The sequence below is a fragment of the Platalea leucorodia genome, assembly GCF_965183815.1.
Source record: "Platalea leucorodia genome assembly, chromosome: 9".
NCBI lineage: Eukaryota > Metazoa > Chordata > Aves > Pelecaniformes > Threskiornithidae > Platalea > Platalea leucorodia.
The window spans coordinates 10,168,319-10,456,676 of NC_138831.1; the positions used below are offsets into that span (position 1 = coordinate 10,168,319).

Consider the following 288,358-nt stretch of genomic DNA (forward strand, 5'->3'; position numbering starts at 1 on the left):
AGAAACAGCCCCACTGTCAGTGGAAATACATAAGTTTGATACCACTCCTTCACACCTCCCACAGCAGTAATACTCTTCAGATGTGCAAAATTTAACCACCCCTCTGCTTAACACACACTAATTAGTCAGCAGATTCCTACCAGGAAGATGGAGCATGATCAGTTTGCGATTAAAAGGATTATACTGATCACAAGTTTTAAGAGGCTACAGAGGGAGAGCCACACTCTGCCCCTGCAGTGATTTATTGTGGGCAGCAGCTCACTAGAGGGCAGCCGGCACACAGCTCGGCTCCACCACCCCAAACCTCCGCAAGGTTAAACGTTATAAACATAAACGGCACAACTGAATTTGCACAAGTGATGGTGTGGTGAGGGAGAAGTAAAAAACCTTAACAACCCTATACTATGCATGTGGTGTTGCTTAGACACAGGCTTGGACTCTTGGAAAAGAAACCCCACCAAACAGTTCATAAAAAACAGGCCATAGTTTTGTTTTCTAGCTTATGCCAGGCATATATAAATCAATGAAGCAACAGCACCAACAATCACATCCCCCTCTCCCCAGAAAAGCCCCCCTCTCGCACAGGAATACACACGACCTCTCCCGCTAAGCTCCTTCATGCTAGCCAGAAACAGTGAGATCGAACCCCATTGCTGGGAGATTTACTGTGCATTTTGAGTATTTATTCTCTTGGTAAATTCTTACCAGGGTGTAATTGCCTTTGTATGGCAACGATCTATTATCCTATTAGGAAATACCATGAGAATAGGGATTTAAGGTAGATCGTGTAAGTTCTCACCAGGCTTAATAACCTCCAGTGGGACTGATTTGCTTCCATCAATAGCTAATCAGATCAAATATTCCCAATGGACCCTTTTCAGATAGCATGTTATTTATGTTAGGGACCAGCAACCTGACCCAAAGCTTACTGGAGTCACTTGGAGTCTTTTCACACTGGATCAGTCCCTCCAAGGCCAACAGATGGTCCTGTGGGGGCTTGAATCCAGCACAGCTCCACAGATGACCCCAGCTCATTTCAGCAGTGGCTACCCTTCAACCAGTTCTGCTTGATGTTTTAAATGACCAAATTCAGTCTTATTATAGCTAAAGTCTTCACAAATTGATATCTAATAGAAGAAAATTGCTCTCAGACTAGAAAGGAACGTAATTTAGAATACACCACAAAAAATTGGTTTTTAAGAGGATGATTTTCCTCTTTATTTTCTAAGCTGCTCTCAGCTCTTCAAGGATGCCATTGTCCCAATTCCACATCTAGACCTAAGTCAGATCCCAAATGTCTCCTTGCACCTAAGTGAAACACACCATATCCAAGAAACCCCCTGTGAGAAATCAGTCCTTTCCACAGTCCACAGCCACTATGTAATTGATGTTTTCCTGCTTTGGTATTTCGAGAGCATGTTGGCAAGCTGGAATTTGTTTCATACACATTTTTTCCAGTCTGTCCCTTAATTCACCTGAAAACATAGCAAGACAGCAGGACAGAGGTCACCCTTTACCCTGTTACTGGAAAGAGCAATCACACTGTGGGAAGGAGTTTGCAGGGCAGCACATGGAAGTTACTGCTTGAGACACCTGCAGTAGCTTAGATACTTGGACAGAATGAAAAATTAGCCCTTTTCCAGGATTGCCTATTATTTTACCTCTCCTTGAACAGGGATTTTCACTCATATAGACACTTACATATAGATTAGAAATGAAAAAGCAAGCCAGTTTGAATTAGAGACCATCCTATCATTTTATAAGCAATACTTACATGCCAAAGCCTCGGATGGGCTTTTTTATTTTATTCTCTAACTCCAGTAATTTAGCAGCACATATTGACTTTGAAAGAATGGACAAAGCTAAGTAAGCAGGATGCAGTGGCAGGCAGGAATAACTGCTGAGAGAAAGGAATAAAAAAATAAAATCACTGAATCACTGAAAGATCAGAGAAAGAGTCCATGTCTTCCCCTGCTTGAATGGCAAACTTCCCATCAGTTTAAAGAGACCACTTAAACAAAATTTATTCCCTCAGAAGTCTAGGAAAACCTGGGTGCAAAAGGAAAACCAGTCCATGTTGTCCAGAGGCTCGAAAATTATTTCAGTTTATTCTAAAAAGAGAATTTTATATACACATACATGATTTTTTTTTTCTCCCCCCACTAAAAACTTTATATGGCAGTGACTCTAGTGCTTTCACACCCAGTACAGGACCACGGGCACTGCCAAGGCTGACACAGGGATGCAGCACCTGTGACCCTCTGGGGAACCAGAGTCCCTCCCCAGCAGCACCAGTGCCACATGGGAGCACCACCTTCACCTTGCTCTCAGGGCAATCACACCCACAAGAGGCTGCAATACAACAGCTGAGGGTCAAGGCAACATTTCAGGTGAATTTAAGTTTCTCATGTTCTGGACAGGCTTTCTGGAAACGTCCCAACTCCCCAAAAAAGAACTGCTGCACAGGGCTAGGCAAAATCTCCATAGCCCTGGGGTCAATGAGGACAACCCAACCTTCCCCCTTTTGTAACACAGCAAAACCTGCCCATCCTCTCCTTGGAACAGGACTGTATTCTACTATCTAAAAGCCAGAAGAAAAAAGAAACAGTGTATGGGGAAGGGATTAGTGTTAGAAATTAATTAACACATAATGCCCAAACAAATGAGTTTCATCCCAGTTTATTCTCTCCATCCCAGAGGGAGAATATCCTTATCAGAGCAGCAGAGAAAGCGAGGACAAGTCTAATAAGATGACAAGCTGGGCTTCTGAGAGTTGTTATTTTTAACTAATTCTCCGTTTTTGTTCCATGTTCTTTTAATTAAAAGGGTTGAGATTGTAGTAAGAGCCCAATCTTGTACCAGTATTAATCTGCAGTGCCCTGCAAGGCAACAAGGATGTTGGCTGAAGTTGCTGTGCACAATTTCTAAAGAGGCTGTTTTGATACACAGCACAATTTGAAGTCTTTGCCATGTTACCTCAGGAGAGGAAAAACCCATGTTCCTGCAGAGTCATGACTCTGCTGTATTTGTCATGTAGCATTGTATTCTTAAAATGATGTTTTCTAACCAGGCACAGAACAAATGTGCAGCAATGGTGAGGTTAACAAGACAACTCTTGCTTTCTTCTGTTACATGACACATCCAGAGTTAGGGTTGTTTTTTGGGTTTTTTAAGGAAAACAAAAGGGGGGAAAAAAGGGACTGAAGTTACATCTGCTCAGGATGAGCATCCTGCATCAGCTAGGGCAAAGAGGGGGATCTACAGCACAGTGACAAGAGCTCACATATGTGCAGACTCCCTTGACACCCTTGGAAGATGCCAGATCCCAGCTGCTCCCAGCTCATCCCAGGGTGGGAGACCTCAGCTGGTCTCACTCCCAGCTGCACAAAACAGAACCCACAGGGACATGCTGGGACCCCAGTAAGTGGACAAGTTTTCATTTCACAACAGACAGGAAAATTCAGCAGTCAGTGGCCTGGGGTTGTCATCCCCAGGACAGGTGACGGTGCCATTTCTGAGAAGGGACCGCATCACATAAAGACAAATGTCCTCCATGCGCCCAGCAGAAAGCACGGTGTTGGAGACCCCTCTTTGGAGCAGTGTCCCCATGACAAATCCCACATCGGGGGGCACGCAAGGGCAGCCTCTGTGCTCAGGCTGTTCAGAGCTCTTCTCCTCGTGTCTCATCATGTGGGAAGGGAACAAGGGGCCTGAAGTCCCACAGTCTCCATCAGCTGTCACCCACCAGCCAGGAAAAGACAACAAAAGCTCCCACTAACACCAGCCACATCAGCAGTGAACAATTATGTAAAGCAATCCCTGTCCTAAAAATTAAGGCAAGGGAAAGGCATGCCTCAGCCTTGCACACTGCAAACAGTGGCTTGGCAGGAGGAGCTCAGGGTCCTTTGGCCATGCATTTTCAAATGCTTATCTCCTCCCAGCACAGAAAGATTTAATGTGGAGAGCCAGAACAGCTGCCCTGGGAAACCTCCCACCCAGAGATGCAGCCTTGTATTTATGAGCTGTTATTCTCCATGCAAGCTGGGAAGTTATCTGGGTGAGTGCTGAGACAGACCTGGGCTCAGCAGAAGCAGAGCAGAAGGCTGCAGCAGCACTCCCAGCTCCCTGGGTCAGTGGCCACCAGCCCCTGACACAGAAAGAAAACTGGATTCGAGTGATTTCAGGTGATTTCAAGTGATTTTCTCACTTGCCACTATCTCCCCATTGCCCCCACTTTCACATATTTTTCTATCAAGAAGCCACCTTCTAAACAAAGCATTGCTCTGCTCTGTTACAGTTAAAAAAAGCTCACCACAAAACCAAGATTTGGACTTAGCAAGTACTTAGCAATGATGAGCTATGCCTAAAAGCCATGCTGCACATCAGAGAAAGCAGGGGCCTGCTGTGGGACTAGGGATTGTGCAGAGATGGCAGTAGGGTCCCTCCCTGACACACATCCACATGTACCCCCATGGATGGGCCAGTTTGCAGTAGCAGGGTACCAGGCACCTAAACCCACAGTTACTGGGGCAAGAGGAAGGAAAAGATTTTGACACAGGAGTGCAGAGGTTCAGCTGACAGCATCCTCCAAATGTAGTTTCCCATAGCATCAGGCATTTTAAGAACAGAGATGCTCTCCTCTCCAAAAAAAGACTGCAACAGTTTCACTTCATCTCTGCACCAACCAAATTAATCCCCGATGCAATCCCGTGGGGTTCCTGGTGCTTATAAATTTCTGATGAGCAGGGCTGGCAAGTCTTCAGCTCCCGACAGCCTGCAGGACCCTTTGCAGCATGCTGAGGGCTCACTCTGCCAGGGCCCTGGCACAAGTGGCAGAAGGACCTTGCTGGAGAAATGAGATGACACCACACAGCACCCTGCACCTTAGCTAAGGAGTCTCCAGCTGGAGGCTTCTGTCTTCAAGTTTGGATCTTGATAAATTATATTCTTGGGCAATAATTGCTAATCTAGTAAGAGGAGACCTTGATGACAACAGCAGTGAGTCATCTCCCTTGCATATGAGCCCCCAATTCCTTCCACTCCCCCTTCCAGGATTTGATTCAAACCAGTCCCTTCTGTTTTCAAAGCCTCTTATCTGTTTGCTTTAGCCTACAGCTCACAAGCTTGCTCTTTTCCCCTTTCCTTTGGTAAAGGCCACGTACCAGCTTGGGCTGTGGGTTTAAGCAGCTACAAGATATGAGTGGACATGGTTTCTGTAATTACTGGTCTGACCAATCTCCGCGCCCTGAATCACATTTCTGAGCCCCTCTTCACAAGAGTGTTGTCCTACACAGCTGCAATTTAATTCAGCTTGGAAAAGCATCTATTCCCCCCACCACCTATTGATATTTATTTTCTTTTAGCATGAACCATTACACATAGTATGATCTAGAAGATGACAAACAAAAACCAAAACCAGACACATTATAAAATGCAAAATGCCTATGAAGTGCAAAATATTAGTTCCAAGATGAAACAAAATTTCAGCCATGGGCTCTGCTCATTTTCTGGGACCTGTATGAAAAGTTTAGCACTTTTTGCAAAAAAATGGCAAGAGAACAGAATCTTGGAGAAATACATCCAACACAGCTTAAACTGAAGGGGAAGGTGGGAAGAGGAAGCAGCCCCCTCCAGCAGCACATAACCATATCACTTATGAATGCTGACAATCCTGTTAAACAGGCTCAAAGCTAGTCTCCTAGTGCAGTTGACTGAAACTATAGGAATTTGCCCTCAAAACCTTTCCTTCTAGTACCAATATCTACACTTGGAGATCATAAAAAGCATCTAATAGATAAAATTAAGACTTTTGAAAGCTCGCTTTAAGTTGCCCACAGGGAATCACATAATTATGGGATGAAAGATAAAGCTTTGTCTGGGATAAGAACACATAAAGTAGTGAGGATTGCATTATAAAGTTATCATTTGGGCTTCTTTCCATTTACCTTCTGTGATTCATATTCTCCAAGATCTCCTCAGCTACCCTGAAAGCTACAAGCCTACCAAAGGGAGAGCAGCTATTGCAATATCAATACTCTAGGAGTTTGGAATTTAAGATGTAATAAGAAAAAAAACAAAGGGCCACAAGCCTTCAAGAGCTGCAAGCATCATGGAGATCATCATTCCCCATCATTACCAGGGAGGGCTGAAGCTGCAGCAGGATCTAAAAACCCTGTGCACAGACAGTAAGGGCATATAAAAGCACATTCTCAGGGCACAGACCAACCACTGAATGACAGGGGTTAGGATAAAAACTTCCTCTAAGGACTGGCTAGCCCATAGTTGTTCTGTATCACGATGCAACTGTCAGCTGGCTCCTGTCCCTTAAAATTACTTCCATCTGCCTTCACCCAGACTGATAGCCAAGCTTCTGGCATAAACAAAACCCTTATGACCAAACATCCCCTTTCTCTCCACACCCCACCGTGCATTCCCTGCTGGGAAGAGCAGTTTGCATGCTGCTCTGCAGCTCTGCAGGCAAGCTTAAACAGTCCTGCCTCATTTTTTTGCAGCATGGAGGGTGGGGGCAGTTGCCTCCCAACATAATCTTTCTTCCTGTTACAGGGGAAGAAGTTAGAGGATGGCTCCGCCCTGGGTCCTACCAGCTTCATTAAGAGACAAAGGACATGCTCCACACCAAAACTTTCAGCAAAGCTAGCCAGCACCTAGGAAAGTCCCAGGCATTTTCCATCTAGGAACTGCTTCCATCCTATCCCATCTGTTGTCATCCCCTTGCAGAGGGGAGCTTTGCTCCCAGGACCTCCCAATACAAACCAAGGACTCTTGCTGTGCATTTTGAAGCGCTCAGCAGCCAGATTCAGAACAAGAACAGAACCTGGTTTGCTCCAGGATGGCAGTCCTGGAGTGCTGGACTTAACATGCATAGGGCTGAATTACACAGTGATATTCAGCTTCAATGCACTGAGGATGCTCCTCAAAAGACTGGATTAGAGTTGATATATTTTGCAAGTGAGTTGTCACCAAATAGGAAGAACCACATTCAACAGCTACTCCTTTTAATAAAGCGTGCAAAAAAGAAACACTTTCCTACTCCACTTACCATGGGCTGCCCTGCATAAATGGAATGGTGTAACAGAGGGACATAACCACCTGTATCACTTGCACCTACAATTCATATCCCAGTGCTCAGGAATGGTTTTAGATCACCCATCTGCCATTCCTTCTGCAGCAGATTCTGCAGTGTTTGACCTATGGCATGCCAAGGCAGATATAACCCTTTCTACAGAGGCAGGTGTACTTCACTTGAGCATATGAAAGTCAGTGTATTTTCAAGCCAATATACCAAGCCAAAATAGAAAACACTTCTTGTTTCAAAGCTGGATCATAAAAGCTCCTCCATCACTATGAGGACCTTCTCATGGACCCCACTCCCTTCTCACAGACCAACTGAAGCACAGCCCAGTGGCCTGACTCGACGCAAAAAGCAAGTTTCAGAGCTGGGAGCACAGCTACATCTCAGCCCAGTGCCCCATCCAGAGCTACACCACCTCCTCCAAACAGTCTCCTACAGCATACTAAAGTATCATAAAAATTCCTCCAGTAATCCTGCTTTTGCAGCTTTTTTTGTTACTATATGCTCCAATGGCTGTTGGAAAGACATTTCTGATGCAGGCTCTAGGTCCATTTAACAATTCAACTAATAATTGTATTTCATTTCCCAGACTATTAGCATGTAATGGAGCAGCAGCCGCCTGGGCTCCTGCTGTCTGGGAAGAGAGATAGTTTGTGCCAAGGAGACAGTGCATCACCTTGGGTCAGCTGGTCCCTCCAAATCCCAGAGCACATATTCCTGGGAGCAGGAATCCCCTCCACTCTGCTCTCAGCAGGAACTGGAGCTTCCAGCTGCTTTTCAAAAGATGAAGAAAAAAAGCACGAACATACTTCCCAGTACTTTCTCCCCTTCTGTTTTCCCCCTTTCTGTTATTTGGGAGAACTACAAAAGATGCTTAAATGAGATGTGCACACATAAAATAACTTAATTAATGGTCTCAGCCTAAATCAGTGAAATCAGCATGCCTTAAGCAATGATTTAGCAGTTTGACTCACTGCACTGCCAGACTTTCTCCTTCCAAGCAGTCCTTAATCCCCATACTAACATTTAGCTCCCTGCTGAGGAGCTGCTTCCAAAACTCAAGCTCTTTGGGGATTTTGTTCTCAAGACAGAAGCTGCTCGGAGTTTCCACTGACCTTACAAGCTGAAGCACCTGCAGCACACTGCAGAGGTGAGCAGGAACCTGCAAAAGGATGAACATCTGCTCAGACCAGAGAGATAAACAGCAGAGCATGGAAGAGATGAGCTCTCCAATCCCATTTAGATCAGTGAAGGGCCTCGTTTTTGAGGTACCAAAGTTTCTATTGATGCAGGTTTAAAACTGAAATTCATTCCCACTAAAACCTATTTTGATTTGCTTCATCCAGTTGTCACCTTCTCTTGCAAGATGTATTTTCTCGTACGAAGGAAGAGGGCAAAGAGGGGAAGGCTGGGAAAGTGGAAAACATTTCTGAGCTACACCGTTGTGTTTATCCAGCACACTCAGATTCCCATTTGCAGTAATACTGTACCCAAGCATTCATTGTGCACACTGGAGCGGACTGATGACTGCTCTGAAGACCTGAAAGTCAGTCACTGCCAGGGTGAGCATCATTTCTGCCTGGGACAGGCTCCATGTAGCAGAGGTGACAAGGACAACCAGAGAGGTTGGTGAGCTGTGCGCAGATAACAAGGAGTCTCTGCACACTCCAGCCCTGGGAAGGAGCCACTACAGACTTCGCAGAGGTCTTCGTCCTGCAGAGGCCGAGCCCAGCCTGGGCACTGGGCAGCAGGCAGGGAGATTCAACTCAGGGATTGGGGGAGGACTGGAGCTCAGCCAGGTCCTGCTCAGCCCATCAAGGCATGACCTCCTTCCTCTCTTTCACAAGACCTGGCTGATTCCTGGAGATGCAAACCCAGCTGCTTCCCACCAGATGGGGAAGAAGCAAACCAGGGCTCTCCCCACTCCTCTCTTCCCACATACGCACCCTCCACTTTCCACTTCATCTCCAGGAAGAGCAGCGTGGGCAGCACGCCCCTGTTCTCTGCCCGGCTGCGATACAATCCATCTTTGCTGGGACACAGCCAGTTAAAGCACCGGGTCAAGGAGGGGACACTGTGACAGCAAAACCCCAAGCAATGTAACACTGCATTTTGGTACTCTGACTAAAGGAAGCCATATAAGCAGTTATGTACAGAAAGCTGCTCCAGCACTCACCCAGTTTTTATCTAGTTAAGGAATATATTTTTTTCCTCTTCCCAAAAGGATTAAAGCAACAAAGAGGGAGCACAAAGGGAGAGGTGGGAGGACTGCAGCAGCATGAAGGAGATGAGAAACCAGGGGCTCCCACCTTTGATGTTTTGATGATCACATCATTGCAATTACTATGTTGAGGGCTCTGCTGTGTCACTGGTAAATAAATCATCCAAGGAAATTAACTGTGCAGGGAGCTTGCACCACAAGTCTCAGCAGGTAAAAAGTGATAACAGAGAAGTCAAAGCATTTCAAACAGAGGAAAAACTCCAAAATACTAGGAAAACAAAATAATATATTTCAAATCATTTCTCTAACAAATATAAAATCTGGGTAGGTGCCTGAACAGGGAGAATAATGGAGACTTTAGATGCATCTACTGTTCTTTGTGAGATGAAGCCATCAATTAATCATGTGTACTCTATTGGAGATACAAAAAGGATGAAGAACTCAAGAATTTGTCTTTTACAAGAATGAGTCTGGCACTTGGTTTTCTGGAGATAACCCCTCTGATACAGCATTAAAGACTACACAATACACTAGTTATCTTTCTTCATCACAAAAACCCCATATAAGTTGGCTCTTCTTCCTGTCCCCTCCAATCACATTAAATGAGGCAATCCATAATACATCATGATTACACAGAATTTCAAAACCCACTGTTTCACAGACTAATCCAAAGTAAAATGCCATCCCAAGTACCTAATGATGATCAGTTGATATAAGTTCTCTACTGTGGCTAATGTTTATTTTACAGGTGAGTAAACAGATCCGTACAAAGGTTAAGACTTTTGCCCAAGACCGCGTAGCATGTCAATGTTGAGGCTAGGAGCAGCCAGGGCTTGCACCTACCCTACTCAGCCACAGTACCTGACAGAAAACACCCCAAAGCCCATCAAGCAAACCAAGCATAGGAAACACCACTGGCACAGGCAGCACATGGGAATGGTTGGGATGGAGCAGGGGGCACGATGCTGCTGACCCCTGGCCATTCTTGGATCTCCTGTGTTATCTTCCCTCTCCCTGTGGCCTTCTGCTCTTGTTCAGTCTCTCCAGGCTCAGCCAAGTCTAATTTCCTCTTAGCTGCTTGCCCAAAGCACCACCTCATCCTTCTCCCCATGTGTTCCCAGCCCACATGGCTCCAGAAATGCTTTCTAAATGCCTGCTTTGCAATTCAAAACATCCTTAAACTCCTCCATCAGTTCAATATTTGCCTATAATCCCCTTTGGATCTAAAGTGTTTATACAGTATTACTTGCAAGATTTAACTCAAACATGATTAATTCGGTTCTATGATTTTTGCCTTCATTTTGATTTCAAGGCAGCAACAGAAAGCCTAGTTTTCAGTATCTTATGGACTTTGCCTTGAATCAAAGCACTTATGAATTTAACAAACAGGTTTACAGCCCTGAAGAAGACTCAGCCTTTTTTTTAAATACAAACTAGTTCCACTTTTATCCAGCCCCTCTTTTGTTTAAACCCACCTAGCATTGGTGGGAGCACAAATTCTATAATCACATTCATAATAGCTGTATCATGTTTATTTTAGATCAAAATCCAGCCCATTCCACTTGCAAGTATCTAAAGCCCAGAACTGGAGTAGGAGAGTAAATTAAAATGAGAACATCAACAAAAGCAATGGCACCCACCAACATCAGCAAGCACAGCACCTGCCACCACTCTGCAGCCCACATGCCCCAGGGTGCAGGGAATGCAAAGAGACATCTTTGGCAGAGCATTGCACCCCACAGTGCAGGATTAGCACAGCAGTGTCAGGGGCAGCTTTCAAAAAGGCTAATACCAATGCTGCAGCTTATTACCAGGAAGAGCCAGCACACCATGGCCAACACAGTGCTGCTTCTATTCATGATAAGAGAGCTGCCACAACGGGGTGATGCACACAACATAAATTACACCATTTAATACCTCTGTTGGGTGGAAGAGTAAGGGGACAATATATATACGGACTCATGCCTCTGCTCTGAGCAGAGGAGCAATTTTACCACTTGCATGTCAATACCCAGAGCGTCCTCCTCATTTCCAGCAATTTCAGAGCAGCTGAACCGTTTTTTCTAAAAAAATCAGGGCAGATTTGTCCCCTCCTAGCTCAGGCAATAGCTACCAGGCTCTGCTCACATTGGTGATTAAAATTCACACTTCAAAGCATAAAGTGCTATCACAGGATAGGGTCATGAAGAAATGTTATCCCATGGACAGGGTCAGTGGGTATCCTGACACCAGCTGCCATCTAACCCGGAACCACAGACATTCTTCTGGTCCCCAGTTCTCCACATTGCTTAAAGAATAACCAGCTAGATGCTTAGCTGATATAAATCATTAGGATAGCATTAAGTTATTGGAGCTTCTAATTTATACAATCTGATGCTCTAACCCATAATACCAAATACACAGGCTCCTCCAGATGTGCATAGGCAAAGAACCCACACAGTTTTCTGCTGCAGAGTTTAGGGACCATGCTTAGCCCAGGCTGCTGCAGATGTGGTATCTATATACTTTAGTTGCAGAAACACCTGCTTTAATCCAAGGAGCATTCTCTCCTCTGCATTTTATGAATTAAGCAAGCATCAGCAAATAATTTCAATCTTGACTGCTAAATAAAAGTTACAAATTTTAGCTCAAGCCAACTACGGCTAATGCAGGTGGTTTTCCTCAGTTTTTCTGGGGAAAGTGGTTTTGTCTTTCAAAACCCTGGATTTCTTCCCTTTATATCCCTGATACAATGAAGCAGGAAAGCAGGAACAACACTAGAAGGAAGCTGTTCCAATTTTGCCCAGTAACTTTGATGTTCCTGTGCTCTCAAGCAGTTAACTCACTTTCTGCAAGTTTTAATCAAAGACCACAAAAGCATTGTTATTTATTGACCGAGACTGTTCACAACATACATGAGAAAACAGTTCCTTCTCATTTGAATTTTGCTAATTGAACATTAATTATTCAAGCTATGCTTTTCAGTCTTCAGCAGTATCAACGAAAGCAAAAGTGTTCCAATTTTGAAAGCAGCCTTCAGTTGCTTGCAGGCTGAAGCACATATCACCGCATCTACTGCGGCCCCAACCTTCACCACCACTCTGCTACTGTTTCACATGAAAACTTACACTTAAATGAATTCTAAAAGACCTCAAGCTGCCTTCTCAGCAAGACCCAACAGCTAACACCACATCTTCCCCTCAAGAACTGTGTTTAAAATTGCCACACCTTTGAGGGCCTCTAATTTCTCAGACTGATGCAGCATCAGGCAGAGTAGCAAGCCTTCCCACCCACACGACCCCACATAATAGAGTGCTCCTAAAAAGTAGTTTATCCTCAGAACAGAGTCAAGAAAGCCTTCCCTGGCAGAAGCACTATTGCCTTCTAAGTCAACACCAGTTACATTTTCACGGCAATAAGAAAATGATTTCATCTTAATAAGATATCACAGATTGCTTTACAAACATCAATGAATCCTCACAGATCAGACTCCAACCAAATAATGATCCTTTCAAGAGTCTAAAAGGGTAAAATATACCTGACACAGGCAAAGTGAGGGCATTTAAGACTACTGTACACTCCTGTCCCACTAGAAGCAACGTTAAAAGTGATGCGTGGGAAGTTGCCCATGGATTTCTCCAGTCCTTAGCCTGAGATGTGGCACACAAACCAATTCCCTTACAGCTCGACAGGGTGACCGCACTGCACTAGATCTGCGTAACACCAACAGTATTACAGCACACCTTCAGTCTTGTGCAATTGCCAGCCGGGGCTTGAAGACCAGCACAACAGACACAAAGCAGCCCAGCTGCAAAACACATTAAAAGCTCCAAGACCCTGGGAATGGCCTTGATCAGTCTTCCCCAAAGGGACTACTTTTGCTGCAAAAAATGGATTCATTATTTATAGCAGAAAATAAGGTGGCTCACTGCAGCTGAGGAAGCCACTTCCAATTTAGATGTCTGATACAGTGCATTATGTAAATGACATCTACATGCACATAGGCTTCTGTTGCCACAGTAAGAAATTTTCCCTGTTTTTAATCAGGAACACAAGTTTTTCCATTAACATCAACAGAATCAGGGTCTGAACTCTTAAGTCCTCTGTAAGCTTGATGGGTGGCAGCCAAGTTTGCTTCTCCCCACCTGAAGTTCTCAAAGCTCTGCGGTCCACACTCCCATATCTGGCTGCTTTCCTGTCAGTGAACATGATTTGATTTTCAACCATTAGTTCTTCCCACAAACTGAGCCACTGGATGGCCAACGTCCTCAGGTTTGCACTCCCATACCATTTACAGTCAAGTAACAAGTGACTGTTTTGATGCAGTGCTTTGTTGAATAGTTTAGAAAACTGGGCACCTATGAAGCTTTCTAGGACTTGACATGAAAGTTCAAGCTGTTTATTTTTTTATAACTGAGTAGGCACCAAGCCATGGCACTTTGCCTAGGCTAGCTGTATTGCCTCGGCTAGCTGTATCACCTCTTGTCATTAAGAGTGAGACTTTTAACACATTCTGGAGAATTCAGATCTTTTACCAGCTTCTTCATAACTCAAGAGATACAGCTTTACTTTAGCACACCAACTCTCCCAAAGACTGCTTGTTCCCATAGAGTTTAGTTTATATGCCATTCCCTCCTTCTTGGGAATCTAAGACCAAACACACTGGTTATTTCAAGGCACTGGATGGTTTGAGTCGCTTAGAAAAATAAGATCCAGAAATAAATCTGCATGTAGTCATTCTGTAATGGACAGGACAAGTTTGGGGGATTATTCCTCCTCCCCTGCAAGTAAAATAGTATTTTCTAGGAAAAAGAACCTTAATATTTCAGGTTTTACTATTACAGGATTATCATTGAAAAGAAATAGATCAAATGATGTTAACAAATCCAGACATGTTCAAATGAGTCCAAGAAAAGGTGAAATCAGAAATGTAAAGTTCTGATCACCTTGAATACAAGCCTACTAGCAACAGAGCTTTTCAGGATTCACTGTGCCAGTTTCAAGGTGAACCATAATCTGAGATCCTTGCTCTGTATAGGTTAACTCCACCCTGCAGAGTCCTGGCTACGTATACCAGCCACATACATACACAGCAGTTGAGTTTGTAAGAATTTGTACCACTGCTGCTTTTTCTGCCAATTTCTTGACTCCTACTACGAAGGTGGGAAGTTGTGAGTCTGTTTAGGTGTTGCCAGCTCAGACTCTTGGCTGGGTGACCAGGAGCAACCAACTGTTCCCCGTGGCTGCCTGACCTGGTGTTGCTACACTTCTAACAACACAGCTCAAAGTCTTTGCAAAGGTCCTAAGTAAGGGTACAAGGCAAAAAAAGATGACCATGAAAGCAGAAATTAAAATGTAGCTTTAATTTATTGTTTTCACCTGTATGCCACAATTAGGCTAACACAACAAACATGCATTGCAATATTACGCTCCCCATGCCCACAGCCTTTGGGAAGGTGATGCTCTGAGCTCACACCTGTATTTTCTGTCCTGAGTGGCTCCATAGAAAAATCAAACCAGGTACTCTGCACAGGCACAGGGTAACTGCAGTCAGACTCTACGCCTACTGATAGAAATGTTTTAAACATTTACCCCAGTAAAAAATATGGCAGATTAATCCAAAATAGTTTTTATTCTATTCCTCTACCAGAGGAAGGGAAGCAAGAGAAGAGGTCACTCCCTGTATTGCTTTTCTGTATTACTGTCAGCAATTGCACAGTGAAAAAAAAGTCTTAAAAAAATCTGAATGTTTATTTTGTGAAGTTCTCATCCATCACATAGCATTAGAGATACTCAAGGGACTCTGCTTTGGCTTTAATGTGATTTAACATGGAGATTCCCTGCCCTGCTTTATTTTAGAGTTTCAGGTGGCATTAAGCTCTGAGGTTCAGTTGCTCCAAGGGGGCTTCTATTTAAAACCACCTTTACTGCAGGAAATTCTGTTACATGACATTTTCTAAAGATACTTTTTGGGGAAAAAAAATTTCAGATGACTCGCTGACTTCCGAGACATGCAGATACAATGAGCAAAAAGTACAAATCTTGCTGATTCTCCAGGTTTGACCCAGAAAAAGGCACCCTCTGAAGTTTAGGAATACAGAACATCAAATTATAGAGGGGAAGGAAAAATTTAAAGCAAATATTAAAAATCCACAGCTACTGGCAAAGGAGCAGGGGGAAAAGGACAGGCATGACAACGTGACAGAACAAAAAGATGGGAAATTCTTCATTTTAGCTTACATGGCTAACATTAACACACACACACACATAATTACACACAGTATTTTCCCCTGGGAAACCCAAATTTATGCCCAGTCTGTACCAGAGGACAGCACAGCTGTGAGAGAGAACGGGCCTGTAATTACGTCTCTGTTGTGCCATCAACAAATACAGCATTTATGAACATACATCCCCAGAGATGTGAATCCCACGCATACACAGTTGAAAGCTCATATATCTCCTGTTTGCAACCTTACCTTCTCATGTATTTCATTTTGGGTTTGATTATTAGATGCCCACAAGCACCTATTAAGTAGACGGAAGAAACCGTGGCAGAGCAAATCCCAGCTCTGCTGTTAGACAGGTCCAATAAACCAGGAACAAAGAGTCTGCGGCAGCACACGCTCACCGTGCCCCTGCCAAGGCACGCACAGATCCAGGAGCAAGGGCTATGCCCATGCCTGCAAAAAAAAAATGGTACCAGGACACTTGTTCCCCTTGATGGTACGCTAAACATCACATCCCTGCTTTAGTGGGTCTTGCAAAATAATTTACCATCACTCTTGCTACAGGGGCATGGTACAGACATGTTATCATTGCTGAAGATGCAGTATCTATTGCAATGTCTTTTAAACAAGAGATGTTTAAGGGACAGCCCAGGCAAACCAGCCAGGGCTCCTCCAGAGGACACTAGGGGATATGATGCCACCCTCCAAAGGGGAAAATAAAAGCCTTCCACTTTGCAAATCAGGGGAAGAGAGTACAACTGCCACAAGGAACGGGGGATGAGATACAGCAGCAAATGAATGTCACAGCCCATCCCAAGCAGGGTAGATGCCAGCTGCCCCCAGGAGCTTGCATGGGAGCAGGAGTGGCCAACACCTAGTGCCTGTCAAGCTGCTCATCCATCCAGGCCGGGAGCTCATCCCCCAAAACCAGAAAAAAGGGCCTGTCCTGAAATGTTATACCCCTAGTGCAGACAGCCATAGACATCCAGAAGACAGGGTGTATGAACAAGTGAAGTACATTTTCTACAACTGCAGCATGCTTCTGTTTCCTACCACAGTGACCTACGTACCTGCCAGGGCAAAGGACCCTGATTATCAACAAGTCAGAGCAGCAACAAGCTTTCTGTCACAACAAACATATCTAGCCCTTTGATAAAAACCCAGCTCCAAGATTTGCCTGCTGCTTATATTCCTTGCCCTATCTTAAATGAAGGAAAGGGGCTAATAGATGCTTTTTTGGACATGCCCTACAACCACAGAGCCCCTCTGCCCCCTCTCTCCAAACCCTTCCCCACATCGCTGTGCTCACAGACACTGCTCCTGGGCCAAGGAGACCTCTAGGGAGGGCAAACCTGCTCTTCATATCCATTGACATGGGGAGAACATGTGCCACAAGCATCCTCATGAAACAAAACCCTTTTCAGAAAATCAGCAACCTCATTGCTCTTCCCTGCCAGCAGCCCAAGAAATGCAAGGAGGGTACTGCTCTTTCCTGCCCTTGGCAGAGCCCTCCCTGGGAATATATTGTACCTACCTGCACTGGGTTCCCACTGCACAGCTATAAACTTTCACATTATGTAAATGCACAGCTAGGCATGAAAATATCAACTAATTTTGTGTATGTGTATGTTTTTGCTCTTCCCTTTAGAGTCAGTGGCAGCACAGTGGTAATTCAAACACTATGATTTGGTGTTCCTTTTTTGAAAGTGCCCACACTGATTTTAAGTAAGGCAGGCTTGGCCTGAAGCCAGCCCTACAGAGAGTGGGTTTTCCTTTGTCCCGGTGATGTAGGAAGCAAAACAGCTATGAAAAGACCCAGAGACCACATCATGATGGTGATGGGGAGGGTGCATGGGGTGAAGAGGGAAAGATTAATCTGAAAATACCTTGTGACAGTTTCTAAAACAGAGAGCCTGAACCAAGGAGAGACAAGATGACACAAGAGTGAACATTGTAAGCAACATGAAAAACAAATGGGAAGACTTCAAGTGAGCGGCTCACTGCAGGAAAGCAGAGGTGCCAAAGCAGCTGTATTCCCACATGTACTCACCATGCCCGGGAGCATCTGCCAGAGTGGCACACACACACCAGGATAATGTGGTCGTAACTCACAGAAACATAAGCAAACAGCAGTTTTCCTGCTCACTGCAATAGCTCCTTGTATAATTTAGGAAAGACAGACACTAGTCTATCATATTTCTCCTCCCTCAAAGCAGAAACATCACTTTTTCTAGGATTGTACATTGTTATATTGGAGCTGGCTTCGGTTTTCTTTAACAGAGAGACTCCACAAGAACGTACTCCTTAGCACCACACTGCACACAGTGCTACAGGTACATATAACATATTAAAAAGTCACCTCTGAACTATTAAAACCCAGAAGCAAAGCCAAATATATGTATATAGCTACCACTGCATAGCATTTCAAATTTGAAAATCCTCAGTCTTGGAAATTTGATTCCAAATTCCAATTGAATCCATCAGATTTGTATGAACTTTGGATTCAGCAACATTTTTATGGAAGTAGCAGCCGAGGTTCATTGGTTCAGAGCAACTCTGAAAGGCAGATAGTAAAACCTGAAACTGTTTGGAGCTGAGCAGCTCAGATGAGAGCACCTTGGCACGCATCCCCATGTAACAGCATTGACATGCCTGGAAAGCCTTGAGAACTCATACTCCATTCCAGGCATTTAACAATCAGCTTTCAGAAATACAGGGACATTGGACAAACAGTCTCCTTACACACAGGGCCGTGCAACCACCACAACCCCCTGCGCAAGTGGCTAGATTTATGGGAACTCGTGGAAAGCAGCCATGCAGTTATGCCTGCACACAGGCATGCTCTTGCACACACGGACATGCAGTCCCCATGGAGCAGCTGTGCTGTGCATCCTCACCTCACACACCCCAGCTGTACGTGTTCACCTGTTAAGAGAAATTGCCTTGAACCTGAGGTAGTGAAAGACATTGTCAGAAAGTCTGGGACTTAATTCTGGCTCAGAGCGTACATTTATACATCCCTTTTGGAAGCAGGGCACCAAGGCCACTCAGTCTTATTCAGACATAGGATCGACCTACAGAGCAGCATTGGACAAGTACCTGCCTGTTGATTCAACTTCGACATGGGAGTTCCTCCTCCTCCTCTGTCTCCTCTGCTATTTGCATTAATTTCATGCAGCATTGATTTGTACAAACCTCCTGCTTTACTGCACTCCGATCTGGGGAGCTGCACCCATCTCCCATGGCTGTCCTCCCCCTGTGGCTAGGTATCAGGCTGCCAACACCTCCAGGATCCCTAAGCAAGCCATGGCTTGCCTGCCAGTTATTACAGCAGCTGCCTCCAAGGCTACTGAACGAGGGGTCCTGTGCCATACCTCCTGGTAACACCTCTTCTCCAGGACTTGTCATCTTCCCATTTAATTCTAAACAAGCAGGAGAGCAGTGCAGAAAGGGCAAGCTCAAATACAGTACTCTGCCTAACGTAATGGCTATGTGAGGAATCCAGGTTTACGTGCAGAGACTGTCAAAACAAGGGGCAGAAGTAGTTTACACTGCAGAGCTGTGCATGCATTTTAAGAACGCGTGACCAGCTTTATGTTAGCAAGTTTTCTTCTTTAAATGAATCTTTATAGAATACATCTTGGGGGGGTTCCTCACTGTTAAACCAGACCCTCCCCACTCAAAACATGCTTAATCCCAAATAACTTGCACAGCAAAAACCAGGAGATGCCCAGGGCTATTTCAAGAAATGGAGCCTCAAACCATTTTGCAGACAAGCAGCTGTTTCCTGGACTGAAATCTCAAACAGGCACCTCTGTACTCATGCAGAAGAGCTCCTCTTACCTGCTCCTCCACATTCACCATCTTCATCCTACTTGTGTACACAGAGAGGAACCAAATTGGAAAGATAAGAATACCCTGGCAGGGGTATTGCCTAGTTTGGTTTTTCAGTATTTGTGAGCCAACCAAGACAACTAAGCAATGATAGAGTATTTAAATGGTGCTGATTAAAACCATTCAATCAAGACATCATGCCTTTAGAAATACTGGCTATGTTTAATTCATGCTACAGCTTCCCCCCCTGAATTCAGCAATTCAGACTGCATTCCTCCAAACACATAATAAAATTCTTGCACCTCCAAAGCAAAGACATGACAATATTCAGCATTTTCCAGAGCAAGGTCTAAGTAAACTGGAGTTTTAGCACAACTCAGAGCCTCTTGGATACTTCTGGACACGAGCCAGTTTCTAACTGGAGTAGAGAAAGAAAATTTCTTGGGAAAAACCATCCCAACACACACAGGACTTTTGAAATATCAGCTCCTGAAGGAGCTGGTACTGGATGCTGTTAAGCTACCCAATTCATTCAGATGATTTCTACAGGCTTCACTTGAGACTAAATTTTGTACAAAGTTTAATACCTTCACAGTGGCCAAGCTGAAAAGGCATTTAGCGTAAGAAGCACACAAATTTCATGGTGCACCAATATAGCAGCACAGAGCTCACTAAAACGTAAACATTACAAACTTGCTAAGCCTCCCAGGCAATTGTACTGAGTTAAAGATACTTATTGCCCCTCATTCAAATAACCCCCTGTGGTTTTATTATCTGGGAAGAGGAATACCTTCCTTTGGGACAGTGATTTCTTGGGAAGCAAAGTGCCTCTCACTAGTTCTGTCCCACAGGTAAAGCCACCCAGATCCATTCTCAGGGCACAGACAATACAGAGGCACACTCACTTTGGGGCCCCAACCCTCCCTGCCTTTACTCTTCCAAACTTGCCCTTAAATCACCCCACACCTCTTGTTTTATGCAAACTATCAGATTATATGCATGAAAACACACTATTTAGTCTCGTGGTGGCAACCTGCTTGCCCCTCCTGACCAGCAGCTAGCTCCACACCACTGAGGGGACACGCTTATCAATCTTCCTGAAACAAAGAGACACAACTAGAGCAGCCCTTGTTGAACCATGGCACAGCCCTTACTGAGGGGAAGACCCCATTTCTAATTACTCCAGCAGCTGACAGAACCGTCTGTCAAGGCTTCTTCAGGAACATGAATTTAGTCCCAAGATAAGTATTTAATTATCCACTGCTTTACAGTAACCTCCCATTTTCCATCACCCAACTCCACTTTTTAATAAGGAATCTGCAGCAATCCAAGACACAAGTCTAGTTTGATGACAGCTTGACTGAGCACTGTTGGAGGAAGAAAATGTGTTCCTGCCACAACAGCAATTAACAACAACAGTCTCTGCACCAAGCCCTCAGTACCATGCACAACAAGCTTAACACACTGCTACTCCCACTGCTCTGCATTTGATACAACTGTGCACACAAATAACCACCAAGTTACTTCCAATGTTTAAGAAGTTGGAAGCTACAACACTGAAGGCCTCCAACTTGTTCTGACTTGGGCCAGTTCCAGAAGTTTAACTGGTCAGATAAAATATTCAGAGTAACTGGCCTGGGACCTATGCAACCATGTACATCACACCTGCACCAGAGCCTCCGACCAGCTTTGAGGTGTCTCATGCAGACAGGAGGCAGAAAAGCAAAACAGCAGTGCAAAAAGCTTTTGGAAATGTTTTGACAACAACAGTTATGAGCCACCACTTTTGTGTTACCTCAGCTTTAACAAGTTTCTCCAAGTCAGCTCCCTCCCTTCAGCCCACAGCAAATATTATGGCTTTTTTTTTTTTTCCTTAAACCCAGTATTCACTACAGACTAGGAGGTAATTTATGGCAATTCATTAGGCTACTCTAATTCAGGCAACAACAATTCATGCTGTAACTTTCCGAAATGAATTCTTCACAAAAACACTACCCCACCCTTGCAAAAAGTTAATTAAGGATTCTTTTACCTGCTCTCAGAAGATCACAGGGCAGATGCTGTCAGACAGGTTTGCTTTCTATTATTACCAATTTCAGTAGCAATTCATCTCACCTAATCCCATTCTGAATATCAGGTACTCACACAGACATATATTAAAATTAAATAAAGAGGTTTATTGTAACCACCCAGGCAGCAGCATTGGTTGGGATGGAGCTTGCAGAGAGGACAAGACACACCTGAGTACATGGGGATGACTTGCTCTTCCTAAAATCTGGAGAATATTCTTCTGAAGCCCCCCGGGCCCCCAAATATTTGCCTGAGGTTTACTTTTTATGCACAGTTTCCTAGTGGAATGATAAGCATTCAGAGCACATTCCTCTGCTAAGTATCTTCTTCAAAATTTGGGTAAATACCAGCACATTCCTGCCCAGCTCACACAAACAATTTGGATTCTCATCACAGGAGCAGAGTTGGAAAGAATGGCTGACTATTGCCTTGCTGCCTGGTATTTACTAAAACCAAGCATGTGACTGAACTGATTTTGTTCTCAGCTAATCAATATTGTTAAACTCTCATGGTGGACACATTTATCCCAGTAAATTATTACTCTAAACTATATTATTTAGACAAAAAGGGTAGCTGTAGCCATGGAAGGAGGTTCTAGCAGGTAAAAGGGTCCTATATGTAGAAAACTACACATTATAGTAATGAAGCCATTACTAATGTTATATTACTGTCATTAGTACAGAGAATTTACTGGGTGGTGGTAAATTTGAATTTAATTTAATTTTTCTTCCTGTCTTGTCCCATCCTCCCCCTGGACATGGGTGTTGCAACAGCAGAGAAATTGCTTGCTTGAAATAATTGCATGCTGAAGTGGTGAATGCAAAACTTCCAAAACGTTTTGTGCTTGAGAAGGGCACAAAGCACCACTGATAAACACCTCTGAATCCTTCCTCCCACCAGAGCAAGGTGCCATACCTTACCCAACACCTTCATTAGGCACAATACCAGATCATCAGGATGTAGCACAGAAAAACTGTTTCAAGCAAGAAACAATCACAATAAACCAGGAGACAACTGAAACAGTTACACATGGACAGACACAGTTACACATACAAATAGATTTCTTACAGGCCAGTCACTAGGAGTGAGATGCCAATGTTGAGGAACTGCATAAAGTCAACGAAAGTCCACCCCCTTGCATCCCATCAGTATGTCTGCTCCAAGCTTAATCTGCTTTAAAGCTGCAGGTCTGCCTCAAACAGTTTTTCAAACCAATTTTCTGGGGCCTGGCAGGGATTATCTGAAGAATTCCCTAACACAGAGCAAGTCCAAAGCAGGCTTGTACCTGCTTTCTCAGCTCTCTGTGCTATCATCCCTTCTTACACTATATTGAATAGTTCTCCTGCCTTCAGGTTTGCACCCATCAAACATTCATCATGACATTTCTTTGTGCTGCCCTGTGCAAACCCCCTCGTGCTTTGATGTTTCTTTGCAGACCTGGCCTGTGCTGTGAAGAGCCACCCTTGACTCAGAATTGCAGCCCTCAAAATCATTTACTCTAGGAGTTACCACACCAGTTACAAGAACCAGCTCCCATAAGATACCACTAAAACAAGAAAGTATTTCAAGCAGATCTTTCCAACTGCTCAAAAAGAAAAACACACAGATTTTGCTTTGGTTTTAGCTTTCCGTGATTTTTCTCCCTATTCACAAGCATCTTTCACCTTCATTTATTCTTCCATATAGAATTAACCTCTGAATTTAAAGTCACAAGCCTCAGGATAGCCTCTAACATTCCACAAATGAAGGTACTGGTCATAAACATGCAGAATCTCAGGATAAAGAAACCAGTTAAGATGAGCTAACTCCACACAAGCCTCTCCTTTTTTGGGGGGCTAGACAACACTAAACCAACAGGATAACCAACATCAGGACTGACTCTGGGACCTCCAGAGCTCAGAGGGGGTATGGCATGAGTTACACGGGTCCAGGGCAAGGCCTGCACCAGAGACAGTGATATCTGAGGCTGAATACAATGTGCAGCCTTAAAATAAAAGTCCCTCCAGCCTGAGGTGACAGGCATGGCTGCTTAAAGCTACTCTTACACCTGCCTTAGCCCCAGAGGAAGAAAGCAGGCTACACACAGGTGTTATGATTCATCTACTACAGACTTCCTAGTCAGACACCACCTCCTCCTCCCAAACCTTTTATTCTTTTCCAGAAGCATGAGATATCAGCTGCTTTGGGCAGAGCAGCACCTAGAGCATTAACTGACATCTTTTTCTGTACAACAGGAGTTTCCACTCCCACCTGCCCCAGGAGGCAGAGCCACCCTGAACCCCCTCCCCAGACCTGGGAGAGTCCCCAGGGTTTGATGGCACCAGAGCACAGGATGGGGAAGTGCTGGGAGGAACAGCTGGAGATAGCATCAGGCAGAGATCCCCCTCCTCTCCATCCAGCCTTCATGCACACACACTCCTGCGGCGCATCCCTGACTCCTCCAGACGCCCAGCACTACCATCACGCTGCACCCGGAATGGTACTTTTACTCAGACAAGTTTGGTAGAGGATGACAACAGGCACAAACAATAAACTGCCAGCAAAATCCATTTTAACCACAGTATGATCTTGGCATCCTGGTAAAGCATCACTGACAGCCTTTTAGTACAAAATACAGTACACACATGGTACATTTTATAACTGCATGCCATACTGTCCTGTAGGAAGCTCACAGGAAACAAAAATCCCATTTTCCCCTTATTCTCTTCAGTTTGTTGTGTAAAACAATCTGCTTGACTACTTGTTTTAGTAGGGTGAACAGGCCACTGCAGGAACATCCCAGCAGCACAGCCAATGGTGCCACCAGCAGATACTGCATTAGGTCTACCAGTACGTTGTTCTAAATGGAAAGGACTGAGTTTATACTTGTGGCTCAATCTCCTCCTCCTGATTTCAAGGAAGCAAATAAGAGTCCTCCTGTGAGAAATGAACCAGGATCTTAATTTTTGCAAATAGCTTCATTTGCCATTTCCTTGTCACACCCGACAGTTCTGTACAGCACCACTTTGCAGCCTGAGGCTACAAAACCACACAGGTAGAGGGAAGCTCGTACTTAAAATCCAGGTGTGTGAGAGCCAGGCCCCACTGCACCGCAGCTGGAGAGGTGTGGAAGGCTGCACAACTAGGCCAAACTATAGTCTCCAACCTTCCTCCTCCCCCACTAACCTACTACCTCCCTGCTGTGCATTGAAGGCACTTAACAGCTCCACCACTGAGTAAAGTGTGCCCACCGTTGTTTAAGATTAGCTGTTACAACACAGGCCAACATACCTAAGCATTAGTCAGGGACTCTGAGTAGTCTGTAGCAAGATTTAAAAGGCTGGATCGCAACTATAAAAGTTACTGGCACATTAAAAAAAAACATTAAATGCAGTTTCTGGCACCTCAAAGCAGAGGTTTGAGCCTGCAACTACTGCTGCTCCATAATGCACATCTCTAAGACTCACCATGTAGGAGCTGTACCATTAAACTCAGTCCCACACTGCAGCCTCCCACCCTGCTACCTGCCCCAGGCATCCAGCATCCCTCCCTGCAGGCTTCACAGTTCAGGTCTCAGCTGAGACAACAGACCACATCTCCCAGGCCTGTTTCATGCTTTTGTGCATGTAAGGGAAAGGAATGACACATCATCTTTCTTCACTGAGACAAAGGAGCCACAAAAGCAGTAAACACGTCCACCCCCACCTTCAGCAGGACTGCACCCACAGCACAGCAGTGGTCTGGGAGTATGAATCTCAGATTAAGTTTCCACTTACCTGGACTCACTGGGTGAAACTTTCTAAGGATAAACTGCCAGGCAGTTCACCCCCTGCAGCGTTTCCACACTTGCTGCTCCCCACCATCTTCATTTAACACCGCTCGCCTTTGTTTCTCCTCTGGCTGCTCTTTGCAGCTCAGTCCCACCCATGGCTAACTGTTCTTAACTTGACTATTTTTTCCTTCACATTTTATTTTAGGAGGACAGGACTATAGAACACCACTAGCATGTAAAAACAAAACCAAACAAGTACAACTTTGCAGAGGAAGTGCCAGACACGCAGTCTGCCACACAGCACAACCCGCCACCCTGTACTTAAACAGCAGAGCTGGAGACAACAACTGTTAAAGCAAACTGGGAGTCTTATTCCTGGTGCCACTAAAATCCCACGCAGCTATGTTTTAGTCAAGAGCAAAGATGACACACACAAATGTATTTGAATAAACATACCGTATCTCAGCTGCTGCACAGCCCAGGCTCCATTCAAGTAATATGGGGGAGTTTGAAGGAGGGGAAGGGATTTCTCTCACAAGGAGAAGGGAGGTGCAGCTTGCCCCAACAAGCATATGATGCTGTGACAGGGTGTAACTTCTGAAAGACGAGATGTTAATGCATTGCTAACAACCCTTTCTGCCATTAAGCAAGAAAGCTAGTCATGCTGGGTTTAAAAAAAAAAAAAAAAAAAGAGATTCAGGCTGAGAACGAGGGGGTTAAAATTACTCTACTAAGGCCAGCTCCCCAATGCTCCAAGTGGAAGGAACAAAGTTAGCAGCCACATTAACTCAAGGTAGCAAGATACCTTCAGCATACTCCAAAGCAGGGTTAAAGGTGGAGCTTACTTTAGCCTGGCTGAATAGTTTTTCCTAAAGTTTTCTTCAAATACCTTTGTTATTAAACTTGCTTGTTTAATGATAAATTGAGATCTATCTGATACGCCAGACAACATGGCAGGACCTTTCCCTTTTTTCCTTCCAGGTTTCTTCCTCCAGTTTGATTTTTCACACACAGCTCTAGATTATACACACACATGCTGGAGACCCTTCCCCTCCCTCCTAAACCCACCACACACCCACATGGCTTTGACCCACATCCCCCCTTGACTACGAATGGGCAATCAAGAAATCCCTATTCCTAAAGATCATTAAAACAAGTAGTGTAGTGCCTCACAATAAATCTTCCTGCAAGTCCGTAGGACTGAAGCAGTGGTCACTAATATTTTTAAAGATGAGCAAGGTTTACAAGGGAAAATTAAGATCTTTTATCATACCAGTAACCCCCCATACCCACACATACACCCCCCTCTTCCCTCCCCACACCCGCTGTCTGGCTGACCTGAGAAAGCCCACGGTTTTCCTCTTCTTCCCCCAATGACAATCAATTCATCTTGGTGACAAACTTAGGAATCCTCAACACTAGCGTGTTTATCAGGTTCACGCTATTGCCCAGAAACACAGCTGTACAAGCCAAGTTTGCTGGTGTCCCCTGGATGTCCCAAGCTAACTAGGGCACATTTACTTACTAGATTTCAACTTCAATTTACCTTCTCTTTCATGGAAACCTGTCATTAGATGACTCCTCTCTCTTGTTTCCAGCAGATACTCACATCCAACCCTTATGGTGATCTACTTGTAAGCGCAACGAAGGCTAAAACATGGAAAGGGAGTTACACTGTTGCCAAGAAAGGCAGACTCCCATGGTCAGCATTAGGAAATACTGACAGATAAGCACATAATGGCTTGCTCCATGCCAGATAATGCATCAGCCTCCAGGCTGCCAAGCAGACACCTCCTGGAGCTTCCTATTTCTGCCTCCCATGTAAGTGAAATCAGGTGGGGCTGGAGAAGTGATTAGGAAAGGTTACTTCTCCAAACTTTCTCCTCTGCACAAAAGCACACACTATTAAATCAGATAGAGATGCAACTGATTTTCAAGATGATTGAGGCAACAGCAAAGTTAGAAAAAACTCAGTTACCTAGATAAAAAAAATACTCATTTTCAAAGACAGAAGGACAAACCAAGTCCAGTCATTCAGAATCTCTAATACATTAGCTACATAATATGTACACTTATCTCCATCCCACTAACAAGGATGCTTACAATAAATGCCAATTGTATTTTAGTTGCTAAAACATTAGATTTTATCAACTCTCTGCTAAGCTTTTCTGACACTGGAGGAGGAACATGTGATTTGAAACACTTATTCTACTTTATTGTAAAATTGACTAATATGGTACGGATTAGAAAGACTCCTACTGCAGCACATTCTTTTACATTTCCCACGCTTCACCTTTCTGCTCCATATGCAGCTATCATATGTGGTGCAGTCATTTTACTCAAAGAGGATTATTAAAATTTTGGTCATTTTATATTTGCTTTTAGTCAGGCCCTGCTCTCAGGCAGCATTCCTGCAAACAAAGACATTTTCTTCATATTATGCATAAGAGGAAACTTGGTATCAAATATGCTTAAATTACTGGATCTGCAATCCAGAGGGGTTTGTAGTTTGTTTTCTAAACTAGGAACAGAAATCTAAACTAAAAAAGAGTAAGGAGAAAATGTCAGAGGAAAGTAAGAAGAAAGTCCACAAGTCATTAGACGACTGCAGCTATGTCTGTGCACTGGGGACTGTTTGGAGATGCTTCCCAAGCTCCAGACACACATTTTCCATCATTATCGCCTTCAGGGACAAAGAGCATGACAGACCGTGTCAAGGGTTAATCTTACACCACCACCGCCCTTTTTTTTTTTTTAATCTTTTGAGATTTGAGACATTTTACCTTTTATAAGAACTGCTATCCTTCCTGGTTTGATTCAGTCCCAGCTCTCTTGCCCAATAGCTACCGAACATGTGTACATCTGCTTTCCATAACATCCAAGCAGGACTGTTAGGGCAGATGCAGTAACCATGTTCATGTAACCTATACATTTAACACTGCAATGCCTCTGGAGGTATTATGTCACATAAAATACATCAATATGCTATGATCTCAGCCTAAGGCTAGATTACAGATGGCAGCTGCTTTTTGTGCGGTGCCCAGCCCAGAACAATGGCTGCCTAGCTGCTCTCCTCCTCTTCCTCCTGGTTTTCTAGACCACGTCCCCCTTACCAACCTGGGTTTGCTTCCTGCTCTAAAGCAACCCTACACCTTTCTACTACATCCATCATCCTCCACCTCTCCCTTACATGAGCCTTAAACCAAAGTGAGCACACCAAGCATTGCCATATGAAACTACTCCACAAGGTCTGACTACAAAGCAACAGCCTCTGCTGTGTTCTCGGGGCCAGGGCAGGCTGACTCAAGTGAAAACACTCTCCAAAACATCCACTGATTATTTTTATTACTTTCAGACTTGTTTCTAAACTAGAGAAAGCGGTCTCTGCCCCAAGATGCTTCTAATGTCTCTCCAAGTCCTTCTAGGACTTGGGAAAGAAGGAAAAGGATGCACAACTTTTGCTGATGCTGTTTAACCTACTATTTTAAAAGAACTGCAATATTCCAGGCACCTGTTTCCTAATCTTATGCTTCACATCAAGAGAGGGAAAAAAGTCAGCTGGGTCACTTATGACTAAAGCTGGAACACCTGGGAACTGGTATTTCAGTAAAACTGCAACTCCACATCTCTAAAAGCTCATAAATACAGTATTCCAAGGAGATTCTTAATTAAAACTCCAGGCAAAATTCTGGCCTTAAGATTCCCATTAACTTTGAGAGGGTCAAGATCTCATCATTGATCTTGCAGCTTTTGTCACTTGATTTTCTATAAGATTTTCAAGATTGAAAGCCTTGAAAGTAACCTCTTTCTTGGAAAGTTTTTGGGGAGACAATAATTCTCTGCAATCTTTTCTTTTAACACCATACAGCAATAATAACCAAGAACATGCAGAAAAATGTATCTGCATTTTTTATTTGTTTCTGCTTTCAAGTAAGAGGGGTTTGTTTTCAATGCAACACAAAGTAAATGGATTTGTTTCTAAAACCATCTCTATCCTACACTGGGATCTGAAAAAAATAAAGGATTAATTGTATGAAAGAGATTTGTATATGGGGAGATTAACCAACCCATGGAACTCTCTTTCAAAGGAACTAAAGATAGCTCAGACATTAGCATGAGAAAAACTGTAGGGCTACTTTTCTTTTTTTACACATATTAGAAAGGGTTTTAGATACCCATCTCCCATTGCAAAGGCATGGCCACACAGCAGAGCGTGACCAGACTGTGACAATTGGAACTGATCACTGCTGATCAATAACTGCAATAGCTGATCACCTGCCTGCCCCAAGACCAACAAGCAGTGGCTGAAACAATTCTTTTGGCTCAGTAACTAGACCATGCAATCTCAAAACATACCTAAAGGGTTTGAGAAAAATTCAGCTTGAACTAGAGGAGCATAGTAGCAATCAATCCTGTCCTGGCAGAGGAATGAAAGGACCTGGGTGGATTGGGACTTCATACATTTGAGTTCCGGGGCATCTTGGCAAACACTCTTGGAGAACAGTTTTTATAAAAACTGTTAAACTGACAGATAACTAACAAGATAACCCCAGAAGAACTGCATTTCTTCTCCCCCTTCAGCATCCCCCTTCCTTTGCACTGAAGTTTTGACAACTGCTGAAAATCTGAAGCTCTTGTCAGCTCCATGTACAGCTGACCTACAAGGAGTTTAGTCTCTAAACAAAGAGGCCATTGCATAAAAGCGTGTCTTTTCTTGACTTCACCCTGTAAACAGACTACACAAAACAAAGGACTGAAATTACAGTTTGCGTGTATTCAATGCGCAGTGTATGTTTTCCAAAAATTACTACAATTCTGAAGGAACTACGGTTTGATGGTTTGTTGTGTTGCTTTAAATATCAAAAGAAAACAAAAATCCCTTCTTTCTATAGCCTATACCATTTAACCACAGAACTGTTAACCATTGCACTGATGCATTATGACTGGGGGCAAGAGGAAGGCTTAATGCTTTGAAATGGCTGCAACCAAACAATAGCAGCTTTGCCTGTGGCTTTTCACCATTACATGGTATGCAAACTGCTTAGCCTGTTAAAATATAGATATACATGCTCTAAGCCAGCCAAGGAATTGTTCCTACAACTAAACACTGTCATACAATACTGCTGGTGACGTACACAAGATAAGGACATAGCTCATTTATCAATGATGCCCAGCGACCTACTTACTGCACTTGGCTCTTGACTTAATCATATTCTCAGCAGATAGTTTTAAGTATTGACCAATCTTGCAGCATATGGCATGTGCTGGTTTATCTGAAGCCCGATTACAAATGCAGAGGTGCCAAGCCCAAGCCTCCTGTCAATCGGTCCTTCCTGCGATGACATGGTGATCTAGAAACCTTGATCTTTATCTCTCATGTGGTTGTGCATGCTCTACAGCTGTCCTCAGCTGCTCAGAAACCCTTAAATCAAAATACGGCTGCTTTATGAAAACTGTTGTCTGCAGGCAGCTCTTCACATGCACTCTGCAATCAATTTCCATGTTAAGCACAAAACCTGTTTCACTGTCGTACTCCAGTTAGTAAAAAAACAGAACATGAGTCAAAACCTAGTATTAGCCCCTTAGAGAATTTGCTAATTTATTTTTTAGATTTCAGTACATAATCCAAGAAGAAAAGGCTGAAGTGTGATTTAACCACAAGGGTCTTACAGCAAATGAGCTCAGGAAGACCTGTAACTTTTATTGCCATGTAGCCTGAACACACAACATCTTACCTTCCCCATGCCACTCTTGGAGGGGGTGACCGCAAGCATCTCCAAAGTCGGCTCTTCTCCCAGTGTGCCGCTTCTCTGGGCTGGCTGGGCCGCCCAGCTCAGACCCACAGGAAGGCAGAGCCTGGTGCTGCTGACCAACCCATGTCTGCTCCTGAGCTGAACCCGTCAGCTGAAACCAGCACGGATGGGAAGAAGCACTGAGCAATGCCAGCACTGTTGAGGAACCACGTGAGCTGGAAGGATCTCGGCTCCTCTCACCCTCCCCCAGCACTGGGGTGTCTTCAATCACTAACTCAAATATATTCCCAACAGAAATAGAAATCTACACAGAAAAGATAAAGACCAAAACTTGGTGGCCTGAGCATCATCTTATCCAAGTGTTAAGTCAGGCACTTCCAATTAGATGAGTAAAGTCAACATCTTAAGTAGTTAGCCATCCTCCCCCATCAGCTTCACTAGTCTAGATTTTAAACCTAGTCACAGGCTTATAGAAAGAGTAGTGCCACCCTGGTTGGGATGCTGCCTGACAACTTTAAGACCTAGAAATCATTTTACACAGTATTATAGCTCCTCCTCTACTGGTCTTCCTAGCTAGCCTGCACACCACCACATCTAAATAAAAGGTTTCTATTAACCCTGGGATTGTACAGGTCTGCAGAACAGCCAGGGCACTTGTCTGTGCCTTAGTGATCACCAATAGGCCATGGCACTGAGACCCAGAAGACATGGGGGTGCCAGATCCTACTAGTAAGCTACCTTACTCTGTCCAAAATCATGTGTCAGCCCACCCTAGGGAGTATGACCCAGGTTTCCTAGCCATGTTTTCCAAATAGCCATGACTCTCCCCACCCCTTTTGGTACTCCTTATGTTCATGTAACTGCTGTAGCACAGCATCCCAGGGAGGGGGGAAAGCAAACAAAAGACATTATAGCCAATTTGTATGGAAAACCAATTAAGTTCAGACATCTCATTAACCTTATAACCTGTTTATCCCCCAGCTTTAATTTATACTGCCACTTGCAAATGGATTTGACACATTGGCCCACCATTTCCCTGAGAAGGTGCAACAGGCATGAACAGAGTCCTTGGATCCCGGTATACTCCATTTATCCAGGTCCTTCCCTCCCCCCTCCCTGTCATTCAATGGATGCTAAGAACCATTGGAGGAAGAAAGCACGATACAAAAAATATGCAAGAGCTCTTTGAAAATTATGTAAGCCCTGCAGTGGGCCTCCTTTTTACCTTCTGCTGCTTTAATTACCAGAAACTAAGAGTAGACTTGCCTACACCAACAATGCCCATCCACGGCCACATCAGCCGAGTCCCATAGTGGTGACAGAGCCACGCTCACAGGAGTCTTTTCATGCCACACTTCACTTCCATGCATTCACAAGACTGAACCGAACAACATGCACTGAAAATAAGTTATAGGTGGTGTGTGGAGTTTTGTTTTTAACGTTCTAGCACAAAGCCTAGGAAAGAGCCACGATTTCTATAGCCGAGATACATTCACAACCTTTACTCTGGGGAACTTTATAGCAGTTTAATCTCACTAGCCAGAAAACACCCTGGCTTCAGTGAATACAAACCCAGCATCCTCACAGAACACCATAGAAAAATGGTCACCTGCATGTTAGACCTCAGGGTTCATTCACTCCTGTCATGTTTTCAAAATTATGGGATTCCAGGGCTTGTTAATGCACTGAAAGGTTTCTGTACAATCCCCATCTTTTGACTAAGATGACACACATTTCTAATGGACTGAAGTGCACATTCTTAGTAAGGGTTTTGACATGTTTAATATATCAGAATTAAACTAAGAAGATCTGACATAGCTGCACCCATGAAAGTCCAAGGAAATCAGCAAGATGAATCTCTATAAAATAGACCAAACCTTGAAATTCATGCAGTTGCAGGCAACATAAATCTTTCCAAGGCAAGCATTGCCAACTTCTGCAGAATAATCTCTTAAAAAAAAAAGACAAGAGGAAAAGGACCGTTTCAAAAAAAGTAATTTTTAAAAAGCAGAGAACACAAGTAAAAATAGGTACGTTTTTCTAAACATACATTCCTGCCTCTGTATGAACCAGGCATAACTAAGGCACTGCAGTCTTCCCCAGCCTGCAGACAGCTCTCCAGCCAGTGCCCCTGCAGCTGCTCAAAGATTCCCCAAGTTACAGCCAAGTAAAAATTGATTAAAGACTTGACTAGTTCACTGTGGCTATTGGGAATCCTGCAAAAGTTACAGGAATAAGCTCAGCTGCTCCTTGCTTCCCATTAGGCAAAACTCTAAATAAAGGCAGAGCTTAAAGAACACAATCCCCTACAGGAAAGCCAACAAGCCCCCAGACAGCAGCTATGCACTGCCCTCTGTTCCAGCAGAGACATGCAAACACTTTCAAATGGATCTAAGACTGAAAACCAATACGCTACAGAAGATGGAGACTGGACCCTTTTGGAGACACAGTTCCAACGAGCTCCTAACCTGGCCTCTCCCTAGATCTCATCCTCCGGCCACCACAGGGACTTCAAAACTTTTTTCCAGGAACAGTGCATTCAACATTAGCAGTCTCCAGCTGCATTCAACAAAGCTACGTTCATTAAGCCAAGGACCAGCTAGTCCCACGTATAAAAAAACAAGGGAGCAGTGAGGCCATAGGTAAAGCATTACATGATTTTACATCCTCTAAATGACTGGGTTAGAAAGTACTGTTTACAAGCGCATGGTGGTTAGTATGATTTAAACTGATATGAAGTGGTGCATAGGCAGCCAGAAATCTCATCCTTACTATGTGGCAGGTTCTAAGCAAAGTTTATTTCAATTTAGTTCAAACCCATGCAAGGGCAATTTAAGTCAAATTGAAACAGGGCTGTTACACTCAGGAGAAAGGAGAATTTTCTCAAAATAGGTAGGTCTGGAGTTAAAAACTCCACAGGGGAGAGGGAAAACGCGTGTCAGGGTATGATGTCCGCAGAGGACCTGCGGCTGAGGAGGGGTGGAGGAAGAGAGAGGCGAGAGGAAAGCCACCGAGAACAATACGGGGAAAGGGACTATTCCTGGCGAGAGGGAGGATGCGAGGCCAAGCCGGGAAGGCACACAAGTGTAACAAAGGCAGAGGAAGCGCCCTGGGCTTCCTCCGTGGGACCTCGGTCCGGCAGGGATGTGTTTCTGTCCAAACGTGCCTGTCCACAGCCCTGACAGTCCGTGCTGTGGCTAAACACAGCGCTGCGCGGCTCCTTTCTTTAAGGGGAAGGGCAAGGTGCCAATGCTGGTGGATCCCCTCCTGCTTGGCAGACGAAGTTAGGGTGGGAATACCTCTCGGACCCCTCAGTCCACGACCGGCGCTCATTGTCTGGAAGCGGGCAAGTATTTGTCATCGCCCGAGCGCGGAATCGCAGCGGCGACGCTCAATTCTTCATCGCGCTCCGCGGGGAATTTCACCCTCCCCAAGCGCTGCCGGCTCGCTTCCCTCGGCCGCCCCCTGCTCCGCCAGGCACCGAACTTGAACCGGGCGGGCTGCGGGGGACGGGGCGCGCCGGCAGAGCCACCCGTGGGTGGGGAGCGCCCCGGCGCCGCCGCCGCTCCCGCGTGGGTGTGGCCGCGCGTCTCCCCTCGCCTCCACGCAGCCCCCGCCCCGCAGCTTCGCCCCCCCACCCCGCCCCGCCGGAGCCCCGCGGCCGGGGATGGGCGCCGCACCGCATCCCCTCCCGCCTGTCAGCCGCTGCCCCCGCTCCCCTCAGGAGAACAATGCGCTGCCCGCCCCGGCCCTTACCTTGGCGGGGGCTCCGCCGAGCGGTGCGGGCAGCCCGGCTGGCGGCCGCCCGCTGAGCGCACGGGGCTGCCGGCGGAGCCCAGCCCGCCCCGCCCGGCCCCGCCGCCGGTGCCGCCTCTCCCCTCGCATCCACCCCCGCGGCGGCGGCTCCCGGCTCCTCACCGCAGGCCCGGCGGGGGCAGGGCTTAGCGCCGGCCCGGCTCCCCCCCGCCCGCCCGCATCGGGGCGTGAGGGGGAGCGCTGCCCCCCGAGGGCAGCTCCGCCCCCGGCTGCGGGGACCCTGCTCCCCCCGAGCGGGGAGGGAGGGCGGGTGTGTGTGTGTGAGGAGGGGGACCAAGGGATCCGCAGCCACTCCCAGCAGCACAAGACCCGATGGCAATGGATGCTCAGGTCGTGTTTACATGTGTGTGTGTGTGTGTGTGTGTGTGTGTGCGCACACGCAGACGCGATCTCACCCCTCGCAACGCGCCGCAGCCGCCTCCCTGGCACCGCAAGTTACAGCATCCCCGTCCTCAACTTCAGCGAAAGCCGGAGCAGCCGAGGGACGTGTCCAGCCCCGCTCTCCCCCAACAACTGCGGGCAGCGCCGGCAATTCCCCCGGGTCGGCTTCCCCACAGCCGCTGTGGGTCCTCCCCTGCCTTTCATTTACTCCCAACTGCAATTCGCAATACGGACAGAAGACCCGTGTCATCTCCTCTTAGGTGACACATGGGGATTTCTACAGGGCAATGGAAAGGGGGCCGGATTTGCCCGCATCCGGCGCTCTCTGTTCATAAGGGCTCTTTGTCATCCTCGCGATGTGAAACAGAACAATAAGACGAGTTCAAGAATATCCGTGCTGGTATGTTACAAATGCAGGCTTCTAATTACCATATGGAAATGGGCTGTCTAAAGTACAGTAATGAATAGCAGTCTGGCTATTGTTTGGGGGTTGTCAGATAAACTGGAGGTTCTGGCAATCGATATTAAAAGCCAGGCTTGCCATTTGAAATGAGCAGCACCATAGCAAGTCCTATATATTCCACAAAACAAATCACTGCAGCTAAACCAGCAATTGTGCTGTGAGGAAATTCACTCTGATACCTTGCTATGAAGAAATATGCTGTTATTTTTCCAGAAATGTCACAAATCCTTGTTAGTTCATTTAAGCAAAATTAAGAGGATCATAGGATCCTCCTGGGTAAATAGGATTTTTTTTTTCCCCTGTAGAATTATATCAAATAATGGTTATTAGCCCCAGTAATGCCAGGTCTTCCTGTTTATCACATCTGCAGACTACAGCACCAAACTACCTGGTGCTTCTCTTAAAGCAGAGGAATAAACACAGCTTGACTCGCTTACATATTTTGCGTACATCTCCATCTACACTTGTGCAGGATTCCTTGGCTATATTGCACCCATGCCATTTTAGCAATGATCTCTCTCAGCTTGAGGACTGAGAAGCGCTCTCGGATGTTTGCCATTGCTGGGAAGGTGGCAACATTTGCCTCTCCCACTTCAAGCTGCCACAAGTCAAGAGTGATGCGGTAACTTCAGGCCATCGGTTTTTGCACATCACCCTCCAAAACTTTCTTCCGTAGACTCTGCTTCTTACAGATCCTTTCTGCCTGCTTTACTCACAGGACCTCACAAGTTTCCTGCACAGTCACACAATAGAGAGTTTATCTGCTCCCTAAAAATACCAAGCAGGTGATTTTAGCTACTCTTACATGTACCACTATACTAGTGGTCTCATCCCTGCCCAATTTCCAGCTACCAGTCACCATCCCTCAGTGGGCTCTGTGCTGCAGAAGATGAACAACCACTATCAATATCCCAAAAAAAGATTGTTCCATATCACAAGAAACTCTAATACTACCACTATGTATTATTTCAACTGTTAAAATTCACCATCCCCTCCTTCCTGCCTATAGTACTTCATTAGGAGAAATTACACTGACAGATATTTTGATGTGATGTATGCATCCATTTGCCTTCCACAGATAATCCTCAATCAAAGTCTAGAGACAGAGGAGCGAGCTTCCTTTGAACACAAAAGGTCAGCCAATATTTATAGTAGCTGAAATAAATGTTCTTTATCTGTTTTATAGCTGTATTATAATAAAATCAAAAGCTTGCAGAATAGTGCAGATGCACCTGAACCAAGTGCATACAGAAAATGAGCGATAGCAGTGCCTGACAGCAGAGAAGACCTTCTGGTACGATTGATGAAGGGATGCAGGGCAAAATTCTTCAGCAGAGTAGCCTCTGCTGGCTTTGCACTTGACCCTGAGATACCAGCCTACACCAGGACACAGTTGTGGTAGGTGTCTGACAAAACCACAAGGTCTCTTGCCCTCAGGAGCAGAGAGACCAGACAAATGAAGCACAAAGCAAGGAACCTGAAGAAGTTTTTTGCATGGGGTCTCACAGCAAGCCATAAAGAATTTCTCCTGCTTTCAAGCAAGCTAGCTCACACTACATATCTCACATTAAGATGCCTCAGGTTTGGTGAGAAATCCCACTTCTAGTCCATGATGGGGAACAGAACATCAAGTAGGACTTAACAATAAAGTCCTTTGCCTTTCTTGGCCAACAGCTATTTACATAATCCAAAACTCCAGAGATTAAATGCATTGCAGCACAATTAGTCAACATATCTATTTCCTGAAAGTTTGGCAGTCTGAAACAAAAACCCTGCATTCCTAGCCCTGAAGTATTATTTTTTGGATATCAACTTAAGTAAATATCTAAAGCCTATGAACATAAGAGTCAGATTGGGCTAAAGATCTCTTGGGAACAGCGGCTGAATTTATGCTGCTTTCCTGATGTGAAAGGTGGAGCCCAGCACTGACCATAGCTCTTCACAAAAATCCCCTTATAGCAAAGGAGGAATATTAATGTTTAAAAAGGTACTTTGCCTCTCTGCTGAGATCTGCTACTGATGTTAATCTATACAAACTGCCAGAGTGGGTATCATTTATTATTTAGGATGATCAGTGCAATGCCAGGCTAAATGGAGTTCTAGTCCAACCCATTGCAGCATTCTTCTGGGAGACCCCAATAAAGACAAGCTGTTTATATAGTTTGGCACTGACATATACAGATCCTAAAATGAGCACCACTTGAGTGATAGCAAGGAACAGACTTGCTGTATTTCATATCCTCTGCACAGCCAGTCTGCACCCAGGTGTGCTAGCAGCAAGTATCCAGTTTTTTGGGGGCTTTGGGGAAGGAGTTGCTGTTTAGGCTGATGCCAAAAATCCTCTTTCAGGTTCTCTTGGACCTGGAAAGAGATTATTACTCCAGCAATAAACCACTTTCCATGACTGGACGTTCCTTCCTTGCAGCCCAACTGGCAAAACAGAATATACTCTCATACAAAGTCAGCCAGCTTAGCTCAAAATGTTCTTGTTGCAGATTTCATCTAAGTTGGCTGATTTTGTCCTAAAGCTGAGACGAGCACTCACATGCTGGAGCTGTGCACCTGCAGTGGAGCACAAGCCTCCAGAAGAAAATGATAGCAAACAGCTTGGAAGTGATCCACATTCATTTTGCAAGCAAGTAGTGGAGTTTCAAATATGTGCATAAACCTTTACAGTATGGGCATGCAATATGTTAGAAACGATCCAAGGTAGACTATAGTCAACTCCAAATTCCCACAGCCACCTCACATAAGCTCCAGAAATGCTACAAGCCACCTGTTGTGTTTCAAATCTAAACAAGAGTGTGCAGATTCTAAAAGCTGCTCAATCCTGAAAAACAATTTGGATGCTCCCATCTAAAATGATTTCCCAGTTATATGTTCTTTTTTTCCCTTTTTCCCAGAACAGGTCTGCTGAGCTGGATAGAAAAGTCTTTACCACACACATTCCTTTGGTGCTTCTGCAGACTGATTTCCCATGTTTCTATCATGAAGAGGACTGGAGCCTCCAGGACAGGCAAGAGCTGCTCGCCAGGCTCGTACAGAGCTCGGTGAGGCTGACAGCCTGGTCACTCTCCTGAGCAAAACCCTCCTCCATAAGAAAAGAAAGTTGAAGCCCCCCCCATCCTTCCTACTTTCCTTTGCTTCTCCAAAATATGCTGGGGTCTGTTCCTCATCAAGACCTTTTGCAAGCAGCATGTATTTGTGTGGTTTAAATGAAGAAGTGGAAGACAAGGGGTTGCTGGCTTTTCTCTGTCTCTTTTCAGATTCATATCACTGAATAGTCAACTTTTGTATATTTTTAGAAAAGGAAATGAGGTAAATAAAAAGCATAAAGATAAAGTAAAATGATGTAATTTACCTTAACTGCCAAAACACACAAACTGTTGTTATAAAAATACACCAGCAGAGCTGAGCCCTGAGAAACTCTTTACAAAGCCAACTTCTAGATGCCAGGATTCAAGTCCAAGGTCCAAATTCAGCAAATACATTCATACATGTTTAATGTCGGCTTACAGTGGGGCTCCTGGGGTATCACTGAGACACCAATGCACTCCTGATGTGAGCAGCATGTTTGCACCAGCCAATTTACAAACCTTGACCAGGCTGAAGTGTCTTCTTCCATCTCTGCAGCATTACACAACTCCTGTTCTGTTTTCAGGTGTAGGTCCTTGTGTATTGCCCAAAATAATTAACCACATTTTCCCAATTGTCTTGTTTCAAGCTGGTTCCCTTAGCACCAGTTATCAAACAGAGGGTGTGGGATGCATTCTGCATTGGTAACCACATGCAAGCGAAACCCTTCTATATGAGCAGTGCTTTTCTTACCCTGACCTGACAAAGGGTCTTTCCTGCCTCATTTGTGGCTGAAGTGAGATCTGTGACACGAAGATTCTCTAACAGATGTTGGATTATCACCAGAAATAAGGTTTTTGTTGGTCTTTCAGATAACACCATAATTCTTGGTACCCTGTCCAGTTTTAATAAAGCCCCTTGTTATCAACACCAGCCAAAAGGGCTTTTGCCATACTGTTTAAAAAGTTAAAGCTACAGCATTTCTGTAACAGCACCTTGGCTTGCCTATGGGGTTCAGAGGGACCTGAACTGCTTTACAAAGGAGGCTTTTGTAACTTTCCCTGGTTTGCAGATGGGAAAACTGGGAGATGAGAAATAGCACTGTCCGGTCTTATTACACTAGCAGAGAAGTAACTAAAATTTAAGTCTCCTAAGTGCCAGAAAGTGGGCTTTTGGGGCTGTGCCCGGCCTCATCAAACAAAGTGAAACAGATGACATTCTTGCTTTTTATTAAACGATGTGCCCACACACCACTTTCAAAAGTTGTCTTGCCTATACCTATGCTTTAAAGAGATCATTGATCAAGCTTGCAGGTTTTTAAATTAATTTTGAGTTAACCCTTGCCTTAAATTTAGATATATTTATGCCATTCTAAGGCACTAAGCTATATCAATACAATGTAACTTAACCATGGACAAAAAACTAGGGTTGCTAATTACGTCCAACAGTAAATAATCTCTTAAATATTGCTGCACAGTCTTTAGTTTTCATTTAAATGTGGTTCTGTTAGCAGATATTCTTCTAAAATACTAACAGCAATTAGAAGTTGTAATAACTGTAACCACCATTAGTACTGATAATTTGCTTTTTCCTACACTTGTGAGTGATGCTTATACCCAGTGTCCCACTGCCAGTTTTAGTCTCCCAATGTCAGGGAAAGACTTGGTGATAAACCCCCACTTTTCTGTCCTTCATGCAGACTGACTTTGATGCCCAGGTTTAAGGGACTAAAATTAGATGAGTGAACCTGAGCTTTACTCATGGCATCTCCCTGCACATCCCTCCTTTGAGCTTGCAATAATCTATTCCATCCACCTATATCAACCGTTTATATTGTAGATGAAAGTGTCTCCTACACAGACTTGACACAATAGCTGAGCTCAGAGACTGAAGAGTCTGCAGGAGCTAAACAATTTTGAGGTTTTGGTTTCTAGGCTCTTAATTTTTCTCGTTCCTAAATAAGAGGCAGTTCTGCAGCCCAACAGCAGGACCAGAAACACACACCCAGGTCCTACACATGCCTCACAGACCTTCCCCTTATCTATGCTCAATAATAACAAGAGAACAAGCTGAAGGCATGAGTGTTACTCCTTTTATCACTAAAACTGTTCTCAGAGAAGTGATGGTTATTCTCATGGCTGATAGCACAATCTACTGGGCTTTTCTTGCATTTCTCCTGCTTCATTATTCACTGATCCTATTACTGTTTCCACAGAATTAAAGACAGATTACAAAGTGGCTCATTACAGTCATTCTGTCCAACCACCTTGCACTCCACAGGCCATAGTACTTCACCCAGCAATTACTGTAGGTCTCCTAACCTCTGTTGAGCAAGAACGTGTCTTTCCAGGGGACACACACTCCTATCTCTGCAGCACCATTAATGCTGGAAGGGATTCTGCTTCTGAGCATTTCTCTGCATCCCTGTACATTTGTGTTTAATTAGAAATTGTAAAAAGTTTTTACATTCATATTCCTGATAGATTTGTGCATGCAGAATGATTTGAGTATTCATTAGTTTTTAAAGATACACTTACAAAACAATTTTCCAGTTTGTTCCTGGAGTCATATTAGTTCCTAAAGATTGTTTGTGTCCCTCATATTTCAAAATGTCATCCAAACCATGCCAAGGGGACCTATAGACCTTGTCATGTATTAATAAAAACACTACTGTCTCATCAGGAGATCCAAAGACACATTACAAAGATAAGTATTAGCAGCTTCCCTTATTTTTTACAGGTGGAGATAGCCAAGGATCAGAAAGGGGAACGGGCTGACCAGCGAGAACACTACACTTCTAAGTCCCAGTCCTCCTCACAAATCCATCCTCATTCACAGACACCTTCTGTGCATCTTTTGCTCAAAATGTGTCCAGAACTTTACCTACTTTCTTTTTCAGTCTTTGCTAAACTACGTATTTTGAACTCTAGCTGAGACCCAAACATCAGTCACATTCACTACGGACTGCTCCAGTATATGAGGCTCTGGAGGGGCCTCTTTCATTAGCCCTGAAGCACTGGTTTGCTGGAGGCTCAACACTCATGGATGGACAGGGCAAGCTGCAAGGACAGCCACCGTACACATACCCCGAGTTAGTGGTTGTAACCGCAGCACTTCTGGGATGCAGAAAAAAGGCCATTTGCAAAACTCTGTGTTTAAGCTTCCATCCTACCATAAAGTAAATGCTCTTAGAACTTTACCTAGTAGTTTCTCTTTCTACAGGATATTTTACAACATGCCCAAGCCTGTTCCACTTTGTTGTCCTGTGATTTTGTTTGCTTACTAGGGAAGGCCTGTCAAACTTTTTTCTCACGCATCAAGAAAAGAACAGCTTTACACTTATTTTAGTTCTCCTATATCAGGGCCAGAGCTTGAGGCTACTTTGCTTCCATCTCCAGGCACATTTGACAGCCATAAACCAGAAGCACAGCTACTCTGTGACTGTTAGGCATATCTGGATGGCTACATGGGGGTTTGATGTGAGAGCTTTTTGTTTTGCCTTTCCACCAGCCAGTCTAGGAAGACACATTAAGATGGAAAATAGCATAACACTAAAGGCATTTAACCAGCTAAAAATACTACAAGAGGATCAATGGACATAATTCTGACAAACAGAGTCCTGCTTGTTGGATCATAAGAGCTGAAACTGCTCTGAAGGGTACATTCCAGTTTTATTATGCTGGTGTCAAGGAGGAATAGTGGCATTTAGCCCATGAGTTTTGCTCTGTGTCTTCAGTAATGCAACCTAGATCAGACTCTGACCCTGAGCCATCTAAAATGAACTTGTTGACCTTCCTTTAGTGCTCTCAGCCTCCAGAGTGCTCTTCATGGGTACTCTGAAATGACTTCTGGTGAATGAGTCAACTATGCAGTTACATTCCTGGAGAGTCTTGGCCTCTCCATATATATCAAAGGTCCAAGCTTACAAGCATGTCCATCATGAAACTCATCTGTGATTTAAAGGAGAATGCCATATAACTCCATGAAGATGAAGTCATGCATTAAATGTTCTCAAAAAAAAAAAAAACCAGTAAGAATGACCATGGCAAAGCTCATCATCTAAGCCACCTTTTAGCAGCATGTTTACCCTATGATTCAAATCCTGTGTGTAATCCATACATCAATTAAAAAAAAAAAAACAAAACAAACATTAGTATTAAGCTCACCAAAGCCACGAGATAAGCTAAACTCCATGATGCCTCCAGACATTGCATCAGCCACACATGCTCAAAACCTCACTTCTATGGTGCAGTAGTAGCAAAAATGCTCCACAGGGTTTAAAGAGCAGGTCAGTAAAGTGTTTACTGTGGAAAAATTTGGTATAGTTGATCTTACCTTTGGCAAAGAGACCATCAGGGAGCAGAGAGGGACAGCAGATCCCTAAAGGACATGGAGCAGAGCATGGCACCATAGTAGAATAGGGCTCAGCCCTTTGGTATCTGAGCAAGGTAAGGCCAGAGCTAGTGACCAGCTACCAGGCAGGAGTCCAGATCACAAAGCAAATTCATAGAGGAGGCAGGTTGATAGTTAAGTAGGGAATTCAGTCTCTGTGGTGGGGTCCACAGCCAGGCATAGCTAAGCTGGGAACCAGCACTGCTGCAACATGGCTCAGGAGATAGACTAAATGACCCCAGCTGAGTTTATATGGGCTCCTGGGCCCATGGGAGTGGGTAGAGGTACCAGGTGAGGCTGGTCAGGGCTATTAAGGCTAATTAGTGCCCTCAGGGCCCCATCAGAGACCCTTTCAAAGCAATTCTGGACAATTTCATACAGTGATTTTAAAGCTTGTTCCACAGCCAGAACAGACTCTGCGCTTTCTGCAAATATTCATCTCCACTACATGATAGCGCAGGCATCTCCACTTCCAGAAGGTTTAAAGAAGAGGTCAGAAAAGTGTGTGGCAGGGAGGATTTAGATAATACAGAAGGCATCTGTGTATGAGAAAGGTTGGGGGAGAGTAGACTGCATCAGGAAAAAACCTTAAAGCCAGTGATGACTTTTAACATCTGACTTCAGGGCAGTGTAACTGCTTCACAGAGACGGGAAGCATTGCAGTGAGACTACTTGAACAAGAGTATGCCTCATTTTCTTCTCTTCTTGCAATTGAGAATAGAGTTTAAAATGAGAAGAAAGGTTTTGATTTTTTTTCTGGCCCATGCAGGTTAGCATGGAAGGCTGGATTCGATAGATTTTTATGTCTAGAAGAAGAGCAGCATTTACATCTGTTTATACTGTGTAGACAAACAAACAAAATCTCTGATTAGACCACAATATGGTGGGGCTTCCTGCAATTATCCACAAGTGCCTGCCTCATTAAAACTCAAGTTACCTGGGCTCCTACACTTGCTTTTGCAAATCCCTCCCTGCTCATTTAGAAAAGACTATCTGCTACCAGTAGAAAAACTCATCTGTGAAGGTACTCAAAGTACACAACATCTCACAGCAGCAAACCTTTAATTACCACATGGTAATCACCACAGTGATTAAATTGTCATCAGGTCCTTGCTAGTTTCCCTCTAACCTCTTCTATCTGTACCAAACTAGTAGGGAACATAGATCAAAAAAATAAAAGTGAGGTGGCAACCCATGGCCCTTCATTTCAGGGGTACAGCTGTATAAAAGGGCATTAAATCAGCTTTATTTCTTAGGTATACTTAACATGTTACAGCTTAGAAGATGACGATTTCATGGGAAAGGATTAGAACAGTTTGGGTTGTGTTTAATGAATCCCATCTTAGATCTATATTTTCTGCTTTCTTAAATCGTAAAGTGTTCCCAATTCCAGTGTTCTTCTCACGTAGCCATTTATTCAAATTGCTGACTATACCTTGCAACCTGTATGCCACTTTACTACTTTTTTTCCGTTAATAATCATACACTTTCCAGGTATGGAAATCGTTGTATCTTAATCTTAACTGCAAGTTGATCTGTATTCACTGAAGCATGCGGATAATCCACAAGAGCCTATGCTTAAAAATTGCTGCTAAAGTCAGTGCAGCCAATGCAGATGGCTATACAGCAAGGATAATCTCCGTGTGGGTTTCATCCATTGCTACAACAGCCCAGTTACAGAGCATCCACTCCTATAGGAATCAATAGGCCCCAGGAGGTGAAAAGAGGCATAAATAAATAAATAAATAAACAAACACAATAAATTGGATACCCAGCCTGCCAGCAGATTAAGTCAAGAAGGAGTATTAAGTTGTTTGGGTCCCCATTTAAAAATAAATAAGTCAAATCTCCCAGTCAATCTGCTTAATGTCTGATTGACATCAAGCAGATAAGTAGTGATTTAACCTTATGGGGTAGATTTCTTCCTATGATGCAGAGGTCATGTCATACTTGGAAGATGACAAGTGAATTTTTTAATTTCCTCTTCTACCATAGGCCAGCGATGTATTTGCTGGAAGGCAGGGGTGCTCCTTGTTTTTCTATTTCGGGTGCTCCTGGGGCATTCTGATAGGGGCCAGCAGTGTAAAAACAATGCTGTCAAATGGCACAATGGTGCTGTAAATAATTCCACGTGGGGAAAAGTTCACTTCATTTAAGGCCATATGAAAAGGTTTAATGTGGGACATATTCAGCTGATCATTGAGCGTTTTCCATTCCTGGGAGCCATTCTTCACAGGTCCTTGAATCGCACATCCTCGCCAGGTCCATGAGTGCCAGCAGAACCCAACATGCAAAACAATCAAGTGCCACAACAGCCACCGAGGTTTGCTGCATCATATTTTATTGCACTGATTTATCTCTCCATTTCTTACAGACTTATTGAGCTTAAATTGCCTTGCACAGTCGAGCTTCTCCAGCCACTTACCAGATTCTGCAAGAGGTGATTTTTCACTTTGCGTTCAGATGTCAGCGCACGTCCTCTGCAGCTGCGCCCGCCTGGCCTTAACCCCCAGGGTCCCGGGGGATGCCCACTCCTGATTCCTTTCAGGACCCGGCATCTCTTCTGCCATCCACTTGCCATGCCATGCAAGATAAACACAGATAGTACCCTTTCCTCATTAGTTTTGCCCTCTTTCTTCTCCCATCCCTCCTGAAATGAATAAGTACTGAGCCCGAAGTGGAAAGTTTGAAATGGTTATTATGGGCTTCGAGCATTTTGTTTCCTGGGGCACAATTTTCTAATTTTGTGACAGAAGGGGTTTTTTCATTGCTGTTGACAGCTCTATCCACAAAATCAAACCGCCTCAAATACATTGTTCAGTAACATTTTCCTTTGTTGACAGCTGATTGTTCACAATGACAATATAAAGAGATCAGCACAATCCAGTCCAATCCATTAACTTATTTAAAACATCTTTGATACTGATGCTGGGCTGGCCAGGCACCCTCAATACCTGCCAAGACAACTGCCAGGACGGTTATGCCATCCAGACTGTCTTCTCAGCTGGCATTGACACTGACCCAGTGGCAGCGGGCTGGATCCAGTGGCACAGCTCCACTAAAGGCATCCGAGTTACGCTACCTTATAGCAGAGGAGCATCTCCCTGTTTCTCCCACATGTCCTTAGAAAGCATTCCTGCAGGAATCCCAGGTATGGCCACAGTTGTGCTGCTGTCTTTCTTCTCCTCTACACAGCAGTTTCTCAAGGTCATTTAGGAGCCCTCCTGCCCTCACCGTCCCTCAAGCTTTGTTAATGTAACTTAAACACCCTGCCACTTCCAGCCTATTTTCCTGGCTCAACTGCCACTTTCCATCTTATCTCGAAGCCTTTTAATTCCAATGTCATTCCCTCACTCCTTCTGTAATTCATTTAGCGTAAAGCTGCAGTGAGGTGGCTCCCTGCTCTCCCTTCTCAGTTCACTCTGCAGATAGTAAAGATGTTTTTATGTCCTCACGTTTATTGCCAGGGAGCATCTCTGCTTCATTGCCAGGTTACCTCCTGCAGCCTCCCCCATCGCCCCGCTGCAGGCGTGCTTAGGCTGCTTGTGAACCAGTCCCTGAGAGGCCGTAGCTTATAACGCAGCACTTTGGGGTAAGTCAGTATCAATTGGCGTGTCTCAAAAGTGGTGACTTAGGAGCAGACTAGAAGCGCTTCTGCCCCCTGCACCGCACAGAGAAGTGGGATGCTGGGGTGTGCTGTCATTCTCATTCCAGGGAGCCCTGAAAATCCTACCTATGCCATGTCCCATGGAGCAGGGATTGCGCCTGCAATTCCCAGCCCTCCAAACATCACACGTTTGGATCACCCAGTTTCTATACCTCACGCAGTCTGTAAATGACAACTAAACACTCCAGCCTACACATGTGAGGATGCAGATGCATTAAATGACACAGCGCACGGAGCTGCAGGATGCGGGGAGCACTCGCGCTAGAAACACGACGGAGCTGCTTTGCTTTAGGAAGCAGGGAAGGGAAATCTGGGGAGAGGGCAAAGGAAAAGGTGTTGTAAAAGGAGACATTTTAGGCCTCACAGAAACAGAAGTCTTATTCATAAAAGAAAGAACCACTGAGGACCAGAACTGCCTAATTTGGAGAAGGGCCGGAGTGTACGTAACTACAGCATCACGCTGGTTTCCTACCGAAGAGCCCCAAGCAGTGCTACCCCCAATGGCATTTGCCAGGGCTTTTTCAGCAAGGACACTAGTTAGCCATCAAATCTTGGGTGCTTTAATGTAAAACACTTATTTTAAGTCCTTGAAAATCTTCTTTTGCCTATCTCATTTCAGTTTTTCGTCTCTGAAATGCAATGGCCCAACTCTGCCAAGCTGGAGAGTGCAAGAGGCAGCAGAGATGCAGGAGCTGCGGTGGCAGCTGTGTGCAATGCCAGTCCTCTCCAGCCACTGGCACCAGCTAGTCCATCCCACGCAAGCATCAGAGCATCTGCTGGTGGTCGAGGCAGTGAATGCTTAAACGGCCGCAACCCCCACCTCCTGGTGGCATTTCTGTATCAATGACAGCAGGAGAGGGGCCTGAGCAATGCAAAAAATCCTGTTGCCATGAATATTCATGTGAATTTTTAAGCATGCTTGGTGTGTGTTTGCATGTCCTTTGTGTTCCCTTCTGGTTGAATGCACTAGCAAATGAGTTTCTGAGGAACACAGGAGACAAAGTACCCTCTGATGGGAACTTTGGATTTGTTGTTATTAGTTATCGCTTGTGTCACCATTGCACCTAGGAGTCACATCCCTGAGCTGAATGAGCTAGGTGCTATGGGCACAAACTCTGTCCCGAGGAGCTTGTGTGCTAATGCAGGAGAGGAGAAGCCACTGGGAAACCCCGGGGAAAAGAGGAGACTGCACTGGCAGTGGTGGTCGGAGTGATCACCGTGTTCATAGCATACTGATGGCAGGCAAGGAGGGATTGGGCAGATGACCGTGCAGCTTGGGAGAAAGCAGAAAGATGCTGGTTGGAGAAGCAAAGTGAGCAGTGATGGCTGCTTTCAGAGCTGATGGAGCTTGTGTTGACTTTGGGATGCTGAATGAGCGGTGGTGGCTGGGGCTGGGTCATCAGAGCACTTGCCGTGGAGATCAGAGGTGTGTTCAGCCATCAGAGCACTGGTCTGTTCCTGCAATCTGTGCCTCCCGTCAGAAGGGCTTGAAATTTGAATTTCAAATGTCAAATATCTACAGTGACTCAGTCACCAGGAAATTACCAAGCAAGAAACATTTGTGAAAATCATTTTGTAATGTTTTAACAATCACTGTAACTTTTGGGTAAGAACTCACCCCGTTCTCAGGCAATTTGCAGGTGGAAAGGGATGAATAAACGATTCCCTGTGAATTTTTTTGCCCAGGCTATTTCACAGCTGTTTAGCTGAAATTCCAAACCACTTATTTTTGTTTAACATACTAACAAAAGAAATATGATTCAGACTTAATGAAGCTAGGATATGTGTCCTGTGATGAACCTCTTTTATTGAAAATTATATGATGTGTCTTCAATTACGGAGTCTTTGGTGAATGAAGAACTTTTGCTTCCTTGTACTGCAAACGTCAGGAGGAGAATTTACCCTGGAAGTTGCACTTCTGAGCTTAGCAAACCAGAGATTAATTTCTTTTTCTGCAACAACAAAAAAAATCCTTCTGCAAATATTCAGTTATTTACAATGTCTTGAAGGCAGCAAAGCAACAACAAAGAGCAGGACACCAACCGAGGCAAGTGTGGAAATTTCCATCATAGAGACAGGCTCCCTTGCATGGCTGAGGACATGATTTGTGGCCGGCTGAAAAAAATACGTTGAAAGGCATCACGAAAGCTCTCGACTTGCATGCTTGAGGAGCTGAAATTGCCCCTTTCTCCCCCCTTTTCTCCCCACCCTCCCTCACCACTGTACTTCATACGTGTTTAATTTCAAAGGTCCTCCGGGGTCTGGCCTCTGGCACCGTGACTAAAATGAAATGTTCTGGCTGGGAGCTGAGGAGGGGGAGACGGGAGGGACAGGGAACAAAGCCCGCGGGCTGTGCCGCCGGGGAAAGGCTCCCAGGCTGTCACCGCTCCGCCATGACCGACTGCAGACAGCTAATTAACAGTAGACTCAAATAATTAACATCTGTGAAGCCAGACAGCTTTGCCTGGGGACCTCCAAGAAGCAAACCCGCAGCCAAGCGGCGCAGTCCGTGGGTGCGTGACAAATGCTCATTTCAAACCATCGAACTGTCTTAGAGGGCAGAGTTGTTGCTACCAGGGCGCTTGTGATGGGCATCACCAGCAAATGCCGGCGTGTTTTTTTTAGCATGGGTTTGCAGACACCAGAGCTGTTATAGATGGCACAAACCAGAATTTCCCCCTTCATTTCTTTCTGTTGGGTCACCTTATGGGTTTAGGAGGCAGAAATTTCTTCCCTGCTGCAAATAGTGAGTGGGTTTCGCTCATGGCAAAGAGTAACTGGGGGGAAACCTGTGATTGCTCCCCAAAAGCCAGGCATGGGTTATCAGTGGCCACCTCAGCATATTGGTGACCTCTCCCTTCTGCACACCCAACTGCCTCAGCAGATGGGGCCTTCAGCACCTAGGACTTTTATGGCGTAATGCTTCAGCGAGACATTTAAATAAATTACAGCCCTGTAACACAGAGAATGTTTAGTTTCGATGTTAGATAACGGGAAGTTATGTCCTTAAAGCTTTATTCATCAAAATGGATACACATGCTGTCACTGGGAGGGTACCCAGCAGACATGAAAGGTCAGAGGTGTGGATTCAGCACTCCATTAAACTGTTCATCCTCAAAGCCGAGCGTGGGGAGCGTGTTTTTCCCCTCACTCTCCAGTAAGCAGAACAGGACTGTGATGAAGCCGAATTTGCTGCCCGCTTGCCCCTGGCACGACTAACAAGGATGTATCGTTGGAGCAATTTACCCAGAGCTGAACAAGCCAAGAGCCTCCTGGTAGCAAGTACCTGTCCTTGGCTGGCAAAGTGGCTGCTGGAAGGCAACAGGAGCCTCCTCAAAGACCAACAGTCTTCAAATCCACAGCTTTGCCTTGCAAACTTGCACTTGCTAAGAAACGGAGATGGCTTCTCAACATAGACATTTCAGCTATGGAAGGGAATGCTACCTTTAAAATTCCCTCGGGATCGACTAAAAATGCAGTCTTCCTCCAGAAGCGTTTTACCTTCATATATTCATTGATCTAATAGCCGGGGGCAGCCGCAGCTCGGGATGTGACTAGATATGCAAACTGCAAAACATAGAACCTGGGCTGCTGAGCCCCGCCAGAGCCAGCGGGGCTGATAAATAAGACCCCTAAATCATAACTCCACAGTAGCGCTATTGAAGTACAAATTGCTCTTTGCATGCTCCATGATCATATAATGCAGAAAAGTTCATTTTCATTAGTTTGCAAATAGCTTATAAGACTAGACAAATAGATACGCTTTTCTCTCACATACTGAATACTTGGAATATTTGCATATTTAGGTAATGACAATATTTTTTTATGCTGTAGCTTTGCTTGTGGTCATAAATCCATAATGCACTTCAAGGCTTTATTGTCCCCCAAAATGTGATGTGCTTCAGTTTTTCCAAGTTATGAGCATGCATCTGCAATTCATTAAGCAACCCGTCCAACACATTTTCCATTTCATAGTCACTATCTTTGTATGACCTTTTTGGTCTGATGACTCAAACATATTTAATAAATTATTAACGGAGATTACATTATTGAGAGAGGAGCTGTGTAATTAGTTCAGAGTGCTCAGAATTGGTGTTCTTGGGATCTGCCAAAATTGAGAAGGGAAAAGGGAAAGTTGTCAGGAAAACTCCATAGGAGGAAGGGAAAGAGCACAGAAAATTTAAACCCAGCATATTTTCAGATAAAAAATGAGTCTCGAATGGTTGCAGTTCATAACTCTTTCTGTGGATGTTAGCTGTCAGATGTTTTAAGAACACAAACCTTCATCTCTCTCTGGCCCTGTGTGGGAAATACAAGATTTGAGAGGGAACTGGGTCTTCCCCAGCCACTGAGGTGCAGCTGGGAGCGTGGCCAGCAAAAGGCAGGGTGGAATATTATTTTAAATTGTAATGGTTACCATATTCCTTCATTCTGACTGATTTGGTCATGGTTTTCTAGTGATGTCTAGAGGAGAGTTGTGGACTCCTGGCTTTCAGCTGGGTGCTGCGAAGATGCTCCATGTCCATGGGTGCAAAGGTTGGTGTAGGAACTAGCACGTGGGGCTGAAGGACACATACCCCAGTTCAGGATTAGCTGGTCCAGAAAGGACCTGCTGCTTCTGCACTGGTGTCTTCAGTTTCAGAGTTATCTCAGTAGCACTGATTTTCTATACTGCATTTTCATGTGCTTTGCCTTGTCCAGCTTTAAATGCCTAAGAGCAAAGGGTTTGCTTGGCCCAGGTAGCTTTAGTTTTGTCTAAATCTAACCAGTGAGCTGTAAGTCTTAAAGTAATAAACATTATTAGTGTTCTGATAAATGATAGCAGTGTAGCAGAAAAAGCCATCCATTCTAATTCATAGAAGGTCTCAGCTTCAATCATATCTTATTACTTTCAGAGTGTTTGATCTTCATCTCAAATCATTCAGTGGCAGTTTAATCAATACATCAAAATCGTGCACAATTCCATCTGTTTACTGAATAGCTTGCATCTAAGTGGTTTCTGGGTTGTATTCTGGAATCAGGCAAATAATGAAATCAAAGACTTAGTGATAGAAATACTCCTGAAAGAACCTCATTATTTTCTTTATAATTTATCTGCCTTTCCTGGCCTCAGTTTGTACATGGCACTGAACTTTAAATAATCTTTCAAATCCTTCCCAGACATTAATTCCGAGAGCACCACTGAGGTCCAGGTGAGAATTACAGCTGTTTCTCAGAGCAGGTAACCAGAGCAGAGACAGGGGTTAGCATTGCCCAGCTTGGTCACTGTTTTTTGGTTTCACTGGTTTGAGACTGTAGAATCTTACCTGAAATTCGGGTCTTAGCTCTTTGCTTGTTCAGTATCTTAAATCAATGGACTATTTTGGAAAAGATGACCTTAAAGACATGTCTAAATCCGAACTCTAAGGTGCAAATGTCCCTTTTCCTTTTGTATCAAAGCAATAGAACGCTTCCTCCTCTCCCAGCACTATTCAGGAATGTTTTCTCAAATCCTAATTTCTTCACATCAGAGATAAAACTCAAAAAATAAGTTTCTCTGTCTTCTTCACCTTTTTTCTTGCCTATCTATTTTAATCTCCTGCTTATTTTACTCGCATGGCAGATTAGGAGCCCTATTATATAAGGATTAAAAAAAAAAATCAATCATGGGAAATAGTTATTTGTGATGATGAGCTTTTTTTTAATTTATTCTCCCTTCAGATATAATAGTGTATTGTCCTGGTACGATCTCCTTGTGGCTGTGTTGAGAAGCCACCAAGAGCAGACTTCACTAAGGAACGAAGAAGACGCAGTTACAGGCTGCGCCGAATGGTTTTCAGATGGCAGGTGCCTCGGTGCAGTATCACCCAAAGCCCGTCATCCCACATCTTCCCTCCAGACAAAAATATGATGAGATACACATGCAATTGCAGTCATTGGGAGCATTTAACCTTATATGAATTGGATGCGTGGTAAAATAAGCCTGGTCCAATCTTCTTGGTGAATTTAAAAGCATTGCTCTGTGCTGGATGATCCGAGCTTCCACAAGCGCTCTGTTAGGCAGCCAGCAGAAAGGTCCCTTCGCTTCCCAGAGCAATCCTCGCTGCGATAATGGCTCATTTAGATTATATATGCCTGTAAGAGCCATATTCTGATAGAGTGATTTAATAGTGAAAAGAAGTCAAAGTAGCAGCTCGTCAAGAAAGTGATATGCCACTATGAGTTATGCGGTACCTCCATACCTGTCTCAGGAACACATCCTTCGACATGCTGTGAATCACTTACAGAACTGTGATCCATCCTGCCGTTTAAACCAGGGGCAAACAAGCAACGTCTATTAGTCTTTCACTAGAACTTCATGAAACTGTCACTGACTTAATGAAATTGTCATCTCTCCGTTGACTTCAAAGAGAGATGGGCTGGGGCCAGCCATCAAGTTACCATCAAATTACAATAATCCCATTCTTCTTCTTATCAGATTTCCTCTTGTGTTTTTAAAGGTGATGGAGAACACAAGCACCTGAATTCTTCTGAGATCAGGTCACTCGCTTGAAGTAATTTTCTTCTGCATTTTGCATGTTTTTCTTTTCATCCTCAAGGAAGAGGCCAACGGAGAGCACTGGCTTTTTTTTTTTTTCAATATGTTATATTTTTTTTTACGAATCAGATTATGCATTGTAAGAAAACTTAGCAATAAGCCTAGCATGTGATACACAGGTTGACCTCTAGCTGTGATGGCATGTGCTACATTATAATTTTTTTTTGCTCTGACATATTACATACAGCAAGACATTGCCCATCTCAGAAGGCACTGACATTGCTGTAATGTACTTAAATTATTTTACGAGAACGACAAGGCTGCTGTGGTGGGGGGTTGCTGTTGGTGTATGAGGTGCTCTGCTTTAGACAGCAGTAGGAAAAAAGGCATGTGTTAGCCTATTGCCTCGGGTTCCTTCACTGCAAACGATCCTCTTGGGCTGCATCAGATGGGGCAGCCGTGGCAGTGGTGGGGATGGGAGCCTGTGGCAGCTGTGTGTTTTGCAGGGACCAGCTTTGCCTTCTCAGAACATTCTGGTTCAGAAGCTGGAGCTAAGTTGGTAAAAGTGTTCTGTCAAAACTGGATGTTTTACTAAAAACAAAAGAACTTCTTCCTTTGGCAGAAAATTAAGGGCTTTTAAAATAAATCTCAGACCTTCCTCCCCAACATTTACATGAAAAGTCAAAGTATTTGATTCCAAAATACAGTGATATGCCTGATGTAGCCTGAGCACCCCATGGCTTCCCTCTCCTGTGAACCGGGCTTGCTCAGCAGGCTTCCTGCAGCTGGATTTTCACATCAGCTCCATCTTGTTTTAGTTAAAACTGTTTTCACTTTTTATTTCAAAATACCATTTCCCACTGACCTCCACTTTCTCCAGGGAAAGCCTGTGGACTCCTTCCCCATGCTTGCTCTTTCTTAACAGTGGGATACCATTAATGCAGATATCCAAACATTACATCCCTCATCCTTCAGCCTCGAAAGGGTGCTTTTAGCAGGATATTTTATTCTCTGGTTTATAAAGTCCATCCTGGGGTCAAATCGCGAGCTGCATGTACGTGGCAGAGCGTGTTGGATGTAAGATCAAACCCATCATATGATCCAATGGGAAGAAAATGCTATTTTGGGGTTACAAGATTATTTTTAACCTTGTCAGGTGAAACCAGCAAAATAGAAAGCATTATAACGAAGAGTTGTAAAGCTGAGATTCATAACCCAACAGATTATGTATGACCAATCCATTTTGGCTATGTATTATTCATCACTACTATATTATTCTGGCTTTCTGGCTTTTGGGCAAGTCCTACATGTAAAATGCTAGAGGAGTATTTTTTTTTTCCTGGGCTTTGCTGTGGGGAGAGAAAATGGTATCATTTTATGGGATCCTGCATAATAAGACAACACAGATGAAAAATGAGCAAGCTTGTCACGATGGAGTCAGTGAACTGTTTTTTAGATGAAAACCAATTGACTAGTTAATTTTAAAGTAAATTGCCCTTGTTTCTCACGGTAAGGCATTTTGACATTTGTGTTGACAGTTTCCCGATTAAATGTGAATATTTTGGTGGCATTTGAGGGTAAACCAAGCCAGGTGTTTCAAGGACCGTATAGATCTAATTTCTATTAAGGCAGACGGTCCGTTCCCCTCTGGGCATCAGAGCGGATGAAATCCATTATTTTTTTTGTAGAGTAAGCCTCCATTACAAGCAGCAGCTCACAATGTTGCCAGAGGCAGTATGTAATGTGCATCACAGGTACCAAGTACAAAGGTTATCTGCTTCGACTGTAATCTTTTTATTGCACAAAAGCAGATCCTTGAGCACTTTGCGGGGATTTTCAAGCCTCCCCCTTGGCTGGAGGGAGGGAGCTCCCTGAGGAGCACGGGGATATGGCTCCTCTCTGCTCTAGGCAGCACTGGGGGGAAACCCAAGCAGAGAATCCAGCCAGAAGGAGAAATGCAGTAAATGGGGAAGGGTAATAGTAAGTTTGAGAGTGGTAGGAGGTTTTTGCTTCAAAAGGTGAACTTTGATAATTCCACACACTGATAATCCTCAGAAAGGCGTGGACTGACGAGAACCGGCCATTCGCAAGCTGCAGAAATGCTCGGGTCTGCTTCATTTTCACATGGGTCTCCAGCACAGGTGGGTGCTCCAGTGATTGCATAGCAAAAGCATAGGTGTAAGCTCGGTTATCTCTAACGTAGTGGCCCCAAAACCTCATCTTGTGAAGCTGCCTAGCTTTGTGAGCCCAGTTTAGTGGAAATAACCTCACTTTTTTATTTCAAAACATAAAAACAACTGAAATATTAAGTCCATTCGCTCAGGATGTCAGGAAATATCTGTCCAACTTTTATTCCTACTTAAGCCAACAGGATTCCTTGCAAATGCAGCACAAATATGTACAAGCAATAATTTTGACTCACGTGGGGCCTCTGGTTTATCCACTTCCCTGGACTTCTGCATCCCATATGGGAGTGAGAAAGGGAACAAAATGCTATTCCTCTTTCAGGGAAGGGAAACTGAGGCACAAAGGTATCAAGTCCATGATCTCTGTCTCCAGCCAAGCTAAGGCTTGAGCTCTTCAGGGTGCAAAATTTGAACCCCGTGCACAGTCAGCCTCCCGCTCACTCTGCCTCTCAGAATAATTCAGAAAGTCAAAATAATTGGCCAACAGAGTGTTTGTTACCGTTGCTAGTGGCCAGTTGCTACAGGAGATTTCAGTACTCTCCTGCTCTGCCAGGGGGGATCTCTTTGTGTGCCTGAGGGATGCATAAAGGATTTGACTTTCCAGACACAGTTTTGTGCTTAAAATATCTCCTTACACAGATTAAAGTACTTATTTCTGATTTAGCAAAGACCCCTTGAAACGCTGGATGGAACACAACATGGTTTTCACTCAGCTTCATCTGCCAAGCTTAATTAGGGAAAAATTAGAGGTTCGCCTGATGGGAATTTGTGTTAACTTAAAGGTTCAGTTTCCCTCTTGCACTGATGACTGGTGGATGCTCAGAGCCCATCCTGGTCAGCTGTGCTATGAACATGAAACCCGTGAAATACTGGAGGAGGAAATAGCATCAAACACAGCTGTAGAATTAGACGTTTCTTATTTTGCTATATTGAGGGGCAGTGGCTCCATTCATTCGGGCTCAACTTTCTCACTCCTGGTGTAACCTGGGAGTAGCAGGGTTCACGTGAGAGCCATACCTGTGATCCAGAGCAGCTCAGCCTGCCTGGAGCCATATGGGCTGGCCTGGGGCTGGCCATGCTGCCCCGCATGCAGCTTGGGGAAAGTAAATATACATTAATATAGCATATATATATAAAAAATATATATATAAAAATATGTAGAAGGATGGGTGTTTTTTACTTAAAATCTCTTTGAAAAATACTTCTGTAATCACGAGACATTCCCAGCTGGCCTTTTTGCCGTTACATCAATGCAGTCACGCTTTGAATTATGCCAGGAGCTCTTCTACCACCCTCAAAAATTTACGTGAGGGAGGAATAAATGATTCATGACTTTTATTTTAAGTTTAGCTTCTTCTTGCTCTGTGAAATTTGTCAGCGCTTTCTAAGGACTTTATCAACCCTCCAGATTCCATTAGACTTTTTCATGCAAAATATAAACCCCCAAAACTTGCAATACATAAAATGACTGGGCACATTTTATACCCTAGGAAAGAAATGTAAAGTTTATAACATTTTAGGGTGAGTAATTAATTTAGTTGTCCACCCTGAATTTCTAGATCCTTCATGAATAAGGCTGGTCATCCTCTCCTGTGTTGCTGCTTTACTGATAGTGTCCTGTTCTGGCAAAAGGCAGAAAGAAGTGTTGCTGAAGAAAATGAGGAGGTACCTTCGATGCTAAAGTGAAGGCAGCTCTTACTGTGGTTAAAAGAAGTGTTGCTGCAATATAGAAGATACAGATCTTACCTTACCTTATGCTACTGTTAAGTGGCATAAACCAGCCACAGTTATCCACTGGGAAATTTTAAATGAGCTAATTATTACTTAGAGAATAGGAGAATGGAAAGACAGGAAAAGAAGGTGAGAATAAACTATAAAAACTATAAGAAATATAGAAAGTAAACTATAGAAACTGCAGAAAACAAGAATGGAGCACAGCAACACATGTTGCTGTTTATAGGTAATTTATAGCTTTAAATGGTATTCTCATTTCATAAAACTCCTGTCTGATTTATTTCACTGGGTCAAATCTTTTTTTTTTTTTTTTTTTCCAAGCAACTCCATTTTATCAAATTCTTTTGGCAGGAGTATACAGCGATGACATAGCAAACATTGCATTACTAACCCAAATAATGCAGGAAAAACATCTCTCTATTGTGCAAGCAGACAGCAATATAACACAGAATTTCCCCTCAGGAATAGATCGCACTCTTACGACAAAAGCATTGTGAAAGTCTTTGTTCTGATCCCTAAGGATTTTATGAATTGTCGCACAATCTATGTAGATTAGCCGCTTGTCCTGATAAGCAGACTTTGCATTTCTGCGAAAGCTAGCTGATGTTTGAATAGCATAATAACAAAAAAATTAAGAGGTGCTTTTGATCATTTTGTGAAATATAAATTTTGTTTCTTTTTTCTTTTGGAGCGGAAGCAAGAAAAGGTCTGAAATACCTTCACAATGCACAGGATGCCCAGCTGAATACTGTGAATGTCTCTGACTTTAGCTGGACCGAGAGGAGATGTAGTACTCTGGGAAGCCTCTAAATATCTATAGAGGTTTTGAAAGTGGGTTTTGTACTCCAAATTCACTCGGTCCTTTCTTGAATCTTTACATGGACCCCTAATGTCCCATTTACTTTTTGCTGAGATACATATCCACATCCCATATATTTGGAAGATTTTCCTCCACTAATACTTGGCACATATTGAATGATCACCATCTGATTAAGACGTTTTCTCTCTTTCTAGGTAGAGAATAGCAGGGATGTTGCTGACGGTGCCTGTAATTGTTTTAGAGCATTAAGTATGTGTATAACACTTATTCCATGCCAGGACCCTACACGTGACCACTGCCAGAATTACCTGAGCTATGGACCCACCATGGTGACACAAGATTCTGTGAGCGATGCTTCCCAAAGGTGTTTTTATAAAACTTGACAAACAGAATCCTGATAGACATAAAACTGAGCAAGCAGCATCATTACATTGTAATAATTCAAAGCCACGGCTTGCTATTTATTAGAGAAGTGATCTGTGGTCATACTATTCCAAATAAACCCTGATTTCCTTCAGTGGGATTCTTGTCACAGGGGGCTGTACCTTGCAAATGGTTCTATACATTAAATTCACTTAAGCGTGTTTTAATCCAACCAGTAGCCCACCACTTGGGGTGAAATAATAGGAGCTAAAGGGCGAACGAAACCATCAAGATTTGTACTTTGACTACATCTATGTTAGCTGCCCTCTGCCATCGGGTTGGGGATCTCGCCCTTTGTGCGAGCGGCGGGCTGGAGATTGCCGTTGCTGCTCCCTTCCCGGTGCTGCCTCTCCCGAACGTCATTAGCATTCCCCTCCCGCTCCAGCACCAGAGGGGAGCTGTAATTAAAATTCAATGTGACAGAGCATGTCAAATGCAAAGGGTCCCTTTTGCACAAAATCTTTGCTAAGCTCCTGTTCATTTTGTGGTTGTATCTGCTTTCTAAGAACAAATTAACAGGAGCAGGTCGGGCTTTCATGATATCTTATGGCAATTTCATTTAGATCTTTTTCTTGACCATTAAACATTGTAGGTTTATTGGTTGTCTCTTGCTCATAAAACCAAAGCGATAATCCATTAATTATTTCTCTTCAGAGCCTGGATGTACTCAGTGTAACAGAATATTGCCCCTGGCATAAGGGCAGCTCTCCCAAGGCCAGCCCTTCACAGCCACTGCTCCTTGGGAATGGGCAGGGAGGACAACCTGGAGGGACAGGCGAAGGAAAGCAGTTCAGAGCAGAGCTTCCCAGGGTGGAAAATCTCCCCCAGTTTCACCTAGATGACCTAAGAAACAAGAAATATAGGGTAATGCTTAGCAAGGAGGCCTTGAGAGGAAGTTCGTGTTACAAGCAGGGCTTGCCAAAGTGGTGTGGGGAATCAGATGGGTGGGAATCTCGGCTGAACAACAGAAAGTTGAGGACTGGCAGTGGCCTTGCACCACCAGCTCAGCTCCCCCCGACTGCTAAGAGTCAGGAGATCGCCCAGGGGAGACATCAGACAAATGAGACATGCATGCTCCCACAGCACACCCTTGTCATGCAGTGAGACAGGGAAAGGCAGGGCGGTGGGGAGCGGAGGAGGAGGATGGAGCAAGTACTGATGGGGCTTTTCCCTGAGCACAAATGCAGGCTCAAGCTTCTTGTTTCATTAGGGAATTCTTTATATTAATTTTGCAAGTCATTAACATGCGGTAGAGATCCTCGTTGCATCTCAGGTATCATACTCTGCTTTGAAGCTATCACTGGTGAGACTGCTGATTGCTCTGACCTCATTACGGAAGTTATGACAAAATCAGAGGTTACCACTGTGGGCATGCTGCCTTTAGCTAAAGGAAGCTTTAAAGACTCTTGAGTAAATGTCCGCAAAATAGTGGGGCAGCAATAAAACTTCTAAAACAATAACAGATCTCATACTGAGAGCAAAACCCCAGTGGGGTGAGAAGGATGTTGGGGTGTAGCAGATCCACCCCCATCATCAGAGGAGTTCTCCCTGGGGTTGCCATAGCAGAATAATACTGCTCAGGCAGGTGGGATAATCAAGGCCATGGCATCCCTGGAAAGACACATAGAATCTAATGGAGTGATTAGGTAGTTAATGAGAAGAAGCTGTGCCTTCTTGTTTGCTAGTGCTGGGGGCAGAGTATTTCAGCAGGCAGGGGCAGGGCAGAGCTCTTAGCAGGCTGCCTGGCAAAGTGCCTAGGAGAGGTGCCCTGCAGAGCAGCAGTTTCCTGTAGCGCAGATGGCACTGGATGTCTCAGCATCCCACGTTGTCTCAGGAGGAGCAGGTGAGTCAGGAACAAGAGAGAAGATCCAGCTGGGTTTCCCACCCCTACTTCTAAGGAGACACTGACCTGCAAGCCAACCTCTGAGGCAGCTGCGTTACCACATGAGGAGCATTGGCTTAACTGTAAAAAGGAGGTTATGGATGAAGCGGCTGCGCTGCCATGTCTTTAGCTTTTGAACCAAGTCACTGTGTGAGCTTAGGAAGCTTCCTAGCAAGCAGAAGGTTTGTTATCATATATTCATGATGAAAAATACAATACCATTTCCTTCTGAGGTATGTGAACTCTTTGGTAGCTGGCATTGCTGAGCACAGGGATAATCCCCTAGGGGGTTTCTTGACATCATTCTCACTTGGGTCTGGATCTCACTGAAATCTATGAGGATGAGTCTAGTGATTTAAATGGGCTTTAACTTATCCTTGGGCTGCTGCACTCTCTGAGCAGGAACTCTGCTTCTGTGTTATTTACATAGCGCTCTCCTGCCTGGGGCATGAGGGGAACCATCAGCACCCTCCGCAGCAGATGTCTGTTCTGCATCTTTCTTCACTGGGCTCTCCTCTAGCTCTTCCCTAGCATTCCTGTGGCACTTCCAAAGAGCGACCGCATACTTTGTATGCCACAACTGTTGTCACCCACTTCATTTCAGCTTCATGCCCCAAGATAACTGTTGCTGTCTGTTTGTACTGTGAATTACCCTACCCCTGTTAGGACTGGGATACTTATTTAATTCTAGCCAAAATTAATGGCAGGGAGCTTAGTTTTAGAAGTCTTGGCCATGTTTTAATTACAGCTCCTATATTAGTGCTTGAGCTCTGAGTGCACACAACATGCAGCTGCTGGAGGAAGCTCCTTCCGTCCACTGATGGAGCTCATCCTCTCTGAGAGCAAGTCTCCTTCCTCCATACAGTCATCAGCCTCGGGCAGCAATGCCCATTTCTTCTTTGCCATTTAGCTACTGATTTTTACTATGTTTGTGCATGTGAAGCACAGAAAAAGGCCTGAGAAGCAGGGAGTGTTGCAGATTGGGTGTGTGCATCTCTTGAGAAGATGTGGTTCTTCCCCCTCTGACTTCCTTCTCTTTTGCATTTCACCATGAAGGCTGTAGAGCATGGCAGAGCTTCCAGCTTGCCTTCTTTGATTCCAGGTGGCTCAGTTCAAAGCCTCCCCCTCCCAGTTACTGACAGTGATCCAAGGAGCATGTCAGAGTGTGTAAGGTATGTGCACTGCCCTCCTGAAGGCTTCTTTGTTAAACAAGAAATTATGTTAACTCTCTCCTTACTGCTTTTCAGAATATGATCAAGCATCGTTCTACAGGCAATAAAACTTGGTGTCAAGCAGCACCAAAGTAATTTATTTTATGCACCCAGGCTTGCAAATAAGTCCATACGCACCCTCATACTCAGAATGGAATAATACATACCAGCTGTATTTTAAAATCTAGCTGGCTTTAGACATTATTAAGATATAAGCCAAATTCAGGAAATTACCTTGCTAACAGCTCATTGAAGATTTCCATATATGGTGCTTATTACTGTTATTACAAATGAATTCATGGGAAATTTAATTAAGTTCTCAAAAAGAAACAAATGGTTTTCTATCTATTAAGTACACTGGCCAAGTTTACTTTTGGCATATTTCCTCGCCCCATAAAGGTTTTCAGTACATTATTTTTCTCTGAGTAATCTTGTTACTAAATTAAGCCTTAGGGTCAACATTAGCTTGCTGGATACCATATAAAATGTTGATAACTTCAGTGTGCCGCACTTGCAGCCAGGGACCCTTTAAATATTAAAGCTGCCATTCTCAAATAACACTTGCACAGAGATCACATTAATTTTCCCAGTGTGTGGCTCCTCTGTATTTCAGAATGGATATGTCCAAACATCTCCAGCCAGCACCTCTGCTGGGGAATTAAAGACCTTCCCTGCTGTGCTTGGCTGTCCCTGGCAGAGCTGATGCACCCATTGCCGGAGCTGGTTTTGTCTCCCCAGACCCCAAATCCAGCTACTTGGTTAAAGACTTGAACTCCGTCTCTGCAGCTATACCTTTCTCTGCTATCGCCTGCCTGCTTCCAGGATAAGGATTGTGCTAATATGGAATGAGCAATGACCTGTACCAGTGAAAGACGGGGCTAATCATTTACCCTTAACCCTCTAAGCCACAAGGAATTATGCAGGAGAGCATGGGTATATTTATATGAAGTACCAAATCCTCTCTGTTGCTTGCTTAGGGAAGGAGAGGGCATGGCTGTAAATCTAGAGGAGTCGCTTATCTGCAAAAGGAATGTCACAAGCATGAGCAGAAGTGCCACATCTTCTGCTTTGTGCTCCCTGGTGTTGTGCCGGGGTTTGTAATCTGATCAGGGAGAGCGAGAGGTGAATTTGATTTAGTAACATAGATCAAAATAATACTGGGCATGGAAAATATTCTTCCTAAATCCTCTTACAGGCCAGCAACTACCTGTTCATCAATCAATGCTGACTGAATCCCCTATGCTGAAAGGTGCTTTGCACAGGCAAAAGGCTCACTGTGCTTTAGCAAGGCCCTGCTTCGGTGTATGGATCGGATCACAGGTGGGTTTGCTGGGCTGGAAGGGAATTCAGCAACTCTTTACCCCAAATGAGAATTTTCATGCTCTGGGGATTTCCGTCATTGTTCTGCAAGTGTAGACTGGTCTATTTTAGAGTCCGTGCCAGGGAAAGAGGCTTATGATAAGACTAAATACTATTGACACTGCACCTGACAGCTTTAAAGCCATTCAGAAAGTGATGCGGAAATCATTTGCTTGGTAAGCAGTAACCTGCCACCGGCATATTCAGTCACTGCTCTGTGGTGCGCATTTGTTCCCTGGGAGCTTCAAACTGCATGTTAAATTCTCTGTCTGCTCCTCGGAGATCTAGATGACTTAGAACCTTATTCCTAAACTCTTGCCTCTCTGCTTGGGCCCTGCTACCCCAAACGAGTAGGATAGGATGGGCAGCAGATAGCAGGAACCCTGTGCCTTGTCTGGCTGGTACAGGTTTGGCCAGACCTGCAGGGCTTCCCGGCAGCCTGCCAGAAAAAGTCAAGGGCAAAATAATTCAGTGGACCCAAGGTGCTGCCCTGGCAGTGGGTGACTTTGCCTGAAGCCACCCGTAAGCCAGTCCTTTCCTCCCAGGACTGGAAGATGGAGTGGGGTGGCAGCAACACCTCTGCTAGACTCTGTGTTACATCACCAGCTGACGTCATACGTAACAGTCCGTGTGTGTGTGTGTATGTATGTATCTATCTATCTATCTCATTGCAGTCAGAGACTTGCCCAAATTAACTTGGAGCCAGATAGTTTGGTAGAGGGGACCAGCCTAGGGTGGGACTTGGTTGCTGCAGTACTGAAGCTGGCTAATTTAAAGGAGCATATATCAAATGGTTATTGCAGGTCCCTCTGAGAACAGGAGACAGCCGTCCTGGGTTTGGAGTTATGCTACAGAAAAGTGGGATTTGCTGATTGATCCTAAGGTAAGGCTTTTTATTAATTCAGTGATGGCCTGTAATTTGAAGTAGATGTTGTAATGCTTCATCTCTTTGGTCTTTTTAAACTAGCCGTACGTTTCTACCTCATTTATTATTTAGAACTGAAATGTTGCTTTATGTGGTGAGGAATTTATGCTCTCAGATATTGACTTGGTGAAACTCATAGGGTCATTTTGACTATTTCCACTCAAGCTTGGAAAAATAAGTCATCGTCAGCTGTATGGAGGCTGCAGCTGCCCCAGGACGTGGCCTGACCCGAGGGTGATGGAGCAGTCCAAGGTGCCAGGAGTCAACCCAGGCAGGCTCATACAGAAAATTAACTTCTCTTCTAGGATTTCTGAAAGACCTAAATCCCTGCTTTTGCTGGGGAAAAAGGTGGTGCCCTATTTAAATTAGAAATGAGCACATGGCAGCATCTCTGATTGGAAACTGGAAAATGTCAGGCCGAAAGTAATTATCTTTTTTTTTTTTAGCATGGGATCCTAAGTGTTTTTACAGCTATATAAGAAGATGTATATTTTCACCCCCAAAACTGATCCTACACATATTAGCAAACAAATGACCTGCACCTATTTTATTTTTTTGACGCATCCTAAAATCTTCCCGTGCCCAGCCAGCTCTCTAGCCGGAGGCTTTCAGGGATGTAGCTGGTGCCGGAGGGTCCTCGGAGGGGTGACAAATACCAAGTCGGGTGGGAGGCGTGGTGCTGCGGGCCCCTTCCTCGTCCCCACCCGGGGGCCGCCGGCGCTCCGCGGGCAGGCTGGGCGGCGAGCCGGCAGCACCCTCTGCTGCAGCCGGCGCCGCACGGCAGCGGCCGCCTCGCCCGCCCCGCTATTGCCGTCCCGGGCGGGTGATGGGGAGCGCTGGGCTCCCACAGCCTCCCCAGGTTGGTACGGAGGGGGACATGTGTCCACAGCGAACGACAGGGGAGCTGAGAAAGGGGTTTCACTCCCCATTTGGAAAGGAAGCTTTGGATGTGAATTATTTTCTTGCAACCGGATGCAGCAAAAAATTGGATTTAAGGGCTCCGTCTCAGCTCCTGCTAGGATTTGGGGTTAAATATGGACATCAAAACTTATACAGTGACTATGGACAGAGCTATAAATCACACAAATATTAAGACAAGTTGCTCGGTGGAACAGCTCGTGTGGTCCTTAGTGAACAGCAATGGACCAAGCTGGTGCTCTGAGTGAAATACAAACTTGAATATTAATCTGTCTTGCTAAAATAGGAAATGTCAAGTTTCCACAGAGCCTTCGTGGCATTTCAAGTGGAAAGTGGTAAAGGGAAATACATCTGCACTAATTACAGAAGTTGGTAGAAACCTCTGATTTGATCTGATAAGGGGAGGAACTTGAGATGTGACCTCTTCATCCGAAAGCTATAGGACAGACCAGTTTTCGGATGGTGGCTGTAATGGCACTTCAGTGAGGTCGTTAAATGAGAGGACTGACACTGCTGTGCTGAGCTGAGAGCTGTTTGGAAACCTCTCTGCTGCCCTTTTCCGCCCTGTAACTGGTAAACTGTTTTCCTGCAAAAGAATGGAAAATTGAGCAATGTGCTGAAGGCTTGATCCAAAGCATATTGGCTTCAAAGCCCATCCCAAAACTTCGGCTTCAGAGGAATTTGGAGTATGCTCATCTCAATCTTCACTATGAACAATAGAAAACAAATTCATTTTTCAGTAAACATATAGGAGGTGCCAGGCAGAGGCACCAATCGCCTGAAAATTTGGGTACTACGTCTTGGACTAATCTCAGTAACTGAAAATACTGTGCAAATGGTGTTCGTAATAGGACCGGGGCATTTTACCTCAGTGAGACCTGTAAACATGAATAACCTAAAAATTCCTAGTAGGCCTATATTGTCTCCTTAAAATCTTTTCTCTGGGAGGAGGGGAAGTGTTTAACACCCAGGTCCCTCAGCAGTCCGATGAGCAGGCAAAGTATTTTCGGTGAGCTCCCCTGGGCAGGGAGAGATGGGCTGTCTCTGAAGCTGGTGATGCTTGGAGGACCTTGGCCCTGCTCCATCTTGCACAATGCCCCATAGCAAAGTGCAGACGAGTGTAAGGAGACTCTCAAAGCAGCTGGCTTGTCGTAACTGTTTTTCAACAAGGCTCGCTCTGCACCCAGCAAGGGCAGCCCAGGGCTGTTTGGCCTATCCAGGAACATGTGCTTCCAGTAAGCTCCTCTGATGAGAGAAAGGCATGTTTAGAAAACCCAGAGCAATTTTATTTCCTCATTTCCACACACCAAAAAAACCCAAAAAACTTTGTTGGAAACTCTCAGCAAGACAACTACCTGGAGGGTAGAGGATATTGGGGAGGAGGGGCTTTGAGATGTCCCAGGTCATACAGACAAGGGCTTGCTGGACCAAGAAAGTCCCAAAGCACCCCAAATGTCAATGCCAGGAGAGTGTTTGGGTGTACACTGCAATATCATGCCACTAGCTGAGCTAGAGAGCGCAGTAAACCTTCTGCTGAGGCTTTGGAAAGAAGTCTCCAAAGCTGTTGAGATGAGAAGTTCTAGAATTATTGTTAGCTGCCTCATAAATAAGGGGCTGATGAAAAAGTAATTTTAAATGTAAAATTCTGTCTTAACACTGCACTTTGTGAAGCGCTGTTGATGGTGGGTAGAGATTTTACTTAATTTAAATCTCAGTCCCAACTGTTGCACCCTAGAGGCCTGGTGGCTGTGCTGGAAGTGGGACTCTGCCTTATTCTCCAAGTGGAAAGTACATAGGGCTCTTAGAGAAAAACCCAAGTTCATCCTCTGTATATTTACTTTGGGGACAGGCTAAGGAAGGAGCTAAGATCCTGACCTACAGTTACATCAGCTTATTCAGCTTCAGCAGCCAGAGCACGTGGCTATTAGTAATCTAGTGAAAAATGTAACAACACTTGCTTAAAAATAAACAGCCCACTCAAAAAAGGAAGTTACAATAAATAAACTGCATGAGAGGTAGTAATAAAAAGTTTATAGCTGGAATCATAATTGGCTGTAGAAATAAATGTCTCTAAAGCAGCAGGTATTGAATATTTTCCTCCCTACATCTTGCCATTGAAATTTCCCCAACTGGAAGAAAGCAAGTTCTCCCAAGCCTGCGTGCTGGGGAAGGAGACATCACTGTATTTAGAGTCACCCCGGTGCTTCTGCCCACACAACTTCCTTTCTTGAAGTCACGCTGTGGAGAGAAAATGTTTTCCTTCCACTTGCTCAGCAGAGCATGGTGAGCTCATGAGCAGAAGACTTCAACTTTCAAATGTTGAACTCGACCGAGGTCTGATTTCCCTCTTTATTTATGTTTTCTTCAGCAGCTTCCATGAACTGAGGCACACTCTGTTAAACTAATCTTCACCAGCTTTTGCTCCTCCTTGTCTGGAAAAGTTGCTGCAAGCAGCTCTGGTTGGCCTGTGAGTAATCCCCCAGAATTACTACAATCCCAGATAATCGGGCCTTGCCAGATGAGACTGGGGCAGATGAAAGAGAGGGTGGGAGAGGTTGCTGCTTACATTTTCTTTTTGGTCATTTTGCGCAACTTCAGCTCAAAAACTAATTGCTTAAAAAATGCTCTAAAATAGAGCGGTAAAAGCAGACAAACTCCCACCCAGCTTTATATCACCAAAACCCCAGTCAAAGGAGAGGACCCAAACAAAACCACCCATTGCCAGGGACGGGAATGGCCCAGACCCCAATACAACCATTGCAAGTGCCAATCTACAGAAGCTCTGACCTGACAGAGCTCAGTGCAAATCCCGAGAATGTTGCTCTTAACTGCAGCATCCCACCCCATCTTGCAGAGATATTATCCTCCCACACGTGTTGATATTGTTCTCCAGAAGGCGTGTGTTTTTTTATTGTGCTGGTAGAGTTAGATGAAACTAATGAGTCAATGGCCTCACATTTTTAAACAGATGGTTGAGATATCACTTTTGATTTCAGTCAGCTGCTGTGCTTTGGTGCCTCTGTGTTTTGGACTGAGTGCTTGGGAGTACACCTGTAGGGAAAAGAGGCTTAAAATGGCTGTGGATGCAGATTGGGGAGTAATGGCACCTCGTTGCAGGAAGCCTTCCACTGGCTTTAATGAGTTGCTTTTTTGGTAAGAGAGAGCTTTCTGTCTGAGGCCCTTCACGGCGGGTGGTGGAAGGGAGGTGTCTGGCAATGGTCTTTCAAGGCACTTCTTGAAAAAGAATAAAATTGTGTCCTGAGAATGACTGGGGCATCCTGTCTGGCCCCACATCCAGACAGAGAGCTGCTGACACAGTGATGTCAACTAGATTTCAAGAGTATCAGAGAGGCAGCGATCTGTCCTTTTGGAGACATACCACTGTTTGGTCCTATTGCACATCCTCACCCTCTCTCAAGCTGTAATGCTCTCACTCATGTTGACCAGTACCTCTCTGAGGAAATAGTCCCACTGGTTACAGCAGGACTACTCATGCAGACAGTAATATTCAACATGAGTAAACAGCTATACGTGTGTGATGGGGCATACAAAGTTGTTCAGAGTCCTGTGGTTTGCAAGTCCATGGGCAATGTTAGGGATACATGCGTACTAGTGCAAAATTCCAGATAAATGTCCTCAAGGTTGTGTTGAAATTTCTGCTCAGCTAAACACAAAGACATTTCAGTAATTCTAGTTGGAAAGATTTCTTTTCCTCTGTTCTAAACTAATTTCCTTCCCGTTGTTGTCTGGGTTGTGTTGGCTGAGCTTAGAAAGTAACTACATGTACAAAAAATAAGTTTTTAGAGATCTCATGGTATCCAAATTCATGCTAGGAAGTACCCATACTTGCAGCTCCGAGCATGGCAAGCACTGCCTTGGTAACATGGAGTTCGCTTCATGCCGGTTTGATGTCACGCATCTGATATAGGTTTCACAATGATGCTTTGATGACATAGGATAAAGGTCATCTCAGTCTTAGCTGCTCTGCAAGTTAGGTGTTGAGTTAAAATGGGCCCTGAAGGTTCCTTGTGTAGTCGGTGAGAGAGACTGGTGGCACCGCTGGTGGAAACCTCCACGACAGCACAGGGCATCTAACTTTGGGATGGCCAAAGGTAAGGCCCTGTTGATAGTGACAGTTGCACAAATACCTTTAAAGTAGCAGGGAAAATGAAATGAAGAGGCAAATCAGAGCAAGACTGTTTAGATAATCTAAAAAGACAATGTATATTAGATGGGAGAAATGAAAGCCAAAGTAGTACTGAGCAAAAGAGATTTACCTGCAGTGCCTGAAGACTGGAAAAATTATCAAGTATATTGGTATAATCTGTTTTGCCACTTTGGGGGTGATTCTAGTGAGTATATTTGTGGCTTCCTGGGTTGACTGTGTAGTCAAAGCCATCACAAGAGAGCTGCTGGACATCCTGGGCCCATTCAGCAGAAAGGCCCATGTACCCCCGTGGGCTCCAGGGCAGAGATGTTGGGCAGCCAAGTATGGCAACTCTCAACTGCATGCACACCCTCACAGCACAGAATTTGGGTGTCTCCAGCACCCAATTCAAAGGTATTTCAATAAATCCCACTCTGAGGTGTTCCAGAGAAGCTGGGAATGGGTGAAAGGAAAAGCCTTGTTAAAAGAGTGGAAAAATCCCATTGCCTATGCCTTCTCCAAAGGAGCCTGGAGGCGGGAGGGTGCTTTGAGTGGCATTCATAGAGGCTGCCAGGCCCACGTAATTCACGTAGGAAGTTTCTCACCCTTACAATCTGCAGGGACATTTCTTCCCCCTTAGTGACCTAATTTTAGTGAGTGAGCAACCATTTGGAAGGATGTTCCTGCCTGACTTTCTGACTGGAGAGAGCCAGCGGGAATGGGAGCCCAGGTTCAGAGCTTCCCCGGCTGCGGGGGCATGTGGTTCAGCAGCCCCATGACTCCTGCCTGGGCGCCCCGTTGCTGCTGGTGTGCACAGACAAGGTGGCACTTAATGGACAGAACATGACAACGTTGTTAAAAGAAATTGGGCCTTAGGATATAAAGCAGTCTATTGCAACCTTCAAATCCCACTGTGAGTAACTGGATGTGGCTTACTGGATTTTAATAGAGTTTTGCCAAAAGAAAGCAACTTTTTTTTTATACCAGGCACATGATTTTCGTTTGAAAGAATGTTTACAGAATAGAGCTCATTGCCTCATCAGTGTACACTTGATATTTTCATTTATGTGGTTTCTTATTCAACACGTGTTTGAACCATAAAACTTCCACCCCTTTATCTGAATTTATCTACTGGGAGCATTTTTAAGAGTGAAATGTCAGTCAGGTGCATGCCAGACATGCAACAAACACAGTTTTTTCTCTGCTCCCCGGCTCAGTTCTCTGGAATTCCCCTCTGCTGCTTTCTCATTTTGCGTGTTCCCTTTCCAGCAGAGGAGAACAGCTCCAGAGTTTTCTCTGACCAAGGAAACATACTCAGTGAGGTCCTAGGACCAGCTCCTTGCTTAGCATCTCTGATCCATTTACAGCACACCAGGAGGTCCTTTTGTGTCCCAGATGAGAGTCTTTGAAGACTCCTCATATTTCTTCGGCTGGTTTATTCTGATTTGGTACTGGAGGGCTCCCCTCAAGCCTTTGATGGGTCTAAAACCTGACAGCAGCCGGTAGTGCTGCTGGACCGAGTGTTTTTCAGGTGGGTTTTTCCTTTAGCTTTACTTAAGTAGCAAAGGAAAGGAAAATCAAATAGGTCAGGAGCACTGTTAGGGCTGCAAGCTGTGGGTGGGCAGAGAGCATGGCACCCCCCTGCAGATGTAAAACCTCCTGTGTGGTGAGTTCTCCACATGTGCCCTCCCATACCTTGCAGCAAGCGCTCCCTGCCCTCCTCTGGTCTGGATGTCTCATTTCTGATTTCTTGTGCTGCAGCTGCATGGAGACCTGAGGAAGCGGGCAATGCTGGAATGGGCACAGAATGTCACTATTTGCGGTGAAGTATTTCTTAATGCCGAGTGTAGGAGAGATCGTAAATAAATGCACTGGCACAGTTTTAGCGTACTTCTCTTCACCATAATAATGCAATTTTCTAGAAAATCTTATAGAAATCCAGAACTTGGATAAAAGAAGTAGCTGTTTGTTTTTCCCACACTTATTTCTTCACTTAAAATAATATATCTAAGTATCATCGATAGCACAATGCGTGTGCAAGAATGATGACAAAGAATAGGCATGGGGGTGGTGTGATGCTGAGCAGGAGCAGCTTGATGTTTGGCGGTTCAAGCAAGACACGTGGCTTGAGATGTTTAGAAATCCCACCAAAACACTGTATCTAAAATATATGATCTTGCATGTATGCCTCAGTTAGCTACCCGCGGAACTTTTTCCTGGCTGCTGTGTGCATTGACGTCACAGGCAAATGTAGCTGCTGGCACCGATGCCTGTGTCACATGGATTGTATGAAAACAGGGCAACATCTGGCAGCGAGCGCTTCAGGCCCCGATCAGAAAACTGAGTGTAAAGAGGAAATGTGGTAGTTCTGTTGTCTCCTGAGTCCTTTAAAAAATAAGACAGAGACTCAAGAACAAAACTATTTCCTAATGAGGCCTACATGATCTTTCCAGTATTAACACTCTGCAATGAGCTCAGACAGCATCTCCCCAGAGTGCTGATGTGGGGTTTCAAATGTGTCTGCAGTCAGCAAAGACATAACCCTACTGCTGAAACCCACGGCAAAGCCCGCTCCACTTGCAAAGGGAGCCGATGGCCATGGTAGCTTCATGCTCAGCCACACAACTGAAACCAACAGGGTACAGCAGACCTGTGAAGGTCAGCATATGGTTAAGTCTTTTTTCTTTGTATTTGGATATGCTGCTGAATTTTACTGATAATGCCCAAGCCAGACAAGAATCCTGTTCGCTCGCCGCCAGTGGAAGAGGATCTGCAGTGCTAACTGGGCCCGTGACTTCCCATTAATTACAAGATGTGGTGATTGCATATTTACAGTTGCTGATGATGCCGATGTCTTTCAGAAGAAGGTATAGAGGATTTTACATGACTTTCAGCTGGAACATGATGTCACCAACACTCCCCCTCCCAGGCTGATGGAGCAGTTCTGATTGCTTGCAATGCTTTATTAATAGACTTGCTAACATCAAGGAAAGCTTTATGAACAATTAGGATACAGGGAAGTGCCAGTGACTGCACCTTGTGCTGCTTCTGCTAATAATATGTAGAAATTATAAATAATGTATTTTTATTTTCTATCTGACAGAACTTCAGGTCACCAATAGGTGGCCCTTCCTTGGCCTTTCAAAGCAGCATTCAGCAGTCCTGACATCTCTGATGCATACACCAGAGCAGGGACAGTGACTCTGTGCTTCTTGCTTAGCAGTTTGGCAGGCGTCAAACCCAGTGCCTTGCAGAAGGAGGGGGTGGAAAAGGGGTGCACAGCCTTTTGCCGTTTTGCAGGCAATGGTGAAAACTGCAGGTGGGCACCGGAACAGCCCTGGTAGCAGAGACCTGAGGGGCTTTCATGCCTGGAGTGGAAATGACTGCCCTTGTCGCAGAGGTACTAACTGACCTCCTGTGCGTTGCTCTGCAGGGGCTTATGAGAGTCAGCCTCAACCACATATTTGATTGTATCTCAGCAAGACACAGGACATCACGGTGGCTTGAGGTAGCCCCTTTTGCACTTGCAGTGGATCAGAAATGTGGCACCTGGTTAATAACCCTGCTTCATGGGGAGGAAGATGATTCTCCATGAAAGGATAGAAAGGTATTAAGATTTCTTATGCCACGTCACCTGACATGAGTGGGGCAGGATTGAGCTCTTTGTAAGAAGCGAGACTTGGGTTCCTTGGTTTGGACAGCACCTTCTTCAGGCTTTCCACACATCTTGAGCTCTGATCCTACAGTACTTGTAGCCCCCAATACATCCCTGGTTCCAGTAAATCCAGCCACTGTCAGGGAAAATGAAGTGAGATAAGCTTTATCAGCTCCCGACAGATCAATCTACTTCAGAAATAGCTCTCGCCTGATAAGGATCAGGTATAACTCACGCAGGAACTCCTGCCAGTATGTATCTGAACATCACTGTGAGCTACAACATGTAGCCTCCTTTTTGCTTTTATTGACATTTAAAAGACTTATGGAGGTTCTGGCAATGATCAGGGATAATTAGCTAGATGCAGTTATGTGTGTGAGGCAAGTACTGGCTTCCTTGATACTCATTTATAACTTTGGATCAAAGAAGTGGTGGCTACTCTGCACTGCTTGGACATCCATAGGCAAACAGATGTCCGTAGCTTGACAGAAATGTCCTCCATTTCTGTCAAGGACAGCCCAGGAGAGCATGGGCAGGTCACGCAATCAGGTAACTTTGGCTGCTCTAGATTAACACCTACCAAGTAGACTCAGCTTGCTTCTGAGCAAGGCCTTTGGTTGTAAATAACTTTGGGTTAAGGCCAGCTGTGCAATGACTTTTCATGGAAATCACTAGAGGGTATTTTCTCCATTCTCCCACAACAGTACAGAGTGTACTTTTCATTCCATTTTGCCACAGTAATGGCATTAACTTCTGGGAAAGCAGACAACATGAGCTCCAGGTCTGACTTTCTTACTGACTAGCTCCTTGGAGAGAAGTCAGCTCACTTTAGCTGTATCCATGAAAGCGGCTGTGCTAAATAATTGAGGCCATCTGAAGCAGTTTGAATACCCTGTTCTCATGCACTACATCATCTAGCAGGGTGTGGAAGGTTAAGCCATGTGTGTCTGTTCATGTATTCAAGTCACTTAGCTGTCTACAATTTGGTCCAGGCTGTGCTATTCCTTATCGAGTCTCTTAATGCAGAAAGTAGTGTTGGTATTGGTGCTTCCCAAAGGACTGCCAAAATGAACCCTCCAAAACAAGCAATAGTGGTTCAAGCTATATCGTTGGGGTCGTTGCACTGTGCATGGCAGGTCCATGGGCTGTGGCTACGTGTTTTGTGTACGCTGATGTTCCCCCAAGGTTTCAAAGCTAATGCCGGTCATTAGCTTTGTGGTTGCGCAGTCAAAGGGGCATTTGCCAAAGGAGCACCTAGGGCGATCGAGCAGTTAAACGCTGCTCCCACATTTGGGTGCCCTGGTGTTAGCTGGGTGACCAGAGAAGATCCAAGCGAGAGATGATGTGAGCATTGTGCCCTGCCTCTTCACAGGCCAAAACTGACAGGAACAAGTGCTGGATGAGCACGGAACAAAAAGAAGTGTGGGCCAAGAGCTGACGGAGGGATGCAAATAGAGGGGCAAAAATACAAAGGCCTATTACTGGGCAAGTTGCGTCATTTTCTGCTTCTTGTACGCACATATTTGAAGTAAACATTCAAACTCATCCCTGGATTTACGCTGAGGGAAGGGGCATCCTTTCTTCATGGCTGATGAATCAGGCGCCTGCCTTCGCAAGTTGGCAATGGGTCTGACAGATCCACATTTAGCATGTCGGGCTGAGCTATCAGGCCTTTAACTTCCCTTTTTTTAACAAAGCCTCTTGCTTTCAAAGAAAAAAAATCCTCTGGCAAATTATCCTTTCCAGGTAGATGGAGGCGATGACACAGACTTACATTGCCTGTTCAGATCAAATGGCAGCCTGCTGAGAGGAAAGAGGAAAAAAGAAAAAGTATTAAATCCCTGTGGGGTTTCTGAAGCAGGCACACATTATGAGTAAAGCACTTAACGATCACTCAAGAAGAGTTCTGGGAATCCTTTTTTTTGTATGGGCAGTTTTGATCTCGACTATACATAGTTTTGGCCCTTGATGTTACCAATTATTTCTGTATAATATGGATTTAAAATACTTGCCACACTGTTTTGCTAGGTGAGGGCATCCTTTTTACACATCCAAAAGTGTGAAAGGTAACAAAAAAATTCAGCAAATTGGCCCTTATCCTTTAATTCCTCTGCTTTAAAAACCCCGCAAGTCTCAGTGGGCTTTATATACTAAAGACTTTTTTTTTTTTTATCTTTGGATTTCTGATTCTCTCACGGCTTAGCTTTTGTTTGAAGATGAACTCTTTAGGTGGTGATATAGAAATGAATTGCAGTAGAAATACTGGAGATGAGAAAACCCCAAAGGATTCTGACTTCAGGTGGGGAATATTTTAATATTTAATAAAATAATATTTAATATTTTATTCTGATTTCAGGTGGGTAAGTATTTTAAGACATTTGGGGAAAGTTTGTGTTTCCTGATGTGTGTGTAAAGACCTGATGTAAAGCAGAAATATGAAGGTTTTGGTATTTGAGCTCGTTGTGACTACTAACTACAAATGTTCATATTTGTAATGTTAAAAAAAAAAAAAAGCCTTGTTCTCTTCAAATAGCACTTGCAATGAAATCTCTCTCAAAAGACAGACAAAGCACAGGGAAGCATTCACAGGACTGTGTCAAAATAGAAAGCTTGAGAAAGTTTCCACTGAAAAATCTGTGCTTTTTTCCATTCAAAACTATTACTGGAGAGTGGAAAAGAAAACAAACACCTTGCCCCTAAATTGATGAGATGATTATGTGTATTTTGAAAAATGGGCTGTGATTTTGGTCTCACCTTTTATAATAGGATTTTCAGGAAACAAATTTAGACCTAAGTGTTGTTGATGTGAAGATGACACAGTTTCTCAGGAAAGCTGAGAATAAGGTGCCGGAGACCAGTGCTGCTGGGCCAAGTCCTCTTTTCTCGATAAAAGCAGTTTCTTACGTGCCTCTACAGGTTGTATTGGTTTAAATACAACAGGGAAAAATTGGCAGAGGTGTACAGTTAGCTTTTGATTTTAAAGCAGTCTAGTTAAGCCAGCGCCAGTACTTAGGGCAAATGTATTTAAACCAGTTAACTCTATAATCAGTTTAACTAGCACTGATACTGTACCGAATTACATTAAATCAGCATAAGTGAGAGTTTAACCTGGTTTATCTCTGTCTGCTTTGGCCTTTGCACCAGTTTAATTAATTGGATTTATAGTGCTGTGCTAGCCAAATGAGGTTGCCCTCACAAACTTTATTCCATGGACTTTTACTGAGTTTCAAATGGCTGTTCCCAGCCTGCCTACGGCTGTGCCAGTCGGCTGTGCCCACTGGGGTCCAGTTCTGGCTGTTTCTGCCACTGCCTCTCCCTCTCCCAGAGAGCCTGCAAAAGCCCAGCAGAGCTCAGCAGGATGAGTTTGCATGCCTTCCTGCAGTGGTCTTTGAGAAGCAAGACCCAAATTATTTCCCACTGGGAGAATAATGCTCCAGTCCTCGGGAGAAGCTGGTCACACGTAGCCTGCTGCCAACTCTTCTGACCTTGTTCTTGGCCTTGGATTTGTCTTTCTCAAGGCGGTAGTTCTTAGAGTTGTATTAGCTCAGCAGAACCTCAGCTTTCACTTCAAGAAAAGGCCAACTGCCTACCTCTCAGCTTGCAAATGCACCACCATATCCAAAGGTGTCTGGGTGTCACTGGCTGGGAGCCTGGTCTAGAGCCTGTCAGATCCTCCTCTCCAGGCCATGGACTGAAGGTGAGAGTCCTCAGGTGTCTTTTCTCCATCCTGCAAATCCCTTCCCTGAATACCTCCCCAGACCAGGGAAGACAGAACATTTGTCCCTGCAGAGGCAGTTGTGATGCCCTGGCACCCTCCATTTGGACCTAAGAACATCTGCCTTTAGCACCAAGCTCAGTCTTTAATGTGGAAACCATGAAGGCTATTCTTTTGATGAAGAACCAGAAGAAATGACTTAATCCCCAGTCTAGGCTATTTTTTTGTTCCTGAAGCCAAGTCAGAATGACAGTGCTCTTGCAGCTTCTGTTTGTGCCACTGCTGCTGTTGCTAACCAGTGTCATGAGTTAGCGTCTGGAAAGAGGAACATATGAAGATCAAAACAAGGATATTGAACAACAGAGATTGTCCAGTTCCCCCTTGAATTCTTCCGTTACCTATCCAAATATGGCAGAGATGAAGAAAGGGAGGACTAAGAATTAGTGCATGATTCATTAGAGTAACACAATTCATTCAGGAGCCCCAGCTGCAGAATTAATCAGCTTCAATTCTGCTGATAAAACCACCCTGGGACTGACAGGGTTTCAGACTTTGTTCCAAACTGATGACACAGACTTAGAAACTATATTTTAAAATATGAATTCTGCTTATTTCTCCTGGGGTATTCATGTAATGAGGGGGCCCGTTTTCAATCTGAGAACTCAAAACTTTTTCTAAGAGAAGCAGATGCCAAACTTAGAGTGAAATTATTGCAACTGGCAACAGCACCTTGTGTGCGGCAAGCTGTGGAGAGCAAGGCTGTCCTGCCGAGATGTGGGGTGGCTGGCCCGTTGTTCTCCCTCAGAAAATAATTTTTGGATTCCCTCTCAAAACATCTGGTTGCCGCTGGCTGTCTAGCAAAGCCCTGCATGCAAACTGACAACACTTGGAGGAATTATCTCGCTGTATGTGGCTACTGGTTTTCATGTATGATGTCAGAGATATGCCACGTGCTGCTCTTGTGACAATCAGGCTAAATGGTAATGCTTTGAAAAACTGTAACTGGTATACGCACAGCAGAGCAGCAGTTAAATTTCCATGGGTTTCATCCCTCTTGAACATCCCATCCTAAATGGGAACAGGATTTCCCTGCCGTTACATTTCTGAGCTGCTGTGTGTAGGGAGCTTATGCTGAGAGATGCTTGTTTGGTTCACTTTCCTGAGTGCAGGGAATGGAGAGAAGGAAACCCCTCGATTTGAAAGCAGAAAGGATGGAAACTGCACCTTATGGGAGACAAAACTCAAATGGCATTCAGGGTAGGCAGAAGCTGTGATTAAACCCTGAATAAATGCATGAGGGTGTCACTGGGAGGTGGAGGGAGCTGAGGTCTGAGATAGGGGGAACACGTCTTGGGTGAGCGAAGAGACGGGATGGCGGCTGGGGAGGGAAGGAGAATGGGTGGCAGACTGGGGGTCTGCAAAGAAACAGATGTGGCTGGAAAGAAGAAACTGGGACAAGAAATGAGGCAGAATGACAAAGAGTGTGGGCAGAGAGGGGCTTTCTGCTAGAGCTGACCTGGAAGAGTGAAATAATTTACATGAGGTCTTGGGGATGGGAGATTTTAACTGGCAATATATGCAGCTGGCAGGGCAAAGAAACAGGACAGGGATGTTCCTGTGAGACTGTACGTAATCTCTCCACGGGTACTGGAAGCTCTCACTTAAATGCCACCTTTCTTTCCGTATTCAATGCTGAAAGCTTTTAAACAAGTCTTCTGCCTTGCAGGGAGATAAAGAGCAATAATGACTTCTTGTCTTTTATTCTGCAGGGGTAAATTGCATTCTGTTCCCGAATTTCACAGTGTATGATACAGAGTATGAATGCAAAGGTCTGGGAACTTTCTTCAAAATTAAGTCACATGTCTGTTTATTTTTTTTGAATAGCAGCATTGACTGCTTCCATTCCCCTTCAAATGAATGCACAACTAGTTGGTGGGGGGCAATTCTTTCAAACTGGGAACTTTCAAATCTGCTGATTTGGGTGTCAATTTTTTGCCTGCTTATAGAGATATCGATCTATGTTGCTGCTTCCTGCTGTCAACTACAGATCCCCAGACTGTGGTTTGAGTAACATTACCGATTGGAGAACCATTTTAAATGGTACTTGTAGGCCAGAAGAAGAAAAAAACAAATTACGAGAATTATAAGTGAAGATACCACAAATGAAGGAATTGCAAAGAGTAATCACAGGCAGGGGGGAAATAGCAGCTCTGCCCGACGTGCTTGCTGCACATTAAATTGTGCACCCCACAGTATCTTGAAAATCACTGCTGAAATCACAGGAAATGTTGGTTCAGAATGAGGAAGAGCTGCGTCTCCTGAGAAACCCTTCTCCAGGGGAGCTGCATGGCCAAAGCCCTTCAGCCTCCTGAACCTCCGTGCTTCCTTCTCAGACTCGATGAGAATCCAGTCTGAAAAGGAGAATTCATCTAATAAGCTGAATGCATATTTTAACAGCTTGAGCAATATCAGACCCATCAGTTGAAAAATAACTGAACAATGCTGACCACAGAGAGGATGTCTGTGCAGCACTGCGCAGCTAAGCAGAGCTGGGGAGCCCAAAGTAGCTCATGGCTTTTGGAGGGGGTTATGTTAGTTTGGGTGAAGAACAAGACCGAAGTGCCACATAGGCATTGAGACTGCCTATACTGCTAGATGTTAATCTGTGACTCTAGGAAGGAGTTAACAAGGCATGAACATTTCATTCCATTTGAAAAAAAGAACAACTAAAAAAAAAAAAAGTCCGTAAACAGAATATTATCTTTCAGGGAACAAACTAACATGTAGTTGTCAATATAGATGCGGTTGTTTGCTTTATTCTGGCTATAATTTGTATTAAATGATTCTTGAAACTGAGGCCAGTTTCAGGTAATAGAAAACCAAGCTTTGCATTCCCGGTGATCCCTAAATCTGATTATGTGGCTGTATCCCAGTGAAACCTGACTTTACCTCCTAGAGTGTGTTTGGGACTTGCTCGCAGGTCATCGCCCTTAGTGGAGTGACAATGCTGCAGAAAACCTACCTGGTAAGAGGTTTAGTAGGGTTATGCCCATAATGCAAACACTAGATTAAAAGTTCACGCTCTGCCACTGATTTGATGTTTGACAAATGACCTTTCTGTGTTTTGTTTTTCACTTTGCTAAATGTGATAATCGTTCTTACTCTCCTCCCTAAAGCAGTTTCACATCCATGACTGGAAAACACTCAACAGAGCTGAGAACAGAAATACAGCTATCTAGAATAACTATACAGAAATCAAAACCCTGTGTCAACATAATAGTCACTTCATCTCTAATTTCACCTAATATGTATTTTGGGTTTAATTTAATTTTCTTTATGGCAGTCATACTGCAATATTGGCATAATAGAATTCACCTTTAAGCATCTTGTTTGTTTTGGGGCATGCTTACATATTAGTATCCTGCTTAGGCACAGTGGAAGTATTGTTCCTTCATCCTGAAAGATAAACTCTAAAAAAATATTATAAACACAAATGACATCTATTATGAATAGAAGAAAGCTCTGTATGACTCAGTAAAATAGTGTGAAGGTCCCAGTTAGCCCAGGTGCAATGAGAAATTGCCCCCATCCGAACACCACATACAAACTTTGCATTGCACAGAGGAAGGAGGAAAGACAGAAATAAAAGCTTCATGGTCTGATGAAAAGAAAACCAGCTTCCTCTCTCCTTGTGAGCTGTACATGCCAGCCCTACTGAAGCTGCGATATCTCAAGTGAAGCAGCATTGCCTAGGACGTATATTTGCATACTAGATCTTAGCTCTTTACAACTAGCGCTATAATTAAAACAGAACTGAAAGCCCATAAGCTATACATTTTGAACAGCAGAAAAGAGTATCTCATTTTTACACCTGGAAAAATAGAAGCAAAGTCATTACAAAGAGATGAGTCCTGCTGCATACTCCTTTGCAACAAATCATGTAGCATTTCTTCACTCATGAAAACAGTTCAACAGAACCCCCCCCCAACCCACAGAGACGCAGGCTGTAAATGTAGCTTAGCAGTGGGTTTTTTCTAAGTTGTTTTTAATTGTTTGTTTGTTGGTTGCTTTTTTTGTCCAAAGCACTGTTAGCAAGCCTACTCCTCTGTCGAGCTATCCCAGCCATCTGCCAATGTGGGCTCAAAAGAACATTCTTCGGGGCCTTATCCAATTTGTTGTATCTGATTCATTAAAGCAATTACTCTTGCTATTAAGTCATTGCTTGGAGTTTGGCAGCTGCATAATAATCTGGGACCTAAATTTCTAAGCCAAGCTAAAATTCTTGCTTGGTTTTATTTTATCAGATCTCGCATTGCCTGAAACGAGCGGGGGTCCTGGCTCTTCAGGTGCGAGCCGTCCCCTGTGCAGCACCAAGCCCCACAGCCCCAGCCAGGGGGAATCGCCCCGCAGCCAGGGCCGCTGCTCCCGGGCAGCTTCGGCAGCTGTGACCAAGGACAAGGACGTGTGGAAAAGCCTCTTTTCTGGCTTATCTGGTTTGCTGGAGTTAGTGGTGCTGCACTGATACAACAGGAGTGGTGTGATTTTAGCTGCAAGTGATACGATGGCACCAGAATTATGAGACATCAGCTACCAATAGCATCCTCCAATGTCCCGGGCCTTTGAGTTGTGCTGCGACCTCATTTAGTGAAGCCAAAGCTCTGGGGAAATGCCATGAATGACACTTCCTATGGCATTTCTGAACTGGAAGGTCCCTGTCACCCTAACACCACAGCAGGTCAGGAGGCAGGACAGAGCTGAGGAAGGTTTCTCGCCCTCTGGATTGTAAAGGGGAACATCCTGATGGTCAATGCTGATACACAGCCCCTTGTGAGCATGGGAACAGAGCCCCGCTCCCAAATCCAGCTCCCTGTGGAACCAAAACCCCAAACTGAAGAGAACAAGCAAGGCCAAAGAGGATCATTTAACAAGTCCAGAATGGGACCCTCCACCCCCAGGGTCTTTGAACCCGAAGAGGGACCAACCCCGTCACTCACAGGGGCTGGGCAGGCACGGGACATCTCTGATCCCTGACAGCACCCGAATCCCCCTGTGCCGAGACCTCCTCGCCCACCCTCCCATCCAGCCCTCCTGCTTCTGCTGTTCCCGGGACCCGGCGCCTGCTGCGGTATGATGGAGTATGGCAGAGACCTACCTCTGCGTGCAAAGATACCTGCTCTTTGTTTCCTAAGCCTGCAGGAGCCAGCCTGGAAGATAAGGCGGCATTAAAAAATTTCTGCTCCAAATAATTGAAACTCAGCTGGCTCTCAAATGTTTAATTTTATTGCGCCTTTCTTTGCAATGTTTATGAGCTTTTGCCTATTTATAAAGGCACATAAAGTTTGAAGGAAGCCTCTTAGAGCTATAAATTCTTGTGCTGAGAACTTACTCTGAAAAGTGCAAACAGTCCTGGCACATGAAAGCCCATCATTTTTGTACCCGGCAAAATAAATGACCATAAATGTCCCACCCCCGTCCCACCCCCTATCGCCCGTAGATCTTCTCTGTTGTGGGCGCTCCAGCCCATCACCTCCTCCTCTGCTGCACGCAAGCCCCGCCGCGGCCTCTGACTGAACTCCTGGCGAGGCCAGTGCCCGACTCTGAAGCCGCCCAGGAACGGTGCCGCGCTGCCGGACGCCCCCCGCCCGCCGGTACATCCGACAGGACCCTTTGCCAGGCGTTTTCAAGGGTGTGACGAAAAGCCCTTTGCGTTTCTACCTGCCCTTGCTGCCGCTGCCGGGGCGCTGGGGCCGGCCCTGGGCAGGGGCCGGCCGAGCCCCCGCCGCCGCGGCGAAACCCGCCGTTCTTTGCGGAGCGCCAGCAGCGGACGGAGCGATCGCAGCCTGCGCTCCTGTGGAGCTGAGGGGAGGCTTGACGTCACGCGCGGCACCTCTGCCGACTGCCTGTCGTCAGAGCCGTGTGACGTCAGCCCTCCAGGGCGGAGCGGGGGCCGAGGGAAGGGAGGGGGCGGCAGGTGGCGGGCACGGCTCGGCTGCTCTCAGCGCCCCCGCCCCCGGCTGACAGCGGCGGGCCCGGCCCGGCCCGGCCCGGCCCTTCCTTCCCGTCCCGGCCCGTCCCGTCCCCTCCCGGCCCGGCGCGGCCCGGCGGGAGTTGTAGTGCGCAGCGGGCGGAGGCGGCCGGGCCGGCCCCGGGGCGGACTACAAGTCCCAGGCGGGGCGGGCGGCGGCGCTGTCTGTGTGCGGGAGCGGGCGGCGCGGCTGGGCTCGGCGCGGCGGTAACCTCCCGTCTCTCCCTCTCGCAGCGGCGGCGGCGGCGACGATGCAGGCGGAGTCGGGGATCGTGCCGGACTTCGAGGTGGGCGAGGAGTTCCACGAGGAGCCCAAGACCTACTACGAGCTGAAGAGCCAGCCCCTCAAGAGCAGGTGGGACGGGCGGAGGACGCGGTGCCCCCGCGCTGCGGGGCCGGGGCGGCGCGGCGCGGCGGCGGGTCCCCGCGCTGAGTCAGGCCGGGGGCGAACGCTGAACCCCCGCGCTGAGGGGAGGCATCCCGCGCGGCGGGGCGGCCATTTAGCGCTTCCTGCCATAATAGCGGCGTTGTCGGGCGGGAGGGCGGGCCGGGCCGGGCCGGCGTTATGTAAAGGGCATTGTTGGCCGTGCGGGGCCTCGCTGTCACGCCGGGGAGCCCCCGCCGCCGCGGGCTCCGCTGAGGGGGGCCGGGCACCGGCGGCACCCGCCCCCGCGGGGCACCGCCGCCTCCGCGCCCCCCGCAGGTGCGGCGGCGCTCGGGAGGGGTCAGCGCGAAGCTGCAGAGTTGTTGCAGGGTCTTGTGGCGTATAAGGTGGTTTTGGTTTTTTTTTTTTTTTTTTTTTTGGACTTTGAGAGCAGGTTTGTTACTTGCAATTGCCTGGGGACTGGAAACTTTTGCCTACGTACGTCAAAGTATTTTTTTCCCCGAGATATATGCGTTATTCTTATCTGGAGCGGCTGCGTCGCATAGATACAGTCTTTAAAGGGAAATAAGGCGGTGTGTGTTCCTCTCCCTTGCTGGGTGTTAGGTACCTGCTTTTCGTCCTAGTGCTGGAAAAAGACCGCAAACGCTCTCCCGTGCCTTGAGCATCCACCTTGCCAGCAACGGCATGTTTCTCCCTCCTCTGTTTTTTCATTCAAAGTACTCGATAAGGGTGGTAATGAGCCCTCCATTTCATCACAACGCTCTCCTAAGCAGTGCTCAGCTGAATATAAGGTCGTTGCTGCGACTGTATCATGTTTGTAATCAAGTCTGTTGTAGGCCTGTGTTTATATTCATGGTTTTTAGTTTTGAACAATGCTCTTCGTACGTCTGTGCATGCAGTTGAAAAATGAATGGGAAGGTAAATATTAAAAAAAACGTGCTAGAATGAGCTTGGATTGTACTGCCTGTCAGACACACTTCAAAGCAAATAAATGAATTTTTGACCATGCTCTGAATGTTTCAGAAACATTGAAGGTCTTGTAGTAAAAGATGCTAAAAATTCTGACGGTGTCGCAAGGGCTGGCAAATCTGGAGCCACCTCCTGCGGCCTGTCTTCACGGCAGCCTTACCTCACGTTGAACCGTTGGTATTGCTGATGGTGCACGCAGTGGTGGTGATGTGCAGCCTTTCACAGCCTGACGTGCCAGCCAACCTAACCAAAGCTGCCAGAACTTCTCTGCCCTCCCAAGGCTGTGTGGGGAAGTTGCCATTATCCAGGTAATTATCTGGGAGCCTGGCTAATGTGCGGAGAGAGGACAGCACGGAGAAGATGGGTTCACCCGCAGTGGTGGGTTCCAGCTGTGATGGGAGACCCACAGGGCTCTGGCTTCAGTATCCGTGTTGCCAGTGGAGTGCAGCAGTTGCAGGGTGGATGGTGGGGTGCTGGTGCCTCACGCCGTTGTCAAATAGTTCTGTTTGCACGAGCTGGAGGTCCTAACTGGTGTGCAGGAGGTGTCCCTTTATGGTTGTCTGCTTTGTAGTCAGCAGTTTGTCTGTGCCTTCAGGTGGCGTGGGCATGGAGCTTGGATACCAGGTCTGCATTTGACCTTGCACAGATGTTCCAACTGCTTTTAATTCCTGTGACTTGATGCTTTGGGACCCGAATGCATTCCTGTGTTGTTCACTTCTCTCAGGCGGAAGAGATAATAAAGATACTCTGTAATGAAGCACTGGAGTATTTGGCCATCTTCTAAATGTTGACACTTCAAACTTCCCTGGAGTGAATTGCCCCAGTACATTCTCACCCGGCATTCCTGCAGAGTCAGCACTGCCTGCCCTTGGGGTTTAAAGGGTTCCCCGTGCAAGTCACTGGACATCTTGGTGGCGCCTCAGGCCAGCATCTGTTCTGCTGTTTTCAGGAGGGCTTGTTGGATAGGAGAGATCACCAGCTTGCCCCAGTCTGCCTCCCTGTCCCTCCACACGTACCCATCCATACAAGAAGAGGGAGCCCCGAGGGTGGAATAACAAGCCGTGGTTTTTCTGGCAGATAGCGAACTGACATGTTAACCTCAGTGTGGAGCCTGCCCAGCTCACGTACAGCTCTTACCTCAAGGTAGAGTCTCAGTTGTCTTCCTAGTCTTGTGGGAGATGAAGAAGCAAAGGAGCCAGGGGCCCCTGCCAGGTCCATATAAGCCTGTCCCTGGAGCCAGGCTGATAAAACTTGATGATAACAGGACGCAAAAGTTGCTCACAAACCTGTTTGCTTCATGATGTGCAGATTGTAATCTAAGAGGACTTCTCTAGTCCTTCAGCTTTGCTCGGGCCTGAAACCAGTCTGACCGATGATTATCAAAGGTATCCGGCATCACCCTCCTGCTTTCTCTTGTGGATGTAAATCAGGAGTAATTGCACAGCAGTCAGTGGAATAGCACCAGGTCAGCATGGTGTAGCGATGGCACTGTGGCTGTGGGAATTGCTTTCTTACCTTCTTCTCCACAGGTTTGCTCTGGAAGGGTGCCTGGGGAGCAGGCAAACCAGAAGCAATAGCTGATGTTACGAGATGAGTCTAAATAGCAATCTACTCTTTTTCCCTGGTGAGAACTGCTGATTTCCTAGCAACATTCAGGGCTTTCGCTGATCTTTTTTAACCATAAGAGCTGAGAAGCATCCTTGGTTTACTCATAGCAGCTGAAATTGTGAGTACATTGAAAAAAAATCCAACTCAGAATATGGAAGAATGCCAGTGTTCTGAACCAAGAAGGAACTTTTTTTTGTTGCCCAGTTTAACTCAGCCCTGCCGATATTGTTGTCTTTCACTCAGTAAAACTCTCCTATTCGTTTCCTCCCAGATTGCTTGTTTTCCAATGTATGACATGCAGAAATCTTTATTTCTCCTCTTCAGTGTGCCCTCGCAGTTACTCCATCCATATTTCATAATTCAAGTCTGCAATCCAAAGCCACAAGGGGTCCGATAATAAAAGCTTTTTGCAGTAAATACTGTACTAACTTAGGCCAAGCCACAACTGAATGCTAGAGGCCAAGGAAAAATGTAAGCCCAGCAAAAAGCTTTAATCACAAGGGATGGAGAGAATACATGGGGCTGAGATACCTCAGTTCCAACCATATTTCCTAAACCCCTTGGACTCATGCAAAGTTAGCTTCTTGTGCTAAGTCCTAGATGCATTTAAGGGTTGTCTGGAATTTGCTGTGGTTGAATGTCTTTGAAAACTGAGAAGATGTTTCAGTTGCTTTGGTTTCTCCAGAGTCACTTTTCACTGTGGGAGGAAGCTGGGCTGTGTGACTAGCCATTAAGACAATGAGATTTTTTTTTTTTTCCCCCCCTCACATTCATACTTTATTCCTCTTCTGCCACATTCCCAAAGGATAATAGTTTTAATTTATAAGTACATATGCTTAAATATGTATGTGTTTGTGTAATGAACAAGTAAATAAGATTTCTTCTCTGGTACAAACAGTGCACAATGAAATCAATGGAGTTTTATTTTCAGGCAATCAGTTGAAGAAAAGAATCAGTTATTACCAAAAGTAAGCACAGATACTGACATGTCTGCATGCAGTCATCAGGGCACTGTAGGCTTAAGTTACATCTGTCGTACTACTAATGTGGATTCTTTAAATCATTTGACTTACTAAAGCGATGTTTTGGATATCAAACTGGTATCTGGAAGTAAAGACTTCACAGTCTGCCTTCGCGCAGGGCCATCTGAACCAACCCAGATGTGCCAAATGCAGCAAAAAAATTTCTATATTCAATTGCTTTTCTCTGTTTTTTGGTTCTCTGTAATATGTGTCCATTTGGATGGCACACGCGACCTAGCAAGTGCCAGCAAATTATTGTTGGTTGTTGTAATTTACTGCCTTGCTTTTAATGAAACCATGTACCTGCAGGTAAATTACTGCTGTTTGTGCTATTTTCTGTTGCCCTTTCGTAGCTTATTTATTTTCAGAGTGGTTAAAAAGTACTTGAATGATGCAGTAACTGAAGTATTTTCAGTGGAAAATATTATTAGGAAATGCTTTTAAGTTGCATGATAGTTTTTTAGGAAGCTTATTCTTGCTTCATGAGCAATAGCATTGAGACGTGGAGTTTGTCATTATTAAGCAGTGATGTTTTTATAAAATTCTCATCATTCCTGGTGTCCAAATGCTTTTAATTTTTATTTTTTTAATGTCAACCTTGAACATTTTACTTACATCAACTAGTACTTTATCCAGTTAGGATCCTCTGTAAAACACTCCCCCCCCCCTCCCCCCCTTTTTTTTTTTCTTCTGGTGCTGTGCTAAACATTGCAGTCTCGATTTAGTAAAAACTTCCCTTTTAATACACAGTGTTTGTTGAGGAAATATTAATTTCACTGAAGAGTCACCCATTTTTAAACTGTGTACTTACTCTGGAGCCAAAGAGGACTTTTCTAAAGTGCCTTAGTCTGCAGATGATCAAATTTAATTTTGTAAATGAACTTTGCAGCGTGATTAAATTTGAACTTGATTACATTAGGCTTCTCAACATTGAGTTTGTGCCTTATTGGAGGTAGTCTTTTCATATTACTGCTATTTATGGATCTTATTCAAGTGTTTTATATTCTGGTTGGGTTCTGCAATGCAGTTTGTTCAAGCTACTGCTTATATCTGTTCCAGTTGTGCAAGAAGTGGAAAATATCCTTTATTTAGAACAGGTCACATGTGCTTGCATCCAGGAACCGCGTCTCAGTGTGTTTTTAAAAAAAAAAAAAAAAAAAAAAGTAACTCGGAGGAACAGATTTTTTAAAAAGTTCCTGAAATATTTTTCCGTCTGTTACGGAGGAATGTTACATATTTTAAACTAAAAGGTAATAATATCTGAGTTTAAAGTGATATGTAGGCTAGCACTGACTGAAGTCAATGGTAAAAGTCTTAACCGACGTTAGTGGAAGTAGAGCTAAGCCAAAAGTACATCTCTTTGAAATCTCTCCGGTAACATTTTTGTGAGTGAGTCGATAATGCCATGTTTATTCTGCACCTCAAATTCGCTTCACTGGGTAGGAAACCCTCGCCACATCTTTTTATACTCTTTTATTTTTGAAAACAGTCTTAAGAGGAAAGTCTGCAATTGGAGTGTCTATTGTATAAACATGTGAAGACAATAAGTGGTATTTCTTTGTACTTCTTTATACTGGGAGCCGGTGCTGCTGCCTCTCCAGCAGAGCATTTTCCATGGTGAGGGATCCTGATTGACCTTTTCTCTTCTGCGAAACTCTCGCTCTGTTATTTGGGGTAGGCCTTTGCTATTTAGCATGGAAACAGAAATAGCCCATGAAATTCAGTTCAGCGTTTGCTTTGATACAAACTTTTGAACGTCACCTTTTTGCTTCCCTAGCCTGCTTTCCTTGGGAAGATTTTGTTTAGCTGCCAAGCTGATCAGAGCGTGCACAGATATTTTGAGGCTGAGCTGACTGCACTGACTGTGCATCTTTTAGCACACACGTATTTTCTTTTTATTTATCAGACTGCTGGCCGTATTAGTTGTGTGTAAGTACATATGCACTCTGCATGAAATAAATCCATAACTTTCTGGTGAGCAGGAAGCTTCCCTCGCTGGCTGCTATCGATTTACAGAATCCAGGTGATAACTTGAATCAATAAATTTTCTGCCTTTTAAATGGCTGAAAATAAACCGAAGCAGCCCTGCTGATGGATAGCTGGGATGCCCCGGTACTGCTCATTTCCCTGCATGTAGTGGAGGTAATTTCACAAGCCTCTGGACCAGAATTTTTGGGGCTGCTGTGAACCTACCAGTTGTCATTAACAAGTCATTGCGGAGCTTATTCTGTGCTGTGTATGTTTTTATTTGGCACTTAGGGTGATGTATTAGAGGTCCTTTGCAGCACGGTGGTAGGCAGTGTGACTAATTCCTGCTGTACGGTTTGGTCAGTATCTAGAAGAAAACTGGGAAATGAGAGCAGAAGGGACTTGCAGATGTGTTACTTTATAAACAAATTCAGCCTCTCACTACATTCTATGATTAAAAGTTTAATGGGAAGAAATCTGTACAGCGGCTTAAAAATGAGGGTACAGGAGAAACCTGTTCCATCACTTACTATGCTGTCCTCCTATTTGTAGGTTTGCTTTCCAAAGCAACACACTTTAAGACTTTGAAAATGAAATGGAAAGAGTAATTTTCTGTTTACTTTTCTGCTAAAAATTGAAATTGCATCTTGGCTGTTAATTGTCTTCCGAGAACGATCTGCTGTTTCAGTGTTGAGAACAAAATGAGAGTCCAACTTCCATTAAGCTGGTCAGGCTCTTGGCCATTATTGTCTGTCTCGTTCTATTTTGGATTTGAAAAGTTTTTGAAATACCTTGGTTGTAACATTTTCATTTGGTAAAACTCACTGTCTTCTAATATCATTTTTGCTGCAACAAAGACAACGTGATTAAGCAGCATGGCATGGCAGATTTTGCTGGACCGTTAACTATTGCATCACTATCATATTATACTAGAACTGTGATTATTTTATTTTTTTAAATAATCCCAGCAGCTAAACAGTAACAGGACAATTAGTGGCTTGCATGTAGTTTTACACTTCATTTCATACTGGGGAAAAGCAGCACAGGAAAAGGAATATTGTTGCATATTCATAATATAACAGTGCTACTGCTTTATCTGCAACAGCTGTAAAAAAAGCTGATGCTGCTTTGAGTGTCAAGATTGAAATATTTAGGTTCACTGGAAGGAAAGACTGTAATACAGTCTGAAACAGATCAGCCTGTCCTCCAGCCCATCTCTGAGGTGGAAGTTACATGTGGTTTCCTGTGTTAGACATGCCAAGGGTCTTCTTGCTGTGGATGGGCACTAGCAATTTTGGGGTGCCTTTTGAAAGGGCTCTGTCCCAGTATCTTTGGCCAGAGTTTCAGCTTGCAACTTGCATAAGCCCTAGTTGTTGTTGCCTGTGGGCTTCACCTCAAAATAAGTGTTTCAAAGAGGGTGTAGGAGTGTCAATGTGAAAGAGGATGGTGTGGGTATCACTGGTACAAGTACAAAAATTGTGAAAATTGATAAGGAAGGCTTGCAATACAACTGCTAGCTAATACTTTAACCACTAATAGTGCCTTTGGATCGAGCTAATTTTTTCTGGTAACATCTCTGCTGCAAGGGCTGCTGTAATGTTTGTGTTAGCAGCTTTCTGCCAAGTATGCAAGCCAGGGTCTGGTGGTTTATAGCTTTTTTTCCTTCGGTGGTAAGTGATTATGTAGAAACCCTCTGTATGCTCCCCCCTGCCCTGACCTGCTGCTCACAGCTGCTGCATGGACTGGACTGGCAGGTTGAAGAGCAAAAATGTGTTGCTGTGATATATAATTACTTCTTCCAGCATGAGCCAACAGAGCTGCTTGCTGTGATGATTGTTACGTATGCTGCTATGTAAAACAGAATGCAAGTTTAATGCAGGGTTCAGGCTAGTACTTTAATGTTGTAATTAACAGCCTCTAACAGTAAACAAGTTTTTTTTAAATCAGTTCCCATGAAGATTATTCCTTTACAATGTAGGCAGACATACATTTGCAGATGTGGAGTTTGTGAATTCACTATTACTTGGAGAAATGAGCATCAAGAACAAACAAATACCTCCTTTTCAGACCTTTTTTCTCTTACTCTAGAATATCCCAGGTATGGTGTCAGGCGGCTGGAGATTGATCCTGCAGTCGAGATTTCATAGGGACATTTTGGCTAAGGGAAACAGTTGCATTTGAGACAATGCGGCACTTCCCATCTCTTGGAAGAACTGGATTCATCCTTCTTAAATGCTCCCCAAAAAACGGTAATCTAGTTTCACAGGTACGTTGTGCCTCCGTGTGTGCTGCTCTTTTGACACAAAATGGGCATAAACCCATCTGAACCTGCTGCTTAGGCTGGAGTGGCTGGGTGGGGCATGCTGGGGGGGTCTGGTCTTCTCGGACCATCTTGTGAGGCTGCTTGTGAAGAGAGCATTGAAGTTGCAGGGAGCAGGAAAGAGGTTTGTGTCTGTTCAAACCTACAAAGGCAAGCTTCGTTTGTCTGTGTGCTAGGCTTATGTGCCTGGTTTGGCCTACTGTTACATTACAGACTTTATTTATGATGAATTCTGTGAGAGAAGGACTTTACATAGTGAAAATTAGTGTTTTGGGTACTTGGAAAGGTGTTGATCAGCTTTGAGATATTTAGGTGCTGGAAGCTTGCAAAGTTTAATGTGTTTAAAGCATCACGCCAATAACAGATACTGTCAAAGCTTGTCTGTAACCTTAGGATGCTGAGACACCGTTTCTTGTCTTTGCTGTATGTGACAACACAAAGTGCTGTGTGAATGGTAGAAACCTAGTAGGGCAGGGTTGTTGGGATCTGGAAACCGGAGAAAAGTAACAAGAAGAAGTGGGAACAGCTGGAATGTCCCGAAAGAAGGATGCTTCAGAGAATGGAGACGGGAACAATGAATGATCGTTACTGATCTTATTCCCAGCCATCCTGTTGTAACGTGTAAACACATGCAGAAAATAGGAATTACTGTGGTTCTTTCTGGAGGAGAAGCAGGCAGCTAGAAAACTTGGGATGGAGCTAAATCAGATGGGAACTTTTTCAGGGTGAGAAGATGGAAGCAGACTTTGGAAGCTGTCAGATGGCAAGAGATGGGGAATATGGCCAAGGGGGGGTTGTGGTCCTGGAGCTCCAAACTGGGAAGTCGGAATAATACCATAGAGATGGAAAAGGATCATTGAGGTATCTGAGTGGGAGAACCTGGCTGAGTACGTTTTGTGCACATTTACTGTTTCCTTTCAGGATTCTTTGGGTTTTATCTAAATAAAGAAGGGGAGAGTTTGTATAAAATACGACTGACTTTGGAAATTCTTTTTCTGGATGTGTCCCTGAATGGTAATATGCAGCTGTAAAGCCAAACTAGGAGTACAGAGGTAGAGGGAACAAACCGAACCCTTTTTATAATGTTTGTGGACTTCAGCCTGAATAAATAACAGTTGCAACCTGGGAGAATGAAATCAGAGTGATACTGAGATGTGTATGCATGCAGGAAGGGATGATCTTACAGAAAAGCAAAGGGGAAAAAACTCTTTTCAGCTGTTCATTGGGAGCTGGAAGGAGTTCAGGGACGCTTGGGGCTCTTGCGGTGGGTCCCCTGGGATGCCATTAATACGGTGTTTGGGTTTCTGCTCAGTCTAGCAAGCTTTATTTTATTTGTACCAAATATTTACAATTCTACCCAAGCTCAGCCATGCTAAAGGCACATCCCAGATGTCAGTCTATCTAGTGGCACAGTTCAGTAGAGTTGCTGGGATCCTTTATTTATTTATTGCTGTTGTAACACGAAGGTTGCTATCTGATAAATAATTATTCCACCCTTGGAGAAGGCACATTGTGGATCTGTTAAGCTGCTCCTTTGTTTGTTGGGCTTGTGCATAATGAGTTTGGAATTTAAGATTAGTAGTATGCTGTGCAACTGCTCATTTTGTGACCTCATCCTCCTCCTCGGCTCGCCTGCCTGTCCACCTGTCACATCCTGTTGGGCACCTAGGGCTATATTCATAAGGGGAACTTTGGTTTAGCGTTGCATCATCTCATTTTTATGTGTTCTGCTGCCTAGTGGAATTAAAAAAAAAAAAAAAAAAAACGAGGTAGGTGTCTAGGTTCCTTACAGAAGGCATGAGGGAAAGCTGGCTTCGAAGAAGGCCTGTGAAAACCAGCATGTGGAGTGGGGGATTGCCTGAGTCAGCCAGTGAAGGGTTTAAGAGGCTGGTGTTGGTGTTGAACGCTATCCCTTGAAGACTTGGTTGTCTGGCCTAGGTGAGCTGTTGTTAAACGTTTCTCGGAGCGACATGCCAAAGATAGGTGTGCTCTTACAGAGATGAGGAAGAGCAGGTAGTACGACATCCCCCTACCCCAGCTTTATCCACTCGGGACACAGAAGTTTTGAGTTCCAGTCCTGTCTGTGACTCAAAACATGGGAATGAACATGTCTACTGTCCTTCGGAGTGTCCAAACCAATAAACCGTGGGCTTTTTGAGGTGTCTCTTGCAGAAGCTAGTCTGTTTTGCCTTGTGTAGTATTCATTGAACTAGTAGGGGCAGGAGTGGCTTGGTAATGCAGGGGAGTGAGCATTCGCCTGTGGTGGTTCTCACCCTGCTCCAGAAGATAGTTATTTGTACAAAGTGGAGCAGCCCTACCAGGAAGCAAGGAAGATGTACTTAGAAATTGGATCATTTTCAGCTTCATCTGTTTCTAAAAGGCAGTTGTCCAAATCTCTGTGGTTGGGGCCACAGCATGAAATATGGGTACCTGCTTGAAATACGAGTGATGATATTTGGGGCACAGTTATTTGGATGAAGGGAAAACATCTTTAGGGTTATGGGAACCAGAGATTCCTGAATTGTTGCAGGAAGGCAAGGAAGTCAAAGGGTGGTATGGACTCTCTGATGGTGCTGGTGGCCAGAGGGCCTCTCAGAGTGGTGTATATTGGTGAAGAAGCTGTCAGGCAAAGGTAGATATTAAGAGTGAAGACAAGTATACATCATTTCTTAAAAGTGCTTAATTTTTTAGGAATGTGAAATCATTAGCGATACAGCAAGAGAAGCTTGAATCTGTATGGAAGTGAGTTACAAAGGAGTGAAGTGAATAAGGCAGGAGATGAAATAAGATTACGTCTCTATCACAAACTTGTGTTTTTTTCATTTGGCTCGTTGCACAATTTATAGTTTCAGTCTAATTGCAAAACTATTCTGCAAGTGATAATTTGGTTCCTAGGTAATACAGCTTTTGATATTTACTGTACAAAGCTGTGCTGTGGGAGCTGCTTGCTCTGAAGATGCTGTGAGCCAGCAAGGACTTTCTGTTTTTCAAGTGTGTCAAGTAATGTAGAAAAATGTGAAATGGATCTGCCTGTTATGAGGATCTCGAAGGTGCTGGAGCTGCCCCTGCAAAGAAAACAGGGCTGGCTGGAAGGGGCCTGGCGCTGCTGCACATTTGCAGAGCTGGGAGGGGTCTTTCTTGCAGCGTTTTTGGTATTTCCCAAAGGAATTGGCCACCCTGCCTTCACAGCAGCCTCCTGCTTTCTGGGAGAGATCCCTCTGAGTAGGCAGTAATTACTGTCTCTCCAAAGGAGTCTTCGTTTGTGGAGGAGGCTAAGCAAGAAAGATTTCTTGCTTAGCCTTTCTAATGAAGGTGCTTTTAAGAGTTGTGCTGGGGTACCATGATCTCCGTAGGACAAAATTTCCCTCTTCTGGGTCTGCAGTGGCCTCTTGCACAGATCTGGGGGGGGTGTCTGTTCTTGGGTCTCAGGTGGGATCTTTAGGGACTTGCTCTTTGAAACTGTTGACCATTTGGCCTTTGGCCTTGCAGCACCACTTGAGACTATAAATAGACCCGCAGAGGAACAGGTCCAACGATCTCATGTTCCCGAATGCCGTTCTGCTGTGCTGAGCGTCGCGCTGCGTGCCAGCTCAATGAAAGGAGGCTGGTGAGAAAAGGTGGCTCTTGCAGTCAGCTGTGACCTGGAGCACCTCTGATGGTGATCGCAGTCTCGGCTGGTAATCCCACCATTTTCATACCCAGAGCTTCTCCTGGGCAGCCTGGGCATTGCAGCTATTTAAGGTAGACACAGAGACGGAGGCACACGGAAGATGACAGGTCCTGCTCTCCCAAAGGACTGTGAGAGCAGCAATGCGCTATCGATATGGCACAATGTTCAGCAGATCGTGGCGATGCTCTTGTCTGTGCCATACTGGCTGGCTGATGTGGAAAACCAGCAGTACTGCCGGAAAAAAAACATATTAATGATCTAGAGAAGAAATGCTTCAGTGGTTTCTTACAGCTCCTCCTTGTTTAAGTGTTGGGTTTGCTCACCAGCCTGGTTTCTCATCTCGTTTCTGAGATGTGCTGCGAGCTGGAGGATGGTACTGGTTTGTATGGTTACCAGTCTCATCCCCTGCTATCTGATAACTCCTGCCCCGTTGCTATGAAACGTTTTAGTGAGATGCTGTGTAAAAGGGATGAATATCCATCTGTAACTGCAGAGATGTTTTTCCATGGCTCATCTCTTGCTGATCTTTCTGATCAGTTTTCTAATTCTGCTGGTGGTGGATTTGAAAGATTTCTGGTGTTGTCATACAACTATGTGCTGCATGTTTCCCATCTGTAATTTAATACCTTTGCATTGAGGTTTATTAAATAACACAGTGCAGAAAATTGCAGTATCTGTCCTTGTCTCTTTTCAGTGGGTTTATTTTTTGTGGCAAGGACTTTCACAGCTCTTGAAATTCCAATTCTGTAATCACTATTTAATCTAAGACAGTTTTTCCCATATTTAAGGCTACAGAATCAGGCTATGCTTTGGAGAAATGCTAAATTTGGCTGCTTGCAGAGTCATCCAAAGTACATAGGTTGTTCAGTAGGTGCTGTTTGGCTTCTGGTAGTGCTATATGGAATGCCTTGCTTTGGGAGCTGTGTGGTAGAAATGCAGTTTCTTTCTGCATGTAGCATGGGAAAAAAATAAGTGGTCAAACTAGGAACTGTGTGCACTTTATTTGGTGGCACTACAGTTGCAGAGCACCCTTGGCAGCAGAAAGATGGGTGCTCTAGAACTGCAAGATTGTATTGATTGTGTTGCATTTCTGCTGGAACAAAAATATAATGGGCTCAGCATTTGCACTTTCCACTTGTGTATTGTTTTCTCTTTATTTTGTGTATGTAGAAAATGCTATGGTCTGCAAACTGCTGGTTTAGTATTTTCTGTGGAATGAAAACCATCTGGATAATTTAACTGAATTTTATCGAAGTTTTTGGTAACAGGCTCTTTTCTGTTTCCTGGCATCCTATTAGATGAAGATGAGAATTTGAGTTAAAATTCAGGGAGGTAACTATGTTCTGGTTTATGACCTCGAATTTTAGAAACGACTTGGGCTTGTTTGAAGTTGTAAAAGTAATCAAAATATTAAAATGATATACAGTCTCTCCCAAAAGCATTCTCCCTGAGCAAATGCCTGCTCTAGGCTCCCCCCCCCCCCCCCCCCCGCAATGTACTTTGAATGCTTGGCATAGTGGGAGCTGCAAGCTAAAGAAAGCATCCAGCATTCATGCCGAGGCTTCTTTGAAAGAGATCACACTTAAACACCAGCTGAAGTTAAGCATATGTTAAAAGAATTCCCTTGATCAAACCTCCGTTCGGCAAAACACTTCTACGTATTTTTTATTTCAGAATCCTAAATAATTCAATTGGTTTTGTACTCATAGGTTTAAACTTGTTGCAGCCCTAGGGCTGTAACAAACACAGAAGTGCTCTACCCTGATCCAGCAAACCTTAAGCACGTGAACTGTGCTGCTGAAGACTATTTGTGCTTAAGTTTCAGCTCATGGTTTGAATACGTTGCTGGATTGGGAGAAGAGTGTTCAGCATATGGCAGGCTGTTAAATCTGATGTACTTTTGAGCCTGACACTGTGATATTCCACTTTCGTTGAAATACTGCTTAGAAAAGTAAAAAATCCCACGAGAAAAAGATAAATACATAATCTTTTCAACATGAGATGCAGAATTAACTGAATTTCAGTATAGTCTGTTAAACAGAGGAAGAGCACCATCAGTCAGATTTTTCTTTCTCCCCCCGCCCGCCCCCAAAAGACTTAACTGCCCATTTAGTTTCTGATGTCTCGATGATAGCGTTGGCTTATGGATTCGTTTTTTTGGGTGGCATGTTTTGGTTTTGTGTTGGTTGTGTTTTGGTTTTGTGTTGGTTGTGTTTTGGTTTTGTGTTGGTTGTTTTGTTTTTTAAGTGAGGTGAAGGAAAGTGATAAAGTTCTCGGCATTGGAGACTTCTAGGCATTTGAGAAATGAGTATTTAAATTTGCATGTGCTTAAATCATGAAGCACAGCTCCTTCAGCACTCGTGTGTGTGTGTGTGTGTGTGTGTGCGCACACCTACTGTGATAGCGAGTGCTTGTGTGGCTCTTTGGAGAAAGGAGCTGTATATGACTGCAGCTTTCTGAATCCAAACTAGGCTGTTCTCAAAGCCAACCACAGTGTTGTTAGTCTAATATCGGGTGTCATGTGGACAGATTTGGAAAATTTGGAATAGGGTTATTTTCAACAGTCTTATGTTTTTCCTAGTGGCCGTGTAGAATCACGGAGTCATTGAGGTGACACCTCTGGAGATCACCTCGTCCAGCTCTGCTGCTCATTGCGTTGAGTAGGTTGCTCAGAGCCGTGTCTCATTGGGTTTTGAGTACCTGCATGGACAGGGTCTCCGCAACTTCTCTGGTTCCAGTATTGATGGCCTTCACAGTAAAAAGTATGGGGTTTTGTTTGGTGGGCTTTTTTTGTTTGTTTTTTCTTTTTTTTTTTTTTTTTTAGCTATCCATAACTCATTCATACTGTTTTTTTGACTTGCATATCACTATGCACAAAATGAAGTATGCAGGAGGCTGCATACCTCCTCCCCAAGTTGCACATGTTCAGCTTTGCTTTTCTAAGTAAGACAAGGGGAGTTATTGCTTATCTAAACTGTTGCAATTTGTCCTAAAAGCAAGTGATTTTACAGGCATGGTTGAAGACCTGGTGGGCAAAACTGCATCCTTTTCAGTCTTGGCTCAAAGGCCGCCAGGTTTTCTTCCTCATCTTGATTCACTCTTGTTTGACACACACTAGTTTTGTTGCGCTGTCATTCCCCATTGCGGATGGATGCAAAGCACCATACAACATAACATTACATTTAATAAGCACTTCAGCTTCAGCGCAGAGGTTGTGTACAGTGCTGCAGAACTGTACCTTGGTGTTGTTTGTGCAGAGCATTTGACAGATGCTCATTGCTTGCGATGTTATCTGGACTGTTTACCATGTATAATAATTCCATGAGGCTGTTGACTAAAATATTGCAGTTCTTTGATGCACCAGCAGTAACTTGCCTACTATGAATTCATACACTGAAGTCGAAATTACTTCTAAAATAGTAAACATGAACTTTGGCCATTTCATGCTCTGGGGTGATTCTAGAATTGGTTCCTCTGTGTGCTGTGCACAAAGTGCCTTTTTGTAACCTGCAGCTGTGTCCATGTTTATCAGGACACTGTACAATACACCTCTGCCAAACTATATTAAACAAATAGCATATGGAATTGAGTATCTAAGCTTCAGTCAGGACTGACCTTACCTTGGCTGTCTTGTGTCATGCAATTATCTAGGCCTACACTTCAGTTTTCTGCAGCTTGCTTTTGGCAGCTTCGAGGACCAACAGACTGGAGATCTTACAGGATATATTCTTTAGTGTAAAAAAGGTTTACTGGAACTGGAAAAGTTTACTTCAGAGGTGCCTTCCAGGAAGAAATGAAAGTGTAGCAGTTAAATACAAATCTTTAACAACACTGTCAATAGCAAGTAAGAGCCCAGTGCTATGCAATGCTATAGCAGTCTTGATTCACTTGGTATCAGAGATAGCAATGAACATGTGCTAACTATACAGTTTCCAGTTTGTATTTTCTGAGGCTGCATTCATTTCTCTCTACTGTCAAGCTCTGACATGTTTGGGTAACTGAAGTTGACTGGCAATAGCAAAACATCAAGTACAAAAAATAAACCATGTTTACTGCTCCAGACTTTGTTCCTTTTACATTTCCAGTAACTATTGAGAAATGAGCGGAAAGTTAAGGGTGCTTTCCCAGAGTAGCACTTTTTGGGGAAGAAACTTGATTACTTATTGCCATCTAGAAACTCCAAGCAAACCTGAGAACCAATAGTGTCAATGGTCCTTCTTACTTTGAATTTATAGATGAGGATTATGTCTGCATTTATGCAGTCCTTTTGGGCTTTTCTCATGCAAATGGGTGACTTTGGATGGTAAACAACGTGCAGCAATATCTGCACTCCCAGAATGCTGTAAGGCTTAGCTCTTAGGTGCCTTGGCGACAAAATTAATACCATGTGAATGTTAGATGTTGGCAGATTTTGACTGTAGTTTTTGCCTCTACCCGTACCTGCAGTGAGAGCTCTTTTTACCCTATTGCTTCTGTTTGTCTCCCCTTGTTTATTCTAAGGCTCAGTGGTGTGTACAAGGGAGATGAGAAGCAGGTGGGGGGAGAGGTCCGGACATCTGCTTACAAGGCCATCTTGAAATGCCACTTGAGTATCTCACTGCAAATGCAAGACTCGGGAGCAGGAGGAGTCCTGTCCTCTGTCATCTGGGTAAAATGTGGGATCCTGGGAGGTCTCACTGTGAGCTGCTGCTTGAATAAAGCTGTTGGGGCAGTTTAACTCTGCAATGCTTAACTTCAATTAAGTTGTCAAGTTTAGCATTGCTTTAGGCATTAATAGAGTTTTACTCTCACTTAAAAATCTGGCTTAGTAATTAACCTCCATTTTATTCTGGAGTTCAGAAGGTGCTCATTTAGTGCAGCAAATCTAATGTCATGTGAATTAAAACATGAAAGATACTCAGTAATGAGAAACTGAAACAGGGTAGTGTAGAAATTTGATTATTACAGTTTACAGGGTGCTGTGCTAGATGCTGAGTTCTTAATGAAAAGCATTTTGAAGGCACTGCCTTACCTCTGCATTTGCATGGTTAAGGAATGTTCTGAATTAAATTGGGAATTAGTAATGGAGTTGGGATTTCTGTTGTTGCATACTGACTTTTTATTGCACTTAGGTTTATTGTACAGCTTTTTCTGAAATCTGGACATTGGATGGCTGTGCCAGAAGGTGCGAGGCATTCACAGAGGCTGGGAGAAAAGTGTATAAAGATGGAGGGACCCCCGGTTCAACTGAGTGGTACGGACTAATAGTTGAGATCCCCTTCTCTATTGTAGCTGAAGACTGAACCCAAACTCCGGCATATTCTGCTGAGTTTATTATTGGAGAGAGGCACAGAAGGATGGTACATGGAAGGAGAATTACACCTGCAGCCAGCAGATTTGCTTCACAGAAATTGGCCTGGCCTTTGTGATTTATTTGGTAGCATTCTTCATACTGCTGTGCCCATATTTTACATCCTACCACAGCCATTACTGTTGCAAAGAAAAGTGGTCTCCAGCTTTTCTGGCAGGAGGACTGTGTAACTACTCCCAGCATTGGAGTATAGCTGCGTACTGCTGCTCCCCTCCACAAGAGCAGAGCTGCTGTGCAAGGGGAAACAGGTTTAATTTTCCCCAGAAAGCGTCAGGCTTATTGCACGTATGCGTGGAGTATGTGCCAGCTGGTGAGTCCCATGCTTTTCAGGACTGGAGTGCTGGCATCACACCAGTTCATATGGGCTGGCTTGCTGTTGCATGTAAGGTACAGGCTTTCACACAGCCCAGAAAACTGCAGCAGTTTCTGCTGCCCAGGGGTTTTGGGAGACTGCAGGGATAAGGGACAGCTTTCCCCTTTTCTACTGAACATTGCATGCACAAAATGTTGTTTATGCATCTTTTTTGATCTGGGTATCAAGGACTACGTAAGAGTGCCAATTCAGAACATGAACACAAAGGCATTTGAAGGGCAATACTGTCTATCATGCTTTTGCCCTGTGACATGCATTCTCACGTTAAAATGCATGTCTACCAATTTTTTAGTATTGTCTACTCCAGTAGATTTCAGAGGCGAAGATGCAGGAGGCTTGGTGTTTGCCGAGCCATCCTCTCTATAGCTTAGATATGTGGAATCAGAGGCTTTGTCTTTTCTATCATTTGAGTGACTTCAGGGGAAAAATAGCATCTTATCGCTTACTTAACTACTTTATTTCCAAGACAGTAATGTCGGGTGAAAGTTCACCTTATGAACGCTGGCAGAAGGACTATGCACTACGCGGGGTGTGGTTTTTTGCTACACCTGATCTCCCCTGGCTGCAGGCTGCTGCTGGAAGGTATGGCCGTGCCTATCTGTGTTGCAGTCCTGCACCCCGTGAAGGAGCTGGCTGCTAAGTGGCTGCAGGGAGAGCTGGTTTATCCTCCTGATTTAATGGGAAAGGACCACACATGCTCAAAAAAAAAAATAGTTTTCCATCTGCTTACAGAACTGACTTGTGCTATGGCCACACAGTTACAAGACCCAACCCAGGAGAGGGCTGGGAACCAGGACTGTGGGAAGACAGGACTCCTCCTTCCATAGGAGCTTGCAGTTATGTTGGGTTAGATGGAACATAAAGTCTTACTGCTGACATTATAAAAACACGGTAAAAGTGATGTGCGAGTTGTATGGCTGGCGTGTGATTGCTTTTCTGTATGCGGCTCAATTTTGCTGTCTTAAAAGCAGCATTCCAGTAGAAAGTGTGACAAGTACCATGCTTACTGGCAGCATCATCTTTACCAATGAGTCCAGTTTGATGACTATATGACTGATTCTTAACATACTGAATCTATTAAATGAATGAGCAGTAATGCCAGCAGTCTGGTAACCTGCCAGGACTCTTTTCTTGAGCTTTATGTTTACTCCATAGGAACCATGTCCCAAATATACTGGCTCGCTGAGCTAATCATCTTGCAGCTCAAGCATAGTTTAGTTAATTCTGTGTAATAATTTACTGATGTCAGCTATACTGCAGTTATCTGTGTGCAAAGTCCTGGTTCATAGCAAATACGGTGTAATGCAGGTTAACACTAACCTCTTTGACCATAGACTAAGCTAAGTTGTCTTAGTACACATTGGCTATGGTCTAACAGCACACGTGGCTGCTCTTGCTGCTCAGCTACTGAATGGTAACTTGTTAAGCCAAGGTATTTCCATCGGCTGCTTGAGTCCTCCTGCCACCATTGAGACCTGGAATCACTTGTGTCAACTGCAGCTGTAATGTCCAAGTCATCCTGTGTTAATCCATTTTCCATGGGAGACAAAAAAATGTAGATAATGGATGAAACAGGATTAAATTCTTCCAGTGTGTAGCCACTGCTGGTGACTGTGGACTAGTTTGACAGGGTTCACATCTGTTAACTTTCAGAAGACAACATGAAGCTATTATGCAGTTACTACCCACTCCAGGATCTGCACATCAATTAGGAGAGGCTGCTTACTCATGCTCCTCAAAAGTTGTGCCAAGATAGCTATTACATTATGTCAGAGCCCATAATTGTTCAGGATGAAAATAATCAGAATATAAACCTTGTTTCTCCTGAGCAGCTTTGTATATAGACCTAGGACTTTGATACGGATACTTTGGAGCTGTACTGGTTCAAGAGGGTTCCTCTATAGTTGGCACACGTCAGGGAAATTATGAAATGTGACGTTGTTTTTCTAGCGGTATATCTGGGGAGCTCCCACAACAAAGTCCTCTGTAAACAGCTTTTGTTCTGCACTTTATGACTTGTTCTACTATAACACTTAGGATCCCTGCTTGGGACCCAGCATCCCGTGCTGCTGGTAGGTGCTATGTTAGCATGAAGGAAGGCAGTGGGATGCTTCACAGCAGATTTGCAATCTGAGAATAAGACACGAGAAGCAGATGGCTACAGGGGGAAACAATGAGGCAGAGCTGTCAGCGTGATGGGAAGGAGTCCTAGCGCACCCGCTGCCTTGCTGTTGTCAAAACCACAGTCGGCCTCCTGCCCAGGCAAGAGCTCTTGAGACAGGTTTGATGAAGGATGGCAGGGCAGGTACGCTTGGAGGTACCTCTGAGGACCTTCCTTTGTAAATGGGAGAAAGCACTGAGCAGATATTGTTGGAAAAACGTGGCATTGTTGCTGACCAGCTTGCAGCTTTTCTTCTCAAACACCAGGAACGTGTGGTTCTGGATGGCAGCCCTGTCTCTTTGGGTAGTCGGTGGCAGTTTACTATGGCCCAGAGATTTGTGGCAGCAGAGCCTTGGAGAGGTGTAGGGTCTCAGTTAAGATGTGACATGCCACGGAAGTAGCATCTGTGGAGAAGTGACAAAACCTGTTGTAACCAAAACAGAAAAATGCTGGCTTTACTGATACGTCTGGTCTTAGGAACCTGGCGGTCTGTCTCCTGACCTTCTAGGCTATCCTCATGTCAGAGCTGCCCAATAGTGCTATACAGGAGCTCCTTTTCACAAAGAAGATAAAACGCTCGAGTGTAATTGCATGAATGATTTGTACTGTGCAAAATACAACTTGAATGAGGATTCTGTTGAGAAAAAAGTACCGTCACGCTGATGGGAAGGCTAAGGTCTGTTCTGTAATTCTTGATCCTAATTCATGATTTTCTGTCTGTTTTGCCAAATACCTTGTAATGCAGGGAAAATGACAACTCGGAAAAGATGGTGTATAATAAAAATAGAAGCGCTTGCTCCAGTTCCTCCATATGTTAATGGCTGGATTTTCAGGCGAGAGATTCCAGTAAGGTGTGCCAACACTTTGAATACCTGCTTGTGCTGTGGCCCTCTTGCCATGAAAAAGCTGTTTGGGTTAGAGACAAGGGTGAAGTCATTGGGAGTGTTTGGTATCTTTGTGAATTGGATCCAATTCTGTGTGATTTTATTAGAAGAAACGAAGTATCGTAATTCCTGAGGTACTAGCAAGGTTCTTGTTTTAGGAATCCTGTCTAACTTCCATTTATTTCTTCCCTATTGGAAAATTCATGGCGAGCAAATAAATTTGTCCTGTTGGAGGCCATCTGGAAATACCTATAGCAGGCTAAATTATGTATTGTGTCTGATAAAAACTTTTCAAAGACCCTTTCTCTGGGGAAAGGGAGGATCGAGGCCTGGAAAAAGATTTAATAGGAAAAACAGACAAAGACATTAGGGTTCAAAAAATACAAAATTATGGTAACGTTTTCTTTCAGAGAAAAACACACAGCAAAGTTCAATTATAATTGAATGCAAATGCTGAAACATTAAAGGGGTACCTAGCCAGTGTCCATTCTCTTGGTTTATTCTGTCCCCTACCAGTTAATGTGTATAACTTCAAGATGCAGACCACCTTTCCATCATTTGACAAGATAGCTACCTGTGTTAAAATAAAAGTAAATACACACAATGAAATACTATAGGTTTGCACCTGGAATTTGGGTACCAATTCGCTGAGCTCTGGCAGGCTGGATGTCTAGTTATTTCTTTTTCTAGTTATTTCAAAACCAGGAACAACTCATCAAAGCCTGGACTAATGAATCATTGCGAATGCTTGATGTGTTGGCAGCTACATGCCACCCAGCTTCACACTCTGTTCTTCTGCCATAATTTTAAGACACTATTGGAACAGCGCCCTCCCCCCCAAAAAAAAGTATATCCAAAGATCTGGGAACTAATGTATGCAACCCTCCCCCAGTTTATTTGTACCAGGCTGTTTGGGTAGGCCTTGATGTTAGTTTTAGCTGCAGAGCAGGTTTTAGTCAGGAAGTAAAAAACTTGGATATAATTTACTCTGAATAGATAAATGAGCCAGTTAATCCAGAATTGATGAAAAAAAGCTCATATGACTTGGGAGAACTCGGTCAAAGAAATCAAAATCTCTGAATCCATAAGCAAGCGCTATATGGTGCTTTGCTTTAAATGAGGTATTAGTCATTATCCTGTCAGTCATGTTTATTAGTTTGATTTAGTGTTGATTTAGAGGTGTCTCATGCCGAGCTGTGTTCATCTTTGCATGTACAGGAGGCTTGTTTATCCTCCTAATGTATTAACTCAGATTAACTGAAATCTGTACTTCCATCAACTATTTGTCATATTTTTTGCCTCACAAAGTCCACATCATGATGCACTTCAGTGTACGTGGTAAAACAATTTAGTCCAATACTTCTAAAAGGTCTTTGGGGGAGCAGAGGTCTTGTGAGGGTGATCTGCTGCCCTCAGTTTGGCTGAGGGGTCAGTAGGTAGTATTTGTACTTTAAGCAGAGAAGAAATGGGGAGTTATGAGGGTGAGCGGTCTTCTTCTGACCGGGTACTTGATGGACCTTTGTTTTTTCACCCCACATCCCTGCAACACCTTGACCCTTTGCTTTCTGAAGCAGACCACAAGTCACATTGCAGGTGAGCCTGGCCAGAGGAAGAGTTTCCATTTTACGGAGGGGTAAAGTCAGGGACAGTGTTTTAGCTGGAAGTCATGAATCAGGCCTTTCCTTCAAATCTAGAGGAACAGTCCCCTTCTCCAAGAACTTAAATTCTTTTCCAGTATTTGAAAAGTTGCCTGCTTGCCTGTGCTAGCTCCTGCCTTTTCTTATTCTCCATTTCTGCAGTGTCAGGAAGAAAAAATAAATGTGTTATCCAAGTAATAGTCTAAATATAGAAGTGCTAGTTTACAAATGAGAAATCTTTCTTATGGCTTCAAAATGGGTTTTGTAATAAAAGGAAATGTATTTGACGCTGCCAGAATTTACAGTCCCACCAGAGGCTTGTGAAATAACTGCTATACCAAACATCCTGGGCTGTAATGGAGCTTGTTGACACGTACGGGTTACTGAGGGGTATTTCTGGCTGTTGCCGTGAGGATGGGTTAGCAGGAAAAAATACTTTCTTTGTGACTGTTGTAGGGCCCTGTCTGTTCCATCAGCTTTTAAAAAGAGCTTTTTAATAAAAGGTAGTTAAAGAGGGGGGCTGTCTTTCAAAATGAGCATCAGAACATGGCTGCTGGGAGCCAGGAAGAAGGGGTTATGAGTAAGTCTGGTGTGAGTGGTACAGACTGATACTGCTTTTGGCTGTTAAACCAACTAGAAAACTGGTTTGCTGGAGTCACTTCAACTTGCAGGCGCTTCCCCCCCCCCCCCCCCCCCTTTCTCCTCTTCCTCAAAATCCTTTCAGGCTTTGACCTTTCTACAGCTACTCTACAAATACAGGTTCCAGTTATTTCCAGGTGGGATAACAGCTTTTTTTTTTTTTTTTCATGTGGTCACGTATAAACTAAGTGTTGCAGGAAGACATCATAGTAGTCTTCAGGTGATGTCAAATGCAGAGACTACTCTCAGACATTTGATGAGATTTCAGCTACGGATTTAGAGGTGAATAGTCGTATTCCATTTGACAGCACTTTATTTGTAGCAGTTATTTATAGGTGCATCCAAGGGTCCAGTTCCATTTGGTACATAGAAGTATAACCATAGAGAAGTTACATTAGAAAGAGTGTACTTTGCTGTGATTTCTGCTTGGTCTAACTTAAGAGGCACTGAAGATGTACCAGGGAGAGAACGAGCTTCTGCCCAGCTTCTCGTAGCGTCCAAAAATAAAATGCTATGGGAGGACTTAAAAAAAGGCTGATGCTAGAAAGAAGAAAAAAAAAAAAAAAAAAAAGTCCGTAACGAACTTTTCCCCTAACAAAAGTTAGTTTTCAGAATGAAATAAGACAGTTAAAAGAAGTATTGAAGTTTGATCAGTAAAATTTCTATTAAAATGGAAACTGGGGCTCTGGTGCTTCATTCTGTCTTCAGACCAAGTTTCCCATCTCGTTCACTGCCACACACATGAGGCTTGCACCATATTATTTTCATCTGCAGATCTCCTAAGGGTTTTACTGCTTGTCTGTGAGTCTTACGTTGCCTGCCTGAGGGGATCAGAAAATGGAACTCCATGGTACACTGAACATTAAGGATTTGCTTAAATGTTTTGCTAAAGATCAGTTCCCCATGCTGAGTGACAGTGGTTTAGCCAGCAAAACCCCAATTTTAAAGCCATGGTTTTCAGCCACATTTAGGCCTGTGACTCTGTCTAACCTGTTTCTGTGGGAGATCAGACTTTTTTCTACCTTTTGCTGTGCCCACTGGCTATTGTTTGAGCCCTGCACTGGGGACCACCGCTCCAGGCTCTGCTCCTTCTCGGTACACAATGAAAATACCTCCATGAGCTCTCAGAGATGTTTCGGGTTACATAAAACAGAATTTAAAATAGTGTATTTTTCACAACATTTGGAGCACGTGTTCGTGAATATAAATTTTCAGCGCAGTGCCAGCAGAGTTAGTTTAACAGATGCAGAACTCCGTTACTAAGAATAGTTTCTGCAGTTATCTCCCCACACAAATTTTCTCCTTGGGCATTTGCAATGTGCTTATCAACACTGCAGAAGATCATATGCATGTTCAGTTTTTTTGCAGAAAATAGTCTGCAAGCTTTCTGCTTTCGGAAGCTATCAAAAGCATGCTCTTCTGAAGTCACTCTGAGTTTCAACTGATGAATCAGAATTCTGCATGGAAGGCTTTGGATACAAACAGAATAAGGAAATTTAGCAATATCTTTTTTTATTCTTTTTTTTTTCGTTCTTGTGTTCCTTTGGTAAACAGCAACACTTGCTGGCAAGAATGGGAATAACAGATCAATCTGCTTATTTTCAATTGTTGGATTAATCTATTAGTCATCCACCTCTTTTTCCAGCTGTTACCCAGTGGAAAATTTACCTGGTGGGAAGGAAGATATAATGTCTTGGCACAAGATGCAGACTCCTTCCTAATGACATTAAGGCCATAAGTGCACCTGAAGTCAAATCAAGAGTTCATTTGTTTGAATGAAAGCTGAATTATCGGAGTTTTCCCACTAAAAGAAACAAAGTGCTCTCATGAGTTAGGTAAACAGAATTTGGTCCCCAGTTAGCACACAAAATTCTATTTAAACAAGAAAGAAAGAGTTAATTGAAGGCTGCCTGTTCCTCATTTGCTAAGCAGCAGAACTTTTATAGTGTGTGAAACTGTGGTTAATAACCATAGTTAATGGGGATTGTCTCATTCATTACCATACACTGTTAAGAGTAACTGTTGGTTACTCTCTGTTCAAGCAATGCTTCTGTTGCCAGTGATGTCAGATGTGCTGCATTTAAAAAAAAACAAAGACCTGAGCTTGGCATATTAGTAGTCATTGAAGGTGAGCATAAAAGAAATACAATATGAACAACACACTGAAAAGAAACACAGTTTTTAAGGTAGAGTGCTTAATTCCTGTTGTTATCAAACAGAAGTTAAGTGCCCACATACAATAAAAATATGGCCTAGAGAAAAGAAAGAGTGAAAACTAGCAAAAAGTCTTTGGGTCTGCTAAAGTATAGCCAGAAAAGGGAAAAAACGGGGGGAAGGAAAGAAAAAAAAAAAACAAAAACAAACCAAACCAAAACCCGATTTTGGCAGAGGTTAGGGGAGCTAACGATTTGCCCTGGTGTCCCTTCTGAGTCCCATCACAACTGGCAGGTGGCAATGGAATGTGGAGGTTCTGCATCAGGTGTGAACGCTGCAGAATTACTTGGTTTCTGTCTGCTTTGATGTCTAGTAACTTATCAATGGATATATTTTTAAATAAATGTTGGTGTTGTGGTTTTGTGTCTTTGTATTTTTGTGCATGTTTTAGGTTACATTGTCAGATTGCATTGTTTCTTGTGCATGGGATAACACAGTCATAAATCTTTGGATGATTTTAAAAAAAGAGACGAGTTTCGGTGAAAGTATATGGAATAAAGTGTATTGCTTTGCTCAAGAGAAAGACCCTTTTGCATGTGGCATAATTCTCCTGTAAACATCACTGCTGTTCCATTGATGCTGTAGGACTGGCAGAGTTGGATGTGCTTGGGTATCTCTGAGGCAAGAGAGCATCTGCTAGAGTGAATGCAGCTCTCCATGCTTTGGGAATAGCAGGGAATAAGCTTCCCTACTGGCTCTTGTAATTTCTTCTAATGTACTTGATAATAGCTGTTGTGAAGGATGGTGGCATGGATGGTGTGGTCTGTAGTGGCAGTCCTCGTCTTCCTAGTCCGGGCAGGTCGAATCTCCCCAGGTGTCATCCCTTCCCCACCCCAGTGGTTTCACTGAGATCTGGGTTTTTCAGCAGTTTAAAACTTTTTCCAAAGGTGGCATTTCTCATACTCAGCTTTTACAGGCTGCAACAACATTTGTGGTGCAAACAGCATTTCTTAAAAAAGAAGGGGAAAAAAATCTGTGCTGAAGTATTTACAAGATTCCCTAAACTTGGAGCTACCGCTCCCGTGTCCGGCTCTAAGCACTACAGCCTCTTTCCTCACCTAATGACTGCCAACGTGCAAGTCCACCTCTCTAGCCTGGATCTGTCTCCTAAAGTCATTTTACAAACTGGTTTTGGGAGAAGAAAGGGTAGCTGGGCGAAGGAGCCTGGAGCCCACCGTTGTGTACTTTGCTTGTTCGTACCTGGGAGCAAACCCGATCCCTGAAGCTGGAAGTATGAAGTCCCTATTCTATAGGACTTTCCCCTTGAAACGGGGAGTAGGAATATGGGGAGGCAAAGGAAAGCTTGGGATTTTCCATATTCTTGTGCTTAATTTTAAAACAGTGATTCAGCCAGCCAAGGGAGACAGTTTATCTATTCAGCTATGGTATAGGCGTTGCCTCTTCTTGTGCCAAATACCTTGGGGGGTGGGAGGAGACAACATGGTCCTTCTGGAAACCTGAGAAGAATTTTGGTGGTTAAAAATAAATAAAATAAACTTCTTGTAGATTTTTAGTCTGCTGAGCCTGTGCTGCCATTTACGTCTAGTAGAAGAAAGTAGGGTTTATAATGGGGGAAAAAAGGCCTTTAATCAATGAGTGTGTTACTGTTTAAGGATGGCTTTTCTTTTATTTCTGACTGGTCTGGGTAACTGGATATTTTCTGTCTTCTGGAGAAGGCTACTGTGCGTGGTTTTGTCCTTCCAGCAGCTGTGGTAGCCCGTAAAGATAGAGTGCTGTGTGCTGTATGTCTGAGATAAGTGTTGAAAATCTGCATGTTTTATTTCTGAAACATGATACAAATGTAATAACTTCTGTAGATCAGCTATAGATTAGCAAATACTTGGTGAGTCATACCTTCCCCTTGCTGCTTTTTTCTTTAGCATGTCATAAACATTTAGGAAACCTCATTCATCCCAGATAGGTGTGAAATCAATCTTTGATGCATAGGGTTGTGACTCAGGGAGGGGAAACAAAAAGGCCACTTGGTGTAATGACTGCTGCTATGCTCTTGCCAAATGCCTTGAGCAGAGGGGGAAATCTTTTCTGCTGTAGTTTGTTTGGAAGATGCTTTGAAGATTATGGATCTGTTCCATATAGGGTACACCAATTAACTGTGATTAGAAGTGTTGTAGGTAATAGCTCTGCTATGAGGATGAAAAGATGAGAAAGATGAATAGCACAGGATATGAAGGTATTGGCTGGATACGTGAGGGAAGGCGATGGGGTATTGGGAGTCTTGTTCCAAGGGGAGCGAGTCGGCAGGGAAGCGTGAGACAGTCCGGCCCGGCGGGAGCTTTGTCTGGAGGGTTACTAGGGCAGGCATCAGCAACTGGCTGGGAGCTGATATCAAGGTGAGTTTCCGCTTAATCTCCTTGTTCTGTCTGCAGTCTCTCTCTTTGTTGTATATGTCCCTTTGGCCCTTCTTATAGAGTAAGTGGGACTACATCTCTGGAAGACCCTTCAATCTTTTATGTAGCACAGAGGGGAACTTGGAGCCCTCAGGCTCTGTCTCTTGCCAGGTCTTTCTTGCTTGAAATTAAGTATGTCAAATACATCCTTAGCTGTGAGAACTTGCCTTATCCTTTCACATCCATCTTCCATCCCCTAGAACTCGGCAGTTGCACCAGGCTCCCCATCCCTTGCTTCCCATACTTACTTTTCCATCCTGGAAGGGTTTCTGTCTGTTGGTAAAGTTAAGTGGCTGCCATAATTTCATACATGTCCTTCACCTTCTCCTCTTCCTACCTTGGAAGTCACTGTCCCAGATTTGTCTTGTGTTACAGCACATCTGCTTCTCCTTCCCAAGGCTTTTGCTGTGTGCTCGTCCACCTTGTCCAACAGAGCACTGTTTGATGATCATCATCCTCATGAGCCTTTTAAAACAGTCTTATTAATGAACTGTGCTGTAAGTTGAGAGACTGGCAGGGAGTTGGTGTCATGTTTTTAGGGCTGTCTCAGTGGCACACAGGAACCTCTGCAGTGTTCCCAGTGGGCGCCACCGACTCTGGTGCTTGCTATCACAGGGACAGATTATAGCCAGCCTCTTGCACCCTGGCAGCGTAGGGCTGACGGAGCAGCTTTCCGGGTGCTCTTGCGTGCTGTGTGTGTTTGAGCAGTGTTGATGTTCCTGTAATTTGCACTGGGTGGACAAACAGGCTGCTTATTGCTCCTGTGATTGCCCAGGAAATGTTCTGTTAACTCCACCCGTTTTTCCTGATGTGTAGTACTTCCCTCTGATCCAGTGTAGAGCTAAGCTGGAGAGAGGAACAGAGAAGTGGGTGAGTCATCTCACACAGCTTTTGCAGCAGGTGTCTCACTGAATCTGCTTACCTTGCTTTATTTTCTCTTGTGGTCTTTTTCTGTCCCATCTCTTCAGTTTCTTTGCGTTGTTCTTTGACAAGATGCTCTTAATAGAAACAGTCTTGTTAGCTCAGTTTTTTTCCATCTATCTCTGTCTTCCATTCTTTCCTTCGAGAACTTCAGCTTGCCAGCACAGGGGGTGAATTGGCAGGTAAAGATGATCTTGAGATGCTTTCTGCTGCCACACCTCCTATGGCAGCATTACATAAAGCCAACTTCACTCATAGAAAATGAAGGGGAAGGTTCAGCAGAGCAGCGCCTGGGGAGGAAGGAGAGGGAAGACTACCAGCTACAATGCTCTTTCAAGTAAAAGCTTTTGTCTGTTGGCCTTGTTGCATCAGAATGAGTTGACCATTAACTTTAGTACGGAAAAAGTATTCCTCCTTCCTGAGTATTTCTTCTTCCTTCAAAGGGAAGAAGAGATCCATGGTAGGGATTGGTTATTTTTTTAATTATCATTATTAAAAAAAGACAAACAAAACCCTTTGGCTAGCATCTATTGTAGGGACTGCTGCTGTCTCCTGGCACACTTCTGTCTCCCCCCATGTTACTTATGTTCTTTGTCTTCTATAATAAGTTCTTGGGGACATGAGTGGCCATGTTTACTATTTGTGAAGTGCTGTTTGTACAAGATATTGGTTAATTTTGAATGCTCGTGTGAGCTGTGGCAGTGCAAACAAATAATTAAGTAGCTTATAGGTACCTAAGTAGCTTATAGGTACCAAGGTAGAGACTCAGTGCATATATGAGTTAATATGCACAACCCCATGATACGCTAAGGGGAGATGTATAAAAAGCTTAAGTTTTGTGACTTTGATAAATAAGCTGTTTTCAGGTAGGGGGACAGAGCAATCCCACCCACAGCGGGTAAAATACCCAATATACTGCTGAAGGGAATGCAGCAAAATAGAAACCTCTGGGCATGGGTTGCTGTCTGTTGGAATTGCAGAAGCAAGTCATTCAACAGCTGATTTGTTTAATACTTTCAAATGTAATTGTAACTTCTAATGCAGATGGGCAAAACCTTTACCCACTTAAAAAATTAATTTTGTTCAAATGTGTATAGTAAAGTAAATGAATGCTTTTGATCTTCATGAATTTTTTACCTAATCTGAAAGAAGAAAGCTGTAATAAGAGAGGTCTCCAGTAAGTCCATTTTGACTTAGGCTGCTCTTCAACTTCACCACCACTGGGAGAAATGTTCTATGTCTTATTTTTACAACGTAAATATTTAAGGGGAACATAACTTCTTGGTGGAAACTGTCTAATTAAAAGTATTCGGAGCTGTGTTTATTTATAACATGTATGAATAATTATTACTCAAAGTCTGAGTATTATTTTCTTGGGAAGTCCCTCATTAGAAACTCTGCATCATCAAGGGTGAACTGTGCTGTTACTTAACTAGTTTCGGTTCGCATCTGGGCACAGACGTAAGGAAAAACTGCAGAGGCAAATACAACACGCTGTGAATAAGAAAGCAAATCTTCCAGCATCCCAGATACTTTTCATAATTATTTTTCCTTGTTGTCTGGAACTTAAGCACAGCCAACGCTTAGCTGCTTGTGCAGTGAAGTGTTGCGTACGGGGAATGTTGTCCTGGGTGGTGCTGGGAGGGAGGGAGAAGTTGGGGGGGTGTGTGCTTCCCCCCACCACCTTAATGCCAGTGCTGCTGGGCATCTCGAAGCCTGCCGTGTACCTTCGACCAGACTGCATCCCCTCGGTGCAGCTCTGTTTGGGTGATACATCCAAGTATTTGGCCTCTCTCAGTTTTCTGTAGAACAGGGACCATTGTTTGTGCCTAGACAACAGTGGCTGTGTTTTCTTACTCAAAAAATGCCTTATAGAAGAGGCCTTTTCATCATTCCTACTTTGCAAATGGGGAAATAGAAACAGAAAAGGGAGCAACTTACCTTCAGGTGATGTAGATGAGCAGCAGTCAGGAACAGAGCCTTCATCTTTGCCAAGCCCTATAGTTACTTCATCTGATGTTAGTGTCACCAAGCAAAACTCTCCTGTGAGCTTCTGAAAACAGGAGTTTATTACAAAATATGGCAGAACACAAGCAACCCTTCCCTCTGTGCAGGCAGAGCTAGCTTAGTTGCAATTACTGATAATCATGGCCTTAAGCTACTGGCGATGATATTCTTTGACAGGTAGGAATAGCTCAATAGTCAGTGCTGAAACTACAGGGTTGGGGAGATATGGCAGACAATAATAACATGTAGAATAGGCTACTTCTCATCCATCAGGTTACTGGAACAGAAAGTTTCTGTGCTGTCTGCTCGTGGCTGGGTCCAGGAAGTGTGCTCCTGCATGGTCCCATGCACTGGGAGTGAACTCTGACCAGCCCACTTCTTGAAGCTGTCACTTAGTTTTTGTTGCACAACACTTGTAGCTTTGGCCTTTTCTTAAACAGAATGAAACCAAAAACCTTTGGGGTTTCTTGTTCTTGTTTTCTCAGTTCTTCAATAGTATTTTTTTTCCTTCCTTTTTTACTTCTCTTTTTTAAGAGCTGGTGCTGTTCTTCTTGGACCCATAAATATGCATCTCTTGTCCCATCTGTCCGTCTCCACATACACCTAGACAAGTATTCAAGTATTCCTCCATCCTTACTATGATGATACTCAGTCGCACTCTCCACAGTGTTTTCTGACCCTGTCTTTCCTTGTCACTTACCTCACCTGCCCTGATATCTGGCTCTGACCTTTCTCATGCGGCGGTCTCCACCTGTACCGCATCCCTTGGAGCTGTTCCTTGCATGCTGACTGTTGTCCAGGCAGCTTCTTCTCTGCATCTCTGGTTTTTTTCTTGCATTTTCCTGTGCCCCTTTCTCCTAAAGGAGAAGGCCTCTTGTACTACATCCTTTCTTTTGATGTGAAGTCTTCCACTTTATTCTCCCCTCTATCCTCTCTCTGTACCATTGAAGACTAAATGAAATCTCTGTAGCTTCATGCCTAATAGCCAGATCTTGATTTTTTTTTTTTTTTTTTTTTTTTTGTATTTTCACGGTATAAAGGAATCCCAGCTATACCTCTCTACTTCATAGTGTTTTGTACAGCACAAACCCAAGGATGATCCCCAGAACTCTTGTCTTGTGAACTTACTTAATTTGGGGTGCAAAGGGTAGGAAAGTAAGTAATACAGAAACAAAGAATGGTAGTAATAGTTACAAATTCAGATTTTGGGACAAGAAGAGGCAACCTTCTGTATCAAGGACTTTTTGTTAACATCACAAGTGGAAACTGTAAGGATTTTGCCAGCTGGCCATTTCTGAGACCAGTCTAGGATGGGAGAGCACGCACTTGTGGCAGGACATGAGTTTGCTTTGCGTTCAGGAGGGGGTGAGGAGTGGTTCTGACCTCTCTGCCTCTTTTTTGCTTTTTATCCTCTGACTATCCGTTAATCCTTATGACCACGACCCAAACCAGCCATAATGTGTGCTTTGTAGCTTACATCTCACTGTGATTTATTTCTGCCTGTTTACTCAGGATTGTTTGCTTCTGTGGATAGTAGTGGGATAACTAGAATTTAGCATGAAGCTTGTATTGCATGATGGTGGTGGTGATAAAGCCTCGCTATGCCCCTGTCATGGAAGGTGAGGAATTCAGATGTGGTGACTTGATTTAGCCTGTTCCCATCATACAGTAAAGGAAAACTTGCCAACTGAATTGGAAGTGATGGCTTGATTACGTTAGGATTTTTCTTTTCTGTTCATAAATGATTAAATATTTCCTGTCTCCCTACCCCCCTCCTCCCTGAAACTAATAAAATTTAAGCAGAGTTGGCTTTGTATCTAAGAACTGGGCTTCTGCAAAATGTAGCGAAAAGGAATCAATTAATGTTTCTACGGTTAAATTATTAGTTCATAAGAAATCTCAGTTGTTCCACAATAGCAGTGTTTTTCTTGGTTTATGCAACCAACGGCATGTGAAAAATCTCTGCGTTGCTAATGCTGATCCATCTGTTGACATGCTATTGGAACAGCAGTGCACTTAATGGTATTTTAGATTTGGTCAACCATTAAGAAAGCGTTTTCTTATAGTTTGGTTGTTTTCTTTAATCATGTGAGAATGTAGATGCCGGAACTGGTAGACCTGGAATATAACTGTGCTGACCTCACAGGAGAGAAATGGCTTTGTCCAGTGTCCCTTCTTTCTTCTTGCCCTGCTTCTGTCTTGTGTGAGAAATACCAATATAAAAAAGGTGTATTTTGGAGCTTTGGTGGTGGTCTGAGCGGTGCTGGGTGTGAGCACCTGGAAGCCTCATGAAGAATTTGTCTACTAAAAGCTTATGCTCCCCCCCCAAGTGTTTCTGTTGATCTCATGAAGTAGTCTCCTTCTAAACTCTTGAATTGCTCGTATCCTGTGATCATCACTTTTTGTTATTATAAGAACGTAACTTTTGATGTTTCAGGCAAATGGATTTGTTCATCAGCTCGTCTTCACAAGTACTTTGTCAATGCATCCCGTAGTCATCTGTCCTGATTTCTTTTATATTTAGGGAGGGAGAAGGAGCTGTATTGAATACTGTCAAGGTTGATCAAAGGTGATCTGGGCCCTCTGCTTTGAGTCTCTGTTGAGTTCTGGCCCAAGACCTTTTAAGCAATGGGTTTTCTATGGGGATGCTTGAGTCCAGCTCATATTATCTGTAGCCTGTCATCCTAAGCTTGGGGTGAGGGGTAAGAAAGACCAAGCTGGAAGAAGAAAAGGGGAGAAAAGGGCAGGCAACTTTGTCTTGAAACTTGTAGCCTGACTTAGGGAAGTGGTGAGAGAAGTGGGGGCTTCTGGCCAAGACCAGTCATGCTGACCTTTCCAAAATGGACAATGATGGTGACTAATATCTGTCTGCTAAACCTGTAGATGTAGCCAGCCTGCTGTCTTTTGTGTGTTGGTGGTGGCTTTTCTTGAAGGCCTCTAGAAGCACAAGGTGTTGTGGAATCTAGGTTGAGCACGGGAGGGAGTACTGGACCTGGAAGGGCTGAATCGTGGCCCCACCTTCTGCATGGGTTGTCTCATGAGAAGCTGAAAGAAACAGTCTCCTACAGACCAAATGCTTAGCCTCACATTTGAGAACAGGGTGGACATGGAAATGAGACAGGGACCATTTCTGCATCTCTGGCATCTTTGAAAACAAGTGCAGTGGGACCTCTCCTGCAGTAATTTCTGGTGGCTCCTGCCAGGAGCAGACCTCTTCTGTCAGATCTCCCAGATATAATGTTATTTCACCAAATGTGAAGCTGATTTTATTGGAGTGTGAAATGTCCCAAACCATTAGCTAGGCTTCTTTACAGAATACTTTGAATTTGGGCTTATTTTTTTCTGGAAAGGCTAAGAAATAAAACAAATTACTTGCACAGGATTTATTTCTTTACTAGTTTTTGGTCTATTTGAAATGACTTCAAATGAGCTTCAGTAACATGGTCCTTTTATTTGTTGTAAAATAATGGGCAGATTTACTCCAGATCTGACTTTGTCTGCCTGAGATAGTGTTACCATAAAATGGATGAGCCCCTCTCTGAGTGCAAGAACCATGCTTTATTTGTCCCTAAAGCTAGACTGCTGCTACTGAAGGTGTTATTTGTCACGGGAATAGCCATCCTTGGGGAGCAATCTTTTCTGTCTTCAGCAAGAAGCTCAACTTTTGTTCCTACCTGAAATTTGAGTCCTTGGTAATAATATGATGAATGTCCTTTTGTTTTGACGTGTGTGTTGGTCACAAGAAGGATGCTGGAAGTTAAGTATTTTGTGTGACAGTACGCCCTAAGCAGAGATCAAGCAGCTAAACTGAAGTCGTCCATTCTTTATTTTCCAACATTTAGGCACTATTTATTATCTCTGTCCTAAGCCTTTCTATCGTCTCTGGTTTTTACAGAGTAATTAATACTTGCATTCTAGTCAACAGCAATGCAACTGAAACCAGTGCTGGGATGCTGGTGTTTCCCCTCTACCCACTGTTGCTCTCTGCAATGTGCTCAGCGATAACCAGAGATATCATGAATATTCTCTTCAGAAGTTTTGAAGACTTGCGGTCAAGATGTATGTGCTGCAGTGCCCAATGGCTTGAATGACACTGCCAGATGGACTGCGTGCTCAAGTGGCTCTGACCACTGGCTGGGTCATTGTGTGTCTAAAGGCTTAATCACTTTTTAGATGAAGTTTTTGAGATAATTTTTTCTTTTAGTTTACCAAACAAGGCTCACTGAATTATTTTAAAATTGATGAAATTTTTTTTTGTTCTTAGTCCAATAGAAACAGTTATTTAAAAATGTTTGGAAAATTATTTCGCAATATATGCTTTGGTCTTTCTGCTGACCTGAAATTGCTTATTAACTTGGTGATGCATCAAGGCTGCTCTCTGAAATAGATAATCCAATACACCCTCTACTACTCTGCTCAGTCAGTGTGTGTGTTTCCTTTAAAATGCTACAAGAAGCACAAATATAGCTGGAGCACCTAGTCTGGAGTCAGGGACAAAAATAAACATGGCATTATTATATTAGACTTGGACACAGTTCTAACTGGTGGTGTGCTTTGATAACTTTGACATCTAATATTTATAAGCAGACTTTAAGGTTCGTAGGCTTTGCTAGTTTAGTGGCTAAGCCTTTCTCAGTCCAGCTTTTTTCTCTGAGGTTCTTGGCTTGGTGTTTGTATCCTTCTCTAAGGTCTGCTGTTACAGAAAGTCATGATTGTGCTTTTCCCTGCTCATACAAAAGTGGCAGTTAGACACGATGCCCCAGCTGCCAACTGCAAATGCTATTTTTTTGTACAGCAAGGTCAAAATTACACAGATTTGCAATCAGCTCGCTCTCGAACTGTTACCTTACTAAAGCACTGTTGTAGCTCTCTTACCTCCTTTCCTGCACTGAAACTCCTAAATTCAGTTACATTGAAGCCCAAGGGTTAGAATTGTGCTGTGAATTTGCCACAACTCATTTCATTTGCATTATGCCCATTCAGACTGTTAAACGGTCGTTCCTGTTCTTCTCCTTGGGTTTTAGGGAGCCGTCGGCCGCTTGCCAGTGGAGTTTGAGCATGGGGCTGCTCTGGGTCTGTGTCACTGCTATTACTCCCACCGCTATACCAATAGCTGTATTTATATTTGCAGTATCACCAGCTACCAGCTTTTCTATTTTAAGTATCCGTGGCATGCTGTAGCCTTTCCAGAACATGATTTGCACTCTTAGGGAAAATGAAAGATGCATCCAACAGAAAGCAGCAAGCTTGCAGAAGTTTGGATGTACATCAAGTTTCTTTGAGGCGTACCTTAAGAGAAATGACGGCTGGTTATGAATTATGACTGCTAGAAGATTTCTATCACTTACAGAAAACTAACGAGGAGAGATTCTGACTGATTCTGCTTAATTTTTTCCAATGCATGTACATTGGTAAAGTACTTCTGTTTTCAATGCTGAATAGCTATTAACTCAAAGCCTTAAATGCAGTGTGTCAATAATGTGGAGTTGTCACTGACTGTAGTGTTTGGTAAAGAAGGTGATCTGCGATGCTCCTCCAACCTATAATCTTTTCCTAAACTTGCTTAAAGGTAATACTGGGCACTGGCACTGTTGCAGAATAGCAGTATGCTAAACAACCTGTGTGTGTTCGTGTGTTGGATTTGAGCAGGAAAAACGCTGAGGGCTGACTCACCAGAATGTTGTTTCGGGGGGTTCAGCTGCTCACCATTCCCTTACAGTCAGACTTGATCTGTTAGTACTTTAAGAAAGCAGTTAGGGAAATTTGCCGTCTCCACATGGCACTCTGTGCTGGGCATGCTCGATGGGGAGAGGAGAATGTATGTAAGGGTTCAGCGGTTTCTTGTTGGCTCAGCTAACTGAATTTTAGTAGTTGTCAACATATTAAAAGCTTACATGATATCTCTATTTAGTTCCGTTAAAAGAGTTTGGCTGGTAGGAACCTTCAACCTCTGAATCTCTTAAAATTACAGTAGGTCAACAGACAAACTTACTTAGAAGGATTAATAAAGAGTATAACAAGGGGCCCTGTGAGTAAATGACTTGTGTGGAGCCTGTGTAGCAATACATGCGCAGAGTAGTTATTGAAGAGTAGCAAGAGTCTTGTTGCAACTATAAATGTTCTTGTATATCTTTCCAAAGGCTGATGCAGTGCTTGGGCCACATCACTCTTGATCCCTTCTGCCATGGCTGAAACCTTTTTGACTTGGATGAATAAAATATTTTTAAGTATATGATAAGTAATTTAAGAGACAAAGACTGAACTTAAGTGTTTCTGGACCAAAAATAATTTAGGTTGGAAGGGACCTCTGAAAGTCATCTGGTCCAACCCCTTGGCTCAATGTCCAAGTGCAAAGTTGGGAAAGGCTCTAAGCAGCCTTGACTAGTCAAGCTTCGCTTATCTCCCAAGGATCACTAATGAAAATGTTGAAGTGTTGATCCGAGTGTTGACCCCTCTCAAGGACGGCTACTATTAATCGACCCATCCAGTGTGGGTTGGCCTGCTGACCACTGCCTGCAGAGCTGGGCAGTCTGTCCAGATTTCCTCAGATCTTGTAGTCATGTAAACAGTGATCGCTGCTCTCCGGTTCTGTCCACAGAGCCAGCCATCTCACCGTAGAAGGCAGCCAGTTTGGTGAGGCACCGTTTGCCTGGCACGGGAGCCGTCCCATTGCCTCTCCCTGATCCCAGCGTAGATTACACAGGTGTCTGACCCGTTTGCTTTGCCCTTGTACTAACAGCCCCAGACCTAAATGATCTTTGCAGTGAGCAGCCAGTCAAGAACGAAGGCAGAGTGAAGTACCATTGATTTCTAGTGTATTTTCTTTTTGTCAGAGGGTTTCGCAGTGCTTATGTTTGCAGAATGACCTTAAAGACCAGGGCTGGGGGGCTGTTGGCTTTCCTTCCAGCTGCCAGTGCTGGGCACTTCCCAATGCATTTCACTGCCTGGATGTTCCTGGATGTTCCAGGTTTCAGAACAGTCTCAGCTGTACTGATAGGTACATTGAGGGTGGGAAGAGTTTGTTTCTTATTGAAGAAATTAATTGCTGGTAACTTTCCACATTCTTCTTTCTCAGTTTTGTCACTGAATATTTTCCAGGACCCATTTTTTCCAGTAACAGTTTTGGTTTGAAAAACTTTAGGCTGTTTTTTGGTGCAGTTCAGTCAGGAGCAGCTAGAATTAAGAGGAAAAACTCATTTGCATTTTCAGAACTTGTGCGTGATTAAGTTTTTTTCAGTAAAAGAGATTTTTTTTTTTCTTTAAGTGCTAACAAAACATGTGTATGTACAAAAGCTGAGTTTGAGTGCACAGAGATTACGCCAGCTATAAATAGCATCTTTCGTGACCCTGCTGGAATTTTCTTTAAGCTTGGAAACACTGAAGTGTGTGTTTTGTCAGATTTGAATCATGAACCCTGAAGAAGAGCTAATGAGTTCTTATTTCTCAGCCCTAATCTCCAACTAGAGCGTTCTTTATACAAATAGCAGATCAGTCTGAAACTGTAGCTCAGGCTTCAGTTGCCTTATTTAACTTTTTATTTGCTTTGTTCATTGTGACATTTTTTCTGCTCCAGTTGGTGTGTTTATGCAAATAATTAATTTCAACCCATATTATCAAACCCATGCAAGCTGTGCAATTGTTGCTGTGGCTGACAGTTTACAAAATCCACTTTATTTCCTGTTGTACTCAAAACCAAGCTTCTCCTCTCGTTGTAACTCCTAGCCTTGTGAAATGCATGGCTTTCTCTGTTATTCTGTCTAGTTTTCCTGGCAGCTTAATGAGGAGGCGTAGCTGGGACTAAATGATCAACTCTTGGGACAAAAGCCGTATTCTCTGCTACCTGTCCTGGTGGATCTGGTTATAGGCAATCAGTGGCAAAGCACTTGTTTGCTTTTGGGGCTGAGATTTGTTTCTGGGCTTTAAAAGTGTTCCCTAGCTGTGCTGCACCCGAACTGGCTGGGGTGCAATTAACATGGCCGTTAATTATGTTTTGCCAACAAAACAATAAAAAATTATTACACCACCCCCACCCCCCAGTTTGGTTGAAATTTAATGTTTTGTAGGAATACATCAACTTTGACCTTTTTAGTAGGAAGCAATCAGAATGCTTTGCATGTCCTTTTGGATGCAGGATTTCTTTCAGCATATATTAGTATTTAAGCTATAATAGATGTTTTGGTAATCAGTTGAATCCTTGCTTCAAAAATCTTTTCTTTAAATTCGTCTTCTGTTTCTGTATGGAACAGAATTGTAAAAAATAAATTCCAGTGCTTGGCTAGCTCTTGTTTGGCATGAAGTTGTAGAGCACTTAAAATTCCTCATACAGCAGCTTTAATTGCTTGCTAATCTTGCCTAAAGATTGGATGAGAATGTCAGCTCGGTTCTCCTGTTGCTTATTTTCAGTAGCATAGACCACAAATGCTTGGAGAAAATGTACTAGGAGTATTTACTGTAGAATGTGGGTAAAGTGGTATGGAAACCCTTGCCTAGAGGTCAAACTGTTGACAAGTAGGTTGTTGGCTATTGATCTGTATCGCTAGTCTGACAGATCTATAGCTTTTGTAGGAGTTAATCATTTCTTGGCGTAATGCAAAATGAACAACCAGTTGACCTGAGCCCCTGAACACGACCCCCGTGGAGGGAGATGGTGTGTGATGCTGTTCCCAGCGCTGCTGCTCAGCTCCATTGAGCCTTCCTCAATGAACGGCTCTCTTGGACAAAGACTGACTGGCAGCCGTGCCTTCCTCTTTCCTTTCTACGTTATGTTGAGCTTTGATGAATGTGTTAGTACTCATGTTGGCTGTTCCCTTTTTTTAGAAACAAATCTTACCTGCCGTAACTCTATATCCATGGTGAGTAATGGAGAAATCATTGCTCGTTAATGATTCACTTACAGGTTCCTGTATTGCTATTGCTCAGTCACTTGTGTTGCTGTTATCTACAGAAGCATTGCTCAGACGAGCACTTAGACCTGATTTTCATAGTTTCAGTAGGGTTATTGTAATGACAGGATGGCGGGTGTCTGCCTTCAGTTACTGATCATCTAGTCCAAAGTATATCGCCCCAGAGCTGGTCCCAGTGATGCTCTCAGCAGGCTTGTAGAAAATCTGTGCCTTTGAACCCTGCAGCCAAAATAATGTTGGTGCTACTTAAAGACCACTTTTAACAGTTATTTTTTGTTGGTTTGCGAAAGCTATGCTTGGCTATTTGCTTAAAGACTAACTTACTATTTACCTGTCTTGCTGCTTGTACCTCTTGTACACTAAAAAGATTAAATTCAAAACTTTGCTTTTCCATTTTGAAACTTATTTTCGGGTAAAGTTCTCATCACAACCTCCCCAGAGTGTTTGCTTTCTGCATGCGTGCTTGGTGATCCGCTTTCTCGGGAAGTGCATGTGCTTTGCTGCTGCAGTTATAGGAATGGTGCATCTCATAAACGAGCAAAAGCAAACTTCAACTCTTCAGTAACTCAGTTGCAGAAACTGAGTCCTGAAAGAGATGCCTGGGGTCACTGAGTCCAGTCCTTTGTCTTCATTGTGCCTGTCATATCCTTCCTAGGCTGATTGAGTTACGCAGACAAAGCTTGCCTAATAATTCAGCTTCCTATTTTGTAACAGTCATTATTGTAAGCTGTTTCATGGTGCCATTGTTCAAATAAACTAAAAAAAAAAAAGGCTCGCACAAGAACAAGAGGATGCTTGCGCTGCTTCTGGCTTGGTTGCTTCCTGTAAAAAAAACACTGGCCATGCGGTGCTTGGGATTATTCAGCAACAGTCAACCCAATAATATAAATTAATAAGTTAAAAAGCACTGGAAGCTTCAGAATGTTACCGGTATGAAAATGCCACGGCCTGACTTTTACACATTCAATAACTTTTTTTTCTTGATGTCTACTCATCTTCCAGCATGGGTGGCCAAAGCCCAGTGGCTCCGAGTCATTTCCCAGGAACATCGTGCAGGTTAATGGAGGCCCTGGGCTTGGTGGTGCTACGGCTCCAAGATGGGTGTGAAAACCTGCACGCCAGGCCAGGGAAGCTGAGGGGCACAGCCCCTGCTCGGCCACGGCGGTGGGAGGAGCAGGAGGCTACAGCAGATCCTGTGCCAAAGGGGGTGTGTAGTGTACGGCTCCCTCAGGTAGAAGCATGGCAGACTTTCTGATAAAAAGGGGTGATTTGCAAGTCAGTTACTTTTGTTGCTTTTAGGAATTCCTGTAATTGATTTGATTCTAGGGAGAAAAATCAGAATTTTTTAACAAAGGTATTTTTGTGGTGTGTGTTTGTTGTTGTTGTTTTTTTTTTTTTTTTTTTTTCTTCCTTACCAGTGGTGAACTAGTTTGGGGTTTGTGCAAGGGAAAGGTTTCTTGTCATCATTCTCCCACAGTCATTTCACAGCAATGGCTTCATACCCTCTCCATTTTCTTCCTCTCGTGCTGCCCTTCTCCACTCTCTCTTCCACGCACACTGCCCTTTCCCTCCTGTCCTGCCTGTTTGCTCCTGGAGCGGAGTCGGAGCTGGCGGCGGCGTGCCGGCGGGGAGCCGGGAGCTCAGCCTGCCAAAGCACCTTTGCCTTTCTGAATTCATAAGCTCCGGGATGTCGCATACCAGAGAGCTCAGATCTGCATTTGGGTTTAAGTTTGTGCAAAAAGTGGGAATGTCTCTGTTCAGATTTTTTTTTTTTTTTTTTTTTTTTAATTGAACTCTTAGTAGCTAAAGTGAAGGAGAACAAAACCTGATTATTTTTATTTTTTTGCAAGGGATACCCCTTCAACAACCCTGAGATTGCTCCGCATTGTGTTGATCCACAGAAATTGTTCGAGAGACCTGTGCCTAAGCTCATACGGGAAACGGCACTGGATCAATGAAAGAAAACATCCAGCAATGTGCATTTTATACAAGCATTTAAACTTTTTTTTTGGTTTTGTTTAGTAATAAAAGGAACAAAGCTGTTACTAGTGACCATGGGCTTGGGAGTTTGCTAAAGCAGCAATAGTTACTCATCTGTTTTCATTTGCAGAAGTATTCTAACAAAGGCAGCCACAAATGCAGCGGCGGGGTTAGGAGGTAGATGGTAGGAGTGGAAGTGCAGTTTCTGGAAGCTGGTGCTTACTAAGACCTTTCTGTCTAGTCTTGGTTTTGTGGCCATCAGGAGCGCAGTTCCCGGTGAGCTCTTGCCTTGCTGGATCGAAAACAGAAAGAATGAATCCCCTGGGTAAGTTCTCGGTCCTTTTTCTTCTCTAAGCTGCAGCAGCGTTGTACAGAGCAATTGTCGATTCTGGTGCCAGCACGGGGTTGCATTTGCACATCAGCTCCTGCAGCTAGCTTGCAGGAGCTGGAGAACAAGCAGTGTTGTAGGATTTTTTTTTTTTTCTGCCCCCTCCCCTCCTGGCACAGGTAGGAATAAAATTAAGAAATTATCTGACTTAAACCAACAACAACCCCAAACCCATACAGGGTGGTAAATATTTCCTTGCTCATTTCTTTTTCTTCTATGAAACAGCCTAACAAGCACACACAAGACCTTTGTATGCGCTTTAATGTTCAGCCAGCTGGTTCATGGTTCGCTCCATTGCAAATGCTGTGGACTGCAGCACCGACGCTGTACCCGGTGGGGTCGACGCTGCCTTGCGATTGCCATTTCGGTGCAGTTGCCTCCGATGCAGTAAGGGCAGATGAGTTCTCAGCTGTAGTCAAATACTGTCTGTGCCAAAAGAGCATTAGTCCATGGGAAGTGAGAATGAAATACCCCTACTGATTTCCTTGGGTTTGGGACCATGTCCCAGCTAAATTTGGTTATGATGCGCTGAATGTATGCTTGAATTTAATGTTGTAATTAAATGCTTCGTGAAAGTTTGCTGTCTAATAATCTCATTAAAATCAGCCACTTTTTCTCCCTAATCCTGCAGCAGTTAAGAGTCTGACCTTGCAATTTGAGTTTAAATCCTAAGACTACTAGGACAAACACCATGAGAAATATCTTGAATAAGTAACATAAACTTTCTGAAGTAACTTTCAGAAATTGCTGTTTGCTTAGATGTCTGTGTGCTGAAGACAGGGACTTAAAATCATGGAAACACAGAGGAGCTAAATGGAAAGCAAGGATAGAGGAGGAGAATTCTTGTTTGTGGATAGAGATCTGTTGGGGCAGCTGAGCCACAGTGTAGAAAGTTCCAAGTATTTTTCTAGTGTCTGAAATGATATTGTCTGTGGTTTTTAGATAGCGGATAAGCAAGGGAGGAATAATTGGGCTGCTTTATCGGGCTGCTTACAGAAACTGGAAATTTAGCATGATAGTCGAATAAAAGGTTTTATCTATATTTACGGTTGTTAATGGTCGGAAACTGCCATTTAAGAGTATAGATTAAGTAATTTGTGTTTTATTAAAATTGTAAATATATCTTTTTCCTGGATTTTTATACAAACGTTTTTTCAAAAAACATACCTTTTTGCTACATGAAATAATATTTTGCTTTCATATGCCAAGCTTTTGGGAGTAGACTGATAGAATAGGAAAAATGTTGCACTTGGTGATATATTTACATGGGATGCTTAGCAGGGCTTTTTTGATTTTTAGGAGGTTTTTTTTTAGTTTGTAATCTTCCAGTTGTGTGTGTGGTTTTTTTTTGTTTTTAAATAAAGGTTTTGCAAGCACAATAAAATATGTGCTTATAAGACATAAAAGTTTGAAATGACCTGGCACTAAAGGGAACAAAGAAACCTTCACGCTCTTGAAATGGGATTCTGCTCATAGAACTTTAGTTTTCTTGATTTTCCTCCATGGCAAACAAATTTTTGAAGCTTACTTTGGCAGTAATTCATACCCCCATTATGTTAAATAGGAATGGAAGGATGTTTCCAAGCAGCATGTTGTTTTATTGCTATGCAGAAATGCAGTTTTAAATCTATTTTCTGGAGGTACTTTGGGGTTTTTGTTTTGTTTTTGTTTTGTTTTTTTTTTTTAATTTCCTTGTCTTCTTCCCAAGCATCTGGAGGTTCTCAACCATACTGGAAACAGTTATATTCACCTTTAATTGGAATGAGGGAAGTATATGCTTTGGCAATTCTGGCTTGAAGTTTAAATTTTTATGCATGTGAAATGTTAACCAATACAAAAATGCATGCAGGGTGGGTCCTACCTTGTATTTGCATATTTGATTTATTAGTTCCAAAGAATTGTATAGCATTTGATCTCAAATGAAAAATTATAAAGATGGACTTTGGTATAGAAAACTTTAGCAATTTTCTGCCAATATCATTTTTTTTGCTGCTCTAGTTTTGATGGAAAACATTATTGCAGTACAGCTCTTGGATATCGCTTCTTGGAGGGTAGTACTTGGACGGTTGATGAAATGATGCTGCTGTTGAATAATGCAGTGAGAAAATGATAAATCAGAAACCAGGTTTTTAAGCTGCTGCGACTAAATCTAGAACATACTGGCCAGTTTCAAACAAAACTGACTTCTTCAGGTTTTCTGGAGCATGGTCTCTGCGTACCTGTTACCCCAAGACTTTGGGGTCCACCTTTTTGTTTGGGGGGGAGAGTATGGAGAATGATGTTGGAAAACGAGTCTTATCCGTGAGTTATCCCCATAGGAATATGTCCTTACAGTAATGCATTAGGAGTTGCTGTGGTTCAGTGAGTGGCTTGGGGATTTTTGTGGCTTGGTTTCGTTTTGAGGACACCACTATCAGCTTATTTTCCTTAGGCTGTGTTGAAAGTGCCATGGTCTTCTCCTAGAGGTGAATCAGACCATTCCTACCAACTTCAGTCCGTTACTTGCATGTGGACACGGAGAGAGGGCTTTTCGTCCTCTCAAACTATGATTTTCTGCATTCACTGGAATTGCAGTAGACTTTTATTGACCTTTTTTATGGCAGTATATCAAGGTTTTCCTTAAATAAGGAAGGATGCAACTTACGTGAAGTAGTAACAGTAACATGGTTTTATTGCTCGTAAGACCACTGGTATCAAAGTGCCTCCCTTGCTGGCACTTGCTAATGTTTCACCTGCAATCCTTTTCCAGGCCACTACAGTACCAAGGTCTTGGACCTGTTTGAAAACCAAACCCCTTTCGCCTGGGAACTGCATTATTCTGGCTGACTTTGCAATTCCCAGTTTACCTGGTGCTGGCTCTGCAGAGGTGGGTGGTGGGATGGGTGGTGAAATTTGATTTTTTGCCTAGGGCTTTTTTGCTTTCGTTTCAGGGCATTTTTGAATCCCAGTCTGGAAAGATTTCATGTGCTGGCTTTTTAGTAGTACTAAGTGCTTGTTGGATTTTTAAAAACTCATATGTAAGCATTCAAATATTAAAGACTGCAGTTTCAGACAACTTGTATATGGACTTAATCATTAGAACATATTACGTAATGCATTTGATCTGCCTTTTTTTTTTTCAGTGTAACATTTTCAGCTTAACGTTGTTGTGTATTTTGTAGACCGTCTCTGCTTTTCCCCAATTATTTTTAAAAAGCAATTTTAGCAGCATGAGCTAATGTAAGTGCCTTTTAGAAAGCACTTGCTCTGCCAGAAAGGAGGATGTTTTTCAGGTTGCATGCTTTGGTTTTGTGTACTTCTTAATTATTACTTTTTTCAGAATAAATTAGACTGTATTAAAAGAACACTGGAGGCTGAAGTTCTTTGTTCCCAGGCTGAAAATAACATGGCCGGTGAAGGTGTTTTCACTTTTGAACTTCAGTGGAAATTTTGGATGGCAAGTCCAGGATGTTGAGCAGTAGTGGGATGCAAAGGGTTTGTTTTTTTTTTTTTGCGCTGGTGTAACGGACTGAAAGGGTTCTTCTCCACTAAACTTGCGAGTAGTTCCTCCAAGAGCCTGGCAGGTTCACCTTCAGTTATGTCTTGTGTTGCTTGTCAATGCTAGGTAGGATAATGAAAATCACGACTGTTGGCTGCAGAGGATGGATGATACTGGGATTTAGAGATGTGGTTTCAAGTCCTGTCTTTACTGCCCAGGCTGTGTCCCCCCCAGATAAGTCCCCTGAGAGGCTCTGCTCAAAATCCTTGTGTTGAAAGTCATTACGGGTGATGGCATCTTTGTCAGGTGATGTGTGGCTGTTGGACCCTTCAGCTGCTGTTTTGTCTTTGAATTGAGTCCCTCTTAAATCTGCTCTGGATTAAATGTCTTTCTCTGCATGCCTTCTGTCTACTTTAAGTTGTCCCTTTCTTGGGGTTGGTATTTCTTGTTTTTTTGTTTGTGTTGGGGGGGGGACCCTAATCTTTGGGTTATCAGTTTTCGATTGGCAGAGGAAGGGCAGGTGAGCTTGTATAGATTAGCTCATATGGCCTGGTAGTTTAAAGCTTGAGAGCTCCAGCTTTCCAGGATGGCAGAAAGTGGTGGGCCAGTGAAGGTGTGGTGTTAAGACTCTTGAAGGTAAATTGCCTTCGTTCTCCTTGCAAGGCAAGCTCCCTGGAAGGGAATGTGAGTTTTCTTCCTCTATCAAAGTCTATTGTAAGTTATATTCATGTTATAAACATGTTGACCTGAAAAAATAATTAAATTGACTGACCGGTTTTGGCTGTCCAGTCTGGACTGTTAGAGATACCCCTGGGCTGGTCAGGAAGCCGTTGCCTGGAAACCAGGAGAAGAAAGTACGGTAGGTGTGCCTCTTATTTATTTTCCTATTTTTATTTTGTTCCTCAACTGAATAAAGAAGCAAATATTTCTGCTCAAAACTGGTGACCTGCTTGAACATTTGATTTAGGCAAAACTTTTTGATGCTGACTCTGCAGGCCAGTTAAACTGAATAACGTGGTATGGTCAACAGAAGGAAAATAGGGACGGAGGCTGATTGTTCTGATGTGAACGAATAGCAGCTTCTCCTTTTCATCACCTGCTCCCACAGTTTTCTAACTCTAGCTTTCTTTTTGCGCTATTATGTCAGTTATTTGTACCGCCTGATGGAGTTTTTGCCTATTTAAGAAATACTGACTTGGAGGAACTTTTGCATGACAAAAATTACCTTTATTTGGAGACTATTTTCAGACCTTTTCCTAATGTTAGTACTTGAAGTTAGTCTTACCCATTGAGTTATTCCATTTGAACATGTGACTGCCCCAAATTAAGGAAGCACTGGACCCCTCTGGTCTCTGCATGGTTCAGTGCAGAAATCTGGGGAATAGTGTAGCAGCCAGACACAAAAGGTGGGGTCAGCTAAACTGTAGTCACTTACTTGCAAAGTGGTGACATAGACACTCAAGTTATTTCTGAATTAGTTGGAAAGGAGGGGTGGCATTTTTGAGGTATTATTTACTGCTTCAGTTCAACACTTCTGAACTCTGGCTCACTCAGCTGGGCCAGTGTAGGAGAGGATACAGGCAATGGTGTGCTTGAAGGTGGGGGCCGGGGCGGGGGGGGGGGAGGACTTCCAAGAAATTGCAGCATGATGACTGCTGACACTTGCTTTCCAGCCAACCCAGCATGCCAGATGATATGAGGAATGTTTTGTTAGGGTCTGGATGGGCTGGTAGCTCTAGAAGAGCATCTTTGTTTTGGTGGGACCTGCTGAGAAGCCTGTTGAAGCTAGCATGCTCACCTTTCAGAAGGATTGCGTTTGGCCATGCTGATACATGTGAAGGCAACAGCTTTTGTTTTGTGCAATGCTATATTCCAGTGCTACTTCAGATCTGTATGCTCTGCCGAGGAGTTTGCTTTGTCCTGCATCTGTCCTGTTGGAGCCTTTGGCTGGAGGGCATCTTCTGCAGCCCTTAATTCGTACTGGCTGCTTTGTTCCACAGGGACCTGCTTTGATTAGGCAATGAGTCTTTTATCTGAAAAGAAGCGAGTTGTTCCTTCACCAGTCCTCCCGTTGGAAACTGTTTCGGGACTGGACTTCTCAGAATGAGACTGTTGGTACCAGTTTAATCTTGTTCATAGCTCATTCATTTCACTTGGTGAAATGCCAGGGTTCTCTCCTGGGTGTTTGTTTCTCTGCTGTATTTATAGACGGCAATGCTCCCTGTCAGCCTCCATTTTGTGAAATTAAAATGCCAAACTTTTCTTTAGCTTCCCACTATAAAGTGGGCTCTTGTTTCTCTCCTCGATTCATTTTCAGTGGAACCCTTGCCCACAAGGTCTTACACAGATGTCTTGTACTGTGGACACTAGGGCTTCTCCATCCTCTGGTATTACCTTGTCTGATACAGCCTGAGGCTCCTGATTTCTATGCTTGTGTTGCAGTGCTGGCCACTTGTGCCATTCCGGAGTGACTCATTCCCCTGGGCTCTTCTCTGTCCCATTGAGTGTAAATTCATCATAGAAATACCGATGATGGACCATATCCTGTTGTTCTATTTTGAAAGATCCTAATGGAATTGTGGCAGCTCACCAGAAGGATGAGCTGAACTGTGCTCTGAAACAATACAGACCACATCCAGCAGATAAAAATTAAGGGGAATTTTACTCTCATCAATGAGTTGTTTCCCAAAAGTGTCAATGGATCCAAGTCTGGAGCCTAAGCAGAGGCACAGCTGTTTCAGGTGCTAGAGAGAGGAGACTGAAGAGTTTATGTTGAAAGAAAATAAGTGGGAGTATAAAGAGGGTTGCAGGAAAGCCAGTGAGCAATTCAGGTGTGTAATCTGGTAATAAGCTTAAATGCTGTCCCTTTATAAGGGGAGAAAAATCAGTGTAATTTTAATGTGGTGTGAACTCAAGGCGGTGCCTCATGGCCATAGTAAAGGCTGGTAGAAGTTGCAACGTGTTTTGGGATTCGGAGTTGTTTAAATCTTTGATTCTTTGAAAATGACGAAAGAGTGCTTGAACGAGAGATTAATGTGGGCGAGAGGTGAGCAGGACCAGGGAGGGTACGGTACTCGCTTGGTGCCATGCCATTCCTCAAGCCCTTGTGTGCCCTCTGCTCATTCGGGGTGAGGTCGGTATTTCACCCCATCCCTCTTGACCCTTTCCATCCCTAACGGGGTGCGGTGCCAGCCAGCAGGCTGGGGGAGCAGGGGACAAAGCTCCATCTAGTGTATGAAGGGAGATGTCCGGGAGCTAGCAAAATAAGAAGAAATCCTGCAGAAGATGGCTTTGCCTAGTCCAGACATGGGGTTTGTGGGGGTTGGTTTTCGGTTTTTGGGTTTTTTTGATAACTTGTGAATAGGATTGCAAACGCTTTGACTGTGCAAGTGGTAATTGAATAACATTGGCATTCTGATGCTCATTTTCTGTATCTGGGAGTGTGTAGAGGTTAATACTGGCTTTAATACAATTTTAAGTAGTCTATAATGTCAGTTCTATGCAAAACCAAATATATGTCCTTCTGTTAAGATTAGGAATTGTATACCCAGGTTTATAGCTCTGTGAAGAGAAGGGACACAGAAGTTTAACAATACATAATGTTAACACTTTTAAGGTAAAGTATCTTTTGACTCTTCCTGAGTGTTTTGTACAATCTTAAACTACAGTAAGTGGTAGATAATGCAAGTGTAAGTGGACAAGACATTTTGTTATCTGCTTGTAAAAACAAGAATAACATCTTGTTTGTTCTGGAGGTTGCTAAAAATAGATTTTTTTTTTTTTTTAAATATTTTTTTTTTTCCCCTGAGTACTTGGAAAACCAATTGCAGTTCCTGAATGTGGCTTTGCAGCAGCCTCTCTGAAAGGATGGGAAAAATATTTTCAGTGTATTAGACGCATATTGGCAACTCAATATCAGGCAGCTACTAAGTTTCTGAATTCAGCAAATGGTTATATGGCAAAAACAGGCTACTACAATTTAATCCAAATTTTTTCTGTGGATAATGACAGTAACATTTTTTGTTAATCCACATATGATGTCCCATTCTTATCCAAAAATATGCTGCTTGTTCCCATACCTGTAGTATGTCTTCTACAGTTTAGTGCCAAAGACCACTTAGTAGAATTTATCCCTGCCTGCACTGGTAGCTCTCTGAAATCTGTAGGAAGTTGAGATCAAGCAGCTGCGTGGGTTTTTGTTGTTGTTTTGGGGCTTTCCATAGTTTCCAGCATATTGGGAATATTGGGGATTCTTCTGGCTGGAGGAGGGTCAGGAGGAGCAGAAGAAGGTGAGTGAAGAGAAGGTGAAGCTTACATCCAAAGTGGTAGGTTGAGGTGAGGGAATGCTTTCTAGTGCTAACCTTTCTCAACCAAGAAGATAAAAACGGGAGGGTCATTTTGTTCCCAGCAGCATGTTTGCCCAGCATTTGTTTTGCAGAAATGTACAGCTGCTACCAAGTCCAGGCTGAGAGCCGTTATAATACGGCTTTTTAGGGACAGCAGTACGGTTGGCTGCTGGGCTCCAGCGAGTCTGGATCTGTACATCATTTCCAGGTGACTTTGCTGCAAATTTATAAACCTGGTTGACTAATGTAGCACTGTATGGTTGTCTGCTGTAGCCTAAAATAACAGAAGGTGTGAATTGCTGCTCCAGAGTAATGGTGGGTGCTCCCGCAGGTACTTTGCCAAGGTCATGAATGCTAAATAAACCAGATTAAACAAAACCCTGTTGCGAGAATTCATGATTAACTGTAGTCTTTGCAGGATTTATTGGTTATAAACTGAGTGCCTGCCTTTTTTTTTTTTTTTTTTTTGTCCTAGTAACTAAGGCAGATGTGAACTTCAAGTCCAGTGACACATTTTGTTGGCTCTTGTCTCTGTTTACATGATTCAGGAGTTTGCAGTAGTTCCACAACAAATATAGCTTTGAACAGAAATAGCCATTCAAGTGCTATGCTTCTGGTAGCGCAGAAGAGATTAAGAGGGTCTAACAAGAAGACTTGTAAATATTTTTGAGTTGGCTGCTCCCGTGCCCTCCTCCCGCCACAGCCCCCGCAAAAAACCCCAAACCAATAGCTGTAATGTATTTCGAAAAGTAAGAAGTGGTATTCCTGCAGCAAGTCACGTGGACAGCATGTCTCAGTTGTCATGAAACAGTGCAAAACATGGTGCATGCTGAATAGTTTTACTTGAAAATAGGCTTTTTCTAGAGCTGTGTTAATTTTTAAGAATTTAGTTGGTTGCATAAAGTTGTTTCTGAGGATTCTTCCTGACATCTCTTCTTTGAGAAGAGCTTATGCTTTTTAGATGCAACTTAAAACAGATGCAGAACAAAAGGGTGATGCCAAAATGAAATAAAGCAGGTCTGTATTTGAGTTGTTAAGAAAAGACTTATGACTAGATTAAGGAGGATCTTTTTGTATATATTTTGATGCTTTGACATCAGAAAGTATAAATGTTGCTTGCATGTTCTTATTTTGAATGAGACTGCATTCTGTATTGTGTTTTTGATTTAGTATTTCTTTTATTTACATGTGACCCTAAGTTTAAGTAATTATTTTCCTCGTTCCCTCTCCCTGGTGTTCATGAACAGTTTCTGGTTAGAAACAAGGTGCAGAATTTTCTTTACGGGGGCTGAGGGGGAATTGCCAGAACAGTCCCTGGAGATGCCAGTTCCCCAGTACTCCAGCCTTTAAATCAATACTAAATATTTCTTTGAAAGACTGCAGTTCGTATCGATGTCATGAACTTAGAATTTACAGCTGTTGGACGGCAGGTGAAGAGGTCCTCTAATCAACACTTGCACGGACCTACCCCAGCCACCCTGTGCAGCTGCAGAGCAGACCCTGAGGCGTTCTGACATGACCCACAGCATACACCCCGAGGCTGTAAGCATACAGAAACTGTACCCGTCTTGTGAAATCCCTGAACTGGGAGTGGTTGGGATTTGGGATAGGTACTTGGGGACAGAGGGACCTTATTGCTGGATGTGGCTGTACTGAGGATGCTGCTGGATCCCATGGTAGTGTATTAGCGCTACCTGATGGACTGCTGGGGTTTGTATTCTCCAGGAGCCTTGGTTTGAGATTACCCCATGTCGGGGATGTTGTGGGTCGCATTGAATGGCCTAAGCAAGGGAACTGAAGGCCATCTCTTCTGTGGTTGTTTGCAGTTGGGCAATTCCTCCAGTGAACAACTATCATTTTGCTTGGCCTCAATTAGCAAGTTTGTAAACATCACTAATGCTTTCTTACATGGACAGCTGGAGCTTATCCCACCTTCCTGTCTGTGCTGTGAATACCCAAGGCAGCAAGACTGGTACATCTGTCCTGCAATTGCAAATCGTAATTGCAGTGTAAATATCCAAATGGTTGGTAAAGTAACTTGTTGCTGAATAAAGGCTTTTTTTCCTCCCCCCAGTCATTCAGCCTGCGCAGTAAAACAATCCTCTTTGCCCCAGTAACTCTTCCACAAATAGCCAAAAATGCAGAAGAACTATGAGTAATGCTTAAGGACTCTAAAACTGAAGTTTGTTTGAAACGTGTGGATGCTGAGGAATTGGTTTCTGTCGTCTGGAGAGTTGCTTTATTAGAAAGAGAAGTTGCTAAAGACACTCCCTGATCTGATGAGGTGCTGTAATGAACAGCTAGTGCTGTGGCTAGAGATTGAAGGGAGAGTTTGCATAATATCTGTCCGAGATTATTTTAATATTAGAGTTATTGCAGTAATGTGTTAGGGGTTGTTTGTTCCCTTGCACGTAGTATTCACTGTAGCAAGCAAGTCCTACACGCTGATAACACCGACCTATCACGTACCGAGCACTGAGTTCACTTTGTGGTTTTTATTATGACTCTTTGGGGTTCTTAATCATTTAAAGCAAATCTTCCATAAACACTTTCCCTTTTGCTTCTTAAGATCCCGTTTGCTCAGCATACCAGAGCGAGGATATCATCTGTGCGAGATGAGGCTTCGAGCTGCCTCGTCGTCTTTGGAAAGCATTGAATAACGCTGTGACAGTGGAGTCAGTAAGCAGAAAAGCTCGGATGAGCGGAAGGGTTTAGGCTGGGAATTGCTGGGTCACTGTAAGCCTTGAGGAGCACGGTGGCTTTTTGGCTGGCAGGGACTCTGCGCACATGAACAATGGGTACAAGCTGTGAGCACAACATGGTAAAGTCTTGTTTTCTGCAGGGCTGCGTCTGTGAATAAACTTGCCATCCAACCGTGTAAGTGATAGGTAATTTCTAAACCGAGATGTGATGGAAAGGTGACACAGAGTCAGCTCTGGGCACTATGTAGTTGCAAAGTATCAAAAAGTGCGGTGATTGTATGTCATCTTCCCTCTTGGCGACGGCGTTATCTTTTCTATTTACCCAGATAGAAGAAGGTAAATTCTATATTACAAAATCAAGAACTACAGAGGTTGTTAGTGGAGTGTTATCTCCTCGCTTTTTATTTTATCACCTCTTGGTTGGTTTAGATATCTGGCTTTTTGTTTTGCAAATGTGTGTAGAGCTGTTTAGAGAGGGAAGTACCCATAGATGTGGTGTCTGAAAAACGGTTTAAAAAGCCTTTGACAAGGTGACTGGTCAGGCTTTCAAATGAAAGACAATTCTGCCTCGTGCCTTTTTTTTCTTTTTTCGCCTTTCCTTCCCTGCGCCTTTCCTTCCCTGCGCCTTTCCTTCCCTGCGCCTTTCCTTCCCTGCGCCTTTCCTTCCCTTCTCTTTTCCTTCTTTTCATAATGTCTTCTCTATGTTTGTGATGGCTTTGAAAGTTCGAGGAAGAGCACCAAACCAATATTGAGTAATGCAGTCAGCTACATTTTAAATTCCTTTAACCCTTCATGGAACACTTTTGGGAGCTTGAGCTATTTGTGTGTGTAGGTGTCTTCACCTGCCTGTTCCTTTTCTGCTTGAGGGATTCAGCCTGGTTGAGCAGAGGTGAAACTAGGGAAACAGTGTGTACACCATCACATCAAGTCTCCGTACCATTAAAGATGCACATCTAGCTCTTGTGACATGCACCTCTGGTGGTTCCTAGGTGGAGGTTCACCTAGGTGAACCTTGAATGTGAAGGAGTTATGTCCCAGAAAACAAATTTGTCTTGCACCCACCCTTTCCATTCATCTTTTTGGCGATAAGGATCGTGAGAAAACCGTGCCATTACAGACAGCCCTTATCCACTCCTCTGATGTCATTAATGGCCTGAGCACACCCCTTTTAATTAATGAATGGGAAAAGTGCTTTCAACGCCAACCCACGTCTTCCGTTTCTCCCAGACCTGCAGCCAGTTGTCTGTCCGCAGGACGGTGAGGGTGGTAGAGCTGCCCAGGCGCGGGTCTGAGGATCACGCTCAGCCCTGCAGTAGTGCTGAGCATTTATTTGTGCTTGCTGTAGATCCACGCCTTGCTCCAGGCTGTGTCCATCAGGAGTTTGTGCAATACTCTCATGCAGGTGAGGCAAGATGTAGCGAGATGCTGATACTGAACTTCTGGGCTGTTTTGGAGTCCTTTCCTGGTATCTGAAGACCTTGCGCATGGCTGCCTCAACCCCCCCTTCTTTTCTCCTCGGTAGGTGCTGGATTGCACAGGTCTGCAGTGCCGGCAGGCGCCAGGCACCGCTGCCTGTGTTGCTGCTCGGTGGGGATTGGAGTTGCCAGGTCCTTATCTGGAGCCACCCCTAGAGACATGGCCAGCCAGGACGGCGCTTGACTTTCACCCAAGGGTGCTCAGCAAAAGCCCTTGGACACGAGGGCGGGGGGGAAAGATGGAAGCTGTTAGAGTTCAGATGCTCATGCCCTGCTCCTTTGACAGCTTCTGTCTGTAAGTGGCGCTTTCCCGGAGCGACAGCACCGTGAGCAGATTGCATGATTGGTTTGTTGTGATGGAGGTTGTGTTCTGGGAGTTAAAAATACTGTGCTTGGGAGGTGGCCACTGTCTTCTGCAGAGCCACAGGAGCTGTGGCTGACCAGCTGATAATGATAGTGACTTTCAGAAGGGGGAGACTTATAAAATACTCCATGTTTTAAAAAAATTATAAATATATATGTACATATATTTATCTCCTTCTGAAACGTCATGTCAAACACACACATTTGGGTGACTGGAGGTTCAGTTTAGGCATAAAAAGACTTGGTGCATTATAGTGATTATTATATAGAAGTCTTTGAGGATACTCTCAGTTTGCAATTATTCATCTTCCTTTTAACAGGAATGGTAGTAAAGGATTGTAAAATGTGACCTTTGCAGCTTCTAGATTGAACCTCTTTAGTTTTACCTTGTTCCTTAATCTGGTAGTGATCAAGCTTTCCAAGCTATACTGCAAGCTGTGTCCCCAAGTAAATGGGCATTCAAGCAGATCAACTTACGGCATTTTATTAAGTCAACACTCATGCAAAAGCCACCTCCAGAGCTTAATAATTATTTACTGAGTGCTCCTGGGTCATGAGAGAGGTTTTCATTAAGTTCAGAAAGCATTATGTTCAGCAGCTTGTGAAGGTGTGTTTTAAAGACAGGAAGAAAAATGGAAAACTACTAAATGGTGTACAGCTACTTAAAAAAAATTCTTAGCTGAGGATTAAATGAAGTGTTTTTTGGGGTTGTTTTTTGTGGGTGGTGTGTGTGGGGTTTTTTTTTGTTGTTTTGTGTTTTTTTTTTTTTTGGGGGGGGGGGTTGTTTTGTTTTGTTTTGTTTTTTTGACAAGTGTATCCACTGAATTAATTCAATTTGTAATTCAACCCTTAGCTCCTGGGTAGTAGATCTGCATGGTGGATGTTTGAGGGCTTTTTCCTCCTTCCCCCTGCCGACCAGGTGCACGCGATGCATTCGGGTAGATGGACGGATGCCCGTTGGGTTGAGGGTTGTTCTGTGGGTGCAGCCTGTGGCGCAGGGTAAGCGGCGCTGCTGCAGCAGAGCAGCTCTGAGCTGGTGCTGGTCAGGGTAAGGGAGCACTGGAGGGACAGAAAAACGTTTACCTTGATGATGGAGCAGATGTAACAGCAGGCAGCGTATCTCTTTAGACATGTAACCTTCAAACGCGGAAACCTGCTTTCATATAGAGGCCTGAAACATAGTCCTTACTTTATTATAAAGGCTGATAAAGGTCTCCGCACCGTTTATGTAATTGCCTTGTCCTTGGCAAGAAAGGACGTACGAGGGTGCCAACTGTTGGTCTGGGTTTTTTTTAACATTGATACTTTAAGCAACGCCAGCCAGTTGGCATGGTGAGTGGAGCATCGCTGTAACCCACAATCAATTATTAAATTTTAGGAATGAAGTACAAAGTGCTCCAGGGAAAATGCCCTAGTAGTTTTCTTGTACTTAGAATCCCTTGCTTTAGCTGAAGATAGGGGAGAAGAGATTGCGTACAGGGCTTTTTTGTTGTTTTGGGAGTTTTGGGGGGGTAATCTGGCTCCCTCTTGCCTTCCCCCCCCCCCCCCCCCCCTTTTTTTTTTTTTCTTTTGATATCTTTCTGTTTTCTGTCACCCCTCTGTGGCAAACAGCGATTCTGGCTGGCAGGTTAGATGCTGCTAGAAGTGGTGTTGTTTCAGCCACATATGTAGTACTGGCAACAAAAAGTTTCTTGAGGTTTTACTGCTTGGTAGAGACTGAAAACAGAATCTGGACAAATAAACTTTAGTTTTGAGGAAACTCTAGTGGTCATGGAACAGGAGGGGTGTTGGGAGGGGAGCTGTGCGGTGGTCTCTTCTGATAATGCCTTCTGGAGGTCAAGCCAAGTACTTGAGTTATAACGTTGGCAACCTCTTATCTGCTTGCTTTAAAGATCAAGCTAGTTTTATGCTAATGTCAGAGACTTAAATGTGGATGCCTTTCTTTTCTCTATAAATAATTATGAATGGGATAAGGGTAAGACATGAAACACAAGCATTTAAATCCCGTGTTATTTCTTACCTCTGACCTCCAAGATATGGTGCAGCTCAGTGGATTTCTTGAGGTACTAAATCTGCTTTTCTTGGCTGATTTCTCCATGGGCTAACCCATTAACAAACAGTTGGCATGAACGGAGGAGAGCAGCAGCCTCCCTCTTGTGTGCCATTTCCCTGCTTAGAGCAGGGTAGTCGATCCTGCCCAGAGCAAGTGGTTTTGAAAGCTTCTTTTTTTTAATGCATTTTATTTGATTCTTCTTGCTCATTTCTGTTTGAGGAAGGTTTGGGTTTGAGGAGTTGGTCTGTGTTTTTAATTATTGTAATTTGTCTAAGAAACCTTACTTTAGAGGCTTTTCTTTTTTCTTAAAAAAAAAAAAAAATTCTAAACCAGTAATTAAAAAGCAAAGCTGAGTTAAATAATTTTTTCTAGTTCAAAATCTCCGGAGAGGTTTCTTAATGAACACATAGCTAATGCAAAATAATGGTTGTAAATCAGGCAACTCAAATAATGCATGTGAACCAAAGAACTTGTTTGATCAAGGTATCAGAATCTGAAAACAAAACTGACCAACAAAAGATGAGTTTGTCTTTTTGCCCAAGGAGACAGAGATGAAATAATCAGTACACATCTGGGAAGGTAGATTAGGCTCTAAAAGGCATGGTCTCTGTAATTGCTTGAGTTGATGGCAACAAAATCAAACTTGATTTTAATCTGATCAGTTGTCTTCTATTATCCAACAGCCATCTGCATTATAACTTATGTATGCAGTAACATTTCCCCGGCATCTGTGCAAAGGATATGTAATTTAAACTTATTAAATAAACGTTATCACTTCATGATTAATTGGATTGGCACATGACACTCATAACTAATAACTCTCAGTCTGTATTACACTATGCTTATTAGACTGCTAATGGATAACTGGTTTAATCATATGTCAATTAAAAGGATGAGTCGGTTTCATTTATTGCAATTAAATGGTATCCATAAACCGTGTTTGCAGGAAGTATCTAAATCACATCATGTATCAGTTGTGTGTGTGGGCTCTGTTACCAACTCTGCATAATCCGGGGGTGAATCAGCTCACATAGGAGAGTATTGAATCCATGTGTCCAGGTTCTGGGTCGTACTGTGGTACCGGGCACCATGCTCGATCATGGGAGAAGATCTGCCTGTGCAGCAGCATGTACAGGTCAAGAAGCTTTAAAAAGACAAATTTTCAAAACTCTCTTGATGAAGCCTCTGCCATAAAAAGTTTTTAATTGCTTTTTTGATTGGAAAACTGAGTTTGACTAACCTCCTGTTTGTTCTCCGGAGGGTACACGGTGATGAAACCCAAACAATCTTCCATTCCACCTTGGAGCTTTGCGCGGAGTGTCCTGGGTTGAGAAGAGGAGCAGACGTGGTGGGGAAGGGAAGCTGGGCAGGAGGATGGTCCGTGTTGTGCACGGGACAGGCGTAGAGGATGAGATACCTAAGTTTCAAACAGTTTTCCACATTTGATCAATGGAAGGAGTGCTGGTGTGGTGAGACCGCCCTGCCTACGGGAGGCGCTTTACAGCTCCCAGGGGATGAATAACGGGAAACGTGCATGACAAGAGCTGTGTTTGTCCAGTTTGTCCAGTTTTCTTTGCAGTGCTTGTGACAGGAGCATCTGGTCAGGCAGGCAGGTGTCGTCCAGCAGCTTTTATCCCAGACAAAAGCGTTATTTGAACTCAAATGCGTTGACGGTGGTAGCTGCGGTCTGGCAGCACGTTGCTGCCAGCGCTGCCTGCGTTCAGGGCTTGCGCGCCTCTATACTGCATAAAATTATAACGTGCACAAATAAGAGCATGATACGTCCACTGAGCTCGTGGCTGTGTTGGAGCTACACTGGTTTCTGGCTTCTCCTTTGAAATAAGGATGAACAGGACATTCAGTAATCTCCTCTCAAGATTTTTCTTCCTCATCATCAGGCCACCAAAATCTAGTTTTCTGGATGTGAACAAAATCAGACTCTTCTTCCCCTTGCTGGTGTCTGCTCTTCTTTTCATACTTGTTTAAAAAGTACATGGCCTGACCTTGGACTACCTAATTACATCTAAGCCATTTTTTCCAGTGAATAATTAAAATATTGAGCAGAATTGCAAAAGAAATAAAACCTGGAAGAGTCTCTGCCCTTTGGGGAAGAATTTGGCAGAACAGCATTTTCTGGGACTACTGTTTCTTTGAAAGGCACAATACTTGAAGCTTTTGTTGACAATTTTCAATCAACAGCGGACCCCTGAATCCCCTGCAGGAAGCTGTGAGGACAGTTGTTGAGTTGTTGGTGTGAGTAGGTAAACTAATCGCGTGAGCGAGATGAGGTTCCTGGCAGGGGCTATTTGAAATGCCATGGAAATCATTGCTCCTTCCTTCTCCCTCGCATTCTCCAAAATTTTAGTATATGGGAAGGTTCTTCTGAGATGGTTTTCAGCACACTTGGCTTTGGTAGGCGGAGAAACAGTTCAAAATGAAAGAAGGTGGGAGGACCTGCAGGGTTACCAATTTTGCAGCATTAGGTATCTATAAAAAAATGCCAGTAGCACACAAATGAGAATCCTGCTTAGTGCAATACAAAATAAGCTTTTCCTCAACATGAGGAGAATGAATCCTTCCTTCAAAGCAGCATTTCAGTGCCTTTTTTTGCTCATCTGTTACAGTGGTATCCAAAGTGGGGTGTGCACTATTATTGGTGGGCAGGAAGAAAATATGTAGTACATGTATCTAATTCATAAATAAATAAATATACATATATTGGGGGTGCATGCTCAAACATTTTTTTCCTGGTAGCAGTGCGTGATCAAAAAAATTGGGAGACCCCTGATGTATAACTATCCTGGTCATGGAAATAAAGCATGTCCTTGGTTTGGAAATGTGCAAGCGGTTCAGATGTGCAGTCAAGGAAACACGCTGCTGGGTTTAGATGGGAGAATTGCTTCGCCCTGAGTTGAAAGGGTGGTGTTTTTTTGCAAGTATCACAGTCAATGACTTGTCTTGAGCAGCTAATTAGTGCAATTATTCCACAGCTGCATTAGTTTCACCACAAAGGTTTTCTCTTTTTTTATCAAAAGGATCAGTGTCTCTGTGAATGTTTCAACCTGACAGGTCTTAAATAGCAAGATGGTCCCCTCCCTCCCTCCCTGCCCTGAAAATGTGTGCTCTGGAACAGCAGAGTTTGAACTCTTGGGGGAGCAAGTGTGGGTTCTCCTTTTTCGTTTCTACTCTGAACTGTTTTCAACATCAGTCCTAAACAAAGCTGGAAAACTTCCAGCAGCGCTGGCTCCGGCTGCCCAAGCACAAGTAGCTCTCGGTACCCACAGTCTCCAGGGGAGAGCTGGAAGGGATGCTGGCTCCTGGACTCCTTTGCAAGCTGTCCCGTCAGCATCCTGCAGGTAGCACCTAAACACCGGAGCCAGAGGTGGGGTTTGCAAGAGCAGCTGCCTCCTAGCGCGGGAGGGTTACTGCTGGCTCCCCCAGGCATGGCCCTGCATCATTATAGGCTAATGAGCCCTTTCCTTCCATGGGCTGACAGCAATCAGCTCCAGCAGTCAGAATCAGAAAGCAAATATCCTGAATTATACACACAGTAGCTCTTTCTTATGTGGAGTCATGTATTCTTACCCACTTCCAACATCCTCCCCTCGAAGGATGTGCAGCTTGGTATTTACATACCCTGATTGTCCTGCCTTATGCTACAGAAATGTCTTATAAATGGATTTTACTTCTGAGGGCTAATGAAATGATGGGTTGCTTCAGAAGGTGTCCCTGCAGTCCATGGCAAAGTCCCATGGTTTGTCCCATGCTGTCTGGTAGGAAGCTCTGCTTGCCAATGGCTTAGAAATAGCTCTTAGGTGGTGAAGCAGTACAGTGTGCTAGCTTGGGCCAGCCTGATATGCTTTATAAAGCGTGACCGAAATAAAGCCGTTATTGTTGTTTATTCTGCCTGTTCTTGTATCTTACTGCGCTTGGAAGATGCTGGTAGGCCTGAAGTGGGACCTTTGGTTGTTTATTTTTGGGTCTAGTTTCTAGCAATGAAGAGGGTCGCCACCAGCAAATCCAACTCCAAGGTAGCATTTTGCAGAAAATAACTGAACTTTTGTTATGTTGTGCTTTCATGGGAGAGGTAGATTTATTTTATCTATTTATTTTTGAGCTAGATCATTAGACCTAGAGTATTATCTGTAACTATCATTAGACTTGATACAGCCCTTTATTACTTTTTAAAAAAAGGAATATGAGTACCTGCTGCTATCTATAAAAGCATTTGATTTTCTTGTGGATGGTTGCTGTAAAATTGAAACAGCAAGTAGCTCTTTATAGCTGGATGTTGGCGTTTGGAAATGGTTAGCTGCAGTCAAGTAAAGGCAGCCTAAGGTGGCTGCTAAGTACCTGAAGTAGGTCGGCTCCGAATTCCCCCTCGCACGGTGCAGCGTATCCTCACCCATCCCGCCCCACATTTCGGTGTAATTCTGCAAGCTCCGACCGCTGGAGCCACGATCCCGCTTGTGGAAGCTGAGCTGTCTCTTTCTGGTCTTCCCACAGCAATTCCGAGCATCCTGGCGCTTCCAAGCCTCCCTTAAGCTCCTCCAGCATGACCTCACGAATCCTGCTACGACAGCAGCTCATGCGTGAGCAGATGCAGGAGCAAGAGCGTCGGGAGCAGCAGCAGAAGCAGCAAGCAGCCCAGTTCATGCAGCAGCGAGTACCCGTCAGCCAGACACCTGCCATCAACGTCAGCGTCCCCACCAGCCTGCCCCCCGCCACCCAGGTACCCATGGAGGTCCTCAAGGTATGCTGCTCTCTCTGCTTTTCTGTTTAGGAGCTCTCGCTCATCTGAATGTCCTTTATTTAATAGGGACATGGTTATAGGGATTTTCGGCAGTGAAATTTTGCAAATACGCTGCGTTCTGGCTTGATTTGCAGCTTATTGTGGTGTCCTGGTAGCGAAGAATGGAAAAGGTTTTTTAAAAAGTTTGTATGACTTCTGTTTTCTTTAAACTTTGAGATCTCGGGAGGGAGGTTTTGTTACAAAATTAATGTTCCCGTCATTTTCCCTTTGGAAAACGCTTCTCCGTCTTTCTAGTACTTAGTTATTTTCAAAAAGAAGAAATTATTTAATAGATATTCAAATCGATATTTTGGTTTTTAAAAGAAAATAATGAAATATGTTTCTAAAATGGAGTCAAAACTCATTACGAAAGAACTCCTCAAAGCCTTAATCTGAAATACGGGTGAGTTTCCAGCCTCTTGCAACGAGCCTTTGTAATCCTTTTTTGCTTAAATGACTTGTTTGCTATTAGTAGCTTTGGATTCCTTGTCCTACTGGAAACTGTAGGAGCTTGTTAGTATCCCTCTGTCAAAGGGGATGTAGCTTGCTAATTACTTGGGGGAATAAACGTGAACAGCTATAAGAAAAGAGATAATTTCATGCCCGGGGTAAGTCTAAGTAGAGTAAAGCAATGTGAAATGTGTGAGTAAAAGAATGCAAAACGTTTTGGAGAAATTTGCTGACATATTTCATGAAAACAAAATTTTCGTTGGTTTTGAAGAGTTATCTATTTGCTCTGCATTGTTGCTAAATCTTTTTATTTCAGTCTGATGTTTAGTAACCGCTTTCAATCGGTAGGCATATTCTTACCAGATAAGTTAATTGAGCTTGGTTACAATACGGTTGTAGTTTGCTCATCGCTGTTACACGTCAATGATAGGTATTCAAAGATTTAGTTTCAAAATAGACTTGCAGGCTCAGGATTTCGAGGTAGTCTGTGTGACGGGTTTATGGAGGAAATGTAGGGTGCTTTTATTTATTGAATCTGCATTATGGTGTTGTGTTGACAGTGCCAAAACTAATACTTAATTGGGGCACTAGAGTCGTACTCAAGTATGGTCTATGATCTAGGAGCAAAAAGACGACAGTTGAATTTTTAAATATATATATGTACATATTGATATATATATATATATATACACACACATTTCCATTTAAAATTATATATGATACACTTAGAGCGTATGTGCATATAGTAAGGAGTCCGAAATTGCCTGGGAAGAGCTGTTTTGTCTAACGTTTGTGCCTTATGCAGAATATTTGTGTATAAAAATTTGTTAAACTTGTTTCCAAGTTACGGCACCATGGTTATAATTCAGATCCAGCAGATGTGTAGGTGCTATGAAATAGGTTTTTTGTTAGTAATGCACTTAGTTAAATAAGCATATGTTAGATTTTTATATCCTTTCATCCTAATGTGTTATGACATGAATTCTAGGGGTTTTTTTAAACCTCTCTGAAAACTTGTAGGAAACTGTTTATTTTCTGATGATATTTTACCATTAAGGAAGGAGTGTAATGTCTTGAAGAAGCATTAGCAGTTGTCTGCATTGTGCATTTTACAATTGCCTCTTTATACGAGAGAGGAGGGGAGGCAGCCCTCTATTTCTGAGGGGCAAACTACAGAAGACGCTGCAGCCAAGAGGTGATGCTTACTTGTTACAAATAGGGTTACTAGGAACTGGCTTGTCATAGGATTTGCATGCAGATCTGTAACCTGTTGAAGTATTGCTGGGGAACTTCACGCGAAGGACTTGAACCTGAATCCTCCTCCTCCAGGACCGCAGAAGAAGTATCTGTCCCCTGCCCCCGCCCCGATGGAGGAGAGTCTCCTGGAAAGAGGGAGGGCACCTCCTCTGCGGTCATCTTTGGCCCAAATGGCAGCGTGCGTGACGCTGTAGAGCAAAAATTTAAGAGAATGTATGCTTAACTGGCTTGTGAATTAAAGGTAGTACCTGGCAAGAAGTGCCTTTGGGTGACAGAACTGTGCGTTGAAGGTGATGGTTGTGTGTATGTGAGCTACCTGCTGGAACGAAACAATGCCTGTCTTCTCATCCACCGCATTTACATAGGCAACAGTCAAAATCAGCAAAACCAAGTCCTCTTGGTCTGTCTGTGTGCATGAGAAGAGAAACTGCTTTGCATAGTTGTGCTGCTTGTGTTTTTGGTGGGTGAAAGCAGCTAAAGATTCATCCTTTTATCCTTACTGACAAAAGTGGACCAGTTCTGTACAAAAAAACTTAGTACAAAATACCAGGCTTGAAGTCATGATCTTGCTGAAAATTTACCACTGATGCTTCAGAGAGAGTAGGATTTCACTGAAAGATCCATATAATTTTGGGGTTTGGGGTTGGTGGTTTTTGTTTTTTTTTTTAATAGATTATTTGGCTCGAAAGATGAGATTAACAATAAATCAGGATCTTCCTGGTGCCGATACGCTGACAGCCAGCTCTGCCTGCATTAACGCTGTATGAGTGACATCATTTCCCTGCAGCTGCTTTTTATACTTCAGTTGTTTTTCAGCTGTAAACAAATTTTCCACATGAGCTGCACAGACGTTTTAATTAGATAAATAGGGAACTAAGTTGGTAACTTTGTTATCTAAATGGTCTGGATTTAGTGACGTTAAAGAATGAGAGAGATAAAAAGGGGATTTTTACACTTTCAGAAATGTTAATCTGCAAAGAAACTTTCTTTAAGAGATATCTTTCTGAATATTACTTCACGAACAAATAAGACCAAATGTAGTACCTTTTTTTTGTTGTTGGTTTTGTTTGGTTGGTTTGGAACTCAACATCAAAAAACCCCACTCCAAGCTTGTTGAATTTGTCAACGTTTTGTGTGTAATTACATTGTGTTACTTGCCCTTTCTCCCATATCTCACAACGTGAGGAGGAGAAAAATACTTGCATGTCTGAGGATGGTAGTTTGGAATGACTAGTTTAAAAAGAAGTCAGAGGTTTTAATGAGTTTGCATTTTATATTTGTTTTCAAGATGTTTAAGATGTTCATTTAGAAACGATAGAGAAAGAAAGAGAAATACATACGAATCTATGTCACACTGCATAGGAATCTCCAGATTACATAATATGGTATGTTCAAGGCCATATGTATAAATAGAATATCATTTTCTTGAGTAATGACTTCTTATTGCATCACTTCTCTGCCAAGTAATGTAGCTTGGCAAGGTAGGAAATTACCTGCTGGAATTTAAATTTTGTGTTGCTTTGTGCAGCCTAATTAAGAGATGGACTAGGAGTAGGTCTAATGCATTTGAAATGGTATTTCTTTGAATCTAATAGCAAAAGGAAGATTTGTTAGGGCTTTCAGTTATCCTTCTGCAGAGCTGATGTTAGCTTCACAGATGTATAGGCTGGTTTATCTTCAAGCACCTTCTCATCCATCTCCTGTTGGTAGTTGAGGACGAACGCTACTGAGAGACGTCACAAGAGTTTCTTTGCTTCTGCTGCAGTTTAACTTCTTGCTCTGCCTTGGAAATAGGAGCATATAACTTAAAATGTTGATCGTTGGAGTAGTTCCAAGCCCTATCAATGTTGGATCAGGATCTGTTCCAAGGTACAAAGTAAGTTTATATTTTCATTTAAGAGAGTCAACTTCTTTGCAAAGAGTTCATCTTAAGATGTCTTCAGTGGGTTGTTCTATGGAGTAGCTCCTTCCATACAGGTGTATTTTAGTTCTGTATACTTAATTGGTCTTAAGAAGCTGTTCTTTTTGTTGTTATTGATTGCACTTACTCTCTTGTGTGGTAGGAGTCCTTATCTGTTGGAGCAGAAGCACAGCTGCAGATCTCGACTTTAGTATTCCAGAGCTGATCTCTGGGAACTGGTTGCTGCATTTCTGTAAGCAGGGTTAGCCCAGCACTTGAGGAGGCCGTGCAGTGAGACCTGATGATAGGTTAGTCCTTTTGCTCCTCAGTCATCCATTTGCAAAATATCACTGCTATTAATCCCATATCTTGTGGAGTTAAATTTGTTAAAGGTGGTGAAATCCTTGCCTGTTAGAAATCGAGAGAATACGCTCTTGATTTGTAGTGAAGCTGGTCTGTTAATCAACTTCCCCATAGCCATCTCAGATTTAATCTGTTACTGTCTTCCTGCTTGATATCACAGAATTAGCTTTTCTCCTGTAGTGCTAGCAGCTGTCTGCTGACAGTTATTTAGGGTGCATCTCCTGTTGATGTGATATAGTTGCTGGGTTCTGTTTTTCGTCTCTTTTGTGCCCCACCCCTCGCCTGCTCTCAGCACCCTCTCCTACAAAGCAACTTGCAGGATTCTTGTAGACTGAGTGATCTGCCTGCCAAGGTATGGGCAGCAGCAGGACAACTCCCTGCCTTTCTGACAGGCAGTGATACCCTAGCCTCGTCTATAGGATAGTTTTCAGTCTTCTATGTCATTCCAGGCAGCTGATTTTAGGATTTTTTTTTTTTTTTTTTTTTTTTTTTTTGTTCAGCAGCCAGAAACGCTGACTTGTGTGACCAGAGTTTTATGTAATGTCCCTCTGGCTTCTTCACCAAAGCTGCACTGTAGCAGTATGGATATGGGGCTCACCACCCTTTACATGCTTTTAAGAGACGCGTAAGGAAAAGGGTTTTCCTTCATCTAAAACATTTAAAATATCCAGGGGAAAAAAAAAAAACCAAGGAATCACTTTAAAGGCTGAAATTACCAGACATTGTGCCTTATTCTTGCAAGCAAAGCTTGCAAGATCTTCTTGGGTTAATAACTTGGGTTTTTTTGGGTTAATAACTTGGGTTTTTTTGGTTAGTCTTTGAGAAGTTCTGCTGATAGTAGTCAGACCTGAGATGCTGATTAAGGCTTGCCTTTGAAGATTGCTCTTTTTTTTTTTTTTTAATGAGTGCACTTGTCTCAAAGTAGTCTTATTACAGAATTCGCACTGGTCCAGAAAGTAAACTTACTGCAGCAATTCAGAGAGGTGGGCCGGGGCACAAAAATTTAATTGTAGCTATGCTGTGCAGTTTGTATTGTTTTGCCTGATTTCTGGATAAAGTTTACTGTTCAGAACAAGCATAACACAATCCCCTAAGTACTTTGCACCTGCCTGCTGAAAACACAATGTGGTATTGCAGAAACTACAACTGGTGTCAGCAGGCTTATGTCCTCCATGGGAGGAGATGCACTGGAGCCTCCTCAGGAGTCAGGAAAGGAGGCTCAGGGCCAGCTTTGGCCCACAGAATTGCAAATCAGTTCCTTTTGAAAACATTACCGGTTCTTGCAGAATTAAAAACATTACTGGTGGGCAGCTGACATCCAGCCCTCTGCACGTCTCACTAAGCAGATGGAAGGTGGAAAACTGAGGGTGAACACTTCTTCCTTCTGCCCCTCCGTGTTATTTGTCGGTGTTCCTCAGTTGGTGCATGGAGGCAACACTTGTGCTGTCATGTTTTTAATGTGATGCACCAGACCACAGCACAAGGGTTGATGGAAGCCTAAACCGATGTGTTGTGGTGAAATGGTGTGGTCCCTGTCCCAGTCTGTCCCTGCTGCTGCATGCGAACACTCCCGAGGATGCGTCTGGTTTACCTCTCCTTCCTCCGAGTGTTGTCACACCAAATGAATAGCACAATAAGAAATCTGCTGGGCTTCTGATGTCTCTCTTCCTCCCACTTTGCCTGCCATTGGGGATTTAAGAATGTAACTTCCATTTGGCACAGGCGCTGAGATGGGAGAGCCACATCAGATGTGGCTGCAAAGTACAGCCTCAAGGGCTGGGGTGGGAACCAGCAGTGGGTGTCTGCTGCGTGGACTGGCATGTTCCTGCAGTGGTGCAGATGTCTTTTGGACACTGCACAAACACTTTGCGGGTAATGAGATAAAACAGGTCCCTCTCAGGATGCTAACATCCCCTTTATCCTTGTTTCTGGAGAGTAAGCAAACAGTTCCCTTGCTCCAGGGGATCCGGACAAGGCGGGACCTCCTTTGTTGATCTGCAAATTGAGATCTCTCCTCTCTGTGCTCCTGCATAGCGCCTGCTCTTGCTAACGGGGCAGTTCACCCCAAAATGTAACATGTATATAAAAACATATGCATGGAAATATAGGCTACAAAAAAACCATTTTTCGTATTTGTTATTAACAGATTATTCATAGTGTATTTGCATACAATAATGTTTATAATATGCTGGACACCTAAAAATTTCTCTTCCTCTAAGAACACCACTCAGGATTCCCCCTGATGCACTGCCTAGGTTGGTGTCTTCACGGTAGATGTTAACTGCTCTTTTGGTGCTAGAAATACAGCTCTCTGCTGCTACAGCTTGTCATTGTGGCCATTCTTCTTTCACTTGGGGTCCTAAACAAGCTGAAACCTCTTCTTTTCAAAGCCTAGAACCTGCTACTGTTTACTGAATTTCTGCTCTTGCTTTATTATTGCAAGAGCTTTTGCCCATCTCATGGCAGTATTGTGGGCTGATCACTACAGATACCAGAGTGGGTCCGTTTGTCTCTTCCTTAATGCCATCCCATTGCTGTAGTTTATGCTCATCTTTCCCCTTACAGCAACTTCTTCCGAGTCAGCAGGAGTGCAGCGCTGCAGCCGTGCTGCTTGGAAAGTCGCAGGCGACCCGGCTGGCCTCTTGCCTTCACCCTCGTGTCATTGTTCATTCAGATTTTAAATGCACCACCACGATAAGCTCTTTGCATCAGATACCCTGTATTTCTTCATTTTTGAAATGCCAAGCATGCCTTCTGAGTGATGTTAATGACTACGGATATATATCAAAAAAATACCTCCTTTGAGTCCTTTTCCAGTGTGCTTTTTTACAGAGAGTGACCTGTGGTGGTAATGCAGTCCTGCCTAGCAGGGAAGGCTGTGCAGTTAGCAATAGTGTTCTCGGTGTAACAATTACCATAAAGCTTCGTTGTATAGGGGACTTAACTCACGGTTCTGAAGAACAGGAACAATGGGATGTCAAGATAAACATGTGGTAGCATCTGCTACAGCAAATATGTGTTTGTGGATGCACTTATCTGATTAAAAGTTAATTTAATCTAACCTGACAATGGTAGATAGTAGTGTGTGCTGGTATAGTATGTAAGCATGGCGTGTATTTGCAATTGAGAACTTAGACAAGTGATTTGCCAGACTGGGTCTTGGTGAACTACAGACAGAACATTTAAACTAAGGTTACTCACTTAGTGACTCCAGTATACGTAAGTTGAGCCTACAGCAAATTCTTCATAAAGAAAAACTTACGTTTAACTACAGAACCACTAAAGCCTGCCTTGTCTCCTAAGCCTTCACGTAAGTAAATGTATCTCTCGGCCCTTAAATCTTTTGCTTGCTTAGTGGGTTGAAAGTTGTTCCAAAACAAGCACTGGTGCTAGATGTCTGTGGTTAGTAATAGAGGTAAAATGTAAACTCTTGCTTAACACCTAGGTTATTAGATGTTAAAAATGCATGGAATTCAAGGGGGCAACATGCTTCGGTGTACAAGTGTCTGACTGCTTGACTGCTAGTGCAAAACACTGCTTTCACCCTTCATCCCAAATGTCCTTTTCCTATGGATGCAAATATATGTGTTGCCTTGCTCTTGAGAGAAATGCTGTTGCTGATGATGATGTCTGATCTTTCCATCTTGGCTCTTCAGCTGTGGTCACTGTGACATAAAATACAGCTCCCAAAGTGGAGGGACAAACTGTACTGCTACTGAATTATGCTGCTGGAGGGGGCCAGGGTATTTCCTGGGCAAATGATGCTGTGAGCAGGGTGCACAGGCAACTGAGCAGAGCAGGAAGGTAACTGAGAAACTCCTCCTTATCATAGAGCTGTCACCTTGCAAGTTCACAGTAGTTACATGGTAGTTTGAAATAAGGTTTTTGACACGGAGGAAATACGGATATGTTCGCACAAAAAGACACAGGCATCTGGAGGTCTGAGCTCTGATCACCTTTTAGAAGGTACTTGGTGGTGTATACCCTAGTTGGTGGTCTTGAGGATTTGCTGTCTTCCTGCTGGCATGATAACATCCACAAAGTTAAGGAGAGCTTGCTAAGCACCCTTTTTTTTTTTTTTTTCCTTCCCCCAGTGGTCTAGCCGTATTATCTGATGACTGAGTTACCAGACCTTGGGAAAATGGTGGTGCACCACGTGTCAGTGGCTGTTTTGGAGCTGCAGAAGATGAGTTAATCTTCCCAAAGGTCTGTAGGTGCCCATAGTTAGGGGTATTAAAAGCATTGACGAGGCTCTGCAGCCCACCAGCTAGCAGATTTTAACAGCTTGTATTAAGTCCTTTTTCGGTCAACGTTGATTTAAAAAACACCTTATTACACTTTCCTGGTTGAGCCAAGGACATATGAAGAGGGTGAGTGCTGATAGTTTCACTTGTGCTTGTTGCTTCTACAGCTTAATTCGGAAGAAAATAGTGCCCGGAGCCACACGCAGCGCTGGAGAGCCAGGGAGTCGGGTGGAGGTCTAGGGAGGCCTCTGCTGACACCTTTGGTAGACGCTAAATTTTAAATGTGAAAATTTAGATTTGCTTAAATTAATCTTTCGGTATTATGTATACTCGCAAATATTTCAGTTCTTCAGCTAGTTTGGCAGCATTATTCTCCAAGACGCTGAACTTGCGTAGTGAATGAATTCAAAGTGACAAGCTGGAGACATTCCTGCCATTCAAGAGAGGCTTAAGGAATTTCTTATTGGCTAAATTACAAATATGTAGCATTTTGCCCAGCACTGCATGGCAATTTCAACCTGCCTGACCGTGACAAGATTAGCAGTTTTCCTCCCCCTCCCCAGCAGTAATTTTTTTTTTTTTTTTTGTTAGATTAAGAAGTACCAGGCAGAGATGCAAAAGCTTGAGAGAGTAAAAACGAACCTTACCTTGAATGATTCTGTCTGTCATTGGATTGGTTCCTTAATTAGCCCCATGTCCTTTAACCTCTTGAGAAATAAGTAAGGGATAAATTTGGGGATAAAGACAAAGACGCCTGGAGATTTACCACACACCGCTAGGTAATTCATCAAGGAATGTTGGTAATTAGCCCTGCCTCTTTCCTTTCTGGCTCATTTAATAAAACTGGTTGATTTAAAATAATGCCTGTTGGTTCATTATCAACTACTTTAAGAGCCAAGTTATGAACTTGAAACAAAAAACAGTATTGTGTTGTCTGTAAAGGACCTGGCGAGTGTGTTTTGTTTTGTTTTTCTTCTTAAAAAAGAAATTATGCAGTCCCGTCGTCTGTCTCCCCAACTTGGTAATTAAATATTACTTTGCGTTTGGATTACCATTTGGCTTTTTGGGTGTATTTATTTCTAGTGTCTACTACTGAGAGGCAGCGAGGAGGAAAAAAAATCCAAGATCTTGAAGAGGTATGTGTCAGTTTGTGTTAAGAAAGCATGGCCTGATGGAATTCAGCTGAATATGGACTTTACAATAGTAGTAGACATCCAGTTGAGGGAATGGGTAACTACTTTAACCCTTTATCTCTCAGAAATGAGCGCCAGCTTCATGTCTTGTTCTTTGAGCAAAATTTTAGTAATGCATCTCTTCAGTGCTTGTAGTGGAAATTGTCCCTGAATTGAGGATAGAACTCACCTGGTTTGTATTTGCTTAGGAAAATATTCATGCAGCATTCTTTCTTTTTCCTTATAGATAGGAATAGCATTACTCAGAAATTAAATGAGAGCATCAGGCTAGAACTGGATCAATACACTGCTGCCTCTGCACTTTTCTGGAGAATATCTCTGTATGGCAGCATCCAGTTTGAATTTCTTACATCAACAGTTGCTGGCCAGCAGATCTGGTTAGGTCGGTCTGTCTGACTTAAAGAATTAAGTTACTATTACTGTAAATCTTCCTTTAATAATTAATGTCAGACTTGGATTGCAACACTTCTGAAACTGTTGTGGGCTAGAGGAAAAGCAGGCTGTGCTAGCCTCTGCTTACGGTAGGCTTGCCAGATCTTGAATCCCTTAGAAGACTTTTTCTGAACCTTTTCGAACTCATCAGTATCGTCTGGGGCAGAATTGGATATAGTGTTTCAGTGCAAATAAGAAAAAATAATCATCCTTGTTCATCTTCTATGCATCCCCTGGGATGGTGCTTATTGTGGGGGATCTTGTGTTTGCTACTTGCCACTGTGACCCAGCAGAACTGCGTGTCTGTTTTTATGTGCTTGGCAGATTGGTAAATTAAAAAAAAAAAAAAAAAAAAAAAAAAAGTGATGGCCTTTGGAAATACTACTCTGCCAATCTTTAGTTCTCAGCAATTCTTTTGTTACCAACTATCAAAATATCTTGCTGCCTCCAAACACTTAGAGCGCGCTGGGGTTTTGGGGTCACAGCTCAACCCTGCAAGCTGTCAGTAGAAGCACTTCCACTGGATGCCAGTTACCCACTTGTTTATTATTTTGAGACTTGTTAATAAACTTTTATAGTTTAAATTGACTTTAGACTAGATATGTTTTTTCCAGCTTGTAATGATGTGGAGCAGAAAATAGAGTATCTTTAAAAAAAAAAAAGAGGGGGGGGGGAAAACCCAAACCAACAAACACAACTCTATTTAATACCAGTGTTTTTGCAAAGTTAGAATGTCCACACCAAATTAATAGTTTGGCTTTCCCACATCATATTCTTATCTTTTTAACATACTGGAACAATATTTTGTTATGGACCTCTGTGATTTAGTGTCCTCGACTTGCTGAATATCAGTAGTTGAATTTCCTGCTGCTTCTTTGAAAATTCTTGTGTAACTTCCACAGTTCAAGCAGATTTCTTTTTTCCTTTTGAACTTGATCATAAGCAGCATGCGTTTCAACATCAATGTTACAGTAATTAAACTAGTACAGAAAATGCTTGGAAGCACTGAGAACTCATTCAGGTATGTCATTCATTGTGCTGCACTTTCATAATCTCTCAGCAGATGGCATGACAGTTTCCGAGAGCGTGTGTATTTGTTGGGAAAGCTCTCAACTGCTCGGGAAGTCATCTTGCTAGACTATTCCTTTCTCTGATGAAGGCTAATACTCAGGTCTTAAAAACTGTTTTGACACATTATTCTAATCATGTTGTTTGCTTCTGTTACTGTATTTTATTTTCACCAACTAATGTCCCAGAGGTATCTTAAAGCCATTAACCAGTTAAATGCTGTATGTAAGAGTTATTACATGTGAAAACCAATTACTGCTACAAAGTCTGTGAAAGGCAGGCTGCCTCTTTCAAATAAACCTGCTACTGGCATCCAGTAGAAGTAATAAACCTGTTCAGCAAGTAAGACTAGAGTGCTAAAAAAGCTTAAGTGATAAAACTGGAACATGTGTTCCATTGAACATTCCCTATTCTCAAAGCTATGTAAGACACAACTGTATTGCGTTAAATTATATTCCCCCTTCCTGCTTTGTGCTACAAGTCCTCTTTTTTTTTTTTTTGTCTTTTTTTTTTTGTAGACAATATGAGCTAGTGAAAGAATAATCACTTGAAGAAGTAGGTGATGGTTTTCCGGAAAAAAGTAGTAAATATTATTGTATTTCTAAATTATTGTGGCTTATGCAACCCAGAAGCCATTAGCTGTTTTCAGGCAACCCACCTACTTGAAGCCATGGCTTCTGACAACAGCATTTTTGCTACCGACTTGGCTGGAATCTGTGTTGTATCTCCAAATGTGCACATTGACATCAGCAGGAACGCATCTTGTGTGTTTACCGAAACCAGTGTTTGAGAGCGCTGTTTTTCTATCTTGGAGCAATGTACTCCTTTTATCTATCTATCTATCTATCTATCTATCTATCTATCTATCTATCTATCCTCTCGTTTTGAACACAGAGAGTGGCAGATCCACTTGCCAAAAAGCGTCACAGGCCATGAGTGCTACGGATGCTGAATATACGGCAGTGTTGGGAGCCATCGCTGGAGCTGAGCTTGGAGTCTCAGCAGCATTCAGGCATCTAAGCATCTTTAAAAGGTCTAAGGGTTCATTGCAAGCTCCAGAAAATACTAAGAGTGAGTTTCAGAGTATTTTCCCTCTCTATCTAACACTGATGTTTCTTTTTCTTTCCTAGTTACACTGAGAAGGCCTTGCCAGTAAACTGCTATATTAAAATATGCTGGTAGCGGTATCAACCCAAAAGTTATTCTGACCTGGAATCACAAATAATTTATGAATTTGAGAGGAAGTTTGTATGTCAAGGGAGGTGAATCCAAGCTTGTGTTTCAGGCTTCCTTCCTAAAAATCACCAGGAAATTCCTGGTTGAAACCATCAAAATTCAGTTTGTGGACTTAATGGTTGGCTATGAATGAAAACTTTCTGCTCTTTTCAGAGGAAACTATAAACAAGCAACTAATGGAAATTCTCTTTTTTAAGAAATACTTTCTTCCTTGAAAGGAACACATTTCAAGACTGAGGTGCAGAAAACAGCTTATCTGCCTATCCCAGGTCTTTATAAAGGTCCTGTCAAGGACCTTTGGCAGCACACTAAACCTTGTCTTCAAGACAACTACTTCTAGCTACCTAAGGCTGTGACTTCTCTCTGCTTGGGTATTTTCTGTAGGCATGTGGGTTTTTTGCTTCTTCTGGGTTTGGGGAGCCCTGGCTAGAGGGGGTGATATTCTCAGGAAGGACTTATTCCAATTTACCCATGTCAGCAACCCAGAGAGCCGCTGCCCTTAACCAGCATTGCTGTCCTGACAGCAGCTGACTGATAATACTGCGTTTGGTGAGACAGCTTGTTTTCACTGGGGGGCAAGACCCGCTCTTAGTGCGGCTACAGCCTCATGCGAAGTAGGACTGTTCTGTTGAAGCACTATGGTGCCCTGCTAGCATTTCAGCATTTCTGCTTTAAAGTTAATTCCTGCCTTGTTAAACAGTGCTTTAAAGTTAATTCTTGTCTTGTTAAACAGAAAATTCTGAGAAGTGAGACTTACGTTTAAAAAAATATGGCAATCCATCTGTATTGTCATAACTAATTGAAAAGTCTTCCTTTGAGCAGTCTAATACTATTTTACTATGCTCTTTACTTGACTATTTTAAAATTATTCTTTCTGACTCCCACCAAAACTATACGCTTCTGAAATACCATGATAGCCTGGGTCTCAAAGAAACAATTTGTTCAGGGAAGGAGTAAAATGACCTTGAATGAGTCAGCTCTTGTGTGTAGCAATCGTAAGCTTTCTATCCTCTTTGCTTTCTAAAAAGAAAGAAATTCTGGACGACAGGCACCATTCATTGTGCGGTAGTTGGTGGGCTCCATTCACATGAAAGTTCATATATTCCTTAAGGGTTCGGCCCTGTATGGTTTGCTGTGTGAAAGGAAAAATAGTATTTAATCATGCTACTGTGGCTTTTCAAAGGAGTTTATCCTTTTCTAATGTACATTGGCTTTTTGAGGGAAGAAAAGTGGTGCCTTCTACTCTGGAGTGCTGCTTATTCAGTAAGTGGTGGCTCTTTACAAAGTGCCGCTTCCTACATGGGTCACTGTTCAAAATTGCCTTCTGCCTTTCCCTGTGGCGTTTCATGTAAGTAACAAGGGAAGAGCTTCCAGCCAGGGCTTCTGCCTGTTCCCAGGACTTATCCTGAGAAAACCCTTCTCTCTGAACTTGCACCTTCCCCAAGAAAATTAATTAATTCCATTTATCTGCTTTGGTTAAAGGTGGTAGGCTGCAAGGACTGAGTCAGGTCTTGATGGCTCTGTGGGATCTGAGCACACAGTGTCTAGACACTCCGCTTTGGATACGGAGTGAGGAATGTGCTGACTGCTATGGGACCCAGGCAATAATAACTATTAGAGGAACACAGTTAATCCAACTTTGCATTTTCTTCTCTAGTAGCTGCAATTCCAGATAGCATGCCTCAGTAGCTATTGCTACCAGCTGTGTATAAGCAATAGGCCACCAGATGGGGTAAGGCAGAAGCAACTTTGGCTGTTAATCAATTCCTAATTTGTGCCCATTTTTATTTGGTGGGTATGGTTCCAGGATACATTTACTGTGGCAGCAAAGGTAGCTGATGATGGCCTTGCAGCCCTGGTAGTTGCTGCCCCTGTGGTTGTGCTAATATGTGGGCCCACACCAAAAATTATGTGGGACTCCTGAGGCAGTTTGAGATTTGAAAAAAGGCCTGTTTTTGGAAAGGTGACTTTTTTTTTTAAAATCAGCTTAGTAGTTTTGATTGCCTCGATCAGTGTAGCCCTGCAAAAAGCTCTGCCTGCATAACTGAGGGCTAAGAGCAGTGACCTGATGTGGTAGGGCAAGAACAAGCAGCTGGACATCAGCACCGACACCTTCTCAGGCCAGCTCTGCCTTTACTGTGGAGCAGCAATGCGATTTTGCAGTAAATTCCCAGTTGCCCCCACTTATTACATGTTAGCTTATTTTTGCTGAGTGCTCTTGATGAGTACTAATTAGATTCTTGCCAGAGGAAATTAAATGAGAAGACCTTGTGTTCTCCAGCCACTACTGGGAGTTCAGTCCGTGAGAGCAGACTAGAGCCGGTCTGACATCAGTGGCTTGAAATGCATATAGTGTTCTGAACCGTTCCCCTGTGGGGTCCCGCGTCTTGCACCGTGCTGCTTGAGGGTGCACAGCTAGCTGTGGTGTCCTCGGGACCGGCTGCGACTATGTCTGCCATTGTCAAACCCAACTGTTTGCTATCGTGGATGTGCTGGCATCTCCTCTGGCTCCTAGCAGATGTTAAAAACAAAAAAAAACAACCCACAAACCAAACTTTTACTTTTCCTCTGTTCAAACTTTATTTCATTTAAAATAAACTACATCCAGTGTGAGCTTACTTGCATTTTTTTTAGCGTTAAGATCTCTCAAATTATTTATTCCATCCTGTAAAGTAGTGATATTCTAAAGTAGGTTTATACTTGAGGTTTAAAAAAGGGTGAGGAAGGTGGGGAAGATTGAGTCAAGATCTAGCTAATTCACATCTAATTTCTAATTACATCCATCTAACTGTAGCATCTGGTTGCCTTGAATGGGGTTATGTTCCCATACTAGTTCTTGGGTAGCTAAAACTTTGTGTATGTTATCAATCAGTGATGAGAGGTATGTTGTAAAAGACATATAATTTTGTTTGTATTTTTTCAGTGTTAAAAGGAGATGTGTGATTTTTTTACATAAATAAATATGGCTTTAGTGAAAGACACTAAGCCTATTTCCCCTTGTGAACATAGTTCTGTTCTTGTAATAGCATTTGAAGGGTTACATTAGTGTGGGTCAAGTGCGGTTTAAAATAGGATTCTTCTGAGACCAAGCCTGGAGGCCCTCAATTTCTTTCTCAAAAGACGTTTTGATCTTCTGACAAAACTATTACTTCTGAAATTCTTGGCAATTCTTATTTGCAACTAACCTTTGGAGAACTGGAATGATAACACACACTCTTTGTGAATGTGCCTCTCCTGGTGCGTTGTTGGCTTGTGCTTTTTTAAAGTTCAGACGAAACCACTGAAAAGAGTTTTCTGTAAGCTGTTTGGGAAGGTGGAATTTGTCTGGTGTCATATAATAAAATGTGATTCCAGTCCTGCAGAAAGAGCCCTAACCCCAGCCTTGGTAGGACTCCGCACGATAGAGAATTGGGAGCTGTCGTCCCTTGCAGGCTGGAGGTCTTATACGTGCTCTCGTGCTGAAAATGCTGCTGTGCCAGGGTGTGTGTATATGCTGGAAGCGCATCACAGCAGAAGTTTAGACTACCTTTTTATATAACCTATTTTTCACAGTCTTTTAAGTTTTCATGATAAGGAACATGCTTGGGCGGTATCTGTTAAGTAATGATCCTGACTGCAGTTTTTTGTTACAACTGCAATATAAACAGGGCTACTGACAGCAAACTCGTTTTTTGTCAAAAGATTTCGCTGGTTCAAGTGATGGTCCTGCAAGTGCCCATCCTCTGGCCTGATCAAGGGTCATTTATGTGGACAAGGAGCTTCTCATTTCACAGTGTAACTAATTATTTGCCTACTATATGTGAAATAACATGAGGAGAAGGGTTTTCAACAGCTCATCTCTGGAAGACATGGAGGGGCAGGTGTGGGGGAAGGTTACAAAAACGGCCGAGCTGCTGGATGTTGTTTTTGTAGGTACAAAATAGATCATGATGCTATGCCTCTATGTATGTAAGGCCCGAGATCTTAAAAGGGCTGAAATGTTGGCATCCTTGTTTAATAAATGAGCTGATGCTAGTCTTGTTTTTTCTGAGAGCCAGACGATAGCTACTGTTTAACTGTTGTGGGAATAAGATCATGGGGTATAGAGGTGAGGTCATGCAACCTAATGGCTATTTGTCTTAAATACGTCTTTGTGTTGCAAAAGTGTTATGGCAGCATTCGTTTAGCTAAGAAGTAACTAAAACACTAAGTTTCATTGTGGTTTCTGTGTTTAAAATTAGAGTGGAATAAACACACTTAATTTCTTACTGTTGTTACCTTTAATCTTTTGTGGCTGCTGTGATGTCTGCTGTAGCACCTACTTTGTGAATGAAATGTCAGGAAATAAAAGATGTAATGTTGCTTAATGGAAGTCTCGGACATTAGCACTTTACTCCCTAGGAAGAACCACCACCGTTCCAAAGTAACCCTGACGCCGCTGGCTTTCAGTGTGATGCTCTGTGGCATCGGTTTGGCCCCCTGGGTTAATTGTCCTCCAGAACGGTGGCTTGCCACCCTGTGCAAGGAGTGTACCCACCTTTGTGGCTTGCCAAAGTCCCCCAAAAAATCCCAATTCTGGTATTTAGCAGAATGCTTCAGACCGTAGCCAGTTGAGTTTGCATGAAGGTGACTTGGATTATCTTACATTAGAGAACATGATGATCAAGCACTCTGAGGTACTGAAACTGTTTTATGACAACTCAGTAGGTTTTAATACAGTCATAAATAACATCACAGCTCGTTGAGCAGAAGGATAAAAATCAAGCAGTTCGGTGGTAAGCCAGCTTGCATTTCCTTTGCTTAAATGAAGTCAGCGATTTATTATTATTTTAAGCTGTGTCTAATGATCATATTAGTAGTGTGAATAAAACTGATGCATCTAGGCTGCTTTATTCTTCTGCTTATTCAAGCCTTCCATGTTGGGGCTGACACGAGACGTCACTGGGTGTAGGCAAAGTGGTGCAGAGGTATAGAGCTAAATCTTTCTAATTCTTTATTAACTGTGACATGTAAGCTCAGGGCATATTGACAGCGTAAAACTGTTTTGGATTAACAAAATCTTCATTCTCTTGCTAACTTGTTCTCATGGTGCTGTGTGTTTGTCATATAGTAGATAGCCTCAAAAGAGGCGTGTTCCAGAACAAATGTCCTTTGTGCTGTAGCCAGTGTGTTGCCAAGTGGTTTGTTAAAATAAATGGTCCTTTTGAAATTATTTTCACTCTTATTTTTGGACGCTTCTTTGAAAGTTTTGGTAGGAAGGCTTTTCCGTAGATGCACAGGCCAAGCTGGTGGCACTGGTTGGGTTTGGTGTAGTTGTTTTCTGTTTTCACATTTGGGTTGTGATCAGTGGCATGTTCTTGATACATGTTTTGTAAGTGACCTTGAGAGCGTGCTGCCAGCCTCACAGTCCCCACGTAATTATGTGAACAATGAGCACAGCAGTCTTTCACCTAGATCACTTTTAGGCTAAGTATGCAACAAGCGTAGATGTCCTCCTGATGTGCAGTGTGCCTCCAAAGTAGGTTTGTTGTGGTTCCCCCCCTTGAATATAATAATCCAGGAGCTGCATTTGAGTTTACAAATAGCTTTTATTTAAAAAAAGAGAAGGATACAACTGTTTCTGTTTGTGGCTTTTGGGTGTTTGATATATTTTGATCTAGTGCCATCTTTACATCTCTCTCCCTACCTTGTGTTTCAGTGCTGAATGTTGAAATTTTCTAAGTAAGTACTTCAGTAGCCCACAGGCAATATTCTGAACACCAGTTCTTTCTCACAAGCTAGCATTGTGGATTTGAAAGACTTTTAAATCAAACTCACTTTTTGCTTAGCCCCAAAGTGCCAAAGATTACATTTCTTAACATTTGAAGTTATCTTGGCTCAAAACTGCATCTCATATGCTATAAAATTGAGCAACCTTTCACAGACTTCATGGTGACGAATGAGACCAGTGTTGAGAGTATGGGTTTTTAAAATTTATGAAAGTAACAGGTTGGGTTTTTTTCCCTTTCTATATGTTTTATTTATAGTTTGGGCAAAATAGCCTGTTTTAGCTTAAATTTCACCTGTGAAAAGTCCATGTTGCATGACACACATTAAGACAAGTCCATGCAGAGGCAAAGTAGATTTACTGCATTAAAATCTGCTTTTACCATGGGGACTTGAAGCTTCTTGAATTTTATTAATTGAAGTCTGGACAAGCAAATGACCTGTCCCATTCTGTGTGTGGGCAAATCCATCTCTCTAGGAAGATGGTAATATGGATTTTTATTTTAAAGTCAGCACATGCTGTCTCTCCTTCTGTTTTAAGCTTAGCTCTGGTTACTTTTTACTCAACACCTTGAATAAAACTGATTTCTGTTTCTTCCTTTGTTCATTTTCTACAAAATACGCCATTATTTTTACCCAATCCTATCTGCGTTCTTCAGATTTGATAAATGAGCAATGATGAGCAACCTGAGCAAAACCAGGCATGGAGAAGGATGCTGCTTCTAACCTGTGGAAACTGCCTCCTCCGGGCATTTCAGGACTTGAGGAAACTCATGTTCCTCCTCTTGTATAGGAAGGTGCATACTGTCTCAGGTGTGGGCTCTACAGATATATCCAGTATCTCTAAATCATTTGCACATGTGCAAGTTGATGTACTTTAAGTAATAGTCTGATCTGTCAAGGCCCTGCTGGGGAGAAGGTTCGGTATTCTGCACCTTTTCCCTGCCATGGGAAACGCAGTAGAGTGAAGTCATTAAAGACACCAGTTTTTCCAGCAGGCTTGCAGAGACCTAGAAGTGCAATGCTCTGTCATGCAGGTCTAGCAGGGGTTACTGAGGGCTGGAACAGTGGCTGGATTAGTAACCCCTGTGAAATGTAACCGATAGTCTTGCTCAGGCTCTAAATATGTGACTGCAAGTCAAAGCTGGCACTGGCTAACACCGTGCTTGGCAACCTTAGGAGGAAGATAAGGTTGGACAAACACTTCTACCTCTCTAAAGTGACTTTTTCAAGTCGATTGTAAACTGTGTTAGAGTGGTCTGGTAAATCTTGTGTTGGTGCTGCTTGGGCTGTAGGAAGGGTGGATGATTTGTGCTTGGGCTATGAAAGGCTTTGCAAGGGGAAGCTGGGAGCAGAGATGGCTTCAGACCGTCTGTACTGGCTTTGGGCTCTTGGGCAGCTGACGTGTCTGTAGTCCTATTACTCTGCTCCCTCTTGAGTTCACACATCTACTCTGGGTCTTGCAAGAGAGCTTTTGGAAGCAACTTTACGTCTATCTTTGACAGTTCCTGTAAGGAGGAGTCATTCCTGTCCTACCGTGAGCAATCTCAAACCCTCTAGTACTGATGAAAGTGCTGCCCAGCTTCCTTATGAGAGAGGAGGATGGCAGAAGTGGACGTAAATATGAGGTGCTTGAATTAAGCTTCTTACCGAGGCAGTACCATAATTCAAACTTGCCTGTCAGATGCAGTTGTGTTGCTGATATTATTGCCTGTTAGTCATAAAATATTTATGCTTTGAAGCACCTGGGGTAGGTGAAATCATAGCAAAAGATTTGTGTCTGACATTTTATGGAGTCAATTACTTGTCTGTCTTAAAATGTTGCAATGCTTTTTGGTATCCTCTCAGTAACTGTATAAAATAAAAATTTATGGCATGTGTGTTAGGAAGTAAACAGCTGAAATGCCCGTTTCCTAACAAAAAAATGCAGGAGTTCAAAGGACTGAATCCTGGCTGAAAGCCACACTTGTGGAATGGCAGCTAGCATGCCACTAACCTGCAGATTGCATCAATTCTTATCGCCTTAAGCAAATTTGGCCAGCCTCTCTTTAGTTTCCTTAGATACTGTTGTCATGTGCTTCTATAGTTAAGCACAGTTTTTAAATACTAATCCACAAAAACTTTGTTCTTTTTGTCTGCTTCATGTCTTTTCCTTGGATAAAAAGTCATGTTACGCAGAGGAATTTTTGGTGATAGGCAAAACAACCCCTAGTTGTATAAATGATGTTCATTCTGTACAATGTGCCTTTTCTTTTTCATAACTGTGCTTAAAGATGACTGTTGGATCCACTTACGCTACAATCATGATGCCAGATCTTAAATAACTTTCTCGTACCTGCCTTGGTTTTCAAGTTCAGAAGGGTTTTTGGATGAGTTAAGTAACCAGGGAGTTTTATTGTGCTAACTGATGTCGTTTCCTTGTGTTGGCTATGTCCTAAGGTGGAATGATGGAATCAACTCATCCTGCCTGTCATTCCCTGGTCAATACAAGTAACTCTGCGCCTTTTTCCTGCTCTAGGGCTTTCTGGTCAGCGTTCTTCTGGCCACTCTAACTGGGTTATGTACTGAAAGAAAGGGAAGCAAACATGATGTAGAAAATATGGAGGGAAGGGGAGAACGGCAGCCAGAGAAGTTGCTGAATAGATTGATCTATTGCTAAATTCACAGTGGCCCTATGGGGAATGATATATCACAACCCAATCAACTTAATTTTGATTACGTTTCAAATGAGGTAGCTGTTCCATCTTGGAGGACTAGAAAGACTTCAGAAAGCAAGAAGACTGAACTACTCATGTGAAGCTACTTCAGGCCACTGACGTCTTTAGGGGGAAAAAATGTGATGCTGTTACTTAACATTTGAATGCTGCATGTGGGAAAATGTCTTTGAGAATGAGTTAAACCATTGTCTGGCTGGTTATTTGGATTGCTCTTTGTTGGGTGGTAGAAGGTTCTTCCTGGCGTTGCAGTGAAACCCATGATTGATATTTTAATGAAATAACTGAAGTTTTTTATGGTCTTTAGGTTTTTCAGGCTTAGTGTATCAAGCTGTGGTGAATATGACTTGCAGAATCTTGAACCTGGATTAGAAAACTTAAAGAGAATAAATCACTCTTAATGCAAGAGGCACTAATTGATTATCTTTATCATATGTCATTCTCCTCAGATTCCCGCCCCCCCCCCCCCCCCCCCGAAAGGATAAGCACCTGTTGATACAGCTTTCTATTTTTATTCAAAGTCCTAGAAAACAATTTGTTGCTGCTGCTGCTATTGTTTGTGGGGGTTTTTTTATCCTTGAAAGTGATGGGTCAAAGCAGCTTTAAAAAGCAGCTTTGAAGGCCTGGACTAGCATGTTGAACAGGCTTTCTGGTGCAGTGGACACAGCTGAAACCTGTAGCCCTTGCGAAACACTTCAGTGGATGTGGTTTTGTATCAGTTTTCTTTGGGTACCGTTAATTGTTAAATGGCACAGAATTTTAACCTTTCTTAAAAATCCCATGACATTTAGCTGTCTAAGCAACAAAAAGTTCTATTGAACTGAGAAAACTGGCCAAAAAGTATTTTATTTGTAATCATAAACTCTAAGTCCTAAGGCCATTTACTTGAAACAAATGGTCTTTTTAATTAAAAAAAAAAAAAAAAAAAAAAAAAAAAAAAGTGGGGGTGGGGGGAAAAGTCTTCCTCCCCCTTGGTAAGCTGTCCTCTGTAAATCTCTGGTATGTCCCTGTGCCCAAGCCTATCTCTGCTTAAATGAAGCATTAAGTGTTTTGGCTTTGCTTTCACAGGAAGGTTCAGTGATGGTTTTGGTGAGAAGAATCTCCTTCTGTGTGGTTTGGGGAATGGCAATATGCTCCTTCCCAGCTCATGGGGGCCAGAGGAGCCGGGCAGCCCAGAGCTGCTGGCATCATGATGGCCTTTTGTCACTTGTGTTGCACCAACAGAAGATTCGGGGCATCTTCAGCTTTGTGTGCGCAGTCATGCGGTCTCCACTGCTTAACTCCATGTCCTGGTTCTTAGCAACTTGCTTTTTACTAGGAAATGGGTGTTGAGCTCAAATGGAAGGAGGAAAGCTGGGGAAGCTGTTTTGGCTGCACAAACGGTTCCCGTCTGAGCAGCTAGGTTTGAGCGTGGCAGAGGCTGAGCACGGTGCCGGCTCTGGGCAGGACCCACGGTGAGTCCCCAGCGTGGAGATGGCCTGGGGCTCTGAAGTGGTGGTGGCCTTTGCCAGAGAGGGTGAGAGAGATGGGGTTGTGATATCTGCCATGAAAAAAGGAGGAGAGGAGAAGTGGGGAAGACCAAGAGGCAGCGAAGGAAGTCCTGGGGCCGGGAAGCGGCTGGGCCTGGGGGGCGAGGAGCCCTGTGCAGGCAGGGCTCCCTGAGGCGGGAGGTGATCGCTGTCCTCAGGGTGGAAAAGTTCTGCCTTACATCTGGGTTTACAGGTGCGTCTAGTTCAGAACTGGCTTTGTTCTCCTCAAATTCATTCAATGTTTCGTTCCTGATGGTTTTTCTACTTGGCCTGGTTGCCTTTTCTTCACTTCATGCAAATGTTGTGGGAACATGAGTAAACCAGTAGTAGTCTGGATATCTGCAAAAGTTTTGGCAATGAAATTGCATGTTAAATTGTTCAATAGTTAAAGGAAAGACCACAAGTGAATAGAACAACTTAACAACTTTTAAGTGTGTCAGAGTTTTTTTTTATAATTTTGGTATGGGGGGGGCGTAGGTTGGTTGGTTTTTTTTTTGTTGTTGTTGGTTGGTTGGTTTGTTTAATAATGCAGCACCTAAGGCTGTTCATACAAAACTATTCTGTGATCACACAGAAATACATATTTTTTTTCATATTTCTACCTGGATGGTCGGAGAAGTTTGAAAGCAGTGGTACTTGGAGATGTGACAAGTAACACCTTCTGATTTTAAGTAGTAACTGAGATGGCAAAAACAATAAGCAGTGTTCCACCTAGAAGAAATACTTTTAACACAAGATATGCTGGGTTTGTGCTTGCTTCCTGCATTTACCGATTTCAAACAAATCAAACGTGTGCACGGACAGATTCGTAAGTAGATAAGTAACACAGGTCAACTAACTTAGCCTAGTTACCTTCATCCAGAAGTACTGGTGGGTCAAAGCTTGATCTTACAGCAATTAACCAACTTTGAACTATGGTTGGACTCAATGATCTTAGAGGTCTTTTCCAACCTAAATGATTCTATGATTCTATGAACTTGAAGTTTTCCTAGAGGATGATTGGCAGTAAAGCCACAGCTGATTACTGATTTTTATTCTGGTATAAGTTCCCCATTAGTTTAATCATTAGCCATTCACTTTCTGGATTACGCTGTGCAAAACACATTGGCCAAGCCAATAGGCTTCCCTGCCTTGTGCCTGCCCGAGAGTGAACTCTCCTGTATGCCTCTACAAAAGGGATTGGGTCCATGCATACCCACTGGGAGTGGGGGTGCATTGCTCTGTGGCCACGTAGCACTGTTCCAAGTTCTTGCCATCATTAGCAAGTTATTAGTAAATTAAGTCTGAGTGATTCCCAGCAAGACTTGACAGGAGGAGCAACTATCACAAGTATTGTTTCCGTTGCTTGTGTTGGCTTCATACAGAGGAACTGTTTGAGCCGTATGCTTTGTGCTTAAGCACGTAGCTATGCTTTGTGTTTAAATTCCTGAGCCCCCAATCACCTTAACGGGAAACATTTTTAGTTTTTCAAATTGAAGGAAGTATGTGGGTGTACTCAGGAGTCCTGTCACTGATGTGCAATATAATACAAGGATTTGGAAGAATGTGGTCTGAAGTACACCTAAAATTCCCACTGATAGGGTGTATATGCTTAAAGCTAGTGAAAGCCATTGATTAAATGTTTGCTTGATTGACTCTAGACCCAAGGGCTGGGAAAAATCTACTCTATGTATATGGGTTATTACTGTTGTTTCGGTGTTGTGGAAGAAAATACACAGCTTCTCAGGAACTGTTTTTCCCCTACTCAAATACTTGAACTGGATGTATGCCCTGGAATTAGCAGTCAGATGTCAAGATTAGTGAAGGTATGAGAAAGCCTTTCCCATGCTTGAGATAATGTTGTTCTCCAGGATACTCCGAAGAGCGAGGGATGAGTGCCGAGTAATCATCATGGCTCCATCCAAAACTTTTCCAGCCCAGCTCAGGCTTGTAGGGCCTTATCTGGGTTACATATGGATGCGGTCAAGCTTATTTCTTTATACTGCTTTTCTCAGTGCTTCAGCTCAAGAAGCAGCTTACTGGCTCAGTGTCAGCATGGCAAGAACTGAGGGAGCTTGGATCGCTGTCCCATGAGACTTGTAGTGCAGGAGTACCTGATGCAGTGGCAGTTCTAGCTGTGCATGGAGCCAGGCCATGGAGATGAGTGGAGATGCTGCTGAGCTGGCATTGGAGGCTGTTCTAGCACGAAACCAGTTCTGGGCCTCTGCTTCTGAGGCAGTATTATTCTGTATTACCTATGTAAGCAGAACCTCGATAAGCAAGAAAGTTGAAAATGTACTTGAATACAAACTGAGAGTACAGCCTTCTTCCAGGTGTTTCTTTGCTGAATCCAGGGTGTAGGCTGCCAGTTGGCTGTCTTTGATCTGTAGTTCCTTGTAGCCAAGTTCTTCTGTTACCGTGGTGTGATAAATTTAGCTGTTTCTGTCATCTTGTCTTAAATGATTTCCAGAGTTCTGCAGGTGATACTTCCATTGCTTCTTGCTTGCTAATAGGAAAATGCCCAAAAAACAATGTTCTACTCAGTTTAGTAATGTTACACCAAAGCTTGGGTTGAGATTCCTGGAGATAGATGGTTGGAGATCCAGAGGATTCAGTTTCAAGTTGCTCTGTTTTTCTTGCATGTCCCTATTCAGACGCATTTCTTAGGGAGTATATCCAAACCAATAAATTGTCATCTTGCACTTTGTCTCATGAATTTGGAAGAACAGCAAGAACTGTTCTTTATCCCAAAGGCAAGAACGGGCTGAGGACCAAAATTAGATCTTAATTAAGTCAAAGCTTTTATTCATAGCTTCAAATTTGGGGTAGTGGCATTTCGTTTTATGGTTTGCTTTGCAGCTCTTTGCTTGTGAGATATTTTGTCAAAAAGTAAGACTGATTTATGGCTTATCTACAGCATGACTGTGACTGGTACATCTCAGGGCATTTGCCCAAGTAGGCACATTTGGGCTCTCTTTGATGTAGAGACCGCAGACAAGGATGTTCTAGGCCAGAGACAGAGTTAGTCTCAACAAAAAGCACTGAGTTCAGAAAGCTAGTCCCCACCAGATTTCAATGATGGATCTAGTGAGGCAGCTCGAGCGGGCAGTAAGTGACACAATGAAGAATCACACTGGAGTTTCTCCGATGCCTTCGGTGTAGACTGTCGGGCCTCACGCTTGACCAGAGCAAGGCTAGTTGAAACTGGTATGTCTGTCCAAGAAGGAATGTGTGTGAAGCTGTTTCTATCCTGTGGGATCTCCTGTCCTTGTTGCACTGACATGCAGGGTGGGAATAGTTAGGTCACATTCTTCTCCATTCGGAGAATAATTGTATGTTCTTGTATTCAAATGGGAAAGTATGTTTGAGCAGCTGTGAATTAAAAGGAAACGTTCAGTCCCTGAATCTCTCCTTTGCATCATTTCAGAGCAATTTAACGTCAGCAAAGGCAGTGCTCTGTGTTCTTCGGTTCGCTACTGTACTTGTGTGAGAAGGTGACGCGTCCTTGGAGAACTGTGCATATCTAGTGTATAATGACTACGGTTCTTCTGGTAGGTTTTTCCAGAAAAGGCAATAGAGCATCTTCTCAGCTGCTGCTGATTTGAAGCCCAGACACCTGACAGTAAATGAATTTCCTCACAGTCACTTGTTGCCCATGTGTAGCAAGAGCTGGCTCTGCGTGAAAACGTGGTCTACTGGAGAACTCTGCTCCGAATACTTGCAGAAGGATATACCTTTTTCTGTGAGCCAAAGTAACTGTGTGGTGCGTCAGGAATTAAACTGACTAGATTATATTTTGGCTTTGCAGTTATGCTGCACACAAATATACAGTAATATTTATTTAGATGTTACAGTCACGGTAAGAGGAAGAAAGATTCACTACCACCCCCCCGCGCACAAAAAGGAAAAAAGAAAAAAGCAGGCAGCAGCTTCTAAAACTGCAGCTGAAATCTGTTGCCCTGTACCGAAGAGGATGCACTTCTCAGCAAGATTAAAATTCTGAGAGAATAGTTACACTTCTGTATTAAGTAAAAATCTGCAACTTAAAAGTTTGAGAAAGAATGCAGCTCCTTTATTTAAGGTTCACAACTTTTTTTTTTTTTTTTTTTTTTTTCTCTTGCCTTCCCTGGCATACCAAGGGCAGCACAGCCCATTTAAAAAAAAAATATGGAGTAGCAAAATAACACAAGCTATTCTAATGTAGGATAATACAACAAAATCTTGGGGAAAGTATGTTCTTGTGAAATAAGTACATGTTTTGACAACAAAAATCCTGTGTCAGTTAGGGAGTGTGTGTTTCAAAACTTGACATGTAGTGGAGTCAGTTCAGTGTATTAGTATATATTATAAATAATATAATATTTGATGATGCACAGTTGAGATGTGGATCTTGGAATTTTGCCGCTCCCTCTCCTGGGAGCGTGGAGGGTGGGTAAGAGACCGGCGCCGGGAGGAGAGGCTTTGTTCTTTCCCATCGCCCTGGCAGGGTTGAGGGAGAAAAGCCGTGGTATCTGATGCTTGTGGAGGAAAAGAAATGTGCAAATTCTGTCAGACAAGTAGAGCTTGGTTTTAAAATAACATATTCAAAGATAAGTGTTATGAAAATAACTCGTTTACCGATAACTTTATCTACTCAGAAGGTGAAAATTTAAGTGAAAAATAGACTTATCTGGGTAGCGTAACTCTTACCACTGGTGATAGGAAAATGGATAACACAGTTTGGGACTGACAAAGCAAGTGCTGTAGTTATCACAGCAGACTTCTGTATTGTGTCGTCTTGTGATTTAGTGCAACAAACCAGATTAAACTCTCTAGAAACGCTATCTTAAGTGTGCTTCCCTGTGCAGCAGAGACTTTGGAAAATAATGCAAGTTGAGCAGCTTTTGATGCCTGTACAAGCTTTTTGATGCTTTTGATGCTGTACAAGCTTTTGTCAAGGAGTTGGACAGAAAGAAAAAGTAAGTTCTGGAAGGTGTAGGGAGTGTGCACAGTATCATGACTGTGTACAAGTGCAGATAAGTGTATTTGGGAGATGCTTTAGCCCATTGTCAACCGTTCCTGAACTGGAAAGCCTCTTCCAGCTGTAGGTTGGGACAGAATTAATGGGCTCTGAAGCACCAGGGAGGCTGAGGACATGGTAGAGCTTTTTCAGGTCCTTTGTGTTCAGCTGCAGGTCCTGAGTGGATTGGTGGCTGCGTGGCCAGGGCAGTGGACTGCTGCGCCTGGAAGCTGAAGATAGGACTTTGTAGCCGCGTGAGTTTATCCAGTGCACCCCACTGCTGGGGGATATGCGTTAGGCTTGGAGGGCATTTGTTCAGTTATTTCTTACTCTGTACTTACAAACTTTTAACCTTACTGCTAAAGAAAAATACCATTGTCTATTAGTACGACTGGAACGAAAGATGAATAGCGAATTAGCCTTGAGCGAACTGTCAATCTGACTTTGATAGCCCATCACTTAAAAGGTCCTTTTATGTTTATGAAAAAGCATGACGTCAAAGCCGGGGGAAAAAAATAATACCAATACTTAGGGCTAAACTTGCATAGCTTCCAAGAAGAGCCCCTGTGTGAACTGCTTGTTTCTCTACATGCATGGCTAATTAGCGTAGGTTACTATAAGTCTGAGCAGTGGCATTCAAGTTTCTTCTGCTGTTTTGGGGTAGCTTGTTTATGGTGCTTCCATATGTGAATTCGTCAAACTGAAGTAGCATAGAGCAAAGGATATTGCAGTCGCTTCTCTCGCAACCTACAAGTAGTATGCTGGAAATGCTTGAGTATAATCATTACCAGGTGAGTTGTTATTGCAGATTTATTTTAAAAGCTGTGCTAAGAAAGCTTACATTATACAGGAAATCCTTTTTCTCTGGTATCTAGTATGCTTTATTAAATTTCTTCCAGAAAAATAAGTGGGGAACATGCATGGTCACTTGTAACAGCAAAAGTCACTTTAATGGAACTGTTTTAAAACAAAAAAACTTCTCAGAGTATTATTATATTTTGGTTTGTTTTCTGCCTTCCAATAAAGATATTAATGATCAAAGAAAGGTGACAAAGAGTTTCCAGGATATGGTGAAAATTTTGCATGGAAAAAACCTGCCTTTCTTCCCTTGCTTATTTAGGGTGCGCGAGAATAGCTCAGTATGAGGTTTTTCGTATTTTGTGTATAAAAAAAACCTTCCAAGTACTGAAAAGTTTATCTTAAATACAAAAATAGCTGTTGCTGAGGACAGTGATTGATCTGAACTGAAACACTTCTTTTCTTGCATCTTATTTGCATAATGTGTTTATAAACAGGCTGTCTTATTTGTATATGATTTAGGCTATATATCTGAGATATAAATAACTTGTAGGCAAAAAAATGGTGTATTCCTTTTTTTAATCAATGTGTTACTTTTAAAAACAAAACAAAACCAAAATCACCCAAGACCTAAAAAACCAACAACAAACCTTTTGATCTCTCTGTTACTTGCCATCCGATAAAGGATAGCAATCCATACTCTTTAGTTTTAATTGGTAGCTACTAACAAGTAAAATGAGTCCTGCAGCATGACTTGTTTCCTCCATATTTTAGTGAAAATTAAATGTCGTGTACTAAAGGTCTGAACGGAGAACCGTCTGTTCTGGAGTATCTGTATAAACTGGAAAACCTGAGCGTTGGTCTTAAGTGAGAAATCTCATGTTGTAGAAAAATAAGTGGAACCTCTTGGTTTACCCTTAATAAGTCAGTTATTGAAACACTAGCTCATAAACTGATTTCTTGCCACCAAATGTGAATTAGTGGAGTGCTGTTGACTTCCTTGGAGCTGCACAGGTTTGTACTTTAAGTCAAACGCTTAGCTGGTATATATGTAAAAAATGTATAGCTCAAATCGATGGCACGTATAACGATGTTGTAAAACAATAAAGCACTTTTAAAATTGTGTCATACAGGTGCAGACTCACCTTGAGAATCCAACCAAGTACCATATTCAGCAAGCCCAGCGGCAGCAGGTAAAGCAGTACCTCTCTACCACTCTAGCAAATAAACATGCCAACCAAGCCCTGAGCCTGCCATGTCCAAACCAGCCCGGTGATCATGTCATGCCGCCTGGAACTGGAAGCAGCGCACCCAACAGTCCAATGGCTATGCTTACCCTTAACTCCAACTGTGAGAAAGAGGTAATACGCTCTTGCTGTGCATATTCTTCAGTAAAATGGAATTTCTATCTGCTTTCTTTCTGGTTTGAACCATATTTGCTCATTGTTAAGATGTTATGTTTATCTTCTTTTCTGAACTGTTCACTTTGAAAATGCAACTACTACCTCTGTGTCTGCCCAATTAATATATATTATTTTCATAGAACGTTCTGGCAAAAAAAAGTCCCTCTAACTTCCTCTTTTTTTGAGATATTTTAGCTAGCTTATGCTTATTAAAACTACCCCCCCCCCTTTGATGCTCGCAGTGAACTTTGGAGAATACAAAGCAGTTTTGTAAGCTGTAGCTTTCTGCAATAATGTTATTTATGGCTCATTCGTGTAGAAAGAGCAAAGAGCATAGCAAAAATAACTGAAAAACACAAAGCTTTTTGAGATATTTTTGGTGTTTTTACAGCAAAATATGAGCAAGTCTCTTGCTTAGCTGGAAGGCCAGATTGTCCCAGCTAATACACCCTAAAATGTTACTGATTGCTGTTTCATGATGAGCTCAGTGCCGCAAATATAAGACTTCGCTAGCCTATGCCTAGAAGTCCTTCGCAACCTTGTCTTAATCTTTGCTGGCAAAAACTTAGTTGGATGTTACATGTGTGCTCAGGTGCCAAAGGAAAATGATTTGAAAGATGTTAACAAGTGTAAGAATCATGTCAATATTTTTGTAATATGACAAATGGGAGACAATTGTAGAGCTCCTTGTGTGTCCCCATCCTCCCCCCTCGAGCCTTTGTGCCAGATTTTTAATACAGATGCACTCTGTGAGGACAACGTTATGCAATTTTGAGAAACAGTTATTACAGAACATATTCTGCACATGCAAGAGAAATTAGTTGTGCTCCATAGCTTCAAAAGAAATGAAAATCACGTAGTTCCATCCTATCATCCCAGTTGTACCCAAATCTTTTTTTTCCTCAAGATATTTACAGCTTCACTTTGTTGTGTCATCAGGCACGTGTGTGCATGACACTGTTTCAATTGTGCTCTTTTTGGGACTGAGACTGTGCCGTGAACTCAGATCCATGCTTTGCTTTTTCTTTTTTTTTTTTTTTTTCTTTTTTTTTTTTTCTTCCCTTCTTTTTTTCCTTTTTATTTCTGCAGGGATTTTATAAATTTGAAGAGCAAAGCAGGGTTGAGAGTGAGTGCCCGGCTCTGAATACACACTCACGAGCATCATGCATGCAGGTACTGGATGACACAGGAGTTGGAGCACAGGTCCCCTTTCTAATGAGCATGTTTCTTTGAAGTTATGTTGAAGAATAAACTTGCCCCGTAGTGTCTTTAAGAAGTTGAATATAAGATGTATTTAAGGAACAAAACAATGTTATTAGCATTGATGTCAAAAGTGCATTAAGACATCCGAAGAGGGCTAGTGCTTTTCTAGCACTGTAACACTATAGCAGAAGAACATACCAACCATGCTTTAAGGTCTCACTTCAGGAACTCTTTTCTAATGCTGTTTTTCCAAGACTGCATGTATGTGTTCTTGTCCTGATAGTTTCCAAGACCACATTTCTATGCAGATCACACTTGCATGTAAAAAAATATGAGAAGGATTTAATCCATCCATGGTAATTTGTCCTCAGTAGTTTTGGGGTTTTTTTTTGTTTGTTTTTGTTTCTTTTTGTTTGTTTGTTTGTTTGTTTTAAACTAAGGGGTTTTTATTTCTAGTAATAAGACTTTGGATATGGGCTATAACTGTTAGTTCCTTTCTTGCTCTCACTATCAGTCAGTGTAATTCGTTCTGATCACACTTTCTGGAGCTGATAACAAAAATTCCATACGCTACTATTTCTACCATCAGCATTATGCATTGATTTTGTAGATGACTGTCATTTAAGTTCCTTTTTTATAGTGAGCAAAAAGGAAATAGTCCTGCAGGACAGTTCGGAGCACCTGCACGGGTGCTTTGGAGGGCTCTGTTTCTCCCAATGGTGCAGGAGCTTATGGAGGCACCTTTGAGCCCAGCCCCAGCAAGAAGATGGCTTGCACCACCTAAAATCACCTCCGAGCTGCTGTTGGGTGGTGCTTCCTGGGAGGGTGTGTGCGGGATGTGAATCCAATGGATTCTGTTGTCAAGGGCAGGTAGCCTGTCACCCAGCAGCAAGCCTTTGTTCCCTCTCCTTCCCCTGCAGGTGTCAGGGCCTTGGGCATTACTGCCTGTACGCGGGTTTTGACCCCACAGCTAGAGGCAAGAGGTGGGGGGTAGGCAAGCAGTGCTGCACGGGTGAGAGGGATTCACGTGGTTAGCGTAGCTTATTTTACAGGGAGCTCTCTGCTCTGCTGAACCTGGGAGAAGCAGCGTGTCTGTGGGCAGGTAGCGCAGGGTAACTGCTGCTGGGAGGAGTAGATTAGATCATGAAGCCTTAGCTTTGTCATGACCTGACTGTCTTGGCTGAATAGAGGGAGTCATGGCTGATTGGATTTGGAGTGTGGCAAAACTGGACAAGCACCTCTGCTTGGGCCCGTGCTGCAGAGAGCCACTGTGTGGCTGAAGTGCTTTGTCAGGCCTCTGTATCCTAGTGGTTTTGATAACTGGTTTGTTTTTCTTTGTTCACCTTTTCTGCCACAGATGGATGATGTGATCGATGACATAATTAGTCTGGAGTCAAGTTACAATGAAGAAATCCTTGGCTTGATGGACCCAGCCCTGCAAATGGCAAATACGGTACAGTGGTCCTTTCCAGTTGGTTTCCCTGTTAAGTCTAATTGTCTTTCCTTGAGAGGATGCAAAACTGTAGCATGACTTTTTCTCTGAGCAATTAAGTAGTTATTCTATTGTCCCATAGACAATAATTAGGTTTGCTTTGAAGAGTTTAAGGCATACAGTTGCAACGGAAAAATAAGAATTTAAAAACACAAGCTGGAGTCAGGTCGAGGGAATACAAAGGACAATTTTGCTTTTCTTATTTCAAAGTCAGGTTAGTCAGTGAGAGGATTGTAACAGAGGAGTGAACTGGTGTAACAGGAGTGAGCTCATACCCATCGATATTAAAGATCGCCATGGCCATTACACTTGGCTTCAGAAGGGCTAGATGGAACCTCTGGCACCCCAGGTTCCTGTATCTTTTCATGTTCAAGTAAGAAATTGTATGCCACACTCAAGCATGTGTTAGCATCCCTATCCAAAGCTGCTCTAGTCTAACTGTTAGCTGACATCATACCTTTAGCTTAACCTGATTGCAAATGGAGAGAAGCCCCTAGCTAGATGACAGCAAAGATGTTAAAAAATTTAGGAGGAAAAAAAGAGTTAAAAAAACAGCTTTCAAAACGAACAAACACGGAAAGAATAAAGAAGCTTAAAAACTAAACAGGGGAAGGGGACGTAGGAAGCCTGTGACAGAAGACAAGAACACGGAGGTGCGAAAGTTGGTGAGCAAGGGATGTTGCATGTTACCTCCGAGTTGCTTTTCTGTTTGCTGGTTCACATTGCTACAAGCATTAATATAATTGTACTTCTGGCATAATCTTATTTTCATCTTTTGTGGAGGGTAGCTCCAGTGAGTTTTTTTTGTCTTAGGCTTAAGTACTGTTACATCTGGCTGAGTAAATGTCTGCCAGTGCTGGTATCTGTTTCTTTTTTATCTAATGCCAAAATTTACAGCTTACCACATAGCATCGATTTTTGTAGCACAGGTTTACATTTGCTGACAGTAGTCGCCTGATGTCATGTTAGCCTAGTCCTATGCTCCCACAGATTCCCGCAGCCCTCTCGGAGACGTGGTGCGTGCCGTAGGAAACGGCCCACCAGCGCCCCTCGCTAAACAGTGCCCTTTGAGTAGACAGAGAAATAACTGCAGAGTTCTACCAGAAAGAATGAATTTTCTGCTAATCTGAGATTACTTGAAAAGTGCATCTGTCCTGGAGTTTGAGAGGAAACCTTAAAAACCCATGGAAAGATAGTTTTCGAGATAGTTATTCTTTTTTAATTGAGGGTTCAGGTTCTTCTGGAGTCCTTTCTCTGAGGTTCCGTTGGACTGGGACCCATTAAATTAGAGGGGACTTGGATTTCTTTGTGCTTTTCTTCCTCTCTTACTTCACAGGGACCCCAGCAGTGGCTCTTTGCTTCCAGGCAAGGACGTAATGGTACTCTGCACGCTTTTGGTGGAAGGAGTCCATGTAGTCAATTTTTAGGGTAGTCTGCATCCCTCCTGCTTTCTGCATGATGACAAACCTTGTAAAGGCTGCCTGCTCCACATTTGTTGTGAAATTTCATAAATTGTCCACTGTATGTGGTGAAGCCTGTAAAATAAGGTTATGGGATAGTAGAATTAAGACTTCTTTACTAATACAGTCAAATTGCTGAAGGCAAAAAGCATATTTCAGTCTCTGAATTAACCTGATACCAATCCTGAAGAGATGGAAATTGAACAATGTTTCCCAACAATTGGTTTGGGGAAAAAAAAAAGGAACCTGATGTAACAGACACTTTTCTTTTGGAACAGGATTTAGCTCTTAAAATACACAACATTTTACTCATAAGGAATTAAGGTCTGTAGACTGAGCTAAGTAGAGGTGGAAGAAATCAAGAGAGGAAATGGTCTCTAAAGAGACACAACCTATAAATAGCTATGCTGAGACTACCACAAAGGCTGCTATTGTTCCATAACCAACAAAGAATAAAAGGGCCAGTTTGTTACATTTGGTAACAGTACTTAATTGATAAGCAAAATCAGAGATTTCTGTTTAGAGCAACCTAAGGGAAGTTTCCAAGTACCTCTTAATTGAAAAGGGCTTGTTGCAATCAACTGCTTATGGAAGTGTTTGTAAACTTTGGTATTGGGTCACAAGTTAACTGGCTTTGCTTCTGTGGTGAAAGGTATCACAAAATGGTCACTAGTTTGCCGAGAGGGTTTTCTGCATAGCTATTACCTGGTAATTGAATTGCTACTCTTGTATGCCAAGTTGAAATGACAACTAATTCATCCAACTAATCAATTTCTAGCAAGTGTGTGACATGGAAAGCCGTGTGAGTATGTGCAGCTCCACTCCTAAATGTGACTTTCCTGTGGAAGTTAAACTCCAGAAGTAGAGAGGAGTCTTATTTCAGGGACTGTCGCTGAGTGTGTGCTTGTCGGTAAGGGAACAGCACAATACGTTGGCTGCACGAGCTGGGGAACAGAATCCTTCCCAGTGTGTACTGATACCTTAGAAACAGCCTTGTTGATCACACAGCTGATGTCTCAATGATTTATACAGAGCCTGAATGACCTGAATGTGGGTGCTTGTTTGTTGGAGTAGTGGAGGAGAAAGGAAAGCCTCAGACTCCCCTGAATGTACACTATGATGAGTCTGCAGTAATAATTACCGTATTTGAAATTTGTTATGTAAAAGCAGTAATTTGTTTGTGCACCTGGTGAAGCCAAGGTCGAGAAATAAGAAATCTCATGAATGAAGGCTTTTTAGACCATGCTGTTTCAATGAAGACAACAAGCTAAGCCTGGCATAAGCCACTCTTCCTTCATTTATTTTTTGGGAGAGTAAAGGTGGATGATCTGAATGATGCTGTATTTAAATTTCTTCTTAGCCAGAAGTAGCTAACAAAGCCTTAAAGGAAGCATATTTAAGTTGGAAAGATGCTATAGTTCGGTGAAGGCAGGGAAGGAGCCTTCCTAGCACCAGAAAAAGGACATCAAATTCCATGTCTTTCTCAGTTTTGAGACTCGCATCTTCTCAATGAAATGGGGAGTTTTGAACATTTTTCCCATTACTTTGTATTTGGAGAAAGGGATGAAAGGCTTGACTGTCTTAATAAATTAGAGCTGAAATGTTTGCAAACATTTAATTTTTTCCAGTTTCTTCCAATAGGAGGCATTTGAAATAAATGCCAGGTGTTGCTGCATTGTGTCCATTATAAGTCTCTTCTGGTTTTTTTGGTTTGGTTTTGTCCCCCCCCCCCCCCCCCCCCCCCATTTCAGCCTAGTGACTACTTTGTGTGCTCACAGTACTGCCAACTTGTCCATCTCAAACCAATGCCCTCAGCATAGGGGACCTCTCCCCTTTCCAGTTCCCTGAACACTGCACTAATAATGATTGGTCTTACCTTACAAGTCAACTAATTTTTGTTCCTCTGAGACCTGGAATAGAATTGGGAACAGAGGATGTGCCTCAATTTTAACTTGTCTTTAACTGCAGGTATTTTAGCCATGTGATATGAGCTGAAGTGTTGTATGCACTTTATATTTTTCAGGTGAAAGGGGTTGTATAAAGTTAGTCCCAAAGATGTGACTTGCAGCCATCATGGAGAAGAGGCCTCTCAGAGGCTCATACTGAGCGTGGACCATACACGTAGTCACACTTGTAGTAAAAAGTTAGAACTGAAGTGCTGACCTGTGGAGTTCAGCTTGCTGGGAAAAGTAATCAAAGAAAGAAGCCGATCCATCTCTTTGGTTATGGATCACTGATTTAAACTGATATTGTTGGCATCTACCTCTAATGTAAATTTCCTTGATAAGCATTCATGTGTACATGCAAACCTGCAATGTTTATCAGCTGTGCAAATTTCTCCCTTCTTCTTCCTTTATTTAGCTAATGCTGCATCGGCAGTGCTCGTGCTTTTGTTGTTGCACAGCTCTTGGTATGGTGCTTGCAATTTCTGCAGGACTTCAGCATGCACATTCAGCAGCTGCTGCCTGCATTACATTCCCCTTTTGTGGTGATTGCTTGCACAGGTCCCATTTATTTGCACGGAAATCTGGCACAGTGTTGACACCTTTGGAGGGAGGGGAAAAAAAATCACAAACCCGTTGTAACAAGCAGGGTCCATCTTGCAGTAAGTAAAGCAGCTTGGTGACCTTGACTGTTCTCCGTGTTTAATTATATCCTCGCTGCTTTACCCAGGCTTCAAGATTCTAGTTTCTAGATTTCTGAAGAAAAAAAAAACTTTTTTTTTTTTATTTTTTTTTTTTTTTTTATTCCCTGAAATTCCTGATTAGATTTCACATGTCTGGTTCTGAACTTCAAGTTCTTGGGCTACAAACAAGTTCTTTGTGCTCTCTCCATGCTTAGGAGCATGAATAGAAAAAGCGCATCCAAGTCAGAAGGGTGTATGACACTATTGCTGTGCCTCTGTCGTGGATGCATTTGAGGGGCCAAAAGATCCAAGGGTCAGCCTTATAGAGCAGTGAGAGAGAGAGAGAGCGCAGTCACCCTGACATTAATGCAGATGCGTCACAACTTGGACCATAGTCTGTGATGGACAGCTGTGACCTTAGATTTATTATAGATGTTACTTTTTTTTGATCTTTTTTTTATATTGCATTTAAGAGCTAAGGGGAGGGCTAGGAATTGTAAGGCTGGATCTTGGTGAGAATTCAGTTATGTTTTTCCTCTGTCACTTAAAGATTGAGTCAGGGGACTTAATTTTTGTTGTTGGCCGCTGTCTTGTTCAAGACAAGTATCAGCATGGCTTCTAGATGGTGGTACTTCAATGGATGCACATCAACTTTGCTTCTTTGCTTCTTATGGTAGCTCCAGAGGGCAGAGAAATTCCCTTGGGTCTCAGTCTGGCAAGGACCAAAGGACGGTCAGTAGGAGTTTAATAGTCCAGGCTGTGACTCACTCCGTTGTATTCAACAGCAGTATTTACATGGGTGTAAAGTTAATACTCTAATCTCTGCAGGATCAGTGTCTTGGAGGGATTGATTTTCTTTGCAGCAACAATGATAAGTATTGCTACTCAGATAAGATATCAAAGTGGTTTATACCTGTCTATTTGAAACCTAGTTAGAAAACAAAAGAGATGGGTAAAATAATCCACTCAGGATAAACTTCTTTAAATATGTTTCAATTTAAAGGGATAACTTTGATAAGTCTTGTTGGAATACTATCCTAGTTCTGTATAAATCTGCTTGCTTAAACATACCTAAATAAGAATAGCAGAATGAACAAGTAATTGAGGAAACTTAATGTCAAAATAATCTTCCTCCTACTGGTGTGTGTCCTTGTTATGTAAGTTAAAGTAAACTTAAATGTTTTCTGTGTAGGTAGTTTTTAAATCACATGAAAAATGTGATTGATTAATACAGTGTTCTCCCTCAAGCATGTGACAACTTGCTAAGTACTTTCACTCACATATTGCTGGAAAAATGGGGGCTTCCTCCAGGAGTGTTCTGTAGGCTCTTTCAGATTTTTTGAGTAAAAGAAATGATGGGGGTACAGAGGTAATAGTTTCACTGACAAATAAGGAGCAACAATACAGCAATATTGTCAGCATGTTACCTCTTCTGCATATTCTCTGTCTGCATATTCTTGAGAAGACAGAATTTTCCCAATGTAGGTGTTTTACTCCTCATGCCCATGCATATCTGTGACTTTTGCTGACCTTATTGCACGCTCTGTTTGCACATGGAAAAGAGCACAGGTTTCTTAGCATATCCCAACTCTGTTCTTCTGTTCAAAGCCTTTCATAAGGGCAAAACAAATGATTCTTTTCCTTGTTTATCTTTTCCAGTTGCCTGTGTCTGGCAATTTGATTGACCTTTATGGCAACCAAAGCATGCCTCCTCCAGGACTAAACATCAGCAACTCATGTCCAGCTAATCTTCCTAATATAAAAAGGGAGCTCACAGGTAAATATGTCTGTAATACCACCTTGGGGCAGTAGTATAATTGTTTTGAATTGAGGTGATATTGGACATAATTTCTGTTATAAGAAAGAACATGTGGATGAATAGTTACTTTTTTTCTTTGCAGACCGTTTTTTAGCAGACGTATTAGCCTGCAATGCAGTTGTGTTCATGTGTGGGCATATGTGTGTTCACAGTGACAAATTAAGATAAAGGCCCTAGCTGTAGAGTGAAATCTGCACATTGAAAACTGTGTCACAGGAAGCTTCTGTGCATCTCTTCCATAGCTGTTTTCTAGTTTGGGCTTATTGTTTACTCTAACAACACCAAACTTTAACAACTTCACATCTGGAGTCTCTGTGGGATTCATGTTGAGGAATGCTACATGTTGAGGCTTCACTCTAGTAGGGGAGCGCAGTAATAAACAAATAGCCTGTTGTAATATGAAATCTGGACACCTAGATCCTATTAAATGTAAAATTAGGCACTCGAGAGAGAATATGCATCTCTTAAATTAAGATGAAAATGAAGTATCCTGTAAACTTCTTGTCATGTCATTTCTTCCAGGAGTGCTCTGGGAGGCAGGGGGAGGGAAGGGGGACATTAAAAGCCTCTTCCTCTCAAGCACATGTGTACAGGAGCTGAATAGCTTGAGGAAAGAAATAAGTTCTGTATTCTCAAGCATGTTTTATTTTTGCTGTTCTGCTTCACTTGAAAGGATATAACCGCATGTAGGGTACAGTATACAAGGCAGGCTTGTCCACAGGAGGAACAAATGGAGATCCATTCCTGAACTGATGACAAAACCATCTTAATACCCAGAAATGGCTGTTCATAAGCCCAACAGGGAGTCATGCTGTATGTAGTATGTTGGAGGCATAGTTTCTTTCTTGCCTGTTGTCTTTCTGGGTTTCTGTTGTGAAAACTCATAGGCTGACTCAGTTGCAAAGCAGGTTCTGGGCAGGAATTAGTTTAAGTAGAGCAGTTTTAATAGCCCAGGAGTCAGCTTCTCAGGAGGAAATGCCACATCTCTGAGCTGGTGGATATTTGCATTTATATGACTGCACAAAATTTGAGTTCCGCACCAAATGAAGACACACAAACTGCACAATGATTTGTGGCTGCTAGAAAAAGAAAGGCTTGTTCAGTGATGGAACTATGTTAAAAGGAGGGTGGGAGGGGATGAGAACTACTCAAAGTCCTGCATTACAGACAGTTTCATTGCCTCGATTATAGAAAGTTAAAGGTGGCTGTAGTCTGCACACTAACTTGTCAGATGTCCAGGCTGGTGGATTCACTGCAGATCATTGTTTAAGACTTCAGGCAAAGAAGGTAGAAAGAGAGGGGAAATTAGTGAGTGAAGTGGTATTATGGAAGTCCTCAGTACATCAAAATAGACCTGAACAAACTTAAATGTCTATATGCTACATTCACCCATACAGAGAAACAATCTAGATGAGTGCTTTTTCTGTTCAAAATATATGCTAGCGGATTGCATTTAATTTAGGAGAGCTTTAGGAATTAAACTCAAATTTAACAGTGGTCACTTTGACATTGATCTGGCCAAGCCTTTGTGCAGAAAGCACTAGTGATGGTGCTTTCTGACAGCCAGTGATTTTTAAAATCAGCATGTTATTGCAGGCAGGAGTCTTTTGGTTCTCCTTTTCCTGATTTTGCTGTTGGAACTAGGCTGGAGAGAGCTTGCAATATTTAAGTCTAGCATTTGTCAGAAACCTTTCTCCATCCTACTGTATAAATATCAAAATTACAAAGAACCAACAAAAGTCAAATCTATTATTCCAGCATCTGATGTTGATGATGATTGTGAGTTCTCAGCTGTAGTTACTGAAGCATTTAATGGGAATCCTGCTCATCCAGGAGTACAGTTTCCATCGGTTTTGGCCTTACCAAACCTCTTATCTGTTTCACAAGGCAATGTCAGATTAAGCCCAAATTTCACTGGGACATGCAATAGTGTTTCAGCTTTTTTTGGGCTCCTTTGGGAGCCTAGCATAGATGTCTTGCTATACTGCATGTAATATTGGGGTAGCTCTGTATTCTAAGTAGTGAAGTAGTCAACTTTGAGTACTCCAAGGGAAACCCTTATGACCTGTTATTTTGAATTGGGTGGGACATAAACCATATTCCATAAAAATAAAAGAAGATAGGAAAGAAACTTGTTGGAATGAGTGAGGGGTTTTGTTCCCATAATGGACTGTGTGATAATAGATCACATGTTCGCTTACTGACTGCAAAACTAAATAATGCTTGCTGGTTTTGACATTTAAATGCAACAAGGCAAGGATTAATGACCTCACCCTTTTTAAAAACTAAAAGAGATAGAGCAAACAAAAAAGTAATTAAAATTGCTTGAGAAATGTAAGATCAAATAAGAACTGAAAATAACAAATTTAGTTATGCTTTTCCTGAACTATTGCATGCTGAAGTCCAATAATAAATGTGTGGAGCAAGGTTAAGAGCAGTTCTGAGTTGAGGAGACAAGTGACATGCAGCATGGTTGTCGTCATTTTTCTTTTTGCTTTTCCTGAAGCAAGGACCATTGTTTTCTAACAATATTGCTAATAAAGGTGTTGAATTTTTCATCTTTTTTTCATATAATGAGAACAGGCAGTGTAGCTGGAAAATACAGTATTTTTAATAGGTCACTTAGAGACCTTGAGTCTTACGGTGATGTGCATGCACGTGCCACAAAAGGACATAGCCTTAATTCCGGTGAGTAGAGCCTCTGACTCCTGACTGCTTCACATCCTGTGCAGGTAGCAATGCAATAAGCATGCTGTTCCTCTGGTTCAGCTTCTGTGTTGTACGTAAGCGTGCCAGCTGTATGTAAACGTAGGAGAAGGTATGTTGAATTTCAGCAGTGTGTTGTCCTCAGATACCTTGCTGAATCAGGGCCTCCGTGGGAAAGGTTCTCGTCACGGAAGTCAGTATGGGAAGTGTGGGAAGAGATGCTCCGCAGGTGCAGGGGTGAAGTTCAACACCAGCATTGTGTTTTGGCAATTACAGCTTACTATACAGGCCCTTCCCACTTGTTGGAAGGGGTATAATAATTGGTTTGACAAATATTGATCAGGCTTCCTGCGCAAATGTTTCACAGACAGAAACATTGTGTTTAAATTACTTTATTTCTAATTACTTCACATTGTGTTTAAATTACTTTATTTCTAATTACTTCATTCACATGCTCAGCATGTATTTTTCCTACAGAGTCAGAAGCGAGAGCGTTGGCTAAGGAGAGGCAAAAGAAAGACAATCACAACTTGAGTAAGTTTTGGTTCTTTGCATTTTGCACCAATTCTAGTAATGATTTTAGGTATTAAGTGTTCAAATGCTGGTGTTTTAAATCTGAATGAGAGACTGCATGTAGTATATAGTACCAGTTCATTATGTTATGCTCATAGATCAAATATCTGGAAGTCTTGTGAAATGTGTGCTTAAATCTACTACTGAATTTAGCCAAGTGATTGGGTCGTTGTTATCAATGGAATTACTGGGAAGAGCATTTGACCCAGTTGCTTTTAACAAATCCATCTTACATGGTTTTGCTGCCCCCCCCCCCCTTTTTTTTTTTAATTAATCTAAAGTCTTAGATATGTGGTCAATTTGTGACTTTAACATCAGTGCGCGTCCTCAATGTGGCAATTTTATAAATTCCGTTTTTGAAGGGAACGCATATTTCCAAGTTGGAAAAAAAAAACATTTTAGAATAATGAGCATCTTATGACTTAAAAGATCCTTAAGTTGTCCTTTTATACTTTATATTACTAGAAAAAAGGACCCGTTTCATGCCTTGAGCTATTCAGAAGCATGAAAAGCTAATGCAGGAAAATTGGTATTTACGTTTGACTTTTGGATCCTCAAAGTGTTGCATCTGGAAGAGTACTTTAAAAAAGAGATTTTACGTTTTGTCCCTTTTCATGCTTTGGGATTTCCTTGAGCATCTAAATTTTTGTCTCTGAATTTGTCTGTGATGCTTTTCCCTAGGAAAACACTCTCTTCTCAATTGAGTCCTATACTAACACAGCCGTCTGGTTTTTTAGAGTCTCAGTTTACCTCTGCCACTTCAGCAGTCCCACATTTTTACAGTATAGACAGAACTTCTGTCTTAGTGTGTCCATGTGTAGGAGAGCAAAATAAATTACTGTGTCGCTGGATTTTAAGCTTCAGATGAACATTTCAAAAGCGCTTAAAGAAATCTTTGATAAAACACTTTATATGTTGTAATCAAGTGTGAATATTACCTGTAACATTTGTGCTGTTTTTCCTAAAGTTGAACGAAGAAGAAGATTTAATATTAATGACCGTATAAAAGAACTAGGCACTTTGATACCCAAGTCAAATGACCCGTAAGTATAATGTGCTCAAGGAGACTGTTGGGAGGGAAGTGTTAAAAGAAAAAAAAAAAAAAAAAAAAATCTTAGGGGAGATAAAGAGTCAGTTGTCCCGTCCGTCCCCCCCCAATCCCAAGTTTTCTTGTATAATCTTGGATGATCTTGGCACTCCACGACTGTAGAAATGCTTGAATTCCACTATATTTTTTTGCAGATTGTTTTGGGGGGTTTAATTTTTCCTTTTTGGAACTTGTTTAAGTTTGTATTAATTTGATGGTTTTTGTCACAAAATAGTCACAGTACTGTTGTGCAGCAGCTCAGCATCTTGCAGGACCCTGTGCTTTGGCAGGGCTGGGGTTGATGCTAGGAATGACTGCCTTACCAGAGGCAGAGTTGTCAGGATGCGAAACCTCAGTCTAGTCTTGCTGCTTAGCTGGCTGCTTGTCTTGCTAAATGATTTTTTTAATTTATTAGATACCATAGCTTGGCAAGACAGAACCAATCCCTCTTTCTGTGAAAATGGAGGGCAGTTCCTCTGGGAAGCAATCGTATTCCCCTTTCCTCCAAGAAAAAAGAAAAATAAAGAGCATACCTGTGTATCTCTTCACTGATAATTTGCCAGTGTTTGTGGTGGTTTCCCAGTAGTTCTTTTAGGTAATTTTACTGTTACTAACTTGTCTTAACTTTACCCAACACGGATTCAATAGCAAGGAACCCCCTTTGCTCTGCAGCTTGAAAGTCTCACTTAAATCTGAATCAATGCCCCGTGACGCTTTTGGGGAAAGTTTCCATTATTTTAAGGCAGTTGCTCGTGGAGCAGCTCAGAGCTACTCTTCAGAGAGGCTCTTTAGCTTCCTCTAAGGCAAGCAAGACAATATTGCACAGTATCAACCTACGACACAGGTGGATCTTTGGTCCGATAGTCTGCAGTAAACTTTTGTTTTGTTTAAACCAAGTAAGATGATGTGGGGGAGTAGATGAAGCAGGCAGCCTCTCTCTTTAAATCAAGTGTAGGAGGAATAATGTGGGAGAAGCAGTATGGGAGCCATGTACCCCCTGACTGCAGAACCATTAACCCTAGGCTGCAGTGTGGCATTTGTATTTTATCCGGAATTTGAGTTTAAATGCCTGAATATGCTGCTGTATTGGGCTCTTCTCTTCCTACCGTGACACAGCTGTGATACAGTGCCACCAGGAGGACTGTTGCTTGCTGCTGCTTGGGAGCTAAAGGGCCTCAGGTGTTTCTCCCACAGAAGCACCAGGTCATATATGGTCCTTTTAATTCCCCAGCTGAAATCAGGCATCACCCAGACAGCAAGCCATGCGATGGTTGAGAAAAGTCTTGTGGGGATTTTTTTGTTGTTGTTTTGCAGCCTTGCCATAAGGCAATGAAAGGAGCCTCTGGTCTTCGGTCGCTCTGCACAGTGCAGGTCCCAAACTGCGCAGAAGGCTGGGGGTTGGCCCCGGGGGGCTGCGGGGAGCCTGGGTGGCCAGAGGGCAGCCCCTGGGCTCTCTGTGCCCTTGCGCCGGGGCTGGCTGCAGCCTGCCTTGCAATAGCTGCACTCTGGCCCCCTCTAGTGCATTTCAAATACCTTCTGTATTCATAAACTCAGAATAAATATTAGCCAGGTGTTATGTATGTGTGAGGTGTAATCATAGCTGCTGACGTGAAGGTAACAACTATAAAATAAAGCCTCCCTGAGAGCCTTAACTCTTCCTTTTTTTATTGATTTCAAAGGGATATGCGCTGGAATAAGGGAACTATTCTAAAAGCGTCAGTGGACTACATCCGTAAGCTGCAAAGAGAACAGCAACGCACGAAGGAGCTTGAGAACAGACAGAAAAAGTTGGAACATGCCAACAGGCACCTGCTGCTCAGAATACAGGTTTGCTGATAAATAAGCTGCAAATGCTCTTGATGTTGCAGTGTGTGACCTCCAATAATGGTAACTGAAGCTTGTTTATAGGAATGGGGGTTAGAAGGAACCACCATTTTAATAAATGGTGACCAATGCTGAGATGTCTGCAGAGATTTTTCCAGAAAAAAAAAAAGCAGGATACATTAGTTTACTAGAGTGTTGGGATTTTTTTTTTTTTTTTTTAAAAGCACTTAGGGCTGGTCTATTTTTGTTCTACTGTGGCCAACATAAGTTGCAAACCATACTATAAGGAAGATTTATATGGTAATTTTTTTTAGGGGGGGCGGGTGCCAGACCTAAGGAATTGGGACTTCATATATGATGTATTTCTTGATAGTGGTCAAATTCAGTTCAACTGTTTGGGACTATGTTCACTTTAGTTTTCTTGTTTATGGAGTTTTTTTGACCTATAGCTTTAGTGCTTGATTTCTTTTCTTCTGAAGCAGTTTTGGATGAACGGCAATAAATGAAATCTTTTTGTTTTGCTTGTGGGTTTTCTAAATGGTATCAGGATCAATCTAGGCCCTGTTTGTCAGAGAAGCTCTACGGATTGCAGTCTTCTACATCTGATCTCTTATTTCTTCTCTCAATCAGCCTCTCCCTGCTGCTCTGCAGGAACCTGTCATCTGCTTTCTGGTGGAGGCTAAACACTGGTCGCAGGACAAAAAGGGGCAGGGAGGGCAGTATTGGTGACAGACACTGCAGCACTGTATCTTGAGCTCACCGTAGATACCTTGGGGACTGGCAGCTGTATTTAATGTTGAGAGCGCCCTGGCTTGTCTGAGAGCAGTTGCAGAGAAGCATACGTAATAGGAGTGCTCCAAGAGTTTTTGCAGCAAGACAACCAAGAGCTATGGATGTTGAGCTTGCCTTTTTTTTTTTTTGTCTGAGGAGCTATGGTTGGTTGTCTTCCTTGTTCCTTGAAGTCTGTAGGACTGTAAAACAGTTCTCCTCAAAACTGAAAAGCAGTAGGTGGCATGAATGTTTTCTCTATGGGTTGTTGCCTTGTTAGATTCACCCAGGTTCCCAATAGCCTGTATTACACAGAGATTTAGGGATGAGAACTCTGTTTCTCTAATTAATTCCTTTCCTATCCAGCTTGAGGTGAAGGCAAACCTTAGCCTTGCAGCCTACACAGCTTTTGTTAGTCAAATCGGTTCTCCAGGTGGGCAAAGATAGCTGGATATCCACCCCTCTCCATAAAAGGGTAATTAAAGAAGTATATCTACAATTGGGTGTAAGAACACATAACATGGAGACAGTGATGGAGCAGCCCATCAGGTCTGTCTGTGCGTCCCAGATATTCTCATGTTGCTACTCACCTGCGGTGCGAACAGCTGAAGTCTGCATGCAGGCTGCAGTGTGCCAGGCTGGCTGCTGTGTCAGGAAGCCCCTGAACCACAGCACGGCTAATCCACAGAGTAGATAACGAAGCTAGAAATACCTGAGAGCCAAGTGTGGCAGTAAACAGCTTTAAAATAGAACAGGCTGGGTTGAGCTTCAGTGCAGTTTTTGTACTTTGTTGAGCAATCCGTTCGCTAGAGTGAGACGATAAAGACGCACGACCCTTCTGCAGAGCAACATCAAGCAGTGGTATTTCAAAGCTACGTCAGATCACTTTTTAAGCATCTTTCATCTTTCTTTGCATTATCCATCTGCTCTAGCTGCTTCTTCCATCAAAATAACATAAAAACCAGATCCTTGAATAATGGGCAATACATCTGGCGGCAAATAACCTGAAGTCTCTATTTCCCTTTTTGTGTTGATTTTGATTAAGCACAGAATAAGGAACTCCTGATTTTGGCATGGTAGCTGATGGAAGAAGTGCTTCTTTCTTCCACCTTCTCCACTGATCTTGCAGTGTGCCATTACAAGCTTGTTGTCTTAGCTTGAAAATGGAAAAAAGGCTATTAATCAACCTCAGTGACAGGAATATCCAGAAACGGTACAATCACAACAGTGATTGTGATTGCCTAATATAATGCATAAGTAGAAGCAAAACGTCTCTCTTATTGCTGCATTTAAAAAAGGGCATTTAAGTGAATTCTTCTATTATCTGTCTTCAGTCAAGTGCATCTATGCGATTAAATGTGAAGGTGGGATTTAAACTTTTCATGAAGATTCAAAGAATCCTGGCTGTGTGTGAAGTCTAAAGCCTTCCTATGACTTGTCTATAATGTTTCAGGGCAGGAATAGTGCTGCTCAGTTTTGGCTGACCTCTTTACTTCCAGCTCTACCAGGCTTGTAGAATGAGAAATGTCCCTTCTAGTGTCTCAGCGGGAAATGATAAGCATCGTGTAGACATGCTATGTCTTTACATATGACTTCAAAAAAAAAAAAAAAAAAAAGTACTAAGCGTATGCTTGTGCTATTTCATTTTTTTTTAAACTTTTAAATGCTTTCCTCACCTGACCTGATGCCAAACTTGCCTACTGTGGCACTGCTTTGAGAAGGAGGCTGAGCGTTTCCTTTCTGCGGAGCACTGGGTTTTGGCTCTGGTGTAGGTTCTGAGGAGAAGTGTGAAGGACGTGTGTGGGGTGGTGTTTACCCACCTCTTCAAGAATAATGTTCAGGTGAAAATCTGCAGGGCAGAAGTGTGCAAGGTGCAAGCACTTGTTGCTACTGAAAGGGAGGAAACGGTTTGTGTACAACAGAAGGAAGATGCAGGTCACAGTACAGATGAGTGTAAGATGACAGATTTTGCTTTCAGATTTTTTTTTTTTAATTTGTCCCTTATCCTCCTTCACAGGAACTTGAGATGCAAGCTCGGGCACACGGACTGTCCCTTGTTCCATCTACAGGCCTTTGCTCCCCTGATATGGTCAACAGGGTCATCAAACAAGAGCCTGTGCTGGACAACTGCAACCAAGACATCATGCCGCACCACACAGACCTGTCGTGCACTACCACCCTCGATCTCACTGATGGTACCATCACCTTCAGTGACAACCTCGGAAATGTGACTGAACCGACTGGCACTTACAGTGTTCCTGCAAAAATGGGATCCAAGCTGGAAGATATCTTGATGGACGATACCCTCTCCCCTGTCGGAGTAACTGATCCACTGCTTTCCTCTGTGTCTCCTGGAGCATCGAAGACAAGTAGCAGGCGGAGCAGTGTGAGCATGGAGGACACCGATCATGCTTGTTAGCATATACTTGGCACATCTTTCATAAACTGTTTTGTTTCTTGATCAGTAGATTAAATAATTTACCTTTTGTAGAATTTTTTGATTTTTTTTCCCTGTGCTTCATCAGTAGCCCTGTGTGTGTGTGTGTGTGTGTGTATATATTATATATATATAGGATTTTTTTTAGAATTTTTGTGAAGAAACTTGTATATTCTATTTTAAAACTACCAATGCCTCTGAAATATTGTACAGCATATGTACAGTATCTGTGAACTGGATTCGCCAAGAACTTCGAACTGGTCAAATCTACTCAAAGCAATAGAATTACAAATGAAGAGTCTGTTTCTACTGGGGGGGAGGGGGGAATCGTAGAATTGTAAATGCAAACTATTTACTTGGAAAAAAAATGTAAAGTTAAAGAATGTAAAGAAACCAAAAAAAAAAGTCCAATTTGTAATTGTATTAATTGAATAGTGCTGCCTTAAAGATACAGTGTCCCTCAAACACTGGTCTTTACATGACAAGTGTTTAGGGAAAAATACCCACCCTACTCCACTCAGAATACAAACAAACAAAAAAAAGTGTTAAGACGTCCTGATTGTGTTGATTCTGATATAAAATGCTGTTGCTGAAAATTGCAGGAAGATGCGAGTCTCTTTCTCAGAGTGCCGTTTAATTTTACTCTGAGCTGATTTGGGTTTTCCTTTTGATCACGGTTCGAGTTTTTTCTCTTAGATTTTTATTTTGTTTTGTAACACACATTGATGACTGTAAACCAAGCAGGAGCACTGTAAGTTGGTATGCACTCTTTGGACAAAAAAAAATTGATACATTTTATCAGCTGGGCACATTATGTTGTACATATCTAATTGGCTTTATTTTTTTTAAATTGCATTGTACAGTTTATTTTGATTTGCATGGATTCCTTAGTTATCCTCAACTTTTTGTTTTAAATATATTTGTATTTCATTTGTAAGATTTTTGCCTCTTAATATTGCAACAATTTTTTGACATTTTTAAAACTCATTGGAAGTTTTCTGCGTTCTTTGTAAACACTTGAAAGGAAGCTTTTATGCAGGGTTCTGTGTTTTAAGAGAGATTTTGAGAATATTTTGTATATTACAGTCTCACTTTGAAAATGTTTTTAAACACATTTAAGGTAGAGTACAAATTTAGATTAGGTAATAAAACAACTCTGTAGAGAAACTGAACTTACATATTTATTTTTAGTGATACAGAAAAAGTAGTAATATGCTTGGAAACATAACTATGTAGTTAATATACCCGTTATAGTAATTTGTGTTTTATTTCAGCACTGGGGCTGACGTAAGAAAAACAAAACAAACAAAAAAAAAGAGTAAATTACTGTATCTGCAAATAACTGTTACTTGATAACAATGTTATTAATTTTTAACATGCAACAATGTTGTAAAAGTAGTTCGGTGCATTATCTACTCAAGTGTAGTCCTATGCAATAACGGTAGTTATACTTGTATTATATCGAGCCTAGGTGTTTTACAGAGGTGACATGTGGTGTTATGAGCTAGACGGATTGAATGGATTTCTCAATAGCAGCCTACAGCTGACTCGCAAGCGGCCGGCAAGCGTATCTCGTTCAGAATGAAGTGCCTTAAACTCTAGTTGTAGTCTTCCTCGACTAGCACTGACTGAAGTGTGGCATAGGAGAGAGCTTTAGGGTGATGTTTTATAGGACATTGAAGTGTAGCATGGTGCCTACGTATAGAAAACAAGAGCTTCCCGTTCTCCTTTGTGCTACACTGGAAATTACATAGGATAAGTGAAACGGTTAGTGACTTGAGTGCCAGGTTGGCAGGCTTTATAAGGAAACCTTGGTCGCAGCAGTTAGTGTTCAGAAATCCAATGTGAACTGGGTAGCGATGGGACAGCTGGGGACAAGGTTGGGATTTCCCGTAGCCGGTGGCGTGGCTCGCTGAGCTTTCACCCAAACGTTTCCCCACGGAAGGGTTCTTGAAGTGTCCCCTGCCTGGCACCGCTCCTCCTGGCGCTGGTGGCGAGGGCCGCGGGGCTCGGCGGGGACGCAGCTTGCTGTTACGGTATTCTGGGGTCTTCGTTCGCGTCGCTCTTTCTGTCGCTGTTGCTGGCTGCGTCCGGCCATCTCTGTTTCTGCTTGACTGGCAAGCTATGTGTTAGCATTGATGCAACCACCAGGTTGTAGCTTTTCTTTTTTTGGTTGGTTTTTTTCTTTTTTAATTTTTTGAAGGAGGAGCTGGAGTTAGATGATAGTGATGCCTCTCCCTCCCACCCCAGACAGCTTTTGGGAATGTGTCTTTCCTAGGGTAGTGAAGCTCTGGCCCAGGGCAGGACCCAGGAGCTTGCAGGATGCACTGCAGCCCTCGCAGTCCTCGGGCAGGGAAATTCCCTGCAAGGCAGCTGTGCCGTAGTTAGCTCCAAGTCGAGTATGCGGGTACAGGCTTCTGGTGCTGCTGTTTGGTAATGGTGACAGGTAAAGAAAATCAGGGCTGTAAAATGCTTGTAGCTGTAACACAGGGTTGCGTTTCCCTTCGCCATTAAAATGGGACAGCTCTGCAGCATTGTACAAAATCAGGGTGTGCACGCTTGAGTGTAGTAACTGAAAACCACTGAATATATTGAATAAGGCTTTTGGTTTGATGCCCATGCTGGGCATTCAGAAATTGAAGTCTAGACTGTGGTATATAAATATTTTTCAAGCTTACGTGAAACACTGGTACTTGCTGACAGCCATGACTTCTGATTTTTGGCTACATCCTGTGTGAAGATGAGTTAGGATTCAAGGAAAACCATTATATCAAGAGCTGGATTTCTTGATAAAAGTTGCTGTGGCCCCAGCAGCTGTGTTGTGTGTTCTCCATATGTTGTGTTGCTCTGGGGTGACACATGACTCGCTGTGCCCGGCTCACTCTTCACCCCGTGTTTCCTTAGGCTACAGCCCTCCTCTGAGTTTGCCCACCCTTTTGAGTGGAAGCATGTTGACGCTGCAGTGGGGACATCTCTAGGAGACACAGACCTCCAGGCGGGTGCGAACTGGAGATGTCTTTGCCTGTTTGCGCATGGTGGAACGCGTGGCCGTGACGTTTTACAGGGGATCAATGGCAGAGGACAGAGACAGCAATTAGAGGCAGGGTTTGGCATGAACTAGGTGGAGTGAGATGGACAGAAGTTGTTGCCCAGTCTGATGACGGTGTCTTGTGTGACATTGGGCTGGCGATGGCTTCCCTGAGCAAGTGGATGGGATACCTACCAGTTCTCACTTTGCCAAAGCCATGCAACAAGCAGGAACATGCAGAGTACTATGAAGTTCTTCCTTACTGCTTTTGGCCTACAAAGCAATATTTAACTCTTACAACCTGTAAAAGCAAAAAGAAGGTACATAAGGAAAGCACAAAGCACAAAATAATGCACTTACTTACATTTATGTTGTTTGACATAAAATGCACTGGGGGGGAAGCTGATGTTGATAATAGTATAAATACCTATATTTCTTGAAAAAGTGACATTAATTACTGCCTCTTGCTATGATGCTTGGTACTGTAATGTTGATATTCATCTGCTGTTGACTGCAGCAATAATTTGTGTATGGTCCATAGCACTGTAAATTATGGATCAATATTAATGTATCCAATGAAATAATTTGAACTGTTGTTCTTGATAGATGGATTAAAGCATTTGGTTTTTCACATACGTCTGTGTAAGCCACTCGTTTTCAGTGTAAGTGAACGTTGTTTTTCTGTGCATTTGAAGACCCAGCAGTGCTCCCATGTTTGTGACTTGGCGGTGGATGTGTCCATGTTCCTGACCTGGTGTCAGTCAGCAATGCTGCTTGCACCAGAGCTGTCTGGTTGTGTTTGTATTGTGGTAGCACGGGGGGACGGAGCTACGGATCAGGCCCCGCTTGGGTTTTGCAAATACACACCAAAGCAGATAGACCCAAAGCTTACGGTGCAGCGTAAGGAACAAAACAGGCGGACGTGGAAAAAATGTCATTGCCTCTCTCCCCTCCTGTGGGCTCTTGCCTTTCGCCTCTCTCCCTTCTCAAAGGGGTGTCTGCCAAAACCACCCCTGGCCGCCTGCCACCAGCTGCCCTCTGTCAGGCACGGGCTCGGTGAGGCCTCGGGGTACCTACACCCTTTCGCCATGCTGTCACTCCTGCAAGGTCACCTACCCCCAGCAGTCCTGCACAGAAGCACCTCCCCGCCTTCTCCGGCTGAGCTGTGCGCGGAGAGATCCGAGTCCTCGCTCTGCTTACCCCTGGGTCACTCTGAAGCCTCCACTCACCCAACGTGCAAACGGCTGCTCCTGGATTGTGCTGGGAGCTGCTGCTAGTGCTGGGTAGGAACCAGCTGGGGTCTTGTTTTGTCTTCCCATCTTCATTATTTTTCCTTGTCTCTCTGTTGCTTTCATCCCTTCTGGTCTTGTTCTTCGACAGCCTGTTGCTTAGTGTGCTCACAGCGTGGAGTCCTCGCCATCTCTGTGGACATTGCTGCAGCAGCAGTGGTGGTTAATGCCTGTTATCTCATGGCATTTAAGCCCTGAATACGAACAACAGAAGCTTTGAATTTGGCCTGTCTTGGAAATCTGATACCTATTAGGAGTAGGAAATACTTAATTCAGTTGCAATTAAAAATTACTAGCTGTCCTGCATCACTCAATTTAAAAAACAACCAAACAAAAAATGCTGGGCAAAGCTACCTGACTCTGCTAGGAATAGAGCAGGAAAGCTGGGTGGCCTCTTTGTAGAAGATATTAGAGTTGAAGCTTGTGAGTGTTTCCAGCAGGCTTTGTAATGCTTCAGCATGGTATTAGAATGTGGCATTGTAGTACTGCAATAGGAAATCTGTTTATCAGCAGCCTAGGATATAATTTCTAATTTAATTTAGAGGTTTTGGATGTATTTTGGCTTTCCTTTTGGTGGTCACTTCTGCCAGTGCTGTGTTTTGGGAGTGAATTTCTTGTTGGTGGGAGCAGCTCTGGGTTTCAGCTGGGTTGCAGAACCTCGGAGGAGCAGGAAGAAAACCCCTCGTGGGGGTAATGGCTGTAAGCAGTTGCTCAATGTCTGTCGGTAAAGAGGTGGTAGCAGGTTTGCTTAGAAGCCTTTTAGTTCCTTTGGACAAGCCTGAAAAATTCTGCGCAGGGTAAGAAAGTGGATGTTAAAAATAAGGTCACCAACGCCTGGCGGGGTCTGGTTTGCTGGAAAGCCCCATGGCCAGGCTGTGGGACGCTGTGGGGCTCGGCTGCACGGTGCGGCGGCACAGTAGGACCCTGTTACCATGTCACTGCGTCGTGCTTTCCTTCCAAGGAGACACCTGGGAGCTCGGCAGCTCCTGATGCTGGGAAGGAGATGGTGGTTGTGCTGCCTCAGCAGGTTCAGCAGCTGCTGCTCCTTTTGCTATCGCATCTGGGGGTAGGCCCGGCACTGAATGGTCATTGTGTTCTCTGTTTCTTCAGCTCCTTTGAAATGCACTTGCTTAAAATTGCAGGGGAATGGTTGAAAAAGTGTGTCTGGTTTATTAAAGCCAATAAGATTTGATAGGATGCTGCCTTGCAGGTTAAATCCATGTGCCCTGACCATGGCCATCGTCTTTGCTTATGATCCAAAGTGCACCCTTACTTAAAATGGCTCCGTTTTTAACTAAGTTTTTGAGAGCAACTCCTCTGTTAATGGGCGTGTGTCAAGGCTTCTGTCTCCACTGAGGCCTGAAGCTGCAGTTTCAGTGCAAATCTTTTTTTTATGACTTTCTTACCTGGATCCTAAAGGAGTGAGAAGGCTTCTGTCGAACTCTGGCAATGCTGAACGTGGACGGATGCTCTCGTTTGCGATTCCTCAGAGAGAAGGCAGCTCCCAGCCCCTCGTGCTGCCACTCTTTTAGCCCATCCCTGCGCTTCCCGGGGCTGGGGTCACCAGGGCTGGGATCACCAGGGCTGAGGCACCATTGTGCGCTATGGTTGTAGAAGGAAACAACGGTTCCTGCAACAGCCCTCTGTGTTAATGCTGTCCAAGAGCTGTGCGAGGCAATGAGAAGGCTGCTACGGTCAGTAGGATGAGCCAGGGCATGCAAAGCATCTAAATATTGCTTGCTTTTTAAATGTATTTATAAAAATCACCATGGGGTTGATGTGCACAGTTGCATATTGTGGATACTGTCTCAAAGGACCTATGGGAGAAATCCTTAAACGTCCTGATGCATCTGCTGTGAGCCAGGGGAGCTGCACGGGCCATCTGGGATGGCCATAGGACACCATCAGAGGCTTTGGGAGCTGGGCACAGCCCGTCAGCGGTCGCCTTGCTGTCGCCATCGGTAGGGCAGCCACAATTACTTGGGAGGGAGGACAAGCGCCTGGCTCCAGCACAAGACCCAGCGTCTGAGCGTGGTGCTCGCCCCACGGGAGCAGGGCTGGGCCCGTGGGATGCGCTCTGGGCCCTGGGTGGGGTTCAGTAGCTGGGGCACGCAGCTCTGGTCTCGCTCAAATGCTTTGCCTGCTCTCGCCATTCAGCAGTGCCTCTCCAGAGCTCCCTGCTCCTGCTAGCTTTCCTCCTTGCCTTTGATGGCAGCAAGACTTAGACGTTAATGAAAAAAGCAGGGAACAGCACACTCTTGTGGGGCTGCATCCTTTCTTGCCGGCTGTGAAGCTTTAATGACGGCAGGCCTCCCTCAGTGGGCTTAGGCCCTGCCGCGGTGATGATTTTGGCTGCATCCCAATGGAGGCGGCATCCCCCTGCGGCACCATGTTGGCTCCAACCCGGTACAGGCCAGTGAGCTCGGCTTGCTCTAAGGCTAGTCATGGTTTAATGCTGTCATTTGCAAGTTGTTTTCTCTGAATGCAGCATGTAATTTTTACTGGCGGTAATGGCTCCAGACAGACGAGCACAGCACCGTTGAGCACATGCTGTGCTGTACGAGGAATAGTGCAGTTGCCGTTATGTTCATCACTGTTTAGCCACTTTAAATACATTTAGTCAAAATCTTTTAGTATCTTCAAGACCTCTGGCCTGATTCGCATTTAACATTGGGTACATTTAATGCTGCTATTGACTGGAAATGAGTAATAACTGTGTAGTTACTCCTTTATTAAAAATATCAGAGCTCATAATCTTTCTCTTTTTTTTTCCCCTGCTGAAAAGCAGTTTCTAGAGCAGGTTGTTGCAAAAGAAATTACTTCAGAACATGTAAATAATAAAATAATTTCTTGTTCTCTGACCACTAAAGTAATTTCGTTCAAACAAACCCATGAAGAACTTTCGCTGTGGAGAACCCATCTGGGTCCCGTACGGCTTTCCACTTTTCTCTTTGGAGTAATACGTCATTGAAGGTAATAAGAAAATAAGCAGACATTTTAGGTTAATGATAATAGTTCCATTTGAGAAAGCAGGAATTAAATCAAAGCTGAATAAATGGAAAAGAATTAAATTCATGCTAGACATCATTAAAAAAAAAATGCACTGCAAACAATGAGGTGTATTTTAAAAAGTCACTGTTTTATTAATAATACTTTCCACCTCCTTCCCTTGATCTTTCGATGACAAGCCTGGCAGAGGCACTCTATCAGACACTGAAGCAATTTAGCTGCTGTCATATGCCTTTCTTGATATACACATATTAGTCACACAGCCGTTTTATGTTCTTTAGCATATTTTAGTATATAATTAAAAATGTGGCTGTCTGCTACTAAGCAACCAAGCATGTCAGGGGTTGATTGTATTCTGTCACCCACAGCAGAAGGGAGGGTAAAAAATAATAATCATGTGTTCACTTTTCAGTCTTAATTGCGCTCCAGCTCCTTTGATATGTTGTCACACACGCACCCTGGCTCCTGAAGACGGAGGCAAAGCCAACACGTGGGAATGGCTGGCAGGTGACCCACAGCCACGTCACTGTCACGGATAGCACATCAGCCTTAGGTGTTGGGCTTTTAACGGGTACGTGTGGTTTTGTGACCCCTCTGGGTTCAGTTTGGCTGGACCCTGCTAAGCCGCCGCTTGGCTTTCCATGGGACTGGAGTGCTAAATGCCTTTGGGCTCCTGAGGGTCTCTCCCTGGACATTTAAATTAAGCAACTCAAGTTGATGTTTGTCTTGTACCTCTTCCACATAGGTAAACAGGAGAAGGACTCCTGCACTGAAGGACACTGACTGTTGAGCAGCCGATAATCCTGTGCTTCATTCATTTCTAGATTATCTGGTGTGAAAAATGGCCCATCCAGCTCCTGGAGAGGAGGAAAACTGAGCATACCCAGGTGATCACCCTAAATTCTGGGAGAGGAGCACCAGAGCTACAGGGCTCCGGTCCCAGGTCACCTCCAAGAGGTGGCCAGCACCAGAAGGCGTAGAGACAACACACACCTCCCCTCCCGGAGGCGCTCAGCACGTTGTCCCTCAGCGCTGCTGTTCTTGCGGCTCTCTCACGCTCCTGAAATGTTCAGATCCCCATCTAGTCTTGTGTTGCACTGTCCCTTTCTGTTCTAGCGAAAGGCTGACAGTGCAGATGGCTTCCTTGTGAGCAGGAGCGATGCTTTCCCCGCGCGGTGGATGCTGTCAGGAACCGGCTGAATGAACCTGTGTTTGATGGTCTGGAAAAAGGACAAAATTTAATTGATATCCTCAGCCACAGGCTTATTTAACTCAGGGCATAAGGGGATTATTTCTATGGGAAGATGCGGCTCTGAGGATGTGCTGTTTGCTGCCGGAGCCCTGTGAGAGGTCTGCTTGGTAAGGTGGTACCACCTGTGCGCAACCCCGCCCTGAAACTGGAGTAATGCATGGCTCTGGAAAAGGGCTGGGAAAGTCTTTTTGTGTATTTTTAGGCACATCTTCTCCAGGCTCAAGAGGAAAAGGGATTTATTATGTCAGCTCTGTTCCTGACTCCTCCAGTGTCTTTCTGTCTCTTGAGTACGTGGAAATGTACACAGGCATGCACTGTGTGCAGCAATGGAATCATTATTTTAAAAGTTTTCCAGTTTTAATAGCTTTTATTACTTCAGCAAAACAGAAGCCAGCACATCAGCACAAACTGGTATGACATAAGGAAAAAAAATAGATAATAATGCTGTAAATAATTCAAAGGCTGTTTGTTGGTTGTGATTCCTTTGATTCAGCCTCCAGGGAGAAGGATGACATTGCCTTTATATTTTTCACAGTCAGCATCTGATACATAATCTGCTCTGTGTCCACCTGTTTTTGCCAGGATCCTGAGACATGACACTGAGGCTGCTTGCAGATGATAAACTCACTTGGAGTCCCCCAATTTCTCTTGGGTTTCCCCAGCTGACCTTATCTACCCAGAAAGCACTGCCATGGGGAAGGAGCCCATGGCAGCCAGGTACAAGGAGGCCCGTGGCAGACGCTCCGTGGGGATGCCAGGGGGGTTTCTGCGGTATAGCCTGCAGCTCAACTTCGTTCTTAGGCACTGAAGCACTGAAGCAAATCATACCGTGTTTGTCACGCCGGTGGCTTGCGGGGGTTACGCAGTAAAACCACCGCTATACATTTTGGCAGCAAGATGAGTCTTGCCAGCATGTCCTCAGTATCTGGGAGTCCCAAGACATAGGACTGCCATGCTGTCAAGATACAGCTCCTGTCGTGCTTCACAGCAGCGGTATCTGCTGATCTGCGGCTACGTGATGGTGCCTGTAATTGGAGTGTGTTGTTCCCTTACACTGAGAGCAAAGGCTGGCAGCTGAGTTTCTTTTTTGCTAGTTTGAATGAGCTGAGAAAACAAGAAGAACTGAGAATGCCAAAACTAGTGAAGGAGGTAACTCACTTAAAATATTTTATATAGCATGGAGATTGTGCGTGATGCCATCAGGATGCCTCGCTTCTTTTACGTGGTCTATGAGCCAGATACAACTTCAGGGATCCAGCGACAAGCAACGGTGGGACAGCGCTGTGCGAGGCCATGGCAGCCTCCAGGTTGGATTAACCAAATGAATGAGTAAACGCCACTCACTTTCCCCCAAAGGAGACAGCTTGCTATGAACTACGCTATGGGCACTTGGTGGTTTCACTTCTGAGTGATCACTTCTTGAGCACTACACAGGTCTAATGAATTCCCTTTCAAATAGAGCAATCAAAAGAGGTAAATCAGGTCAGATGCCAATATTATTCTTGCTCCACACAGCTCTGGGGTGTACATGGTTTCACAGGTGCTGCTGTATTTATCTTGTTTAAAATTCAGTCCTGCCCACTAACTTACAATGTCAAACAACTCCATGCATGGGGCAGGACCATCGGCCCGCGCTTGCAGCTCTCAGAGGGCAGCCGGCTCTTCTTCCAGCACTGTCTTGCAGTCCCTCACCCACAGCTTGTATGCTCTTTCCAGGGTCTCTTCACTAGTGTCGTTGAATATCTCTGTAAAATAAGACTTGTAGTTAATTGGATATCCAGAGAAGCTTTTCCTGCTTGCATACAATATCTCACTAGGGGGGAGAGTAGCTCCTCCAAACAGTTTACGAGAGACAGTTTTCTTGTGACCATGTAGAGACTGAGCTTCATGGAAATAGTCTGGATGGATACTGATGCAAGAGATCACCACCTGGTCCCATTCATTGCCTCTATGTTAGGGGTTGGGTTTGTTGTTTTTTTGGGTTTTTTTTAAATCTTATAAGTAAGAGTGTTTCATTCCAGATATTGAACAGATACTATTTAGTTTTCAAGTATTAGTTCTAGTAATACATCAAATTCCTTTTGCCAAGGATAACATATTTTCAAGTATAACAAAGGAATTGTTTTTCCCTTATGACGTTGGTTTGTTTGCCAGAGCACTGCATTCAGACCATCGGTTTGCAAACACGTCTGCAAAGTGCATTCATCAATCATAATCCAATTAATTAGACCTCAGTCCTTAACCGAGTTCTGGTGGTTACACACAAGAGAAGGATCCTGCCTCTTGATGGGTTTATTGAGATGTTAAGAAAAGCAGAAGTAAACCCAGAAATGTACAACTGCAGAACGGCAGGGCATGTTTTCCAGCAGGTCAGTGTGCTGGGATCCCCACTGCCCTGCGAGCTCCCGCTCCCAGGGGCTCCCTGGTGTCCCTCGCCACAGTACCTGCTACACCGAGGCCGGTGGGGAGAGGCATCCGGGGCTGACCCCCGCTGTGTTTCAGGCGCTCCATCAGGGCTTTCTTGATGAGGGGCCAACTGCAGCCGCCATGCCAGACCGGCAGCTCCAGGCCCCTCATGCACTGGATGATCTGCTCCTTCTCCTCGGCGGTGATGAGCCCCCGTGCATGGGCGACATATGTCATGAATGCCATGTCGATGTTCACAGCTTCTCCATGCATCAGCGACGGCAAAACCCTCTGAAATGGAGCAAAGGAGGGTGGGAGAAAAGGTTTGGGTTGACAAATAGTAAATAAGTAGGTTTTTTTTCTCAAAGTACTCCTGAAAATTGACATTCGACTCGCAGCAGTAGAAATACAGATCTGCTGCATGTTAGCATCTTGTGATTTGTGGGCTGCAGAGGATGATCTGTTTTACGCGTGATTAATTGCATGTAAAATCTCCCATAGTGATCCAGGTTCTAATTCTCCTATTCAAATCACTGATGAAGAGCACCATGGGATGGAGGGAACAGCTCTGAATCTTGCGTAAGGTCTAGTCCTCCCTTCTCATTCCTCAGTGGGAATTTCTCCCCAGTAATACAGGCTATGGTCTCCATGCCTTTGCACAGTTAGAGCTCATGTTGTTAATTTCTAGTGGCTTCACTGAAATCTGGTCATCTTTGTGCTTTGGTAAATGCTTGCTAAGAAGCAATAACTGGCCTGCGGTCTGAATAGGAAACATGGCTGGAGGTGTGGGGGAAATGGGGCTGGGAAAGGGATCTCTTTATCCAACAGGACCAGGCTGGGTGTGTTGGGTGATCTGAGATAACATGCAAATCTGGAGTTTAACTCGGCTCCTTTTGCGCAAACTTTTCATGCTGCTGATAGATTTTTTTTTTTTTTTTTTTTTTTTTTTTTTTAGAATCGATGTTGCAATATAAAGTCTGTCACTCACCATTTCCAGCTCTGGGCTTATAAGGTGACCAAAATCAACCAGTCTGTCCAGGTCATCCTCCCAGAGGTTGGGAGCCAGCTCTTCCAACATGGTTTCAATGGCAATCCTGGTAGTCTGCAGTGCAGCATCCCCGTGGTTGGCAGAGCCACTGTAGGACTGGAACTTGGTGTCCAGCAGGTATTTCCCATGGCTTTTGAGCAGGTCAAACAGCCCTTTGTGTTTCATGAGTGCCATCTAGGACAAAGAACAGAAGAGGTAATTAAATATAATTACGTGATCCTTGTATGTGCTGTTGAAAACTTGCGTGTTTCAGTAGACTGAACTCTAATATCATGTTATACACTAGTAAAGAAATACCTGCATGCTTGGTAAAATGGCGGAGATTATGAGAGCACTGGTGGACAAGTTCCCTTGCTACTGGGCAGCTCTGACCATTCTGTCAGTTTTGCTAAATGCTCCAATTGCCCAGTGGACAGCTTGTAACAAGCTTTAGCTATTTGTGTGCCTGGCAGGAAACTTGAGACTGTCTCAGCTGAAGAGTAGCCATCCCCAGGACAGGGAATGGACAGTGGACATCTGCAGGATAACTCATCTAATCCTTGGGATTGCTTTTTGGGCAAGGGAAGGTGGGGAAGCACTGCAACATAGGGAATATGAGGGTTCAGAAGTGGTTTCATTGTTACAAGTATGTATTTTTTCACCCTCTGACTCAGGCATTAGGCCACTTCTGCAGTGGGGAATGGTGACCTCTGGGTTTCCTGGTGCTTGCCAGAAACCTCCAGATATCCTGGGGAGTTCCCACTGTGCAAGCACTGAAAAATGCTACTTATGAACTCATCTCTAATAAACTTCAACAGCTTGAACTCTGCTTTATCAAAAGTTTTCAAAGTTCTTCAGGCATAAAACCATTTGCTGTGCACTTCCCAGGTAATTTTAGAAGTAGAATTTGTCTCGCAGGAGATTGATTGACCACACTTGACGTACCCCGTAAGGTAGGTGCAAATGATCTTGCAGATTATTAATCCCCAGTATAATGAGCCTCAAATTCTCTGCCATTAATTCATTTTAGAGTGCTATGGATCAGCCTCAACGGGAAGATGCTTTCTTCCCTGGTTTTGCCGGTCTACATCTGACCTTGAGTTTTGGAGTTTACTCTGTAGGGTTAGCACTAGGCACTGCACGTGAGGGATATTCTAGCAAGTTTAGCAGCTGTAAAAATATATATAGGTTCAATGAGAGTTAAAACTCCCCATGCAGCTTTGATGGCCCACCTTTGTTTCTATAAGGCAGTTTATACAACACCATGGATGCTGATGGATATCTTATCAATATTTCAGGTTTGAAAACTGCAGTTGCAAAAGTTCTTACCTTTAAAATTTCACCAAGGCCATTGGAGATGTGTCGCCGAGGAATGCTCTGAATGAAGGATCTATCCAGGAAACTAGCTACCGGGGGGGTGTAGCCCCCGAGCTTGTTCTTACATTGCAGGAAATTCACCCCGTTCTTTGCCCCTACACTGGCGTCAACATAAGAGAGGAGGGTTGTTGGGACCCGAATGTAAGGGGTACGTCTTCTATAGAGTGACGCGGCTAGTCCTACGATGTCCAGGCAGACGCCTCCTCCGATGGCGATGATGGGCTCGGTTCGTCTGTCAATGCTGAAGTTCTGGACTTCTTGCAAGATGTTCAAGACGAGGTCCATGGATTTCGTTTCTTCAGTGGTAGGCAGGGCGAGGATTTTGTGCTGAACGTTGTTCTCTTCAAAGTATTCTCTGACTTTGGAGCCATAAAGTTCGTCAACGACTTCATCTATGACAATAAAGCGCCTCAGCTTCCTTTTGCTGCTAGTGGCTAGCTCTAGTTGCTGGGGGTCAGTGATGTGACCCCAGAGCAGAGTAGTGTTAGAGGGATCCAGAATATTGTATGTTTCTACCACTTTGTAGCAAAAATAGATGGGAGCTTCAATTGTCCAGGAAATCCCACCTTCGGAGATGCATTCACCTCTGGCAAGAATCAGAAAACATGATTTGAAATCATTACATTCCTCTTTTGTACTTTGCATGTCTGAACTAGTTTAAGGATGTAGCTGGAAGGTGGGAAACGTGGAGTCTCCTGCCCATGCACTGAAAAAGTGGGGGGCTGCGAGGGTGGAACGACTCTCCTGGGTGTCAGGGCTCAACTGCTTTAGTACTGGACAAACCCTCCCATGTCTTAGTGAACAGTCAAATGGCTGAATTTCTACATGGGAATGACAAGATAGAGAGCAAGAAGGGCTGGAGCATGTTATTCATGCTGGAAGTTGAAAACCCCAGCAGAAAACCCCAGATGAATCATTTCAGCTTCCCAAAAGGGAGTGGGGAAGACATTGCCAAAATTTTCCAAAGTATTTGTGGAGGAAACACCCTCTGCCCACTATATCTAGATTATAAGAGTTGATTTATTCCTGTCTATCTACACACAACCCATACAAAATAGTGTCTCTGCAATGCTCCAGTTGAAACAGTGGATCTCTTTACCTTGAAACGGGTATGATAGAAATAGGAACTGCTCCCAGGTAGTAAAAGAAAATGGTTTGAGAGTTGGGAAAGATTTCCATACTGGAGTTTTAAAGGATAAATAAAAGCCTACAAAGCCAGCATGTAGTATCTATCTGAAACAGGGAAGAACACAGCTCTGCAACCCCATTACTACTTCTGGGGGGCAGGGGGAGCCAGGGGAAAAACAAGTGGCTTTTTTAATTTGTTGGGAATCAAGAAAGGGAGGAAATAAAGACAGAAGGAAACTGCAAAATGTATTTTATGTAAGATGACTTCTTGAGCTGCAGTTGGGTAAAAACTGAAAGTTTCCGTGAACCTTTGTTTTGTTTTTTGAATGAGCAGATGGCTCATTGGATAATCAGATTTCCCTACATGCCCAATTTCTTTCCACATGCCTGAACTTTCTCTTATAGGTCTAAATAGATGCATTTCTGCTTTCTTTACCAAATTGCATCTAAGTCTATCCTTAACCTTTTTAAGTGTTAAAGAAAAACAATGAGGATTTATACCTTCCAGAAAATTTTTTCTGGGCTTTTAAAATGCAGCATTACAAAAAGCATCATCGTGTACATTTTAATGCACCAAATATATACCTTATAGCTGTACTTTAACTGCACGTGCATCCGTCTCTGGCTTGTGACCCTTTTAAGAGACAGACTGATTTTGAATGTTAGTTGGTAGAATCAGCTTTGGGTGGCGGATGGCACAACTAGCACCCATTGCAACCGCTCTGCTGTACAAAAATAGTAGTGAATTGGAGGCTGAACATACTGTTGTTGAAGCATGTGACAGCTGAGGATTTTTCTGGGTGTACTGTGGGCCCTAGATTCATTCTGCTATTGACTGAGGTCCAGCAGACTGCCTTTGGGTCTGCTGAAGTCCCGTTCTATCTACTGCAGCTCTGCCTGAGCAATGTTCACGGGCAGCCACTGCCCACTGCCAGCGCTGGTGAAGATCCCTCTGACCTGACTGAGAAAAGGTTAGACTTGTGACATTAAAACCTGAGTATGACAAATGCTAGAAAACTTCTGACATGCAAAACATAGCCGTATTAAGGAAGACCTGCATGGGGCTCCATGTGCTCGTGAAAAGGAGTATCCTGTAATTAAAGGATAATTAACTGGAAAGATGCAATGTCAGCAAAGAGCTGTATGTATCCCTGGGGGAAATTTTTCTCTCTCCTCTGTCTCAAGCAGCATTAGGTGACTTCTACAGTTTGAGAGAAGTGTTATGGTTTTTGCTCCTGTCAGTGACGTACTGTGTCTATTTTTCCCAGATAGGCATTTCATTTATCTGCAACCATCTCTATAAATGCGTTCTCCCATGCCTGTGCATGAGCTTTTGCGCATAAAGATTTCATGTACATGCAGAGGAAAAAAAAGTCCAAGTGCAGCATTCAGCAGTCCCTGCGTAAACTTTTCAGCAGTTTAAAGAAACTTCCTATCTACAAAAATTGAGGCTGTTGACAAAATTCCCTCTGTAACTTAGCCAAGTCACGCCAAGGAGAACAGTAAATACCTGTGCTGCCATACTGCACATGTTTTGAAGCCCACTTTCACAGGATTGTACACGTAATGGTGGGTTTAAGCTGCACTGGCGCACAAGATGGTTTTTCCATCTGAGATGCATCCTACCGGGGAGACTGCACAGTTTGGCTAGCCAGCGCCGTCCAGCACAGTCACCAATGAGCAACATGGGCTCCTATACTTACATTTTTGCTTCGGAGAGTGTTATCTGGTCCTCACAGTCGGAAAGGTCTTCTCCTTTCTTGATCCGGTACCATGTGCTCTTGACTCGCACCAGCTGGAAGTCTGTCTGCCGGGGCTCCCGGGGCATGGTGGCCAGGGCTGCTGGAGTAAAGGTCTCTTCTGACACCGGCATGCTTCCAGAAGGTAAAATCTCCCTGTTAAGAGATCTCCCATAACTGGGTGCCTTTGAGGTGCTTTTTAAAGGCTCCAGGTGACCAGGTGTTGGAAGGGGAGGTCTTGTCTCCACGGGGGAGACCAATTACAAAACTAAGATTATCTAATCTGGGATACACGTTAGGGGTGCTAGGAGCATTTGAAGACACGTGCAAGTGCCAGGATGGGGTTGTGTAATCAGCTAGTTTTATAATGCTTAAGAAGTACAATAGGAGTGCAAACATTACCTTCCAACATGATGCCCTACAGCAAATTTAAAGTTATGAAAGGCAATTTGTGTGATTCTCCATGACGTTCAGGAACCTCCTCTGTTGTGCGGAGCCTCTGATCTGGCTGTGGGTCTAACCCGCTCTTATGGGGTGAGACAGGAGCAGGAGCATGGAGACAGGATTGATACTAGCTGGTTAAACCTCTTTTGAGCTCACATTCCCGGGATTCTCTTGTGTTGAGGAACAGAATGATTTTTGTTGTTGTTTTTAGCTTCTATGGTGGGTTTAAAGAAATAATCAGAGAGAGTTTTTCCCCTGAAGGGCTGTTTGGGGGATGAGGTGAGTTTTGATTCATTTGCCCAGCTGCCTGTGGGACTCTGAGATGCTGAGGCTTCCCTGTGGTGGAGTTGTTTCGGGATCAGCAGTGTGGTTCAGGCAATGGTATCTGAGCCTTGATGACCCGGCCTTTTGGGTCCTGTGCTTTCCTTCATTTGTCACCTATTTGTCTTACTAAGACTATGCCCGATCCCCACCATGTACTCGGGGAGACCCCATCTTCCTGACCCAAAGGCACGTTGATCCTGTGGGGCGGGCTCAGCCAGAGGGATGAATTCCCCTTCTCTAGGAAGCGATGGAATGGTGGGGGCGGATGGGGAGCCCCTGCTGGTGGTGGCGGCCGTCACCCTACTCCCCACATGACTGAGGGAAGCACAATTCACCTTTCTGTATGATCTTCCAGCTGGGGCTTTCGGAGGGCCCTGGGCTCGGCTTGCCACACCAAACATTCCCTTGGCATACAGTTCTGTGTGCTGAGCATAGGGGAAGATCTTCCTCTGATTTTACTAGCAGTGCCTGAAGATACAAACCAGACTTTTGCCGCCTTGGCTGTGTTTCTGAAAGCTGTCCTTGTTCAGAAACAAAGATCAAGAAAACTGAAAAGAGGCATAAAAGCAGAGGCTGGAAAAAGTGGTTCTTCAAGAGCCCATCAGACAAGACTACTTCATTGCATTGAAGGCTTAATTGCAGCCAAACTCACTTAGGAACCTACATTTATCTCAAAATTAATTTTGGGAAAAAGCTACAAGAATAAACTCTAAAGCCATGTAGCCCTGCTCCAGGAAGGGTAATAACTCCTAACATCTGGTTCTCACTGCTGGCTTCATCTCCAGATAGCAAAATGCTTTGCAAAGAGGACAGACTGTTATCCCCATTTTACAGAAGAGGAAAATAGAGTGACCAGAAGAGAAGCAACTTGCCCAAAGTCACCTCCAAAGCTAGTGGAGGGTGGATTAGATGGCATACTAAAGATCTTAGCCTGTTTACCAAATACTCGTCTGAAATTTTAACTCCCAATCCAAACACAATTTGGATTGCTTTCCACAGGGACTGCAGGTCTAATGCAGTTTGTTGTTTACTAAATCATAAGATGGAATAATCTTAGGTATGCAAGGAGGTCTGTCCTCTTTGTCCTATTTATTTGTTTTGATTAATAGCAATCCACTGAGCATTGGGACTTATTTTATTTGGTTTTCTTTTACTCTTTTGTCCTGTGCATTTCCTTGTTTTCCGTTTATACTTCTCTGTTCTATTCTGGGGGCACTGAAATGTCTTCTGTCTCATTTTAGAAGCTGACAAATTGATGTTCCAATATCTGTCTGCTTGCCATAGCCAATGACTGCCATGTCCTTGTACCAGCCATCCTGCAGAGGGGCTGCCAAGAGCCTTGCAACGAAGACCTGCTCCCCACATCCTCTTCTCCTCTGCGCAGCCCTGGGCTCTCTCTGCATGCTTTGCAGGTACAGTGAGTCGGTCCTTGACTGAGCAAGCCCAGGGTGATACATTCCAGAGCTGAAGGATGCTGTTCTGGTTATGGGGTAGTCCACGTTTCCTCATTAGCTTCAGTTTGCATTTCATCTGCATGAAGAGGAGACGGCCGGCCGACCTCAGCTCCATCACATGCTCTTTAATTACTTTCCTTTAATTCCTCACTAGCCTTTTCTGCTCCAACTCTGCTGCAGGCCAGCTTAGGCTTTTGGATACTTTGCATGTTCCCACTGGTTCTTTCTGACGCATTCCTGTGCATTCCTGGGACCCTTTCTGGGGGTGCAGAACCACTGGTACCTGTGTGACACAACCTCTCCCAGCCCATGCAGAGACCTGGCCTCCCAGCTGGACCCTGGAGCAGGGGGTGCTCCAATGTTCGGCTGTGTGGGGCAGCGGTGACCTCATAGTTATGGACCACTTGCAGATAATCTAGGGTTCAAAGTCCTGGGACGTTTTTGGGCTCACACCTGATGGTTTAGCTGGGACACATGTCTATGCTATGTAACCAGAAGCTTATGAAACTGCCAATTTTCTCCTTGAGACCAGGATGTGAACAATTGCTCTTACGTAAAGTGAAGGCATTGAAAGTCAGTTTTTCTTTCTTTTTTTTTTTTTTTTTTTTCTTCCATGTCAGATGCTGTTGGATCTCACCCACTGCCTGTGCTCTGGGTGGGAGCAGGTGGGTGCAGCTGGAATGGGTGCAGCCCCAGCCCGGGGCCATCCTCCCTATGCAGCCTCTCCCTGGAGCTGGGGCTCTGCCCAGGTGATCACAGGCGGAGAAGCCCATCCCCTCAACGGACACCTGAGCACTGACGTGCTGTTCTACAGAGTCAGAAAACCCACAGCAGCATCCTCTGAAGCTGCGGGACAAGAAGCAACATGCATAAGCCTGCAGGTAAACTCCCTGTATGGGGTGGGGAGCTCCAGGAGAGATGGTGTGACAGGAGGGGACACTGTGTGATGTCCCAGTTCTGGGTCCCCCACTGCCCTGCGGAGTTGTGATCTGCAGGCTCTGTGGCTTGGCAGAAAGGAGCAGCGGAAGGGTTTATTGGGGAGAGGAGTTTGAGGCTGAGCAGGGGAGGTGGGTCTGCAGGAACCTGAAGTGGGGGGAGGAGGAGGCTCCCAGGAGAAAGGGATGGGTGGGATGGTGGACAGTCACAGTGCCAAGAGAGCTTTGGCTGTGACTAATTTCTGATGGACTGGGGTGCTTGTTTTATAAATATTTTTTCTGCAGCTTTAACCTTGCCTTGGTGCTTTCTGTGATAGCCATGTGTGCCTGGCGCGGCACACAGTGAGATGTTTAAGGCTGTTTTCTAAAATCAACAGCTGCGTGTGGGAATCCAGGCTTCTCTGAATGGAGAGACTTTGTTCTCTCACAGCCTGATCTTAAGCCCATTGAAGCTATTGAAAGACTCCCCTTGACTGCCTTGGGCTTTGGATTTGACTGTCAGCGGGTACTGCTTATTCCTGCCACACGCAGCATCCTTTATTATGTATGAAAATAAACGTATGCTTTGCATACTCTGCCAGTGACTCCAGAGCCTACCTAATGCAAGCAGAGGAGCGCTGGGGAGCATCCAGCTTTTCTACTTCTTTTCCAGCAGTAGAGCCCATAGAAAATGCATGAGCCAGTGTATGTTTTCCTCACTTTCCCCTGAAGTTCAGGGAGAGTTTAGCGCCCTGGTTCCTGCCATGAGTGGCAGCTTCCCCACCCCAGCTGCTTTGTCCCCTTCCTCCTCCTTGTGCTCCTGCTCCACCCCAAAGCTGCTACCTCTCCCTTTGCCATCGTTGGTGACTTTGCTGCAGACTCCGGCCCTACTGATGCTGAGGCCAGGCTGGTAAATTAAGCTGAACATGGCTGGCTCCGCTCAGGACCCCCTTCAATGTTTACTGGCCAGGCAGTCGGGCTTGGCCCATGCTGCCGGCCCTCTCTCAGCCCCACGTGGGCTATGGCATGCCTGTGCCCCGGCGCATGGCCCTGCCTGGGCTTGTGGGGTGGGTTTGGAGCCACCGAGCAGCCCTAAGTGTGCCCCAATCACACTCCTGCTTCCTTCTGCTACAGCCCCATCCATACGATGGGCATGCATCATGGCTGGGTTTAATGTATTTGGGTCAAGCAGTAGCACAGGGTCTCCTAAGAGGCTGCAGTTTTGTGTGCAGCGTTCTGGTGGTGTAAGGAAATAGCTTGAACATTGCATTATGGTTTCCATAAACAGGATTACCTGGTAAAATGCAACAGCTGAGGTGTATTTACATGCTAAGATGAAGTGGTGAGTATTGTGATAAGCTGTTGTTGATGCCTGAGGTGCCTTGGTGAATATGACGGCTGGAACTGTTTGGGAGATTTTATCAGACTGGATTTCCAAGTATTTAGTGTCGAGCAGCTCCTGCTGAAGTGCTCGGCACCCGAGCACCAAGCCGTTTGGTGGCACAGCGTTTGTGTGGATCAGGTTCGGTGCTCTGCCCTGGCTGGGAAGGGGAGCTCTTCTGGAAGTCATTGCTGGGGCTGCAAAATAGATCTAGAGGCTGGAAGATGACATGAGGATAGCCCAAAAACCGGAACCAAAGATCTAGTCCTGCATCTTTGGATGTGGCATCTTTGCTTTGTTTTTGCCAAATCCAAACTGCCTTCTTGTGCGCTTGTCTCCGTGCTTTCTTCTGTGCAGTCCCCTGCAAGAACAGTACAGCGTCCTCCCCTTTCCTGGCTGAGCTCCCCCAACCCAAAAAATGCCATCGAAGCCCAAGCTGCAGAGTTTAATTTCACTTCTGGAGCAGCGTGTCCCTCCATGGCACTGCACTGTCTGCCTGCTCAGGGGATGCTAATATCCCCCGCATACAGCCCCCACCTGCAATCCTGACCCCTCCTGACTTGAACCAAAAGTGCCTGATTCTGGAAAAAGTAGAAGCTGCAGTCTATTATTCAGCTGCGTTGTAGAACAGGCTGACTGTGCCTTCAGCGTCTACCGAGGAAGATGCTGGGAACCATCCTGCTGGCAACCGTGGTCCATTTTGAGAACTGCCACCTTATCTTTTTTATGAAGCTCATGGAGGCTTAAAGCAGCCCTTTCCTGCTCCTTCATGGTAGGGCTTGGGCTCCACTGCTTTGCACCTGGCAGCATTTTCCTCCTCTGAGTCAGCTTCTTTTTTTTCCTTGTATGCATGAAGAAATGGCTTCAAGCTGTGCCAGGGCAGGTTTAGGTTGGATATTAGGAAAACCTTCTTCACTGAAAGGGTGGTCAGGCCCTGGACCAGGCTGCCCAGGTAAGTGGTTGAGTCCCCATCCCTGGAGGTATTTAAAAGATGGGTAGATGTGGTGCTTAGGGACATGGTTTAGTGGCGGACTCGGCAGTGCTAAGTTAAGGGTTGGACTTAATGATCTCAAAGGTCTTTTCCAACCTAAATGATTCTATGATTCTATGTTTCGAAGAAGATGATGCACAATTAAGTGGGAAAGGGAGAGAGATGTCTGTGCATAGCTAGAGCCATGGGGAGGCAACCAGGCAATTTAGTGCTGAATATGGTCCAGCAGCTTTGCTGGGGTTGTGCAAAACTATGCACTAAAAAATGAAGCACTTTTCCTGGAGTAACAAAAAAAAAAATTAGTTACATCGTAAATTTTCGCTCACCTTAGTGCTCAGAGCCTTGAGTGCAGCCTGGCTTGGCCCGGCAGCCAGCCCTCAGCTGCGCTTCGGCTTGTCGGGTGCTTGCATAAATGAAGGCAATTCTGACCTCTGCTGTTGGCCCAAAGCATCATCAGGCTGCAAAAAATGCAGCACTTCCTGGAAAGATTGTATAATCTTAGATAGAGTTGATCTTGGCATGCACTGCATGCTCTCTCTCCCTGGTAGGATTTCTTGGCACTTGTGGTTGGTGTTATATCACAGGTTACAAAACAGCTGGAGGTAAATCTTGTTTTCCTCCCCCTTGAGTAACAGGGGATCCTTGTCTTTTAGTCATCCAGAAGCATAACATGATGATTACTAAAATCCAACATGGATTATAAACATGTTTTTCCCCCTAAATTAACAAAAAGCCTCAGAGTGCTTGGCAGGGAGGACGAGCAGATCCTGACCTCCAGCATCCTGCAGCCATACAGCGGGAGCTCGGAGATGCTCACTCATGCAGTAGTGAAAACACTGCGAAAAGACAACGTGTCTTCACACAACACGTAGCTGGGCTGAGGTCAACAAACTAACATGGACTGGGAAGGGGGTGGTTAGTCTTGCACTTGCAATTAATTATTAAACTGCTGAAAGAGATATAAGCCGCCCCTCATGGTGAGAGATTGGCATGAGATGTAAATCATGGGCTGCTATAGCTAGCCTAAATCTGTCTTCCTTGTATGTCAGGCTGGGCTACTGCCACGACCGTGATGCTGTTTAGATGACCTCTAAGTCCGGTCCAGGCTGGTAATTCCCATGTAAAATGCACATATATTTTACGTTCTTGTCTGCTTTCAATTTTTTTTGTGATTTGGATAATGAAAATAGGAGAAGTTGTCTCAAAAAACAACAGACTTGTCATCTTAGTAGCCACAGAAAGCTGAGAAATGCTTCTCTGAGAAGCAGAGCTTTGGGGAGGTTTAGACCTTTCTACATTCCCAAAGACATGAGTTTATTCATATGGTGCCCCTTGGTACCAGGGGAAGGAGCAGTTTCCAGCAACTGGAAGCCCTTGTGCTCTTTTGGTGATGGGGTCATCTGCTGTATCTCCCTTCAGCTTGGTGTGCGGGGGAGTTGTAGAAAGAGACACTCAAAGTGGTCACGTCCATAATGAGGAGACTTGACTATTCTCACATCCTGCGTTGAGGATACGTAGTTGCTCAGCGTAACCATCTCAGATTTATCCCTCAAAATGCTCAGATGGAGAAGACATTAAAAAAACAAACGCCCTCCTGTCATGCTACCTCTTGGCTAGAAGCTGACACCAGACCACCACCAAAGCTGGGTTAGGACACCCATGACACCCAGTGTTTGGGGAATATATCCAAGGTGGCATTTTAAGTAGATAGGAAAGAAATGGAGAACAGAGAAGTGAGAGGCATATATGTATCTCCGCTTTGCAGTCTGATCCTTTAATGATCTTCTGATTAAAAGCTATCCCTAAAATATGCTGTTGCATTTGCCTTCATAGAGTCTTTCTCAACATTGGGCTATATAAGGTGATGCTCTGATGTCCTCAGTAGCTTCATATCAAAGGTCTGCCGGCAGGTCATGAGGCAGCTGGATGCCTTCTACGGTGTCCAAGACCCCACCAGAAACCTGTTCTAGGATGGGGACGTGGTGCCTGCAGCAACAGCAGTTCCACATGGACAGGGCTTTGCCCCATGGCTGCTGTGCTGGCCCGGGCCAGTCCTCCAGAGGAAACATGTTCTCTTTTCATCCGCTTCACTTGTCTGCAGCTTTTCTATCATAGGGAATAAAATACTGCCAGGGGCAATCTGCTCCACCCCAGTTATACTCACAGCCCACTTGCCCTGTGTCTCTGAAATCTGGTCTCACCGGTGCTTTCATAAGCCAGCACGTGCTCTTACACATGAGGAGTGGGGGAGTTTCTCTGAACCATGTCTTGCTCTGTGGGGCCATAGCTCACCAGGACCCATCGTTGCATTGCTGCCACATGGTGATATGGGATTTCTGGGGTCTCAGGACAAGTACAGTGCCATGGGCAGCATTGCTTTTGCCCCCAGGACAGGCTATCTTGATCCTAGAAATGTTTTCGCAGCCTTTGAAATGCTGACATGTTGTTGTGTTGCACATAACTGTTTCTCTCTCCACCTGAATAATCAGCTTTTGGCAGGGTCTGACTTGTGAAAAGATGCTGGGAGATTTGCCATGTGGTGCTGATGGGTTCAAGCATAGTTAATTTTTGTGACCTGAAAAACGGAGGGTTCAGGATTGTGTATCTCCACTGCGAGCTGTTGTGGCAGGTTGAAGGCAGAAGAAGGGTTAGGAGGTTGCATTCCTGCCAGGTTGATTGCTGCATAACCAAATCATTAGTTGAAGAGTATCTTTGATTTTATACCATCATGGATTTGGCACAATAAGTTTTTATTTGAGTATTTGTCAGTTCGGTTGCATTAGGACAGGTGTAATTGTATTTTATACATGAGCATCATGGGTTGCTCTGCAGACTGTGCACAGCAGTCTCCATGGCACCGACAGATGTCAGGGGGGACTTGTGCACCCCGTTGGCAGGCAGGTAGTGGAGATCCTCCTTTTTACAAAGCTAGACCCGGTGCCTGCGTGTCCTGGCCTGAGAGGATCTGCCTGGTTTTGCCAGAGCTGTTTGAGAAGTGCTCTGTTTTCTCCAAGGAAAAAGTTACCTAGAGGAGTGGGTTTCGTATGCAGTTGTTCAGTATTCAATGTTCGCCTCAGAGCTTCAAAAGTGAAAATTCATGTTTCTGAAATATTCTTATCCTTTTCCTCTCAGAAAAAGACCATCAGTGGGGGAAAAAAGGGAGAATGCAGGAGACAAAAATGAATTAGAATTATAATATTTTTTCAGTTTGAAAAGATTTCCATGACTGTTTTCATATTCCTTCAAAAATCCGTATTTTGTATGGAAAAAATCCATTTGTTTTTTTCAGTCTAAATTCCTCTTCTGCTGATTTGAGCAGTTACGAAATCATTGTTCTTCCTTTTATTTTCCATTTCAGAAACCCCAGCTGGACTCATTGCTGAGAACCTTCTCAAAGCCAAAGAAATAGCCCTCAATGACTCTCGTGTTCCTGAACAGCTCAAGAAATACTTACAAAAAGCTCTTGATGTTGCTCTTGGACTAGACCCTTACCTGGATGCAATGGCGACTTCAAAGAGGTATGGATACTCCTTTGTAACTTTGTGCTTTTTCCTGTGATTGTATGAGTATGTTCTTAGATTTTCTGGTCAGAATATGCCATAAACATGGGGAACAACGGAAGGAGGAAGAATGAGAGTTAGCTGCACCCAAATATATAGCAAAGTGTGCACGGATCTGTGTGTGTCTGTCTGTGCCTATGGCCTCGAGGAGAGGAGGTGAGAACAAAAAGTCCTAACTCTAAATTTTAGAAGATATTCTACCGATTGACTATTGACTATGGCAATGTCTGTGTTGGAGCATATCCTGTGAAAAATCAGCAAACCAGTTTCCACACAGTGCCCGCTGAAAGGCTCAGAGAATGAGCCCCTGGGTCAAATTGGTGCTGGGATAAATAAAGAATGAAGAAAACCTGCACCTCTGGATCCACCCTATAATAACAGCCTTTACATGCAGCTTTTATCTCCAAGCGCTCAACAAACATTAATTAATCTGCTAACTAAATTACTCTGGTAACTAAACTAATTAATTAAACTAATTTAAGGTATCATTAATTCAGAAGTCCAACTGATACCCTCATTATTCTTTTTTGAGCTACAGTATATTACCCAGCCATGTGGGGTCTGCTAAACAATTCCCATTTATCAGTGTACATTTTGATATGTGGAAAAAGCCAGTTCTGTCTAAAATTGACAATGTGTAAACTGTTCCAGGCTGTGGATTACGGGAACACTGAGCGTTCGTTCTGTTGCTGAAATAATAGCTGATAGTTGTTTGACTTACGCTTGCTGTACGATAATAGCTATACATTATCTTATTAAAGTTGTTAAAGCATTTGTGAGGGGCAGAAAAGAGGTTATATGAAATGTTCTACTCTTTAAGTCTTGGATTATCTGAGTGTGGCTGACACGGCTTATGAATTCTTTCTCATTTTACTGGGGGGGGGGGGAGCTGTGGGGAGCAGGGAGAAGCTGAAATGGCTCTAAATTCTGGCCTGCAGAAGTATCATCAGCCATTTCTGGTGGTTACTCTCTTCAGATAGAGTAATCTAATCTGTCTGGAGGCTATGGACTTCTTCCGGTCATCTATTCCCTTCTCTTTGTAATAGCGTAGCATTTCACTTCATCCAGAGATGTTGTCACAGGCCTGGCTTCTGTGAAATAGCATCTGGAGATACCCTGTTTTTCTCAGCAGTTTGTAAGGAAAACCATTTTTTTCCTGTCTTGCAAAAAATTTTAGATTTTACATCTTTTCCTCTATTCTGCAATGAAACCTTTCTTTGGCTGAAAAAAAACCCAAACCCTAGAGCTGAACAAAACCTGGCTGGGGTAGCTGGAGCCATTTACTTCAAACCAGCAGACAGACAGACACCTGTCTGGGACCAGCTGGAAATGGGAAAGATTTGGGGTTGAACGGTGGGGAACGCTTTCCTTTGGTCCCACAACCCCTTCTTTCCAAGCCCCAATGGCTGGAGGGGCTGCCAGCACCGAGGTGGGCCTATTGCCAAGCCAGGTTCTCTTAGGACTGTAATTTAGGTATATGTGTAATGCTTCTGGGCTAATTTTTCATGCTCATGTACAGATGGACCTTTTCCAGGAATTCCCTCTTGGTTGCTGTTTTTTATGCAGGATACTCAGATTTTGGTTGTTACCATAATGTTGAAATTCCTTTGTTTTTCCAGAAAAACTTCACCTGACCATGGCCCAGGGGATGCTGGAGGAACTCAAACCAGAGTTAGGTTGCAGGAAGAACACGCCTCTGGCTCTTTGAATGGCAAGTTGGTCAACCAAGAGGATAAAATTTCAGCAGATAGGTGTAAAGGTTATCACTGAAGTTCATCATCCTCTACTCTGTCTTGAGTGGGGAAAGGATGAATGCCATGGAAATACTCAGAAAGTGTGGAAAATTACTTAAAAAGAAAGATAAGAACTTCCTGTAGGCTTCAGTCTTCCTTTTGCATTGATTTTCCCTGTCCCCCACCTCCCATGCCCTTGTGCCCACGCACATATGCCCACGCACATGCCCATGACTGCTTTAATTCACAGTGCCAGCCCCATCCCTTAGCGAGCAGCAAAGAGATCGTCATCTTCACTGGTAGGGGAAGGAAGGGAAAAATCATGTTGTTTTGGGTTTGGTGGTGTCTGATAGAGGTTTATGTGCTTTTGCGGTGGAGGTGGCCTGTGGCCAAGCACTGTACCTTTTCAAGTAGCAATACCCAGGCTTGTATCCCCATATAAAGCCTATTACACTAAATCTATTCCTAGATTCATTCTTCCCAGATGTTCCCATCTTTTGAGTAATATATCATCACAGTGAAGTACTCTTATAATGTATTACACTAATACATTGTTCGAAGGACACCACTGATGATAAATTTCTTAAATGATGGTGCTGTCTAGGGATAATGACTCTAAGAGCAAATGCAAGGTAATGTAGTGATTTTTTTTAACCGGGTTCCAGAAAGAATATGGAGACATCTTAAAGCCATTTTCATATGGGGGGAATGTTAAAATATGCAATATTTCAAGCACTATTTAACAAGCACTTGAACAATAGCAGCATTGATGATGAAGGTTCTACATTTAAAACCAGTCCCTTTATTCTGTTGTCTTTTAGCTGCATTTTAGATGAAATTTTGTCAGATTCTGTTGTTAAACCCTTATTTGAAAGTGTTTTAAGATTAGATATTTTTTTTTTAATGATCACTTGAAAGGTACATCTAATTTTCATTGTGAACAGGGTACAATCTTTCCTATGGTTTTATTTTTAAATTTTCATTCTTGTCTTTCAACAGGCCAAATCTTTAGGATGTTTGTTCATATGATCAGAGCCAGGAAGATTTTATTAATTGGCAAGCTTAAAGGTTACAGTATCCTTGCTATTGCAGAAGAATTGCCAGATGATGGCAAAATCTTTGCATGTACAGAAGTGCCATATCTCGGAGTGAACAGCCAAGAAGCATTCGATTATTCTTCAGATGGTAAAAAGATAAGCATGCAAGTGGGACCAGTGGCAGACACCTTGGAGGTAAAGTCAGTTGGAAGGGGAGGTTGGGAACATCTTGTGCGGAGCAGATTAAAGAGTTTCAGGCAGGTCCTATTTCCTGCCCGCAAAATGCTGGATGGTGACCCTAGTTTGCTTGCAAATATGTGAACACGCTCTTGCACTGGAGTTATTTCTTATTGATGACAACGTATGATGGGACGGCTCTGTCACACAAGATAGATTTTTTCCTTTTTAACTAAGATACTACAGCTTTTTGATCAGAGGAATCACAAGCTCTAAATGTAGGTCGATATGCTTCAATGGCAGAGTTTTACTTGATGTGGGTGGGCTTCGTTTCAGGGTCTCTAATTCCAAATATAACAAGCTGGAAGAGTGTATCTGTGCCCTGCTAAGCCAGCTCCTGAGAAGGTCAGCTTGCTCCCAATGTTCACAAGAATTGGGAAAGTCGTGAAGAAGTTTGTAATTCAATCACAACCTCTCACTATTTTCCTCCACTGAAAACACTGCAGGCAAATTAGACCCCAAGTTTCTCACTGCCAGAGCAATGTGATAAGCTTCAGGCAAGCAAATGCGTTAGCTGTATTTCTTTCATTCTGACTAGTAACTTTGTCCCAAGAAAGAGAAAAGCTTATGCTGCCAGCAGCCAGAGGAGTCGCACGTTTAATTCCAGTTTATGGATCTCCAGGATGTTGCTGCAGGTCCAGCGCACTAACAGGTGATGCCCATGCCAGGTTCATTAAATACATAGCCTTCCTATTATTGATGCAAACCAATTTGATCTGATTCCATTTTCAATCCAGATGTGTCAGTGTGAGCTTGATCGTAACTTTATTTGCATTAACAGGTACCATATTTGAATCTAAAATAAAATGGCCAGGAGCTTTCTGACCTCTGGCTTTCATGACCTCCAAGTTTGATAAGAAAGAAACAAAGAGCTTTGCCAAGTATGTGAATAAACGAAACGTTACAGATCACCTGCAATGTGAAGCATTTAAAATCCCAGCTCCCCGCAGTGAGTGTGAAATTAATTGAATTGCTGTTGCTCTCTAGTGCCCATTCTGTGCAACTGACTTACTGTGACTGAATTAAAATATCTAGAGGCAGGCAGAGTACATGCTGTGTAGAGATTAAAGAAGGGAACAAAGACATGAAAATTAAATCCTTAAAACAGAACATTGCAATTGATTTTATATCCTCCGATTGCAATGTAAAGGCACATCCTGACCCTAGTCCTGCAGGTACTCAGGGCTTCAAATAGCTCTTGGAGCTGATGCGGGCGGAGATGCTCGTGTTTGGCAGGAGAGATCCCAGTGCTGGGGACACCCCTCTATGCAGGATTTCTGCACTGAGCTCTGAGCTTTTGTTGCTCAACCTGGCAGATATTTTGTCATTGGTATCAGGACAATCAGGATTGTCCTACAGGTCCTAATACACAATGGCTGTAAATGATGAAGCAAAGCATTGGATGGATTCTTGGTGCCTTTGCATTTTGGACTCATTGAGGTTTGCCTGGCTGGAGTGGGGCAGCCATGTGGGAACACACCCAGATGCACGGAAGAGGTTCAGGCTGTGAACAGCGTGCTGCCTTTTCCCTCCTAGAGAAGACCACTTTAGGTTGGAGACTAAGCAGGCTTCCTCCTCTGCCCCATGGGCATGCTGAAAGGCAGGAGGACGAGGTAGTCACGGGCAGGAGATGGGCTGGGGATGGCACAGGCGAGCTCTCACAGCTCAGCCTCATGGAGGAGGTGGAGAACAACAGTGTTTCTCTTCCCCACCGTTTGCAGGGAGGCTGGTCTAGAGCAGAGCTGGCTAACAGTTGTTGAAAAGCGTGGTGAGATTCAGGAGAGCTGGAACAAGCTCTTGCAAGGATTGTCTTTGTTGTCTATGGTGTCTGCAGCCCTAGGTTTCGTTCTTGTCCCTCTAGAGAAATTAGAGGGCAGAGATGTTCACTCACCACTTGCTCTTTGGAGGTAGCTGCTGCAGCTTTCTTGCTGTGGTGACTATGGCTTCCAAGCTGAGTGCAATAGGGCAGGATTTCTGTTTATCTGCTGCTCCTCAAATTTTTGCAGCAGTGCAAGCTCCTGGGAGAAGAGGATTTACCTCGCTGCACTTGCTCTTTCAAAGCACAAAAATGTCATATGATATATAAATAACACTACCTGGCAGGGAAGTCCTTTTCTGCTGCGTGAAGCTATGATTCAGAAAGTCCAAACTGTCAGAAGTTATATAATGTACTCTCACTTCTGGTGTAAAACTAGTCCACCCAAGAGTTACATCCTAGCCTCAGGTAGAGGGTACCATGCAAGTGCTGCAGGATGTGTCCAGCGCTGTGTCCACATCTGCTGTCGATGCCCTTTACAAGGAAAGCCGCCAGATGTTGCAGCAAGTTGCCACAAAGATATGACACATCTGTGCCTGTGCACTGCAGACAGCAGGGCCTTTGTGGGACTCATGTGGCTCTGGCTCTTCCACCTACAACTGCAGTTCATCAGAGCTGTGAGCGAGCAGAGAGCAGTGCAAAGGCCGCACATCAGTCCATAGCGGCACCTTGACCAGGGTTTCTGAAACCTCTTTCTACTCCTTTGCTCCTTTGGACAGCATTGGTGGGGATGGCCAGGTTCCCTTCCTCTCATCCCAGATCAGAGCCAGCTGCAAAACATCTGTGATTTTGAGCTGTCAAAGGATGCTAAATACCAGACGGGAGCTGCAGAGCTCAGGTACACAGTGGGGTTCATTTGATACCTGAGGGCATGGTGGAAAAGAATCTACCTTTCCCACATGTGAAGGGCAGGCTTCCAAGCTAGCTTAGGTCCCCACCAAAACATGCAGCTCACATACACCATGGCACAAGCCTCTGTGCCCAATGACCTCAGTAATTTTTACATAATATTTTGAAATGTGGACTGAGGGGAAGCCTTTCCTTGGGTTCAGTCTTTGATAGAGGTGCTTTCAGTGGGAATTAGCTACCTTTTCAATGTGTGCTGGGCCAGTGTTTAAAAACCTTTCCCAAGAAGCTCCTTAAGCCTAAATTCTGTCGTGCTGTGCCTGAATAACACGCCTTGCCATGCATCAGCTGTGAGCAAGAGGCCTGATCCTGCACAAACAGCTTCCTTAATTCCCAGTGGACTTTTGGTTGAGCAATGGATGCAGGATTGAGTCTGGAGGGTATGCAAACTACCAGGAAATTATTCCTATCCATGATTTTGATGCTTCCATTTTAAAATTGAAAACGCAACACAAAAAATAACACTGTGTTTGCAGCAGATTCTGCTGATTGCAGGGCATTGTATAAGCATGTCAGGGTTTTCTTTTTTCTTTTTTCCCTCCTTTTACCAGACAGAATAGGTGAAGAGGTTGAGCTGCAGATCTCATTTCTCCTGTTTTGCTGCTTGTGAAGTCTGCCAACAGAATCCACCTTGACAAAGTCAAGGACTCTGCGTTTAATGTTGAACTGAGTGAATAAATTATGCATGAAATTGTGTCGGAGTCTCTAGTGTGCAGAATTGCTCCTTTTGATATGAAAGGTTAATTCAGAAAGGAGTCCAAAATAGCTGGAAATTGTGGGGATAAGTGGATAGTATTCACTGTTGTGAGCTGTTATTACTAGAAATTGCATTCCCTCTCTAGCTTCCCTAGAGATTTAGCTTTGCCGGTGAATATAAACTGTACTCAATAGAATAGCATTTAGGAGTAACAAGAGTGTATGTCCACATACAGTAAAATATTCTAATGGTGTTTTAAAAGGAAGCTGTACTTTTTCATGTATTCTATGTACCCTAAGGATGGATTGCTATTACATTTAGGTCAAGAACAAGACATAGGGAAGGTAATAAGTTTTGAGTACGTCTTTGTTACAAATATGCTGACTGTATGATCCATATCAAAGGAACTGGACAGTCATTTTTTTCTGATTGAGTTTGTATGTGCCTTATGAGAGAGTGTTGTCTCTGATCAGGACTCCAATCAGGTTTTCTCTCAGCTTTGGCAGAAGATTCATTCATGTTTTTATTTGGGATGTCCTCTCCCTGATCTTTTTCTGTATTCATCAACAGTGCTGCTGTGCCCTTTCTCATGCTTGCTTTTGATGCATCTCCTCTATGCAATGCAGTGCTACAAGTTTTTTTTCTTTTTTTAATCCCAAAGGAAGTTAATGACTCACTGTAAGCAAAAGCATTAATTTTAGCCAAGTTTGCTCTGAATTAAGACACTTCTTGTTGCCATCTGTTACCATCTATGATGCCTCTGTAGCAAGGAGCAGGGATTGCACTGTAAACATTCAGGAAATTAGTTTCAGTGGGATATTTTGCAGGCAGATTACTTCCTTCTGGATCTCAGCTTTCCTCACAGTTGGAGATGTTTGGGCTCTGCATCTCTCCTAGCAAAGGACAAAGGCATCTCCAACGAGTTGTGAGGTCCCGGGCCTGGGATCTCCAATGAGTTGGGAGGGCCTGGCCCAGTCTGCTCTGGGAGGAGAAGGATAGTCAATCCCTCCTCTTAAACCCCTCATTCATTTTGAGAGGGACAACAGTAAGCTCTCCTCTTCTCTCCATCATTGCACTGATATTTCGAGTGCTTACCTCTCCAGTCAGAGCTACCAGTAGGGCAGCTTTTTCATTTTGGCTCTCTTGGTTCAGCAGCGGGTGCTGGCAGTGAGGAAACCCTCTCCAGTGTGATACCCTGGCCATGGTGACCACCTGTCCAGGTGACCCGTGCTCTGCTAGCCAAGGAGCTCCACAAAACAGAGCACTTTCCTGTTCCTGCAGCTGTTATCCTTTTGTGTAGAGGCTGCTCCAGAGGCAAAGCTGGTTGAAGGAATTTAATAGATTCCCCTTATAGGCCTAGAGCTGTTTCCAACTAAACATGGAAAACCCAACAGCAGTCTTGAAGCTGTGGAACCAAGAAGCTCAAATGATGGCAGGGTCGCAATACGAACTCCAAGGCAGTGATTCAGGCATTTCCATATAGGTGTCTAGTACTAGGTATCTAGAAAAATGAAGGGTGCCCAGCTGACCTTCATGGCTGTCCATTCAGGACTTGATGAACTGGCAGAAGACAAATGCCTTCCATACGGTGGCCTTGCACACCCAGGTGGTGCAAGGACAAAACAGGCGTGTGCTGGACACACATACAACACAGGCACCCTCCTAGGATGAAAGCTGTGAAGTTAAAAGGTGGTTTATCTGTATCAGATGATAGATAAGAAGGAGATAAGCTGTCAGCAGGGGGACAGTACAGAAAGAGGGCTGAAATGAGAAGTCCAGCAAATATCCAAAGAGCTACACAACTCCATATGGACCTAATGAAGTCAATGCATAAAAGTGAGATTCTTTTTCATTAGGGAGCCATACCATGGAGCAGTAGTAACATATGTTCAGAGATGGCCACATCTGCGTCTGAATGTCTGCCCCCCACCTCCTCTGCCCGGGAAGGTTACAAGGCAGAAAGTCATGATAATTACTTGAATTTGGCTTTGGCTCTTCTCTCTGGGGAATGAGACCTCTAATCTTTCTTCCCAATGGACTGCTCCTCCCAGCTTTCATCTTCTGACCCTTCTTGAAGTATCTACATTGGACAGACTGGATAAGTTGCAACCTGATATAAGATGCACTTCCACAGTAGCAAAAATGTTCCTGCTGCTTTCCCCCAATACAGCTCAAGAGGTAACCAGGGCAAAATTTTCTTACTGGTCATGAAATGAAAAGATGAATCCCAGGAAACCAGATGTCCCAGTTTCTGCTACATTTATTATAAACCAGCATATATTTGGCCTTAAGGTCTTCTTTCATTATAGTGTAGTATCAAAAGGTGTGCTAAATGCAGACGCATGAATGCTTTTGGCAGACCTTCTGTGCTATCAAGCATCTGCAGTTGAGTGTGACTACCCAGGCTCTCAGGCAGGCTTAATTTCTTAACCACTAACAAGCTCACAATGACACCAGTTTGCACAATAGAGTAATTCAGAGCTTGAATGATCCGCTTCCCGCAATTTCCTTGTCTGAATGACTCCCTGCTTCAGAAAGGCTCCTGAAATCTCTGTTTGGGAGCCATCAGCCTCACTCCCGAAAACAAATTAGTTTTTCACATTCTGTTGCCATTTGTTATTGATGCTTTCTCTTGTACATCTCAGGGGATTGCTCATCACTCATTGTGCACAGTGTCTCCAAACACAAAAGGGAAATCTGGATGCAAGAAGTACTGTTAAAAGTTGTGGTAGAAACAGCGAGTTCTGGAAAACATAATTGTTTCTCTTTTCACTCGAAATGCCAAGACTTGAAAGCATTTCTGCTTGCCGAGATAGGTGGATGAGCCGTTGTTTCATTGCAACGCACACAGATGCAGTTAAATAGTCCCAGATGGAATCTGAAATATTCCATAGCAGCCTCTTGGGCAGCAAGTGCATTAACTGCCACAGGAGAAGGCTGTAAAGGCTCCCATCTGGTCATCCATCAACACTTTTATACATTATCATCAGCAGCCTGCTTGGAGGGAAGGTGTGCCACATTTCTGAAAATCCAATTAGATGATAGCAGCCAGTTCTCTTTTATCCTCTCTGTTGCTGAGCCATCCAAAGCATTTTTTTAGATTAAAGAAACATCATTTTCCTTCACAGGAGCTGTGCTGCTTTATCTCTATCATGACCTGTTCTTTTATGTGCTTTATAATTCTATTATTAATTGGAATTTCAACCATTTTCCTGCTACTGAAGTGGGACTCACTAGTTTGCAATTCCCACGATCAGCCTTATGCCTCTTTCTCCCAAAGACTGATATAATCACCCCTCTTCAATTTGTTGATAGTTACTCTTTGGAGTAGCACCTCAGCCACAGGGTTTTGATACCAATCCTCTCCCTTACCCTGATGGATCAATTCACTTTGACTCTAGATATGCAGATGTTTCTGCTGTGACTCTCAACGCCACAAGCTGGGATGAGCCATCCTCTTTTATATCCTGTTTTTCTTTGAGAGGTTCAGAGTTTTGGGCACCAGCATTGCTGAAGAATTGTTTGCAAAGCATGGAAAGATTTCCAGAAGTAATTCTAGCAATGTTACCTTAAAAGAACAGGGTTCCTTCTGGTTTGGGTTTTATATAAAGGACATTTTAGTGGCAAGACTTTAAATTTTCAGGTAAATAATTAGTGTTTTCTCCAACATAATTTTTTCCCAGGCATTACATGCTGAGGATGAGCACTTTGATATAGTCTTTATTGATGGTGATCAAAGGAACGCTGTTAACTACTACAGCTTTGTCATGGATAACCACTTGCTGAGAATGGATGGAGTGATCTGTGTAGAGAATACACTCATGAAAGGACAAGTCTACCTGGAGAACATATCTGATGAAAATGTACTAGGTGTCAGAAAATTAAATACAGTGATTAATTCAGATCCTCGTGTTGAGCAGGTTAGTGCAATGCAATTGGTTAAGGTGCCTGTGGTACTGCATCTATGGATTTTGCAAAGTACTCTTTTAAAATGTTTCTTTTGTTGGTGCCATTATCCAGGGGACCTAAAATGAACTCAAGTTTTATTATAATTCACCTCACTTGAGCTCTATCTATGAGTTTCTATATTCAGAAATGGTTCCTATTCTCTGTCTACATCATATACAGTGTTAAAGGCAAGATAAAAGTGGAGCACTTAAGAGTAAATAATCAGCTCTACAGTACAACCAAGGAACTGCCGCTCTGCTTTAAAGGCTCTGGAGGCTGTAGGGCATCACCAGCACAATAGGAGTCAACAAAGTCCCACTCCAGCAGGAGGGAAAAAAAAGAAGTAATAGGATGCATAAACAATATGCTATGGTTTTAGAGGCAAAATTAAACAAACATCCTCCAGGGCTTTAAAAGCAGGCATGAATGATGCTACCCCAGGGCCGTAGCCATCAGCCTGCACAGCTTACTTTCATGCCGTGGCTGTACCGGGGTGGCAGAGGGGCTGCTGTGGCTGGGGGGAGCCATCGAGGATGGCCAGATCCCTGCCTGCCCTTCTGCACTGTAAGGCTGGTCCCATGGTGGGACAGGTGAGGTCTGCTGCCTCCCTCCCAGGCACCCCCTCCCTCGCTCCCCCCTGCCATAGCTCCTGCCCAGGAGGTTTTGGTACGTGCCTCAGAGGCTTAAGGCCCTTGCCTTATCTGCAGGTCAGACAGCCTCGAGAGATGCCTCCTGTCATTCTGTATTTATTCTATCCTCAACATACCAGTAACAAGAGCTTTTCTTTGTAGAAGAGGAAAAATTAATGACAATTTTCCATACCCTGAATCTTACTGTTAGCCATTCAATGGATGTAAATAGCGTGTTGTTTCCATATCTAATGTTCTTATAGATGGATACTGGTGTTGAATCTCCAACGCTGAGTGCGGGTTTCACTAAAGTGTGATAATGGTATCAGAGAAGGTAGGTGGCAAAACCCACTGACATTCATCTATGGGTGCAGGACAGATGTTCTGGCAAATGCTGAAGAACACCAAAGTGTTGCTATTATGGTTTGCTGAGCTCCAAGAGTAAGGGTGGAATATCCTCATGACAGCATTAGCCAGGCAGTGGAAACCCAGAAACCTCAGCAGCTGGCACTGATTTAGAAAACAGAGAGACAAAATTGCATTTTTTTTCCTGGCATTTGTGGAAGCCATGAGTTTGGAAGAGGAATGTGAGCAAATACAAATGCCTGACATATTTGTATTGGAAGGAATTTCAACTAAAGAACAGGAGTAGGAGAAAAGCGACTGTGGCCTAAGGAAGGGCGGGCTATCCTTCATATCAGTGGAATTTGGGTGATAGAAAGTCAGGTACAAAGCGGTTGCGAACTGTGTGTGTATGCATTATATTTGCAGATAATTTTACCTGTGCAGAGCGGACTGAGCATCATTCGAAGATGCCCTGCACCTCCAGATGCAGTGATTGAATCCAAGGTGTGTATTTCCTCTCTGTGAGCGCTTCTGGGAAAATTTTGACTCTGCTGAGGACAGTGACAAAATAATTTACAGTGACAAAATAATTTCCAGAGGTTTGGTGGAGAGAGCCCAAACTCACATTCACGTTCTGTCATGCCATGGTGCTGTGCAGCACTGACTTACCAGCTTAGGGTTTGGCACATATTAGCCTCACCAGTCCAGGGCTATTAAAAAGCTGATTAAAGCTATTAAGTGACAATTCCTTGCAAAGACTTTTGGACCAGCCATGCTGGTGCTGTGATAAATCCCCAGAGGGGCTGACATGCTCCTGACCAGGTGTCTGTGCCCGTTGCTCTCTGGTCCTTCCCGTGCAGGGGAGTGTGGGCAGATGGAGCTGGGGCCCAGCTGTAATGAACCAATGCAATATTTCTGAAGTAGCTCTTTTTTTGCCCAAAGGCAGCACATGGTGCCCTCCTATGGTCTCTGAGCTTAATAGTTTCGTGGCCTTAGATTTTGCTTGTCCTGTGGAAAAGATGATGCCTTTATCTTTCTCCATTTTATGTAGTGGGCATCATCCAGCTGTAATGAAATTCCCATCTGGAATCATAATGGCCTAACTCGGTAAATCCAGACCCAAAAATCTTGATTGTTTTGCAGTTTCTGAGTGCTCTCAAAGCTACACCCACTGGCAATTCCTGGCATTTCAAACCCAATATTTTAAACATCTTGTATTTTCCATTTTGATTCCAGTCAGGGGGAAATGATGTATGGCAGCTGATCAGATGACAGCTTGGTTTAAGTTATTGGCTGGTATCTTTATTTGCGCACCAGCCTTGTGAAGATATTTTGATTGCACTCCACTTGAGCCAAATCCTGCCTTTGGAAAGTTGTTCTTAGCCTCCATGCCTTCCTGGAGGCAGCTGAGCCTGAGGGGTAGAATAACTGGGAGACTTAATCAGTCATCTTCTAAGACATTGTACCTGACCCATCTCTCATGGGAAGCTGGGTCAGGGAATACCATACCCATTCCATACCCTACTCTCATGTAAGTGGAGTGGTCGGTGCATCTCCCCAAACCATAGCCCTTCTGCTCCATTGTCTTGCACCTTAGTACTCCTATTGAGACTAATATCTGTGGGGATAAAGGGTGCTTTATGGCTTGAATTAGTTATACCTTTTGTATGTAAATAATGGGTCAAGAAGGCATAGATCCCTGTTTATGCTCCTACCTCATTCTCACAGGCAGAGTCCTTCATAGCTATCACTTACTGAGCTTTGCACCTTATTGTGCAATTTATATATGTTTTTGTTTTAGAAAGAAGTGGTGAGGGATGACGTCTTCTGGGGTTATAACAGGCGCCGCATCCTTGACCGGCTGCGTTTGGACGGCAAGGTGGCCTATGTCACAGGCGGAGGGCAGGGAATTGGAAGAGCCTTTGCTCATGCATTGGGGGAAGCTGGTGCTAAAGTAGCCGTTGTGGATCTGGTCCTTGCAAAGGCAGAAGCGGTGGTGTGTGAGCTCAGCCTCAAAGGTAAGCACGGGACTGACCTGCAGGTCCTGCTGTACACAACCCAGTGATGGGTGCTGTAATGGGCTGCTTCCCTTGTTCAAACCTGACCCTTTCTCTGCAGTGCAATTCTCTTTCATCCAGCCCTGATGTTCCTCAGAGTAGACTGTGCAGCAGCCAAGGCACCTCAGGCTTACTAAGGGTGGATGACAGACCCGGTGTACAAACTCATTAGCATGTACTCCCTCCCTGGCACCTCTTCCATACCTAATCTCTGGACCATGAGCCAAAACAGCAAAACAAGGTAGAGGTATTGTCAGCCTAAATCTCTTATTGTGCCCTCAAACTGAAGCAAAGTAATTTTTGAAACCCTCAGCTATAGTTCTTTCAAACATGCAAGATCAGATATAGGAACAAAATACTAATAGACATAATAACTAAAATCCCAAAGAAAAGGTAGAAACCTCTACAAGCCACTTCTATTTTAGCAGTAAAAACAGAAAATGTAACATAAAATTTAATTTCCCCCTGGAGTCATGCTAAACTGCAATTGCAAAGGGGAAAAAGAAAACTGGAAATATAATTTTAACGAGAAAAGAAAGGAAGTGTTACTCATTTTATAATTCCTTTTGTGAGATTACAACTGAGCCTTCTTCGAAGTTCAGTACTTCATTGCCTCTAAAGATGGAGCTTTACCCAGGAAATTTTCACATTCCTGTTTGGATAAGTCACCAGTATTTGTTTCCACTCTGACTTCAGAAAGGGATTGGGCCATTGGAAACAGTATTCTCCAGCAAAACCAGCCCCTGCAGAAGTATTTCTATCACCCAGTCTCAACTTCCTGAGGAAGGGGGCGAGGAATGGTTTATTTCTGGTTTTGATACCATCCTGAGCCTCCACAGAGAACATCTTAAAAAAGTCCCAGTCTCTACGATCCCAGCTCTAGTAAACAGGAGATACTTTATGCTCAGTATCAGTGTACTGGTTAAAGCTTTGATTGCTGATCTGATCCTAATGACCTAGAACAGAAAGTGTCCAGCTCCTATTACAAATTCTTGAGTCATCCAGTCTCTCCTTCCCTGAAGCTTTTCATTTTCTTATGCACTGAAGCCATATGGTCTTGGCACAAAGTAGCTGTGCCCTACAAGTTAACTTGCCTTTTGGACATTTTTTCACAGTGAGATCCTGCATATCAAGTAGAGCTATTCAGGTAGAAATGGGCTACTTGATAGAGCCATGAGACTTTGGATGCCAAGAGCCTATTTGAAAACTAACTTAACTTTTCTCCAGGGCATTTTCAGTAGGAGTTTGATCATCCATCCATCAATGGCTGCCCTACATCTCTGCTCCTTCACCGGTGGGCTGCAAGCCTAGAGGAGGTGGGGGGATGTAACAAAATGCAGTCGGAGAGGTCATGAGGCATAGCAAATATTATTGCAGTCTAAAGTAAAGAAAATCTCGCTTCTCAGTCTTTACACATCTTTATCCTTTGAGGTCACATATTCTCTATCAACTTGACCAGTGCAGCTGGTCAGGGCACATCTATTCCATCTCATGATGGTTTTTGAGGTTTCAAATTTATTGTCATTCCTTGTTGGAACAAAACCCAAACTTTGTAATGCTTTTGTGAAAGGGAATTATATCCAAATGCCCGTTTTTGGAAAGGATCTGAAAAGGTCACATTTTCAATCTCTTTCTCTCCAGAGGTAACTAGAGAGTCTAGCCTGGACCTCAGAAGCTTTCCCTTGAAAACTTTTGTTGAAATCAATATGTTTCCATGAAACGTTTTGGCTTCAAAGAAGTAACATACTCTGTTGGAAATAAATTTTGACAAAAAGGTTCAGTTAGCTTTACTCTCAAAATATTCACATGAGTAAATTGAAGCAATCGCAGTATTAATACATATTTTTCCTGCTATAATAAGCACAAAGGAGCTGTGATTTTTTTTTCCCCCTCTTTGGTTGTGGATCTCTAACTCAAAGTTGGAAACGCGGTGCCCCAAGTCATTCCCATACTGATACTTTTTCAAAACATTTTGCTTAGCTTTCTTAAACTCACTTTACTTCTTATACCAAGAAGCCTTTTACTGTCTTTTGGGACGGTGCCATCATTTCATGATGAATTTTAAACATCAGAACCTCTGTGATCTATCTCAGCTTTAGCTTTGTTAGACAGCTCGGGTGTATCTCCCTTGACTACAGGGGTCTTTGTTTTTAGATCCTGCGTGAATACCTTTTTCAACAGTTGCTAATGGATCCTGACAGAAGAACCAAAAATGATGAAACATAACCAAAAAATCCTGAGGGTTACCTTCCACTACATACCCCTCTGTCTTCAGGGGGAATCACTGCCTGTACCTTAAGGGAAGAATTAGTCTGATGGGATTTTTAAAATGTGCATTTTCAGTGTAAACTATGCAAATGCTTTCCCCACAATGTCACTTCTCATCTTCTTGTCTATATGCAATGTATTACTTCCATTTATACGGAGAGACCAGAGACAAAGCCCCATCTCAGGGGGGCCATGTTCATGTCCCCTGCAGAAGGGCACCTCAGGCACATTCGGCACATCTGTGCCTCTCCAGCACGGAGCTGCTGGGCTCTTCTCCTGCCCCTCTCATCACAAAACTGCCTCCACAAGCATCACAAAACTAAACGGATGACTGTAGAGATGCATTGGTACTGCTGTGCATGGAGCAGCATGGTCATGCCTTGGGTTTCTTACCTTTGGTTAGGACTACAGATTTTAAGCTATTTTTCTATAGTCTATTTTATTTTTTTTTTTATTTTTAACAGATGGTTTGGGGGGACAGTGGAGAGACAGAAAGTAGTTTTTTCCCCTCTCTCAGAGTGCAGGAACATCAGCTGAATTGATTAAGGTCAAGTATGGGACTCTGGTTTGAAGTGAGCGTGCCTTCACTGCTTCTTCGCTAGACACTTATGCATGGCACCTTTTGTCTTGTTTTTACGAACTATTGTATAAGATGAAGCCATAAATGGGGTGAGAGTTGGAGGGCAGGTGAAGAGCCTCATTCTGTTACCATTAGTAACACGCTTGCACCCATTTTGTCTGTAAATTGAATAAGAAAGATTGCAGCAGCTCCCTGTACGTTACATGTCTTAATAACAATTAGGAGGAGCAACAGGGGCTGTCTGGCTATTCTTATTCTTTCAACGTATTTAGCATAAAACCTGCGATAAAATAAGAGGTCTTGTTTTGTGGCAAAAACGTGCATTCATTTTTGTAGGTGGCTGTATTATGGGTCTGCCCTTTCTTCTGCCGTGGAAAGTAAGGGGACTGTGGCATAGCTGAAGGCCAGAGGGGACATTAGGTCCCACGGCCCAACATGGGGAGCACCCCAGACCAGCATCACCTCAGGGCATGCGCTCTGGTAGGTTTCTGGAAGCACTGGAGATCAAGAGGAGCTTTTCCATCCAAAAGCTGTTTTCCTGTCATTTTCTTCAAACATCACTGGGCAGTTATTGTTTTGCCTTGCTTTCATGGAAGTCTCCATCTCAAAGCTTCATTTTGGGAGAGTCTTCTCCTGTTCTCCTAGGATAGGTTTAAGAGTTCTTTTAAATTTTTTATTAGAACGATCTAAAAGAGGGACCAATGGGGAATAATTTTTCAATTTAAATAGAAGTAAAAAAATCTTGCTTTCACAGCTGTAACTTCCTACTCGTGCACTGTTTGCTTGCAAACTGCTGATCTATGGTCCAACCCCAGCGACTCCCCCCCTCCTTGTGAGTTAAGACCCGTTTCACCACAGCCCTTACTGGGTAGTCTTGTTTGACTTTCAGAATGCGTATAATCCCATTGGCATCAGGTGCCTCAGTAGGCTGCTTATTTTGTTTAATAATAAGGGTATTTAAAGCTGATTTTGATAGTAAATTAAATGAAGCTATTTATGGATCAGCAACGGTGCAAAACTCAATGCCTAGCTTTTTCTAGGAAGAAAAAGACAACTTTTCTATGTTTTGAATCCAGTGAATCTCTTAACTTCTGAATGTTTGTGTTATTCTGGTAGTGTGATTTGCAATAAATAAGACCAGGCACCGTGACTACCATACCTGGGAACCTGCAGGTATTCCTGGTTAGCTCCCACCTAAAACTGGTTTGGTTTTGTCTGAGGCTCCCAGCTGTCTGGATGCTGTAATTCATCCGGGAAGCACTTTTGGACAAATGGGTTTGATTTCTGCAGCATCTTAGGGGGAACTGGCATAAAAACCATCTATATTTGAGCAAATGAAAGAGTCCGTTGCTTTATCTTGTTCCTGAGCTGTTAGCATCCACCCACGAGGGATGCTCTCTGTGGAACTGCTCACGGGCGGGGAAGCTGCAGTTGAGGGTTTGGACAGAAGATGGTGCAGTGTTCAAAGCTTCGTCCTGGTGGAGTGGCGAACTCCACTCTCATACCTCGGTTTTATGTTTGCCTCCAACAAGCGAACCTCGCACCAGTTAGCAACTTTAATAGCAGTATTACAATAACAAACACACGTTTTGCTACAATTTGTGGAGCAATGAATTAAGGTGGCATATATATATATATGAATTAATAAATAATCATAAAATAGATTTTTTTTCTTTCTCTATGAATTCCTGTACTGACTCCATCACTCTTATTTTAATGCAGGGATTAAAAGCATTGCCCTCGCAGCAGATGTAAGCAAACCCGAGGATGTGCAAAGGATTGTGGATGCAATTGTAGCTCGCTGGGGCACGGTTCACATTGCATGCAACAATGCAGGAATCAATATGAATTCTGCAAGCGAAGATACTTCCCTGGAAGAATGGGACAAAACTTTTAATGTTAATTTACGAGGATTATTTTTGTGCTGCCAAGTAAGTATGAAACACTGTACTGGTTTGTTTTGCAAATGGGTAATAATTTTCTAAGCATTTACTTTACCAAGATTTAGTAACATTTTTTACTAATTATCACAACAAATTTGGTCCTAGTTTTGGTGGAGTTAAGGAGAGATTTGCTTTATATCAATTACGCATTTTGGTCAATATTTTCAGAAGCAGCTGGTACTTAGTGGCTGCCCAAGCCCAGGCATTTAGGAATGGCCAGGTTTTTTGGAGGGTGGTTATTTGACACTTCCTGAAAACCAGAAAGCTTGGGGGGGGGGGGGGGGGGGGAGCATTCCCAACATTAGTGATTATTTTGAAAAATATTGCCAGCAGTGAAGAGGGTCTGAAATGGCAATGGGATTTCTCCTGCATCAGCCAGTTTTATACCAAGTTTTTATATCAAGTGCTTAAAAAAAAGTGTTAGCACATAAACTCTTCTGAAAAGTGAAGACTAATTTATTATCATGTCATTATTAGCACAATCACAAAAAGGGTCACTGGTCTTTCCTTTAATTTCTGTCACAGGCTGCAGGCCGCATTATGCTGAATCAAGGATATGGGAAGATAATTAACACAGCATCTATGGCAAGTTTAATAGGTGAGTGATGAGAGCTAACAGTTGTGCTTCAGAATCCATATTTTAATTACTACTGATGCTATTTGAATCAATTAAACCTGTATTGGGAAGGAGTAAATCACTGACATTTTGTATTAGAGGAAATGTACTACAAAATTTTTATTGATATCATTTTTCACCATTTATCTGTCCTCTATGTTTTAGAGCACTTATTACTTTTTATAGAAGAGGCGGAGTCACCTTCTCTGACTCCGACGCACTGATGGCATGGGAGAGGTGCTGGTGCGCTCCCCAGTAATTTCAGGAAAACGCGTCTGAGTGCGGGAAGCTGTGCCCCTGTGATGTTTACAAGCCACTCGAAAGCTTTTGTGCCCTTCTTTGCCCCGGTACCCGCGGGTTTTATTTCATTGTCGTTGCCAACAGGTGTCTCCACCAACACTGCTGAATCAGCAGTGTTGTCAAAGGCGCCAATAAACCATTGTAACATATGGAATGAAATCCCTACTGCTGAGCTAATCTGGAAGGCAGTTACATGCTGGTGAACTGAGGCCCATGTAACAAAACTTGATCAATTACACAAATTAAGCATAGCCCTTTAGGAATTTATTTTATTGGTCTGGACATCTGTTGCAGTATTGTCCAAATCCAAAAATCAAATGGTGCCTTGGGTTGCCAAGTTAGGCAAGAAAATCTAGTAGCTATAAAAGTACAACTGAAAACCCCTGTATTAATATCATGTCCATCTGCTGAATGTTACATAAATATGCAGTCTTTTTATTTTCCTTGGGAATAACATTTATTTTTACTGTGCCCAGTTTGACATTCTGTGACATTCTGCTCAGTTTATTGCACAGTAACTTTAAATGTTTCTTCAAAAATGCATTTATAATGCCATTGTTAATCTTTTTTTCAAGTGTCTTTACCAGCTGTTTTACTTATGCTTAAACACAGGCACCATCCCTCCACCCCAGCTTTGTAGAGTTACAAAATCTCCCAAAGAAAAATAGTTTTGAAAAGAATGTAAAGCTTTAAATTTCAAATGCCCCAGACTTCTGTGCTCTGTTCTGCACAGTGGGGCTCTGGTCTGGGCTTGGGCTGTCACCGTCCACCGCACCGTCGCAAAGCAAAATTTACTGGGAAGTATTCCACCTTAGAGAAAGTTATGAAGTTCTGGAAATTGGCACCAGCTGGGGGTCTGCTGGTTTGGCACACTGCTCCCAGCCTTGCTCTTGCAGCCCAGAAGTGCTCTTCCCTGCTTAAGGAGAGGCATTTCCCAGCTTCTCCATCAGGCCCTGGCACAGTTCTGCTGAGCCGGGAGGTAATTTCCACCATGCCATTCCACCACAGCATCCATCCCAGCCCCAACTTGGGGCTGCACCTCCTTGGCTGGCATGCTAAGTCCACTGAGACCCACATGGGGATCATGTTTGAGGGCGGTGTCAGTCCTGGAGCAGGAACAAACACTGGAAAGCAACCCTGAGAGCAGCCTGGAAGGGTCATTGCAAGATGCGTTTAAATGTCATTGAAAGTTAATGCATTCTAGGCCAGAAGTTAAGAGACGAAGAGATGTGTTTACCTTCTGAACCTGTTTGAATCTTGGCATTGAAAAAATCTAGTAGTTATAAAACTACGACTGAAAACCACGATGTTCATATCATGTCCATCTGCTGAATGTTAAATAAATATGTTGGTTGGTTGGTTATTTAAGTATGTTGGCCAACTGGCATAGTATGAAATGTTTCTAGAAATAGTTAGGGGATATTTTTTTTTGTTGTTGTAGGTTGAGTCCTTCCTCAGAGATACAGGAAAATGAGGAGACACTTAGCAGGATAGGGAGGTTTTTGTTTGTGATTTTTTCCAGATACACTGCTCAGAATCAGTTTTAATTAATTGAAGATAAGCTGCATACATTTTGCATATGTGCATTTTGATTCTGGTATTTCACTGGAATTATTCCAGACGTATGCTTCAGCAGCGGAGACGAGGCTGCTGCGGCTCTGCGATTTGCACAGGTGTAACTCAGATCTGTAATTTTTACAGTGAATATCTTTAGTGGTAAGTGGTCTGGTCTTCTCTATCTGTGTGCACCTCTCATTAACATTACATGGCTTCTTCAAGGTCAGGCTAGAAGCCTTATACACTGAACAAGGTTGCAAAAACATAGTGTCAGGTGTTTTAAAACGTAATGTAGCTGATGTTGGCAGCGTTTTTATCTGCTTTCCTCCCATCTTCTCCATCTGAAACAGGAGTGAGTGTCCTCATTTCCCAGAAGCCTTACAAATTCATATTTTTTTGGTGACACTGCTGGAGGCATAACTGTGTTCACAAGCTCTAGCTCCATTTTGTATGACTTTGGAGGGTTGAAGATTTGCTCTTCTGTCTATAAGAGACCACCTTAGGTAAGGGAAGAGGAGGCAGTGCGGGGTGCTCAGCTGCAGAAAGCCCACCCAGCGCCAGACGTTCACAATGCTTGTTGGCTTGTTCTTGAGCTCTTCCCATTGAGAGGGGCCAAGTGTCTCTGGAGGGGGAAGTTTCATCTTCTGAATTACCTTCCATAGATATTCTTATGAAGACAAAAGCATTTACAAGGAAGCACTCTTGAAAACCCTGCCTGAGCACCCACCCCAAATCAGAAAGCTGATTCTGATAGCTTGCAGCAACTTGCTGTTCTCATCCACATGCGCTAGAGGTGCAGAGCCAGTGCCAAAACTCTTATCCTCTTAGCAAATGCCGAATGATTTATCACAAACAGACATGTTTGGAAAGTTTAGCAAAGAACTGCTTTTGGGAGGTTAGAAGGTTAACTACCGAAGTTGTATGTAACTTGGAGCTGATGCATGGCAATTAATCAAGAAATTACATTCCACATCTTTTCGAGAGCCCACATGGCGCACTGCGTCTGGGGAGCGACAGGCATACATAGAGGGCAAAGTGGTTCTGCTGGTCAAAATGCGAATCATTTCATAGTGAACAAAAAATGAGCACAGAATTAATGCTGGCAGAGGGGGGCCGTGTTGTGAAATGCTCTTTGTAGCAAGCAAAAGGCCTCTGAATTCTGAGAAAACCTTCAGCACATGCAGAAAAAAAGAGACGCTAATTGTTGCTCCCATCACGTGTGTGCTTAAATCTATTCACAAACATCTATGTTCAAGGCAAAGGTCCTTATTCACATGCTCAGTAATTTGCAGCAGGGCTTTTGGCTCTTTCAGAGTTTGGATAACTCAATTTGTTGACATCTTTTTTCACCCTTTAAATTGACATACTCAAAAACAATAGCTTTAGTCAATGAAAGCAGTAGTGAATGTGTTGGGATACCATGGATGGTAGCGATCTAGAACTGAAGCACCAGCTTAACTTAATAAATTAAGACCAATTTAATGCCATCTACCAGAGCCGCTTATGTGTTTTTATCAAAATGTTGTGGGGTTTTCCTGCTGTACCTTTTGCAAATGCAGCAATTCAGCTGCTTCCAGGGTTCAGCGTTACCTAACCCCGCAGGCTACAACTGCTTGCCTTTGTGACTACCGATATTTAGCACTGATTTTTCCCACTCTCCGTCTATGAAAGAGTCAGCATCTCAGTGACGCTCAGTACCAATACAGTGCTAATTATGGATCAGTGCTTTGCACTGGATTTGTTTAACAAAGTCATGATGGCAGCCAGAAAAGTCCAAGGAGAGAGACTGTGGGTGTAAATCCCAACAGCTGGACTGACTTGGTTTGACTCCCGTGGGTTTAAAGCACTTTACACCCACTGGGGACTTGTCCTTAAGTAGCTTTCCTGGGAATACTGCAAGTGTGAGAGCTGGTGGAGGGGCAGAGCCACTCGAGCACACAGCACTAACAAGCTTGAACATTGTAATTAGCAAGCCGATCATTTTCCCTCTCTGACTGACATGTGACATCTTTGAAACATTTTCAAAAGCTTCAGATTTTGAAAGTGGTGGGTGTTCTGAATTTTTGGGACACACCTGTGCTCACATCCACACAAACACTGATTAGATAATATGATGTGTTTGCTTCAGACTATGGATAATTTAAAAATTAAGGAGAATGATTTGTTCCAAGAAGTTATATATAATATAATATGTTATATAAAATCTATTATGCATTATATTATATCATATTATATCATATCATACAATACCATATTATATATCATATACTATATATAATATCATATTACATACCATATCATATTATATATCATATCATATTATATCATATCATGTTACACTATACTATATTTTATTAGTATTACAATATACAAGTATTTTATATATAAAAATACATATGTGTACAATATATGAATGTGTATGTGTGTATATGATTATTTAACTTTCTTGGGAGTAGCCAAATATTGCATATGTATGTTTAATACATTGGTTTTGGCTTTGCCCAAATATGGGCAAATTAAATTTCTTTCTTTCTTTTTTTTTTTCTCCATTTTTTCCCAGTAGCCCAGCTGCTGAGGCAAAAATGTTAGATGGCAAAATACAGATTTAGAGTTTTGTGCTGTGGGTGGCTAAATTCTTGTTGCTCCCTGCCTAGTATCAGGGAAAATGTCAAATACTTCATCTCATTGCAGGGAATTGTCCGTGTGGTGCCTAAGCTATCTTAATTTGTGGAGAATAAATAATTTTCTATTTCTGAACCCCTTCTAGTCCCGCATCCGCAGAAGCAGTTGGCGTACAACGCCTCGAAAGCTGGGGTCGTAAAATTAACACAGACACTAGGAACCGAGTGGATTGACAGAGGAGTAAAAGTCAACTGCATTTCCCCGTAAGTAAAATGTAGTCTCATTTTGAAAGTACAAAGAGAATGAAATGTTCTAAAAAGCTCAAATGAACAGTATCTCGGCAAATAAAGTTTCTAATTAGCAGGTGGATTGCATCCCTTTTTATGTTGTCTTTTCCTTAACAAAGGTTTAAATACTTAGAACCAAGCCTGCTCTGTTGCTGTGTATACTCAGGGATTTAAGAAGAGGTTTTAGCATTTGATAATAGGTTTTCCAATAACGTGAAGGGTAGTTTTTAGCATTTCTCTTCCAGATGAAATATTTCCTTAGTCTGTCCAAGCCTTCTGCGGTTAAAGAAAAGGCTTTTGACACTTAATAGACAATACTTCTTTCCCCTTTTTACTTGAGACAAATATATAGGCACTTTAAAAGCCACATTGTACTGCTGTAATTGAGATACTGTTCAGCTCTGACAATCACAGGAGGCCAGGTGTAATTTTGTAAATATATATATATGTATTTATTACAAATTACATTTTCCTCATTTTTAGAGGCTTAAAACTGTATGTTTTATTTTATGGTATTTATTCATAAAGAAAAATTTTCTTGCCACATACACTTTTTCTCTTCCTGTTTCTCACACACATGCCCAACACAGTCATTTTATTAAACAATTAACAGTGCATGATAGTGCTAAGCAGAAACCCAAGTGGATAGCGTTAATTGGAAGCGGTCAAATTCCGTAGACCATCGAAGTCAATCAGAGTAAGTAAGAAGGGCAGGATTTTAACCCAGGAGTTAAATTGTAATAATGAAGATATAATGTACATCAAATTAGGAAAAACAAATTACATATTTTAATCCACAAAGTGGAGTAAAAAAAAAAAAAAATCACAGAGCTCAATGGCAAGTGCCTCTGTTTTTACTGTCGGTCTGCTCTCTACTTCCTTGCGCTAGCTATCTTCCTTATGATTATTTATTACTAATTATACCAGTGACTCCAGCCGTCGCTCTATATGATACACAGATTCTTTAGACAGTATCTTACTTTGTAATGGGATTTTCCCCATGCCAACGCTAGCAGCACTGCAATAGTATTCCCACAACTAGTGCAAGTGAATTTACACTGGCTTTCAGGAGCCAGGGGAGATGAAGGGACTTAGGGAAGCTCAGTAGGACCTGGCAGGAACTGTGTCTGAAAACACATGGGTAATCTTTACCAGCAGAGGTGGGATAGTAGTGCCACATGCACAGCAATCACAGATAAGGAGGCTCTTAGATGGGGAATTACCCATTTCTAGGGGGTTTATATAAATTTTAAAAATATCCACGGAATGATCAAAACTCACTGTTTTGTATAAGTTGGAAGCATACACTCATATTTGAAGAAGTTATGTTTCTGGAGGCGGTTGTCAGAGCATGGAGAAAAAACAGTCACACTTCTCTTTTTCTACTTTTCAAGCCAAAACGGGGTTGCATTTTGATCATCCCGGTCTTAAACTCCAGCTCTGAGCTCAAAATCCTACAACAGGAAGAGGCGGGGTTCTTTGTGGAGGAATGGCCAGAAAGGGCGCACAGAGGACAAATGTTTTGCTGTCTTTAAGGTCCCCGGTTCTGGACAGAGCAGTTCCCCCTAACGCAGCTGGGGACCCTGGCTGAACCACTCGGGGAGCCAGGCTGAGTTTTCCCCCTGGCAGTTCAAAGCTTTGGCTGAGCCCCTCGTGCTGGGGCCACCCAGGGAGCTCTGGGCAGCGTTTGAAGGAACGGAGCCTACAGCAGTTTGTATAGCTCGGATCCCTCCTCACCAGAAGCAAAAGCCATATATGCTTGAGAGTGAATAAATATTCACGTTTACCCTTCTGCCTGTATGAGATGTGAACCTGCCTTTCAGTGCAGATTTGGACCCATCCTCAGAAACGTGGACCCCACCGGTCTCGTTGTCATGTCTCGTGACGTGACTCACCGAGGTACAGGGACATCTTCAACCGACTTGAACTTAATACCCAACACTGGGCAGTAGCCTCAATGCAACAGCACATCTGTTGATGCCATCAGAGTACTTTGCAGGGTTGAAAAATGTCCCCAATGCACGAGTCTCTCTGAGCACGGATGTCCAACCTAGCATGTAGGCATCCTATAACAGGAGTGGATTTTGAGGAGTGTGAGGAGCACAGAGATAGATATAGGGCATGATGGTACCCAAGATAATCTCTGGATAAGTGAAATATCTAAGTGTGTCCTTAAGTCCTTTGCCCTTCCCACTCACGGTTGCATTAATGCTTTAAGGCACTCTCAGCGTACCTCTGTCTGAAGCTCCAAACACTCCAGTCTGGCCTTAAACATTATTTCACCATGCAAACCTTTTGGCCTTTTTTCCCTCTTCCTATCTGGTCACTTTTTATCAACTTAATATCTTAATGAGTGCATAAAACTTATGCAGAGCAATGCATAAAAGTTATCAATGCATAAAATGTTATGGCAGAGTCCTTAGGATAATTTATTGCATTTATAAAATTGAAGATTCAGGCTTCTCTTGCTGGCCAGGCAAGCCTCATGCCCATGAAGGTGGCTGAGACTCCCTGGATGCTTTGGCTGACTTTGCCTGTTGCTCCACGCAGCAGCGTCTCCATGTATTGTGGAAACTGTGCTCAGCCCTTATGCCACCATCTAGTGCAATCGCCTCGTAGCCTGCTGCACAGCTGATGCTGTGCAAAATGAAGAAGATGCTGGAGTCTTCCCAAAAGGGATGTGGGGGTCAGGCTGCAGAGGGGACCTGGGCGTGAACAGGGACCTTTACAGAGCACTGACTGGCGGCTGATACCCTGGCTGGTGTGTTTTAGTCCCTTTCGGGGTCCTCGCACATGTGAAGTGTGTTGGGTGTGATGGAGCAGGGGACTTTTGTGGGTCTCTGGTTTTTGGAGCATTGGAGCGCTTCATTTTTGCAGGCATTGCACTGAATCAATGTCCATTTGCAGGGCTAATTGCATGTTCCTGCTTGATTTGCAAGGCATAAAATGCCATATTGTGATGACCTTTGGGATGGGCAGCTGGGAGTTGATCTTCAGTGCAACCTACAGCTGCAGGCAGGCCAGCTTGTTGGGGATCCTGTGAAACTCAGCAGTCCCAGGGGATGAACCACGTTCCCCACTGGTGGGCTGCAGGGATTTGGGGTTGGGCTGCGATGGGCAAAGAGGCTTCATCCCCTGCATGCCTGCCTTGCTCCCCTGGGACGGTACGGAGGCAGATGTACGGTGCTGTACCAGGCTTTTAGCCCGGTGGGTACGAGGAGTCAGGAAGCAGGTAGGGTGGGATCACGGCAGGTTTTGGATGTACCCATCACGGGGGAAGGAGAGGCAGAGCTGGCAGGAGAAGGAGCACCCCAGCATTACCTGAAGGCGTCCCAATTAAGCAGCATTACTATCCCCATTAAGCAGCAGTTGTTGCTGGTAAGTATCTTTGGACTTAAATCTAATTCCTTGGGAGATGTCCCAATTAAGTGGATCTCTTGATTAAACACTTCCTGATTAAGTGGAGTGTACTTAACTCATTCAAATTAATAACTCATCTGAAAGAAATCAAGTTACACACAGATGGAATCTTTTTTTGCTCTCATTTGGGGATTGAGCGCACGTAACAATTCCAGTTAAGTATCTGGTAAGTGATATTTTTCTAATGTGTCTCTCGAAGTGGAAATGTTTTAGGCAATTGTTTTTTTTTTTTTTCCTAATGTCTCAAATTGTCCTGTGTATCAATAATGAAATATTGATGCTCATGTCTAATGTTAAGGAACCAGCAGTTTGATATTACATTGACATGCAACAGAAAGTACTGATAGGCTCAGCACTGCATACGAGATGAGGTAGGGAATTAATGCATTGGCAGTTGTCTTTGCTGGAACTGGTTAGAAGCCAACTAAAATCTGCCTAAAAGGGTTCGACAACATTAAATTGCCCAACTTGGCACCAAAGCTTTCCCAGAAGATGTGTAGTATCAATGACATGCCTAATATTTATAGTGCCATCAGTATGTGTGTTTGCAACTTTTAAGTTTTGCGCTATATTTTTTTCTCATTTCTATAACAAAAACTTGTAATGAAGTTTTGTTACACGTCTAAATTTTTGCTACTTGAAGTGAACCTAAAGAAAGGTCCAGCGAGAGGCACAGCATTGTGATTTACAGGTTGCAGTGATCAGACCAAAGATCATTTTTCTGAACAGATTGAAAAATGTCCTCTTTTTAGCAAAATCTGTTGTGCTGGAGGACTATGTGTCGTATTCCCTAATCTGCATTCCCTTGGGGTTAAAACATGTATGTAAATTTAAAAAAAATGTAAAAATCATATGGATCTTATTCTGGTCTCTGATAGTGTAAAGCCAGACTGATTATGTTGATGGCTTTGTAAGCACGGTGCGAGGCACGTAAGGGAAAGGAGTCCAACATATTTCACGTCTGCTGCTCAAAGCACGTTTCTCTCTGAAGAAAACCAGTTCTCAAGGAGTTTGGGAGAGCGAGGGGGGAGAGCAGGGGGCTGTGCTTGGGGGAAATAAGTAAACCGTTTGCAGTCCTATACTGGAATGTGTTTGATTTTATTACATTGCCAGAGCTTAAGCGAGCTGCATCGGTCAGTGTTTCCGAACTGCTCTGGTGTTTATTGACAATTACAATAAAAAATAAAGCTGATATTTAAATCCTGTCCGATTAGTGAAAACAGAAATGTTTGGGGGAAAGTCTGAATTATTTCCACTTCGTAACAGAGTAAATAGCAGATTTCAGCCTTCATTTAAAACAAAAGGTAAATCTTATACCCAGAATCCAGTGTGTTTCAAAAAATTATTTCCTTGGAAGTATAAATTGGGATGCTGATGAAGTTTCAGAACAAAACGGGTATTTTTATACTTTGTTCATTTCATATTTATCACTAGCTTGTTTGCTAATTTTCATTTGCAAGAGGCAATTCTTCCAGCTAACTGGCTGCCTCAATGGGCCACTGATTTCTTTGAAGTGACAGTCTGTAAATATGCATAAAAAAGAGATGCAATTAGCGTGTGTGTGGTTCAGTGCAGCCTGATTTCATTGGCAAGTTTACCCACAGTGTTGATAAGCTACATTATCTAGAAAATTGGCCGCTGAAAAACAGCACCTCTGATTGCCAGCAAAGGTTCCAGATAACAGGGTGCTGAAGAGAAATATAATTGAGGTTGAATATGTTAACCAAGGTGTCACATGCTCCTTAGAAGCGCTAATTTATCAGCATGTTGGAATTTTTATTAACATTTGGAATGCATTTCTACCACACTAATGAAGTGGAATTGGCAGTTCAGGTTTTAGTTATTGTAATTTCTGAGAAGTTAAATGTAATTTCTCGTTAGACACAGTTATGTAAATATATTTGTTCAGGGGCTGAAAAAATTATACATTTTGCAAAATACAAATATGTTGTTAAGGAGGAGTATGACAAATCAGTCACAGTTAAAGTCATAAAAGCCAGCCAAATGTTCGCCCTGCATTGTGCTTTCCAGAGCATCGCTCATTTTTAGGGCACCTGAAGAAAATGAACTTAGCAGAGTTTTAATAAATGGTGTAGTCACTCATTAATGTAAAAGAGACAAGACAGGTAAATGATTTGTCAGGGTGTTGGCTTAAGGGGAATCGCACTGGGTGTGCTGTGCTTATCTTTGCCTCTCCTTTTTTTGTGTGGAAGGGTGCTGGCTTTTGTTTCCCCCATGTCTTGACATATGGGAAGTCGGGCTGTTTTCAGTTTCTGGGCTGTACACAAACACGCTGTGTGACATTATGCTGTGAAGCAATGAGAAGAGGAATCGGTAGAAGGATGACAGTTCCCAAGAACTGCGACAGACCTGGTTCAAGGTGCTTTCCGTTCCAATGCCATGCTTGTTTTCTGTAAAAAAAAATTAAACTCGTGATTACAATGAGTAACCTAAAAGTAAGGGGGTACTGCTATTAGCTAAGAAGATAGTATGTGTGTACTCACTTTAAAGAAAACCTCTAAGCCTGCCTGTTGGCAGCAAAAGGCAATAGGAAAGAAGCGCTGCTGAAGTTTGCATCATGACTTTCAGCAGAGGCAGAGCAGATCTGACTTGCGCATCTCCTTTGTGCTGTTCCACGGTTTTCCTTCTGAATTAACACCTCAAAAACCTAGGTGCTGGCTTTCCTTCTGGAGAAAACCCAGTCCTGAACTCTTGGTGCATGTGCTCGTTGCAGGGGCATCGTCGACACGCCGCTCATCCGCTCCAAGGACCTGCGGCCGCTGGTGCGGCGCTGGCTGGCCGATATCCCTGCTGGGAGGCTGGCTCAGGTGACCGACCTGCAGGCTGCCGTCGTCTATTTGGCCTCCGAAGCCTCAGACTACATGACGGGCCATAATCTGGTCATCGAGGGTGGCCAGAGCCTGTGGTGAGGGGTGTCCTCCAGCCTCCCCTCTCAGGGGCATAGTTCACTTCGGAAAGCACGTATAGAGTTTAGCTTAGTCCCAGTTTTGGCCTGTGCGGCTAAGTGGCCAGCTGATACGGAATGATTGTTTTCTTCTTTCGAGTGTTGCTTTGGAGACTCATATAATGAAAAAAAAAAAAAAAAAAAAAAAGGAAAAAAGTAATCCTTCATTTTCAACATTTTCGTGTTTTCCGCTACGCATTCAGGTTCCTGTTAAATTAGTATTTAATGATATAAAGGCACATTTACTGCAGTGAGATTTGGCTATTATTTAGTTTAACAGGGGGCATTTTTAAAGCAATCAATATTAGCTGGTCTGTGTAGTATATTGTTCTTAGGCGATTTTTTTGTATTCAAGTTGTTCCAGTGACATCTGTGAGTGGTGAAAAACAGTTGGATGTAGTGTTAAAAAAATAAATTAGTTCATTGCATTTGAACCTGAATGTTGCCATTTTATATTTACTGGTGTTCTTAGTTTTTGACAGTGTTTTTATACAAACACCCACATAAATGCCCCTGAAAGAAAAGTACTGCACTTAATAGAGAATCATGGTTGGTAATGATAATGGCTCTAATCCAAAGCCCATTGAGGTAAGTAGGAACTGCTCATATACTTTAAGTTAAATGCATGTATAAGTGTTGATACAACTGGGTCTTTGTTTTCCTTGATAGGCAGATGTAAGCAAAGGTCGTCTTCCAAAATTCCCAGCGCCCAGCCCCCGTAAAATTCTGAAGACAATTCTCAGGTGTAAATCAGGGCCAGCTCAAATGATATCAATACAATTCTGTTGGCTGAAGAGCTCATTTCGGCAATAGCGCTGGGTTCGTGGCTTATAGGCAGTAAAATGTGACACGGTAACACCACCGTTTTGATAATGCTCTGAATTTATACAGGCTTCCATCCTGAGGGCCTTTAAGCATAACCTAAGGAGAATTTACGGGAAGGAATTCACTTGCAAATCCTCATGTCATTTGTTTTGCATTTGGCAGCTCTTTGTTACCATAACATAAATAATTGTGGATGAATGTCATTACTTTGATTAAGTGCTACAAGTCCATACATTGGCTAGCCATTATTGTGGTGAATTGCTATAATGGCTTCAGACTTGACATTCACCGCCACATTGTAAGGTATGCATCTCGCTGACGTACTATCATCGTTATCGTGGATAAAGTGCAAGAAGATACTTGTCTTCATTAAATTTTCTATTAGACCATTGATAATTAATACATATCTCATGTTTCATCTCGAGTCGTTTTTCTGGGGAGTGTTGCTGTTAAGCGACTCATGGCTAGAGCTTTTTGGCTTGAAATCCCTGCCTTGTGTGCATGATCTAATTTATTGACAATGCTCTGCAAACTCACGGGCTTAAGGAGAGCTCAATTTTGGATAAATCTTCAAGAAAAACAATTAAGGATTTAAACATTTTATTATTTTTCTGGGCTTACAAAGCCTTTTCTCTCTTAGCTCCCACACTTGCATCATTTTGTGTCATGCTCTGGAGGGCTCGGTGGAGTTCTCACATCCCTCTGGCTGGCTTTTCACCCAGAGGTTAATGTGCAAACATTGGTGAACTCATCAGGAGCTCTTCCAAGGGATCCTAGAGGGGCTTGTATACTATCGCTTGGACTGCTAGTGAACAGTTTGTTGCAGCTCCTACCTAAAGTGTAAAATAACAAACTTTAGCTAATTTGAAACATGAACTGCAGCTGGCACTGGAACTGTAACCAACGTTCTCACTTTCTCAGTAGAAAGACAAAGGGCTGAAGAGGCTGCTGAGGCTGAACTCCCTTTCCCCGTCTGGAGATGGTTGCAGGTTAGCATCAAAAGGCACTGGCAGGGCATCGCAGGGAGCTGAAGTTCATTGCCCTGGTGCTGGGTGCTTTTGGGAAGACTTTTCAGCCAGCAAAGATCATGCTGTGAGTTTTGCAAGCTTCAAATTAACTTTAAAAACAAAACCCAGACAGAAAAATAAAAAGGCTTTCAAAAAAAATAAAAATCAAAAAGATCTCTTAACTAAGCAGCCTTCAGTGTTTGGACGAGAGCTTGTCTCGCTCCGATCTGTTTGCCCCTAGGCTCTGCCTTTGAAGGGCTGAGCAGGCAGAGCAGAGAGGAGTGAGTTTACCTGCACAGACTGATGTGCAAGGCTTGGACCCTGTTTGGAGACACTGCTGTGTGCCCACGCGTACCCCAGCTCTGCCCCTTGCTGGCCCAGAGAGGCTGGTGGAAGAGGCTGTTCTCATCGGTGCTTGCTCTGTAATGCAGGAGGGGCTCAAGACTAAGCCGCCCAAGGGAGTATGGCACTTGGTGGCAAGTCCCTGGGGTGATGGGCAAACATCCTCGTGGCACTTTTGGTTTGCGTGGCATCCTCACTTTGGCCAAAGAAACGAATCCTGGAGGAGAGCAGCTGTCAGGAGGGGAATCCTCTCCCCACGTGTGTGTGAGTTGGCCTGTGTCCGGCCGAGGACAGACTTTCACCTCTCTTCTCCACACGCCTGTACCCAGGGCTTCAGCCGTTCAGGGGCTCCAGCACCAGCGTTGTGGCTCTTCATAGTCTCCTCTGTAATTTCCTGGGGGAGAAGACTGCTTTCCACTCAAAGGCAGAGCTGACCATGCAGTGATGCTTCTGTCTGATAGGACCAAACTTCGCATTTGGGCTGGGATCTGTGCCTTGCTGTGTGGTGGCTGCTCCCCGGGCATGGGGGTCCCCACCGGGTGCAGGATCGCACGTTGCCTTTTGCAGAGGGGGAGGCTCACTGCTGCGGTCGTGGGGTCTCTTCTGGCAGCATAGCCCTAAAGCAAGTGGAAGCTGTGATTTCCCCTTATAAGAGAAAAGAGGGATGCAAGACAAGCCTTTTTCTGTCTTAGCACGGACGACCGGGGGCGGGGAAGGAAAGGTTTGGGGAAAAAAAGCGCCTTTCTGGTGGATGAGGGTGAAGCTGCGAAATGGCAGCATCTGTGTTTGGTGCGGTTGTCGAGGGCAGCTCAGCCCCGGGGCCGGCGGTGCGGGGCGGCGGCGGTGCGGGGCGGCGGCGGCGCCGTTCCCGGCGGTGCCTCTAGGAGGAAACCTCAACCTGCGCTGCGCCGGCGGCAGCCGGGCTCCCCGGCTCCGCTAGTCAACTTTTAGATTGCAGCTAAGTTAGTACTTTTGATATTTCTAAGTTTTTTTTTTTTTTTTAAACATTTATGTAGAACACCACATAATTGCGGAAAAGATAATAGTCACATACCCTAGGGCTTGGTGTACACTTATGTTAAAAGTACAGCTTTTATTGGCAACTAAAGTAATAACCTTTCCATGTCAAATTGCTTTAAATTAAACTTAAAAAAAAAAATGCTGGCTGATACCCACACTTAGTAATTGTCAAACATTAGCATAATGTGGAATACTAAAGCTGCCTAAATCTTGGGTTTAAAAATAATTATTTACTTAGGTAAATTCTCTATTCAAAAGCATAATATTAGATTTTTTTTAACACTGTCTCCTTGATGTATATGTTAAAATGCAGACTTAAGCTTGACATGGAAGTGGGACTGAACGTTATTGTGGCCTCTGAGAGGAAAAAGGGGGATTTTATACCTTTAGCTCATCCGTCCATCATTGGCCGCCCTGAAAGAAATGTGCTAAGGTGACACCTCCGAAGGCATAGGTGCTGCAGGTGACGCCTGATGACCCAAGACCAGTGACCTGGAATACCTGCTGGTTGCACCCCGCGCCGCAGCCCTGAAGCACACAGAAGCGCGCACATAACGTTTCTTGTGCTGGAGGACGTCTGGGAGATGGGTGTCTCAAGTACATGGGTATGCAAAGCCAAGGGCCAAGGTCAGTAAAGTGTTTCATACAGGTGCAGTTTACTTATCTGTTTCAGCACATAACTGGAGGAAATGTGGTATGGGCCATTCAAATTTCTGGTGCAGAGCAGGAGAGGAAACTGCACCGTGAGGTGTGGCTCTCAGGGCTCTCTGCTGCACGTGGAGGAAACTGGACCTACCAGGTACTGTGAGGACACAAGTCCTCATGGTTTTCTGCTTTTTGGGAGGCCCAGGCTCTGCTAGAGCTTCCCTGTGGAGTCCACCATAGCACTGTGAGTTCACCAGTCTTCCTCAGAAACATGCCAATGTTGGAAGTTCAGCAAAACCCATTTTGGAACATTTTCTCAAAGAAATTAGCAGTTCCCGCAGGGAAAAAGGTTTTGTGGCAAATTCCTGCACCTTTGGCTAGCAAGGAAGCAAGGGATTGCCTTTCCCACTCCTTTAGGGAGCAAGAAGATCTGGGAGGCTTTTGCTGCCTTTCCGCCCAGCTGACAAGGAGTGGTAGCACCTGGGAACAAGAGGTTTATGATCTTCAAGAGAGAGAGTAAAACAGTTGTTGGGAGGGGAAACACAAGGAGCTGAGGACTGAAAATTGGATACCTTTCCCAGCCTTGCCTAATACCATATGTGTTTTACAGTGTGATTATAAATCTGATTATATATTAATTTCCACACTGTTTTAATTCTTTAAAGCAAGGAAGAAAAATACATGCTCTTCCTTGGAGAACCCCAATGAAGTCTTACAGCCTTCTCACCAGAACAGGTTGAAATTCTTCAAAACTCTCAAATCACAGTGAGTGTTTGCTGCTAGATTTTCACCTACCCGGTGTTTTTGTCCATTCAGTACCTCTTTCCTCTTTCTCTAGAGCTCTCCCTTCCCCGCCTGTCCTACCTGACCTCTTCCCCCTGCTCTGCTGCAAGTGCTGCTGCTGCCGCCTCATCGCACCAAGGCAAATGGAGAAGAGTGGAGAGGGCCCAAGCAGAGTACATTGACAGTACACACGGGTTACCCAGAAATACCTCTCAGTACCAAGGCCTAGATTTAGCCTTATTCACTTGCACCCCCAATGACTCCATCGCAATCCATGAAGCTTCTGGTACCAGGACTTTATCGGTGGTAGCAAACGCAGGAAGACTCTTGTTCATGGGTGAGTACGAGTAACTCCCACCCCAATCCCTTCCCACTTGAATACGTGAATATGTTCTTGAATCCAGCGGTGGCCTGAAAATGTATCTAGGCACAAGGGAAGACCGTAGATCCCATTCCTGATTTTGTTAAAGTCCTTTCCCAGACTGGGGCACGATGACGACTAATTCAGCCCTTGCTGGCTTGGGTTTGGGGACAACACGCCCTCCCCTGGAAGATGTCCTTTGGGACACAACCCCACACTGCAGCTGCAAAGGCTTTCTGCCATGCTCTATTTGCTCCCTTTTCACCAGCATAGCATGCTGTGTACAGACATAGTTTGTATCTTTAGGAAGCCTCATTAATTCACAAGATACATATTTTTTTGCTTGACAGTTTGTAACAGCTTCTTAAATGTGTAAACTAGCATTTTCAGATTTGTATTAAAATGCCGACAAATAGATTTGTGTTGCAATAGGCTACCTCCTATGTCCAGACAGACTACTGACACTACCTTACATGTACAGTTGTTGCATAAATGATGTGTTAACGCATGAAAGAAGCCATTCATTTGAAACTGTTCAGAATGATTAAGGGCTTTAATTACAGCCCTGATTAAAACAAGGCTTTTGGTAAATAACAAAATGGCAAATACTATGCTATTCCATTACAAACCTCCTTGATGACGGCATGGTTTGTCTCTGTTGCTTCTCTTATTGTCATATCACTCATCCAATTCTGATGTTCAAATCCCACCTAAGAAATGGTAGCAGGCTTTACTTCAATGCTTACCTGTGAATAAGGTGTTGGAAGTGTTGATTTACTTTTGATATGCTGCATAATGCCTATGCTGTAATAGATGCATTAGTTGTGGGACTGAGTTCACTACCATATATTACTTTTTCCAGACCTCAGGTAGATGTACTCACCATCTTGCATGAAACCATGTTAATGCTCTTCAGCAGGATTTCTCAGGGCAGTGCGATCGTCTGGGAGATCAGTTTTCTCCCCTTTTGCAGGGGGCTGTTGCCTCTGGTGGCAGAAATGTTGGTTATATTTAGAGCCTGCAAGCAGCACCATGCAGAACACAAACTTCAATGAACTTCAGCATCTTTCTGCCCAAGTATTTCACATGTTCCTTAATCTTCTACATAAAGTTTTTTCTTTAGTTCTAATTTTAAACAGATCTTTCACTGCAGAAATGTTGGGAAGTCTCTTCTGAGTGATAGAAATGGCTTGAGTGGGTCGCAAATGCTAGGAAGTCGTCCTCCCTCCTTCTGTCCTCCGGTACTTTCTGGAGTTAGTCTAGTGGTCCTGAATGAAGAAGCAACTCTTCTCTCTTCTGAAGCTCGTCATAAATGTGCTTGCAGTTAATATGAGTCCTTTTATATTCTCTCCCTTCAAATTCTTTGGATTAAAACAAATACCGTCTGGTTCTTTTAGCTCTTTTGATTATATATTCAGAACTATTGTGTATCCTGGAAAATGAGTTCTTTTCAGTTTTCACTTTTCTTGACAACAAGCTGAAAAATTTCCCCAAATGAAAATTTTCTGCAAAAGTCTTGGTTTGTTCCAAGACCCATTTTTCAAATAAGTAACGTTTTGATGAAAAAATGCCAACCTGTTCTACTTAACAACTGTTCGTAGAACTGACGAGAGAAAAACAAGGAATTGGAGAAAAAAATTACCGAGTCTTTTATGTAGAGTTAATCTTTGAATATTCCTGTTGTTTCAGTAACAGACAAGATGTTGGTACAAGTAGATGAATATTTAAACATTAGCATTGACAGTGAGTTATCTTCTCGATAACATATTGATTGCATTCTTTCTATAGAGATTACTATGGACTTCCCATAGTCAGTGAGCATCTTAATGAAGTCACAGGCTGGATGTTTATGTAGGTATTTCCTTAGAGGGTGGTTATACAGACAACCTATGCACTGAATAAGCCCCCACAAATGCACCTCAAGTGTAAAACTGGTACATGTTTCTGCCTTTTTACCACCGCTAGCCTGTGTGATTAAGTAGAAAGGTTGGCGTTGAGATGCAGTCTTAGCTTAGTATCTGCTATTCATTGCATTTAAAATGACCAATGGCTTTTGTATTTACCAATGCATCTGGAAGTCGATTTAGGCTGTCCTTCCTGTGGAAATGGATGTTTTTCAGGCATTAAAATTATGCCTGAGAAGTGAGAAACTCCGCAGCCCTTCCCATGGACACCTGTAAACCTGTGTCCAGGCTTTTGGGAAGTCTCTGAAGGGTCCTGTGCTCGCAAGGGTGTCCCAGCGCACCCAAGAGACTCCAGCCACGGAGCTGGCTGCTGCCCCTGACACCAGGTGAGAGGATGACTGCCAGGCAGCTGTCACTGCTGCAAAATCTAACGGCGACAGAAGTATGCCGCTTGGATTAATACAGGACCTGTGTTTTGTTAGTGGCACCAAATTAATTTTGCAGTGGATGGAGATGTATAGAAAGAGAGATTTTAAAATGAAAAACATATTTAGTGCAGCAGAATATATGCTAGGGTCTTTCAAGAGAACTTTTTTTTAAAAAAATGAACAGTACTAGGAAGGAAAAACATAAGTACATAATAAATTATGACTCAGAGCAAAACTCTCATCGACTTTAAGAGGACGGCAGGATTTAATTTTCACTGTAGTTATTAAGAAATGCCTCTTACTGACATGAAGATGAGAGGCGGAGAACACTGCTCTGTGGGACAGTGAACAGTTGTTAATTCCATTAATATTTAAGGTGGACAGTAGGCTTGGAGTTATTCTTATAAATAGCTGCTTTTTGCAAGTCTTGCAAAGTCATACAAATGCTCCAAGATCCTAAAAATCTTCAAAGAATAATTTGTCATCCTCGCAGTTCTCAGCCTACAACTCTCTCTGCACACCTGGATGAAGAAGAGTGTCATACAGGCAAGAGGACTTCTTCCAAAAGGTGTTCAGGACAGTAGCAGTTTTGGGTTGTTGAAACTATTTTTGCATGGAAGGTGCCTCCCTCTAGGTTGGAGGTGTCAGTTCTTGGTGCAGTGGACATCTCTTCTCCCCACTATTGCTCTGGGAAACAAGCGGGTGGGTTTTCTGAAGCTAGGTGGCATGGACTCCGTTGGCATGCAGAAATGTCTGCTTGCTGATATCCCATGCTGAACACCATCACAAAGTGATATTGAGAACCACCTATTCCTCAGGGCATTCCCTCTGAGCGTCAGCTTTGGGCAATAGGAGAGACTTTATGTCATAGGATTGTTCTAAATATAGTTAGCCAAATTGTCTTGCTTGGCCGGGTTCCATACAGACGTTTTTAGGTTTCAGTCCATGTAGGTTTACCCCTAATTTGAGCTCCAGCCTTGAATGAACCCTAGATTTGGAGTCAAACTGGAGATGTATGATACAATTTTTGATAATACAAGGACCTGAAATTTGGAGAGGGCCAGAATAAATGCATATATTGATCCAGGGTTGCTTTAAATTAAACTGGGTTCACTTAAAATATTCATGAACTGGAAAGGGTCAGTTAAAAGCTTCAAGCTGTGAGATTTATAACAGGCTTATCAAAGCAGATGCGTTTTGCATCATCTCTAACTTTTGACTGGTGAGAAGTTTAGATTTTTTTATAAATACATATACATTTTCTCTAGCAAATGTGTGTGTATATTTATATATATATAATTTTTTTTCAAATACATCCCCATATGCACCCTCATTCTCAGAACATTTTGCTTTTACTCTCCCTGCGTTTCAGTAACTTGCCTCAGCTGTGCTCCGTGTTTCCTTCCAAATGCAATGCATCATAAATTCGTGATGGTTTGCCAAGCAAAAGAGGGCATTGAGCTTCTTTATAAAAAGGATATTTTTGCAAACTGGACCTCATCTATATCCCAGTGGAATTTTCTGATGCTTCCATATTACTCCCATGCAAAACTTTTAGGGATTTATAGATCAGACATCAAAACCAGTAATTAAAGTCCAACTTACTCTTCTTCAATATCTGTCTATCCTTTTCATTAGGGAGCAAAGACATACCTTTCCTCTCCTATAAGAGTCAAATCCAAACAGTCAGTTTAATGATGAGCCATCAGTGCTTCTGCTTCTCAGATTTCCAAACCTTCTTGGTTGGAGGATGGTGCTTATACTGTTGTGTGTACCATTAGGTGTACATCATGTAAGTAAGTAAGTAAGTCCCATGTACGTAGCTGAGTATTCAAAAATATTTGCACGTATACAACTAAGCGCAAAAAGCAGTTAGCAAGTGAACAGTTTGGTTTTGTGCTTGGGGCCTGGATGCCAGCAGTCCATGTGGGCGTTGAAACTGCTCTGGTACCCATTTACTGAGAGTAGTCACAAAGGACTGGGAAATTCTGAAATATCTAAAGTAAGCCTGGTCTCTTTTAGGGGTGTAATTTTTTATTTAAGCATATTTTGAAAGCTCACAGAGTGAAATAAACCTAAAGAGGGCTGTATGTGGTACTGAGAATCAAGCCTGATTTGATACTGGATGTCACGGCATTGCTGCAGTTTGCATCACTATTTGTACCAGCTTTGCTGTACCGCTGTATACGCTCCACACACGTCCTGCTCCTACGTAGTCTGCTCTCCTCTGCTCATACCACCCCAGGTCACCACCTGAAAACCTAATGAAAACAATAAGCATGAGAACACAGCACAATTCTCCTGGCAAATACATCTCCTTTTTTTTCAGTTGGTTTTTGGGTTGGTTTTTTTTGAGCATTGGCAGAACCTCACTTCAATGACTGCAACCAGGCACGCAGATGCTTCTTCTGGTTTTGAGTCTGAAGAAGTTTCTGAGATGCCTGGAGAGAGGAGAAACCTTCCCATAGCCAAGTGGTGGACCTTGTTCCTAGTACTGCTTCAGTGCCTTATGGAAGAAAAGCCACCATGGGAAAACAATGCAAGTTTGGTCAACCTGACCTCACACATAAGAAGGGTTTGGAGCTGTAAAGATCTCACAAACCTCTAAAAGCCACTTTTAACTTTGGGAATGGGTCTGGGAGAACTCTGTGCAATGCATCACTACAGTGTTATCTGCATTGGTCTCAGAAGGAGGCATATGATGCTCTATGGAGACCCTGGGTCTCCCTGCTTCAGGAGCCAAGTGGGCCTTTATCACTGGCAGATGAGAGCTCATGCAGAGTACAGCTGAGGAGTTTTCATTAGTCTGTGGCCTCTGCTTTAATGACCTCTGCTTTAATGTCCTCAGGAGTGCAGAAGCTCCTGGAGCTCTTGCTGGGATGATGGGCCTTTGCAAAGATCTGGCTCTTCACTGCTATTCAAGCCTTAGAGGGGTAATTATGCTACAACTGACTCACAAGCAAGAGAAAGCTTGTAGGCTTTCAGCTGTCTTTAATTTTACATTAGACAAAAAGCGATAAAGAACTTGTTTTCTGTAATCTATGGATTTAACTTTGAATAGCAGGTGGTAAATGTTCCAACAAATATGTATATATATATCAAATCTGTGAGTGCCCAAATATTTACATCTTCAGCCAAACAAAGGCTGGAGACTCACGTTGCCTGAGGGGAAGATTGTTTTAGAGAAACAGGTTGAAAGGAAATCAAGAATAGGAATTACAAATTTTCTTTCAGAGATGAGTGGTTGTGGTAGGGAGGAATCGTGTGCCTGATAGGTCGCTGGCTTAAAGAGATAAGCCGGCTTGCAAAAAGGGGTGTCCTGTTGTCTTTTGAGCCATGGTCTTGTTTCTTTGAGTACTGTGCACATTTGAATTGAAGTCTGTACAAGGAGCACGCCAACAGTAGTCAAAGTTTGTACCAGCTTTCCCAGCATGGGCTGTCAATCTGGGTATATGGCAACACTATATGATCTGTAGCTGATGTATGGATCTGTGTTAGATGGCAATACTAGTAAGTCTATCAGTTCTTCATTGCTAGGGTGGGAATCAGTAGGAACTTCAATGGATTTATGGTGGTCCATGAGCCCCAAAAGCCTGGGAACACCAACATTTGTAATGTAAAACGTAACAATAGAGAGACATGAGCCTTTTGCTTTCCACACTGGTCTGCCATTTCAAAATCTAAATCTGGCTAAAACTGTGATGTGTTGTGTTTACCAGGCTGCTGTTAAACAGAGCTAGAACTTCTCTGGATAGTGAAATTAGTACAAATGACTAGTGCCTTCTAGAATCTTGCAAGGTTATAGGCTTCAAGGACTTTTGGTTGCACTTAAGCAAATTGGGAAAATGTGAGTAACTATCAGTTTTTAATTTCCCATCTTTCAATGTTCCCCTTGTCTTTTGAGCAGGGACACCAGAAGGTCCTAGCTGATCTCTACTACCCACTTCTCTTGTATGCTCTTTTCTTTAAGGTAAACTATCCCAGTAATTTCCAGCTCTTCACATGAGGATTTTTCGACAGCTTTGGTTAGTCTGTCACTCACCTATGAACTACTGAGTAATACTGGTATGCTAGCCTGTAACACAGCGGTTCTGGTCCATACACTGGAACTACAATTCACCAAGTTTTGTGGTTTCTTCTCCCAAAGACTGTATCAATTGCAGAGGCAAAACTTCAGTTGGACTTAATGGACTCCAGCGGTGTAACGCAGCAGTGTATTTTCCCACTGGAAAACTCCCTGTTTTTTCAGGTAGTGTCACATGTCTCTGTTGCTACATTATTGCTAGCAGAGGACAAAAATTTGTGTGTGTCTGTGCACTAGTGGGAAGTCTTTAATCTTCAGGAAGGTTTTCTAGAGTGTCAAGAAACATACTGTTAGTATATAAGACACAAGGGATAAAGACTGCCTTTGACCTTTGGATGTGGGCTATTTACAACAAGCTGAAACCAGACTCACACTGTACTGCCTAAGCGGTGCCAAAAACAAGGCAAGTGCAGGATAAATGCCAGGACAAACAGGTATACTTTGCTATGCTTCTGATGTGTTCAGTGACAGATGCTGAAGCTTGGGGTTTTGCATGGGTATGTGTCATCTGTCATGAGCTGCAGATAGATCCAGGCCTTTTTTAAAGAATTAGGGGAATGCAGGCAGGTGCAGTACTTTGAGGCAGAAGGAGCAAACCAGTGAAGAATGTCATTTTTCCTCCCATCACGGCTGATGCAACCTTTCCTGTACATCAACACACGCTAAATCTCTCTCATCCAGACTTCCATCATCTTTTATCTCCTTTGCTGCTACATCCTTTAGTCTCGGACACAAGCTGCTGATTTTCCTATTCAAGGCTCTTGGTCTGTCTTGATATATGTGTTCATCAGCAACATTTCACCATCCTCTCTCCAGTAGATAGAGATGGGTTTTTTTTTGCCGACGTAGGATAATGGTATAGAGGCTTCCTTGGATGTTGGTTGAACACCCTGTAACAGTGTGCAAGCCTCATTTTATTCCTCCAGATCCTTCCCTTGGTTCCATGCTTGCAAAAATAGATATGGCTGGAGTTATGTGTTACCCACCTATTTCCAAACAGGAACAGCTGACAGAACACTTAGAGTACTGATAGCTGGTGCTTCTTGACCAGTATGGCTGAGGTAATAAGGAATGTATTAGTGATCCAGACATAAAAGTAGGAGTTGGCACCATATAAAAATAAACCTAGGACATCATTAGTGGCCATATCACATGGGCAGGATTCTGAATAGCTAGGGAAAAGAGAAAGAGTAGATGGAAAAATTAAATGATTAATTGTTGTACATATCTGAAATACAGCAAGTAGAAAATAACTGTGAATTTAAAGGGACATTTAATTTTTTTGGGAGTTACATTCCAATGTATCTGTAACTTCATGAAAAGAAAGATAAAAACATTCTGGAATTCAGCTTTTCAGTTTGCTATATTTTACCATATGATTGAGTTTAAATGTATTGGTGTATTGGATATGTTTTTCCATTTAAAAAGCTCTTGTAAATGAACTATTTATTTACATGAAAGAAAAGGATTCCCAGTGCAGCCCACGATACTTCTCCCTCCAAGCCTGCCTTGAAAGAAGGTTGCCATTTCCTATTTGGCTCTAGCTTTCAATGTTCTCAAAATTAAAAAAAAAAAGTATTCTTAAAACTAAATAAAACATATATATCCGTATTTCTGACTGAATGAATGAGCACTTCCCCTGAATAGACCTAGTTGAATGGCTACTCAATGTTTTGTTAGAAAAGTATATTAAAAAGTTGAAACAGCCTGCTGAATGAAGGTGAGGGACAGAAACAAAATATAAAATGTGTCATGTGAAAAAAGAGCCCCTTATCCAAGAAGATCTTGGTAAAACTTTAAATGGAAAAGTGACACTCATCAAAAGATTTCTATATCATCTGCACTGAATAATTTACTTTTGGGTGAGATTCACTAACATCATTGCAGAGGAAGTGTAATCGAAAATTATGAAAGCTATATCTTTATTGTGTATTACAGCACATGCCTTTGATATGGCGTTATGTCTGCCACAGCGGGAAGTGTTTTTCAGAAAAAGTAAAATCTCTGGGACAGATTCTCGGTGGTGTAAATCAGTTTTACTCTACTGAGAGTATCATATGTGAGCAAGCTTCTGCCTGTATACCCAGGCTCCCGTATCTCTGGAATCACCCAGACAAATTACGGATTAACTTCAGGGAAAGTTTACATGGGTAGAGCTAAGGAAGAGCTCTGCTATTTTGTTTATAATGGACAGCTCCAGTATGATTTTAAAATTTCGGGGTCTCCTGCTCAAAGTTTATATAAATATGTATTTTCTCCAAGTGCAATTTAAGTAAGTCTTGTTAATGATTGCTGTACAATGTCACAGGTGCCCGTGGCTTTGCGTACATCCTCCATCTAAGCAGCCTGTTATTTGAGGTCTTGACCATGCACTGGCTTTGATAACACACACCGTCCAGCTTCAAAAAGTGCTTCAGAAGTAGGAGTCTGAGTAGGAGCTGGTCTGAATACAGAACTGATGTCTAAATCAATGAAGATATGCTGGCTAAGGACTCGCTAAATGTCTTTTACAATGTACATGGCAAATCCAATGTACTTTTCTAATTCCTCCAGGAGCATCTGCATGGCTAAGGCCCCATCCCCAGGTGATTTATAGAAATCCACCCCTTGCCAAGGGCTGGCAAAAAGGGGCTATGTTGGTTTAAGGCACTTAAATAATGTTTGAGCAAAGGGTTTTAGCCTGTCCACGTGCACCGGGGCAAGCTGTGGCTGGCAGAGCCCCAGTGCCCCAGGAGAACGGCCACCAGCTCCTCCAAGCTCAGCCGTTTCCCAGATGACTTGTGCTGGTGGAGAAAGTCTGCCCAAAGTAGAACACCATGAGTGACATTAGCATTCGGAGAGCATCTGTTCAGCCATCCCCAGTTAGCGTATGACTGTCAAACTGAGACACACGTCTATTCCCAATCCAACTCCTTAACCCCTGCTTTGCCTAACCCACTGCCATGTCTCCCAGGGCCGTTTCTAATGGGAGGAGCAGGCCAGTGCTGTACTCATCGGTAGGCACATGAATTAATTATGAAGGCCTGACTACCTTATTAGCAAGCATCTTTCTTGCCAGTGTGCACAAACCCCCTATGGACAGTTCTTTGATGTACCATATATATGCCTTTCTTGGCCATATGCCCTATCCTGTTCAGGGACATGGTTTTACTCTACTGGAAGGAGAGGTGGAAATGCTAGCAGCCTCAGTACCTAGGAGTTATTAACCATCATAAGTGAAAAATGTGTGAGTGTGATGTAAGGAGCTGGACCTGGTGTGGTGCCAATTTCTTCATGATTTCTTCAGGTGAACCTTGGCTAAAGAAAGGTCAGCAACCAGTCTCATAGTCCACAAGAAGCAGTGCGCAGGACGCAGAAGAGCACACCAACATTTCCAGGATTTACTGGTACTTTTCCAAAAAGGGAAATGCCAGAAAGCATTTTTTTTTTTACATGGGCTTCCACATCTCCTTAGTGCAACTTCCATTTCCATTGCTGACAGAAAGTCTAATCTGTCCTGCCCTCACAAAGTATATGTGTGTGTGTAGATGAGTACAATTTGAATGTTAATCAACATTTGCATAGTACTTCAGAGTTCTTTGTGCAGCAATTGCCTCTTTGGAAGAAAGGACAGCGTTTTTGTTACTTTTAAAGAGAGGTTCATGGAGAAGAACTTGTCTTGTTGGCTCTGTGTTGCAGATATCTCCAGAGTCTTCATCATTAAACTGTCAGCATTTGCCAAGAGACACCACACAGTAACCACAGGTTTCGCTGTGCTACCCACCAGGGAGTGATGGTTCCCCTGAGGAGCTTAATGCAGGACCAGAACCTGCGATATTAATCCAGAGAGGCTTTTGGCATTTAATATCCTTTCGATGGCAGTCATTGCCAGTCCTGTGAGACAGGTATCACCCAAATTCCCATCTCACATCTTGTGCTTCATCCCTAGGCCAGCAAGGATATTCAATTAGCAGCTGGCCTTGCAGTAGAGTATCGTATTGAAACCCTCAGGGCTGCAGATTTGACTATCCAAAGGCCTCCTTGTGTGACCTTGGGCAAATGCCTTAATCCCTCTGCTCATGTGGCCATCTGCATCCTACCCAGATGTTTGGGGAGGTTCTGGCACACTTGTGCCCTGATTTTGTTTTGAGCTCTCGTGGTGCAACCGTAACATGATTGTCAGTACTTATGAGGATGCATTGCATGCCTTACTTCTCTTTTAAAGGCAAGAGATTTTGAACTTTCTATGAGTTCATTTATTTATTAGCACAGAATGGTTTTTAATTGTTTGCTACTTAAAACTTTGCAAGCAATTAAGTGGATTTGCTCAACAATGACAAATTATTATTTTCCAAGACTGGTGAAAAATGCCAGTGAGCTTATATTCTAGTCCCTGAACGGTTAAAAAAACCCATTCTCATAGGTGTTTTAAATGTAATGCATTTTCAGATACCATTTATAAGTGTCCAGTGGATAGAATTTTATTATTTTTTTTAATTTCCTTCATCTGATCTAGGTCTTTGATAAATACTACAGACAAACTGAGTGCTGTAGGATCAATCTTGACAGTTCTTCAATAAAAGGCTGTGTGGTTCTTCGTCAGTGTCTTCCTTTCAGTGACAGCTGCTTTGTTCTTTTTCAGTCAGATTTTCTAGTTAACACATCAAAAGTGTATCTGTGTACACGCAGTACTGAGAAAACAGTTCAAAGAGGCAGGAGATTCACTTTTAACTCTTCACTGCATCTCCCTGCACTTGTCACAGAAGATAGCTTATACTGAAAGCTTCAGAACAAGGTGAGGAGTTCACCAAGGAGCACTGTGAAGTACAGCACATGTGGATTAGTCTTAAAACACAAATTGGTCAGTCAATCCACTTACCATCCCAAATTAGCTTTCTTTCGAGCCAAGCCATTAAGTGATAAGAAGTTTTCAGGTTTAGGCAGCAAAAGCCTCGCATTGGACACAGATAAAGCCATATGTTTGATCAGGCACTGAAGTTTTGTCTGATGGTTCTTGCTGTGGTGTCAATACCTTAAAACTAATTAAACTGAGTTCAGTGTTCAGTTTAAACTCATTTCTTTGGAGGGTTGCCATCAGCTTCTAAACCAAGGTAAATAGTAAGGACAAGCAACTGCTTCACGTATCACTTCTGTTGTCTATTGTGGCTGAAAACTTATTTCTGGCTACATTTTTAATTGCCCGTGTTTCACCCAACAGCTCAGCAACGTAGCACACAACTTGTAATGCTTTCTGCTGCTTTATGGCTATTAAGCGTAGCTCAGGTAAGGAGCTAGATCAGCAGAGTAGTGCTAACTCAGGAGAGCATATTCCAAGCATTGTATGCTAGTCTGAGCAAGGTTTTAAACCTGTGCTAAAATCCAGTAATGTTAAGTCTTACGGGAAGGTCTATTTTTGAGTGCCTGTCCTCCTGAGCTGTCTCCTAAATAAGACCAGGGAAAATGGTTGCGACTAGCAGTGATGTAAGCTTTCTCCAGGATTTCTATCAGCCTTATGGCACTACAACAGTCACAGTAGCAAACTGTTGCTTGTACCCTCAGGTAGGCTTGGCTAACCGGAGAGCCTGTTTGGATGTGGGGCTGTGACCCTCAGGCATCAGCGGAGGCAGCATGCTATTTCTAGCAAGCACCTGTGCCTGTCAGGGGGAATCATTCCCCCATCACGATGCCCCACTTCAAGCCCCGCTGATGGGCTCACTGCACCGTGAGGTCTCTGCCTCTCCAGTTTGGAGGCAGAGTCCTGTCTGGCAGGGGGGGATGGCAGTGACACCCCATAATGTGCACACAACCAAGGGAACGACTTCACGGCTTCATCATTGTAGCTGGGGAGCAGGCATATCCCCTGCCTGCCTCAGCTCGAGCTTCTCCTGTCTCTTTTTATTGTTCCCTTTGTTGCTCCTATTTCTCTGTTTCATTCTTGTTTTAATTGCACAGCATTTCGGAGCATCTACGCGCCTCCGTAACCAAAAGCTATGCTTTGTATCCTAAGCAAGAGGATGTGTCACACATTGGTGGGAAGCAAGAGGAGATCTCATTGTCCCAGCAGCACCGGGACGCAGGAGGTGTGCAGTGACCCCATCCTTCCCTCCCTCCAGTCTTCACCCGGTGCCGCTCCTCTCCCTTGTGTGGTCTGCGTCTGCAGGTACGGGGTACAGCATCTGGTGGTGAAATTTCCTGTGTTATCCAGACCTTGCCTGTGAAGTGTAAGTTGTTAAAGGCACACAGGAGCTGTATTTGTTCAGACGTGGCTGTGTTCTCCTTAGCTCAGCATTACCCATCAGCTCACACTGACACGTCCTCTGTTTGACTCCTGCAGATAATGGAGACCAGAAACACACGTTTTCCTGGAACAAGCCCCACCAGACAAGCTCTCCTCAGGCTGCCCTTGTTGTACCCTCCTGTGGTATGTACAGCCTCAGACATGAGGCGACAGAGTGTGTGCGAAGACAACATCAAAGCCAGTGCTTGTTACGGACCCTTCCTCAGGTCCTGTCATCTCAGGAGTGGGCTGGATACCCCGGTGGCAAAACTACCACATTTCCACAGAACAGGATTTATAGAGTCTGGGGATTTTGTGTAGCAATCCTGGTAGAAACCATCAAAGGAAGGACAGCTGGTTACAGGAACAGATAAGGAGGTATGTACCACAGAATAAGGATTCTTCCAGGAAAACAAGGGGGAGCTGGCGATTTATGTGTGGTGAAAATTAGTGATCATTAGAACAGATGGGTTGGAGGAATGAGAAGGCAATCTCAGTCCTAGGGTGGACTCCTGGGAGGTGGAGAGTGAGTCCAGCAGACACGTTCTCCAGGAGAAACACAAAACTGTGCTAGGCTCATCTTGGGTACAAAGGAAGCCTGAACCATGTGCAGGACAGGGCCTCTGGACCTTAGCATCTGAGAGTGCCCAATTGCTCTGCAAACACCAGTGAACAAAACGCCATCGCCTGGCAAGAGTCTTTACCCCTGTTTCTGATGGGACATAGAGCTGTAAATGAGGAGGCATCATTGGAGTCACTGGAAAATAGAGATGACCACATCTGAAATTTTGCGTGGACCTGCTTTGGTTAGAGAGGAAGGGTGTAAATGAGTATAATTAAAGACAAGAGGTAAAGAAAGCACTAATAAATGGGAGCCTCTGGTACAGAGGATATGTTTTCCATTAAAGGGATAATTTCTAACTCAATGTTTCTGGAATGCTTTCTAGTAGGGGATCAGTCATCATTATTTCTGGAAAAACAGGCTTTGCCCTCTCATCTGTACTGTATCACCAAATGTTACCTGAAATTTGCCTAAACCCAACAAAATATAAAGTACTGCAAGAATGATTTAGGGTGGAAAATTAGGCACTGAACAGATGTTATAAATTATTTTAATATTTAAAAATGCCCAATAGAATACTCCCTTGGGGTAGCTAGATATATGTTTATGTATAGTTATTTTGCAGAAAGATGACTTTGCAACTAGCTGGTGAAGGAGATGATAGTGTACAGGGCAGCTGCCTTCCAGAGAAGGTGTGTGAGTACAAGATAGAGGTGCTGGAGCAACCAGGTCTATCATTTTGTCCTCCTCTGATCACTTCTGTGTGCTCACGTTTCCAAAAACCTGGGCATTGTCCAGCAAGTTTGCATCTCCTTGGTTGGTTTCTTGCACCTCCACCCCCATCTCACCTCCCTCACACTGCACTGGCTGAGATATAAAATCTTCAGCGCTGGCCCCATTTTAGCCAGATTTCTGAATTCTTTTTTCCACACTGGAAAACATAAGCGGGAATAGTCCATTAATTTCAGTGGTCCTCTGCCATCAGCTGGCATTAGCAATAGTGAGTGAAGGATCTGGAAAAATGTTTTTTATATACTGTCAGCCAGGTAGAAAGGTGGCAAAAGGAGTGCATTAAAAAATCTGCATTTATTTGTCAATATCAGAGTGTGCACCGTCAGTAACCTCTGGCTTACATTGTTTTATCATGTCAATATTTCATAGCATCATAATGCTATTATACGGCTGACTAATGGGAATGGCTATTAGCAGTGTTGATGTAGTTTGAAAATAGCAATCCATATTTTATGGACCAGAAAGAGACCAAGCCTTTACCTTAGACCTTAGCAAGCGTAAAAAGGGAGATAATGTAAATGAAATTTACCTTCTCATTTCCATCTTCCCCCAATTAGTTCATAATTCACATATTGTCCGTCTGCTTTCATGCTTTGAATGCACTTACACAAATTAAAATATCCTGAGGAGGTCTGTTGAAAACTCATCCTTTTCTAGCTTGAGGTAACACAGACAGCTCTGCTTTGCCCAGCCTGAGAGCCTTACTAAATCACAGCTGTCCTTTATATTATGGGCTAGGCGGTATTGTGAATGATTTACTAAAGTTAGCGACTAAGTATTGGATCATTGCTGTTGGGTCTCTTGGCAGGGAAGAACAGGGGACTGTGACTCCCCAAGGTCTCAGCTGCTGACCATAATATCTGTGACTACAGTCAGGCTTGGTGCAGACAGAAGAGTTTAACTGAGAATGCACATGACCCAGACCTTACTGAGAGAGGATACATGCTGATGGACTGATCCACAATGTACATGGCTTGAACCCTTGCCCCAGCACCCAGCTGGTCTGAAAACCAGGGCTGCATGCACAGACCCTTCCCCTCAGTGCTCACTGCAGCGGTGGACCTCCTCCTGCTGCTCCGTCCCTGCTGCTCAGTGCATGGGGGAAATACTTGGTGGCACATGAACTATGCTGGTCCCCAAGCATGGGCAGGAGCTTGCATGCAGCTGGCTTCTTGGTCAGAAGGAAGCACAGTGATTTGACCCAGTGGGATGCAGAACTGGAGTAGTACACATCATGGACAAGTATGCCTTTGGCCACGACCCCACCAGGAGCTGAGGTAGGAATGCAAGAGAGATATAACACTATGCATTGCACTGGATGTGAAGTCTTCCCACAGTGGATGGGACTCTGGTATTTCCATGGGCATGAGGTTTAAGGCACTGGCCCTGTTCACCTGCCTGAGTATCCAAATATATTAAACACTTTGGCGCCTAGTAGAGAAACACATAGCTCTGCCTGAAATCCCAGTTCCTCTTATCTAAAATGCTGCTCCCCCTTATCTTGGAGGCCAAGAGGAGACAGACACATTGCTGCTCTGAATCTGTACAGGCTTCTAATATGCACTGTGGAGGGGCCAAGAAAAAAACCTATTAGGCTGTAATCATCAATCTTGTGCACTAACCTGCTCTAGACCTTCGTGAAGTTAAGTCTATGACATTAAAGAGAGAAGAGAAATGAAAATTGCAAATGGCCTGTGAATAGCCTGACTCTGAAAAGCTGCCATAATGCGGTTTTATACAGGCCGACTAAATATACTGTAACAGTAACCTAATGGTGGAGCTAGAAATTAAATAGATTGTGTGTTAATTAGGTATTGGTTAATGCTATTATTTCACTTCATTATTCCATATTCCATCCCTGAAAACTGGAATCCATCCTTGTGCTCAGAGGCTGAAGTTCTCCCAGGCAGAGCAGACCTGAAGAAGACCCTGTGCGTGTATCACTTACACCCTACTGAAGCTTTCGGTGTGGGGTGTAAGCACTTTTAGTCAGTGAGAACAGCTGGAATAACACATCTGAACTTTGCTACTTCAACAATTAGCAGCACGTTATTAGTACATTATGAACTGGTTTCTAAGAAAAAAAAATAATCTCCCCAAGCTAGAAGATCATTAGTAAAGTATTTAGAGAAGGTGATGGGAAGCTTTCATCAAGACATCCCATTAAAATGTTTTACATTTTTTACCTTGGCCTTTATTGTCCTCATTACACAGTATGCATTATTTATTAAAAATGCTGTCCACAGAGTAGTGGGCAGCAAATTGCCCTTTAAGCTAAGTATTAATGAACAAATGTAAAAACTTCCTGAGAAGAGGAAGATTTGGAAACCCAGTGGTCAGCCTGCTGCATCCCAGAGAGCCAGATGTGTTGTCAAAGTTCATTTTACAGTTATGGACATGATGTCAACGCTTCATGTGAATGCAGTGGGTTGTCAGTGCTGAGGTAAACTTGCTGGAGAGGGTGGTGAAGTAGCTTAAATCAGTGAAAACTGAATTTATCCCAAGGTTTCTTAAAACTTCTTTGTCATTTATGTTTCCGTTTGGATCAAGGCGGTAACCGCATGTGGTATTTTCTTTTGGTATAGTCATTGATGGTCCAGTAATGGGCGAGAGTTATACTACATTGTTGCAACAGTCAATTGTAGAATGAAAAGGAGAAGAATGTAAAAGATAACTAGGTTTTCCTAGTGAAAAAAAAGAAAACTCTGATATATTTGACTCAGCATTATAGGTGCTCAAAAGTGAGACAATTTTCTTGTGGGATTTTGCAAAAATCCACCTTTTCTTTTTTTCCCCTGAAATCTGTATTTTCATTGTGCTGGTTATGAATAAGACTTATTTCTTATTTTCTTTTTTTTTTTTAATTTTCTTTTTTTTTTTTGTCATGTCATGTTTAAAAGCCTACACTTTCAAAAACAATTGGCATGCCTTCACCTGTCCCTTGGGACGTTTTATTAGCTCCTAATTCACAGTGAGCCCAAGCCTTTGCTTTCTGGCAATCAATTCTCTTGGGCAGCCACCCAAAAAGAGCAATAAAACCAGCAATCGTTTTCTGAAATTCAGAGCGATGTGCAGTTCGTACCATCAGCTGTGCTTGGGTGGATTTTAGCATTTCTCTAATGCCTACGTGGAGGTGCTGGCTCCCCACATGAACTAACATGGGGGTCCAGCCCAGGGGGACAGGACTCTGCAAGTTCAGTGATGTGATTTTGCACCCCTCTGGGATCTTACCCAGTCTGAACAATTGCAGATGCAGGTTTGTAGGATAGGAAGACCAGATTATTTCCTTCCTTGACTTACTATTAATCCCACATAAGCATCTTGTTCCATGTAATTTATGTGACTGGAGTCTATATTCTTCCTAAAATTTACAAAAACATCCTTTGCATACTTTAAACTTTTAGTACCATGGCACTTGCCAAGTTAATTTTCAGTCTTTTCTTTGTTGCTCCTGGCTTATCATTTCCTGACTCCTGCCCTGACACAGCTACAAATCCTCTGATTCAAAGTCTGCACCATCAGAGAGCAACAGCAGCTTACCCGAGCAAGAAGGGAAGAACCTGGTCTTCAGTAATTAATGTAGGAATCATCAGATCATATGAGACCCCGGGCTATGGAGGCCTAATTTTTCAGGTAAAAATGACCCGTAAGAGCTGCCCTGCAGCTAAATGCAGTAATCTTTACAGTAGGTCAAAACAAAAGAGCAGGCCAAACGAAATGCCTCCTCCTTGCTCATGTTCATTACAGGCTGGGGCATGTCTTAAAATGTAAGATGTTTCAAGCCCTTTCTGTTCTAATTATGTACAAGGGTCTCTTCCTCCACCCCTTTTTTTTTAAAATTTGCTAAGATCCTTCTTTCAGGGTTGTCTTTTGGCAATGGGCTTTGTCAGCTGGCTACTGTGCAGCATTTCTGTTTTATCTATTCCAAGCTAGCGTTGCTCTATTAGCGCAACTCAATTGCTTTTCATTCCCCCCAACTAGCTGGGTTGGAGTGCTGCAGGAAAAGTGTCTTGGTCATTGAGTGAGGTTTAAAAGCATATGATTTAATCTAAGAAATTTGAATGGAAATATTTTAGGGCAACGTTTTTGCTTCTCTGCTAGTTAAAAGGCAGTGGGAAAAGTTAGCTTGGAGAACAGAGTGCAAAGCGAGCATTTGTACAACATAGACAAAATATTACCATCCCAGTTCAGTGAAACAGAAATCATAAGTTTGGTTTTTTTAAAGGAAATTGTAAATATGAATTTGTAATCCAATATTTATTGGCCTTGGTTTCTTCAAAATATATAGTTTCCAAATCCAAATTTAAATATTTATGCAGTAGCACATATTCCTGTTATAGCTAATATAAGTAATACATTTATCTTTCAAGACAGCAATATTTTTTCACTCAACCTTGACTTTTAAGTTTAAATATGCGGATAGGAAGTGGTGCTATCTAGAAGTTGTTGTCACTTACTTCTATGTACAAATCAAGGTAATTCAGATTGTTTTTTTAAGAGGTAGCATTTTTTATTTCTGTGCTCCAGCTGATCAAGCAGATTATGATGGTTTATTGTCAGTTTCCAGTTTTCTTTCATGAGTTAGACAGATTTCTGTATGTACCTTCCAAAATGAGGAGGTGAATTTCCACATCCAGTGAAACTGCTGGGAAAAAAGTTTAATGACAAATTATGCTTTTCCCTGTAAAAATCCAGGATAAGATTTTCATACACGTGAAGTCTGTCTTGCATCATTCTCACACTTTAAAGGGCATATGATGGGTATATATTTAGCAGAGCATGAGAGGGATTTAGGGTAACTGAGACTCTTGTCCATATCTCTGAGTAGGTGGAAACATCTGTTTCTGTAGGACATTTTTGATAGATCCCTGACATGCTCTTGTCTGGTATTAAATCCAGTGCAGTTATAGCCATTTACTCCTGCCGAGGAAGTGATCCTGAGACCCCTTCAGTTCTTGCTCATTGTATTTCCAATCCTCAGTTTTGCTTTGGCACTGAATTTTCTTTTTATCAGACAGAATCCCTAGATACAATAAGTTTTATTTTATTGTCCTAGTGCTCAAGGGATAACTTTTCCCTTAGAGAGTCCTTTTGTCCATCAGTTTTGCTTCCTTTTCTTTGTCTTTCACCCAATTGTATAGCAAAAGCAGGTGGCAATGGAATACTTTTTTCGCCCTCTGGAACAGGCCGCTTTTGCCTGCATTGGTATCTTAGTCAATGAGCCCCTGCCAGGGGCCATGAGCTCACTGCCCAGGGAAGGGACGAGTCTGTGCTACAGCAGATGACTTGCTGGATATGTGGCGAGGAAACATGCCGAATGGCACCCTTGTCCTGGGAATTTTTGGGTACACAACCCACCAATTAGTCCAAAAAGAATTTCAGGACGCTGTGGCTGCACCTCATTCACTGTATCTTGAGCTCTTTATCCAGGAGAACAGCAGTGGAAGAGTCCTCCCTTCCCCCTTCCCCAAAAGGAAAGTCTCTCATATACCAGCATTGCAACAGAAGTATTATTCTGTCAATACAGCGGCCCTTGGGATGTCAATGGAAAAAGTTAAAAAAACTGAAGTCAAGAGAAAAGCCTAATACAGTTGCACTGACTTTGCATACACTTTGAATGAGCCATCACTGTGTCAATCAAGTGTCTAAGACTGAGCAATCTCACAATGTCAATGCAAGCTCTGTGTTAAAATCAATGGCAGAGTTCCTATTAATATTTGGAATTTCTATTTTCTTAGACTCTTAAAGCTATTTTCATATCTTTTGAATATTCAGTAATGCATGTGAGAAATATTGCCGCTCTTCAGCAGTCTTTTTGTTTTCTGTATTAAAAGTTGTGTGGCAGTTAAGGGATTTTTATGAACCCACTTGCTGTCTCCTTTTTGTACAAGGATACCTTGAAAAGATCTCTGATCAGCTCTGTGCACATATACTAAAAGAACAAAATGTTCACTATGTGGTGAAACTCCCTGTGGTTTCTAAACCTGTCATCACTTCCCCTTGCTTGCTCAGGCCTAGCAGAAGAGTCCAAGCAACCTTAGAGAAGATTTAATTTGCAAAGGCTTGAGTGTTGGTACAGGCAGACTTCTTTCTGCTCCTGTACAGACAACAGCCCTGACCTAAATGCCTGAGAAAACTTACTGCATAAACCCAACCACCTGGAATTGTCTGACTTCTCCCATAATTTTGTAAACTATAGGGGGAACTTATCAATGGCTTTAAAATCATTATCCAATGCACCATTAAATCTCCCTGCAGCTGAGTTATAAGATGGGAAATAAGAGACGGCAAGCAGAGAATATCGTTCCTCGGCATGGTATAGCCACCTACCGTACCAAGAGAGCAGAAGGCGAAGCAACACCGGGTTTCTGGAGATAATGCCAGCACATCAGCATTAGGCAATAATGGAGAATGTAATCCTCATCCTTCTTCTCCCCCAGACAGCTAGAGGTGATATATCTTTTGGCACTGTCAGCCTAATCTAGGTCAGTCCTATTGTCAGGCTCCTCAAATAGTACCTGTCTGCAGTTAAAATTTATGTTGCAAAAGCATTAATGCAAGCTTTTAATAAGATGAAGAATTTAACAGTATGCTGTTATCTGGAGATGATATATTTTATATACAGGAGACATATTTAATTAGCTTTGGAATAGTCAAAGTGGCTCATGCAGAGGCAGGCATAGCTGTACGTCCACTTCTTCCCTCCTGTAATTAGAGACAGCAAATGCAAAGCACATATTAACTTTTCTGGTGGCTGAGCTGCCTTGCTTAGACCTCCATACACGCTGCTGCTTAAATATAAATTAGCCCTTGAAAACACGCTTGGTGGATAAATAAAAAGGTGGAAAAGGACTCGTTGATGTTTCACTGTTAGGTACCCATAGCAAGGGAGAAGGCCAGGAGCCACATGTCCTGCGAATGGCTCAGGTCCTGCAGGGAGGAGGATGACCCAAAGCAGTTGGTGTGATGCTCCAGGTTCGAGGCCCTCCCTGCACTCAAAGCTACCTGTACGGCCAAACCTTTCTCAGACATCATTTGATGTTGTGGGCTGGTGGGAACGCAGGGAGCTGGGTTGTCCCCATCCTTGGGGAACACTCCATTTCCTCCTGCTCAGCCTGTTTCAGAGTAATGATGTTCAGGCACCCTTCAGAAATGAGTGGGTCACATCCCTCCTGCCTGGGAGATGCTCTGGAGTCAACAATGTGGGTGAAGTCCATGACACTATTGACTGGTGCTACCATTGATGATCCTGTTCAGGTCATTATGAACAACACTTCAGCTGATGCCATTTCTCTCTCAGCCCTCATCTCTTCCTCTCTGTGCATGCCAGAGTTTGTCAGGAAAACACAGATTTCACTGCCACGTGCCTCCAGAGGCCCCATGCAGAGCAGTGGCCAAGGACGTCCTCGAAACCTTGTGAGCATTTCTGCCCTTCAAGTACAGCACAAGCAAAGGTTTCGTTCTGCGTTATGGCCCACCCGTGCACCAAAATCCAAGTCCACAGGAGTAAGAAGGTTGCAGGGTTGAGTGTGATGCTAAATGGCACTACACCTGGTTTCTCCTCCCTTATCTTTTCCTGCCCAGGAGATGGTAGATAGTCTTGGCTAACAAGACAACGTTTCTTTGAGTCACAATCAGCCCGCTCACCCCACATGCGTAGCCCAGGCATTGGGGCGCTCGATACCGCTGTGGATGGGATGGTCATGGCAGCTGATGGCTGGGAGACTGTTGTATTGGGTCCCCACAGCAGTGTGACAGCCAAGGTAAGCACAGCTCTGCTGTGACCTTTGTCTTTGGGACAGCTTCCTGAAATACTCCGTGGGGGAGAACTTATTTGTTTTTTAATGCCAAAACAATTTTTAAGGATATGTGATAAACAGCAAGTCTGTTTCAGAGGAGTCACGTTTATTAATGCATAGCAATGAAACATCTGTGAAAAGAAAAGTCAGGAAAAATGTTTTAGTTTTCTCATAATAATGATACATCTGAGATTTTATAAATACAGCCTTCTAGGCTATTAAGGCTTTTCTCCTGGCTGAAAAGATACAAGAAATCACCGTAAACTAAGTAAATTTAAATGGCTTCTGTTTGAAAAAAACAGTTCACTATTAATAAGTTGTTGAATAACAGACATTTAAAGAAAGACATAACTATGATATTAAATAGATAAATGTAAAATACTCTGTGTGCATTTAAATGTGAAGATCACATTAGGAATAGAAAATTACAAAAATTTAAATACTGTAGGAGGTTGTTATGTAGGTAGTCTATAAAAAACAGGCAATTTGGAATTCCTCTAAAGAACATAAACCCTAGATAGAGCTGCTAGTTCCTTTGATAAAGACAGGTCTCAAGCTGAAGGTTTGATGTTTAAAACCCCCAAAAGGTGTCTGAGCTATCTTTTTCTAAGGGATTATATAAGATAAAAGCTTGCACTGTAAGTCCCTATTTTAAGAAACAGAGTTGCTAGGAAGTTGCTAATATGAAAGGCTAATTGTGCATGCAATAAAAGTATCGCTCCATTCACAAAATAAAGTGCTAACACTTTAATAAGGGTTGAAAATTGTCTGCTCAGGAGCTCCTGTGGGGTGTGTGTCACTCAGGGGCTGCTGCCTCATCCCGCCAGCACTGTGGCTGCTCCTAGTCCAGTTTCAGCACCGGGATGTCCCATGGTCATCATGGAAGCGCTGTTGTCGTTTACAGGAATGTTGAGGGACTAAGAGGGTGATATATCTAGGTTTTGTACAGTTCAGTCTTCCCAAACTGTTCATATTTCAATTACCTACTTATTTTATTCAGTTCAGCATGTTTTCTTCCCCTTCCAACCTCCAGCGTCTTTCCCAGAAGTTCCCATTTGCCTGCATCAATTAGCTTGTTTGCCCTGGGATATTTTCTCTTTCAGATGTCAGGACTCAGGTGTCCAAGATATAATGCAGTTGCTCAACATTCCCTTTGCTGTCAATGAAATGAGGTTTGCACCCCTCATTTAAGATATGTGTCATATCTTAAAAGGGCTGCATCCCCTTCTGGTTGTGCCTACCTCTTTCTGTGGATTAGGAGTGCAGATCTGGACTGCTAATTTAAGCATTGTAATTAGTTGAATTTCTACAGTTTGATGAACTTAATCTAGGCTTCAGGGCTGGCGTGAAATATTCCTCCATTGGATTTGCTGATTTATGCGAGGTAGATCCAGGAGGAGACATATATTTTATTGTGGGATGAAGGAAAAAAGAGCTGAGCACGACTGGGACAGCGGGGACCCTACACCCAGCACCACCGCACGGCCTCGTGGCGTAGGGCAGACCCCTCTCCTTTCCTCTGCTCTTCCTGGGCTGATGAATGCATCTGGTTCGGTCGTGCAGTCATGCGTTCCCACCCACAGCATTTCAATGGTTCCTTTTAATCATCGAGGTCTTGTATTCCTGGCGATGCAGCAAGTTATCTTTGTGTACAAGAACTTGTACCAGAATTAGGAACCAGATCCTCAGCTGATGTAAATCGGCATCACTTCATTAATGTGGCTATCCCAGTGCTATCAGTGTAGCTGGGTTGATTTACAGCAGCTGAAAATCAGGCCCAAGAGCTTCCTTTTATTAAAACATTCTTGATCTGTAAAATAAAGTTGTGAATAAGATGATGGTGACAGAAAGGGATAGCCTGCTTTGTAGTACCTTGTTCACTAACGTTATAAATGATATGGAAATTCAGTTGATGTTTTGCCTTTAAAATATTAGTTAAATCATTCTGTCAACACATATTTTTTAATACATATCCTCCCTGTCAGATTTTACACTTAATCTTGGAGTCTGTAGACAGCTCAAGAGCATCCATTTCTGCAGCGACTCCTGCATCAAGGTCTCCTTTTTTGTTATATTCAGCTTGCATCTGTTTAAACACAAGATACGAGATAAATGATAGTGCCAAGCTTAAACATACATCATCAGGACTCTGATGTGAGGCTCTGGAAATGGCAGGCCAGATGGTGTAACGCAAAACTCAGACATCACAGTTTGTCATGCCGTGCTCCAGTCCACCGTACTAAAAATGGACTTCCCTGCGCGCTTAGTCAATCATCTCTCCGGTGACCAGAAAGCAGGGGTCAAAGCAAGAGATGTCACGAAACAAAGGTTGTGGTCCTGCTCGGCAGCTGTTCAGCCCTCCAAATCTGGACATCGTCCTTGCTAGCTACGGAGATGAAATTAACAGAGGAAGGAGAGTATTCCAGACGATACTACTGGGTCTGAACAATCACTCTAACTTTTTTTTTTATTAACATAAAAGAAAATGTGCTTACTAATTTTGTAGAACAGAGTCAAGAATATAAGGACCCTTCTGGAATAATATAGTATTAAAGAACTGGTTTTTTGGAGGGCACCGGAGAGATCAATACATAAATAAGTTCCTGTGATGTTTGCTGTAGGGGAACTATGTAAATGTCATCCAGAGAAAAAAATTAGCAACTACCTTGCTATATTTATTGGAGAAGAATTAATGAGAGAGAACAAAAAGACACTCATTTGAATGAAAGTTTTTTGCATTAATTTTGATTTATGATATACAACCACCTTTGAAATGTGGCCAAATTTTACATTTTTTACATACTGACCTGAAGACTATATTTAGAAACTAGTCTTGCTGCTGAACAGGACTCAAGATTGTATATAAGAAACTACTAGGAGTAGTTGTATTTCGTTTTCATTAATAAACAGAATACTTGTATTTGGAGGATAATTCATCACCACATTACTTCAGTTTTCTGTGTGTGCAATTTCAGTGAAACCTGACAGTTTGATTCTTTTGAAATCATTTGAAAGCAGCCAGCAGTGAGGGTCCTTTGCTCCAGTTGTGTAGCAGTGTAAATCCTGGAATAACATGGTAGTGAACTGAGCTTTCTGTTGCTAAAGACAAGCAAGGAAAAGAAAGGGACTGCAGCTTGCATCAGCAGATCAAACACCTCGCAAAGCCACTGAATTTGAAATGTTGCTCCTAGTTATCAGAAGAATGTTTGTTATATTATGCAGGGCAGGTTTGTTTGCTAAACTCTGCCAGCTGGGGAAAAACATTGCATGCAGAATTTGTTTTGATTTAACAAGGTAAGTTACTCCTTGCACTGTTACACTTAACTTTGCGGTAGAAGAGAAGGATTCTTAGCTCATAAAATGCTCATCTCTGTGAGATTTTGTTCTATCAAGGAGCAACTTCAGCATGTGTGTGAGGAGTGGAAAAGATTCAAATAAAACACACTGGCATTTTTTAAAATTTGCTTCAGTTTACTATTCTTTCTATATTTTCAAAATGCCATGAGCATAGACAGGGTTGAGTAAGAGGCCAATGTCCCTTAAAGCTTGTTTACCAACATTGATCTATGCACTGTGAAATCCAGTTTAACCTGAAATACGACTACAAGAAACTTAAATGCTTTACGCAGATTCCGTCTGTCTCCATGCAGAGGTTATACTTGCTCAGCTGGGCATGTCCTTTGAACAAGGTAAAGGATGCACTGGCACAGCAAAATAAATACTGTCCTGTTTGAAAAAAATAAAAGATTCAGAGTTGTCCCCTGAATACAAGTAAGTGGAATTGCTTTTGATTCTGTACTTTGCAAGGAATAGATCATTATTTGTTGCCTAAAAAGATTTTTGGAAGTACACATTGACAATACAGTTAACTTGGTGGAACAGGCCAGTAAATGTAGAGTCAGCCTGTTTTGGAAGTGTAGAGTTAAGCTGAATTGTATTTATGGGAGCAAAACACCAAGAGCCCATTGGTATTTTATAGAGCTTTGATTTGATAGGTTATTGATTTTGGCTTCAGGGGATATAGCCCCTGTTGAGAAAGTATCAAACTCACACTGAATAAAATTGTCAAAAGCCCTAAAACCAGTAGTGAGGGACTGGCTAGCTCGAACTGTAGTGCTTCAAATGGAGTGGGGAAGATATGCCTTATTGCCTTCAGACCTCTGGAAGCAGTTATGTGTATTAAATACTGGAATAACTTGATATTTTAAAAGCTTATACGCTCATCCAAGTAAAATGGGTTTAGAAGACTGCTGGGAGTTTCATTATTTTATGACTAAATCGATACCCAGATTTATGCCTTTTGGACATAGAAACTTGAATTTAATTGAGAAAATGGATCTAATGAGGATAGACATTTTTTGTGCAGGTGCCCTTGTTTAAAGCCACACATCCACAAAATTCAGTACCACATGAAAAAAAAGAGCAACTGAGTTTTAAGGGTCGAATATACCCACAAAAGAGGGTGACACACCCAAAATACTGGGGAACAGGCAATGGCAAAGAAATGGTAGTATTTCTGAACACCTGAGAAACTAAAGGATTTTTGTTTTGCTCCTGAATACAAAACTAATTAGTTAACGCAGTTAACGCATATTTTTTTCCAACCTATGAGCAAGATTAATGGCCAGATGGCAATAACCTGGCCATCAAAACCAGCACTGCTACTGATTCAAATGCAGCATCAGTATTTCCTATTTGCCCATTCTCTGGCAAATGTATGATATTTATGGTACACTTTTCCTAATACAAGCTATTATCTATAAAGATGAAAATCAGAAGGAAATTGTATTAAATATATTTAGCTAAATTCTGCTCCCTGTATGGAATCAATTTAAAAAAAGAAAAAAGCCCCAGACAAGTACGTATGCATGTGTTTAATTTTATTCCCGTCTCCAAGCCCAACTTTAGACCACATGCTTTGCCAAATCGAAATCAAAATGCAGAGTAACCCCATTGACTTCAGTGAAATAACTTGTGATTCAGTCCCATATATTTGTCTCAATATGTGTTTCATTGGCTATAATAGGCAGAAACTATTTATGACACAAATTTCCTGGACTTTTACAGGCACAATTAGCACTCTGAAGGGCAGAAGAAAACTAGTAGGAAAAGCTAACAAGTAGAGAAACGTAGATGGAGAAGTCATTAACATTTCATTTCTTCTATACATATACTCACACACACACACACAAATGACTCTCCGCTGGGAATGTACACATCTTGAAAATCTAAATTACACACTGAGAATAGGTTTGCATTGCAATGTACTGCAAGAAATTTTCAAGTTTATAGTTGGCAAGAAATTAGCATTTACTATATAGAGAGACAACATGATAGAGTATATTTTGCTCTTTATGCTAAACTTTCATTGATTGCCATGGGAATATTCTATGTGTGGAAAGGCGGTAGGAGCTGTGCCTTTAACAGTAAACAACAGTGATAGTCAGTGATGTTTCTGTCTGCACTGAAATAAAGTGCTAATAAAAAAAAATATGTGTTCTTATTGTTTAAAAGCCACAGTCGATAGATTTTTATTTTCCCTACTGACTTGAACAGTAAACTTCTGTAAACAAAATCTGACGTGCCTATCTTATTAAATGTAATTTAAATGAGCACTCTGAAAAAAACCAAAGATGCCTTCAGTGAAAAGATGCAAGGGATGGGACTTGGAAAGTCTCAGGCGGCACTGCTTCTCCCATGCAATTTCGGGCATAGTCCTTGAGTTTTCTGTTCCTTGCAGACATATGGCGGAGCCACGTTCACATGAGGTGTTTGGAACAGCATGAGGACAAGTTGTGATGGGGCTCGGCATGGTGCCCTCCAGAGCTGCTGTGGCTGTGGGTCCTGTGCTTCGGTGAGCTGTACCCAAACGAAGTTTGACCCATAGAAACACCCCTCAGCAGATGGGGAGCCCAAGCAGGAGCTGCACAATTCCCCAGTGCCTCCTCCCTCCCCCGAACTCCCCTGCATACCAATCAATGCCTATTTTCCTTCCAACGCCAGCCGGGAATTTTAATGACCGTTAATGGGTTTTATGCTTAGGCTTCAAGGCTAATACAGACCCTGCCATGGCACACGGTGTATACTCCACCCACCCAGCCGACCGGATCAGACATTGCTTTTATTTGGCAGCCAAATTTGTCCCTGAAGTTAATGGCAGATTTGGGTGCAGGTATAAGCCTGTACATAGCACGCAGAGCACCGGCTGCAGCAGATAAAGATGGGGAGAGGAGCCGGTGTGCCTTTGCTGCTCTTGGGATCATGCCTGGGGAAACGCTCTGTGGTCCAGGCTGGCCTGAGCATCCGCAAATGTGCAGCTGCAGATACTTCTGTAAATAGCTCCCAATAAAAATAAATCTCCAGAAGGAATAACTGCAGGCTGTACGCTTTGTATCTATTACTGCTCACTGTGCTGATAGAAATTCCCCAGCAAGTCTTTCTTGTTTTATTCAGGCGAACAGATTTCTATTGGAGTTAATGGCATGGCTGTCATGTACAGTGAGCTGGATTTGTGCATCATTTTACCCCAAGTAATTTTATAAGCAAGTGAATCCCGTGACGAGCCGATCGGATGTCCTGCACAACGCAAGCCGTATAACTTTGTCCCGTGACTCTTGTGTAAAGCCTGACTGTTGCTAACTAATTCTGCAAGTGTGGCGTGCTCAGGAGGAATTAGCTACTTTTTAAAAATAGATTACTTCCCGTCACATTCCTGTATTTTTACTGAGTGTTTTTCGCACAAATTTTCTGTGTCTCACTGATACTAACATTTCTGAAGATTTTTTTTTTATAAACAACATACGATTAAAAAAAAAAAAAACCTGGAAGAAAATCTGTAAGGATAGTGCCAAGGAACTGTGGAGTACTGGAAGAATGAACATTTTTCTGCATTGATGTGAGTTCAAAATGGATCTCATTTTCCTGAAATGTTTGCATGAAGCAAGAATATAGGGGAATGAAATTGCTGTAATGGCTATTAAAAGCTGTCAGGTCGGGTGTGCCTGTAAGATTTGCCGCAGGGACCGTTTCAGCATCTCCATGTCAGGGATGATGCTGGGGCAGAGGCACCTGCGGTGCCCGGCGGGGCCGTGCAGCATCGCCCAGTGAGGGCTTACGAGCGATGGCAGATTGCTGCGCAGGGGACACAGGACCGACCCAAAGCCTAAACTTCTGCCGTAACATCACCTTAATGAACCCACACACAGCCTGTCTTACAGTTGCAATAAGATGTAAAATATACACTGGAAGATAAAGGACACACTTTCGCCTGTTAGTAGCAGTTCATAATGGGATATTCAGAATGACTCTGATGGTCCCATCCTTTCTCCCCTACAAAGAACACCCAAGCAAGGGCTATTCACTTGGCCTCTCCTCAGACAAGAAGGAGGCTTTCAGCTTCGTGATTAAATCTATCCAAACTGCTTAAAAAAGAGTCTGCACTTTCATGCTAGAGCAATTTGCATTCGTTTTTTGCCAAACAATTTTTTTTTTCAGGCATGTTTTTTTGCTTTATTCTGTACATGAATAGAGTCCAGGTAAAATATTTTTAATTCATTTCAGGCTGGATTAGTTATTGGAAAAAAAGAGGTATTTTTTTTCCTTGTTGTTACTTGATTTAATTAGTGCTCTGTTTTTAAAGTGGCAAGCCAAACTTTGCCAAGTCTGGCTCTCTGACTCATGCTAACAGGGTTTTATAGCCCCACCTGCATCCAAGAGAAGAAAAAAAGCCCCAAAGCTTTATTTTTAACTCCACGTACATACCTCGTCCATTCCATTAAAGCACACACAAGTCCCAGCACCCACTGTCTGTCCAGTGCTGGTCTGCGAGGGGCTGAGCCACAGCCCGCTGAAACCCGCGGCACTGGTGGTCCGTGGGGTTTGCGGGAGACTGCTGCTGCAGGCAGAGAGGGAGGCAGGCAAGAAAGCTCACTGATGGACCTTGTTTGCTATAGACAGTGCGCAAGTGAGCTTGAGGGAGAGAGAGCTTTTAATTTTGTATTATTAATATTCTTCTCTTACAGGAATTTGTGCCTTCACACCCCTCCAGCAGCAGAGAACTGTGCGGGTGGATCTGGGGCTGCCTGCAGTAGGTGACCCAAAACCTCACTTATTTACCCAACTTCCACGTGACGTCTGGGAGAAAGAAAAGATGCAACTGCAATTCCCTTCTTTTTTTTTTTTTTTGTCTCTATTTTCACTTTCTCAAACGAGAGGCCCATGACTGTATCTGTACTTTGCCCTCCTGGACCACATGAAGATGCTGACAGAGGCTGGGGGTGTGAGCGTGCTGATGTGCATGTGTGTGCATAGCTGGTCTGGGGCCCCAGCTCCACAGTCCCCTTCCCACCTCACTGACCCAAGGCAGGTCTCCCTCCTTGGGCTCACCAGGAATCTGGGTGCGAACCTTTAATCCCATAGGAAAAATGTCATATTTACTGTTGCTGAGGCTTTTTTCAGGATGGGGCCTGTTGGGTTGAATCTCTTCAGTTTGAAAAGGTTTGGGTAAAAAAGCTTTTTTTTAAATTGTGAAAACTGTCCAGGTTTTGACATTTAAAAATTTTCCTTTTTGCTTTGAAATTTTTGTTACTTTATTCTTTAGGCTAAAACCAATAAAAATTCTGTAAGGTAAAAAATTGAAGAAAATATTTCAAAATTATCAAAATGAGTGATTTGCTTTAACTTTGCTTTTTTCCCAATGGTCAGCTTAGAAATTTTTTTTTTTTTTAAATCCCTCCTTTCTTTATCCTGAACAGGGGCAGAAAAAAACCACGGAGATCTCAAAACCTCTGACAAGGTGGGATAACCCCATCTTCCCAAGCTCTGCACAGAACAACCCTCCCATGAAGGTGCCGGGGGCTCCTCCCTCCCTCCCTCCCTGGGTTCCAAACCCCCGTGCTGGAGGATGGGGGATGGAGAAGGATGCTCCCGGAGGTGGCTGTTTCCCTCCTCCCACATCTCTCAGGGCCAGAATAATCTGGCACGGGGCTTGCTTGTCCGCTTTTCCACCACCTTGCCTCATCCTGTTGGCCCATGAGGGCCCCGATCCTGCTCTTCCCAACGCCGCTGGCAACCTCCCCACTGGCTTTGGCAGGAACGGGCCTTTCACTGTTGATTTTTTCCCTGTCAATCAGTTACTTTGACATCTAAATGTCAAATGACACCACATGGCATTTTTTTTTTTTTTTTTGCTTGTAATTTAATTGCAAGCACAAAATGGTGGGTGCAGCGTGAAGGGTTTCAAGAGAATGTATCATTAGCAAATTCAATTAGCTGGCACTTGCACTTGCTGGCATGGAGGGCTCTGATGCCGGTGCCAGGGAGGCTGCTGCCACGCAGAGGGGGCCACGGCAGAGCGGCAGCTCTCCCAGGCTTTCTGGCTCACCTTTTCTTCCTACCCTTTGGGAGCAGGAAAGCTGTCCCTCCTAAACAGCCTGGGATAAGAGGCTGTACAGTCAAATACTCCCTCTGAAATGATAATAATATGAGGGTCTCTCCTGCTTCCAGGAATTGTCTTACTGTACCAGCAAATCAGCATTTCTTCAATTGTAACATCATTCCTGGAAATAGTGTTACATGACATGCCCTCACTGCCTGTCTCAGTGTGAATGAGAATACAGCAAAGCTCATGTTTTCCATTGTTGAAATACTAGCATAAATCTTTCACTAATGCACTGCTGTCTTTTATTATAACAGTCACTGCAGCATAGAAAAGTAAGTCAAATCTCTCCTTGTTGGTACAGTCAGTTGTTAGCATTGCCCTGACATGTTGTTTCTTTCCTTAAAATGGCTTTGTAAAGGGACTAAAATGAGTTGCTCAGCCTCTGGCAGCACCTTTGCGTGTTTTGACAAATCTGAGGTTTCAATGTTGTATGTAAGAACGTTCAAAACAGGGGGGAAACAGAGTCCTAATGATAAGTTTTGACAAAAGTCAGCCCCATGTCAGAAGTGACAGTGCCGGATCTCATTATCAGGGCAGATCTGTGCTAATGCCTGCACAGTGAGAGGGAGGTGATGTGAGGGACGAGGTCAGGCACATGGGGAGGGATCTCCCTTTGGTCACCGTGTGCCTGGGAGCACCCGTCCAGTGCCATCAGGATGCTCGTGCGTCCTCTGCAACACCTGCGGACACGGAGGACTGGGTCCTTACCTGGTAGCCGTTAGCAGGGACACTCACTTCAGCATGTGGATGCCAGCTTGCAGGAGCCAAGGGTAAGGCACAGCTGTGTTTAAGTCAAAATCAGCTGTCCTTTGCAAAGGACAGATTTAGGCTGAGCTGCGAGGGCAGCAGTTTGGGAGTTGCCTTTGCCCATGATTTCTGAGGGAGGCTAAGGTTGCTCTGAGGTATGAAGGTACCTCTGTGCTTTGTCTTTCACCTTCAGAACTGAGTATTTCTGTTGCGTTTGAAGGGCACCTAGCAGTTGGAGACTTGAGGCTGGTTAAGCAAATGGTTATATAGAGAAATAATAAAACCACACTGAAGTAAGGAATTACTGACTGGCTGCCCGAACCCCAGAGCATCCTGTATCCCTCTGTCTGTGCCTTCTCCCGTTATTTCTCTTGTGTTGTTGTTACTTTCCTATATCGTAAGCTCCTCAAACAGGCTTATACCTTCTTGGATGTCTGTGTCACCCCTTGTGGCTTTTGAATACTCCCCCAGTAGAAGAAATTACTCTTTCATGATGAAGGGCTTCAGTGTATCTTCCAGCAGCACCCGGTACTTCACCCTGGGTTGTCAGGACCAGCCAACAGGGAATGACCACTGGTAAAGGAAACAAAATACAGAGGGAGAAAGTTAATTGGGGTAAAGTCTATTCATCTGCAAAGTACTTATCTTCATTGCTCTTCCTCCGGCCAGTGCTTGGCTGGTGCCTTGCTGTCTCTCCCACTCCACGTGCAGTGCAGGATGCTCCTGATCACCCACTCCAGCGAGGACACTGGCTTTTCTCTACTGCTTAAAAATTGCTGTGCTTAAAACTGTCTCCTCTCTCTCAGCTCCTTTCAAAGCAGCAAAGGGCACAGCCTAAGTCAGCTCTCCCCTTGGTTCACTCTCTCTCCAAGCTTTGTTCCTTCTGGGCAAGAAGGAAGTTCTTCTTAGCTGTAAGACCCTCCTCCTACATCCCGGATTGGGAAAAGCTGCTTCTCCTGAAGCCAAAGATTTGTGTCAGGTCTGGGGAAGAGCTTGTCTCGTGGGTCCCCACAGGACAGTGTGGGCAGCAATGCCAAACTGCTGCAGAAGCTCAAATCCTCTTCAAAAGGAGCTTAGCTCATGTCCTGTGTTTTACTGTTTCTCTGCTTTTCTGTTTCCAAACTATATGATTCAGAAGTGGATGTCCCTTCAGTGCCCAAGACAGCTGTGTAAAGGACATACTAACATTTTTTTATGGATGGGGAAACTGAGGTAGGAGTCTTGTGTGTGTCAGCAGGGCTGCAAATGGATTCTGTGGCAGGACTGGAATTAAATTGTGCCTCAGGTGAAAGTTTTCTCCTCAGGGACATCAGACAGCCTAATCTCTATGCAGACATCCCAAAACTACTGCAGTTCCTTGGGAGCACGAGCTCTGCCCCAGTCCCTCTCCGAAAGCACTGGCAGAAGGGACGTCCCTGCTTCCCGGGGCTGCTGCAGGGTAACTTTCTGATGCCCCCTGCAAAAGACTGCAAAGCATTTGGCATAGGTGCAAATAAGCAGAAAGTGTTTGGCAAAGCTCCCTGACATTTTTTTTTTTTTTTTTCCACTCTGCACAAGATGTTTTACAGCCTTTGTGAGCCCGTATAGATGCTGGTTTCTGGCATGTGGTATGCTGGAGACTGCAGGCTGTTGCTGAAGCCTTGGGAGTGCAGCTGGCCTTTAAACCCGGCTTTATAGGAAGGAAACTCTCTGGTCCCACTGGAGGGAGGTACGATCTTGTGACACTTAGTGGAAATAGAACAGGTTTAGTTTGGTCAAAGGGGGAGTATTTCCAAGGAAACATGAGGTTTTTAGGAGTGTTCCAAAGCCAAAGCAAGTCCAAAATTTTTCAGCCCAATTGTCCTGCTTTCCCAGGCTAATTTTATGAGGAGGCCCTAAGATGTGAATGAGGAGTGATCTTGTTCAGGCTGAAGAATAAAATTAACACCAGTATGAAAAGGACTGAAGCCCAGAGAACCACAAGGATCTTATTTTTTTTTAACTGAAGGATGCAAAGGCTCAGCTCAGGATGTAACTGAGGTCCATCTGGAATAATGTATTTCATACTTGCCTATGAGAAGAAAGTAAAGTAAGATCCCTTTGGATGGAGGCAAGCCCATTTTTAGTGCAATAAAGAAGAACAGCAATGTTCTTTCTCTTCCTTCTCTTGTAGGACTTTCTACCCTGTCCTGGGCCCTTTCCCCTAAAACCTGCCATTTCTCTCTCTTCTAGGTAGGTAACTCCATCCCTCACAGGTCAGCCTGTCCTTCATTTTCTTTCCGTTTCAGTGCTTAGCACTATTACAGTTCTCAGACAAAGTTCAACTAAAAACTGTATCCCACTAGCCAGGAACAAGCCTGGACAGTACCACCTGCCTCCTCAAAACTAATGGTCATGTTTCTCTTTCTTCCCAGCAACTTTGGAGTTCATCTTGAATCTCTGTACTTTATTTTGTGCCTTATATGCGTTTTGATCCCCTCTCTTTCTCTTTCCCCCTCCAGCCCTGCACACCAGCTCATCCTCTCACTGGAGGCATCCCTGGTACGCCACCCCTGGGGTTCAGAGGGGTTGTTAGAGAGCAGCAAATGACAAAACCTGGGTAACCTGGCTTGTGATGGATGACTGCAGTGTCTGCCAGCAGCAACTGCTGTAGGTAAACCAGAGCACTGATATTTATACCACTTAAGTTGCCTCACTCTCCAGAGTGAATCTCCACAGAGCTGCTTTCCTAGGTGTGACTGTTCAGAGTACAGTCCTCCCTGTAAGTTAGACATTCAGCAATAAAATAGACTTCAGCAACTTCATTGCTATATATAAAGTTTCCCTCAAACCTTTTTCGAACTAAGTCCTATCTCCTGCCTAGGAAGCATCTGCTTCTCATTGCCAAAATCTTCTGCGTTCCTGTCCCTTTGGTCGTGTTTTCTCTGAATCCTTTAAAAAATGTGCATTTTGGCTGCGCGGTCATGCCAAGGAGTGTGAGAGTTTGCACATTTCGAGCAGGGATTGGCCCGTCTCGAATTGGTGCATCCAGAGAACCTGTCACAAGTTCCTTGAAGCACTTCTGCCTTCTGTTGTGCTGGCACCGAGCTGACGGGCGCTCATTTTGCATGTCTCGACTCTGCGTTTGGCTGGTGAGGATATTTGCAAGGCTGGATATTTCTGGTTCTACTCCACAGAAGCCTTAAATGGAGTATTTGCCGTGCCCTGCCTTACAAAAAGGAGCCTAGTAATAAAACTTTGAAGGCTCCTGTTCAAAACCCTTATGTCAGACCTGCCTGGGTGGTGGTATGTCTCTCTCCCTGTTTGCTGAAGGAGTTTCTGAATTTTTTGGCTGTCACCACACTCCCTCAGCTCCCCTGCAGCTCTCCTTGCTTTGCCTTACCAATGGGTTTCATAGGGCTTGTTAATGCCATGTCTTCTTACACTGTTCAAGCCATTTTTCACACATGGATTCAAAGATTTGGAAGTGGCTTGCAAGGCAGTTCAGACTACTTGCTATTGTGCAGGACTGCACTGATGCTGTTCCCTACACCTTGAATCACCCCATAGCGCTGACAACAAAGTGCTTACAGTCTGAAGCTCCAGAGCAGGTCCTTTTCCATGAAATTATGTCTTTGGAGCCTTAGAAGCTACTTTTCTGCTCAGCCCTTAGGAATTTTCCATCAAGTGGTGGCAGACGGAGCCTGTGCTGACCGATTAGCAAACACCAGCAGCTGTAGATCACTATCGTGCAGCGTGAGGCACGTCCCTTGAGGTTACCAAACTAGAAGTGATAGCATATGGATGAAAGTCTATCACCTGTCTCATCTGTCAGTGGTGACTTAATTATCTGGCACCTGGAATCCTCTTACTGCCCAAACAGAAGTAAGAGGAAGGAATGACTGATTTAAAACCTCCTTTCTCCAAGTAGATGCCAATCTTGTATTGTCAAATAATTTTAATGGTGCCTTCTGACCTTAAGAGGGATGAATCTAAGTTAGATATCAGTCATTTGGATCTTGGCAAAGTTCAGATTTCCAAAATGAAGAAATACAAGTAGCTAGAAAGGCGATGCTGCGCCTTCTCTGGATGGCTGAACAAGTGCCATTAGCGCTTGAGTGTATTCCCAACTAGATATAAAAGGAATCAGGAGTGTTAAGGAAAAACAGAGTAAAGTGAATGCCTATTACAGCTGTCGCAATAGGAAAGTTGCAACATTTGCTTGTAGGAAAAGATGCAGAAGCACACAGAGTACCTGTTAGTGTGAGCGAAGCCAGACTTGGGCAGGATTTCAAGTGTTACAGACACAATCCTGAAGTCTATATGCAGAGCAGCGTGACTTTTCCATGATGCTGGATAAGAAGACGTGCCATTGCAAATTTTTTTTTTTTTTTTTTTTTTTTTTTTAAGGCTGCTTAAGTTTTCTCGGGCCTTTATAGAGTAGACTCAGCTTAGGAGTGTTGGGTGTGCTGGGGGACTGAACCAAGGGAACAGTGTCCTTGGCTGTGTTATAGCCATGTCTTGTCCCTTGGCCCCCCTCACTGCAGATCAGATTTCTAGCTGAGAAATAAAGTTCTCAGAGGAAAAAAATCCACCCTTGTTCCCTTTATTCAGCTTTCCTTTTTGCAGACTGTACAGTCTTATACTTCTCCCTCTTCCATCTTTAAAATTAGGAGCTCTCTGGGTCAGACATAGTCTCCTCCCATGCCTATAAAACACTGGTCATGACAGAGCCATTACAGGCAAAGATAGGGGGTTTTATTCCACCAAAGATTCTGGAGTTTGGGGAAAAATACCAGTTCAGATAGATGTTAGAAAATTAAAGAACTCATGTGGAAGGATCGTCAAAGAAAACTCATTCTGGAAAAAAAGGAAGGTTTCTGTTCTAATCCCTATTTTATGTTTTAATGAAATGGAACAGATGGTTGACCTGAATCTCAAGGACTTTCCAGGCTCCCAGGAAAGCGCCTGGGTTGTTCTTCTTTCTGTGGGCTGCCAAAGCCCCGTGGAGCCCTCCAGGGAAATGAGCAGTTCCCAATGCTACCTTGCCCCTGATGTTGCAAGGTCTGCTTTAGCAAATGATCACTCTGTCATGAACAACCGTTTTACTGGAAAATTTCTGCTCAACCTTAGCTCCGATAATTACAGAGCTTCTAAAGGTACTAACAAATAATGTTGGTTCTGGCTTTGTCTTAAGAAGGTTTCTATCACAATTAATCTTTGCCCATTCTCCATCCTTCCATGTTTCTTGGAACATAGAGGCATTGCTATAAATATCTGTGAGTATAAATATGGATTTCTACGTACACAAATACACTCAAGTGCACAAATTGATATTTTATCATATCATACTGTGTCATATAACTTAATATAATATTGCATGTCTGCAATGAGAAGACACATTTGTCCGCCCTGGTTAGTCAAAGTGAAGCATCAAAGGTTAATTCCTTTCTGTCTGAAATTTGCACAAAGTAAGTTAGATCTGACTTTACTGTGCCATGATAAACTTTGCGTAGTATATCTTGTATAAAGGTAAAATATATTTTCCATGACTTAAACC

The 288,358-nt window shown here is 43.4% G+C and overlaps 2 protein-coding genes across 6 annotated transcripts; one reads left to right on the plus strand and one right to left on the minus strand.

Annotated features, from left to right (window-relative positions):
* The first annotated feature begins 81,716 nt into the window (after positions 1-81,716).
* MITF (melanocyte inducing transcription factor) lies at positions 81,717-194,223 on the plus strand. 5 transcript variants are annotated; one of them, XM_082321591.1, is made up of 10 exons: positions 81,717-82,594; positions 142,970-143,216; positions 172,296-172,523; positions 173,655-173,738; positions 175,126-175,221; positions 181,006-181,123; positions 184,331-184,405; positions 185,412-185,487; positions 187,211-187,358; positions 190,141-194,223. In XM_082321591.1, the coding sequence occupies exons 1-10, from the start codon at positions 82,491-82,493 to the stop codon at positions 190,540-190,542; spliced, it is 1,578 nt and encodes a 525-aa protein (XP_082177717.1). In that variant the 5' UTR covers positions 81,717-82,490; the 3' UTR covers positions 190,543-194,223. The 5 variants fall into 5 exon arrangements, with proteins under 5 accessions (XP_082177717.1, XP_082177718.1, XP_082177719.1 ...); XM_082321592.1 differs by having other exon boundaries at positions 184,349-184,405; XM_082321594.1 differs by lacking the exon at positions 81,717-82,594 and adding an exon at positions 106,266-106,320.
* Positions 194,224-200,782: 6,559 nt separating this feature from the next.
* Positions 200,783-206,949, minus strand: LOC309594839 (2-epi-5-epi-valiolone synthase-like; the record flags this gene model as incomplete). The annotated part of the gene is made up of 5 exons (XM_082321243.1): positions 200,783-200,883; positions 201,583-201,835; positions 202,533-202,766; positions 203,901-204,534; positions 206,780-206,949. 5 exons carry the CDS (start codon positions 206,947-206,949, stop codon positions 200,783-200,785), a joined length of 1,392 nt encoding a protein of 463 aa, XP_082177369.1.
* Between the last annotated feature and the right edge of the window lie 81,409 nt (positions 206,950-288,358).

Excerpts from the sequence above, each read along its gene's own strand:
- MITF (XM_082321591.1), top strand. The coding sequence starts at position 82,491 with ATGCAGGCGGAGTCGGGGATCGTGCCGGACTTCGAGGTGGGCGAGGAG. Across the intron at positions 143,217-172,295 it reads TACCCATGGAGGTCCTCAAG|GTGCAGACTCACCTTGAGAA; the intron begins GTATGCTGCTCT and ends TGTGTCATACAG. Across the intron at positions 175,222-181,005 it reads CCCTGCAAATGGCAAATACG|TTGCCTGTGTCTGGCAATTT; the intron begins GTACAGTGGTCC and ends TATCTTTTCCAG.